The sequence below is a fragment of the Balaenoptera musculus genome, chromosome 11 (genome assembly GCF_009873245.2).
Source record: "Balaenoptera musculus isolate JJ_BM4_2016_0621 chromosome 11, mBalMus1.pri.v3, whole genome shotgun sequence".
NCBI lineage: Eukaryota > Metazoa > Chordata > Mammalia > Artiodactyla > Balaenopteridae > Balaenoptera > Balaenoptera musculus.
The window spans coordinates 13,269,633-13,557,990 of NC_045795.1; the positions used below are offsets into that span (position 1 = coordinate 13,269,633).

At 39.1% G+C, this 288,358-nt stretch overlaps 3 protein-coding genes and 2 pseudogenes across 7 annotated transcripts; 3 read left to right on the forward strand and 2 right to left on the reverse strand.

The window, feature by feature from the left end:
• The first annotated feature begins 7,611 nt into the window (after nt 1-7,611).
• LOC118903496 lies at nt 7,612-8,476 on the forward strand (annotated as a pseudogene).
• An 8,868-nt stretch (nt 8,477-17,344) lies between these two features.
• CAP2 (cyclase associated actin cytoskeleton regulatory protein 2) lies at nt 17,345-154,234 on the forward strand. 2 transcript variants are annotated; one of them, XM_036870271.1, is made up of 13 exons: nt 17,345-17,473; nt 39,020-39,152; nt 42,655-42,755; nt 65,548-65,625; nt 108,220-108,363; nt 108,696-108,781; nt 116,101-116,206; nt 135,044-135,233; nt 136,322-136,497; nt 137,559-137,682; nt 137,781-137,863; nt 142,255-142,395; nt 152,825-154,234. In XM_036870271.1, exons 2-13 carry the CDS (start codon nt 39,032-39,034, stop codon nt 152,933-152,935), a joined length of 1,461 nt encoding a protein of 486 aa, XP_036726166.1. In that variant the 5' UTR covers nt 17,345-17,473; nt 39,020-39,031; the 3' UTR covers nt 152,936-154,234. The 2 variants fall into 2 exon arrangements, with proteins under 2 accessions (XP_036726166.1, XP_036726165.1); XM_036870270.1 differs by having other exon boundaries at nt 17,359-17,473; nt 39,031-39,152.
• A 24,790-nt stretch (nt 154,235-179,024) lies between these two features.
• Nucleotides 179,025-180,424, reverse strand: LOC118903875 (annotated as a pseudogene).
• Nucleotides 180,425-189,396: 8,972 nt separating this feature from the next.
• On the forward strand, nt 189,397-198,836 carry FAM8A1 (family with sequence similarity 8 member A1). 3 transcript variants are annotated; one of them, XR_005021889.1, is made up of 6 exons: nt 189,397-190,242; nt 191,344-191,464; nt 193,091-193,214; nt 193,718-193,857; nt 195,379-195,811; nt 197,806-198,836. XR_005021889.1 is itself a non-coding variant. In XM_036869378.1 (5 exons), exons 1-5 carry the CDS (start codon nt 189,504-189,506, stop codon nt 195,521-195,523), a joined length of 1,269 nt encoding a protein of 422 aa, XP_036725273.1. In that variant the 5' UTR covers nt 189,397-189,503; the 3' UTR covers nt 195,524-198,836. The 3 variants fall into 3 exon arrangements, 1 of the variants encoding a protein (XP_036725273.1); XR_005021890.1 differs by lacking the exon at nt 197,806-198,836 and adding an exon at nt 194,251-194,390 and having other exon boundaries at nt 195,379-195,465; XM_036869378.1 differs by having other exon boundaries at nt 195,379-198,836.
• Nucleotides 198,837-201,330: 2,494 nt separating this feature from the next.
• On the reverse strand, nt 201,331-276,786 carry NUP153 (nucleoporin 153). 2 transcript variants are annotated; one of them, XM_036868307.1, is made up of 23 exons: nt 275,842-276,786; nt 255,854-256,079; nt 245,951-246,199; nt 245,656-245,795; nt 245,446-245,574; nt 239,715-239,831; nt 239,584-239,628; nt 239,419-239,475; nt 237,143-237,289; nt 234,230-234,282; nt 233,846-233,972; nt 230,431-230,568; nt 229,681-229,779; nt 228,554-228,641; nt 217,148-217,273; nt 214,708-215,325; nt 211,705-211,899; nt 208,837-209,721; nt 206,790-207,146; nt 205,827-206,099; nt 202,843-203,011; nt 202,364-202,447; nt 201,331-202,231 (listed from the first exon to the last, which is right to left on the reverse strand). In XM_036868307.1, exons 1-22 carry the CDS (start codon nt 275,950-275,952, stop codon nt 202,366-202,368), a joined length of 4,431 nt encoding a protein of 1,476 aa, XP_036724202.1. In that variant the 5' UTR covers nt 275,953-276,786; the 3' UTR covers nt 201,331-202,231; nt 202,364-202,365. The 2 variants fall into 2 exon arrangements, with proteins under 2 accessions (XP_036724202.1, XP_036724201.1); XM_036868306.1 differs by having other exon boundaries at nt 201,331-202,447; nt 275,842-276,785.
• Nucleotides 276,787-288,358: the final 11,572 nt, after the last annotated feature.

Below are 288,358 nucleotides of genomic sequence, written 5' to 3' on the forward strand. Positions count from 1 at the left end.
AAAGACATCCAAATTGAAAAGGAAGAAGTAAAATGATCTCTGTTCACAGATGACATGATCTCATATGTAGAAAACCCTAAAGATCACACACACACACACAACTGTTAGAATTAATAAATTCAGCAAAGTTGTAAGATACAAAATCAACACTCAAAAATCAGTTGCATTTCTATACACCAACAATGAACAATCTAAAAAGATAATTAAGAAAATAATTTCATTTGCTATAGCATCGATAATAATAAAATACTCAGTTATAAACTTAACCAAGGAGGTGAAAGACTTGTACACTAGAAACTACAAAATATTGCTGAAAGAAATTAGAGAAGACACGAGTAAATAGTAAGACATCCCACGTTCATGAATTGGAAAAATTAATATTGAGATGTCAATACTACCTGAATCGATCTACAGATTCAATGTAATCCCTATCAAATTCCCAATGATTTTTTTTCCAGGAATAGAAAAATTCATCCTAAGCTTCATCTGGAATCTCAAGAGACCTAGAACAGTTAAAAAAAAAAATCTTGAGAAACACAATGTTGGAAGTTTCACAATTCCTGATTTCAAAACTTACTACAGCAAAGATACAATAATTAAAACAATGTGGTACTGGCATAAAGACAGACATAGATACTAGTAGAATAGAGCTGAGAGCCCAGAAATAAACCCTCACACATATGGTCAAATGATTTTCAACAAGAGTACCAAGACCATTCAATGGAGAAAGGACAGTTTTTTTCAAAAATGGTTCTGGGAAACTGGATCGCCACATGAAAAAAAAATGGTGTTAAACTTTTGCATTACTCCATATACAAAGATTAACTCAAAGCTTGCTAATTCTAGAATATTTTCATCAACCCCCTAAACAAACCCCATACCCATTAACAATCATTCCCCATTTTGCTCTCCCCCTGGCAACCACCAATCAACTTTCTGCCTCTGTGGATTCCTATTCTGGACATTTCATATAAGTGAAATTATACAATATCTGGGCTTTTGTGTCTGGCTTCTTTCACTTAGCATAGTATTTTCACACTGTATTTTGTATCAGTACTTCATCTCTGAATAATATTATGTTGTATGGATATACCACATTTTGTTTATCCATTCATCCTTTGATAGATATTTAGGCTGTTTCCACCTTCTGGATATTATGAATAATGTTGCTAAGAAAATTAGCAAACAAGTTTTTATGAAACTATATGTTTTCATTTCTCTAGGAGTGGAGTGGTTGGATCATATGGAGAATCTATGTTTAGTATTCTATGGAACTACCAAACTGTTTTCCAAAGTGACTGTATCATTTTACAGTCCCCGTAGAAATGTATGAAAGTTCCAACTTCCACACATCTTTACCACCACTTGTTATTGTCTGTCTTTTTTATTTTAGCCATCCTTGTGAGTGTGAAGTGGTAATTTTTTGTGATTTAATTTGCATTTCCCTGTACAGTAGTGTCACTGAACATCTTTTCATATACTTATTGGCCATTTGTATATCTTATTTAGAGAAATGTCTACTCAGTTTGGTTATTTTATTTTGATTTGGGTTATTTGTCTTTTTATTGTTGAGTTGTCAGACTTATTTTTTTATTGAAGTATAGTTGATTTACAATGTTGTGTTAATTTCTGCTGCACAGCAAAGTGATTCATTTATACATATATGTACATTCTTTTTTATATTCTATTCCATTATGGTTTATTACAGGATATTGAATATAGTTCCCTGTGCTATACAGTAGGGCCTTGATGTTTATCCAGTCTGTATATACCAGTTAGCATCTGCTAACTCCCAGTCCATCCCTCCCCATCCCCCTCCCCCTGTGCAACCACATGTCTGTTCTCTATGTTTGTGAGTCTGTTTCTGTTTTGTAGACAGGTTCATTTGTGGCATATTTTAGATTCCACATGTAAGTGATATCATATGGTATTTGTCTTTCTCTTTGTGACTTCACTTAGCGTGATAATTTCTAGGCCCATCCATGTTGCTGCAAATGGCATTATTTCACTCTTTTTTTATGGCTGAGTAGTATTCCATTGTATATATGTACCACATCTTCTTTAACCATTCATCTGTCAGTGGACATTTAGGTTGTTTCCGTGTCTTGGCTATTATGAATAGTGCTGCTATGAACATAGGGGAGCATGTATCTTTTTGAATTAGAGTTTTGTCCGAATATATGCCCAGGAGTGGGATTGCTGGATCATATGGTAACTCTATTTTTAGTTTTTTGAGGAACCTCCATACTGTTTTCTATAGTGGCTACACTAATTTACATTCCCACCAACAGTGTAGGTGGGTTCCTGTTTCTCCACACCCTCTCCAGCATTTGTTATTTGTAGACTTCAGACGTCTTTATATATCTAGATACCAGACCTTTATCAGATATATGAGTTGCAAATATATTCTATTCTCTGAGTTGTCTTTTCATTTCTCAATAGCATTCTTTGAAGCACAAAACATTTGGATTTTGATGAAATTTAATTTTTTTTTTTTTGGTTGCTTGTGCTTTTGGTGTCATACCTAAGAAAACATTGCCTAATCTAAAGTCTTAAAGATTTATGCTTATGATTTCTTCTAATAGTTTTATAGCTTTATATCTTATATTTAGGTTTTTGATCTATTTTGAGTTGATTCTTGTATATTGTGTAAAGTGGAGGTCTAAATTCATTCTTTTGCATATGTTTATCCAGTTTCCTAGTAGTATACAGTTTCAAGTTTGTTGAAAAGACCGTTCTTTCTCTGTTGAATTGTGCTGTCACTCTTGTCACAAATCAATGAATCGTAAATGTAAAATTTTTTGTGGACTTTCTATTCTATCATTGGTCTATATATCTAGCCTTATGCCAGTACCATATTATCTTGATTTCTGCCACTTTTTAGTAGGTATTGAAATCAAGAAATGTGCAAACTCCAACTCTGTGGTTTATAAGATTGTTTTAGCTATTCTGAGTCCTTTGCAATTCCATAAGAATTTTAGTATCAGCTTTTCAATCTCTAAAAACTAGACAGTTGGGATTCTGATTGGGATTATGTTGAATCCATAGATTTAATTGGGGAAATTGCCATCTTAACATTATTAAGTTTTTTAATCCATGAATATGGAATATCTTTTCATTTACTTAGATACTCTGTAATTTCTTTCAATAATGTTTTATAGTTTTCAGTGTACAAATCTTATACTTCTTTTGCTAAATTTACTTCTAAATATTTTATTGTTTTTGATGCTATTATAAATAGAATTGTTTCCTTAATTTCATTTCCAGATTTTCCATTGCTAGAAATAAAATAGATATTTTTGTATATTAATACTGTATCCTTCAACCTTGATGAACTCATTTATTAGCTCTAATCATTTATGTGTGTGTATTTCTTAGGATGTTTTATATACATAATCATGTCATCTTCAAATGGAGAGAGTTTTACTACTTCCTTTTCAACCTAGGTTTTTAAAATTGCATTATTGCTCTGATTATAACTTTCACTATAATAATGTTGAACAGAAATGGTCGGAACAGACACCTTTGTCTCTTTCTGATCTTAGAGAGAAAGCTTTCAGTCTTTTCCCATTAAGTATAATGTGAGCTGTGGTTTCTTGTAGATGCCCTTTATCAAGTTGAGGAAGTTCCCTTCTATTCCTAGTTTGTTGTACTTTTTTATTACAAGGGGAGTTGGATTTAGTCTAATGCTTTTCCGGCATCTATGGAAAGGATCATGTGCTTTTTGTCCTTTGTTCTATTTATATGGTGTATTACATTGATTTTCTTATGTTGAACCAAGCTTGCATTCCTGGGATAAATCATCCAAGGTTATGTATGCTGTTAGATACAATTTACTATTTTTTTGTTGTTGTTGGGGATTTTTTAATCTATATTCACAAGGGATATTGTTCTGTAGATTTCTTGTTTGGGGGCTGTCTTTGTCTGCTGTTGGTGTCAGGTTAATACTGACTTCATAGAATGAGCTGAGAAATATTTTCTCCCCACCCTGTTTTCTAAAAGAGTTTGTGAAGAATTTGTGTTATTTGTATTTGTATTGATCTGTATTTAAGCTATTTGATAAAATTAATCATTGCAACCACCAGAAATTAAACTTAATTTTCAGAGTTCTGAAATATTTTATTCTGAAAAATTTTCAAGTGTTCACATTGCTTTTATGGAGGAAAGGAGTTTTGAAGGTCCTACTCTGCCATTGCCACTGACATGCATTTCATTTTTTATTATGCTACAGAATCAGTTAACCAATGTCAAGTGTTTCAATTAGAAACCCACATTTCATATATTTAGTTCTAGATTTACTCCTCAAGTTCCTAAAATATCATCCAAACCTCCTCAGTACTAAGATGACAAATGTACATTCCCTAGACATGGAGGTTTTCTCAAATGGAAATTTCTTTCTAGATTAAATTTCTTGAATCTTAAAGTGTGATTACTCTTTGCTAAAGGTGTTACTTTTGTTACTTTTCATTTGAAAGCAAATTTTAAAAAACTTTTAAAACTATAAAACACTATAATATATGAGATGATATTAACATCATCACCACTTACGTGATAGTCATTTCACTGCATCCTAGTTATATTGCTTTTATTTTTTTAAGAAAAATAGAACTTCACAATGGAGCTGAATTTAACAATCTGATTATCAATTTAGGGTCACCAATCAATGAGCCAATCCATGTTTATTGACAGTAAGATAAAGCGCAGATGGACATTAAAATTTAAATATTCCTGAGTGACAGCATCCATTCACTTGACATAGATACCTATCTTTCTGTTGACCTCAGCAGTCTGAGTTTTAGCCTTCATCTCTGTGGCTTCCGTTGCTGCAAAGTCTTCTCCCTGAATAAGACACGTATGAGCCAAATCTCTGCAATTACTCACAGTGGGAAAGGCATAGCTGTTCTGGAAAGGAGTTCTGATTCTGAGCTAAGATATTGCCATATTTAGCCTCTCAATTTACCATTCTATTTTTCTCTTTTCTGAGTTCTTTTTACCTACTGTCACCATTTTCTGACAATTCACTTTCCATGATTTTCTATAGGTTGAATTCTACCCCCTGTTCATCTTACCTTTGACAGTGCATAATTAAAAGTGACCTATTAATTAACAGATCACAGGACTTTTTTTCACTCAGCCCTCATCCTTCTGAAATACTCTCTTGTGAAGCAATGTGCTCTTTTATCCTTTATTGGGTTGGTTCAGTTGTAGGAATGCTTGTGTAATTTTCTCATTTTGAGAGTTGCTCTAAGATACTGTGGACCACTTCTTTATCCCTTGAAATTCTTTCTTTGGTTCCTATAATGCTGCTCTTTCCTGGTCCTTTTTTGTTTAACTTTGTGTTTCCTTTTCCTCTTTGATCTTCCAAACTTGACCTTTCAAGCTTCCTGGAGGTTCAGTCCTCAGTTATTTACCTTTCCTCCCTTTATGCTTGAAGAGATCATTGATCCTGGAAACCCAGACTTCAGAGATCTTAAATGGTGTTATGTTAATTATCATTTCTTCAGCAATAGCTAAGGGACCTCTATTTCTGTTCCAGAACCCTCTCCTGAGCTCAGATACACACAAACTGCCTATTAGACCTTGGCTATGCTTCACTCACCACAAATTGAACAGGTCTAAAAGTAAGCTCATCACCTTAACCTCTCCTCCACTAATCCCGCCTCACCCCAAAGAGTTCCCCTTTAACTTTTCTATTTCTGTAAATGGTGTCACAATTTTCCCAATTCTTCAGATTTCAGAACTGGAAAAAAAAAAACATGTGTTTTTTAATTTCTCTGGCCACTTGCCCTCTACACATAGTCATTTTAGTCATTTATTGATTTTTCTTTCAAAGTTTCCCTCTTTGTTCACATTTTTGGTGGATGATTGTAGGTAGCTATTAAAAATTTTGGTGTGCATATTCTTGGACTCAAGAATTATATTTAAAAGAATTCATCATACAGATTTACTTGAACAGTTGGGAAAAGACTTACACATACAGGTATGCTTATTTCAACATTGTTGAAATAGGAAAATTTGAAAACAAACTAAATGTCTGCCACTTGATGACTGGTATTATATGTACCAATATGATAAGATATCTATTCTGTTACATGAAAAAGCAAGTGGCAAGATTAAATTTATACTATTATTACATTTTGTAAAACAAAAAAAGGATGCACATACACACACCCATACTTGTATATGCATAAGCACTTTTTGTAACTTATTTTTCTCCATTTAAAAAATTAAAGTATAATTTACATACAGAAAAATTCACCCTTCTTAGTGTATAGTACTGAGTATTTTGACAAATGCATACAATTGTGTAGTCACCTGACAATCAAGATCTAGAACAGTTTCTGTCACTCCAAAACTCCCCTGTGCCACTTTGTAAGTCCCATCCCAGCCCTCACCCTCAATCCCTGACTTCTATTGATGTGGTTTTTGTCCCATATAGTTTTCCCTTTACCAGAATGTCATATAAATGGAATTATATAGTATACAGTCTCTTGAACCTGACTTCTTTAAGCAAGCATAGCATATTTAGATGTATCCCTCTTGTTAGGTGTATCAGTCATTTTTTCCTTTTATTGCTCAGTAATATTTCATTACATAGATAAAACACAGTTTGTTTATCCATTCTGCGGTTGAGGAACATTTGGGTTATTTCCAGATTTTGGCAATTAATGAGTAAAGCCAATATAAACATTCATACATAGGTGTTTGTGTAAACTTAAGTTTTTGTTTCACTTGGGTGAATCTCTAGGAGTAGGAATGATGGGTCACGTCGTAAGTATATGTTTAACTGTATAAGGTATCACATTTCTTTCTAAATGCCTGTGCCATTTTGCTTTCCCATGACCAATGTGTGGAAGTTCTAGTTGCTCCACCTCCTTGCGGGGACTTGGTATTGTAAGTTTTTTATTTTTATTATTTTAGCCCTTTAAACAAGAAGTGTTTCATTGTAATTTTAGTTCACATTTTCTTAATGGCTGATATTGAAAACCTTTACCTGTGTTTATTTACATAGGCATTTTTGAGAAATACACAAACACACACACGCACTCACACACTAAGTCATGATTATATTCAGTGCCACAGTGGGAAGGATTTGTAGTAGCTGGAGGTGAGAAAAGACTTTCACATTTTACATCCTACTCTTTATATACTAGTTAAATTTTGTCAAGAGCATGTTTATTTGAAATTTTTTTAAACAAGTTAATTTTTTAAAGTTTCTCTTCTTTATATAAAATCATCTTTGTGTCTTATGAATCCTTTAATGGGGCTTTACATGTAAAATATAAAGATATTTTTCTCCTATATCCTACTGGATAGCCAGATGCTATACTGTCCAAAACAGCAGCCACTAGCTCATGTGGCTATTGAGCCCTTTTAATGTGTCCAGTGAGGAGCTGAATTGTTCACTTTAATTAGTAAAAATTATAATAGCCACCTGTGTCTAGTGGCTACCATATTAGACAGGACAACTCTAGAACACTTGTTGCTAGAAATCTGTTTCATCTTCATTCTTTCCCTGTCTGATTGCTATTTTAGTTTTTCAGCCCTCACTGAAGGGTGACTGATAAAGATGATTCCTGGCAGTGGTAGTGGAGACTTCTGCTCTGGGAGATGAAGCGGGTGGGGAGGGGGGAGGGGAGCACACCTGAACTTTTAAAATCACACTTAGATGAGCACCTCCATCATCACAGGAAGTTCTTCTGGGCAGCACTGCTCTCTAGAGGGTTGCTGAAGTTGTTTGAACATGACAGGTCTGAACTAACGTGCAAAAGGAAATTTGCTGTCTGCTTACTTCCAAAGCCAGGAACTGGAAGAATTATTGAACTGTACTGGCTGCCTGTCTTAAAGTACACAGAGCAAATGCTACAGTGAATCAGCCGTCCTCAAGCAGGCTCAGGACACAGCCTGGTCATCATTGCTCCAGACACCAGGGAAAGATGAGATCTGGGACCTTGGCACTCGGGCTGGATTTTATGTGGATAGTTGAAAAACTATCTACAGAATGTACTCTTACATAATGAATATGCTTCCCTCACTGATAAATGCCAATTTTCCAGTGGACCATGGAAAATTGGCTATTTTTTGCCACTCAGTGGGAGGCTGTGGCGCTCTTACTTGTGCTTTGAAGAACCCTGGAAAATGCAAATCTGTGTCAGCATTTGCTCCAGTTTGCCACCAGCTCTCTGTCTTTGGGTGGGTGGGAGAGCAAAAATCTCTCAATGGATATTTGAAATCAGAGCGAAATGAATGAAAAGCTTATGACGCTGGTGTTCTTAGTAAGTTTTATTCAGGTTCTGGTTAGACATGATCAAGGAGATGTTGACTAAACATTTCAGCCGCACAGCTACTTCCTGACATCAGTTGTTTTTAGATTGCAAGAGGGTTATGATTATAGTTACTTTTCTTTGCAATCTTTTTTAATGACCACATCAGACTTCAAGAAGAATTCCCAAATACAGGAAAAATCAGGCACTAGAATCTTTTCTGAGTTATAGAAGTTAGACTAAAGAAAAATACAATTATTTGACTTTAAAATGAGTTTTCATGACACTAAAAGAGTTTGATCATGTAGTTGAAACATCTAAATACAAGAAAATACATAAAACAAGAAAAGTTCAAGTACATACTAATGATTGTAGAAGGCTTATCAAACATGTTTGAATGGCACCACACAATTATTCAGACTTTTCTGTAGTTACTTTTTAAAAAATGTGAGCAGATTGGTCTTATTTTACAGATCTCTTTGACACTTTTTATGAGGTTGTAGTAAATCATTTGAGACTTGTCTGAAGATCAAGTTTTGTTGAATGAAGAATGAATTTTCATTGCTACATCTGTGAGAAGTAAGAAATTAATCACCTTTTTTTCTGAAGTCAACTTATAGTTAAGCCTTGCATCTTCTCCTTCTTCCTCATCATGTCAGAAACTGGAACTATAGGGGCTTCCCTGGTGGTGCAGTGGTTGAGAGTCTGCCTGCCAATGCAGGGGACACGGGTTCGAGCCCTGGTCTGGGAAGATCCCACATGCCGCGGAGCAGCTGGGCCCATGAGCCACAACTACTGAGCCTGCGCGTCTGGAGCCTGTGCTCCGCAACAGGAGAGGCCACGATAGTGATAGGCCTGCGCACCGCGATGAAGAGTGGCCCCCGCTCGCCGCAACTAGAGAAAGCCCTCGCACAGAAACAAAGACCAACACAGCCTAAGTAAAATAAATAAAACAAACAAACAAACAAATAAAATTAAAAAAACAAAAGAAACTGGAACTATAAACTGTACTCCATTCTGTGCTGTAGAATCCTCCCCTTTCCTGTCTATCACCCTTTCCCCACAGGTATATGCAGAGGTTACATTGATTTTATTTCATCCACTATTATTTCATCACTACTGGGAGAAATTCACAAAATTGTAGATACTTAGTCAAAAATGCAGAATTTCACCCATTAATGCTTTTATTATCCTTAAAAAATCGAAAATACAGCCCTTCTAGACTCTTTCCATTTAAATTCAGGACTGCTTTCAGGGAGACCTGCCACATGGTCATGGGTGGTGGACTTGGAGGTTTTTATCCCAGGCCTTAGTTCCACGTCCCCAAGACACCCACAGCCCAGCCAGCCAACCCTGGCACCACGGGCTGGTTCTAGCTCTGGCTTTGTCTGTTCTCTCTGCCCTGTACAGAGCCCCATGAATTCCTGCTACCTCTTCCAGGCCTCCCTCCATGCATGCACTGCCAGATGGATCTACGAGTATCTTCGCCTTTCTCCTCTCCTTTCTCCTCTCTCCTCTCCTTTCTCACACACCTCCAGTGTCTCCGGCTTCCAACCCTATTGATTCTTGAAAAGTAGAAGCATGGACAAAGAGCCAACACTGAGCAAGGCTGCAGCTTCTCAGTCAGAGCCTCCTCCCTTCCTCCCACCACTGGTCCACTATTCACTATTAACAGGTTCAACAGGACCCAGAGAATTTCTAAAATGGCAGCAAGTGAACAAAGTTATATTCTCTCTATATCATATAAAACCTGGTGGCCAGTGGTCCATGTGAGATATTCAAAAGGCCAGTTATGCAAAAGCTAAAAGAATAATAACAACAACAAAAAGCTGAGTCTTTACTGTAGCTTCAGGGAGCACTGGTGGATGCAGGCAGAGGTGCACCCCGTGACCACCACCAGAAGCCCGGATGGTATAAGCAAAAGCGTGCGTGTTGACTCTCTTTCCTTAAATCAGGAGTTTCCCTCTGTATGATCAAGTTCTTGTGTTGGCAGCTGAGAAAGCCACTGACAGCTGGGGAGTTATTTTCTCCTTTGGTCACAAGATGATGGAGATAATCTAGGGTGGGAAGTGTGTGGGAGAGAAGGAGGAGACAAATGCTGGCTTCTCTGACCAGAATTGGTAAGAAGGCTCATAGATCTTCCTTTCATGTAGATCAGGCACCTAAATAACTCCTGAGTCTACCCCTTACATTTGCTGAGAAGCAGCTGGATCACATCAACAAAACTCTTGAGGTGTCATAAAGAAGGATCAAGGTTTTAAATCAGCCTCTTTTTCTTTTCTTTTCTTTTTTTGGATCAGTACAAAATACTTAATCTGGATTGTGTTGTTTCCAAAAAACGGAGGAATCCACAAAACTCAATAGAATACTATTTTCCAAGTGTGAGATCTAGCCAGGAAAATTATTTGAAGTTAATCCTTCCTGTTTTGTTGATGACTCTTGACCTAAAACAGGCAGAAACTTGGATAACTAGAGCTGTCCATTGTAAAATGTTTTTAGGTGCCCTGACTAGGAATATACCTGATTAGACGGAGTTATTGTTTTGGAATTTTCCACTTGCTGTCTTAGTGATTCCATGAAATTGCAGGTCACCCCACTTTTTATTTCATATGTATTAAACATACTCTGTATTTAATACATGCTAAGTATATAATACATATGTACAACATTAAATTCATAATAGACCACTGACTGTTATATTTACTGTTTAAAATTATTTTGAACAATGAAAGTTTCTTCTAGACAATGCATATTTTCTAGGTTGTTCTCTAACTGAACGTTATGTGTCACACATTCAATTCAACCAATGTCAGTTGAGAGCCTTCTGTGTGCCAGGTGGGTGGTGGATGGATATTGTGGCATTTCCATCACTTAAAAGAGGGTTGTTAATTCTGGCTAAGTTCTAGGTAGACTTCTCCACATCCTTCAGTCTTTCCTTCTTCCCCATCGTTAGCTGTTTCATCTTACAGCAATACTATATAAGCATTACTTTTGCCGTGATCAAATGAGAGAGGCAAATGTGTTCCCCTTAATAAACATAATCTTAGTTTTTAAACTGAAATCTAATTCTCTAGTTTAGCTATACATTTTGACTTCGCTTTTAACTTACAGTGACAAAGTATATCACATAGAAAACATGAAAAGAAATGAAAGAACATACAAATACTAGTGTGTCATGTTAGGATGATATGATTATTTTTGTTCTATATTTTCATTATTTTTTGTTTGTTTGTTTTGCCCGCACTGCACAGCTTGTGGGATCTTAGATCCCCGAGCAGGGATCAAGCCTGGGCCCACAGCAGTGAAAGCACCGAATTTTAACCACTGGACCGCCAGGGAATTCCCTATTTTCATTAGTTTTAAGATACTCCATTCAAATGAAAGATAAATAAGTTTGCCTTATTACTAATAAACCCTTGTCTAACCATTGGTCTCAGGCAACTCACCTTCTCAAGCCTTCTTTACACTCAGAAGAATTAAATACCGTGTTGGCCCCTTTCTCTATACTCTTTCTGGATTCATATTGATACCACTAGGTCTCTTAAATTCTCTTGGGTAATCCTTCTCCCTTAGACTGTCTCCAAACTTTGAATCTGGCTGTTATTAATTCTGTTTTTATTAATATGGCTAATTATTGCAATTATTGGTTAATTTTAACTAATTATATTAATCCCATTACTTCTCATATTAATTTTGTTTTCAAAGTCATCTTATTTCTTCCCAATAATTAGAATTTTAAAAGTATGTATTAAACACCATGGGCAATGGTTTTATTTTCTATACTATTTCAGACACACTTGTCTCTTTCTCTGAGCTCTGACTTTAAATCTGGATTTGTTTCAGTAAGCAAACCAATGGAAACTACTTACTGACCATTGATTGTATGTCATGTTCTCCTTGGTTAGAGCCACTGTGTACAGCTGGGCAGGTGTCCCCGGCACAAGGGCACCTGGCCAACAGGTGAATGGAGGCTCTTTGTCAACATATGCCAAGAGGAAGAGACTATGGAAACTGATGAATTCATAAAAGTGCTAACAAAAGATCAAGATGAAAAAAAAATTAATTACATGGGACTGAGTGAACTGATGAGGATGATAATAATTTTTGTGACTTGCTGTTTGAATTAAAAAAAAAAGACTATGGGCAGCACTTTCTTTAGCATTACATAATGATATAAAGTAAATTTGAACTATGTATGGTCCTGCCTTGAGGCATTTAAATATAGATAAGTGAGACTTGGAAAACAGAAAACGGGGGGAAAAATTTAAGAGAGTAATTTCTTTATATTGATATTTTAATGAATAAACAGTAAATTTATTCAAATTCTAAGGGATTCAATGACGGAAGAGATGAATGTGGACTGGAGTATTTAGGTATAGCTCAAACAAATCAGTGGAATATAAAAAGAATCCTTAGGTTTAAGACCAGCAGTCTTATCTGTTTCTAATGACATAAAATTTTCATGCAGGGACAGTCTTATCCACAAAGTGGATTATTAGAGACATGCCTGGTGGCCTGAGTGGTGTCCACTAGCTCGTCATCTTCTCAAATGCCTCTGAACCTTACCCCATCCCCCCCTCGGTGCCTGGGATTAGTGAATTATCCCTTTGAGCTAAAGTATGACCATCACAAGATGCCCTTTAAAAAGAGAAGACATTCCCAAAAGATTGAACATACCAAACATGATCTGCCTGGATAATTCTGTTCAGCAAGGCTGATCGCACCTCTGTTCTGAAGAACCAAAGCCTCTGTTCACCTGAGCCTGAGATTCTGTCTTTGCGGAGGGACTTGGAAAGAAAAAGGAAGGAACCAGTTCTCTGTTTTGCACTTCCATAAAATCATTGATATCTCGGTCAATATTTCAACATAGATGACTCTGAAAAAATATGATAAAAGCTGTGGATCATCTCCTCAGATAAATGCACAAAACCTAAAACATAACACACGATTCATGGAGCTCACAGACTCCTGAAGCCTGTCTAGGGATCTCAGGTTAAGAATTCACTGAACAAATAAAAAGTGTCATTTTTAGTGTCTGCAGTGCTAGGGAAACTGGCATTGCTCACCTTCGCTTTCTTCCCTTTACGGTTCATCCACTCACCTTCCGTGCTCATCTTTCCCACCCCCACCCCCATTTGTGGGTGGACAGAATTATCAAAATAATGACTGAGAATCCTCACCTTGGGAAAAAGAGGGCTGTGTGCTGCTACCTCCAATTTGTTTCCATGTGCCAGAACTATGTAACCAAGAACAAGGTGTAGCCAAAGGAGGCTGGGGCCATGTGTGGTGGTGGAGGAGAAGTGGGCAATGGAGGTGGTGTTGCAAAGGTTATATGATGTGGCCAGCTCTGCCATACTTTGTAGCTGTTCCATCCAGTGAAAGCTCAGTATAATTCCTCCATATCAGGGAAAATCAGACCACATAGTGTAGCCATCAAAGAATCCTCTCTCTTATAGATGCTGGGTCAGGACATATGAAAGTAAATCAGATGGAAATCTTTACTAAGGACCTTCACATGGCAAAAGTTTGGAATATTTTAAATTTGTTTTTAGAGTCTTTGACTTCTCGAGCACAAGCTTCCAATGAAGAGGAAGAGGGTCAGGATGCAAGAACTGAGCTACCCCGGTTCCCTCTTTAAGAAGAAAGAATATAAAGGACTCATTCACGTGGTAGGTGCTCAGTAAGTTTTATCTATGATTATTAGGCTCTGTTTGCTGAGAGTGTGGCATTCTCAGCACCCACAATGTGTGTATCAACTGCTGGTAAAATTACCATTGATAACTTTCCACTTGGGAGTTATTGAAATGATATGCCAACTCTCATGGGACATTGGTAACGTGTTCTTCAAAACTTTAACTCCTGAGAAGGCATGTTTGTGGAGGCATGTCATCATTCTCCTTTCCTCCTCATTGGCTGGGAAAGGCTCCCAAAAAAGGACACTGTGTTCATTGGCTGTTGCTGGTATGGTCTCTTACTGGAAAGGTGAAAGGGGATTCAGGTAAAATAGCAAGGGGACTATAATCTGGTCTCAGTATCTCAGCAGTCATGAGGGTGGAATAGGCTTCACAGAGACCTGGGGCCCTAGCATAACTTCATTTAGGGTACAACTTAGAATCCAGGGACCCATTCTCTCTCCTTGCACCTCTTTGAGAAGCATGAACACTGCTTAGGAAGAGGGTATATTTGGGTTCATTTGTTTCCATCCAATGCATCCCTTTGGGGGAGAATTCTTCACCAAGCCAGCTCAGAGATGGTTAGCCTCCTGCATGTCCGACTGCTCCACAGGTGTGCTTGAACCTCAGGAGCAGATTCTGGGAGAGGATCGTGGAAGTCTGGATTTCACTTGATTCTTGTAGAAGCTTTATAGACTGTGAATTTCAAGGTCCTGAGTCACCTACTCTGTGTTGAGATCCTAGCAAAGCCCCTTCATGTAAAATTGTCAATTTAAAAGTTTTACACTGTATAAAGAAAGGCAGAACAGCACAACCATTCCAAAGATGGACCCCCCTCTCCCCCATGTGTCTACTGTATTACCAGCTTTCTGGTACAGCCTGGCTGGTGGCAACTGGAATGTTATCCAGATGGACAAAATCAGTGGGGAGGAGGAGTCTCAGATGCAATGTAGAGGACCAAGGTGGAATAAGACAAGAATATTGTTAGCTTTGGCAACGAAGGGGACATTAGTTCAAATTAAGTGTAAGGAAGAGGTATAGAAGTTAACATGGCACCAGCCTCCTTGTACAGCAGATAATGAGATCGTCTGTTAAGGAGAAAGGCAAGGGTTTGGGTGGGAATCTCAAGGTCTGAAAAGATTGAGAAGAGCCCAGTGTCTGTCCTCTTCTTTCCAACTCCACCGCCTTCAGAACTAATCCTGTAAAAGAAAAATGTATCAATAAATGTGTACTCAATGACTTTTCTCTGTGTCAGCCTCCGGAAAATAGCCTTGAACCTTTAAACAGACATTATCTTTGCTTTCTTGGAACTTTCAGGTCTAGTTGGAAAATATGGACAATAGATGTTAGAGAGTTGTGAGAAAGAAGAGTTCACTGGGGGGTGGCCCCATTGGGCATCCGTCACATAGCAGATGGATGCTGTGTGAGATGGAATTAGTTAAGGGAAGAATTCAGGCACCGGCTTAAGACTCATTACTTTCCCCTCCAAACTAGTGAATTATTTCTTAGAGAATTTCCCTGTCTCCTATCTTTTTCCAATCCTAGACAACATCACGAAATTAACTGTTGTTATCATGATTCTGCTCCAAAACTGTCAACAGTCCCCCAGTGCCTGCCCCTTAGGGTTCAAACAACTTAGGCTAAGACTGAAGGCCTCCATCTGCTGAGACCTATCCTTTCTTCCCAGATCTGGGTCCCACAGCTCTCCCTTCCAGCGAAGCTCACCCACTGTCCTTCATGCATGTCCCATCCTTTATCACCTCTCCATCTTTATCCTGCTGTCCTTTCATCTTGAGTGCCCTTCCCCCACTGCCCATTCTTATTGTCATTTCTGCTTGAAGACTCAACTCTTACTTCCACCAGGATGCATTCTCTGGTCCCCAGCACTAGGAGCAACCTCCCTCTTCTGCACATCCACAAACTTTGTTCATATTTCTCTTAGGACATGTTTTATAGTCTTTCTTACACTGTAGTTATTTTTATACTCTCTTCATCTTCTTACTATCTTATAAACCTAAGGGGAGGCTTTGTGCCTCATTCACCTTTATACTCCATAATACTTTATACTCCAGTGCAAAATATACTTAGCTGAAAGAAATGCTCTATTAATGATTGCTGAAGTTAATGCTAGAGAAAAATAAGTCATGTTAGACTGGATGCTTGGAAGTTTCCTTTGAACCTGTAAAAATTGGTTCTTAAGGATATATTATTTTTTGCATCCCTGGAACATAAATGTATATATATAATTTCATTCATTCATTCTTCAGTATAAATGTATTAATTACCTACCAAATGCAAGGCATGTGCATGATAGGGACAGCACTGGCCCTGGATATTTGCAGTGTATGCATTCATTTAGCAATGTTATCAGTGACATAAGCAATGTCATTTTGTTTCCCCTTTTTCCAGACAAAGGGGTGCAGAGAGGCACTCCTCATCACCACTGTTGGACAAGAGCAATGTGTGATAGGAAAAACCTTCATTTAAATTGTGACCTATGGGGTCAGAATAAGCCTTGTAATGCACAGAACCAAATTACATGCAATTTAAACACTGACAGAGAATATTGGCTTTTTAGATACTCATCCTAGTGTTTGTTTGGAAATATTGCTTTAAGAAGTATCGATTACACCCCCCTTCTCTCTTCTCTGTAATTATTTTCCTAGCATTCATTCAATGAAGAGCTTCAAGTCTACTTTTTCAGATGGAAATAAACTAATGAAAATTGAAAATCAATGTTTTCCTTCTAACTGTTAACAAAAAAGTAAAAATCTCCAATTTTGTAATTACAATCAACATATAAATAGGAATGGCCACAAATACGCACAATACAAGTAAATTAATTGGTTTAGGGTACATTTATTTTTAAACAATCAGGCAATTTTTAAAAAAGATGTTGTATGTAAAATGCATTTAAAAATACATTTTAAAAATGTCGTTACAAAATATGAGTGCATCTCAACTTGATGTCTAGCTAAAGTGTCGCTTGCCCACCTCCCTCTCCAGCCGGGACCTTTATCCCTATGCGGGGGTTGGGGAACACACAGGCCCGGCTCTTGCTTCTCAAGGACCCATCATTTCTCTGCACAAGTGTTTGAAGATCCAGTCTTGTGGCTCCTTCAGCCAGGAGCCTCCCGGATCTTTCCAGACTTCTTTGCAATGCTGCCTGATGCAGCGAATTCATTTCTTTCAGAGCCTGCCGCCCTCTGCCTTCCTCATCTCCCTCTCTTTTCTCCCACGGCCCATCTGCCCCTCCTTTCCTCCATCCCCCTCTCCTCTCCGCTCCCCTTTATTTCCACTCCCCACCCGCGGAGCTTGGCTCTCCTCCCTTCCTCCCTCTCCCTCCCTCTCCCCCTCGTCTTGTCTGTATTTGGAGCTCCCGGAAGCCGCCGTCCACTCTCCCCAGGAGCGGCGTGACTGACACCGACTCCTACTCAGGGGGGAGGAGGAGGGGAGGAGGGCAGGCGGGAGGAGGGCGCGAGGGGCCGAGCAACGGATCGGCATCGCCCAGCACCAGACCGCAGGACCCCCAAGCAGGTAATCCGGAGCAGCCGGGCCGGGAGGGGCCGGCGGGCAGGTGCGGGGGGCGCTCCTCGGCCGCGCTCGGAAGTTGCGCTCAATGGGTGGGGTGCAGAGGGGCCGGGGCGGGCGGCGCGCGAGGAATAAAGACCGGGCTGGTGCCTGAGGGGCCAGGATGCCGGGGACGCGGGCGAACGCGGGGCCTGGGTGCCGGGGACCCGGGCGCGGGCGTGCGGGCGCCCCATCTGGGTCAGCGCAGCGGCGCTCCCTGCCCCCGCCGCCTGCCCCGGCGCTCGCTGGCCTGCCCGGAGGGCGGTGCGGGCGCGGAGCGGGCTTGGGGCTGGAAGGATGGCCAAGGCCTTGCGGCCACGCTCCAGGCTGGTCTAACTTTGGGGCTTCTCGCCAGTTTGGCTCTGAGCCTCAGATGGGTGCAGGGTCGTGGGGGGGAGGGCTGTCATTGGACTGAATTTGACCCTAGCCAGGAAGTGCTGGAAAGGAACGGACCTGGCTTCTCTGCAGAACCTGACTTGAGGCCATGAGTCACTTTAAAAAAATGCGAAGGCCACTGAGGCAATGAGGGACAGCTCCGAAGAGGTCACCTCGCAGCTGGGTCTCTGTCTCCTTTGGGTAGAGGGTTGTTTGTGGAAGTAGCCTCGTTGTCATCACTTTGGGGACTAATAATCACATATGCAAACGGCCTTGCCTTCATTGCCCTCAGAGTGGTATCCGGCATCACAGATAGGCTTGGAAGTTTCAGCGATATTTGAATTGTTGCGTTTTCTAAAATGAGTGAATATGGGTGACTACATTAAGTATATTGAACTAGGATTAGGTCCAAACAGCCAAAGCGGAGATGAACACAGCAAAAAAGATCAAGAAGCTTTGATTATATAGCCATGGGAATGCAGAAGTTATAGGACTTAAACAACCAAAGTTTACCAGAATTGTTTGCAGAGTACTATTTCTTTACTGCTTATATAAGACTTCTTTTTTATTTAAGGAACATAGCTTAGAATTCTTGGTAAAATATCTAAGACCACTTAATGTAAGATTCAACTGTGGAGTGATCTTTGGGGAAATTGTTCTTATAGTTACTAGAGTATAAGACTGTAAGCCTCTTGAGGGCAAGGATGGGGTTTTGGGTAGTTTTTACTGCACCAAGAAGTATTTGACTCACAGCATGTGATGAGCAGGCAATAAAAGTTTGTTAAAATGATTAACCCAATAGTTTGAGTGTGGCTGGATCATGACTTTTTGAAGATACCACATTATTTTACAAGGAAAGACTACTCTATGATCCCCAAATGTAAAAATCCTTAATAAAATTAGAATCGAAGTACTGTATAAATATTTATTAAAGAGAAAAAATTGACTGAGAAATCAAGAGGGTGACTGTCAAGGTGGTCTTGGCTAGTAGGAAATAGGTTTTTTGCTACTCATTGTAGAAGTGAGAAGTAATTTAACATGTTGATATAGTGTAAGGTTTGGCAAACTTTTTGAGTAAAAGGCTGGATAGTAGACTTGTAGGTTTTCTTGGCTATGTGGTCTCTTTAGTAACTTCTCATCTGTGCTGTTGTAGCTTAAAAGCAGCCATAGACAATACCTAAAGGAATGGTGTGGCTATATTTCACTTTATTCATGGACACTGAAATTTGAAGTTCGTATAATTTTCACCAGTAATGAAGTAGTCTTCTTTTTTTTCAGGCATTAAAAAATGTAAAATTCATTTTTAGCTTGGGAGAGGAGGGGGAGACACAAAAACAGGAGGGGAGAGGGGGCAGGTTTGTCCTGTTGTTAGTAGTTTGCTACACCCCCCCCCCCCACCATGTGGTAGAGTTTGGAGAGGAACCTTTTGAAAGGATTAATGGGCCAGATTCTCCAGGTGCCTAAGTCATACCCAGGCATTAAGTTAATGCCTTCAAGAGTAGCATTAACTTATTTTGGGCACTACAGCATTTTGTTTTGTGTTAAATATTTCCTAACAGACATCTTTATGCATGAGGTTTTATTTTTAATTCATTAATTATGTAATATACATAAGAATAATTTGCTAAGTTTATGTAAGCTATAAACATATTCAATGACCACCTGTAACCCTGTCACAGCTTTAAAAACTAGGGCGTAAGAACTAGATAATTGTGAAAAGGTAACCCACAGAATGGGAGAAAATATTTAAAAATCCTATATCTGGTAAGGAACTTGTATCCAAAATATATGAAGTGTTCTTACAACTCAACAATAAAAAGATAAATAACCCAATATAAAAATGGTCAAGATATCTGAATGGCCATTTCTCCCAAGAAGATATACAAATGGCCAAAAAGCATATGAAAAGACATTCAATATTCATCAGAGAAATGCATATCAAAACTACAGTGAGATACCACTTCACACCCACTAGGATGGCTAGAATCAAAAAGTCAGTTAATAAGTGTTGGCGACGATGTGAAGGAACTGGAACCCTTATACGTTGCTGGTGGGAATATCATCTGGTGCAGCTGCTTTGGAAAACAATTTGGCAGTTCCTCAAAAGTTAAACAGAGTTACCATATGATACAGCAGTTTCACTCTAAGTATATATATCCAAGAGAAATGAAAGCATATGTCCACACAAAAACTATACACATATGTTTATACCGACAACATTCATAACAACCAAAAGGTAGAAACAACCCAAGTGTCCATCAACTGATGAATGGATAAATATAATATGGTATATCCATACAATGGGATATTATTTGGCCATAAAAAGAATGAAATACTGATACATGCTACAACAAGTATGCACCTTGAAAACATTATTCTAAGTAAAAGAAGTCACGAAAGACCACACACTGTGTGATTTTCTGTTCATATGAAAATATTCAGACCAGGGCAATGAATAGAAACAAAGTAGATTAGTGGTTTCTTAGGGATGGGGGTTGATGTGAGGGGGGGATGAGAGTTAAAGGGTATAGGGTTTCTTTTTGAGCTGATAAAATGTACTAAAATTAACTGGTGATGGTTTTGAACATCATATTGTATACTTCAAGTGGGTGAATTGTATCATATGTGAGTTGTATCTCAATAAAGCTGCTTAAGAAAATAAACAGAAGGCTAGAAAAAAAGAACTAGATTGTTACCTATACTGTTGTATCTTTCTTTATGCCTTTCTCCTATGCCATTCCTTGTGCCCCTCTCAACCCTGGATTTTGTGTTAACCATTACCCGATTTTATTGTAAAATAGTTTTATGACATATGTAAGTATTCCTACATAATTTTGTTTACCTTTGCTTGTTTTTTTGATTTATAAAAAGGGTATATATAACCTCACTTTTAAAAAACTCAAAATTAAGTTTTAAAGAATTATCCATATTGTTGTATGTAACTATATATTATTTGTTGGCAAATATTCCACAATTTATTTATCCATTCTCTTACTGTTGAACATTAGGGTTGGTTCCCATGTTTTGCTGCTTTGGAGACTTTTTTTTCCATGTGTCTTGAAACATGTGCAAGTTCTTCTGTGTGAATGTGAATATGCCATGTATTTTAATGACCAAAAAAAAGTTGATTCTCCTTCTGACTTATACATTAATGGTATATCCCCAGCTTATTCATTCCCCCCAAACCACCAATTGATTAGAACTGATATCCTGACTTCTCATCCCATTTAAATTCTAGTTGTACTATCTATTTTCTCATGTCCTCAGAGGTGTGGAAAAATACCATTCTAAAATTTTACAACTGAATTTCACAGCAGGCTCACTTAACCCAGTCACTTACAGGCATCTTCATCCTCTTATGTCACCTGGATTTAGGATAGGACAGAGGACAACTTTATTAAATCCAAGGGATATTACCTTAAGCAAGGTACATAAGTGGTTACTAAATTTCACTAACATTTTTCTTTGTATGTGTATAGTACTGGGTGATCTAGTGTTTCTTTTCTTTTTTTAAAAAAAAAGATTTATTTATTATTTTATTTATTTTTGGCTGCTTTGGGTCTTAGTTGCAGGCACGCGGGATCTTCACTGAGGCATGCAGGATCTTTCGTTGCAGCATGTGGGCTTTTCTCTAGTTGTGGCATGCGGGTTTTCTCTTTTCTAGTTGTGGCGCGGGCTGCAGGGTGCCTGGGCTCTGTAGTTATGGCGTGCGGGTTCCAGAGCATGTGGGCTCTGTAGTTTGCGGCACACGGGCTCTCTAGGTGAGGCACACGAGCTCAGTCATTGTGGCACACAGGCTTAGTTGCCCCATGGCATGTGGGATCTTAGTTCCCTGACCAGGGATCAAACCCGTGTCCCCTGCATTGTAAGGTGGATTCTTTACCACTGGACCACCAGGGAAGGCCCTGGTCTAGTGTTTCTAACATGATTTAGTTTGGTTATCCTGGTAAAAATAAGCCAATTGGAAATGTGGTGTTTTAGTCTTGGGCTCTTTCTAGGTCTGCCGTGATTCAGGCTATGAGCTTTTGCTGTTCATTCAGGAGATTTCTACTTGTACCTGGAAGGGGGAAAGAGTTTTAAAGTTTTTTTTTTTACTGTGGTAAAATATACATAACATAAAAAGTTACCATTTTAACATATACAATTAATTCAGTGGTATTAGGTACATTCACAAAGTTGTACAACCATCAGCACCATTCATCTCCAGAACTTTTTCATCATCCCAAACTGAAACACTGTTCCCATTAACGATAACTCCCCACTCCCCCATTCCTCCAGCCCCTGGCAACCTCCATTCTACTATCTGTCTTTATGAATTTGCCTATTCTAGGTGCCTCATATAAGTGAAATCGTGCAGTATTTGTTCTTTTGCATGAGCTTTTATATCCAGGGGAATTCCATCTTGTTTTGTTTGTCTAAAGTACACCCTTTTCCCACTTATGGAAAACGTATTTTCTTTTACTGAGAAATTATGTAATAATTTATATTATTTCCCTTTCATTATACAGCCCTATATAGGAAGGGACATAGGAAGCTGTCTAAAACAAGAAGAAGAACTTTCGGTTATTACAGATGTGACCTTCATCTGCCCTGTCTACTTAATTAGACATCTAATAATCCTCGCTTCTCATTGACCACTTAGCCAAAAGGAGAAGGTGTAATAGTCCCTAATTTAAAAAATTTTACACCTATGTGATGAATGGATGAATTAGGTAACCTTTGCAGTTCCTGATGGCTCCCAGCTTCTCAAAATTGAAAGGCCATTCTGCAGTATAAAAGTCTAATCTGAAATGATTCTTGTTTTGTAAGAAGGGTATTAAAGAGCAGGAGAGTGGAAGACTGAGAACAGAGGTGTGGTAGTCTCGATGGGGGTACTGAAGCGGAGGACGGTCCCGGAGAGGCTGGATGCGTCTGCTCACCTCTCTCCAGGGCCAGAAAGCTCAGGTATCTGGCATAGTGGGTAGGTTGACGGAAATGTCCATTTAATTAGTTGCTTGGCATTAGGTAGACTCAGTGCAGAAGTCTTTCCCCTGGCATCATATTCTAGCATGAGAGAAGCAGTGGCGAGAGATTTTCGGGGGTACAGTGCAGGTTCACAAATATTTAGGCAAAATTTTTAAAGTTTGAGTATTGATCCCCCCTCTGTTTTCGTTTCTTATTTGTTTCTTAGTACTCTCATGGTGCCCTCTGACTGTTCAGAATTCCCGCTGACAACCCTCTGTTCCCTCTCCTTCCACCCTGCTTCCAATGGCCTCTCTCTTCATTAGGACTCCTCCTTCTCAGTGTCTCTTATGAATGGAAGGTGGATGATTATCTAAATAAAGTTCTTCAGTAACTGAAACTTTAAAAAAGAAGTTTGTTAATGCAAATGAGTCTCTACGTATACAGAATTAGGGGTGAGGCTCATTTTTATGCTTCTTACTTAAGGCTGAGAGCCGTCAAACTGGGTGCATTTACTATATGCAAAGACTTCCCTAAGGTCCATGCACATGAGTGTTTGAAGAAAATAAATTTACAAATCTTCATCTTTCATAAGTGCTTTTTACTTAAGACTGATCTTCTAGAGAGTGGGTTTGTAACGGAGACGCAGGTTCCCTTTCACGCCTCCTTTTCTTTTACAGATATTGTGTTTTCTAAATCTTCGTTAAAACAAAACAAAACAAACAAAAATAACCAACTGAAAGTTCAATCTAATCAAATTGTAAACTGATGTTAAAGGGTAAATTTTAAAAGACAATGAAATCATGATTCTCATACATATAAATAAATTAACATTTTAAAAAAATCTTAAAAAATGGGAGAGCCAGAAAGGTCTTACAATCAGTTGAAAGGAGACCATTGATGGGAATGCTAAAATAAATTTGCTTGATAGATGTAAACAAGCTTCTTCCACAGTGGGAGAGGGAAGTCCAGTGAAGTTCCACAGGATAAATTTTATTTGCATGCCTATAGACAGTTATTACTTGCTTTACTATCAGTTTTCTACAAGTTAACTTTTTAAAAATTAATTAATTTATTTTTGGCTGTGTCAGGTCTTAGTTGCGGCATGCAGGATCTTTCATTGTGGCATGCCGACTTCTCTCTAGCTGTGGCACACGGGCTCCAGAGCACATGGGCTCTGTAGTTGTGGCACATGGGCTCAGCAGTTGTGGCACGCAGGCTCAGTAGTTGTGGCATGCAGGCTTAGTTGCCCCACAGCATATGGGATCTTAGTTCCCTCACCAGGGATCGAGCCCACATCCCCTGCATTGGAAGGCAGATTCCCAACCACTGGACCACCAGGGAAGTCCCTACAAGTTAACTTTTATCTCTACAGAGTTGTAGAACAGCCTAGTCATGGACAACAAAAGGCTGAAATAACTCAGATGGATGCGTAGTTAGCATACTCACTAAATTTCAGTGTTCCCCAATTTTTTCTTACACTGATGATTTAAATGATTTTGATATTTCATCACCACGTGATGTTTAGAATATAACTCAAGGAGTTCAAAAAGTTGAATGACATTTCTATTACAAAATTTCATCCATTTGCATCTCATTATGTGAACAGTTCCAGCATTTACATTGATAAAAACAAAAATTGAGAATCGATGTTCAAGCTTGACTCATTCTAGCAATAAGTATACTCATCCACATATGCATGAGATAACTGAAAAATAAGAGAGCTCAAAAGAGAGAGGTTTCCAATAAAAAATGCTTTTTATCTACATTTACTAAGTATTTGTCAACATTTGTAATATTTGTGTTATTTTGATAAGTTCATTCTAATAAGAGTTACAGTGGTAACAATCAGAAGAGCACTCTTTTTACCATTGAATTTAAATAAATAAATATATATATGCTTTTGATGCAGAAAAGTATGATAGGGTAATGAATAAAAGACATTAAAGCATAAAATACATAAAACTAGGATAAACTCTTATAGGGCAAAAAGAATGGAAATGTAAATTAAAGGAGAAATATAATCATGCAAAAAATTTTGACTGTCAGAGAGCAGCCTGTTTATGCATTCTTTTAAAATGAATGATGATGAATTTCAATGGATGTATTTCAGCAAGTGATAAAATAGTTTTACTTATACATGTCAATATTTACAGAGTACTGGAAATTACATTCTTCACAATAATAAACATTTTGGTGAAAGCTTTTACATGTCAACCTAAAAATGTACAAGAGGAATTTACAAATTTCTTTTAGGTTATATACAAATAAGAATTTGAAAATCCCTTTGAGGCTCATCCTGCCTCTATTTTCTGACCAAAAATAAGAGTCTGATATGATAAACCATTTCTGCAAGTTTAGTGTTGATAAATGAACCAATTCATTGATTGATACAGTGACTCTTTGTTCTACTAGATTTAGAGAAGACATTTAAGAACTAAAATTCGGGGCTTCCCTAGTGGCAGAGTTGTTAAGAATCCGCCTGCCAATGCAGGGAACACGGGTTCGAGCCCTGGTCCAGGAAAATCCCACATGCTGCAGAGCAGTTAAGCCCGTGTACTACAACTACTGAGCCTATGCTCTAGAGCCCGCGAGCCACAACTACTGAGCCTGTGTGCCACAACTACTGAAGCCCACACACCTAGATCCCATGCTCCACAACAAGAGAAGTCACTGCAGTAAGCCCACACACTGCAAGGAAGAGTAGCCCCTGCTCACCACAACTAGAGAAAGCCCGCGTGCAGCAATGAAGACCCAATGCAGCCAAAAATAAATAAAGAAATAAATATATTAAAAAAAAAAAACTGAAGTTCTTAATACTTGTGACAGCTCTCCAAAGAGAATGATAACCCATCACATTTTATTTTTTTCTTTTTAGGCAGTTATATCTTTACTCATCTTTCTTGTTCTTCCCTTGGAGGCAACTCACTAATACATTACATGTTTATGTGTATAATAACCAGACAGATAGCACTCTTTGGATCTGTAAATGTATAGTTTTCACCAAGTTTGGGAAGTTTTGGCCATTTTTTCTTCGAGTATGTTTCCTACCTCAGTCTCTTTGTCCTCTCCTGGAATTCCAGTGACACTAATATTAAACCTTTTAATGTCCCACAGGCTTTTTAGGCTCTGTTCACTTTTTCGTTCACCCTTTTTTCTCTCTGTTCTTTAGACTGGATAATATCTACATCAACTTTATTGACATTTTCCTTTGTCATCTCTGTTCTGCTATTGAGCCCATCCCATGCATTTTTTACTGTTTATTGTATTTTTCAGTTCTAAAACGTTCACTTGTTTCTCTTTCATAGGTTCTGTGTCTCTGCTGAGAACTTCTATCTTTCCATTCATTTCAAGAGTGGTTACCATTATTTCCTGGAGCGTAGTTAAAACAGCTCCTATAAATCTATCGGATAATTCCAACACCTGTGTCATCTTGGGGTTGGCATGTGTTAATTGTCTTTTCCTTTGAGGAGTGATCACATTTCCCTGGTCTCTTGCATGTTAAATAATTTTTATTGAATTCTGGACATTTTGAGTATTATGCTGTGAGAATCAGGTCCTTTCGAAATGTGCAGTTTTTTGTTTTACCAGGCAATCAAACCAGTTCTGTTTTGCATTCTGTGGGCAGTGGTTCCAACAGCAGTTCATTTTTCAAAGCCTTTGCTCTGCTGCCTTGGGTCCCATGGAAGCACTATTTAGGGGTTAGTATGAGACTTGAGCAGTGGGGCTTGAGCAGAGCTTACGTTGTAGTTCAGTTCTCAAAGCCTTTGAATCTGTCCCACACATGCACAGCTCAGGGGCGAGACTGGGGGTTTGCACTGGTTCATGCACAGCATCAAGGGACCCCCTTCTTTAGCTCTCTCCTCTCTGGGATTCTTCCCACACTCTCCTGCCCCTGTGAGCCTTTTTTTCCCGGTCTTCTGGTCAGAAAGACTGGGTTTCTTTTGAGGTTTTAGCTGCTCACGCTGCTGCAGTATGGTTTCCCCAAGACGGGGGCCATTCTCAGAGCAAAGCACTGAGAGAAAAGTAAGAGGGAAAAATGACAGGGATTCTGCCAACACTCTTTGGATCACAAAGGTCCCTTTTCCCTGCTCCTCTGGCAATAAGACCAGGTTTTTCTTGGAGAAATTTTAGCTGTCTGTGCTGCTGCTTGCTCTTCTACCATGCAGTTCTGTGACTGCAGCCACTCTTGGAAAAGAAAAATGGAAAAAGACAAAAAACAAAAACAAGAAAACAAACAACCCAGACTTCCCTTCACATTCTTCCACTTATAGAGACCCCCTTTCCAGGTCTTCTGGCTGAAAAGAAGAGGGTTCTCTTGGAGTTTTGTTGCTTGCACCCCCTGTGCAGTTCCAACCTCAAGTCAACTCTGAAGAGAAAAGAGGAGAAAGCCCAGAAATGCACTCCCAAATGGGTTCCTTTTCAAGTTTTGATTGCCCTCCTCAATCCTCCTGCTGTTGTTTATTCTTCAGAGCCAGGAGTTTCTTCTTGCATTTTGCACACAGTTTAGAGATAGGTGATAGTGAGCTTACTCCTTCTGGACTGTCACCGGTAGCCCCTCCTCCTTCCTTATTCCCTTTCCCCTCTGTTTTCCCTACACCCCACAGTTTCCTTTCTTCTTTGCCCTTTTTCTCTCTTTCCTCTTTACTTTGGGCTCCCAGGTCCAAAGAGCAAAAAAGAACTTCTAGTCTTTTGGTGGTCCACAGCTCCACAGCTCTAGTTGAAAACTCTGATTTTGTCACAAGTAATAAATCAAAGTCAAGTATGGAAGTGACCCAGGAGGCTGGAGACACATGAAGTAGCAAAAAAAAAAAAAAAAAAAAAGGGCTTCCCTGGTGGCACAGTGGTTGACAATCTGCCTGCCAATGAGGGGGACGCAGGTTCAAGCCCTGGCCCAGGAAGATCCCACACGCCATGGAGCAACTAAGCCCGTGCGCCACAACTACTGAGCCTGCGCATCTGGAGCCTGTGCTCCGCAACAAGAGAGGCCCGCGCACGGCGATGAAGAGTGGCCCCCACTTGCTGCAACTAGAGAAAGCCCTCGCACAGAAACAAAGACCCAACACAGCCATAAATAAATAAATAATTTAAAAAAAAAAAAGTGTTGAAGGAGAGCTCTTGGGCCAAATTCATCACCTGGCTATTTGAAATCAAATGATCCCACTTGCATCTGTTGAAAATATCCAGGTATAAAATGGGCCCAGCACTTAAGAACTGATTCTCAGAGAGTAACTGGATCTGTTATTCAGTTGTATGTAAATCCTACAATGAATGCTAGAATTTTGAGATTAGAAGGAATTTCAGCAAACCTAGTACCTTCATTATTCCAGAGAGACATGGCATTCTTAATGCAGAAATGACAGTTTAAGAAAGTAAAACATTTCTAGTCATGTTATGAGAAACAACTGACTATATGAAATGATATCCCCTTTTATGCTTTCAGTCAATAGTGTTTCTGCAGTTTATTTGCTCTATGGCATGGTCTTAGAAGTATAATGTTTGAGATGTTACCATCATTGTGTCTGGGGGACAGGAGAGGTGGTAACACATGCAGTAACAGTTCACGAGTTGAGCACTCACTGGGTACAGATCACAGTGATAAATGCTGTGGAGCTTTCAGAGATAAATTATAAGAATGATACCTGGGCATCACTTTGTAATTCACAAAGTTCACTTCATCACCTCCTTTAATCTTCCCAAGCATCCTGAGGAAGGTATTATTATTAGGTAGAGCTTCAGGTCCCTACTTGCAGCTGCCAGCTATCGTCTCATATCACTGTCTGCATTTCAAACTCAGATGTCGAGAACTGAGCTCCCATCTTCATTAGCTGCCTTCACTCCCTATCTCCATTTTTATTGGTACCACCCTATCCCGAAGCAAGACATCTAAGACATCCTACCTTCTCCCTTTCCCTCTCAACCCCATTTAATCCATTTAATCCTTTCTCAGATCTTGCCTAGTCTATACCTCCGATCTTCTTCAATCCAGTGTCACGTTCACGGTGAATTCCCAAGTCTCTTCCCAGCTTTATCTACCACTCGTTCTAACTACTCATCAATCCCTTGTTCCTTGTGCTTTCTTAGGTAGCTCCTGGCACATAGTGAATGCTCAATAAGTACTTTCTGGCTGTAATGCCTCCATATCTTTGCACATGCTGGACGTGGGCTCAGAAATGCCTTCCTTACCTTTCTTCTGAACACCACCTCCTCATCCTTTGAGATTTCGTTTAGCCTCCCTACTTCCCAGGGCTCAGTGAGTACCCACCCTTCCTGACCCCCCGCACACATTCCCACGTGCACCTGTAACATTCCTGTACAACTCTATTGTACTGTTTCCCAAGGCATGGGTCCTTGTACTCTGAATTGTGCTTCTTAAAAATGTGTATTCCTGGGAATACCCAGAACCACTGAATTATTGCTGGGGGTGGAGTCCAGGAATCTGCATTTAGGAAGCTCCATTTCTCCCCAGTGATTCTGATGCACAGAAGAGAGAAGAGCAGTGAGAACTGTGCTCTATTCTGTCACCTGTCTGGGCCTGTACAGCTGGTTCCGGGAGCGAGGGGTGCGGCCATTCAGAGCAACCTGTGGTTGAGTTTAGTTACCACCTATGACTTTGTCGGGAGATAAGACTGGCAAAGTCCCTCAGACTTAACTGATTTTCAACCATATCTTTATAAAGAGGAACAGTACTTATTTTTGTTTGTTTTTCATAACTTATTAAGGTACAATTTTACATACCATAAAATTTGCCCATTTTAAGTGCACAATTCAATAATTATTAGTACATAATGCAACTGCCACCACAATCCTATTTTAGATCATTTCCATCTCTTCAAATAGAAATTTTGTGCCATTTGCAGTAACTCTCCATGCTTCTCCCCAGCCCTAGGCAACCACTAATCTACTTTCTGTCTCTATGCTTTTTCTAGATAGTCATATAAATGGAATCATATAATACATGGTCTTCTGGTCTGGTTCTTTCACTTAGCATAGTGTTCTTGTGGTTCGTCCATGTGGTAGCATGTGTCCGTGCTTCATTCCTTTTTATTGATGAAAAATATTCCACTGTATGGATAGACCACATTTTGTTTATTCATTCATCAGTTGATGGACATTTGGGTTGTTTCCATTGTGTGTGTGTGTGTGTGTGTGGCTACTGCGAACGATGCTGCCATGAACATTTGTGTACAGGTCTTTGTGTGTGTGGAAATATGCTTTCATTCCTCTTGAGTAGGTAACTACAAGTGGAATGGCTGGACAGCATGGTAAATATGTGGTTAACTTTTTAAGAAACTTCCAACCTTTTTCCACAGCAGTTGCACCATTTTACATTCCCACCAGCAATGTAGAAAGGTTCCAGTTTCTTTACATCCTTACCAGCACTTGTTATTATCTGTATTTTTGGTTGCAGCCATTCTAGTGGGTATCTTCACTTCACCTAGTGAATGTATAACCTGGTGGTTACAGATAGAACAGATAACGTAGTGGGCATCTCATCGTGGTTTTGATTTGCATTTCCCTGATGACTTGATGTTGAGCATCTTTACAGGCAGTGTTGGCTATTTGCATATGTTCTTTGGAAAAAATATCTATTCAAATATTTTACCCATTTTTAAATTGGAGTACTTTTCTTCTTATTGAGTTTTAAGTGTTCTTTATGTATTCTAGATACAAGGTGAGCAATACTTTTACTTTATGGAGGGACAAAAGGTCCATGGAAACCCTGCCCAGGCTTTGGTAGCCTGGCCAGCGGGGACTCCATGGTTCTTCTTTTTCCAGTGCCAGGATATGGCCCTTGAGGAACTCCTGGAAGCATCTCTTTGACCTCTACCTCCTCCACGGCCTAAGCAAGAGCAAAAGGGCAGTGTGTGGGCACAGGAATAGAAAGAGTCCCCAACAGCATAGGAGTGTAGAAAGGTGGTTGGAAGGGGGAAGGGATGGAGCTCCTTTTCAGTAAAGGGATCTTACCTCACATTTAGCTAAGAGAGCTCCCACTTCATGATGGAAATGTAACAGGGGTCTGTCCTGGTCCCAGTCAGCATTCAGAGTATGATTTTATGTCTTTGTCCTTACCCAGCCTCACCACCCCAAGTCAGGGCACAGCACCAGCCTTGAAGATATACTTAGATGTTCCCTGTGGTCTCAGATTCCACTGGACTCTCTTCTGCTGAAATAGCCCAGTTCCCTGTGTCCTGGTATCCTATAGGGCTGGCTGTCCCCAACAGCCAAACTGTCTGCTCCTCAAGGAAATCATGGTCCTTGAGAATAGAGTCTGTGTCTCATCCACGTGTGTAGCTCCAGCAGCCAGCACAGAACATGGCTCAAAACATATTTGCATACAATTGTCTTAAGTCAGTGAATGAAGAAGAAGGAATGAGTTCATGTATTGGAAGTGAGAAAACTGATACTCAGACAGGTTTAGTGATCTGCCCAGAGTCACACGGGTTGTCAGTTAAGTGATTGGGTCTCAAATTAAGATTCTCTGATGCCAAAAATGCTTTTTCCACCACATCAAGCTATGAGTCCCAGCCTCTTATCTTCAGAGATTCTAACTTAGAGGAGAAATATTTATACTACAAGACTGACCAGGGACGGTTCTGAGGAGTGATGCCACCAGCATGGAGAGGGCAGCTGGGATGAGGAGGTAATTTCTATATGTGGTTTGTTTATGTTACCCTTCTGTACTCTACTCTTGATTTGATGGACATGACAGGAAGCAAATACCTCAAGGGAGGTTATCTCTGATTTGTGGGACAAGGGATGACCTCTTGGAGGGTTGGGATTCGGAGAATGGGTGCAGCAGTGCCTAGAAGGGCCCTGGAAGAAGTGAAAAGGGCAGAACTGTGGCAGAGAAGAGAGATTGGGGGCCTTCCATTTGGGAAGGGGTGAGTTGTCTCTGTGACGGGCTCTTAGGAACCTGGTGAGGGGTGGAGCTGGGGTGAGGGCCTTTGAAAATCAAGATGAAGTGTGCTTTTTTCTCCACAGTGGAACATAGAGGCTTTATAGGAATCAACTGGCTAATCAGGATCTCATATATATTTTCTCCAGTTCTGTGAAAATTTGAAAGTGTTCTTTTACTTGTATGACTCTCTGCTCTCTCCTATTCTGATTACACTGTTTCAAAGCTCAGAGACTCTTGAAACTTCTTTGCAGTAAAAAGAAAATGGTGGCTTTTTTTGCTGTTTGTGAGAAGCGGGCACCAGAAATTCCTATAGGAAACTAAGGGAAAGATACGAAGGCGGGTACCTTGGCGATGTGAATGTGTCTCTTAGTGAAATAACTCCCTGGCTTGACTGAGCAGGACCTGCTTCCAGCCCCCTCCCACTACAGCTGGGCAGAATATGTATTTTAATCACTTCTGATTTTCTAGATTATGAGCATTTGCTTAGCAGTTAGTGAGGACTAACTTAATGAATAAAACAGGCATGTTCAATGAACCAGTCAGTGAACGAATGAATAAATACCATGGTTTGTTTCTTCTATACTGTATAATATTACCCTAATTAGTAATAGTGAATCACAGGATCACTCCCCCCAGTGACTGGTAGTTTCCAGAGAAAAGAAAGAAGGTAATTGATATAGTCTCAATAAAGACAAATAACAAACTAGGAAAGTCTGGTGTGATGATAGTTTAACAAATATTTTTGAATGTGGGTGGACTTATAGAGAAAGTGGTCCATTGTGATTATACTGTGCAGAGAGCTCACATATAAGCCAGCTGCCCCGCCTTACCATGAGACATTCTTCAATTTCCTGTCCTTCAGGTCTATTTTCTATTTAATCTTAGGCTTGTGATTTTTGGAATCCCTTGGATCTGTGTTTCCCTTACAGAACCAGGGGAGAAACTCACCACAATTATTTCTGCACCTTTGGCCTAGTGAGAACTTGAAACCAGCAACCTGGAAGACTTAGCTCTTTTATTAACCTGAAAATGTTACCAAAGGAGCATTTACTAGTTTTATGAATTTGCCATGGGAAGTTTACAAAACTCTTTGGACAATGTGGAGTTTTTAAGATTTTGAAATCCTAAAGCAAAAGGAGCTATGGAAAGCCCAAATGTTCACATTAGGGGGAGCAAGGGTGCTCTTTCAAATCACAGGAGGAAGCCACTGAGGGTTTCAGTGGGAAAAACTAATCTAGTATCTCCTTTTATTATTTTTTTAATTTTTAAATGTTTAAATAAACTTATTTATTTGTTTGTTTTTATTTTTGGCTGTGTTGGGTCTTCGTTGCTGCACATGGGCTTTCTCTAGTTGCGGCGAGCGGGGGCTACTCTTCGTTGCGGTGTGTGGGCTTCTCATTGTCCTGGCTTCTCTTGTTGCAGAGCACGGGCTCTAGAGCGCAGGCTCAGTAGTTGTGGCCCATGGGCTTAGTTGCTCCATGGCGTGTGGGATCTTCCTGGGCCAGGGCTTGAACCCACGTCCCCTGCATTGGCAGGCAGATTCTTAACCACTGCGCCATCACGGAAGCCCTAGTATCTCCTTTTAAATGGAAATTTCTCCTGTGAAAATCTGGCTTTCCGCCTGATCTAGGATTATGCCAGTGAGTGGGCAGGTGAGGGAAAGGCAGTGAGTGGTAGCCAATTAATTAGTCAATCAAAAAATATTTATAGAATTCTCCATGTGTGCGGCAGCATGCAGACTCAATGGGAGATACAAAGAAAGTAAGATACAGCCTCAGCCCATGAAAAGCTAGGACTGGTCTCCTTGGGAGGCAAGGTGTGCATGTGCTAGCAGAAAAGATGGCATGAGGCAGTATTTTAATTGGGCAGTCTGTCTTGTAGATACCAAGTGTGTAATACAAATTGGCTGTTATTCTGGGCTTATCACCATTTACTCTGTGCCATGGGGTGTCAACTATTCAAAAGCAGCTATGAAAGCTGCTTTTATAACTGGTTAGACTGAGGAGTTAGGGCCTTAGCAGACTCCTTGCCACTGAGCATAAGATGGTTTGGTTGAGAAAGTATGAAGGATGAAGGATTGTTTTTTTTCCAAAAATGGTTCCACAGAGATTATGCTTGTGTCCTTCTCAGAGGACTATTTAAAAGCAAAAGAGTCATTATAAAAATGTTCAGGGGGGAACTTTGTGGCTACAAAATTACTAATTACCTAGCAAAATTTTTATTTTATAGTAACCATTACACACATGGGCTTGAGAAAACTCTTTTAGAAATGTTGGAGGAATAAGTACTTGGAAGAGGAAAGTGAAATGTTGAAAAAAAAATAATAAGGGTGTACTGACCTGAAGTTTTCAGCTAGTCATTTCCATTAGCCAGATCTTCTAGATGATTGCTTAACGTTTCAAGTACACGAAAACTTGATGTAGTGGTATGTAGACCTAACTATTCTCATAAGAGCAGTGCAAGATGGGATATCTTCATGACAGTAGCTAACATGTTTGTCACTGACCACATGCCAGATTTTTTATGTTTTTACGTGCATATTTATAGCAATCCTATGTACAGGTAGTACAAAGCAAACCAAAATTAAGCTCTTTTCCCAAAGTCCCCTAGCTAGTAATTCCAAAGCCAGGGCCCCTCTATACTACCCCAGTTAAATATAAGCAAAACAATTGAGACCTTATAAAAAAGGTTTGAAAGTGTGGGGAACTCTCCCTTTCTGAAAACTGCTGTGAAAAAGGATAGAAATACTGTTTCTCTTCATGCTTTAAGTGTAGTCATTGGACTCTGGACATAAAATTGGACAATGTTAGGGACTAAATATCTGTACTTTAACAATGGGTTTTATAAGATGACCAGTGAAGCAAAAAAAAAAAAAAAATTTTTTTTAAACAATGACAGCTACCTTTTTTCCTAGGAAATTGTTTCTAGAACACCTTATTATTCCAAGACAGTATATGAGAAAATACTGATTGGCTATATTCTTATTGAAGTGTATGAAGTTTTTGTAAATGTATTCAGTTGATGTGAGAGAAGTTTGAATTTTAAATATTTAGAATGCTAACTTCTTTATTTGAAAAAAACAAACATGTTTTATAAACTCACCCACAGACAAACAATATGCAATTGCCCGTTCTCCAGTCTTTTCTACACTCTTGAAAATCACTTATAAGAAAATGTTTGATCAACAACAAAACATATTACCATGAAAGTTCAAAACACTGGGGATAAAGAGTAGATCCCCAAAACTGGGGATAAAGAGAAGATCCTCCAGAGAGGAGAACACAGTTTACGTCTAAAGGATGAAGAATCAGAATGGCTTTGAACTTCTCAACAGTTGCCTAGGAAGCTAGAAGAAAATGGAGTGAAGCCTTTTAAATTCTGAGGAAAATTTCCAGCCTAGAATTCTACACTCAGCCAAACCAGCAGTCAAAATATAGATATTTTCAGACTTGTAAGGTCTCAAAAAAAATTGACCTTTCATGTACCTTTTTTCAGAGGATAATACTCTTCCCGGTTAAAGTGCCCCAAGAAAGAGGATGATACAGAATCCAAGAAACAGGTGATCCCACACAGGAGGGAGGGCAGGTGGAGGCAGAGCCCAGGTGACAGATGTGCAGTAGGCCTGCAGAGCAGTCTTGCAGTTCGAGTGATTCTCCAGGAGAGATGCCTCTGAGAAGAAGAAGCTAAGAGAATTCCAAATGTGTTTGGCCCTTTGGAAAGGAGACTTACACAACTGGGGGAAGAACTTGGAGATGAGTAATTATTTAAGTACAAAGAAAACTGAGAAGCTGCAACGACACGGCTCTAGGAAAACAGGTTGTGCAAAACATGGAAGACAATCGTAGCCTACCTCATGACTCGGCTATGAATGATCGTAATTATGTTAACACTGATGATTGGTCACACAATAATTGTGATATAACGCTATTGGGAGGAGGGGACAAGAGGAAATATGCATTAATGTGCTGGTGGCGATTGGGCAATAGAAGAGTATAACCTCATGTTTTTGGTGGGAACTCAATGGATAATGCCTAAAACTGAAGAAAATAAACAAGACAGAGATAGAACCATGCTATTCAGAGATAAGGAGGTAATTACTAAAAGAAACAGCTAAAATAATTGAACATGGTTGACTCTCAAGACAAAGAATGAAAGGAGGCAGTCAGGGGACTGCTGTGTTTTTGTGATAAGCCTTGTAGAACTACTGACTCTGTAAATTCTGTGCGTTCTTTGATTAAAAAAAAAATACTTAAAAAAAGAAAGGGGGAAATTCAAATAAGAAAAAAATGACAAGGATGAGTTACACTTCCCATTATAAAGAAACTCAAAATACTCAAAAATTAATACAAAACAAGGAATTAAGATTAATCTCAAGTATAATTTCCTAAAACATTAAAAAGAGAAAGTCATGAAATTCTACGTTCCTCTCCCTTTTTCTTTCCACCCATCCTCACACTCTGGTCAAGTGTTTGTGTTTATTCTCGATTAGCTGTAGGTTATAGGGGAACTTCAGCTTGGGGTTGCCTTCTACTTGAATAGGACGACTAGGAAATCTGGAGGCCAAGTTTGAGCTGCATCATCTAACCCAGTCTCTTGATTCTCCAGCTGTGTATCTGGCTTCTCTTTGCTTCTCCTCAGATTCTTAGAACTTCTTACATCCAGCCATCCTGCCATATCCCCCTCCTCTGTTGGCTTCCTGATCCAAGCTCATCTGTCCACCTGGCCCTGACTCATTCCTTAGCCTGACCTTGCTGCCTACATTTGCTTTGACTGCCCTATCCATTTCCTCAGCCTAATTCTTAATTCCTGGCTCCCACCTCCTCATCCGAACTTGGCTAAATCCACTTTGGAAAACCAAGGCAAATGGAACTGCCTGGGAAGAATTTGGAGAATCCACAGCTCTGTCCTTTCTTCATTCTTGAGAGCCTGGCTGGCAGCTGAGGGCACATGTGGGGGGAAGTGTTTGTGTGTGTGTTTGTGTGTGTGTGTTGGGAGAAGAGGGCACAGCTGTCTTGGACTGTGTCATTTTCCCTGGGAATGCTAATGTGTATTTTTGATATCCTGGTATAGTCTTTCTTTTATTTGTTCTTCCGTGTCTCTTAGAAACTGTTCTAAAATTTTAAACCCAGAGGCATCTTTCCAACTTGCATGAGCTGTATTTTGACCTCTTACGAGGCTGTGGCCAGACTTCAGCTCCTGGTGATTTTACATGAAGTGACATCTGATTCGCTTTTAGACTGCATTCCACACCAATCTGCCCAGCCCTGCAGTTTATGGGCTCACTCCTGCTGTCTTTCAACATATGGAGCGCTACTAGATAGTGTGAGTTTGAGTCTTGTCAGGGAGGCTGATTAAGCCACAGGCAGGGACAGCAGTGCTGTGTGTGAAATGTACCAGGCCTTGCTGAACAGCTCTGGGAGTGGCTGGAGGTGGTCGGTGCTTCTCTGCTGGGGGACAGGGAGCTTGCTAACAAAGCAAACACATTTTTTTCTATCACGGGCTAGGTCTATGGTGGTAACATTTGGCACGTTGAGTAACAGGGAACATAGATAACTGTGAACAGATGGGCAACTATTAAAAGATTTGAGGGGCTTTTATCATTTCTCAATTGGCCTTCACCTACCTACAGGATACCCAGTTCCCTTGTAAGATTACGTAAAGAATTCAATTAAATTTCTTCTTCCGTTTTTTTTTTTTTTCTTCAATTGCAATGGAAGCAAAAGCTCTGACGTTAAGAGGAAAAGAATAGATGAGAAACTTCTAATTTTGAATCCCCTTGGGATTAGATGCTGATTTCAGCTGGGCAGAGAACACTGCCCCTATTTTGAAAGAATAGCTGCTGGCAGTTTCAGAGGAGATGACTTTCCAAAATAGACAGTGAACTCCCCCATCCGTATCTGGTGACCATCTGACATTTGGACACAGAATTACAGAGCCATCCACATGTTTTGATACGTATAACCTTGCTTTTAAAAATGTCAATGGCAAGTCATTATTATGCTTAAGCTCAAAACTAGCAGAATACAAAATACAAAAGAGAAATGCATTACCTCGTTCCCAGCAGCAATAGAAAATATTTACACATCTTAGAGCAATAAAATTTCTCCATACCCTGGGGCAGTGTTGTCTCTGGTGCAGGAACATGCTAGTCCTGTTTGGCTCAGAATGATACTAGGAAAGTTCATAAGAGTGAGAAGGACTCTGGACACTGATTAAGATGAGGCATGTTTCCCTCTCTCCGAGCAGCAGCCTGATTTTGCCCAAACCAGTCATAGGTTGGTATGGTCAGAGTTATGGTACCTGTACACTGGATCTTATGAACCTGGCCAAATTCGATTGGGTTCCATTCATCAGAGGTGGCCTTAATAACATTACAATCGAGGGCCAATAATTTTAAAGTACTTGTTCTCAAGCTACTCAGTGTAGCTATCTATAATAAAATATGTTTGGAAGCAGGAAGGATAGATAACCAGCCTCACTTTTATTCTCAGTCCCTTAGCTTCAAAACCCATTTATCCCAGCCAAGAGTGCTGGGTAAATGAAGATCCCTGTGTCCAAAAACAACCCCACCTAAGACTAAATTTTTTCTAGAAATAACTAGCAGCAAAGGGAAATAACCATTTTTATTATTTTATATTAAAACTTCCACCATTCAGAATAATTGTAATTTAAAATAATTCATCAACAAAAGTGCTGGAACAAATTATAAGTAGAAGCCAGCTCTTGGAGGGGATGGCCTTTGTTGCCTGCTAAGTGATGCAGTTTGATAAACTCATACTTCTGTGCCAGGCTCTTTGGTTTAAGGTAATTGTGTAAACAAGGATTATCAGTGGGTTTAGTGTCTCCTGGAGAATTATACTTTAACAGAAAGAATTGTTGGAAATAGTTAAAATATGCTGTCACCATTTAGCAGAAATGTTGGTAATATATGTTCAGAGGCTTTTAAGTAAATGCTATGTATAAATTGTATCATAGAACAAAGAAGCATGCAAGGAGACACTTGATCATGGTGTAGAGAGAATGAATATTTGTGTACTGCAGTATGAGGCTTGTAAACATCACTGAATTGAATAGAAAATAAGCTCAATATAATTTGGTTTTTTTTTCTGCCCCTAGTTTTATGGGTTTTTTTTTTTTGAATTTCACCTATTTTCCTGACATGTAGAAGTACTCTCTAGGTAATTAAAGCCATAGCCATTCCGAATAATTTCTGTTTTCCTTCTTGCTGATGTTAAGTTTAATGGTGTCAGCTTGCTAATCCTTCCTGATGCTCACATGGCCTCCATTTGTGCCGGTGTTTTCCTAGGATGGCAGAGATGCAGGGGCTCATGGAAAGACTGGAGCGGGCCGTTGGTCGACTGGAGTTGCTGTCTGCAGGGTTACACCGGCCTCCAGGGGACTGTGGGGAAATGAACGGTGTCAGCGGAGGTAGGGCCACAAACTGTTGTCATTACTGATCTCTATGTGGGTCACTTAATTTTGTCCCCATCATTTAGTTCTCATGAAATATTTCTATCAACTTTAACTCCCCTACTCCTTCCTTTATATGTGACCGTGACATTAACCAAATGCAAGCGATCCCTGAAAAAGAGAAAGAGAAAAAGAAAAAAGTCTCAACCCACAAGCCACAAAAATTTCCTGTATCTGCGCATGTTAAGAGCATAATCCATGAGCCAAATGTCATTATTCTTTCGTTTTAATGTTTATGCTGCTCTTCCACACTCAGTGACTAAATATATTATCTAAGTAATTATCAACAAGAAACTAATGTTCCTTATTAGAATGTAAATTGGAAGGAGTTATCATTCTGCACATTTTAATTTTAAAGAGAACAAGTCATTAAATTTAAGAACTGTAGTTTTAAAGGAAGAGAGTCTGATGTGAAGCCAAATATTACTTCGATGTAACATGACCACATCACATTGTTTTACTTTTGCCTATTCCTCACCAAACATGTTTTTTAAATTATATGCTAATACCACACTTTTTAAAAAAGATTTTATAAATTATGTGATCAAACATATAAAAAGTTAACTACTTCTTTAAAAAAAAATACCATGCACGACCAGCTCTCTAAGTTATCTACAGTAATTTTTCCAACTTCTTCTTCTCTAAGGTTGCAGAATTAGCAAATAAAAATACAGGGTATCCAGTTAAATTTGCATGTCAGATAAACTACATTCTTTTTTTTCTTTTTGGTTAGAAGTGTGTTCCGAATACTGCGTGGGATATACTGCATGATACACATTTATTCAAAAATTTATTCACTATTTATTTGAAATTTAAATTTAACTGGGCGATCTGTATTTAATTTGGCAACTCTATTCTTGTCTCACACACATTTCCTCCTTATCTGACCCATTTTGAATTTTGTCAGGCTTTTGGGGCTTGAGAAAAGCCTTGGGGAGGAGAGGGCTTCAAAAAAAGCTTTCACCAGGCAAGAGCCACATGGGTGCTTCTAGAATTTCAGGCGTATTTGGAGCTGTGCCTTGTATTACGTGCGCTGGGACAAAAATTACTGTGTGAGCACAAATGCACAGGCTGGTTTTTTTTCTCCCCCCGACTCCGAACGTAATGCTTTGAATGAATTGAAAGGGGGTGTTGTTTAAAGGAAAGCTGCCAGGGGCCTGTAAATTTTTTCCGCATCAAATGAGACATATCTATGATTTCATTTTAAGCCTCTTTTTGTTAACTATGGAGTTGGTATATGAGATTCAGTGGACTTTATTTGTAAGAAAATATTTTCATGTTCTCTTTAGTAACTTTGTTTCCTTATGCCTTTGGCATCAGGTGATCAAAAGACATTTCTCTGAGATTGCTGCCCACAAATATAAAGCCTGTGAATACATAAAGTTAAAATCCAACTCCCAGGAGACTGTGTAGTGTTGCTGAGTAAAGGGAAAAAAAAAAAACTCCAATAATTTGAACCTCACTTACACAAAGAGGTAAAGACACTTTGTACTTTCTTCAAAAAAAAAAAAAGAAAATGAATAAGCTAAGCAAAATTGGAAGGCATATAGTTAAATTACTTAAGTATTTAAACATATATTTTCTAATATAACAAATCATTCCAAACCAGTTCTTAAAGTAAGTTATCTTAAAACAACTTAGCCAGCAATTTATTATCCTATTGATAATATGAAATGAAGAAGGATCATTAGTAAAATGTCTGAATGATATTCATCCTTAAAACCTTTTACTTATCCTAAACAACATCACTTCCGTTTCTTCTTAATTAGTCAGTTTTGGTGATTTCCTAAATTCTATTTTTAACAATTCCTTAAGGACAACCTCTCACCTTAAATGTAAACATCACCATTACAATGATGTTGTAACTAAAGTTAATTTTTTTTTAATTTAAAAAGAAACTTTTAGAAGGAACCCAATCCAGTACAAATCCATAGTATGCACAGATCAAAGAACTGCCTTATGAGACTGTTGTTATGATGTGTTTTATAATGTGTTTTCCCCCCACCCTGACAATCAGGTGAGTTTGACTCAACAGTTGAAGAAATTTTTTCATGCCTGCCAATTGACAAGCACTATGACAGGTGCAGGGGAATCTAAGATGAATTATACACAGTCCTAATCCTCCAGAATCTTTGGTCTCAATGCATTACTATTCAGGGCCTCAAATGCTTTGACTAAGAGTTGCTCAAAGGCTGTAGGCTGGGGAGAAAGACAAGTCATTAGAGGCTGCCTGGAGGAGGTGTGAGCAGAGCTGACTGATGAAAGGAAATTGATACCCCCTTGCATCGTTGTCCATGCTGCTATGTAGAGGCCTCCATCACATTTGAAGAGCTTTCTCCCACTTTAAACACCCAGCAGAGACCTCTCAGACCTCTCCCATGGCAACAAGCAGGTTTATCTGTTTCCAGATGGATCCATAAGGAATCTTCGGGTTTACACCCCTTTTATGTTATAGGAGTTGGTACATACGGCATTTTGAACTTGAGGATAAGTCAGCTTCAATACCCTGCTTAGAAGTTAGACCGTAGGTGCAGAGAACTGTAAACAACTGTTTCTATCACTCTTTTGGCCTGTGGAAATGGGCAAGTGGGAACCAGGGAAAAAGAAGGAGGCTTTATCCTACGCATTTATGAGCATGGATATTCCTGTCCAGTATAAGAAAGGGACTCCTAAGTTTGGGTTTGGATTTTAATAGCCTGTACTGCTGAATTTCTCAATATTATCTTTCTCAATATTAGGGATATGCAATCAGGGACTTAGACTAAAATTTTTTTTTGTTAATAAAAAAGCAGGGAAAGAAATGCAGAGCACACCAGGTTGGGCCATTGTCACTTCAGCTTTTACAGTAATTTGGCAGATCAGCATTCACTATGAATTAGCTCACTAGGCATTTTTATGCCCACCTAGCTGTCTCTCCTCCCCTTGGGAAGTGAAGAAGGAACAAAATGCGTGAAATCAGCTTGCTTTTCCTACTTGCCCAGACTTCGTTATTACCTTTTAATTGTCCTGAGTAATCTTGGTAACTATTTGCAAGGTGGTTATAGCACCTGGACAGGTCTGTGTAGAAGAACGTACACTGGCTTTGGATTCATAAGGCGTGTTCAGTTTTTGGATCTGCCACTTATTTGGTATAGAGCTTTTAACAAGTCATGTGTTCTGTTTGCATCTTCATTTCCTCATCAGTCAAAGTGTGACAGTGCTACTTACCTCATGGGTTTGGGGGAGAATCAAATGAAATTATGTAGGTGAAAGTGCTTACTCTGAAGGATGAAAAATAGGAAAACACTGTTTTCTTGAGCCATTGAGAAGTGTTTAATAAGTACATATTGGGTGAATGAATGACTTAGTGAATAGGAAGAGAATGATATGAATGACATTAAACTTCCATACTACTTATGGCAAAGCAGTACCAGCTTTTCACTAAACTACCAGGGAATAACAGAATGTTCTTTTTCCAAAGGTGTGGCACCCTCAGTGGAGGCCTTTGATAAGCTGATGAACAGCATGGTGGCTGAGTTTTTAAAGAAGAGTAGGATCCTGGCTGGTGACGTTGAGACTCATGTGAGTACTTTCCTCCCCCGTTCTCTGTGGAAAAGATGACTGCTATTAAAATTTTTTTAAAACAATGATCATAACAAGGGTTGGTGAGGGAATGGAGAGATTGGGACTCTTGTGCACTGCTGGCGGCAATGTAAAAGGTGCAGCCAGCATGGAAAAGAACATGGAGATTCTGTAAAAAATTAAAAATGGAACTATCATATGGTCCATCAATTTTACTTCTGGATATATACCCAAAAGAATTGAAAGCAAGATCTCAAAGAGATATTTGTATATCCATGTTCTTAGTAGCATTATTCACAATAGCTGAAGGGTGGAAGCCACCCAAGTTTCTGTTGACAGATGAATGGATAAACAAAATGTGGTTTGTACATACAAAGGAATATTATTCAGCCATAAAAAAGGAAATTCTGACACATACGAAAACATGGATGAACCTTGAGGACATTATGCTAAGTAAAATAAGCCAGTCACAAAACGATGCTGTATGATTTCATTTATCTGAGGCATCTAGAGCAGTCAAACTCATAGAAACAGAAAGTAGAAGGGTGGTTGCCAGGGCCTAGGGAGAGGGAGAAAAATGGGAACTTGTTTAATAGGTTTAGAGTTTTAGTTTTTCGATGCAAACTAAACTCCAGAAAGAATTCTGGGGATCTGATGCACAACAGTGTGAATATACCTAACACCACTGAACTGTACACTTAAAAACGGTTAATATGGTACATTTTATGTTGTGTGTATTTTACCACAATTTTTTTAAAAAGTGCAGCCTGAGGAAAAGCAAAGTCATAGAATTCGATAATCTCTGGATTGGTAGAGACTTTTCATGATATCTAGGCCAGCCTCCCAGTTTTAGACACCTTTTATGCATTTTTAAATGTTTAGCATCCTCCCTGAGGCTAGTTGTTATTCGCATGCATTTTATGAAAATCTAAAGTAAAAGCCAAACCAATTAAAAACCTAAAAGAGATTTATCACCAGGTTCTTCTTATTTATTTACCTTTGTTTCTTGCAAAGGATTGAATTCCACATCCATCTGCTTGTAGATTTCTCGGCAATGAGAGAGTCCTGGCAAAATCACTTTTAGTATAGACTCACGGAAAATCTGATTCTTGAATAAAGTTGTGGTTTGTGGTTAAAAACAAACAGACAAACAACAACAACAACAACAAAAACGTATAAAGGGATTCTCCTTCCCCAATTAGACTTTATATGCAACACTCAACACCAGTCTTCCAGGGGATCTGGTGACTCAGGTTATACCATTGGTTCCAGATTTGTAATTAAATAGGTGCTTATCTCATCACATTTGCAATGTATTTGTTCACCACATCTAAGAAAAATGAAGATTCTTCTCATGGCCTCCATTTTTATTAAACATACCTGCTGAAATACTCATTGGCCAAAAGAGAGGAAGCGCTGATGTACAGGAGTTCTAGAAAAGTCTGTGTAGTAAGACATACTCACTTCTAATGTATCACAGAGCTCTAGAATTGCTCTGGTCTATTCTTGAGCTTGATGTTTTTGTTTACAGAAACCTGGTCTGTAGTAAGGTAGTGGCTGAGCTTCTTATACTGAGTCATGATAGTACCCGAAAGCTAACATATAAAATGGAGTATTACCCCCAATACACTTAATGAGATTCTTGAATGATTAAAGAACAGTTTACTCTCTTGAACACTATTACAATAATTATTATATCACTGTTGTTACCATTAATATTGACATTATGCTTCTGAGGTACACAGTACATTATAATTCTTATTAGTAGCTCACAAAATTCTATGTAATGTTTTTTTACTGGGGAATAATGAAGCCTGTAAATATGTATATTTAACTTGGCATTTAAGAAAATGTAGGGTTTGCATACTAAGTAAGTCTCTTCAAGTTACATAGTAAAACAGTTCCTTTAAATTCCTTTTAGAACAAAGTGAGTTATAAATAAAGTGTAGCTTGATTTATATTAAGTTTTTTCTTCTCTCCACTCATTAGCCTGAGAACAGTATGACTCAAAGGAAGGAATATTCTCAATAATAAATATGTAACGCTCAAAGAAATTTATGTTTTTCACTAATTAGTTTTTTAAAAAGGAAGGAAGGAAGGTGGGGAAAGAAAGAAGGAAGGAAGCAAAGAAAGAGAAGAGAAAGAGAAAAACACTTGTCATCCGAAAATGTAGACTCTGGTTCTACAACACAAAGAAAAGTACAGGCATCTATCGTCCATCTGCCCATTACTTTAATACGTTAAACAAGTTGTTTATTTTTTCTCTCTTATAGAACCATGTGTCACTGACATTAAGCTTGCAGCTGCTGCCTCTCACATAAGCCAGAAGTGAGGGTTGAACTTTGTTCCAAGAACACACCTGTTGCCTAGGAAAAAAAAACCCCACATACCTGATTGTACAGTATGGAAATTTGAGAACGACACAAATGTGCATCATGTTAAATCCTGTCCCTCTGCTTAAAAGCTATTTCACAGATACTAATAATGAATAAGGGCAGCCGAGCTATGATTTAACGTCTGTCTTGATGTGTTGGCTGCTGGTTGGGCTTAATTTACTGAACACTCAATAGTCTATTGACAGAACAGACCACAAAAAAGGGGAACTAATAGCTACAATTAGGAAGCTCTGCTGAACCGAAGAACATAACAGGTTTAGAAAAGATTAGATCTTGTAAAGCCTTCTTGTATGCAACGTAAACCGAAGGGCTTATATAAATTACCCTCCAACCCAGGAACACTGACACAGCTTGCGCCCTTTTTAAGAAATAATAAACAATGCATACTTTTATAATAGATGTTTAGGGTAAATATAGTCCTCAATGTCAAAGGAAAGGATCCCCTAGAAACTGGGCCTACAGAATTCTAAGCCCTTGGTCAGCTGTCATTTACCCTTAAATGGATGACTGTGATTTTTTTTTTTTTTTTTTACAAAGCTGTCCTGTTGCTATTCATGGTATATGGAACTAATCTTGGGTCTATTTCTAAATGATTTGACAATCATGAAACAACTGCAAATCATATAGCTCTTCCTAACTCAAGCCCTTTTTGGAGATTTATAGAATTTACATTTTAATGTTTGTAAATGTCTGGAACATTTATTTCTTATCACGATTAAAATGGATAAAAAAGAAATATTCTTTTATTAATTGTTCAGTAAAAATGGGAGAATCACATTTTTAACAAAAGGGCAATAAAATTCAACAAAAAAGTATAACGCTACACATGGTAGGGTTAAATCGCACTGCACAATATTATGTCCTTGAGTTCCTGGACTTTATAAAGGATGAACCTATTTAGACAATTATTATAGCCGTATTTTTGATGGGTCGTGATTACTCTTCTAAATGTTCCTAGGATTTGTTATATACTTAAATCATCTACAAAATATCTTGTTCATTTTATGCCCCGCTGGTTGGGTGACATGTCCAAAGGGTGGGAAAGTAAGAATGATCTCTTCTTGTTTGTATTTGGATTTTAGAGCTGGCTCTTACTTTTTATAGAGTGACCTTAAACTAGTCCCTTACCCTTCTCAGTAATGAGACTGGACGACATCATTTCCAAGGGCTGTCAGAGCCCCTTTGAGTGACTCACCCGTTGTCTCATGTGAAAAGCATGAGGGAGTTAGTTACTCAGTGCCAGATGAAGAGCTTGAGACAGAGCAGCAGCATCACCATTAAAAACAAACATCTTGCGCCGTGCCAGGGAAAGTACCTCAGTCATCTGAACCTGCAAAGCAGGCCGCAGGAAACATGTCAGAAAAAGCATACACAGAACACTAAGGACAGCATATCATCCTGCTTTATGATGATATAGAATAAATCAGACTCCTTCGTTTAAAAAGAGCTTGCGGCCTCCATGAGTCTGTCCTTCTTGGTCTTACAGGTTGTCACTCCTTCCTTTACATGGACCTATCTCTAGAATAAATAATGCAAAAGTGTCTACATATTTATTTTACTATTGTATCCATATTCTTCATATTGTATCCATATTCTTCCTTGATTTTAGAAAACTTTTATGGGTAATTTGTACTCACTTAAAAAAATGACCGTTTGCATTTTTGGTGCTTTATAATCTGGGTCTATATGGAAACCCTCCTGTCCCCACCAAAGAAACAAAAAAATGCTCAGAAGCACAAGTTCGGAGTTGACTCAGTGAAAGAGCCCATTCCATACAGATCCTCCTCACTGTCCTGCTTGCCTTTGGCCAAGTTGGTCCTCCCATTGACTAGTTTCTTGCTAATAGCTTGAATCTGAACATTTATTTTTATTATAATTAGACATGAATACTTTGGCAATCTCAAGCCCAAAGGATCTGTACATCTTTCACATTCTCCAAATGGCAGAGACAAAAAAAAATGACTTGTACAAAGAATTCTGCATCTAGATTTCATACAGGCTTTATATCAGGGATCTTCCGTCTTACAGTCTTGGCCAGTTATGATAGTCAGAATTATTAGAGAAGGAAATACCTTAGAAATCATCCATTCCAATATACATCCTCATTTTTTTCTTTTTTTAAAATTTATTATTCTTTTTGGCTGCATTGGGTCTTCGTTCCTGCGTGCGGGCTTTCTCTAGCTGTGGCGAGCAGGGGCTACTCTTCGTTGCGGTGCGTGGGCTTCTCATTGCGGTGGCTTCTCTGGTTGCGGAGCACGGGCTCTAGGCACGCGGGCTCAGTAGCACACGGGCTTAGTTGCTCCGCAGCATGTGGGATCTTCCTGGACCAGGGGTCGAACCCGTGTCCCCTGCATTGGCAGGCGGATTCTTAACCACTGCGCCACCAGGGAAGCCCCTCTTTTTCTTTCTTTGTCGTTCTGCCTTCCTTACTCTCTCCCTCCCTCTCTCTCATCCTCCTTCCTTCCTTCCCTACCTTCTTTTCTTCGTTTCTCTTTTTCTGTTTCTTCTTTTTCTCTTTCTTTCTTCAGAGAAGGAAACTACAACTTAGCGAGGTAGGAGATGTAGATGATGTGTCGAATGCAGCACCATGACCCTATGGCAGAGCCAGAAATCTGGTCTCCAAAGTCTCCATCCATGGTTTGGGAGATGCCCGGCTTAGACCCCCTGAGCTGCTGTCTTCCACTGCCTTTGTAGGCAACTGGATCGCTAGTGAGAAGCAGTGGCACTTATCTGCCACCTCTTCCTGCCCTCTGCACTCTACAGCTATTACAGTTTGCTCTACCAAATTTCCACGGTATATGGAAAGGTCATGACGAAGGTGGGCTCAGGCACAACGAGTGAGGAGAGGGTGGAACGTCAGTGTGACTCATGTCTTTCATGTGTCTCCTCAGAGTAGCACTGAGTGAGGTGACAGGGAGAACAGTGACCTCCAGGACAGATGAACTGTGTCCCTTGTGGGTCTTCGCTTCTCCCCCATCACACTAGCCTTGTCTCAGCCTGGTCCTCACTCACTGTGCTGTTGACATCAAATTTGCAGAATTCAGAAAGGTCACAGATAGATCCAGCTCTGTTATCATTTCTTCCCAAGAAGGTGGAGAATTTTTATTCTCAGCATTGAACACATATTTTGCTATCCTACATATGCGTTGACTCACAGCCTATTCCTGTTAAGTCACCAGCCTTAGTCGGACATCCCTGTGACTACTTTTTAACTTAAGGATTTTTGCTTTTAGAACATCTGATCCCTGTTTCTTTCCTTGAAAATTCTAGTTTCGTAGCACATTTAGAGCCTTGGAGAGGCTCTGAATAAGGAACTGGGCTTGGAATCTAAGCATCTCTTGAAGAGCCACAGGCATCACTAACCTCCAGGATCTCCCTGTTTACTCCACCAAAAATAAAATATGTTACCAGAGTATTTTGCTGAAACAATGAGGTAGGTTCCATGAATCTCTCAGGTTAAGATGAGATCTGTGCTTTTCCTTCTGCTTCTTAAAGGAAACCTTCTAAGAAAGCCTATGGAATGCCTGTCCTGATTATCCTCTTCTGTTCTATGTTCACTGGCATTAGCAAAACTTGGGAGGAGCCGAAATATGCAGGGATGTGTTCTGAGTGTGCTCAGGCTGCTGTGGTTGCGGGTGAGCTATGTCACCCACCAGCTGGCCCCTCTGGGCCTGCACCTGGGGAAAATTAGGTGATTGAGTCTCAAGAGAATGGTGTTGCTCTACGTAAAAGCATAGCAAGAATCTGCAACTTAGTCTGTGTCAGGAGTTCCTGAGGGTGATTAGCAACTGTTCTCCAAATATTTTTCCCCTCAGAAATACCCTTTCAGAAGATTGTTTCCCACATCAGAATTTAATCATCTTACCTAGTACTGCAAAATAGAGGCCCTTTTCCTTTTTTTTGCCTTTTTCTTTTTTTTCCCCTATATTTCCTTCTTTCTAAAACTATGCCAATAATGGGAACATTTGCTGTTGTTTTCTTTCTAGACTTCAGGATAATTGAATTGTTTGCCTGGAGGCTGCTTCAGCATCTAAAAATTAATACTTTGTCTAAAAGTAATGACCTGATTTCATTTAGATTATCTTGTTATTTCTATTCAAGCAACCATCCCCACAGAACACACCACACACACACACAGACATGCCCACGCACACATGTATATCCACTGTTCACCTAAGAATTCGTTATAATGCTGTATTAACTACACATAAGAAAAAACAGTCTTGGTCAAATATATGGGTGTTCTGACCCAAGAGTCACTCTAACTGTAGGATATGTGTTTTCAGATTTCTTAGTGTGCATGAGGCAAGTACAAAATATGCTTTTTTACCATTAGTATGTTTTTCCCTTTCCAGTTGTATTTAGATTATGGTTTAATATGGTAAGTTTTAAAATATAACAGTTTATACATTTTATAACTCATTACCAGCCAATTCTTTTTAATATATCAAGTATAAGATGTTTTGGTGATGTAAAAAAAAAAAAAACCAGGGTATTCAATGAATTAATAATTTATCACTTATATGTGTTTGCAATAGAAATCCTTTCCCTTTCAGAAAACGCTTTGCAAAATAAATATTTTAAATGGCAAGGTACTTGGAATGCTGATAGTTGACTTGCAATTGCTTTGGTTAAACAGCTTAATATACAGAATAGGTGGTCTGATTTATCCCTTTGGGCCCACCTGTTGAGTGTTGGGATCTATTTCAAGGTTCGAGAAATATGCTGTTTTCCTCTTGCCCTCTCAGTGTCTAGCATAGTAGGTGGTTAATAAATTTTTGCTAAATGAATGATTGAAAATGAATCAAATCCTTAACAAATTATTGAATCAATGAATAGATGAATGTACTGTGGCTGACAATTTGGATCAAGCAATATCCTAGATGAGGAGTTAAAAGAAAATCAAGGCCAGGTTTTATGTCCTGAATTAGCAAGTAAAATATTGGAGAAACATAGATTCTATAGATTTGTTCGTCATGTGTGCACACACACACACACGTCCCAGTTTTGTCGTAGCCCTGACAATGTATGTAGTACCCCCCTCATTCCCTTTATTCTCATTCCTCTTTTATAGTTGAGGAAAGTGAGCCATTGAAAGACTAGAGCTCTAAGGCACCTTAAGAAAGCTAGATGAGAATTCATAAGTAATAGGAAAATCCATCAGTATATTGACTTGTAGCCCAATAGAAATCTCATGCGTGCTATGTGTGACAGGATATTTTTGTGAACCTTACTGTAAGTGTTTTAAACTGCAGGTCAGATTTAGAAAAGAAATAGGATTTTGTTTGGTTTTTCTGTTTGCATTGGGTTTTGGCATGTTGCTTTCCCCTTCGATCATTAACATTAAAATGATAGCCATCAGGCAAGAAATAACTTTGGAGTCTAAAAGGACCTGTTGGGAAACTGAATTTTTGTCCAGGACTTCATGGCATATTTCCAATAACCAGCTCTCCCTGGTTTCAAGAGTCTTTAGTTTTATTTATGTAATTTTAAGTATCTGGGTGAAAAGTGAAAAATTCAGTAGATTGTCTCAATATGTCCAGTGCAGACAGTCCCAAATTTTAAATGCGGACTCCCACCCCAAAGTTCATCTGCAGGTTAGTTCTTAGAAACTTGGAAGACACTTGCCCACAGACCCAATGTAAAGGATGGGTGGTTCGTTTCCTATGCAAAGATGCAGAAGAGTATGACTCCATGTGTAGTACACAGACCACCACCATCCACAAACTCTGCTAATGGTCTGCTATGAGATGAGTACAAAAATTGTGAGTAAGACATTGAAAACTTTTATAACAATCCAACAGAGTAATTTTAAGGCTGCTAAGTCTGGTAATTTAAAAAACTTGGACTTGTGCTTTGTGTGTCTGGTTTTTATTCATTTTTCTGGTAAGGCTCTTTTATTTATTTTACAAAACAGTCTGTGATAGATGAGAAATTAAAAAGAAAATCTTCACCGAAGGTCTTTTGAGTAGCACTATGTAGTGCAAAATGTTAGGAAAAACTCTTCCACTATGCTTTTAGTTAAATGAAGCAGGAAAACAATAACATTAAATGAAAAACAGCCATTTAGTATGAATGCTGATACCTAGGCAAGTGTGAATTTAATTAGAGAAGGACTTAAGGACTAGATAGGGATTTCTATGCAGATTATGCATACTTTCAGCTGATGTTGGGCCTGATTCCTTTCTTCTTTCTCTACCAAGCACAGGATTTTTCTTTTTCTTTATATGAGTGTATAGTTACTCTCCTTTGATTATAAGAATGACTTTGGAATTGACAAATGGGACCCAAAAAAGGCAGGAAAAGAGATTTTCTAAGGATAATGGAGCAGGAATTGAAAGGAAAGGGTAAAGAGGTGATATATACACTTAAGAAAGATTTGCCTTATTGAAAATAAAGTCTGGAAGGATACTTATTGAATTTTTAGGGGGTAAACTTACCAAAAGCTTTTACTTCCTAAATATCCGTGTCTTTTGAACTTTTTATAACAAGCATGTATAAACTGTTATCATCAGAAGAAGGGGAAAGGAATATTTGGTATTTTAAGAAAAAATCTTGGAATCGAGGTATTGCCTGGAAGGGATTTCACTGAGCAGCAAAAGACGAGTGAGAAAATGTGGGCACCAAGTGGTGTTGATCTCACACAGCTTGGCTGCAGGGTGACCTCGTGGTCAGGAGTCCAAGATGCCTGGGAATCCATGGGGATTCTGGGAACCAGTGTTCAGCAAGGACTTTCCTAGGTTGAGTGTTCATAGTGAGATCTTAGTGTAGATGGATTGATGTCGGGTCTATATGGTTGACAAATGAACAAAATCTGGTTTGTAGCTAAATTTTATAGTCACTAGAGATCGACTTCATTTCCCTGCCTTATTTAAATTTTCTATATTAGTGACAGAGGCAATTGTAAAGAAAGGGAAAGAGAACTAGCATTTATTGAGGACCTGCTATGTTAGGCACTTCGTGCAGCTGCCAACAAACATTGCTTTACTTGATCACTAGGAGAACCTGTTAAGGTACGTAAATTCCAGACAAAGAAGCCCAATCTCAGTAAGGTTGGGTAACTTGCTTATAGCCATGCATTTAGAAATGAGCAGCATTGGATTCTGTCTCAGGCCTATCTGAAGATTTAAGCTCACAGTTTCTCTGCTATACCACACTGCTTTCCAATAATTTCAGTCATTCATTATTTAGCGGTAGTTACTGAGCTTCTGGTGTAATAAAGGCCCTTCTACATTGGCACCCAGTGGCCTAGTCTTCAAGAGCCTATTACCTACTTGGAGACCCAAGGCATATACGTATGCATGAAAGTTAAATAAGAGTATGGCTTAAATAATACAGAATGAAAGGACAATGCTTAGCATTACAGTGCATTCTAGAATAAGGAGTACTTGTTGCCTCTAATTTTTCTGATTCATTAGAACAGCCAAGTATCCTTTACTTGTATAGACCCAAAATTCATCAACCATGAAGCAGTTCTGGCTTCCTGAGTCAAAAGATTTAGTTTAAACATGTTGATAAAATGCTTTAGATTCCTTAAGTGTTAGAAAAGCAAGTTAGAGAATTAGAAGAAGGGCCAATCTGCCAAGTGTTTTGTAGCTACACAATGATTGAATTTGAAGATGAAGTTTATTTCAGAGAATAGTTTTGTTCAGATTACAAACTTGTAACAATATTCTACCTGTCAGAAAAGCAAACAGATTTAAATGTACAATAGTGTTTTCTTTTTTTTTTTTCCTAGTCCGATGCCTTAAGAAATACTCACTGTTTAATTAATTAATTTATTTATTTGGCCGCATCGGGTCTTCGTTGCGGCATGCGGGCTTCTCTCTAGTTATGGCATGTGCGTTTTCTCTCTCTAGGTGTGGCGTGTGGGCTCTGTAGTTTGCGGCACGCAGCTTCTCTAGTTGAGGCACCCAGGCTCAGTAGTTGTGGCGCCCGGGCTTAGTTGCCCCGCAGCAGGTGGGATCTTAGTTCCCCGACCAGGGATCGAACCTGCATCCCCTGCATTGGAAGGGGGATTCTTTACCACTGGACCACCAGGGAAGTCCCAAGAAATACTCACTGGTTTTAATTATTTCAAATATTTCATTTTTTAAAATATAATTTACAATTAATTATTTAGGAAAGTTCTATGTTGGGTTTTTTAAATTACAGTGATTGGTTTTATATTATAGATTTTGCAAACTTTCTACACATTCTATTTTTGTGGCCTGCTTGTTTAACTTAGACCGTGTGCTCTGGGCCTCTTTCCATGTCAGTAAGTTGAGGTCTATACTATCACTTTTTAATGACTACATAGTATTTCATTGTATGATTACACCATAATTGATGTAAACAATCAAAATTGTATGTAGGGGAAATAATACATACAAGAATGCAGAGCCCAAACGTGGATGAGATGAGTGAGGTCCTAGCGTGTGACTCTGAGAGGGCGCACACCTGGGCTCCCCACCAGCCTCACCTGGTCCCTTCCCTGCAAGGATGGTCATCTGGTGGTATTTATAATCATTTAAAAAATTAGTGATGTTTGACTTGTTTTCAGTTTTTCCCCTATTAGAAATGAAATTACAGTGCATGTCCTTGTACAAATACTATTTTATAATTGTACAATTACTTCTCAAGGAAAATTCCAAGCATTGGAAGTGATAGGTCAATGGTAAATGCTCCCTAATATTTATCGTCCCCCTTGCCCTTCCTCCCCACCACACACATTGTACTGATTCATACCCTCAGTGTCTAAAAGTGCTTTAGGCTGTTTGGTGATAATTACAAACTAGGAAAATAAGAATTTTAGGGACACAATGCATGATTTGAATGCACATTATTATTCATGGAATCAATGTTTTAAAAATACTTTGCCCTCCATTGCACAAACAAGAAGATAAAAACAAAACTATATGTCCTTCTATAAAACATTCTTTTTGCAAAAGAAGACCATTTATCAGTTGTACCTTTTATCTATTTGACATGCCAGGAAAATTGTTTAAATTGCTTCTTTGGGGCTGGATGTGACATGTTCTGGATGGGGTTGGTTGGGTGTTACTTTAATGGAAACCGATAATGCAGCTGAGCTGTATAATAGACGATTTCAGGCATGGATACAGAAAGGACATGTTGGAGCTGTTCCTTAGTGTCAGAACTGTGCACCATGGCTGATGTAAATACTTATGTGAGCTGGAAGTTGTCAAGGCAACAGTCCTATTAATGAAGAAAGAACCTCTTTTATTATCAGTGCCTGGATGATTTTTTTTTTTTTTACAAAATGTGCGTAGTAGTCTCACATTGACATTTTCAATCTACCTACTCATCTTTCCTTTCTAGGCTGCAAAACTATTTAGCTCTATTCAATAAGCATGCATCCTTTCTCTGCCAATGAAAGTGGAATCACTGAAAAAAAATAGTCAACTGTAAGGGCAGTAAAAATACTAATTTATAACAATTACCTAATATAAAATTATTGCCCTTTTGATATATGCTTTGGCTAAGGCAGAGCCTGAAATTGACAGGGACTTGGTCGATATCTGAGCAGGCCAGAGTCTTTAAATTAACATGTCTTTATGATTTAATGGAGTACTGCCAACGTATTTATAAGTAAGTGAGTGTGACATGACTGCTTCCTTCTCCTGGTCAGACTGTAAATTTAGACTCCATTTTATTGTGTGCACACTGGATACTTTAAAAAAAAAAAAGCTGTGGTTGAATTGTGGGCTTTAGGGAACGCTGTTGTCTTGAAGAGCCAGAGAGACATGTTAAGAGGAACGATGGTTAGAAATGTCTGGGTACCGAGCATTGTGCTTCCTGGGTTCTAGAGAGAAGGAAATCATTTCTTTAAAAAAAAAATACTTTCCCTTTTTTTATGAGAGTACTTCTTGTGTTTTGTCAAGCTAACTAAATGGGAAAACTTACCTTTTCAGTCATGGTTATCAGCAATCCATTCCTTTCAAAATCAGATGTTTGTTGTCTCTTCCACACACTGGTACCTTGTTGCTTGTTACTCACAGTCACTAGTCGTTCTCTGGGTTCATGACTTGTTTCCCCTGATTTATACCTCGTAGCACCTAGCAACATAGTAGGTACTCAGAAATTACTTTCCGTTTATGAAATTAAATAATAATCTTCTATTGTATTCAGTCATATCTTTTAAATAATTTTTTCTGATAATAAAATTTAAATGTTTGATGTAGAAAATTTGACAATAAATGTATGAAGAAGAAAATAGAAACCACTCATAATCCCACTACTCAGAGTTAACCACCATTGATATCATGGCATATTTATTTCATCAGGACATTGTTCAAAGTCCTGTTTCCTCCTTGATAAGACAGAATCAACACTGATCTGTGCAGGTCATATGTATAAGGACAAGTGACACATGCCCAGAAGGGTACAGGTAGTCCAGGGGAGATATTAAGATGCTAATTGAAATTAAGGGGACAGTTGTAGTCCAAGCAAAACTTGGCCCTTTTCCTGTGTCACTGTGGCAATTCCAGGGTCAACAACAAGTAGCAGTCAATCTGATTTCTCATTTCTTAACTTCTATCTTTAGACTACATTACTGACAAAACAGATTTTGCCCTCAGAACAAGTTTTAGCACAAGCAGATGTACAATTTTCTTTGTTGATGGTAATCCTGGCTTGCTTCTTTGTGCCTTTTCCTATTGGCACATAGGGAAGAGAGAGCCGTTTCCCAAACCTATGCAAAATAGGCAAAAGTCCATGGGAACTAAAGATGTCATAGTGAAGAGACATTGTGTACTTGTATGTTTTATTCTTGGCAGTGATGGGCCAGTTTGGGTGTTGCTTTAGTCCCCTCCAAGCATCTCCAGATAAATATGATAAAAGTAACAATAATAAGAACAGAGAATAAAGTCTCATGCACTGAGGATAAAAGCACCTTTAGAGAACTTTGCTATTTTTAACAAACAGAAACAATCCAAGTAAAAATAGAAGGTTTCTCATAGAGTCTCTTAGTGACCCCCTATCATCACAGTCCCAGCGCCCTTTCCACCAGATAAACCCTTAAGACCCTCTCACATAGGTGTTCATAACACCCCACCCCACCCCCGCCTTATCCACAATCCTACATACAATATATCAAAAGGCAGGTGATGGGGAAATGCTCTGTTACCAAAAGGATGAAGCTGGGATGGAAGTTCCAAAATGTCTGAAAATGGAAACAGAATAAGTTTTTTCTCATTTAAAAAAAAAAAATGGAGAAAGGACTGCCAGTTTCTGGTTCTGCATGTACGGAGCTTGGAAGTCACCGCTCCATCCTAACAACAAGGAAAAAGCTGAACTCTGAAAAAGCAACTGTTCTTGGGTCCATAAGGGAGGACACGGGGAAAACTGCTGTCCCCCAAGATCAGAGAAACAGGTGAATACAGGGAGTTTTGGCTTAACGGAGCAGACTCATGAGTGAAACTGTCAAGGGAACCAGTGCTGGGGTAGGGAAACCTGAACTGTAGTTGACAAATTATTGGAAGCTCAGTGCAGACAACTCTGAGAGTTAAGAACTCCAGGGGGACCCAGTCACAGGGCACCCCCCCCCGCCACAATACTGTGAGATTTACATCTAGAAACTCAACCAGGTTCCCACAGTAAATACTGGAGAAGAATCTCCTTGGGCTTCTGGCAGGGGGAAGGTGAAAGGAAGCATTTTGAAATAAGCCAGAGTACTGTGCTCTTAGTAAGGCCTGACCCGAGGGGAAACCTCGTAGGCTATCGTCAGGGCCTAACTGACCTGGAAAAGGGAAATGCTCAGTCCCACCTGGCTCTAGTCTTTCACATGGGGAAGGGAAATACCCAAGTCTGGCCCACTTTAGCCGTCCTGTCCCATAAAAGGGGGAAGAAAGAAAATGAGTAACACTTGTAAAGTTCACACTCCAGAGACATAGACTTACTGAAATACTGAGACCCAATCATAGGATTAAAGTATGCTTTCCCTCCCCTCATACCTCACCACCACATTACTAAAGTCCTATTTACAGCAGTTTCTTTTACCCAGTACATCATATCCAGCTATCAAGAAAGGTACCAAAAGGAAAAAGACACAATTTGGAGGCACAAAGCAAACATCAGAACCAGAACTGGCAGGGATGTTAGAATTATCAGACTGGACATTTAAAACAACTATGATTTATATTCTAAGGGCAATAATGGATAAAGTAAAAAGCATGCACGAACAGATGAACAATATAAGCAGAGAGATGCAAATTCTAAGAAAGAACTAGAGAAATGCTAGAGATAAAAAACACTGTAACAAGCTCTGATTGAAGGGATGGTAGAGAGAGGACTGGGGGCTGGGTGCAGACAGCAGGTGGCCTGTGCCCATCCTCCTTTTCTGTCCCCACTCAAGTCCCTGTGAGGGGACCTTCTCAGGGCACCATTTGAGTACCACTGTGGCAAAGGAAATCCATGTATTTTGAGTTGGACTGTGCAGTCAGGGACACCCATCCAGGATTGCATGTTTGACTGCATGATTACAAATGCCACACCACACATGGCAATCAGAGTTCTCTGACAAACAGAGATGGACTTCTCTAAAAGGTGACCCAGACAGAACAAGAGCTTTGGACAGTGTTTTTTATCGCTAGCATTTCTCTGGTACTTTCTTAGAATTTGTATCTCTCTGCTTATATTGCTCATCTGTTCATGCATGCTTTTTTACTGTATAGCTGATTCACTTTGTTATAAAGCAGAAACTAACACACCATTGTAAAGCAATTATACTCCAACGAAAATGTTAAAAATAAAAATAAAAATAAATAAATAAAATAAAATTACACTGGCCAAAATGAAAACAACAACAACAACACTGTAACAGAAATGAAGAATGGCTTTGATAGGCTTATTAGTAGACTGGACACAGCTGAGGAAAGAACCTCTGAATTAGAGGATATATTAATAGGATCTTCATAAACCAAAAAACAAAGAGAACAAAGACTGGAGAAGAAAACAGAACAGAATATCGAAGGACTGTGGGACAACTACAAAAGGTGTAACATCTGTATAATGGGAATACTAGAGGAAAAGAAAGAGAGAGAGGAACAGAAGATATTGAAACAATAATAACTGAGAATTTTCCCCAAATTACTGTCAGACACCAAACCACAGATCCAGGAAGCTTAGAGAACACCAAGCAGCATAAATGCCAAAAAAACTACACCTCAGCATATCATTTTCAAATTACAGTAAATCACATTTTTCTCAAGCTCACATGCAACATTCACCAAGATAAATCACATTCTGTGACATAAAACGCACCTTAACAAATTTAAAAGAATAGAAATCATATAATATCTGCCCTCAGACCACAGTGGAATTAAACTGAAAATCAGTAACAGAAAGGTAACTGGAAAATCCCCAAATATGTGGAGATTAAGCAACACACTTCTAAAGGACTCATAGGTCAAAGAAGAAATTTTAAAAATATTTTGAACTTAGGTATTAACTAGACTTATTGTGGTGATCATTTCACACTATATACAAATATTGAATTATTATGTCATACATCTGAAACTAATACAGTGTTACATGTCAGTTATACCTCAATTAAAAAATATATTTTGAACAAAATAAAAGGGAAAATTTAGGGGATGCAGTGAAAGTGGTGTTGAAAGGGAAATTTATAGTATTGAATGAATATATTAGAAACAAAGAAAGATCTAAAATCAATAATCTAAGTTCTCACCTTAGGAAACTAGAAAAAGAAGAAAAGAAGAAGAATTAGAGCAAAAATCAGTGAAATTGAAAACAGGAAATCAGTAGAGAAAAATCAACAAAATCAAAAGCTTGTTCTTTGAAAAGATCAATAAAATTGATAAGCCTCTAGCCAGGCTAATAACAAAAAAAGAGAGAGGGGACATCACTACAGATACCATGGAAACTAAAAGGGTAATAAAAGAATACTATGAACAATTCTATGCCCACAAATTTGATAATCTAGATGAAATAGACCGATTCCTTGAAAGGCGAATCTGCCAAAACTCACACAAGAAGAAACAAACAATCTGAATAAGCCTGTATCTATTAAAAAAATTGGATTAATAATGAATAACCTTCAAAAATAGAAAACACCAGGCCCAGATTTGTTCACTGGTGACTTTTATCAAACATTTAGGGAAGAAATTATACCAACTCTCTATAATCTCTTTCAGAGGATAGAAGCAGAGGGAATACTTTCTAAGTCATTCTGTGAGGCTAGCATTACCCTAATACCAAAATCAAACAAAGACATAAGAAAACTACAGACCTGGGACTTCCCTGATGGCGCAGTGGTTGAGAATCCGCCTGCCAATGCAGGGGACACGGGTTCGAGCCCTGGTCTGGGAAGATCCCACATGCTGGGGCGCAACTAAGCCTGTGTGCCACAACTACTGAGCCTGCACTGTAGAGCCCATGAGCCACAACTACTGAGCCTGCGTGCCACAACTACTGAAGCCCTCATGCCTAAAGCCCATGCTCCACAACAAGAGAAGCCACTGCAATGAGAAGCCCGTGCACTGCAATGAAGAGTAGCCCCCATTTGCTACAACTAGAGAAAGGCTGCGCACAGCAACGAAGACCAAATGCAGCCAAAAATAAATAATAAAATAAATACATTTAAAAAAAAAAAACTACAGACCTGTATCTCTCATGAACATAGATGCAAAAATCTTCAACAAAATATTAGTTAATTAAATCCAAAAAAGTATAAAAAGAATTATACACCATGATCAAATTGGGTTTATCCCAAGTATGCAAGATTAGTTCAGTATTCAAAAATCAATTAATGTAATCTATCACATCAGCAGACTAAAAAAGAAAAATCATGTGATCCTATCAATAGATGCAGAAAAAGTATTTGACAAAATCCAACACCCATTCATGATAAAAACTCAGTAAACTAGGACTAGAGAGGAACTTTCTCAACTTTTAAAGACTATCTGCAAGAAATCGACAGCTAATATCATACTTAATGGTGAGAAACTTGAAGCTTTCCCAGTAAGATCAGGTACAAGGCAAGGATGTCCCCTCTCACCAATCCTAGAAATCTTTGCTAATGCAGTTAGGCAAGAAAAGGAATTAAAATGCACACAGATAGGGAAGGAAGATATAAAACTGTCTTTTATCACAGATGACATGATCTTTGTCTATGTAGAAAATTCAAAAGAATTGAGAAGAAACTCCTGGAACTAATTAAGTGATTATAGCAAGCAGCATTTGTTAGGTAATTCGTTAGAAATGTAAATACTTGGGCCCACCCAAACCTGCCGAATTTGAAACCCTGCCGGTGAGACATGACAATCTGTTTTAACAAACCCTCCAGGTGACTATAATGAAAACTCAAGGTTGAGAATTGTTGGTGTAAGTCTTCTTCATGGTCCCTTAGATGTCAACACAGATGACTTCATAATCCAACTTTGTAGGGTCAGTGCTTATGTTTATGTCTACAAAATTAAGCATCTTCAATCTTGTTTTAAGCAAAATGGTGAAGTAGGTGAAACTTGTCTTTGGCATCCTATCACCTCTTTTTCTTAGCCCATTTTCCTGTCTTGCTTTCATCTATCAGGTCCCCTTTTACCTCTTCATTGGCTGAAACTCAAGGGACTTCTCCTTTAGGGTAGATTAGAGGGCCCTTAGGAATAAGATCTAAAAATACAATATCTCTAATTGTAAAATGTGGGACCTTGGCAGACTCATTGGGGAGGAATGTGAAGATGGCATTGACAGTGACCTTCCCAGGGCCCAAAAATTGCACCTGATGAGCAGATGCCCATTCCCCTGACCTTCAGTCAGAGGAAGAGGATCCCCTTCCCTTGGCCGTCTGGCTGTCAAGAAGAGGGCTGAAGCAGTTTCAGAAGATCTGGAAATGCCTTCAGCATAGGCGCCCTGGCTGGATGCTCTTTGCATTTCCTCTGAGTATTACCTGTACCCTTTCTCCCAGTTGTACCTGTTCATTTTGTCATCCACATGGTACTTTGTGGCCTGTAGCTTCCCAATGAAACAATGGAAAGCTTTGATGAATATTCAGAATCAATTGAGCTTCCCCAGTGAGTCAGCTCTCTCCCAAGGGGATTAGATGGAAATAAGTCATATTAACTGGTGTCTGCTTGTCCCGAGGCTTGCTTTAAACTGATTACTGAAATTCATTCTCCTACTGTCTAGGACCCCAGAACAAGGTGGTCCACCAACCTGTCTATCTAAGAACCCCAGTTGCCTAAGTGATAATTGCTAGAGTTCAAACAAAATGCACAGCCTTGCCTCTTACCCGAACTGTCCCTTTCCTCTCTGCACACACGTGCTCACAAGCAGATAGATGTGCATGTATACACACAAAGGTCACTGAGGCTCTCTGAGCCTGGCACATGTGTGATAAACAAACTCAGCAAAAACCCTCAATTATTTGTTGTTACTGAAAATCCCTACGTTTGGCTTTTTCTTTCACAATGTTTTGAACTGCCTGAGTGAGCCAAATTCTCCCTTTCAAGTTATCAGAACTCAGCAGGTTCAGTGAAATTGCTCCTAAATAGGATGCTGTCTGGTTGAGGGACTCATGGAACTTTCCAGAAGTAAGAAGCAGGTAGGTCAGAGTATGTCAAAGGTGGAATGAAAATCCTTTGAAACGTGGACTGATGAAGTTAAAAATGAAATGTGGTTTAGAGTCTGCTAATCGTGCCCAGAGTTCCAGGGAGCTGAAAGAGGTGCACAGCTGAATCCTCAGAAAGATTTGTCTACATAAGCAAAGCGGTAGGGAGAGTTGAAGCAGATAGGTAGATATTCAACCATTCTGTGCTCCAACCTCCACCCCTGTTGTTGAGTGAAAGGCCATGTTGGGGAAGAGACTAATTAATGAAATTGGCCATCTTGGCTAATCAGACCCGCTGGAAAATTGTTCTGTTAGCAACAGGCTAAATGTTGTTTCTAGGGAAAGTAAAAAAGGCCAATGATAGTGTTCATCTTGGGATAACTACAAAATTATTGTTAATGCCACCTCTGAGCTGCAGTTTTAACTGTAGAAGTCAGGCAATCCCAAATTACTGTTCCCGCAGCAACTATAATTCAGCTGACTCCACAAGGCTTGTTGTAGACGAGGACCATACTTCTATATTATCGTTGTTGGGAGAAGTGCAGTTCTTTTATTTATATCCAAGCAGTGGAGAGTTTTATTTCATAATCTTCTTTTGGAAATGTGGTCATTAGAGACTGACAAAAGTCCTTCTGATCCACTGAAAATACACATTTTGATGTATAGATAAACATTCATGTAGCTCAGAGCTTCACATTCATAAGGTCATTGTAGCCTCCAGGACAGTAAAATTTGAAAATCCACTATCTCCCTCAGGAATATTCAGAATTTGAGATTTTGAGCAATATAATCCCAGCAATCAGGCTACCCGGACAAAGAGGAGATGGTGTACTCCAAAATGGAAAATATACCCTCATTTAAATATTCATAAGACTTAATCTGTTATGTTGATGGTGATGAATTTGTGATTTTAAATGTAAATGATCTAGAAACCTTGGTTTGCTTTCAAGCATTTTCTTGTCAGTAGGAAAAAAACCCCTTGGATGAAAAGTAATCAGAAAAGTTGAGCACTCCATTTCCCTGTTCCCTGTTCCATCAGGCCCTAGAAGATTAGGTAGAACACTCTTGCTTGAAATGGAAAATAAACCAATCTCTCATATGGTGGCAAAAGACTCAAGGAATCGCCCACATGGTGGCTAGAAATAGTGTGTCAGAGAGGAACGGAGCATGCAAAGGAAAGACGCGGGCTTGCCCTCAAAGGAGAGAAAACACTGAACAGATTCGGATTCCTCGCCATGGCTTAATCTTATTAGACTCTTACACTAATAAGTAACTTAAAACTTAATAGGAGTAGAAACATTTTTTAAATAGCGTAAGGTGATAGAACAATAAGAATGAAATGCAAAGGTAAATTGAAGTCTAACAAATAAAAACCAAAAACAACATTAATACAGAAATGAAATATAAATTAGAAATGTTCATGTATATGAGACCCTATTGAAAATCTGTTTACCAACAATAGAGAAAACTATTGATATAATCATAGTAAATACAGATGACAGACAAGGAAATTAAAGGCAGAGAGAGGGAGAGAGAATCTAGATGATATGAAAACATTCAAATATTATACAATATGAGGATAATAATTGGAGTCCCTGAGTAGAGAATCTAACAAATGGAACAAAAGATATTTTGAAAGATGTAGTAATATAAGAAAATTTCCCATAAATGAAGAAAGGACCAAATCTATTCCAAGAAATATAACACAGAATGCTCAAAATGCAAACATAACTTAGTTAAGCCGTTAAAATCCAAGGATAAAGAAATAATTCTTCAGGTGTCAAAATAGAAAAGTCAATTTCCCACAAGGGAGAAACAAAATCAAGGTGGCTTAGATTTCTGCGTTGCCACCTTCACTGCTATGCTGTCTGCACATGGTAAGAGAGAGAGACCCAGGGATGTTATATCGAGCCAAGATATTGTTAAAATATATAGATGACAGGGAGACATGGTTGAGACTGAAGAACTTAAGTAACTTTGAGACCTTTTTGAAGAACATACTTGATAATGGGAGTCCAGCCAATTAAAAAAATCAAAATAACTCAGAAATGGAGAAGTCATGGTAAAACAACTGGTGAGAACCACTAGGTAGGTTTAAATGTAGAACTAATTCTCAATAGCTATGGGAATTAATGTTACAGTAAAAATAATAACTAAAAAATATGAAAAATGGGGACCAGAGATAGAAAGAAGTGGTAAAGTCTTTATGTTCTCTTCTCATCTTTCCCAATAAGGAGTCAATCAGTATTGTCTAAAATTATATCATGTATTAGTTTAAAGTATAAACACATAATTATTCCAATTTCTTAATATTTTATATTTTTTTACCTTAGAATCATCATTTAGGACATAATAATTATTACAGTGCAGAAACTTTTATTTGAAGCTTATCAATTCTTTCTTTCATTTTTAGTATTCAATTATAATTAAAATTTATACTTTTTATTTTAAAAAATGGCACCTAGGGTGTGGTCCCATTTTACCAAAGTCTCTCTGCACGTAGATCTTAAATGGTGGCTGCCATGATGTCATCTCACGTTAATAATGATTCTTTCTAGGTCGTGAGGCATTTTTTAAAAACTTTAATCTTTGTACCTTATGGCACTAAAAAATTATTCTCAATCATTATGCTTTGTCTTATGAGAACAACTGTGAATTTTCCTAAAAACCAGAAAAAAATGCCAAAAATGACTGATTGTATGATATGAATATTTGGAATTATTTTCTTCTTGGTACTCTTCTGTAACTTTTTAAATTTGAAAGATTAAAGAATTAATTAGTTAAGCATGGGTAGAAGGTAAGGATAAGGGAATATGGTACCATGTGTTTAAAGACATTCCCACCTGCTAAAGTCCTTTTTGGGGGGGGTTGAGTCCAGGTAGCACTGAAATCTCCTTCAGATCAGTCTTACTGAACAGTGGTAGAAATCACTAGCTCTCGGTGAGCATATCTTTTTTTTTTTCCTTCTTTTTAAAATTTTGTATTTTTTTAACTTTTATTGGAATCTATTTGATTTACAATGTTGTGTTAGTTTCAGGTGTACAGCAAAGTGAATCAGTTATACATATATCCTTGATGAGCATATCTTTATGGGGATGGCTTAAGGGACAATTTTCTTTCCACCAGAAGGTATGGAACAGATCGGGGCATGAAAGAGGACAGGAGAGACACCCTTTGGAAAACAGTTGCACTTTGGGGCTCAAACATTTTTTTAACAGTTTTGTTGAGAGATAATTCACATATCATAACATTCAGTCTTTTAAAGTATATGATTCAGAGATCTTTAGTATATTCACCAAGTTGTGAAACCATCACCACTGTCTAATTCTGGAACATTTTCATCACCCCCAAAAGAAGCTCCATACTCATTAGCAGTCACTGCCCATTCCTTCCTCCCACCAACCCCTGGCAGTCACTAATCTACTTTCTGTCTCTGTAGATTGGCTTATTCTGGACATTTCATGTAAACAGAATCATACAAATGTGGTCTTTTGTGACTGGCTTCATTCACTCAGCATAATGTTTTCAAAGTTCCCCATGTTGTAGCATGGATCAGCACTTCATTTCTTTTGAATGCAGAATAATATTCCATTGTATGGATAGACCACATGTTGTTTATCCATTCATCAGTTGATGGACGTTCTGGTTCTTTCTACTTCCTGGCTATTATGAATAATGCTGCTATGAGCACTTACTTACACGTTTTTGTGTGGACATGCGTTCTCATTTTTCTTGTGTATATACCTAGAGATGGAACTGCTGGATCATGTGGTAATGCTCCATTTAGGAGCTCAAACAATTAAACTTTCCTGTTCCTTTTTGTTCCCAGGCAGAAATGGTGCATAGTGCTTTCCAGGCCCAGCGAGCTTTCCTTCTGATGGCCTCTCATTACCAACAACCCCAAGAGGTAAGAGTGTATCCTGAGAGCCAGGGCTGCCTAGGGAATGGGCAGTGTAAGATAGAAAACAAGGAAGCAACAGAACCAGTTACTGTGAGAGATGTCCCAAAAATGAGATGTATAGCACTGCAAGTTCTGTCCCTAATCCAGATCATAGTATGAAACATTTCTTCTGTCTTTATAATCTTATTATGGCCAAATTCATACTGCAACAATCAACATCACCAGTTTAAAAGGTCAATGTATTTATGTCATCTGTATCCTACTCTTTTTACTAGTCTCACAACCATTTTATAATCAAGGAAGTATTTGCTACTAATTTTTAGTTCATACTTTGTGCTGCTTTGTTTTTAGAAACTGTTCACATCTATCCTCACCTGTAAATTCTATGTATGAATTTGATTAGTTCCTATTTAACAAATAGCATTGTTAGGCTCAGTGTGTAATGAATGAAATTATTCATTAAAAAGTAGATCTACTACTAGCATACCTTGTTAAATAAGAAAAAATAAGAATTGTTGTTTTGACTAAATGTTCTGCATCTGAAGTTTGGTAACAACCATATAAATATAAAAGATAATTGAAATATAACACAATAGCTTAAATTTAATAGCTCACTTTAAATTCTAAAACAAACTCCTAAAGTTGAAAAAGTTGGGCTGAGAATCCTAGGAAGCTAGGATTTGACTTTCAGAGGGTGAATCTCGGCTTCATAAAGAACCAAGACCTGGGACCTTACCCTCCCTGGAGCAGTAGTTCCCAGGCCCTCCTGTGCAATGGAATCACCTGGAAAAGTTTTTCTAAATACCAGCGCCTAGATCTCGCTCCAAGAGGTTCTGGTTTAATTGGTCTGAGGAGTGGTCTTGGCCTTAGGAGGTTTATGGATTCCACAGGTGATTCTAACTTGCAGCCAGGGACTTCCCTGGCGGTCCAATGGCTAAGACTCTGCACTTCCATTTCAGGGGGCGCGGGTTCCTCCCTGGTCAGAGAACTAAGATCCCACATGCCGTGCAGTGCGGCCAAAAAAAACAAAAAAACAAAAACCAGATAACTTGCAGCCAGAGCTGCCAACCCCCACCCTGGATGGATGTGTCATGTCCCTCGTGGGAAATGAGGAGTTATAGCACACAGTCGAGGCAGGCAGCTTTGTAGGGATGGAGATAGTCTGTGCTCCATCGTGGATGCAGTCTCCTCCTTGGCTTTCTCAATCCCTGACTTTTTTCTCTTTGCAAAAGAGGACAGTGAAACTAGGAAATCACAATGTGATACAGCCTTAGCCTACCTTTTCTGTGATTGAAGTGAGAGAAGAGGTGGCTTCGTTGCATCACTGAGTCTCAGATGGAGGAAAGAACCATCACTTTCCTGGCCGGTGCTCCACTCAATCCCTTTTCTAAGCACAGAACAAGAGGCCTCTCCATTGGCCGTGCACATAAAAGTCACTCATTAAATATTGGATGATAAAGTGAGCGACTGAACAAATGAATGAATATACTGGGACTGTGGCATCCCCAAATAAGCCGTAGTCAGGGATAATGTGTGACTTAGCATGTGGCTATGCAGATTCTTGGCTGTAATATCTGGAGTTGCCCCTTCTTACTCTACTGCATTCTTGATGAAAGGGAGAGGAATGGATGTTTCAGGGGACTCATTTCCAGGAAAGGCATTCGTTGGAAATGTTCCCTATAGCACTTATCACAGTACTCCAAGAGTAATAAGCCCCAGAAGATCAGTAGGCAAAATGGAAAGCAATTTGTTGATGCCCACCTCCCTTTCTGTGCCCTCCCTCTTTACCCAGAGCACTGTCCTAGTTGCTTCCACTCAACAGAAAAGCAGGTCTGAGAGGTCACCACTACAGTGGTGATGAAAATAGTCCACCAGGCCTAGACATTCCCAGTGTGCATTCTAGAAGATACATCATAAAGATTATCATAAAACAGATTGTATCTTCTCATAGGAACAATGTTATAATTGTCCATGCCTTCCTCTCTTCTTTCAGGAGAATACTAACTCCTGTAATTTCAACTCTCATTGATATACGATAGTGGTCCCCAAACTTTAGCATGTATGAGAGTCGCCTGCAGGGTTGTTAAGACACAGATTGCTGGGCCCCACTTACAGAGTCTCTGATTCAGTAGGTCCTGGTTGAGGCCCAAGAATCTACATTTCTGAAAAGTTCCCATGTGATGGTGATGCTTCTGGGCCAGGGACTACACCCTAAGAGCCTGTGGTGTGTGGATGGCTCTCAGAGTTACGCCTCTAGCTGCCTCTAGATGACTACTTCTCAAACTCTAATCTTCATCTGAATCACCTGGAGATCTTGTTAAAGTGCAGCGTCCGGGTCAGTACATCTAGGATGGGGCCCAAGAGTCTACAGCTTTAACACGCTCTGGGTGATGCTAATGCTACTGGTCTGTTGCTACATTTTGAGCAGCGAGACAGGCGTCCCCACCTGAAATCCCCACCAGCACAAAATCCCTTCATAGTCAGATAGCAAACTCATGTTCTTTTCTCCTAGCATGTCTATATCAAAGCAGACTGTGTTACGCTACGTTAACAAACATTTCCAAAATTTTAGTGACTTATAAGAGCACAGGTTTATCTCTTGCTCACCCTACATTCCTGTGTATGTATGAAAGTAAGGTGACTTACTTTCTAGAGGATGTTATTAAACAATTACTCATATAATTATTTACTTAGAGTTATAATAGGGCTCTGAGAGAAAATGGTAGAAAATGAATCTTTAAAAGGAATATCAGGCATTGGGAAGGGAAGGTATTTTAGGGTAGGAGGACTTCCCAAGGGGTACCTCCCATCATGCTAATGAAGGTGACCACTTATGCTGCGGAAGCATAAGGCAAGGCCAAACCAACATTAGTCACCTGTGGTCTGAGGGTTGTGTGTGTTAGATGCCCAGACTGGGGCTGAGCACCTGGCCAGCTGGAAGCTAGCAACCTCCTAGAACACCTTGGAATCCACAGTGATGCAAGCATGCAATTAATCAGTCAATAAATATTTATCAAGTGCTTATTATGGGCCAGGCCCCCTAGGAGATGGGGCAGGGCTTGGGAAAACACATAGAGAGTATTAGATGGGAAGAGACCTTAGAAAGCATCTCTTGCAGCAATCTCAATTTAAAGATGAATCAGAAGAGGTTCAGAGAGAGGGTAACTGGTTTGCTCACTAGTCCCAAAGCTGGTGAATTGCCCCCCAGAACTCTCGGCCAGCATGCTTCACCACTACACAGCTGTCTCCAGTGCTCTTCACTGTTGCTTTAAGCCAGAGTGTCAGCCTTCAAAGAGATTAAATTTTGTAGAGGGTCACCATCAAAATGTGAAAGTATTTTATATTTACCAATTATAAGCAAACAGCCAATCAAGCAAGGTAAGCCATTAGTACTACCGAAATTCGGGGAAGTAGGGATCTTGCAGACAAGGGTGATCAGGAAAGGCATCATGGAGGAGATAAAATGACAGTCCAAGAGCAGTAATACAAGTGCTTCTGATGTAATTACACTAATATTAATAAAGTGGTGAATTTACTTAGCACAAACTCAAAAAAATATTTTCCTGGATTAAATATGTTTGGGAAAATCCCATACTCTGTTCACTGAAGAAGCATGTAAAATATTATTTAAACCTACATTTTCCCAGACTTATTTGACCATGGAGGCTTTTTGTAGAGGGACATCTGTTCATGTCCTGTGGGAGGCTGGTGTACATTTCTTTTAAGTTGTTCTAAATGCTTGATGGTGATTGCTTTTGGTAAATTCTAACTATCAGCAGGGATTCTAAGACCAACTCCAAGAGTCCCACGGCCTAACGTACATGCCCAGTATAATCCTCTCCCCTTGAGTGTAGGAATGAGCTGTGAATTTGTGGGATATCAGTCCTTTGATTAGGTTTATGATCAGGGTGATGGGATAGTCACACCAGTGATTATGTAATGTCGCGTAAGACTGTCATTGTGGCTGTAGAGAGATTCTCCTGCTGGCCCTGAACACATGAGCTACCACATTGTAAGAGGGCAGCCTCTAGAAGCCGAGAGGGACCCTCTGCTGACAGCCAGCAGTAAAACAGAGACTTCAGTCCCACAAGTGTAAGAAATCAAATTCTGCCAATGACTGTGTGCACTTTGAAGGGGACCCAAAGCTCCAGATAGAAATGTAGCCTTGCCGACACCTTGATTTCAGCCCTGTGAGACCCTGAGCAGAGAATATAGCTTCACCTTGCCCAGAAGCTGTGAGATGCTAAATGTATATTGTTTTAAGCCACTAAGTTTGTGGTAATTCATTATGCACCAATAGAAAACTCATCCAGATTGCCTTGATTCCCTCCTTGCCAGACTCTAAAACAGTTAATTGGTTTTTTAAATAAGGCCGTGAGCCACGGACCAAAATGTGAAGCCGCCCTACCATTTGTTTCTTCTTCCCTGTCCCCCACCCCCATTCCTCCATCTTCACTCCTCCGTTTATCCTGGAAGAAGTAAGATAAAGAGATTCGCCTACAGCCCTGATTGACAGTGATGACAATCCAATTTTAAACTTCCTTTTTCTCATTTTGGACTAAGAAACACGCTTCTTATGTTCTCTATTGTGAAGGGTTTCAAAGTTTTCAACCTTGACCCATAGGAAAAAATGTATTTTATTTCATCACCCAGTTTCTCAAAACAACAGTTATCCTTATCATGTGCAGTTCATTATGATATATTTCATCTAGTCCATTCTATTGCTCTGTTCTTTTCTTCTTTTTTTAAAGACAGTTCATGACCCACTGAATCGATTTCATGATGTACTACTGGGTCATCACATCTTGCACTTTGAAAGCACCCCTCTCGTATTACAGACATATTACAACGCTCATGATATAGATCATCTTATAAAACATGTGCAGAACATGCTTTTCTTCTCTCCCCTTGTTGTAATTTATAAAAATGATCTTTGGGCAAAAGATTGTTCTAGTCCTTACAGTATCGTCGCTAAGAATTCTCGTGACAATTTAAAAAGCCTGTCTTTTCCCAGTTGATAGAAGGAGTCTCACATGGAAAATGGCCAAGAAATCCCTCTTCTATACGTGCAGAAGTTTTCAAGGGACCCGGGCGCACTTAACTCTCCATTTACTTTTATACCAGTTGGATCTAGGGAAAATAGGATATTTCTAATTCACAAGCATGAAAAGTGAAGTTCAGTGACACATTAATGACCTGGCCATGGGATCTAGACCTGGGCCCATTACTTTACTCGCCATCCAAAGTTCTTTTCACACTACACATAAAAAGAACTGCCCTGCACGGTCATTTATAGGAGTTACGTAGCCAAATAAAACTGTAGAAAGTGTTTAGTTAATTGGGAGAGGGGAAATGATTTCTCTTGGCACTGAGACATCTCATATCACCAGGGAGAGATGTGAAAGATAATCTTTAATCACCTCTACCATGAGTGGCCCCCAGATTTTAGCCTGAGCTGAAAATGTAACTTCTACTGGACCAGTGCTTCTGAAGCCCTGGGTGGGCACCACCCCCAAGGAAGGCTATCGCCAGGGGTTTTGGGAGGTCTTCCACCTGGGCCCCGCCACCTGTAGCCCTGGTTAATTTCGGACAGGTAGGAAGCACCGGTGTGGTGGAGAACCACGTCTGTTGTGCTGTAAGTCAGAAGGCATTGCCTTCCTTCCTACGCACACTTGCCATATTTTCTCCAACATGCCTTACGCTGCTAAGACCGGACAATGAAATTGTATGTGTGCATGTGTGTGTTTGCATGGAATTAGTGTGTACCGGTTTCTGACTAAAGGGAAGTTTAGTTTCCGACTAAAGGGAAGTTGGAAAGTTTCCAACTAAAGGGAAGATAATTTATGGTCATTGACTGGTCTGTGGATTTTACTCTATTAAAAAGACTGGAAGTCTGAGTTTTTTATTCCTCCAGAAGTGAGAGAAAGAGTTTCTACTACCCCTCCCACTCCTTTTCTGTCTTTATTTGGGCTTGCATTTTCAAAGGAAATAGTGCCTTCCTGTGCATGGAGCAAGAATCTAAAACACTTTTTGTCCTTTCATTGTTTAAACAGTCTGAGAAATTAGAAGGGAAAGGAAGATGAGAGACTCTTTCTGTCCATTCCTCCCTCTAGTGATATGCGTGCCCCAACACGGTGCACTGTTCAGAGCACTCAGTAAGGATTTTCTAAGGCATGGGGCAGTAATCCAATTTGTTGATAATTTATTAATCTTAAACTAAGCCAGAAAGCCTAGTAGCGTTAACCTTAGGACTTGAGCTAATTACGTAGGTACACTGGTAGATCCAGATTACTCATGGGTTTATGCCCATATGTTTGAGATTTTCATAAAACGTATTAATTTGTGGGGGTGGTTAAGAGGAGAGACTCTGGACTTGGGCCTACATGGATCTGAGTCCCAGATCTTCTGCTCATTAGCTCTGCTAATCCAAATGCAAGAAAAACAAATTCATCAGTGTCTCCTACATTTGGGAATCTTTTCTCTTTTTCTGGGTGACTACTGGCAAACTAATCTGGTAAAGTCCACAAGACATTCCCACTGAGCCACTCTAACCTAACCAACTTGTCAGGTTACTCACTTAGGAGAATGCAGTTGAACTCTCTTTGCCCATGTTTCCTTATTTTCTCCCTTCCTTCCTTCCTTCCTTCCTTCCTTCCTTCCTTCCTTCAGCATGCAGGACCTTAGTTCCCCAACCAGGGGTTGAACCCATACCCCCTGCAGTGGAAGCACGGAGCCTTAACCACTGGACTGCCAGGGAAGTCCCTCCTTATTTTTAAATAGGGATAATAGTTCCTATCTCACAGAGTTATTGTGAGGATTGAATGAGAAAAAGCATGCAAGAGTCAGGTGACTGAGTAGGAGAATTCAGTATTAGTCAGGGCAGTCCAACTGCTTTAGGAAAAAGTCCCTAATTCTCAATGACTGAACATCGTAGACATTTTTTTTCTTGCTCACCTGAGGTCTTCTCTGGTGTTTTTGGTTGACAGTCTTCCATATGGTCATTCAGGGAACCAGGCTTCTTCTGTCTTTCAGCCCCTACCTGGCCCTAAGTCCTTAGCCATTGAATTGGGAAAGAGAACACAGGATCATTCCTGGGAAGGTTTTGTGGGTCAGACCTGGAAGTGGCATGTGTCACGTCTACTTTCATTCAGTCTCTTGGACATTCCTCGCTGCAAGGGAGGTGGCAAATTTAATCAACCTGTATGCTGGGAAGGAGGAATTCACAGATTTGTTGAGCATGTCGCCAATCTGCCAGAGTGGGTAACTTGGCTTGACTAAAATGAAGTCTTTCTCAGTGGAAATACCTTTCTAAACACTCAAGTGGGTTTTCCAGGCTAATCCCCAAGTTCCCATCCAGAGAAAGACAAGAAAACTTTCAAATCTAGCTGTTGAATTTATTTTTATTGTTCTTGGGTATATATAGAGAGATAGAGATACAGATGCATGTATATAGATACCTCAAAGTTTCTTTTAATTAGAATGAGTTCATCCTTTTCTGCCTCTGTAATGTTTTACCGTAAGGTGTAAAATTATTGTCCCATATTTTAAAATGCCGAGCAAAGTAGTCATGTGACTTTGATCTCAGAGCATGCCTTGGGTAAATTAGGTTGTGCTAGTGGCAGGTCTGGAAATTGTAAAGGAAAAGCAAACAAATGAACAAAGCCAAACTCCTAAGTGTTCCTTAAGTCCGTGCCCAGAAAATGTCACAGCGTAGCTCAGTCAGGATTGCTGAATCTTCTTGAAAGATTTGGCCATGATTAGTGCTGCCAAGTTCTCTCGTTAGGGGACATATGACAGGTAACATAATGCAATAAAATAACTCTGGCCCTAATGTAAAATGAAACACCTACTTTAAAAGATTGCCTTAAAGCTTTTTGTCTTCATACAAAGGTATCAAGAAAATATTCTGTTGAGTAACTGCTATTAATTATATGTGCTGAGCAAGTATTTTTAATGGATTTTTAAATATGTAATTCTACATTTATCTGGAAAACAGGAAAATAAAACTGCAAGAAAAATAAAAATTAACAGGTTTTCATCTTTTGTGTCATGTTCAGTTATGTTTTCATTTAACAGTGGTATTTCCCAGTGGACAGAATTTCAAAAAGGAGTAGCACTTTAGAATCTAACCAGTGACTCACTTTATGGCCTTTTCCAAATTAACTCTATATTTTCACTTCATAAATATGCATAAGTTTTGACTCATTAATATTGCTAAATGGGTGGTTCTCTTCACTACCAACCCAAAAGCACTCAAAGGCAATATATGCTTTTAATTTCTAGAGAAGAGATAGGCTTAAACCCAACTGAAACATCTGCTCAAATACAGTCTATGAAGAGCAGGTAAAAACTGGTTACATACAGATACCTACAGGATTGAATTTTTTGTAACCAGCAGCTTCCTGAGTAGTATTTCATGTTATAGTTGGAGAAGTGAGGCAAAAAGAAGCCTTTTCTTTTCATATGGGCCTTTCCAGGGCCAGAACATTACCTTGGTAATTACACCCTGGCTCCTTGTGAAGGCTGGTGTAGATGCTGGTTAATGAAGAATAAAGCACCCGGGAAGGAAGGAGAGGAAGAGGTTTGTGTGATATCATCAGGGTCTGCTTGAGTTGACAGCCTGAAGCTACCCAGTCAGGGCTGAATCCCAACAGGAAAGCTAATCATTAGTTTATCAGAATGCAGAGAGGAGGATAATCAGAAAAGAGGGTAATTCTGTCATTCTTCTGCCAGACTGTTTGCTTTAGCAACATAAAGCTGTGAATGAGCCTGTGAGCTGTGACCATGGGTTAGTAGCTTTATAGGTATTTAGAAACCCAGGACTATGGAGGCAGAAGGGATTTGCTAAGATCCTGTCCTGTTGGACATCACTCATGGTGACTTTTTTTTTTTAATCTGATAAGGCACATTAGCTCATTTCTCTTTGTGTAAGACATGAATTAGATAATGAATGGCTTCCCAAAGGAAGCGAGGTGGTTATCACACACAAGGGATTTGGGGGATTATCTGAGGGGGTAAAGGTTAATAAAGAAGGATAATATCCTTTGTTTTATCAACTATTTCATACTAAGTTTGTTACAATTCCAGACTGCCTTGATGGCAAATTCTACAGAAAGGTTAGAACTACGTATATGTCTAGGGAATTTTTCATACTCCATTTAGTCAAGTGTTGGGATCACTTTGTATTTTTAATAAAATGATTTTCAACTATTTCTCATTCTCCACTGTGAAGCTTCATATTTGCTTGCTAGACACTATAAATCTGATATTTCAAAATTGGTAGGGCATGTTTTTCTCTTGCGGCCTGATTCAAAAATTAATTTTAAAAGTGGTCATTGATGTCGTTCAACAAATCTTTTTAAAAGCCATACATATTTTGGCCTTTGGCTTTGGTACTTGTTCATCATTTCAGTAGCCTTAATGTGAGTCCTCTTTGCAAGACATAGCTTCTATCATCTGTACAAAGCTGTATATGCGAAAATAGCAGACAGGGAGAAGGTAATTCCAGCTGACATTCCAGTCTGGATCCGCTGTCATAAATTACTTAGCAGAGGGCATGGTCCGTTACTTTTTATGGTCATGTTCTATATTTGTATGTGCTGTGGGTCGGATCTCATGACAAAAGCATCATTTGATATTAGTGTTTATGTGCACCAACTAGTGAGGGCTGGATTTAAGCTTCACTGTGCAGCACTTTTAATTTGTATACTTAGCTCTTAATTGAAAATGCAGACACTCCCCTGAGTACTAAAATTACAAATAATCCAGAATAAATTTTACATAATTGTTTTTAGGAAAAGACAAACTACTGCATATCCTAACTAATTGAAATGCACTATGCCTTCCAGAGATTTTTAAAACGTAAATTTTGAACATGAACAAGTCAACATCGCCAGAATAATAAAGACCCATACTCACCACTTTACATCATCCAGCCCCTCCCCTAAGTTGAACAAGAGAGTGTCTTACTACTGATGGCAATTTCTTTTAATGAAGATAAATTTCCCAAACTAATTGAGAGAAGAAAACACATACGTGCCATTTTCCCCCTCTGCCTTACACATTGCTTTTCCCAGTGCAGCTGAAAATTTAGGTTTCTAGCAGCAAACACCTAGAGAATGGACGATTACTTCTTTTCATAAACTAAACAGGAAAAAAGAATGTCAGGTTTTGGTGGATTAACTGCTGTGAGGATTAGTGTTTCTATATCTGGAATCGCTTATTAGATAAATTTGCCTGTTAAGTAGTGACTTCAGATCTTTGTTAAACCCTGTTCACCTTACATACTCCAGCCTTCTTTAATTTCCTCAACTCTATTAATTTATTTCTCAGAGCCTTTTTTTTTTTTAACCAAACATTTATTGGATCCCTCCTATATAGCAGTCACAGCATTTGGCATTTCTACATCTATCATTACCTCATTTGTATGAGAACATACTTTGGAAAAATAGGGTCTGGGTGATGTTATTTGTCATGATTCATATATTCCTGCACTTATCTTCGCTGTCACTGCCCTCACGCTACCACCACGACCACCATTCGAACTTTCCCACCCGCTCTCCTCTCTTAAGGAACATATTCAGTACGCCTTCTGACGGTCTCTTTAAAGCCTTGAACGTCCTCAGCACCTTTATGGTAGTTTCTGTCAAAACAGAAGTAACTTGTTTATGTGTTATTTTAGAAACATTCCACTGTTATTTTTTGTGCATGTTTTCCATCCCCTCAACAAGATTCTAAGAGCTTCAAGGAGCTTTATAGTTGATGTATCTTTGCTTTTCATTGTGGTCTTAGCTATATTTTATTTGATGTCAAGTTTGATAAAAAGACAAGCTCTGGCTCCTGACACTTTTGGTTGGTTTGAGGAATAAAAGCTGGGTTAATAGATTCCAGTGGCACAGGAAGGGAACAGAGGGACAGAGTGAAATGACATTTTTATTTAGTGATACTGTTATCTTTTACCAAAGGAAAAAAAAAGAACTTGATATTTGGAGGTATGTTTGGTACAGATTGAGATATCAATTGAGGTTATAACTGCTAAAATGTAAGTCACGGATCAGCCACATAGAATTAGCCTTGAAAATGTATTCCTTACGGGGGAATTTGGAAAAGGGAAGGTTAGAGGAAGCACAAGTGGTGTGGGGTTAGTGAGGCATTTCATTTCAAGGATGCCGTTTCTCTTATGCACACTTTCACAAAATGAGTGCCTCTGAGGTTACCACAGCATGTTTCATTTCTGATTGTGTGGAGCGAATGACAAGAAATTATCACAGCCAGATTTGGGTGACAGATGTAGCTCAAGCATTCAATGATGTTAAAATATAGGTTCTGGGAAGAGTGTGCTGACTAAATTCACATGGGCTGTGGAGATCCAGCTGGCCTGATATTTAAATGCTGTTGAAAAATGTTCCAGTTAGATGGTTTCTTCCCTATATGGAGTTTTCATGTAAATTGTGAAGAATGGTACTTTCTTGAGGTGGTGAAATTGTCGTGAGTGTCCAACATCAGCCCTCTGAAGCTGGTAATGTCACAGTTAGAACCACAGCGACTGCGGTGCAGAAGAACTTCAGGCTTTCTTCCGCCTTTGTCCACTTGGGTTCTCTATATAGGATAATGGGCAGCACATCACCCAAATCAGATTTCAATGATTCAAACAACAGGAGTACCATCATTTTCTTTGGCTGGATATCCTGTGGTTGAATGTGTTCAGGATTCCTCCTGGAAAGTCATAAATTGGATTCTGTCTTCCCACAGGAATAGGGATATAATTTGAAACTTCATGTTTTACCAACCCGACAGCAAATGAAGCACAGACAGGGCAAACTACACATCATAAAAACCAAGATACAACTAAAACATTATAATTATTTAAAACGGGGAAATGTGGCTCCAAGTCCTGTAAAGTGGTTATAAATATGCTGTTCAGTCTGTCTCTTGTAAAAAATAAAATACAGTGTGTGTGTGTGAAAAAAAAAAAAGAAAAAAAAAAGAATAAAGAAAAATAAATAAATAAATAAATAAATATGCTGTTCACTTTAATTATGAGTCCCTAATGAATTTTAACTGCATATGCCACACATAAAAAATCTATATTATAACTTACCAATCTGAAACTGATGATGGCTCTAGTAAATATTCATCAATAGTAATTTTACTTGACTTTTTTAGAATTTGAAGGATCTTTTTATAGAGATATACTGGATGATCCATTATCTTTGAAATATTTTTTGTGGGAAGATGAGAACACTTTCCTCTTTTCCTCTTTTGACAGGATTTCTCTGGTCTAGACAGAGACATTCAGAATCATTCTGTAATTCTCTAATACTGTACCTGAGATTGAATCATCCTTTTCAAAAATAGCAACCAAAGAATCACAGCATTCAGAGACCTGATCAAGGAGAGTGTGTTTGGGATGGGGCTTTTGGTTCTGATGGTCCCATCAACTTTTCTTTGTTGATATTTGAAGGTATATTTGGTACGGATTGAGGTATCCCTCTTTGCTGAGTCAGAGAAGAGCAATGGGAGGAAAGAGGGCAAAGAAGGATAATCATATCCCCTTTTTAATCAGTTAGAAGGGAGGGAGGAGGTTTGACGCCAGGCATGTGTCTGTGCACCTGGGAGCTTTCTAGCACATGACCTCTCTAAACCACTCTGCTCTTGTTTTCTTCTTCGAGTCTTTGTCCATCATTTGTAGCCCCCAAGGCCCGGAAAGTGTTAGAAAGTAGGTGTTAATTAGTAAGAAGGCAGCAATAAAGGAGTGAAGCTGTGAAATACAGGGCTGCCCGTGCTGTTACAACACGTCATCAAACCACTTTCATTTCCTTTGACTTGTTATTAATATCTTTATTTCGAGTCAGGTTACCCTAAACTTCGTTGTTTTCCCTGGATCGATTGACTCCTTAAGCTCTTTGGTTGTCCCTGGCACTGCATTAATTTGATTGTTGACTTAGGTTGTGAGTAATCCCTTCAATTACTGCCAGTCAGTACCAGGGAGGGATTAATATAATAGCATGTGATTGTTCAGTACTTCCGAACGATGAACACCCAGCCCTGTGTCCAGTGCCCATAGTAGGTGCTCAATAAGAGACTGAGTGAATTAACCATCTAAAACCGACAGAACCCCAGACATTCAGGATAGTTAAGCCCTTCTCCCTAGATCACTTATTAAATGAGTATCTGGGAACCTTCTCTTGCCTTTGTGTTTGTGGAAACAGACAGTACATGGAAAGTCAACCCCAATCACTTTTTACAGTGAGAATCTCAGGGAGTCTGGAAGAGCAGAGTCTTCTCTCCGTACTTACGGGATAAATGTTCTCTGGCAGAAAGGAGATTCATACTCAACAAGACCATAGGAAGACCTTAGCATAACTATCTCCTGGCCTATGGGTTGCTTATAAAAACATGTATTATTATTCCCACATAGATAAGGAATAAAGCACAGAAAGATTACTCATTTGGTATCCCTCAGTAAGAGCAAAAGAGATTGAAAGCCACGGTTTTCCAATCTGATTATGAATATATCACCTCAGTCTCTCTTTCATTTGGCTTTTTGGTTCCTTTTTATTTTCTTAAAATGCTAATTAAATTGTGTTTTTCCTACCTGAACATCAAGATAACTGGCTTATAAGATCTCCCAATTTGTGGGTGTCACCACAGATTTCACCACTGAGCTTTTTATTGCTCTGAAGTGTTTTGTGTGGTTTTAATCTTGTTTGGTTTTTTCTGTGTGGAACACTTATTTTACTACTGATGGGTCTTCAAGATGGATTTAGCTCATTTAAAAAGAGTACTTTTGCTGAAATTTCTATGACCTGCTCATTTTCTTGACTCTTCAAAGAGGATGAACATTGTTCCATTTTGTCCCTGGTTTTTTTTTTGTTTTGTTTTTAAAAAAATGAGTTTAAGAAATTCTAAAGGAAATAACATAAGGAACATTATGCTCAAATGACATATTATTTCACACCCTCCTCAGTTCTATGTCAAAGTATTTTTTCTGTTTTTTCACATAGAAAATAATTAAATATTCACATTTTTTCGTATCAACAAAATCCATATATTTGTAATTTTAATAGATGTACTGTATTCCATAATTATGTATGACATGATTTGATTGGGCATTCATCTATTTTTGAGTTACTTTTAGTTAATCATAAATTCTTATGATCCATATCTTAATTTTTTATTCTATTCTCCAAAAAATTTTAACCCATACATGTAAAACATTATTTGTCTTAGTAAAGCAGAATGAGTAGAGAATTGCATCAAACAATAATCAGTCTTTATAAAGAACAAACCACCCTCCAATGTCCTCTGCTAAGCTTAAGGAGAAATCCTGAAGAGCTGGGGTGGAAGGATAGTTTCAAGAGGTGAAATTCTAAAAGAAATTTAAGGTACAGGGGTTGGGCCATGGCTTGCCTCTTTTATTGATATTATTTATAAGAAAAAAAGTTTTCACCTGTATGATATTGCTTAAATAGAATTCAGTTGATACTGTTTTTCTAATATTTGTGAATATTGTATTATATGTGTATGTTTATTAAATGTGACTGTCTCCCTTATGTGATAGATTTATCACATAAGGTGCAAGACCTGTTTTTATTGAAAAGAAAATATTTTCAACTCTGCCATTTAGATTGTCTCATATACCTGTTAGTTTCTCCTTAGCTACTGCAATTTCCATTTTTGTCTCTATTCTTTGTTCAGCTTTATTTCTGTGCTTTGTTCAGGCATGTCTTGAACAGTGTTTGTTATGCAATTACTAGTTTTATTTCTTCTTGCAATTTCCTCACTTTTCTCATATGTATTTTTTTATGTTGCTTGGGACATAAACATTTACTATTTTAGATAGATTGTGTCTATTGCAATCCGATAGTGATCCCTCACTGCATTTTATTCAGGATCCTTTTTTTAATCTGATAGCATTGTAAGTATCCTTGTTTGTTTGACCTCCTTCTAATTTCTTTGGAGACTTATCTAATCAATCATTCCCTTCTTTCTCTCCCTACTGACTCCTGTTTAATCTGCAAACCAAATCAAGCTTCTCTCTCCTTTAAAAAAACAAACAAACAAGAATGGCTTCCTTGACCACCTACACCATCTCTTTCCTCCCCTTTACTGCCAAACATCTTAAGAAGACTCTGTCCTCTCTCTCTGTCACTTCCCTGTCACTGTTCAGTCTCCTGTCGTCTGTCTTCTCTCCTTATCATTTTACCAGAAAAGACTTTCCCATTGCCATGGTATCTTCCTAATTGTCCTCATGCCATTCAACCTCCTTGAAGAATTTTTATCAATGACCGTCACTCTCCTCAAAGTTTTTCCTTCCCTTGGGAATGAACTTTATTCTTTCTAAGTTCTCTGTTTCATTTAATTTCTTTCTCTGACTTCTCTTCCTTCCTCTACTGCTTAAATGTATATATTCCTTCAAGAGTTCACTCTTCATCCACCGAAGAGGACTTTCTCAAACATAGTCTCTCCCTGGTCCATTTCATCAATGTCCATGGTGGAATCAATCACCCCTATGCTAATGGCGCCAACTCTCCATCTCCAGACTCCAGGCCTTACTCCTTAGCCCTGGGTCTGGATTAACCCTGAGTGAGCCTCAAATGGACTTTATTTGGAGACACACAGACACCTCACCCAAACTCTGTTCTCCTTCCTGGTTCTTTCTCTCAATTGTTGGAACCCCAAACCACCCCGTCACCTGAGCTAGAAACTCTAAAGTCCTTCTGACTTCTCCTTGTCCTTCACCCCTCATGTCTAACCAATCTCTGAGTCCTGACAGCACCCTGACCACAAGAATCTATGGAATCTAAAACCTTTGCTCCATTCTCAGGGCCCTAATGCAGAAGAAAGGAAAGGGTGAGAGAGAAGAAAGGAAGAAGGAAGGAAGGAAGGAAAAAAGAAAGAAGGAAGAGGGAAGGAAGGAGGAGAGGAGAATGAAGGAAGGGATAAAAGAAGGTGGGAAAAAGAAGGAAGGAGAGAGACAGAAAGAAGAGAAGAGAGAAAGAAAGGGAGAAGGTAGACAAAGATCACCTACTTTTTAAATTTTTTAAGTAAAGGTATTACAAGCGTGCTTTTAAAAAAAAAACTGAAATAAAGAAAAGGCATAAGAAGAAGAAAAAATCCCACCACTCACTGACAAACACTATAGGTTTAGCCTCTTACAACTGGTCTCTCTGCCTCAAAGCTCTCTCTCCTCTGATCTGTTCCCCATTCCCTCATCATAGGTACTGTTACAAAACAAAATGAACGAACAGAAAACAAAATTAATCTGGAATCCTGCCACTGTTTCCCGTGGCCTGTGCAATCAATTCTATAGACTCCATAGGATGACACTCAAGGCCCTTGCAATGTATTGTTTCTGCATCTGAATCCTCTCCCCAGAACTCCTCCCTGACAACAAATCCAATATCCCCGTCACGCTGGAGGACCAAAGTTCTGGGAACATGTATGCTTTCATGCCTATGCCTGAGCAAAGGAATGATGGGCCTGAAATGTCCATCCTTCTCTTCCTACTCCATACTTTTGTCATTCTAATAGATATATCATATTCCATAATTTGATTAGCTATGCTTGGAAACACGAAGAGCTGCTTTCTTCAAGAGCTCAAGGTCTAATGAGGGCCAAAGATAAATCTAAATGGGGTACATTGTAATAAAATGCTGAGCTGATGGGGGCTCCTAGGTAGCAGTCTTGAACACTGCCTGCAGGTTGGGGAAGTTAGAGACAGAGTCACAGAGAAGGGACCCCTTGAACCAAGTCTTGCAAGATAAGTAGGATTCAAGTGTGTGAAATTTCATCTAACAAATGGAAAAGCTCAGGTATCTCTGCTCTTGTATGTAAGTGGGTTAAATCTTGGACAGTTCTCTCCCATCCTATCTATCAAAATGATGTGGTGCTAAATTTATTTTTTTTAAACAACAGATTATTGAATTTTATTTTTTAATTCAGTCAGTTACTTTTTTGTTTTAATAATAAGCAAGTTCAGGCTGTATACACTTACTCTTTGATTCATTATTCGTCCTTAAGCCCAAGTAAACTTATCTTTAGTGTAGTCATTTACTGATTTCTCTTTTCATTTCTGTGTTTTCTGTGGTGGATTTTACACTCTTTATTTCTTTTCAAGCTAGGCCAAAAGATAACCTTAAGTGTCCTATTTCTTAACATTTTAGCATTAATGTATTTCAGAAAAAAATTTACTTGCTTCTATTTATTTCTATTATTAACTAAATAAACTTTGATTCCCTTTCAGGAAACAAAAGCAGTCTTTTGTTCCCCTTCTACTATTCGTTCTGTGTAGTTATTATCTGAGATCCTTTTGAGGCTCTGTTAACACCCAATAGTTCTAAGAATTTATTTGCTAATTTACCAACTGTTTTCATTATTAATGAAAGGATTATTAATTAATCCTTGCATAATATTCTAATTCATTTGTTTCTCAAAGAGGTCTTTAAATCTCCTACAGTGACATGATGGGTGTGAGATTTTGTGACCCACTGTTTGTATTTTTTTTTTTTTTTAAAGAGTTGCACTCAGTGCTACAACTTCTTTTTTTTTTTTTTTTTAATTTATTTATTTTATTTATTTTTATTTTTGGCTGTGTTGGGTCTTTGTTTCTGTGCGAGGGCTTTCTCTAGTTGTGGCAAGCGGGGGCCACTCTTCATCGCAGTGCGCAGACCTCTCACTGTCGCGGCCTCTCCCGTTGCGGAGCACAGGCTCCAGACGCGCAGGCTCAGTAGTTGTGGCTCACAGGCCTAGCCGCTCCGCGGCATGTGGGATCTTCCCAGACCGGGGCACGAACCCGTGTCCCCTGCATTGGCAGGCGGATTCCCAACCACTGTGCCACCAGGGAAGCCCCACTGTTTGTATTTTTAATTGGCCAATTATTTTAAGTCCTCTAAGCCTTTTTAAAATTTTTAAAAATAAATTTATTTATTTATTTATTTATTTATTTATTTATTTATTGTTGGCTGCATTGGGTCTTTGGTGCTGTGCGCGGCCTTTCTCTAGCTGTGGTGAGCAGGGGCTAGTCTTCGTTGCGGTGCATGGGCTTCTCATTCCGGTGGCTTCTCTTGCTGCGGAGCACAGGCTCTAGGTGCATGGGCTTCAGTAGTTGTGACGCGGGCTCAGTAGTTGTGGCTCACGGGCTCTAGAGTGCAGGCTCAGTAGTTGTGGCACATGGGCTTAGTTGCTCCACCACACCTGGTTCCTGGACCAGGGCTCGAACCCATGTCCCCTGCATTGGCCGGCAGATTCTTAACCACTGCGCCACCAGGGAAGTTCCAAGTCTTCTAAGTCTTAAAACATTCTCCTCTGCCTTCAAAGAGTAAGGTGACCCTGGTCAAGTACTTTCTCTTGGCTTTGTCATAGTTTCTCCACCCAGCCCACTTCTCCTCCAAAGTCTGAGGAGGGAAATCTAATTGCATTATTATCCGTACATCATTAAATTCCAGCTTCCCTTATTTGTGATAGCTTTAAATCTTTGCCTTTGTCTTTTTTTTTTTTAATTAATTAATTATTTATTTATTTATTTATGGCTGTGTTGGGTCTTTGTTTCTGTGCGAGGGCTTTCTCTAGTTGCGGCAAGCGGAGGCCACTCTTCATCGCGGTGCGCGGGCCTCTCACTATCGCGGCCTCTCTTGTTGCGGAGCACAGGCTCCAGATGCGCAGGCTCAGTAATTGTGGCTCATGGGCCTAGTTGCTCCGCGGCATGTGGGATCTTCCCAGACCGGGGCTCGAACCCGTGTCCCCTGCATTGGCAGGCGGATTCTCCACCACTGCGCCACCAGGAAAGCCCTGTCTTTTTTTTTAAGTGGTAGAAAAGAATATGAAGGGAAATTCAGACATGGGAAATCATCCACCACTGAGTAGATTTATCTGGGTTCTCATGACGTCTGTGCCAAAGTTCTATTTCCATTCAGTAAATTTTCTGCTATCTCTGTTCCTAACTTTGTGCTCATCACAATCCTTTCCTGACTCCATTGGATTCCTACTCTTCAAAGCCTGAGATTCTTTATCCTGTTTCCTAGGTGTGTTCGTTTGCTAGGGCTGCCGTAACAAAATACCATAGACTGAGTGACTTAAATAACAGATATTTATTGTCTCACAGTCTTAAAGGCTAGGAATCCAAAATTGAAGTGTTGGCAGGTCCATGCTCCTTCTGAAGGCTCCATGGAAGGATCTTTTCCAGGCCTCTCTCCTAGCTTCTGGTGATTTGCTCGCAATCTCCTGTACCCTTGTCGACACATCACCCTGACTGCTGTCTTCGTGTTCACATGGCATTCTTCTGGTGTGTGTGTCTCTGAGTCCAGATGTCCCCTTTTCATAAGGAAACCAGTCATAATGGATTAGGGACCCACCCTACTCCAGTATGACCTCATCTTACCTAATTACATCTATAGCACCCCTCTTTCCATGTAAGGTTACATTCTGAGGTGCTTGGTCTTAGGACTTTCAACATACGGATTTGGGGGAGACATAACTCAGTGGTTAATACTAGGTGTGTCAAGTACTGTTCCAATATTATTATCTGTGTAATGCAGCCATAATTTGGGCCAGTTGTTTGAGCATATCATGGTAACACTAACCATCTGTGCTTCACCAAGTCTCCTCTTTGTGTTTTTATTCCTTTGTAATATTGGCAAGTTTTGCTCAGCTTCATATCACTCCATATTCCTCTGTAGCCATAACTATTTCTTCTGTCTCTCTTTGGAAGCTGTTGTTATTAGCTCATTCAGATGTGTTTGCGTGGATAGTCCCAGGTTCACAGGGCTTTGCTCATTCCCTTTTAAGTTGCAAAACTGTTACATAGGACTCATGCTGTTAACTGGGGATTTTATTTGTTTGACTTATTTATTGTTTATGGAGTTTATCATATGTGTTTGTTATATCTCGTTGTTTCTCTTTTTCAGGTCATTTTATTGGCAAGGGGGTTACCATCCCCCAAATTCCTTCTCAGGAGTCCAAGTTACATAACATACAGCTCTTTTCTTTAATTCTTTCTTTCCCTCCATTATTTCTTTTCTAATTCTTATAGACAGTTCTGTGAGAATCTTTGTGACTTCCTAAGATGTCATGTGTACACATGTCAATGTGAAGGACATTGTTGGTGTGCAGGTGGCCACACTCCAAGGAGACATAACCAGCAGTTGACTAGACCTACAGGGTGCTGAAAGGATAAGGTGCTGACAAAGGATCCAGTTTGACTGGGATTCATTATTACAATGGGATGGAGATAGGCTTAGGCACATGTGCCAGAGAACCAAATACTAGCCCATAAAGGGAAGGGGTGAAAGGATGGAAATTCAAACCTGCATGGAGCCCCAGGACCCCTCAAAATAGCATTCTCACATGTCCAGCTCCCACCACTGGACCACAGAGCCCTTAGGAAGGCTGGCCTTGAAGGCAGTTTAGAAATCTTTCCCTGGTATTGCCAGCAGTGTCATTTTCACATCAAGAACCACCAGCCCCTTGTTCAGTGATAAGAAAAGTAGACCATCCTCATAAACTAGGTACAAGAGGACCCTGAAACAAAAACAGAGGAGCGTGCCCTAGAAAATAGTACTATAGGTTCTCTGTTGTGTCTCTCCTGTATATCTTCTGGACACATGCAGGTCACTTCTATTTGGAGTTATGTAAGTCCAATGGGAAGAGGGGTCCCAGCAAGCATGGTGGGAAAAACAAATCCATTCCCATGCCTGTGTCCTTGGGAGTGTGTTGTCTACTAGTCTGAGATGAGAACCATTTTTGCAGACCAAAATCGAAGATGATTGATTCCATTCATTTTCTTTCCAGAACTCTTCCCTGACAGTGAGGATGTTTATGGGTAGGGAAGGTGGAAAAGAATCATTTCTATACCACTTTCATGAGTCTGCTTCTGTGTATTCAACAGCTGGATGCTCCTCCCCTCAGGCAAGCCCTTGGAATGAGCTCCCCTGTCGTGAATTGTTGGAACCCACAGCCTGGCTCAAATGACCAAGGGGCGCCTCTTTGTCAAATACACGCTGTGCATCTGGCGGCATCGCCAGGGGTAACCTGATAGGGCTCACAATTTTAATTTTAACCAAAAATACATCTGCCGGGTTCATTTCAGCTGACAGGATAAATATCGTATTTCTTCACCAGTCTGTAAACACCTTGCTTTTCGTCTCAAACATGTTTCCCTGGTGTTTTACAGATAGAAAAATCAAGTTGGAGCCATATGGGACTGAGCATGTGTGTTGTGTTTGTCAAGTGCGGGGGTGACTTTATATGGAACTGGGTCCAGCACAAGCAACACATATGCACCTGACCAGGAGGTGTGGGTGTGGCGGCACCATAGAATTGTCTAGAGGAAGAAAACCCCATAGGCAGTATGGTTTTGAGACCACTCAGCAGCTGCCTGTGGACAGCTGGAGTTGTCCCTGTTACAGATGAAGGATGGAGTATGTCATTGTCTTGGGATCCACATCCTGTTGCTTCTCTTGACCCAAACTATTCTTAACCAAAGGTGGTTTTCTTTCACTGCCTTTGAAAAATCATTCTTTATGATTTTCTACTGTGAAGATTCTTCTGAATGAATCCAAAATGCAAGGCACAAATGCTGGTTCCGATTTCTCTACTCATAATAGTAGTGCCAATAGAGAAGGGACAGTACTTGTTTTGTGAAGTTGGAGGAGTTCAACGGGGAAATCATTTGAGATAAGTAGACTGGCATATAGAAATAGTTAAATAGATTTCCCAGTTCTGGGTTTTTCCCCCCGATCCTAATATAAATGGCACAAGTACTGATGGCATTTTGTGTGAATATTTATGAGGGACCTTTTAATTTAAGGATCTCAAAATTCTTTTATCACCTATTAATTTTCACAGTGTCACACTAAACCGCACGGGTAATAATGTTATACTCCATCTACAGATGGAGAGATCAAAGCTCACAGATGTTCAATTACAGAACTTGCCAGAGACCTGCAGTGATCAGCTAGGCTCTTTCCAGCCCAGAGCACAAGCCTCTGGTTCCCAGTGCCACCCAGCTTTCCCCAGCCAGACTCAGTAACCAATGATACTCTGACCCAACAGAGCAAGTGTGCAGGTTCTAAGAATCAGGTCTAGGGCTAGCCCTGGGATACCATGGGAATGCTGGTTTTGGACCTCACCCTCTCGGCACCCTTTTCCTGCAGGACAAGTTCCTACCTCCCATCCACTCCTCCTTCTTTCTTGTTCAGTGCCTTATTGCTCTTGGTTGACTTCCACTGACTCTGGAAGAGGGTCAAATGATAACTAAAGGGGTTGTTAATTATTAATAAGGTCACAGTTTTCCAAAAAGTATATGCATTTTGAAAGGAAAATCTGAATGGCAGCCAGGTCTTCCCAGCCTTACCACCTTTCCCCTATTTCAAATGCTGTTTGAAGTCGCCTTGAAACTACACTTCCATGCAGGCTCTGCCAGGCCTCCACGTAGTGCAGGGGCTTCTGAGGATGAGGAGGGAGGACGTGCATGTTCCCACCATCCACAGAGCCAGCACGCTGTGAAAGCTTGAAAACCTGAACATCCCTTGTATCCGACAAACTCCTATGTTTGTGGCCAAATATGTTCTAAGAACCAATATAATAGAAAAATCCTACAAAATGATGGGAAGTTAAACTCCAAGAATTTGTGAGTGTTGATAATTTAAATTTTTTCAAGAGAAAAATACCGAGATAATTAACTTATAATATTTAAGCATGCCCAGGGTATCATAAAAAGACTATAGGATTGCTTCTTATAAAAGAGCCCCAAATACCATCACATGGGATCATTATAGCCTAGGGATTTAAAAACATTTGCTCTTACTGACCCTGTGACCATAGCCCAAAGGCCAGCTGAAGTCACTCTTCCCCTTAAGATTCAGGTAAGACGTGCGTGAATTCTCATTCTGCGTCCTGTGGAAATAAATCCCGGGACACCTGGAAGTCCTTGTGTAGCATGTTCTCGTGGTCGCCTCTGGCTTCCAGGATGAGCTGCTGTGGGTGGCATGGCCATCTCTGTTCTGCTTGTGGAATCCTGTGGTTTTCCTTGACTTCATTAGCGGAAGGCAGTTGCCATTTTAAATAGCATCCTCCAAACAAGGAGCCTTGGAATCATCCGCCGTGTGTCCCTCTGCCAGCACTTTTCGTACTCCCCTCCTTCATCAGCTCAGCACTTGGTTGATGGGTGCCTACTGAGTGTCAGGTGCTTGAGATACAGCAGAGAAGAAACAAGGTCCGTGCTCGTCCTGCGTTCCTCTAGATCCATCTCCATCTCCCGGTAGCCCTTGCCACTGCCCGCCTCAGCCCCTCGTCAAACCCTATCAACACCCCCTACCTAACTGGCCTTGCTGCCTCTGCTTGGTGCTTCCCTCTGTACCTCACTCGGACTCTCTCCTCCCTCCCAGACTAGTTAGTCTTACCTCCTCTGCTAACAGTACTGCCAGGGCTCTTTACGGAAATCCACATTCCTCAGCATTGCAGGTGGGGCCCCAAGAGCCCTTTCCTGTCTGTCTTGGCAGCCTCACCACCCAGAACACCAGCACAGGATTTGTATTCCACGGCACCCAAGAAAATTTGTTGTTTTCTGCACACCCTGACTTTTATGCTTCTGTGCTTTTTGGTGGAGGGGAGATATTTTTGTCTACTGTTTCTCAGCCTAGAATGCCCTTTCCCCTCACATTTCTTCTCATCCTTAAAGAAGAGCAAACATGACCCCTCTGGATTGTCCCACCTGATGCCCAGCCCCCTCAGAGCAGCCCCTCCCCAAACCCTCCCGAGACTCGGTCACACAGCACCCCTGGCCACTAACCGTGTGTTCACTTGCCTGTCTCCTACATCTTGAGCAGCACAGTGCCAGGAATGTGGTCACTGTGATAAGTAATAGTGATTGTTCAATGAATTTTACACCCTGTTATTTTAAAAAATTCATGTTACAAGCCAACATTTATTCCAGAGAGAAACTATTAAGCCTGTCTAAACCTCAGTTTCCTCTGCTGAAAAATGGAGACAATAATGCTTCATTTCAAAGTCATTGCAAGAATTAGCATCTATCATGGTAGAAACCGTAGTATTAGTCACATTGTGGCATCTCACTGAAGAGTAATTTGTTTGAGTCACTCAAGTGTGCACTTTGAGTTACCACAGTTGACCTCAAATTATACCCTCCAGAAGCGTAGGGAGGAAGGGGATTAGTGAATATGGAGCACCTGTTGCTTGACATCTATGAGGTGGATATTATTCCCTCGGTTAATAAGGGGCAGAATCAAGACTAGAACCCAGGAATGACCCTGTGCCCAGGTGTGCTGTGCTACCTCTTATGCCAGAGGGTGTGCCCCCACCATCAAGACATTCTGTTACTAGAGGGTGACACGTCTTTTGCTTGTGGCCCACTCATACAAACATAGAGAAAGTCTAGAAACTGATATTAATTCCAGAATTTATGAAACTGATGGCCGCTATGAGCCACAAGAGAAACTGCCTTTAAACAAATCAGCAACACAATATCTACTATTCAGTACCGGTGCCATCCGGCAACAGTGTGAAAGTTCTCAAGTCCAGCATGGTGTCCACACCTCAGAGGTGATGCGGATGTGCCTGACATTGATTTGGGGCAGCCTCTCCCAAGGACTGTCCCTTGGTGCCCCAGAGGTTGTCAGAGCTCCCCCTCTGTGCTCCAGCTAATCTAGTATATACCAGGAGCATGCGGGTAAATGGCCCGGGATTCTCAAGGAGAGGAGACCTAAGTTTCCATTATAGGCTCGCGCTTTTGACTGCGTATCATGGGCACTCTGCTCTCAGTTCTTTTATCCATTATGATGTTCGAGCAGTAATTCCATTTTGTTGGCTATCAACGGCATATCATTTCTTCAGTATCTGTGGTCAGTAAAATGTTCAAATAATTATGAAAATAATAGAAGCTCCCATTTCTAGGCTTCTGTTGTGTCAGATGTTATGCACATGTGATCTTATTTGGCCATCATCGTAACCTCACAGATGAGTATTACTCCTTTTTTCTCCAACCCTCCTCCAACCTTTTTTCTCCAACCCTCTCCAGTCCCCAGCAAGGGTCCTTCTGCCTGGTGTCACTCATGCCAATAGAATGAGGCCGAGTGTGGTTCACAAGCAAAGGAAAGCTTTACTCATTGATGAAAGAGTGGAGAGGTGCACACACATGTTAGGGTTCTCGGCGGGAAGGGGGCAGAGTTCACCCCGCTCGTGGCTCCAGATCCCAATGTGGACGCAGCATCTCAGCACGCGGCCCCGAGATGAGGTGTCGGCACAACCATCTCGCACGAAGAACCCGGGTCTGCACACAGCACCCTGTGAGCAAGTGAAGCTAGACTAAGCACAAAGGGGAAAAAAGAAGGTTAGACTTTATTTTATTACCCAGATTCTATTTTTATTACCCGGGAATTATTAATGGGCTTTGCCGGTGACACTTTCATAGGCATCCTCTCTGGGGCTCAGAGAGGGGCGTTAGCCCCAACTCACATGAAAGATGTGGTTTAAACCCAGGTGTGTCCTACTCCAAAGTCAATTATGCCTATTTTTTCATTATGCCTAAGAATATCAGCTTTGAGAGCCAGACATACCTAGGTGGAAATCCCAGTTCTGGCCAGATGATCTTAATCAAGTCACTAAGTATTTTTTGACGTTGTTCCTTCATTCATTAAAACAGGAATAATGATGCCAATCTTTCCAAGGTTTTGTGATGTTTAAATAACATATAGACTACAAAGTACAGTGTCTGATATATAGTAGCCAATCAGTAATTCATTTCCTCCCTCCCCTTGAAACTGATTCTCAGGTGATACTCACCCCAAAGTGCTCGTGCAGACTTTTGTGGGGTTCCTAACATGGCCTGCTGATGAGGACCAAATCCCATTGGCTTAACTCCAGCCTGTCTCTATGTTTCCTCTGGGAGGAACGTTCAGTGTACCAGGAGGAAGGAAAGAGTTTGACCTTTTGGCCTCTCCTTTGCGGAATTATATTTTGTACTTTGCAACGCTAATGTGTGATGCTTGAAAGGTACAGCTTAGATATTCAGAGAAATCTTCTAATACCAACTATGGAAAGTGTTTATATATTTTACCTCTCTGAAACTTACCAACTTCTCTTAGGATGTTGGCCAGTGTATTCATATTTTAATTTTTTGTTTTGGGGTCACCATAAAAAAACAAGGAACTGGTGATATTTCATAAAGTAACTCTATGGGTTGGATAACAGAAGGACCCAGAGCTGACAAAAGATGCCTAAAATAAAAAACTAAGATTGGTAAGACATCACGGTGATCAAATGGGGTCTTGAAACTGCAGCTGATGGCTTTTATTCTGTAATTCTAATCAGCAGCAAGCATATTTTCCTCTATCGTGTGCCAAGGTCAAGAGTATCTGGAATTGAAAGTGAACTATATAGCCTGTGAGTGGCTGAATTCAGGTGAGACAGCTTGGGGGAAAAGCAACGTTTATCCCCTTCTAGTTCCTGTTTTGCCCTCATGGATGCTCCGTATTCCGCTCTGATCAGCTGCTAGCATGTGACAGACGGGCTAGACAAGCAGAAGGAACCAAATAATCCGTCAAGTCTTTCAGCCAGCCAAAAAGTCTACTTCAGCCTTTTTACATTAAGTAAAAACTCCCCAGCACCCTGATCCCTTTTTCCTGTTCTGCTCCTTTTTTTCATAGTATGATGTATTTATTATGTGTGTTGTTTGCTCTCTGTTCCCTGCTTGTAAGCCCCACAGGAGAGGTCTTTCTTTTCTCACTGATGTGTTCCATATACCTAGGATTATACCTGGCATATAATAGGTGCTCAATAAACATTTTAACAGATTATAGGAACAAAAAAAAAAGCATGGTGAGGTCAGGGTAAGTGGACACCGAGCCAAAAAAAAAAAAATTTATGAAGGAAAACAGAAGAGGAGGATGTAAAAGAAAATGTCTGATAATTTTGTTCACTTATGAATAAAAAAATACACATCAAAACAGGATAAAATATTGCCATCTTAGGTAGATAAGTTTATTTCTGCTACCCAGATCACAGATCACATCTGATTTCTCAGAAGGTTCATTTTTATTTATCACCTCAACATTAATTTGTTTGTTCATTCACTCACCTGTTATGTGACAAGCGTTGTATTTGGCATCAAAATGCAAGCTAGGTCACCAACATACAGTCATATAACATGATTGGGTCTACCCCAAATCAACTGTCTTAAACAGTGTGTCTCCATCCATTACCTCAATTAGTTAAAATATGGTACAGATAAAGCCAGGTCCAAAGATTTGATATCTCCGTGGACCAGCTAGTTTCAGGATATAATGAGCAATCAGCCTGGCAAATTAACAAAAATAATTTTACCACCAACCACAGAGTAAACTCATAATCCATGATAGCTGTCTTCACAAATGTTTGCTGCTTGCCAGAGAGGATGACTCAGCACAAACCATCACCAGGAGAGAAACAGCACAGAGCTCACTCCTTGCTGACTGGGGGCCAAAAGCACCATCCTCGTATGTGAGAAACAGCACATTTATCCATTGTGTTGCACCGAATTGAGAATGTGAGAAGATGCTCCCAAGCAAAGGCAAACTGAAGAGTGGAAACCAGAAAAAGACTCAGCTGGGGGGAAAGACTTAGGACATCAACAGCCACGTTGCAGGCAATATAGTAGTGAATTGTGGCCCCTGGGAAAGGTTGGTTAAGGATAGATTAAACAGTGTGTCTGAATCTGAGCTCCTAGCCTTCCTGCTAAATCCTGTTCCTTCTGCAACGTCTCCTTCTCAAGTGATGGCAACTCCATCCTTCTATTCTCTCCGGTCAAAACCCAAAGAGTCATTCTGGACTCCTCTGCTCGGTAGTCCACCTCCAGTCCATGATCTACGTCTCACAGTCTCCACTGCAGTCACTCTGGTCGCAGCTACCTTCATCTCTCATCCAAATTATTGCGAAGTCTCAAATATGACCTCCCTGCTTCCACCTTACCCCTTGCCCCCCTGACAATCTAGTCTCAATACTACAGCCAGAGTGATTCTCATAGTGATTCTCATAAAAGAAAATCACATCGTGTCATTCTTCTGCTCAAAACTCTCTGGTGATTTCCATCTCATTCAGGACAAAAGCCAAAGTCCTCTCAACAGCCTTCATGATCTGTGCCCCTGCTCCCTGCTGCTTCCTCTCCCACCTCATGCCCCACCACTTTCCCCCTCCCTCATCCAGCTCCGCTGGTCTGCTTGCCAGTCCTTGAACACCGGAGACACATTCCAGCCGTAGGACCTTTGCAGCAGTTGCTTCCTCTTGCAGTGGTTGTATCTGCCTCCCCCAGATATCCACATGGCTAATGCCTCTTCCAGCTGTTTATTCACGTATCACCTTCTCAATGAGACTGACTCTGGCCCTATTTTATTTTATTTTATTTTTTTAAAAAACCTCTTTATTGGAGTATAATTGCTTTACAATGGTGTGTCAGTTTGTGCTGTATAACAAAGTGAATCAGCTATACGTATACATATATCCCCATATCCCCTCCCTCTTGCGTCTCCCTCCCACCCTCCCTATCCCACCCCTCTAGGTGGTCAGAAAGCATCAAGCTGATCTCTGTGTGCTATGCGGCTGCTTCCCACTAGCTATCTGTTTTACATTTGGTAGTGTATATATGTCCATGCCACTCTCTTACTTCGTCCCAGCTCACCCTTCCACCTCCCCGTGTCCTCAAGTCCATTCTCTGTGTCTGCGTCTTTATTCCTGTCCTGCCCCTAGGTTCTTCAGCCCCTTTTTTTTTTTTTTTTTAGATTCCATATGTATGTGTTAGCATATGGTATTTGTTTTTTTCTTTCTGACTTACTTTACTCTGTATGACAGACTCTGGGTCCATCCACCTCACTACAAATAACTCAATTTTGTTTCTTTTTATGGCTGAGTAATATTCCATTGTATATATGTGCCACATCTTCTTTATCCATTCATCTGTCGATGGACACTTAGGTTGCTTCCATGTCCTGGTTCTTGTAAATAGAGCTGCAATGAACATTGTGGTAACATGACTCTTTTTGAATTATGGTTTTCTCAAGGTATATGCCCAGTGGTGGGATTGCTGGGTCATACGGTAGTTCTATTTTTAGTTTTTTAAGGAACCTCCATACTGTTCTCCATAGTGGCTGTATCAGTTTACATTCCCACCAACAGTGCAAGAGGGTTCCCTTTTCTCCATACCCTCTCCAGCATTTATTGTTTGTAGATTTTTTGATGATGGACGTTCTGACTGGTGTGAGGTGATACCTCATTGTAGTTTTGATTTGCATTTCTCTAATGATTAGTGATGTTGAGCATCCTTTCATGTGTTTGTTGGCAATCTGTATATCTTCTTTGGAGAAATGCCTATTTAGGTCTTCTGCCCATTTTTGGATTGGGTTGTTTGTTTTTTTGATATTGAGCTGCATGAGCTGCTTGTAAATGTTGGAGATTAATCCTTTGTCAGTTGCTTCATTTGCAAATATTTTCTCCTATTCTGAGGGTTGTCTTTTCATCTTGTTTATGTTTTCCTTTGCTGTGCAAAAGCTTTTAAGTTTCGTTAGGTCCCATTTGTTGATTTTTGTTTTTATTTCCATTTCTCTAGGAGGTGGGTCAAAAAGGATCTTGCTGTGATTGATGTCATAGAGTGTTCTGCCTATGTTTTCCTCTAAGAGTTTTAGAGTGTCTGGTCTGGCCCTATTTTAAATTGAAACTCATCCCCCACATATATTTCTGATTCCCTTCACTTGACTTTATTTTTTTTTTCCCCTATGGCTTTTAACAGCTAACATACCATTTAATTTAGTTATTCATTATGTTTACTGTCTATCTCCTCCTGTGATGATTATATGTCAACTTGCCCGGGCCATGGGATGCCCAGATATTTGGTCAAACGTTATTCTGGGTGTTTCTGTGAGCATGTTTTTGGATGAGATTAACATTTAAATCAGTAGACTGGATAAAGCACCCTCCTGTGTGTGGGCCCCATCCGATGGGTTGAAGGCCTGAATAGAACAAAAAAGCTGACCCTCCTCTGAGTAAGGGAGAATTCCTCCTGCCTGACTGCCTTCAAACTGGGACATCAGCTTTTTCCTGCCTTTGGACTCACACTGAACATCAGTTTTCTGGGTCTCAAGCCTGCTGGCTTTCAGATGGGAAAACTTAAACTATCAGGTTTCCCGGGTCTCCAGCTTGCTGACTCACTCTGCAAATCTTGGGGACTTGTCAGCCCCCATAATCACATGAGCCAATGCCTTATAAAACTATATATGTAGTCACATCCTGTTGGTGCTGTTTCTATGGAAAACCCTGACTAATACACTCCCCATCTGACTTGGACAAAAGAGGGTGGGGACATATAGGAGTCCTTATGTTGTTTACTGCTGTGAATTGCCTATATTGTTTACTGCTCTACTCTGCCTCTTCTGACCAGCCCTGGCGCATAGATGGCACTCAGTATATATTTGTTGAATAAAGAAACAAGTGGACCAACAGGTAGCAATCTTTAGATATATCTTTAGAGATATGGTGACACAGTCATCTCCATTTTATTACATAGTCTAGAGCTATAGGCTTTATATCTAATAACTGAGCCAAAGATCAAAGAACGGTCTTCCTGCATGTGCCTCATAGAAAGGAATTCTGGATGTACGTCACGTTTTTTGCTAGCTTCACACATGCTGTTAGCCATGCTTTCCTTTTGGGGTCAATGTGAAAAACCAAGCACAGCAATGTACTGGCACTGATCAGACTTTGAGTGCATGTGATCTATGGCATAAGGGAGCCTTACATCAGGAAAAGCTGTGGGACTCTTCTGGACTTGGAAGTAGTCAAAAATCCCTCTTGGATAGTAAGGAAGCATCCCATGGCCATGGGGCAGCACAAAGAGAAAAGATAGCTCAAGACTTGAAGACTAAAGGCAAATAAATGTCATTAGCCATCAGTTTGCTCTGCAGAAGGAAAACTGTGATTGAGTGGCATTGTTTCTAAATGGTCTGCCTTTCCAAACACAAGGTTAGATGTGTGCAAGGAGAAAGAGAAAACAGAGAAGATAAGGACAAAGGAGAGGAAAGAGAGTCTACCTGCCAGTGGTGATTAGGAGTCGGGGCAGGGCTGGCCGTAAAAAGACTGACTGTGAGGCACCAACAGAAGATAGAACCTCAGTGCAGAGGGGGAGGGTTGTGCCAGCCATCCTCTCAGAGATGATTATAGCTCCTGAAAACAGCCGCTCTGCGTGTGTGTGTGTGTGTGTGTGTGGGAAATGAGAGAGAAGAGACTTCTTTGCCTCCATTAAATGCCCTTGAAAGTGTTTCCATGGTAATGAGCAAGGATAACTGGAGAGGAAGAGGACAAATGAACACACGGTACGCAGCCCAGCAGACCCCTGTGACTCCCTGAAGCCACTTCACAGGCTTCTGCTGGCAACCTTTCCCAGAGTCTGTTCCGCAGAAAACCAGTTCCCTGCAAAACTGGGGCAGTGGGGGGGCGGGAGGGGGGTGTGAATAAAAGGTTCTGTGGGCAAAAAAACTTGAGAGACTTCAGGGTAAACAAGGTAAATGGATTTCTTTAGTAACTCCTTTAGTGTTCTGAGGTGGATCATGACTCGCCAAAAGGGAGATGCCATATGCAGAATTCCTTCAAACCCCGTGGACCAGGAAGCACTGTTTGTGTGGAGCTGCTCACCAAGCCAGGGCGGGGCTCTGTTGGATGCACTGTGGGCGGTACGGCTCTTGAGAACAGCGAACAGCAGAATCTGAAAAAGGTTGTGCTGACCTTAAAAGAGAAAGCTCATTTCTGATTAAGGACGATTGGAGCTCTGTATCAGTAGCTTGGTACAATAATGGCAAATCCACCCTGTGGGATGTCTTAAGACTTACAGAGCGGTTGTTGAAATTTTTTGCACCTTCTGAGGTTGAACTGGAAACTGTAGATTTACGTCATCTCAGCAATATTCTGCATAAATGAATCTCGAAGAGAAGATCTGGCCATCCCTCTACCATGGGCCACTTATCTAGGGGAAAGACAATGACCCAGTAAATGCAGCTGACTGCACAGGGATCCTTCAAGTGATGACTTTGGTAGTTTAAACTGAGACTGATCATTACAAAGTGGACAGAACTGGGGAAAACCAATCAACATGGTGAATGGCATACAGTTAATACTCAAATGTTGGTAGACAAAAATTTATAGCACTTCGGGGAGGGGGAGAGATAAATTAGGAGTTTGGGATTAGCAGATATAAACTACTATATATAAAATAGGTAAACAACAAGTTCTTGCTCTATAGCACAGGGAACTATATTCAATATCTTGTAATAACGTATAATGGACGAGAATATGAAAAAATAATATATCAATATATGTATAACTGAATCACTGCTGTACACCAGGAACTAATACAACATTGTAAATCAACTGTACTTCAATTTTTAAAAACTTACAGCAGTTTAGATTTTTTTTCTATCTCAGAGAACTAATTTCTGATCACAGTATATTGTTTTAGATTTTATAAAGCTGGTAAATTTGAATGGTTTTGGCAATTCTCTCCAACTTTAGAAATTGTTAGTGAAGTCCCTGTGCGTTTAAGTAAAGCACAGTGAGATCTGCTGTTCAGCTTTAATGTTCAGAATCGCATAAAGTAAAATTATAGGTGATTATAAAATTTATCACTGTCAGAAGCCAGATAGTACTTACCCAGAGAGAGGGAAAGTTGATGTCTTTTCAGCTGGGTCCATAAAATAAGTTGAAACAATGACAAAGTACAAGGTGAGATTCTTCTCAACCGTCCAGTCTATTCTCTTATGCTTACTGCGGATAACCAGGTTAAGTTTTTGATTTTCAACTTAATTTTCCCTTCTGGTTTCTCTCTGCCATGATTTCATATGTCTTTATTTGTCATTGCCCATTATTGACCCACTGCTTCCTTCCCGGATCTCAAATAATCTAGCTAATCCCATGTCCCTGCTATGAACCCAGCATTTTCTAGGAACCCATTTTGTCAAGTCCAGTCATACAGGAGAGAGACACTAGAGCTTTGTATGTGTCCCACGTACGGTCGTTAGCCTACACGTGAATGAATGGAAAAGATGTATTTTCTCTGTTTGGACTATTATCTTCCTGTACTATCAATGAAAGACTCTTCCTATCAGAACAACTATAATGAAAACTATAACTCTCATTCTGAGGAGCAGTTAATGTTAAGTTTGTTCGTTTCTATCGTCTTCTGACCCCTGTGGCTGCAGTAAGATTCAGGAGATGAGATATTGTTAAGGATACAAACTATTTGGGTTACTGTGTAAACATTTAGATTTCCATTGAACTTGACTTTTTATATCACATATCTACCATTCTGAGACAAGTCAAACATTGAGAGCTTAGAGAAAATTGTGGCCCATGTATCACATCAGCAGAACTGTGTTCTTGTTCTGATGAATAAATTGTAGGTTTTAGAGTGAGGGTTTCCCCAGATACTGCGCACAAAAACTAAAACTGATGACAGGTGGGGCTCACACTTGTGAACAGTGGCAAAGACAAAAACAGGAAGTGGGAACTGACAAAGAAGTGTCCATTGTTCATTGGGTCAGTGGCCCCAAAATCCTAAATAAGGCTTTGCATGATTCTGAGAGGTTTAAATATATTGATAAGCAACAGTGTAAATTGTTATCTGAATAGTTTTTAAAAAAACGACTTTGGAGAAGGCTCTTTAGCCTGTGGTTTGATGAATCCTTTGGCAGAAAAGACTACACTAAAAATGCCCAATTTGCAACTGTTCTACCTTTATGAGAAAAATACAACAATTTGACATCAAGCTTCAGTGCTACCCCTGAGGTTCTATGTGAATAGTTCTGTGTCCCAGGCTCCAGACCTCTGCGTTTCCAGCTGTTTTTTTGGCAAATGTCAGTAAAGGGATATCATAGGGATGATCCTGGGCCCCAGTGCAATATTCAATTATGTTTCACGTATATGCGTGCTTGTCATTACTTTGTGTGCTTTTCTGTTATGTCTGAAATGGATTGTTTTTCAAATATTACTGGGAAGAAATGTGCTGATGAGTATAATGGGTTGTTGATAGATTTGTATTAAAAATTTAAGTAGGAGTTTATGCATGTTGCAAGCTTCTCTCATAAGTATCAGGACAATACAGTTCATTCTGGAAAGCAATTCATTCCTTTTACTCTTTAAGAATGATTTTTTTTTTAAGATTTTTTTAAAATTTATTTTTGGCTATGTTGGGTCTTTGTTGCTGAGCGTGGGCTTTCTCTAGCTGTGGTGAGCGGGGGCTACTCTTCATTGCGGTGTGCAGGCTTCTCATTGCGGTGGCTTCTCTTGTTGCAGAGCACGAGCTCTAGGCACGTGGGCTTCAGTAGTTGTTGCTCACGGGCTTAGTTGCTCCGCAGCATGTGGGATCCTCCCGGACCAGGGATCGAACCCGTGTCCCCTGCATTGGCAGGCGGATTCTTAACCACTGCGCCACCAGGGAAGTCCCAAGAATGATTTTTTTAAATTGAAGTTTAGTTGATTTACGTTATATTATTTTCAGTGTACAATACAGTGATTAGATATTTTTATAGATTATATTACATTTAGTTATTATAAAATACTGCGTATATTCCCTGCACTGTACATTACATGCTTGTATCTTATTTATTTTATACCTAATAGTTTCTACCTCTTAATTCCCTTCCCCATCTTGCTCCTCCTCCTACCTTTCTCCCCTCTGGTAACTAGTTTGTTCTCTGTATCTATGAGTCTGTTTCTGTTTTGTTATATTCATTCATTTTTAAATTTTTTAGATTCCATATATAAGTGAAAACATACAGTATTTGTCTTTCTCTGTCTGAGTTATTTCTTCAAGCATAATACCCTCCAGGTCCATCCATGTTGTTGCAAATGGCAGAATTTAATTCTTTAAGAATGATTTTTAAGGAATAAAAGCAAAAAAAGCCTTTGGGATTCTTGAGTGTATTTTTGTTTTGTTTGTTTGTTTGGCCGCACTGTGCCGCATGCGGGATGTTAGTGCCCTGACCAAGGATCAAACCTGTGACCCCTGCATTGGGAATGTGGGGTCTTAACCACTTGACTGCCCGGGAAGTCCCTTGAGTGTACTTTTAAGAGAGTTTAACAATCATAAAATAAGACATATATGCAGAATGTAAAGCCTTAAGAACATACAAAAATATTTTCCAAGGGATTTGTCATAATGCAATATAACGGCAGCTACCATAGCATCACATACATTCATGGAGCTCAGTTAGTTTTACTTATTTAGATTGATTTCTGTGACAGTTTTGCAAATGTTTTAAATTTTCAAGTTGTCTTAAATGTACAAATGTTTCTGAAAGTATTATCGTGAGGATATTCTGAAACCTCCAAAATGTTTCTGGGCAGTGGAAAATTTTTATATTAGAGGAACAATGAAGGGAAATTAGTCTAGAGAAATATCTACAATTGCACCGAAGCAAGTAAATGCAAATTAGCATTTCTGATAAAAAAATTTGCTTTTGACTTAAAATGATGAAAACAATTGCTTCATTTATTAGAATGTGCCCAAATGATATATTTATAGAAGCAAACACTGTTCCTGATTTGGATAACCTTTGCCTGAAAAAATGTTAACTGTTCTTCTTCATCTGAATAATTTATTCTGATAATTTCTGAACATGTTTTCCTGAAGCTACTTCCCTAATGCTGAGAGTCTTAATATTTTTTGATACCTATAAATTTAATAGCACCTATATGAAATTTTTTCTACCGTTGAAGGTACAAAACTGGTTAGTATGTTTTAAAACTTTTCCCTTCATTACAAAAGAAATGCATATACATATTAGAAAATTTAAAATATATGGATAAGGCAATACAATAAAAACTTTGATGAGTATCTTTCCATATGTTTTCTGTGCTATATACTCATATGCACTCACATGGAATCAACTGGTAAAACTTTATACAAAAACAACTAAGCCAAAGTAATAGTGGTTGATATTTGATAGTATGGTTGGCTAAGATGTACTGCTTGATATAAGCTTTCTTAGAATTTTTTAATGAAGGTGGGAGTCAAATATTAAAAAGTCCAATTTTTACTTTAATGCTGTTAAGTTTGCCTGAGTTGTAACAGTAATGTTTTTGTAGTATTTGTATTTAAAACATCCTTTCTAAAAATGATAGAGTTTCAGAGAACTTGCCAATATACTGATGTTTTTATTTGTTTTTGTGCTTGCTTGTTTTAACTGAACTGCTTAAATTCAACTCTTACGATTATTCCTTATGGTCTTAACAACCATTATTTTTAAAGTAATTATTATTTTTGAAGATATCTCTGATAATTACATCTACAAGAAAAAAAAATCACCATTTAGCAGTGTTTTTCTCCATGTGGTGGAATTAAGGACATTTATTGTTTACTTATGTTTTTCCATCTTTATTTTCCAATGTTTCACAAAGAGCATATAATCAGAAAAAGAAATTATTTTAAAAGAAATAATAGCAGATAGATCCATTTTCTACCTGATGTAGAAACTACACAAGAACCATGGATTTCAGAAATAACAAGCTTAATTCAGTTTACTCAATGACACATCTTTGAGGTCAGACTCCCAGAATTTGTTCCATCCCTTACAAAACAGCATGAGTGGGAATTTGGTTTTCCTTTTTGGGTAAAGTTTCTACAGAGCTTGCTGATAAACTGAGATGAAGCTGACAATGGGTCTCAACTCTTCAACTTTAAAGCAGAAACTAGGGTCATAAAGACATGGAGTCCTGAAATACTCTCCAAAGTACAGTCCCATCAAGCTAAGATAGTGCTTGGAAACACTTGCTGAAACTTGCAGTTTGCACATGCATCTTCTCCAGTTTGGCCATTTTGACCTTCTGTTAAAGCCACAGAAACCTGGGGAAGGGCAAGGGAGATTTTTCAGCTAACCTTCACATGAGTCTTGAAAAATGATTTTCTTTCAGGGAAAAGTCTCTCAGAATAAAAGAAACCTGAGTGATAAGTTAAAAAAAAAAATCTGGGTGAGACCTAAAATAGGCTGATTTAAAGTCATTCCAAAGCACACTAGCTTTTAGCTGTGTCTGAAAAGCCACCACCAATGCATACCATTGAAAAAAACCCAGGATGCCTCTGAAATTTATCTCCCATCAGTGGAAAGCCCTTTTGTAGTGTTAATTGACATCAGTGCAATTCAACCTGTATTTATTGAGTATGCTTAATACATACTTAATACTTAAACAGGTGGAAGTTCCTCTAACAGCCCCCCACCGCCCCGCAATTCGCTTTTCCTCTGATATCCCACACGGTCAGCCTTGATGGAAATCACACCATAACTCGAATGTTCTCTCTGTGTTTTTGATTGCAGCTGTGAAAGTTCAGGATGAGCTGGAGAATGTAAGTCTCCTTTAAAGTACACGAGAAATCTATTGGCACAGAATGAAAGCTGTACTGCTTATTAGAGTTGTGCACATAGCCGTTGTGCTTAGTCCTCTCAGCATTATTATTATTTTTTTTTTTAATGAGGACAATTCTTCACGCAATTGCCAAACTAAGGCAGAAGGAAACTTTCTCAATCTTTTTGGTGCTTTCATCAGATAACCAATATAAAATATCTTCCAGAATACTCTGTCTCCTCAGACTTCAGAGTTTGTTCTTGGGAAGTTAGAGATAAACAAAGATGGCCTTAATAAATCTATCTAACATGGTAAATATACAGTTTATGGTTCTTTTTCCCCTTGGGGCAATAGGCCAGATATCACTAACAATTCAGATATTCTGGCCTTTCTCAAAAATGTCATTACATCAAGAATATCATGGCTTAAAAAGAAATGAAATTGAGTTATTTGTAGTGAGGTGGATGGACCTAGAGTCTCTCATACAGAATGAAGTAAGTCAGAAAGAGAAGAACAAATACCATATGCTAACCATATATATGGAATCTAAAAAAAAATGGTTCTGATAAACCTAGGGGCAGGACAGGAATAAAGATGCAGATGTAGAGAATGGACTTGAAGACATGGAGAGGGGGGAAGGGGAAGCTGGGACGAAGTGAGAGAGTAGCACTGACATATATACACTACCAAACGTAAAATAGATAGCTAGTGGGAAGCAGCCACATAGCACAGGGAGATCAGCTCGGTGCTTTGTGACCACCTAGAGGGGTGGGATAGGGAGGGTGGGAAGGAGGTGCAAGAGGGAGGGGATATGGGGATACATGTGTACCTATAGCTGACTCTGTTATACAGCAGAAACTGACACACCACTGTAAAGCAATTATACTCCAATAAAGATGTAAAAAAAAAAAAGAATATCATGGCTGAGCAAATCACTGGAGAAAACTAGGATGCTCTTTACTAGTGTTGCCATAATTAAAAATCAGCTGCCTTCTGGGAAAACCTATATAACGCACCTTTGATTGGGTGTTGAATTTGGACTAAAAAGAATCCCTTGAAGAGGGAAATGTTTCCCTTCTAAAGAGTGAAATTCCAGGGAGGGCATTTAAACCTGACTTTAGCAGTCATTCACCAAGAAACATGGAAGAGCTGTGTTTGGGACAGGGACTGTTTAGAGGGGTTTTGTTTCTTTGTTGAGAGTTTGGGGGTGTTTGTTTGCTTTTCCTGTACTGTCATTACACCCTTATATTTGTTTGCTAATGTTGCCAGAACAAAGTACCACAGGCTGGGTGGCTTAAACAACAGAAATGTATATCCTCACAATTCTGGACATTGGTAGTCCGAGATCAAGGTGTCAGTAGGGTTGGTTGCTTCTGAAGCCTCTCTCCTTGACTTGTAGACGGCTGTCTTCACCCTGTGTCCTCACACGGTCTTCCCTTGTGAGTGTGTGCGTCCTCATCTCTTCTTATAAGGACACCTGTCATATTGGTTTAGGGTCCACCCTCATGACGTCATTTTAACTGAAGCACCTCTTTAAAGACCCTGCCTCCAAATACACTCACATTCTGAGGTCCTGGGGGTTAGGGCTTCAATATTTGAATTTGGGAAGGACACATTCAGCCTATAACAACCCTGATTCAGGGTCTTCCTGTCACACCTATGAGACCTTTCCTTTGTAATGGCCAGAAGGGAAAGTGAGAAGGTGGGAAGGTATTCATGAATTTTCCACAAGACCTGGCTAACTTCTGCAGCAACCTTTTTTTGTTTTTCACCGCCTTCAGTATGGAAGAATTTTAAAAGTCCACTAACTTTGAAGGCATTATGCTAAGTGAAATAAGTCAGAGAAAGACAAATACTGTATGATCTCACTTATATATGGAATCTAGACAAACAAACAAAAACCCACCAAACTCAGAAAAAGAGAGATTTGTGGTTACCAGAACTGGGGGCTGGGGGGAAGGGGGAGTCAGAGGAAGCTGGTCATAAGGTATAAACTTTCAGTTACAGATAAGTACTAGGGATGTACTGTACAGCGTAACGACTATAGCTAACACTGCTATATGATGCAGGAAGGTTGTTAAAAGAGTAGATCCTAAGAGTTCTCATCACAGGGGGAAACTCTTTTTCCTTTTCTTTTTATTGTATCTATATCAGATGATGGATATTAATTAACTAAACCTATTGTAGTAATCATTTCACAGTGTATGTAAATCAAACCATCATGCTGGTTTGATTTGCATATATTTACACCTTAAACTTATACAGTGATGTATGTCAATTATTTCTCAATAAAACAGGAAAAAAAAAGTCCACTGAGAACTTTAAGAACACTTTGCTTTCTTTCCCTGTATTTCTTTTTGTTTCTCCCAAACAAAAACATGCCTTCTCCATCTGCAGATCTCAATTAGAAAATGTTTTTCCTGATTTTGCATGTCAGTGATAGGAAAGAGCTGGTCAGTGAATCTCGTCAATCAGAGATTTTTAAACTGGCAGATATCTTTGAGATCTCCTACTATTTGTCGAGCACTCACAATGTACCTGACTCCTTACCAAGCACAGACATGTTCTCTCATTTACTCCTTCTAACAGCCATGTGAAGTGAGTGCCATTATCAACGGTATTTTGGAGATGTGATCATGGAATCATAGACAAGTTTGGCCATTTGTTTAAAGTTCTAGAGCTTAGTACACTGACTTGCAAGAACTTGAATCCAAGCAGTCTCATCCAGACCTGAGCCTTTACTCTCCCTTGCTGGGGAACTAAGATCCCACATGCCGCACAGTGTGGCCAAAAAAAAAAAAAAAAATACCCAACCTTATACATGTAAATGCCCTCCGATATTTTCTATTCTATTTCAGTTACTTTTTTAAAATACTGATTGTGACCCACTTAGCTGAGTCTGTCAAAAACCTGAACTAGATGACCTAATTTAGACTCCCGTAACCCTAAAATCCTGTTAGCCTGCGTGGATGTTTATTTGGAGCCTCTCTTATCTTAAATACACAGACTGTTTGTTTGAGGCAAATGAATATTATGGATTACAGAGAACATCTTTTTTACCCCCAGTCTGAGCTAACTGAATAATAGTCATAATAATAATCACTTCCGTTTATTGTGTCCATCCCATGTGCCAGAGATTTAAGACGTCACCTCTCCTGTAGCCTGTAAGCTTGTAGGTATTATTGTCTCTGATTTACAGATGAGGAGACCAAGGCTTTAGTTAAGTAGTTTGCTCAAGGCCTCATAAAGTGTCAGAGCAAAGATTTGAACCAAGGTCATTATAATTCCAAAGCCTTTATACATTTCTTTTAGGGGAGGGCATATACAGGGTCAAGAAGGAGAAGTGAGGGCTGGAAGCTACTGCAGCTGAACATTATTTCTTCCCTAATGGTTTGCTGTCCCTGGCAGAAACAACTGTCCTAAAGGATGATAAACTACCATTGTAGCAGTGATTAAAATCTGCACCTGGGAGCTTTTCCAGTTCCCCCCGAAACCCAGACCACCCCCAGACCAGTTAAATCAGAGTCTCTGGGGGTGGGGCCCAGGCCTGGTTTGTTTGTGTTTTTTGTGGGTTTTTTAAAAAATTTATTTATTGCTGCGTTGGGTCTTCGTTGCTGCACGCGGGCTTTCTTTAATTGCGTCGAGCGAGGGCTACTCTTTGTTGCGGTTTGTGGGCCTCTCATTGCGGTGGCTTCTCTTGTTGCAGAACATGGGCTCTAGGCACGCGGGCTTCAGTAGTTGTGGCACGCGGGCTCTAGAGCGCAGGCTCAGTAGTTGTGGCGCACAGGCTTAGCTGCTCTGCGGCATGTGGGATCTTCCCAGACCAGGGCTCGAGCCCGTGTCCCCTGCATTGGCAGGCGGATTCTTAACCACTGTACCACCAGGGAAGCCCCCCAGGCCTGTTTTTGAAAGCTCCCAGGTGATTTCAATGTGTAGCCCAAGTTGAGAACCTTGAAGTTCAGTTAAGAACCTCTGAAGTCTTGGTTAAAGAAATTAAGGAGCTTTAAGGGGCTTTTCTATTTTCAAAGACTATGTAAAATACTGCCAAAACCTCTTCAACTGCTTTTACAAAGCTGAAGTACAAACTGTTGCTATTTCTTTGGAGGAAAAATAAAAAATCAGATAACCTTTTATCTGCTCTTCCAAACCAAAGAAAGTCAAGAATGCTATGGGGAGATGCTATAAGCACCAATCTCTGTGGTACTTCATAACTCAGCTCACATAATTTTAGAAGTGTTTTTATGTGACTAGAAAAGTCAGTTGTTGAATCAATTAATCAGAAGTGAGAGGGGTGGGACTTCCCTGGTGGCACCGTGGTTAAGAATCTGCCTGCCAACGCAGGGGACATGGGTTCAAGCCCTGGTCCGGGAAGATCCCACATGCCACAGAGCAACTAAGACCGTGCTCCAGAACTACTGAGCCTGTGCTCCTGAGCCCGTGTGCCACAGCTACTGAAACCCATACACCTAGAGCCCGTGCTCTGCAACAAGAAAAGCCATCACAATGAGAAGCCCACGCACCGCAACAAAGAGTAGCCCCCGCTCGCCGCAACTAGAGAAAGCCCGCACACAGCAACTAGGACCCAACGCAGCCAAAAATAAATAAATACATAAATAAATAAATAAAAATTAAAAAAAAAAGAAGTGAGAGGGGTGAGTAGCCATCAGCCAAGCTGTCTGAGGACGATGCTGAAAACCAAACCAGACTAAGGTAACTATAAAGATTGTAAGCCATTGCACTTTCTTACAAAGAGCCTCAGTGAAAGATTTCCACTTTTTCACATGGATTAGTAATTAAGGTAAAAACCAAGGACCCTTCCTCACATCACTTTCCCACAGGAATAGGAAGATATCCTTTTACTAACTTCTACCTATCCCGATTTTAGACATGTGTTATTCTAGGCTGTGATCTATGCATTCCATTAGAAAATATAACTTGATCTACACTCAGTTTCAGTGTGTTCCATGCAGCGGTCTCCAAAACGGGGACTGTATCGTACTGCTGGATTTTTTCCGTGTCTCAGGAGACAGCATTAATAATGTAAGAAATCTGCGCAATTTTCACACTTCAGAAAATGAAAATACAGTATGACCATAAGAAAAATGTCTGCTGGATTCTGAAAGCCCCTGACAAATGACAAGTGCTGAGTAGTCCTGCTTAGGCCAGCCTGGGTGGAGGTGCTGTGCTTCCGTTCTGTCCTCAGTAACAGTGCTCAATGTTTGCTTCCAGAACGATGTGGCTGCACTTCTGAAACCAATATCGGAAAAGATTCAGGAGATCCAAACTTTCAGAGAGAGAAACCGGGGGAGTAAAATGTTTAACCATCTCTCGGCCGTCAGCGAAAGCATCCCTGCCCTTGGGTGGATAGCTGTGGTGAGTCTGGCTGGAATGGCGCCCCTGCACCTTGTCAGGTTTGTGGAGTGTTTGGGAGAACTCATGGCTGCCTTCAGGCTCCTTCATCCTCCGCCTGTTACACAAAAGGAAGATTCCTTTCAGGCTGAATACATCAGCTCTTTCTTACCCTTTTGAAGTTCAGGGCTTTGTGTTCTGAGATGTGGAAAGTGCTTCACTGATTTTACAGAGCAAGATTTGCCTCCAGCTTTCAAGTCAGCATCTGCATTGCTTCTCTTCTTCTTTAAGGCATTTTCTTTCTTATCCTATTTTTTTTTTCTTTCTATGCTTGGGTGATGGTCCTGTTCTCTCAGTCCCCCAAACCCGGTCCTTATGTCAAGGAGATGAATGATGCTGCCACCTTTTACACTAACAGGGTCTTAAAGGACTACAAACACAGGTACGTACCTTCTTTTATTGACCAAATTTTCAATTGATTGTTTGTTAGACATTTGTCCCCAAGCTTAATGTAGTTCATTACTGATTCCTTTCAAAGTCTAGTTTACTACAAACATTAAGGAAAAATCCCATCTTTGCAGGTAAAGCAAAGTGGAAAGTGAAATCAATGATCCAGATAATATGTGTGTTTTAGAAAGTCTGCCTCAGTTCTCTGGTAATGAATAAACTCTCCCCACGTGAATGCATGTCACTCTGTTATGTATCCCCACAATAATGAGAGAGATCTGTGATGGTTTGTGATGGACCAGCCCTAAATGGACAAACCTTTTACATTGATCAAAATAGAATTGGTGAGAGTTCCCTGGTGGCACAGTGGTTAGGAGTCCATCTGCCAGTACAGGGGATGTGGGTTCAATCCCTGGTCTGGGAAGATCCCACATGCCACGGAGCAACTAAGCCCGTGCATCACAACTACTGAAGCCTGTGTGCCCTAGAGCCCGTGCTCTGCAACAAGAGAAGCCACTGTAATGAGAAGCCCGTGCACAGCAAAGAAGAGTAGCCCCTGCTTGCCGCAACTAGAGAAAGCCCACGCGCGGCAATGAAGACCCAACGCAGCCAAAAATAAATAAAATTTTTAAAAAAATAGAATTGGTGGGTGAGGAGAGAGAATAAACAGGGCTTAGGAAATGAAGTATAAATGAGGAACAGAGATGAGATGAGACAATGAACCAGGCCAATGAGAGGGAAACCAGAGATTGCATTAAGATGAAATACAGTTGGGTGGACAGAGAGACATCTGTAAGAACAGCCGCCATTCAAAGTGCTGCTGAAAGTACAGATGAGACTGAACCAACGGGTTTTGCCTGGAGAGCCAGCTTAAAAGGACATTGCATTCTCCAGCACAAATAATAGATCCTAGAGAGCCGCAAACTGGGGCTAGAATTGGAAATGGGACTAAATGGGGAGAGGCCAGAGCTGAATAGACAGGAAGATATCTCTGAACTGCTGAAGGGGTGTCATGAGATCCCTCACCTCTGATGATGTCATGGCCTGCCTTGTCAACAGCTGGCAAGATGTGATGTGGCTGATGCTTCATCATGCAGGAAAGGAATGAGGTGAAAATAAGAGCAACAAAGTTCCACCCCCTGGGCACTGAGCTCAGAGTGAATCCCTCTCTGAGCCCTTAGGTGACGGGAGTAGAAATGATCATCAGTCAGCAAATGCAGGGGTTCCTGCATTTCACTCACAGACCCAGACTGTCCAGATGAAAGGGAACTTGAGGACCTGAATAGTCTGGATAATTGCTTCAATTCACTTCTTTATATTACTAACATAGATCTAAAAATATGAGCCAGAAGAGCAGGTTTTAAGTAGGAAAAGAAGAAAACAACGTTATAAGACAAATTTTGTATGGAATATAGAAAAATTGCACAGAATGTGTAAATAAATACCTCCTGTAGTTCCAGGTCATTGACCAATACGACATATTCAAAACTTGCATAACTATTTCTTTTTTAGGTTATTTTTGGTTTTAATAAACATTGAGTAGATACAGAAGAATATTTATAAATATATGTAAGATATAAAAATTACAATATAAAAAATACCCATACATCCACCAATCAGTTTAAGAAATATGTACCAATACTTTCTTTTTTTACTAAAAAATAGCAGTCACACTCAGCAATCCTACTGCTTGGTGTATTTCCAAAAGAAATGAAAACATGTCCACACAAAACTTGTACATGAATGTTCATAGCAGCATTATTTATAGTAGCCAAAATGTGCTACTGATGAATAGACAAATAAACTGTATATCCATACAATGGTATATTATTCAGCCATTTTTTTTAAAATGAAATATACAAGTAGCCGTATGGATGAGCCTTGAAAACATTATGCTGAGTGAAAGAAGTCAGACACAAAAAAACACATATTGTATGATTCCATTTATATGAAATTCCAGAATAGGCAAATCCATAGAGACAGAAAGTAGGTTAGCAGTTGTCTAGGGCTGGGGAAGTTGGGTGGAAATGTGGAGTAACTGCTAATGGGTGTAGGATTTCTTTTGGGGGTGATGAAAATGTTCTAAAACCACTGTGTTAATGACTGCACAATTTGAACTAAACTATTGAATTGTACACCTTAAATGGATGAATTGCCTGGGATGTGAATTATATCCCAATAGAGCAGTTATACTAAACAAAATAAGACAAAAACCAGCCTCAGTGTTCCCCTCCCCTCATAGAGTTTAGTCATTCTATGTTAGCAAAACAGGTCTTAGAGCTTTTAGGAAGTGCAGCTCTCGAGACAGACTTCTGCCCACCTCTTTTCCTCCTGAGGTCTCTCCCACCCTAAGGAAACTTTGGTTAAATTACTGATACTCAGTAACAGACTCCCTGCACCCAGAGAACTGTGTTTGAGGCAATTGTGCCCAATGATATAACTCCAAATGTTGCCACTTTGTGTTGGAGACTATAGAACTGTGCAGTATGAATGAGAAGAGGCAAAATGGGCATAGAGGGAACCTACCTCAACATAATAAAGGCCATATATGACAAACCCACAGCAAACATCATACTCAATGGTGAAAAACTGAAAGCATTTCCACTAAGATCAGGAACAAGACAAGGTTGTCCACTCTCACCACTATTATTCAACATAATTTTGGAAGCTTTAGGCACAGCAATCAGAGAAGAAAAAGAAATAAAAGAACACAAATCGGAAAAGAAGAAGTAAAGCTGTCACTGTTTGCAGATGACATGATACTATACATAGAGAATCCTAAAGATGCCACCAGAAAACTACTAGAGCTAATCAATGAATTTGGTAAGGTTGCAGGATACAAAATTAATGCACAGAAATCTCTGGCATTCCTATACACTAACAATGAAAAATCAGAAAGAGAAATTAAGGAAACAATCCCATTTACCGTTGCAACAAAAAGAATAAAATACCTAGGAATAAACCTACCTAAGGGGGCAAAAGACTTGTACTCAGAAAACTATAAACCACTGATGAAAGAAGTCAAAGATGACACAAACAGATGGAGAGATATACCATGTTCTTGGATTGGAAGAATCAACGTTGTGAAAATGACTATACTACCCAAAGCAATCTACAGACTCAGTGCAATCCCTATCAAACTACCAATGGCATTCTTCACAGAATTAGAACAAAAAATTTTACAATTTGTATGGAAACACAAAAGACCCCAAATAACCAAAGCAATCTTGAGAAAGAAAAATGGAGCTGGAGGAATCAGGCTCCCTGACTTCAAATTATACTGCAAAGCTACAGTAATCAAGACAGTATGGTACTGGCACAAAAACAGAAATGTAGATCAATGGTACAGGATAGAAAGCCCAGAGATAAACCCATGCACCTATGGTCACCTAATTTATGACAAAGGAGGCAAGGACATACAGTGGGGAAAAGACAGCCTCTTTAATAAGTGGTGCTGAGAAAACTGAACAGCTACATGTAAAAAGAATGAAATTAGAACACTCCCTAACACCATACACAAAAATAAACTCCAAATGGATTAAAGACCTAAATGTAAGATCAGACACTATAAAACTCTTAGGAGAAAACATAGGAAAAACGCTCTTTGACATAAACCACAGCAAGATCTTTTTGACCCACCTCCTAGAGAAATGAAAATAAAAACAAAAATAAACAAATGGGACCTAATGAAACTTCAAAGCTTTTGCACAGCAAAGGAAACCATAAAAAAGACGAAAAGACAGCCCTCAGAATGGGAGAAAATATTTGCAAATGAAACAACAGGCAAAGGATTAATCTCCAAAATATATAAAGAGCTCATGCAGCTCAATATTAAAGAAACAAACAACCCAATCCAAAAATGGGCAGAAGACCTAAATAGACATTTAACCAAAGAAGACATACAGATGGCCAAGAGGCACATGAAAAGATGCTCAACACCACTAATTATTAGAGAAATGCAAATCAAACCTACAGTGAGGTATCACTTCACACCAGTCAGAATGGCCATTATCAAAAAATCTAGAAGCAATAAATGCTGGAAAGGGTGTGGTGAAAAGAGAACCCTCCTGTACTGTTGGTGGGAATGTAAATTGATACAACCACTATGGAGAACAGTATGGAGGTTCCTTAAAACACTAAAACTAGAGCTACCATATGACCCAGGAATCCCACTACTGGGCATATACCCTGAGAAAACCATAATTCAAAAAGATACATGTACAACAGTGTTCATTGCAGCACTATTTACAATAGCCAGGACATGGAAGTAACCTAAATGTCCATGGACAGATGCATGGATAAAGAAGATGTGGCACATATATACAATGGAATATTACTCAGCCATAAAAAGAAATGAAATGGAGTTATCTGTAGTGAGGTGGATGGAGTTAGAGTCTGTCATACAGAGTGAAGTAAGTCAGAAAGAGAAAAACAAACACTGTATGCTGGCATGTATATATTGAATCAAAAAATAAAAAAAATAAAAAATAGTACTGATGAACCTAGTGGCAGGGCAGGAATAAAAACATAGTCAGAGAGAATGGACTTGAGGACACGGTGGGGGAGGGGGAAGCTGGGACGAAGTGAGAGAGTGGCATGGACATATATACACTACCAAATGTAAAATAGATAGCTAGTGGGAAGCAGAAGCATAGCACAGGGAGATCAGCTCGGTGCTTTGCGATGACCTAGAGAGTTGGGTTAGGGCAGGTGGGAGGGAGACGCAAGAGGGAGGGGATATGGGGATATATGTATGCATATGGCTGATTCAGTTTGTTGTACAACAGAAACTAACACAGTATTGTGAAGCAATTATACTCCAATAAAGATCTATTAAAAATTTTTTTAAAAAAAAGAAATGCAAGACAATCCGCCCTGCTCACATAAAAATAGCAGTTCAGGAAAGAACAAGCTTAAGTTGCAAAAATATGTCAGCATGAACAGCCCATGACGACTTCGACATCATAAAAGACCTCTTTACCTAGTCTTTTCTCAGAATATACAGAGGTGCCTATTCAAGACACCTAAGTCTCTACCTTTTTGCATATCACCCTTGGAGGCCATTTTTGTTTTTATCTCAGTTCATCAGCTCCTGTCCTCCTCCCAGTCCCTACTTGAGTGTATCTTGGGCCCATGGGTGTGAGTGATTCTCACCAGGTGGTAGTATAGCCAAGAGGGTTGGAGGTTTCCACTTTTTTGTACATATACAAAGAGAGTATAGTATTTGCTCCTCAATGTCAGCTATTAAGTAGAAAATGTACTTCTGACAGCATCAAGGACAGTTCATTTAAACTTAATGGACCACCTGAAGAGTACGTAATACGCTGGGGAAATGCAGCAACGGGTGTGGATTTATTCACCTCACTTCCACAAGTAGCCAGACCAGTCCCAAGTCACTGTTGAGCTTCCAGGATCGATAACCCAAACAAAGCACAATACTCCACAACCACTCACTCAACACCCATTTATGGGCGCACCCAAGCCGGCTGTGTCTTCCTTCTGTGTGAGCTCAGTGAGGGCTGTGGGGTGTTGCAGACTCATTGATGAGGCATCGCCAGTGAGGCAGGCTCATTGCTGCCTACCTGACAGACAGGCCCGTGGGTGGAGGAGGTGAAAGGCAGGCTTCCTTGTGGTTTTCACAGAAGGGCTGTGGCCAGTGGACTCTGCATCTGTGCAACCTTTTCGACTGGCTTGACTGGTTGCTTGGCTCTTTTTCAATAAATGAATAGAGCAGGTTAATTATTTTGACTTTCTAGAGGTAAGACCTCTCTGAGTCATAATCAGTCATAATCTGAGTCACATGTCCTTTCCATAGCTTCTTACAGGGGAAGTGGAACTGAGGCTGGGTTTGCAGCTCTGGAGGTATAGTTGAGTCCTTCTCCATTTGTTGTCTCTTAGAAACTGACTTCAGGTTAAAAGGCACCATACTGTTATGCCTTATTACAAGTTTTGCTAGAACTTTCTTCAAGTTAAAATCATACTGTAATAGTTAAAAGAAAAATGAATTTGCCTATGCAGGTTTGGATTTCATCCTTTGTTAAACTTTTTAATAGACGTGTACTGAACGTGCAGCCTGCTTTTTCTAGAATGCCTACAGACGTGTGTTGTAGGTACATACACCTGTACATATGCACATGTATGTATTAAATGACCATATATATAAACATATGGGTTTGGGTTTTGATTGTAAAAGTGAGAAAGTGACAATGAAATATTTCATAGATTTGATCATTATAGTCAGTAAATCTAAAGATGTAGAACAAAATCACACTCATGTTTTTCCTCTTTGAGGGGCAGATAATTATGACTTCAGTTCCCCATTTCCCTTTTCTTAAATGGCATGACTTAATACAGTAGGATTCTAAACATGCTCGTGGTACTTAGAGCTTTTCAAGGAAAACAGAATATGTCCAGAGACAAGTCATTACTGAGAAGAGCTTGAATAATAGAGATTTCCTTCCATGATTGTCTTCAGATTAATGGCCCAGGTTTGTGATTAAATTTTTGTTAACTGAGATTTCATCATTTTCTCATTTACCACTACTTTATTCAAAGTAGGAAAAAATGTGTGAGTGGAAATAATCCAAAGGAAATGCAACTATTTTTGCCTACCTATAAATTTAATATTTCTAACAGTTCTCCCAATCCTGTATATTAATCCAGCTTTAAAAGTTGGATTAACATTTTACCACTTCTTGGTTCAGTAAAATTGGAATAAAAATACCAGTCATGCCCTGCCTCGCTTGCATTTGTTATTATGAGTATCAAATTGAAGTAATTTAAGTGACTGTCCCTTTAGAAGTATTGAGTGTTACCCATTCGTAGGAAGTCATTTTTCTTACTATAGCAACTTTCCTTATCAGCCCAAAATTCTCCAATTTGATTACACTTTCAACTAAATAAGTCCACAAATTATTAGAAAACAAACCAAAGTACGTTTTTCCTTTTCTGTACCATTCTCCTGCTTGAAAGTGCATTGTTTTTCATTTTGCATCAGAAGCAGTACAGAGAGAAATGGTCTCCCCTCCATGTTCATCTCCCCGTGAGAGATGACACGAGGATGAACTAAGTTTGGTGGATGCTCTCTCTGTGGGCTTCTCTGCTCCGCACTGGAGCTCAGGGCACCCAGCTCCTCTCAGGGGAGACCAGGACCACCATCCTTTCAAGGTTCTTTTCGGAATCAGTCCACACTGACTGGTCTAGAAAGACAGTTGTTCCAGGGTCATCTGGAGCCTTAGTTACTGGATTGCCATGTGCTCAATGTCTTTAAATAGATCCTAAATCCACTCTCTTCCGCTCTCTTTTATGACAAAGTGATTTACGCCATGTGGATTGGGTAAAGTCGTATTTGAACATATGGAGTGAGCTTCAAGCATACATCAAAGAACACCACACTACAGGCCTTACTTGGAGCAAAACAGTAAGTACCCAGCCCTCTTCCACCTGAGTAACAAAAGGTCATAAAAATATTCATTCTTGGTAGCCTGGCAATTTTAGAATTTACCTCAAGGAAAGCATAAGATAAAATATACATGCAGAAGCTGCTTATGAAAATGCCATTGTCATAGGAAAGTCTGGAAACTGCCTATATGACACAGAAAAAGAAAATGGTTGAGTTGTCAGAAGAACCCAGTGAAATACTCTGGGGTCATTACAATACCACATATGGTGGTTACATGGGAAATGATTTACCAGTCAATGTTAAGTGATAAAGTAGAATGCAAAAGTTATGAGCACTAAGACGGCACGTGTATTAAGAAACTGTGTGAGTAAAATCGAGGGAAACAAGAAGATTTGAGAATAGCTATAATTTTAAGAAGATAGAATTATGAATAGAATGTTTTTTAAATGTTTTAAATTTCCCTTTTGGCATTTTAAAGTTTACTAAGTAATATTTTTCAATACTTCGGTAATCCTAGTGCTTTGAATGGTATCCTAGTCCTAGGATAAAATCCCACCTGTGTCTGTTCCGACTTGAATTCCCGCATGAGATTCTAATCTGACTTTTGCCCTCTTCTTCACCTTGTCTCTCCTGTCTTCCCCTGTCTCACTGGCCCAGCACTACCAAACTACTTGTGAAATTCTGAACACATGGCAGTGCTTAGACTGAACCAAATCAAAATGTCATTGTTTCAAAATTTGCAAGTCTCATATTGTTTAACCTTTATTGCGATGTCCTGAACATATATCATGCTGTATGACCTGAGTTCCCTGGGGAACCCTCTTCCCCAAGACTCAGTTCCAACATCATCTCTTTAAGAAACTTCCATTGAGGGGAGTTCCCTGATGGTCCCCTGGTTAGGACTTGGTGCTTTCACTGCCGTGGGCTTGGGTTCAATCCCTGGTCAGGGAACTAAGATCCTGTAAGCTACACAGCTTGGCCAGAAAAAAAAAGAAGCTTCCATTGAACTCCGTTGGTGCCCCGTCTGGTTTGATGGCTCTCCTCTATGCCTCCTTCATATCCTCAGTATACCTCAGTCATATCCCTTTACATATAGAATTGTAATTTTTTGTGTGTTTTTGGAGCTCTCCTACTGGATTGGAAACTCATCTCTGTCTCCAGCCCCTCGCATAGTGCCTGGCATGGAGGCACTATCTACTCAGTAAATAGTTTGAACTAAATTGTGAATTAGGGTACTCTTAGGATCATCCCTGCTCTTTAAAATCTCTGCACTTGCTATAAAAAGGCTTCCTGTGGAAACTTCAGTCCATTAGAAATGAATGTTACCTTTCGGTTGTCACCGTGGATGGTCTAACCAGAGTAAATGTTGAGAAGATGAAGTGGCATATTTGTGAACTCAGTTTAAAGGTAGAACCCTCACTCTCCCCACAGTCATAACCAGCAACTAACCTTCACACACAACGTTGCTTTCAGTAGCATAGGCTTAATACCAAGGCAGAGTTTGTGATTTTTCAAAGCAGTGTAGGACTTCTACACTTGTTCCCCAACACTTGTGGTACAAATGTTAACACTGACCTCTAAAGACTGATGCTTCTTTTTATTTTCTACTTTGCCTGTTTTCTCCATAAGAAATGCAAGATACAGTAAGTTGATTATTTTTCTTCTGCCCACAACATTATGATTCTGTAAAGAGAGTTCATAAACATTTGAAGGGTTTTAATATGGAAGGGTATGTGTGGAGGTAGGTGGGTCTTTGTGTAGACTAATTGGAATTATTTTTCATACATTTCAAATGAGATGCTGTTTTGTTATAGATCAATTTGTCATAAAGGGGAATTGTCACATGTTTACCATGGAGATAGGACATCATGAGAAAACAGAAAACTAAACATCAAGAGTCCTTGGATGTCTTATTATTTCACGGTAGATAAATGGAAAAGGAATGAGAATCCATTTGTGGAAAATAATCATGTCAACAGACACTGGCCTATTAATTCTCCAATAGTGCCCATGGAAAATGAATAGAAAATTACTTTTTAAATGGTTTGAATACCTTTAATGCAATGTACAAAGCTGGGTAATTATGTTTTGAATATAAGAAAGAAGGATCGGGGCTTCCCTGGTGGCGCAGTGGTTGAGAATCTGCCTGCCAGTGCAGGGGACACGGGTTCGAGCCCTGGTCTGGGAAGATCCCACACGCCGCGGAGCAACTAGGCACGTGAGCCACAATTACTGAGCCTGCGCGACTGGAGCCTGTGCCCCGCAACAAGAGAGGCCGCGATAATGAGAGGCCCGCGCACCGCGATGAAGAGTGGCCCCCACTTGCCGCAACTAGAGAAAGCCCTCGCACAGAAATGAAGACCCAACACAGCCATAAATAATTAAATAAATAAATAAATAAACCCAAAAGTTAAAAAAAAAAAAAAAAGAATTCAAAGTTCACGTGCAGATCAGGCCCAGAGATGACTTTAAAAAAAAAAAAAAAAAAAAGGTATCGATTATTACAGATAAATAAATGTAGTTGTTTTCCTTTGTTCTAGAGTGAACACTTATCTTTTCATCATGTTTGTTAGAAATATATGCTTTGTAACAATGAGTTTGAAACTTTTAAAGGCAACCCATAGTAAGAAATATATTTTACACACACACACACCCTTCTCACAATACTAAAACAAGTTTCACAAAACAATACTTTCTTTCACCACATGGAATGCATTCAGATATTTTCTTTTGTGTTTTACTTCATTTTTTTATAAAATCCTGGCTGAGACCCACTAAATTGATTCCATGATCCACTAATGGGTCACATCCCACATTTTGAAAAACATGTTATAAAACATAAATGTTATATAAATATAAATATTTATTTATCTACTTATATAAAATATAATCCTTATAGCATACATTAGGAGGTATGGATTGCCATGGTAATAATGACAGCTATTATTTATTGAGCACATGTTATGATATGGGCAAATTCTATTTAAAATGGTAATCGTTATAAAGCAGAGCATCTACTTCACTTCTTTCATGGAAAAGTAGTATGATAAAGTTTTGACCAGATACTAAAAGTGAGGAATGATTATGTAAGAAAATGTTGGTTCAGTGGTAACATCACATATACAAAATCTTTTGGCAAACTTTAAGATATATGCATAGAAATATATTTCCTAATATTTTTATCTTCTTCTAAAGTTTGGGGTTAAAATAAACTATTACAAAGTATATTATAAAAATTATAGTTTTTCATTTTAAATCTAAATTAGTAAAAACTATATAAAAGATTCCAAAACATAATCCTTAGAATAAATCAAACTGATTTCTTCTCATTTACTATGGCCTGTTGACATACCAGCAAAACAAATCATAAACAATTACAGCCAGTATCACAGCGTTATTGCAGAGAAGAGGGAAAAGGCTATTAGAATTATCTGATCAAATAGCCTTTGGGAGGAAAAAATAAATAAAAATCATTTCATTTATTTGCCCACTTATCACAAGTCTGCAAAAAGTATGCAGAAAGGTGGGGTGTTGGCATTCATTGTCACTGCAATATTCAGAAGTTTTAAGAAATGCATTCCATCTCAATGGACAAAGTCAAAAAGCTTATGGCGACTTAACATCTCAAGTATTTTGAGTAACCATTGTTTTCTTCTATTTTCAAATTGGATTTTGAGATTTGAGCTCTATGGGGTGTTAGTGACCAACAGCATGCTGCTCTAGACTGAGTTTCGAAGCTTGCATTGCTCTGAGAAATGCTCTTTCCCTTGAGTTAACAGTTGGAACTGAACTTGCTGTTCCCACCTCCTAGCCTTTGTGTTCAGACTGCAGCTGTGTCAGGCAACTGTTGTGCCCTTCAGTTGTTCCACAAAATGTAAATCTTTGAGGCCAGCAATTTTTCAGGACAGTGATTGGAGAGAGTGTCCGTGTGTGTGCACAAGTGTGCTGGCGTCGGGGTGGGTGCGTTTTGGGGGAGGAAGCAGCTGTGGAGTAATCTATCTGGATTTTCTTGTTACATTTACTGTGGTAAATGGAATCTTCTCATTCTGTCAGCTTTTTTTTCACATGACCATGGACTGGAAGGACCCTGCACCAGAAATGACTTGCAGTTTTCAGTTAGTTTAATTATTGGGAACCCTTTTCCATATTAATTTACATAGTTTCCTCAGCCCTGGGTTTCAAATGCACTTTGTTGAATAAATTGATCTCTTGGCAGGAACCCAATGGAGACACTATTATTTATCATCCCTTGCAGTTGGTCAGATTTGTAATATTCGTTGGCAGTTCCTGCAAATCAGATAACTTAAGCTGAAAGACAGAGGCCTGATCTATACGCTTATAATGACCGAAATAACTGATTCTTTTTATGAATTGTCCAGATCAGCAATCCAACTTTTATTCTGTTCTCTGTAGATCTGGCCAGGAAAAAAGGTCATGAAAATAATTCTATGAATAGGATACAGTGTGGTTGTTTTCTTAACTTTCTGGTGTGAAATTTGTTGACATATTTTTGTCCTTTTATGTGTCTTTCCAAATTAGTTTTGAGAACAGCCAGGGTATAATTATTTGTAGAATAGAATAAAACTACACATAGATGAATGTGTATAAAGTCTTATGTTGTGGTGATGTAATTCTTTCTACTGATAATGTGGATTTTTAAAATCTATACACCAGTTGTCATCCATCCTAATCTCCCCTGAGCCTCCAGTAAATGAAATCACTGGGAGTGGTCACAATTATAGACAAGGCGGGGTTTGATTTTTCTCAAAGCAGGACACTCTATGATCACTCCTTTTCCTCCAGGTAGATATTTCTTTTCAGCCTGTTTCTCAATGTAAAGGCCAAATGTCCATTAACAAAGCAGAAGTTTAACAGTTTGCTGGTAATCACATTAAAACACAGCCAGAGGGTGTCCTGACTCATAAATAATGTAGACTCTGTAGCACATGATTAAATATGTATGTCTCGTAAGTTTTCAAGTCTTCTGGCCTCTCTGGTTTCCTCTTGATTTTTACAAGCAAAAACTGTCCTCAATCTTTTACATCAAAATTTTCATTTAGAACTTGTACCAAACCTGTGCCTTAGGTTTATTAATCAAGGTGAATAGGTGAAACCTCAGCTGGTGTGTTGTTTGTCTAGACCACAAGCTCACAAGCTCACAAGAATACCTCTATGGGTCTACGGAGAGTGGGTCTCTTCAGTCTACCTGACCATCATCCTCCTGTCATCACTCCTGGGTTTTTAGCTCCCTTTTGGGGCTTTGGGTAGCCAGTTCCTTTTGTTCTCCTCTGGAAGAGATCCAGACTGCTCAGAGGGAGTTAGGGGTGTCATTGACTAACAAAGGAGCTCTAAACACACAGATAATGAAGTTAGGTTGGAAACAGCTCTGAGTTCAGCCTGAAAGAGACTACAGAAATGAAACAAACGTCGCTGAGGCACCCACCTTCTATGGACCAGCTTCTCAGCAAGGTGCTGAGAATACAAAGATGGGTACGTGACACAGCAGATGCAGTTCCTGTCCACAGAAACTTACATTCTAGCTGAAGAACATAAAAATGATACAACGTGATAGAATAGGGTGAATAGCATGCTAGAGGTAAGCAAAAGCAGGGTGCTTACATAGACCAGGAAGACATGGAAGGAATACCCAATCCTGTAGTACAGTGTGGTTCTTGGGCCAGCAGCGATAATGGAAACTTGTTAGAAATGCAGAATCTCAAACATCACCCCAGACCTCCTGAATCAGAACCTGCATTTTAACAAGATTTCCCCAGGTGATTTATATGCATATTAAAATTTGAAAAGCACTGCTCTAGTATAGTCATGCTGGACCAAAGGAATCCAATTTGTGGGAGACTCAAGGAAGGCCATTAGTTTTTACTCATTCATTTGTTTAGCAATTCATTTCCTTAATAACCATTTATTGGATACCCACCTCGTACAAAGCACACACCAGACATTGTATTAATGCTACAGTTTCTGCCATCAAGCAGCAGGTTTTAATTACAATGCAAAAAAATAAATAACAATACAAGGCCATGTTGGAAAATAAACCTTGCTAATTAGACTTCTGGGTGGGCAGGAAGGGCAACAAAGGGCTACATTTGATATGAGTCTTGTTTTGTTATGGTTTTTGGTTTTGTTTTGTTTTTATTGAAGTGTAGTTGATTTATAATATTATATTAGTTTCAGGTGTACTGATTTGGGTCTTGAAGGACAGTAGGAGTTTCCTAGGCAGACAGTAAAGGAAAGGGCAGTTCTTAGCAGAGAATTCAGCAGAGAATTGGGCACAAAGGACATGAACTAAGTACTCTGAGAGAAAAGCTGTTAGTTTTGCAGAGCTGAACATGGCAGGAGATGAGGCCAGAAAGGCAAATTGGGACCATGTGGTGGAATCCTTATGTGTTATCCTGAGAAGATGGGTCCATATGTGGTGTGCAGGGTTTTTTCCTTCCCCACAGGCTTTTTTTTTAATTGAAATAAAGTTGATGTACAATATTATGTTAGTGTCAGGTGTATTACATAGTGATTTGACCTTTGCACACATTATGAAATGTTCACCACAATAAGTCTAGTAACTATCATTTCCTAAAGTTATTACAATATTATTAACCATATTCCTTGTGCTGCATATTACATCCCTGTGGCTTATTTATTTTATAACTGTAAGTTTGTATCTCTTAACCCTCTTCACTTATTTTGCCTACCACTATCCCCCTCCCCTCTGGCAACTACCCGTTTTTTTCTCTGTATCTATAAGTCTGTTTCATTTTGTTTTGTATGTTTGTTTGGTTTTTTAGATTCCACATATAAGTGAGATCATATCATATTTTTCTTACTCTGACTTATTTCACTTAGCATAATACCCTCTAGATCCATCCATGTTGTCACAAATGGCAAGATTTCATTTTTTTAATATTTATTTATATATTATTTATTTTATTTATTTTGGCTGTGCCGGCTCTTAGTTGTGGCATGCATGTGGGATCTAGTTCCCTGACCAGGGATTGAACCTGGGCCCCTGCCTTGGGAGTGTGGAGTCTTACCCACTGGACCACCAGGGAAGTCCCAAGATTTCATTTTTTATGGCTGAGTAATACTCCATTGTATACACTTGATATCTTCTTCTTACCACATCTTCTTTACCCATTCACCTGTTGATGGACACTTAGGTTGCTTCCATATCTTGGCTATTGTAAATAATGGTGCATTGAACATAGGGTACACCATAGGTTTTTAAGCAGAAAGTTGCTCACTATAAATAATGATCTAGTAATTGTTCAGGATAAATGGAAAAGGGAAGAGACTAGAGGCCCTAATACATGCTAGGAGACTTCAGTGGATGCCAAGGATGGGATAATGAGTATGTGACCTTGAGTGTGACAATGACAATGGAATGCAAGAGATGAAATGGACACTGAGTTCGAGAACAAAAAGAGAGAGAGAAATCAAATCTAAACACAAAGTTTCCAATCTGGAAGTCTGGGAGAATAATAGTAACATCAATAAAAATAGGGATATCAACAGGAGGAGCTGGTAGAGAAGCAAGAAAAATATTCACCTGAGTTTTCACCATGTTGCTTTTGAGGCACAGGTGAGATGTCCATCTAGATGGGGAGGTGGAGCAGGCACGTGAAATGCAGGTCTGAAACTCACTGAAGGGGGAGACCTAGAGATGATAGTTAAACAGAAGAGAAGATAGAAAAAAGAGAATATGATGAAGGGTAAAACCTGGTGGGACACTGTTACTTAAGAATGGAATAAATCAATCAAAGAGACAAAGACAAGAAAAAGGAAGAGAACTAAGAGCCGAGGGTCTCAAAGCTCTAAGAACAGTGGGTTGGCTGATCAACTGTGACAATCTGGGGAGGGTAAGGTTAGAAAAAGGCTGCCAACATCTATCTTATTAGTGACCTTTAGAATGCAATTTCTGAAGGGCTGGAGGTAGATGCAGTTTTATAGAATCATGGAGCAAAAAGATTTTGTGTAATGATCTCTTCATTACTTACGGACCAGGTGTCTGACGTGATGGATTATTGCTTATAGCTTCAATTTCTGCCCTTTGAAGTTTGGGGATTATTTGTGGGTATTATTTTTACCTTTGCTATATCTTCAGTAGAGTAAGTGTAGGTCAGAAATAAATATCTACAATTTCATACACAGTAGTTTAGAGTTAGCTGTACTATGAAGCTGTAAGCAAGCTTTTTATATTTAGGACTATTTTTATTATCTCATAAATACCTTTGAGTTTTATTGCTAGTTGATATGAATGCATAAATGTTTTTAGCGTATTTATTCTCTCCCTAAATCACACAGTAGTGGCTTTTAAAACTGCCTAATTTAATGATGAAGATTATTTTATTTACTAGGACTTTTTTATAACCAAGAACTCAAACTCTGTAAACCTGGGGGCCAGCAAGTTAATAAACGTTCCTAATTTATTTAAACCATCACCTTGGGAATATTTTAATTAAGGTGTGTTCATTTAAAATTCTTTAAGGCATAGTGTTGAAGGCAGTGGTGTAATTGGGGGTGTCCTGTTGACTACTCTCTCCTCCAACCCCTCTTAGGAAAGTCAGGAGGCTGTGGTTTAAAGGTGCAGGCAGAGGTGCTCCCCAGAGCAGAGCTGGGGGTGCCTGGATAGGAGGAGACTTTGAACTTGGCGGTCAGTCCCAGCCCAGATCGAGCCACAATGCCCCACCGCCACCCCTCCACCCCGAGTTTTCATTCATCCCTGAGGTGCCACACCTCTGGGTCCAACCTCTTAACTCCCTGGGGAATGCCTCAAAGCCTCCACTGCCTGAGGCTGGGCCTCCCAGTAATTGCTGCCAGGGCTGTATGGCTTTATGTCCCTCCCCACCTCCAGTGAGCAAGGCAATGGCAGATGAAATTTTTGGCCCATCCTTTTTAGGATACTAAGTGATAGCAAGTCTTCCTTCTTTACAAGTGAATTTTATCTTTTCAAATGGCCAAAAGCCATTGAGACCCTCTTTGGAGAAGGATTAATTCAAGTAATACTCTTTTCAGTCAAAAAGAGCAGAATACAAAGGCATGAGTGATTATTTGGTATGTGTGTTTTTGTAAACAGGTCTGAAGGCAGTCCGAAAAGAAAGTTTTGAATACTGGTAGTTTTATTAAACAAGTGTGTTGCATCAGAAGCTAATGCTTTGAAAGACAGTACTTATGTGGATCTGTAAGTTCTTGTGTGATTGCTAACAATTCAGTTGCATTTATTTGTTTTAATGACAATGTTCATGTACCCTCCTCCTGGAATCCCCTTCCTCTTGCTTCTCTGTGTCAAATCTGACTCATCCATCCTTCAAGGTCTATTTCGAATGGTCTTCTCTCCCAGAAGCCTCTCTGACCTCCCTTGCTTACTACCATGCCCTTCCAAGCTGGAAGTTATCCTTTTCCTCCACAGAACCTCTAGTACTTCTTAAAATCTGTACTTTTATGATGCTTAGCACTTTCTACCTTATAAAGCAGTTACTTATTCATTTTCGTAAATATTTATGAAGCACCTACCACGTTTCAGGCACTAGGTGCATTACTGGTGACATTAAGATGAATAATGAGTGGCTTTTCAGAGCTCGGGCTCAAGACATGACCAAACCCAAATTCACAGACAAATAATTACGATATAATGTGAAGTAACATAATAAGGGTGTTCCTAATGAGCCCTTGCAATAGAGAAACAGAAAATTTCCTCTTAGGAGAGTTCCAGAAAACCTACAAAAAGAAGAGAACTTTGAGTTGAGCCTTGAAGGGTATGTAAGAGTTTTTCCAGATAGTAAATTGGGGAAGAGCCTTCCAAACAAAGGCACAACCTGAGCAGAAACATGAAGGCTAAGAGCCAGTTGCCTGCTGTCAGGGAGCATGGAAGTGTCTTTTCTCTCCTCTGAGGCTGTGAGCTCATTGAAAGCAGGGTTCTTTCTCATTCTGCATGGGATCTGCAGCAGTGACTGGTACAGGGTCTTAAATACAGACAATGTCCAAACACTTCTGCTAAATTGAACACAGTAATTGGTAATTGCATTTCTTCACAGTGAAATTTCCAGAGGCTTATTCCACTAACTACAGATGGTGCTCATTGTTTAAGAGCCACGTAAATACTGTTCCTTTATTTCTTTTTTTAAAATTTATTTATTTATTTATTTATTTATGGCTGTGTTGGGTCTTCGTTTCTGTGTGAGGGCTTTCTCTAGTTGCGGCAAGTGGGGGCCACTCTTCATCGCGGTGCGCGGGCCTCTCATTATCGCGGCCTCTCTTGTTGCGGAGCACAGGCTCCAGACGCGCAGGCTCAGTAGTTGTGGCTCACAGGCCTAGTTGCTCCGCGGCACGTGGCATCTTCCCAGACCAGGGCTCGAACCCGTGTCCCCTGCATTGGCAGGCAGATTCTCAACCACTGCGCCACCAGGGAAGCCCTCCTTTATTTCTTATATCAAATGATGGTAATGGAAATGTACAATGCATTTTCTTATAGGCAATGGCAAATGCCTTCCCTGCACTTGTCCCTTGCCATCTGCATGCCCCTAATTCCCAGTTGGTATAAACTCAGGAAATACAAGCTAATATTAGATTAAGTAAAAAGGTTTTCTTAAGAAGGGATGGAGGGAAGGTGCAGATTGTCTTCTAAAGGTAAAACAAACCCTTCATAGACTATAACATAGAGCTAAGTCCAGATTTATGGGTCCAGGTTGCACCCTTGATACAAGCTGAGCTAATCATAGACACTTTCCCAGACCTTTCCTGCAAACTTTGGAACTGGAATTGAGGCAAAAGTTACTTTGTCTTTAGTGCGGCTCAGCTATAAACCTCAGGAGATGCTGATGCTTCTATTTTTTTATTTTTTCCTAAGTAAATAATGTAAATAATACAGAGCCAAATGTAAATCATCTTTATAACAGCTATCATTTTGCCTCACTCCCCACCTCTGCCGTTTACCAAGTATGGATAATTTAAGAAATACAGTTATTTCTCTATGACCCTAAAATCCAAAAGCAAAGCAGAAACTTTAATTCAATGATAGTTCAGATCTAGGCTTTTCCGGCCAAATGAAGTCACAGTCCAGATAATTCAAGCCACACGTCACTCTCAGTCTTACAACTGTTGGCTATCTATAGTTTGTCTCTTTGATGGGTATATTCTGCTATCTTTAACTCTGGAAATTTTTCCCATGGAAAATTTAATTTTATCTTTCCTTTTTTTATGAGAAATTATATTTTGAAGCTGCCAGTGCTGGCAGACAAGAAGAAAAAACAATCTGGGAATCCCAGATTTGGTCCACAGAGCAGTAGCAAAAAAAGGCCAAACCAATCACTAAAGCTACTTATGAAGACAATTTATGCAAAATAGCTGGGTCACTTGAGCAAATTAGATTGTGTTCAACATATTCTCTGGAATCTGCTCTGAGGGCTTGGTCTACTTTTATCAAACATCTCTGCTTTGGGCATGTAAAACAGGAATCACCACCTATGTTTTTTGAAGGGCCACATCCAGATCTATAAATTAGGAAACAGTAAGCATAAAAACACTAAGTTACTGGTTTCCACAAACTGATATAGACTGTGTAAGGTATTCTCAGGCTGTTTTCCAATTTAAAGCTGTTTTTCCTTCTCTGAAGGGACTTTGTTTCTTGTTCTTTTTTCATCTACCGCCATATTTCACATCTCTCCAGATTATCAAAGGAATAACATACAGAGACCCCAGGAGGGTGGGGAGAAGGAGGATGAGGAAACCATCAGAAACCATTGGCGAAACCATGAGATTTGGGTTTTTCATTACCTTGCCTGTTGTACCTCTATCTTGGGCTAAGGGAGTTTGTCGTCTTGCCTCTGAAGAAAAGTGATCAAAATGGGCCTTACATTTCCTTCATAATTGTGGGACCATCTTTTTATTTTGACGGTATATAAGTACCCTTGGTATTTTTATGGAAACTTGAAATTCGAATAGTATTCTGTTACCATAGATGAAATAGGAAATATTCCCTAAATCGACTTTTTAAAAATTATTAATAAACATATGCTTAAAATATTATATACCTCTTCATTGTAATATTTTTTAACAACTCTGTTTTCTTGGAAAGGCCCCCAGAAACTTTGTTTTCATTGGCAGAAGTCTAAAAATTATAGGAAGTGATAAAAATAAGAGAACAGAGATTAAAGTCACAAATTCACTTTGGTTTATACTCATGTTGTACAGGATGATTATCTGTTCGTTTATGTGCAATCTTTTTTCTTGAAAATGGTTGTCTGCCAATAAAAGTGTGGTATAAATATAAATGTAAAATTTGTACGTACTTACAGAAATTGACAAATTTGGAAATGTATCAATTTCACCAAGTTCTTGATCTGAGTACAGCTTTCAGAAAATAGAAAGGAACTAGTTTTGAGGTCTAAAATATAAACAAACCCTAAACCATGAATTTGTGAAGTATTTTTACTGCTATGAAAACTAGTTTATGTATATAGAAAGTTAGTCTTTAGTTCTGAAACTGTAGTTCTTTCTTTTAATCCCTCCCTCCTTTTGTGGTATGTGAGAGGTTTATCATTATCCTATTTATATGCCATGTTACATTAAGATCATTTGAGATTCTCCATCTTTGGAAAAACTAATAAACAGCATTGGCCAAAAGGCTCAGTTGTAAAACACCGTGAAGTCCTATAGTTTTAGCAGGTTAAAATAATAAGTCTAAGTGTATTTGTGACTGAAATGGCTTTGTGATTTTTTAACGCTTTATTTATTTATTTATTTATCTTTGGCTGCGTTGGGTCTTTTTTGCTGCATGCAGGCTTTCCGTAGTTGTGGCGAGCAGAGACTACTCTTCGTTGCGGTGCAGTGGCTTCTCTTGTTGCGGAGCATGGACTCTAGGCGTGTGGGCTTCAGTAGTTGTGGCACGCAGGCTCAGTAGTTGTGACTCGCGGGCTCTAGAGCGCAGGCTCAGTAGTTGCGGTGCACAGGCTTAGTTGCTCCGCAGCATGTGGGATCTTCCTGGACCAGGGATCGAACCCGTGTCCCCTGCATTGGCAGGCGGATTCTTAACCACTTTCCCACCAGGGAAGTCCCTAAACACTTTTAAAGTATGTAATTGGGCACATGTAATGTACCTGGAAAGCATTAAGTGTAAGCCAGGTGATTAATGGACCAGGCTGTCTCTGAGATGGACAGCAAAAGAGAGAACCTGACCAAGAAACTGAAGACAGCCATCTGTGTGTGTGCGTGAAGGGGAATTGAGGTGGTGGCCATAAGGAAAGGATGGGGGGTGGGCAGGAAACCCATAAACAGTGCCACTGCATGTCAGCTGTTTCATTTTGTAGCTTTATCTATGATCTCCACAAATACTTAAAGACGGTGGCTCAAAATATTACTATCACTAAGCTAGTTTTATAGAAGAAACATCGTAACAAAAGCTCTGCTGTGAGGGACAGAATCCATCTGTTCCAAGAGACTGTCACAGGGTATTTTGATTTTCTTGGTCTCTGCCTTTTAAGAAATTGGGAAAAATACACACCAAGATGTAGGTTGCCAGGCCTGTTCTTAAAGTTGGAGATTAATGTTACGTGTATATACATTTCTCCCTCAGTCTCTCCTTATAAGACCTGTGTCCTCTACAGAGCATTCGATGGTGTGGCCCCGGCCTAAGCCATTCTCTGGCTCTCCTGACCCCACTGTCCTGAGGAGAGCTGGCCACACCCTCCTTTGTGCTCCCAGTGTTCCTGTTCATGTGACACACGACACATATCAAACTGCATCTGCAGCTACTATTTTGTGCACTCGACACTCCCACTAGATTATGAGTTTCTTAACAAACAAGATGTATGCCTACTTCATCATACACCCAGTTCCTTGCAAGGTAGCTCTAGGCAAATGTGGAATGGACAAACGAGCCTACTTATTCTAATTCACTTTCAATCTACTAAAGAGGTTCTATTTAGACCAAATCATCTGCTACCCCTATTGCTGAATTTGAAAAATCTTAGACTTTAAAAGGTGAAAGTTGAAAATTCCCCAAAAATGTAACTCTTAAACAGAAAATCTTAGATGGAAAACTTTTCTTTGTAGCTGATTTTTTTTTTTTTTTTTTTTGCCTAAAGAGCTATGTTTCACTTTTTTGCTTAATTTTGTCACAAAGACATAAAACCTCCATCTAAAAGTAGTCTATTAGTCCTACTTTCAACAGACCCAACAAAATGGAGAATTGGAGTCCCTTTTGCAGATTATTTAGATCCAAAGCTAGACTGTAGCTGAATTAACTGGATAACTAAGACAGTGGTATGGGCTGTGGGAGATAGAAGTGGTTGTTAATTACATGTGTCAAAACAATGTGGAGATTTCGTTTAAGAACTAGAAATAGTTTCCCTTTCAGAATAAAACCTAAATTCCAAAGTAATAAAGTGATAGGTAATTATTTCAAGTGACATTTAATGGAAAAAATTCTGATGCACATTAGTACATAAATATATTCCATGTAATACAGTTATAGAATTTTATATATATAGTATATATAACCAAAACATTACGAGCTTTCCACATGCTACATACAATGGTTTCATTATTTCGTAGTTATAGTTCATATATTTAAAGGCAGAGGAAGCGGCTGTTCCCAGGACAGCTGAAATTAATTTAGAGAAAGGGATTTGCAGACATTTTAAAAAGTCTTTGTGCCGCCTCTACCCCGACTCCAAAAGAAAAAAAGTAAATAATCAAACATCTGCTCTCAAAATTAATCTTAATAGAGCTTTCAAAAGCAGCATTTTTAGGTTTTGTGCTATGTTCTTACAACATAAGTGAACGCTTGCACCCTAAATATGGCCACTTAAAATCATAAATGGCCTGCTTTTTTTTTTTTTTAAGTTGGAAACTATTGTTACAATGGCTTTAATAAAATGTGTTTTTCAGTTGTTTCCAGTTTGGGGTCTAAGATACTTCAGACTCATTTCGTCAGGATAAGGTAGCGTCTTTAAAAAGTATCTGTGTGGGGATCGCTGCTCCTTCACTCAGGTTAAGCCTTTCCCCCTTCGACTTCCTTCATTTCGGCCCTCACCTCACCTTTACTCTCCAGTCTGTGTGACCTTGTGCAAGTCACAGGATATCATAATTCTGTAGGTCCTGAGTTTTTAGAAGTGTAATTCTACACTGTAGAAGTAAAATTGTTACGGTAAAACACAACATCAAAGATTGTTTTATTAAGGGTTCTTTTAGAAGGACCGGAAATACTCAGATAATTTGCAAGGGAACGGCATCTTTTATTAAATGTCTTTTATTCTGTATGTGTAGATCTGACCCCAGAGCCTCTATTCCAGGAAGTGAATGCAGTCTGCAACCTAATTAAAGGTTATCCCCTGTGACTCTCCCAGGACCCTCTCAGGTTCCTGGTGCAGGCTCAGAGATAAGGTTGCCCACTGGAAGTTTCCGTCTGTATCCCCACACGGCCTTAACTCACAGTGTGAGCTGGGCCAGATCTGCCCCCTTGCCAGTGCTCCTTTCCCCTCTTAGCTAGTCTTCCCACAGGGCCCATATCCCATTGAGAGTAAGAAGCAGCAGATCCCTCAACAGGCAACCGAGGTTGTAGGCTTGATCTGACCCACTACTTCTCATTCAGTCTAGACAACCTGGTGCATTACCTCTGCCATGAGATTTTATCTAAGAATAAATCACACCCAGGGGCAATGCCCTTAAATCTCCAGTCCCCCGGGCAGGGGGGCGGGGGGGCAGGTCCCCATCCCAGAACAACTTGGACACTAGGCAGGAAACTGAGATTTGGGCGCAAGTACCCCGTTACTGGCACCAGTGGGTACTCAGGAAAAGTGAATAAGGCAAGAGTCCAGTTGCTAGAACGCAGGCACAGAGTCAGAACAAACTAGCGTCCAGGGTGACTTGATGCTGAGATGCCAGTGTCAGTACTCAAGACATATCCCCATGGGATCAAGCCTGGCTCCAGAGTTGGCCATAGGAGCCCAGTCAGCTGCTAAGGCATTAGAGGGAGGGAGCAAGGAGTAGTGGAGATAAAAATTAAATTATTACACCGCCTCCCAACACTTCATGTATATTTAAGCCAGAGGCCCAGGAGCAGCACTACATATGTGTAGGGTCGCCCATCCCTCTGGTTAATTTGACTAGTGACTTTTTTTTTACGTCTGAATACAGCATAAAGGATTTCCCTGAAGAAGACTTTAGAATCAAGCAGATATGTGCTTGAATTATGTCCCTGCCATTTACTGGCCATTTAATATTGGGTCAGCCTTTCTGACTTCCTGCTTTATTTTCTGTGAGAGGGGGATTTCAATCCTAGTAATGTGGTTGTGATGACTCAGATGAATCTCAGCACAAAGCATGCAGTGGTTGTTCCCAAATTTGTGTGCACATTGGAATCACCTATAGGGAGCTTCAGAAAATGCCCATGTGCTGCCTGCCTCCCCAGAGTGTTCCTGCCATGTGGCCTAGGCTTGGGAACTTCTAACAGATCCCCAGATGATTCTGATGTTCGGACAACTTTGGGAACCCCTTGGCACAGAGCCTGTCCTACACTGAGCATTAAATATCTGTTAGATGAGTGGAAACAACCAGTGCCTGGCACGTATGAGCTTCTCCAGAATTCTTGGCTCCCTTCCCTTCCCTGCCCCTCTCGCCTCTGTTTCACCGGGATGCCTGAAGACAGTGTCGGGCTGTGATTCCAGTCCGTGCGGCTGCCGCTTATGCCGGGCACATGAGAACGCAGAAAGCTCTGGTCCCACATGCCTGCAGGAGGAGAAGAGGAGGCGAAGATAAGTTCATCACAAGGGGCAGCCCATGAGCGCCTGCTAAGGGACTTTCTGAGTTTGCTCTCGAGGACACTGTGTACGGTAAAGCCCCTCAGCACTGCTTGTCAAGTCACCCTGGAAACTAGAGCCCAGGCGTGTGCTCTCACTGGGGCCGATGCAGGAATGGGCCAGAACGCACAACGGATAAGCCAATGGCAGAGTTTCAGCTGGTCCTGAGTTCTCCTTTTTTTGGTGGGGGGTGTTTTAGAGTCAACACTTGTTGCAGTAAATCCTTTGTTTGGTGTTCCTGGGTCAGCCATCTGAATGTATCAGAGTTTCAAGAAGTTGAATATGTGGCTTATTGGTTTCAGTGTCCTTTAATGGCTCTTGGAGAGAGCCATTAAAGAACGAATGCTGAGAGCTAGGGAACCATCTAAGTCATTCTAAGATTTAGAAGCCGGTGTCGTCTCCCCTTTCCACAAAATAGGAGAACTTTAAAGCTGCAGTGTTTCAGATGTGGGAGAGGAGCCTGGCCCTTTGCTGACTATTTGAGTTATTATGTGCTTGTGAGTAAAAGTAATATGTCGTGGCTCTAAGTGTCTGGAACTGGAATATTGTTTGATGTGCAAAGCTTATATTTTACACTTTATGATTCAGAGCAAATGTTCAAATTTCACCCCAGTAACATACTAGGAAATATTTAAAATGCTAAAAAAAAAAAAAAAAATTGGTCAGTCTCAAGAACTGTGCAGTCAATTTCTACTTGGCCCAAGGATCCTGATGGAGTCAGTCTGTTTTTCCTTATAAACCAAAAAAAATATCACAAATTATCATTTCGGGAGACAAGACCTCCAGCCTACTCAGTTTTTAAGATGTGCATTCTCAGTAAGAGAAGAACCTTTTATTTTCAGGGTAATTCTACATTTAATAGGGATTGTATAAGTACTTTGAAAATAGTGTGGATTTTTTTTTTCAACTGAAAACTACCACAGATTAAAACTTCCTGATATTGACACTTTGTAATACTGCGTTGTTTATGAAAATAAGGATCTGCTGTCTTTGTTAATATTTAGCACTTATGTGATGTTTTACATATCGTATTTGGTATTGAAAATATATAAGCCTCAGGCACATTTTCATCACTCTCAATTTTTATAGTTTCCGTTTTTTTACTTGAATTAACTTCTCATTCTTTATCATAGTCATACAGTTCTACTTCAGGGTTTAAAAGTAAAATGGTACATAACACAAGGTTATTGTATATGTGTGTTTCTATCCTACTAGTTTTAAGCTCTGTGACAACGTCGTCTATGTGGTCCTCTCAAAACATTGAAACAAGTCCCTCTATTGTCTATCACCTTTTACTGACATTTGAATTTGTTAGAACTTCATATTGAAAACAAGGATTGCACTTCATATAGCAGAGAAAAGAATAAGCATAGGTCTTGCTCAGGCAAAATACAATTTTCTCTGGTTTACTAAAAGCCAGCATTAGATGAACCAAACCGTCAGAAGCATCCGGACCCTGATCACCTTCATGTTTGACAGGCATCCAGGCCACATGTGGTCCTCCCTTGGGGTTCGGTTTGAGGCATGCATACTTGAAAAATGAGTTCCAGAGAAAGAGTTTCAGTATCTCTTTCTTTAGCTGCTCAAAAAACTAACCACTGAATATTTTTCCTCTCTCTCTCTCTCTCTCATTGGTGGTTGTAATTCCCAGTGTCCCCGAAAGAATCCTCTTACTAGTTGGACCACTTCTTTCTTATGATTATCAATTGGCCAAAGTCCAGTTTCATTCATATCCTGAGCTTTGGACGTGAACCTGTGAATATGGCTTTGTTTGCCTCTGAGTTGGCAGTGTGAATCTGGCACATGCAGTTTCTACTGACAGGGCTATACAGCTACGTGATGCTCCGTGTTCCCAAGGCAAACCCCCACTTGGTCCCAGGTCTTCCCAAACAGACCCATGATGCACAGGTATACCCCTGGGTGCCCTTTGTGAATCTCAAACCCCACTCCCTCACTGACAACAGGTTCTAAGTGATGTTGGCAGAATCCCCGCTCTCAGCAAGGACATCATCTCAACAGAGAGCTTTCCGTCTTCTCTCTCCCACAGGGTCCAGTAGCATCAACTGCATCAGCGTTGTCTGTCCTCTCCCTTGGGCCTGGCCTTCCTCCACCTCCACCTCCTCCACCTCCTCCAGGGCCACCTCCACTTTTTGAGAGTGAGGGCAGAAGAGAAGAGTCCTCTCCTTCACGCTCAGCTTTATTTGCACAACTTAACCAAGGGGAAGCAGTTACAAAAGGTGAGAAAACCAGACCTTGAGGCTGTCTCCCTCTGGCTTCAGGCACACAGATCCCTCAGAGCCCACGGTGATGGATACATCATTCCATCCCAGTCCCTACTATGTGGAGAGCTGTGTGTTCTTCATCTCAAGGTAGATGGGCTCAGTGGGCTGCTGGGTGGGTCAGAAAGAAGAACTCAGAGATTCTAGGTTCTAAATGGACCACTGCACTGTATCACCACTTCAGCCCTTGATGCTTCAGCACCAGCTACAATCAAGGCATCAAGATCAAGTGAAATAAAAATGACAAATAATAGAACCTCTGTCCTCAGAGGTGTACGGGCTTGTCAAAGAATTAGATCATTGAACTACCATTGTGAATGGTTAATTTTTTTAATCATATACTTAATAAATTCATGTTGCCAGAAACTTTATGCAGATGTATTTTTGCTTTGCATGGGTGGTAGGAATTATGGTATAAGTGTTCTTGTGTGCTGTGCTGGGAGCTAAGAACCAAAACTTCTAACTATTTCTCTGGCTGCAGCTGGCTGCATTGTCCCCTCATCCGCAAAGGAAGGGGATGGACTCATAACCCTTAAGTCGATTCCATACTCTGACCTATGCTTACTGAAATGCCCTAACTTTTTAGACTGTATCTAGGAAATGATTTAGCTATGACAGAAGTAAATCATGGAATCCTTTCTGGCGAGGGGGTTTGCATTTCGCATAATTTTTATCTATTAGCTTATCTCCTTCAAGAAGAGGTTCCTCAAGGGGAATTTCCTGACAGTCCAGTGGTTAGGACTCCAAGCTCCCACTGCAGGGGGCAAGGGTTCAATCCCTGGTCAGGGAACTAAAGTCCCGCAGCCCGTGTGGTGGAGCAAAAAAAAAAAAAAAAAAAAGGTTCCTCAAATTAAAAAATACTTACAGGGCTTCTATTAACTCTGAGCTTATGTAGGTCTCAGCCTCTGCATACTAACCTTGAGAAAACACTCGACTGTTATGAAAATAGCATTACCTGCACTGTTTACATCATGTTGATACAAGAAGTTAGGGACATTTCCCTTTGCATAAAATGTAGGAAATGTGTCTATGTGTTACCTTCCCAGGGCTCCGGCATGTTACAGATGACCAGAAGACATACAAGAATCCCAGCCTCCGGGCTCACGGAGGACAAACTCCATCTCCTACCAAAAGCCACACTCCAGGCCCCAAGTCTCCCCAGTCTCATCCTCCTAGGAAACATGCTCCTGTGTTAGAGTTGGAAGGGAAGAAATGGAGAGTGGTGAGTGGAGCCCTTTAACTTTATTCCTGACATACTCCGATGAAAGGAACAATGGCTAAACTGTTTGCCAGTGTCTTAAGGATTTCCCAATGAAATGTCAGAGGCAAAAGTCACTAGCTAGACTAGAAACCAGGGCCTTTCTGAATGCTTCCATAAATGTTTTTTGGTCTTCATTATTCTCATGCATTTTTTCTTCAACTTTTTAAAAATTATTTTTTAATCTGTGGTAAAGTACGCATAACACAAAATTTACCATCTTAACATTTAAGTGCACAGTTCAGTGGCATTAAGTACATTCACACTGTCGTGCAACCATCCCCACCATCCATCCACAGAACTCTTTCCATCTGGTAAAACTGAAACTGTACCGCTTAAACCATAATTCCCCATTCCCCCTCACGTCACCCCCTGGCAACCACCTTTCTACTTTCTGTCTCTATGAATTTGACTCCTCTTTCTGGAAACTTTTAATCTGTGCCCCATTCTGATCTACTGTAGGATGTTTCATCCTATTCCACTGACCGAGGCGCTGATATAACCTACTGCGTCACCCGCCACTTTCACTGTTGTCTGAGCAGGACAAAGACACTTTGAACGTGGATGGAAGCTGGTGCCCCCTGCCAGTTCAGGGGCCTTCCCTAAAGATGGAGGAACAAAGTCCCCAGAAAGGTTGTCATGGTCTGAAAGTACACTGGGACTTAGACCACTGTTGTGACCCTTGCTAGTCTATTTGTCCAACTCCTACTTGCAGATAGTGCTGCAGCATCAAGTCCAGACTCAGCGGCCAGACTCAACCAAAAGCCCCCGCCCACTAGCCAGCGTGCCTGATGCCTGACTGTTCACAAATTGACACCGACCCCCCTTCCAAGCAGCCGTTCCTCTCATTCCCAGCATTACAGTGACAAAGTCAGACCTGCGGTTTGGTCTGTTAAGAAAATGGTTCCTAAAGGAAGAACATATTGAGAAGCTGTAACTGGTGAATGCTCCACAGTAATTTCAGCATGCAGTGGACTTAATTTATGCATCCTTATATTTAATATTTGCATATGTTTTAATTTTAGGAATACCAAGAGGACAGGAATGACCTTGTGATTTCAGAGACTGAACTGAGACAGGTGGCTTACATTTTCAAATGCAGCAAGTCTACTCTACAGATAAAAGGGAAAATAAATTCCATTACAATTGGTAGGGCAGAATTATGGGTCTGTACCTACTATGATAAGCTGCTTTGTATAAGTATGTTGTATGAATTTAGTAGATTGGTTTTTTTTTTTTTTCCCTAGACAGCTGTAAGAAGTTTGGCCTTGTGTTTGACAATGTGGTGGGCATTGTGGAAGTGATCAACTCCAAGGACATTCAGATGCAGGTAATTGACCCTTTCAGCCATTCCCGACCCCCACTACCTATGGCTTTGCCTAGACATCCCCTCTGTTTACAAGGGGCCCTCCATGTCCACCTGTAAAACTCTTATTCTCTTTCCTTCTAGACACAGCTCTGTCTTCACCTCCTCTCTGAAGCCCTCTCTTAACTTCTTGGACAGTGTTAATTCCCCCTTTTCAACCTCTTATAACACATCCTATCTTGCACAGCAATTACTAGTTTACCATTTCTATTTCAAGAACAGCCAATTAATCTTTACAGCTCCAGAAATTTGCACAGTACCTGAACATAGTAGGTGTCCAATAAATGTTTGATGAATGGGTGATTGGAATGAATCAACTAATGAGTGAACCAAAATATTAAGAGATTCTCCTAGCATAATAGTACCATGCCGAAGAGAATTTATTTCCCTCAGGAAAAATTGATTCTGGGTAAAGTTTTTCTGAAGAGTCAATGAGATTATCAGAAAAACAACTTGGAAAGCAGGATTGCAATTGAATCTGCAAAACAGAAGAAAATCTGCACTGTTTTAGCAATATTGATTTAGCCAAATGGGATTTTATAATATGCCAAAAGCTAAATGACTTCTTACTTTGGCCAGCTATAACTACTATCTTTGATTACACCGTTTTCATATTGTTAATCACCTCTTATTATCTGATGTTGCCTGATAATGTTTGTTAAAATTGGCTTCTAGTTTTATAGATTGTTCTCTTTGGTTTTACTAGGCTTTTCACCACTGCCCCTTTTAACTAGAGTAGTACATTCAATAGTTGGCACATACATGGAGATGTATTTTAGGACCCTCCATGTGGGAAAAAAATATCTAATCTCTTCCTCATACCATATTTAAAAGTAAAGTCCTAATTGTAAAAAGAAATACTTTTAAACTTTGAGAATAAAATACAAAAGAAAATCAACGTAGCAAAAAAGCAATTAGGGTCAAAAAGCACAAACTATAAAGAAAAGGACAGGTGAATCTAACCACATTAAAATTTATGTGTTCAACAGAAGACATCATATACAAAGCTGAAAGATGAGGCATGGATTGAAGAAAGATACTTGCAATGCAGATAATCAAAAAGGATTTATAACCAGAATTTATAAAGAACTGAACACAAATCAAGAAGACGACTAACAACTCAGTAGAAAAATGGGCAAAAAAAAAAAAAAAAAAAAAAAAATGGGCAAAGAATATCAGGGCAATTCAGAGAAGAAAAACTGAAGTATTTGATAAATATATGAACATATGCACAACCTGCCTAATAGAAGAAGAAATGAAGATTAATTAGCTATATCTTCTTACACTCATCAGTTTTGAATTCAGGCTGTCCTTACTTTGCAAGGGGCATGTTAGCTGAAACGCATGCGTATCAGAACTGTGCAACTTGAGAACTGCCTGTATATTAAAAAGTCTCATGGTACAAGAGTTGTTATGAGAACCCTGATAAATCAGTGTTGGGAGAGTAAACTATTACACCCACTGTGCAGAGCAAATTGGCACCGTCTAATAAAGTCAAAGGCAGTCATAGCCTGTAACCAAGCAATTTCACTCTTAGGTGTGTGCACTAAAGAAGCTCTAGTACAAATGTTGATGAGACATGGAAAAATGTTTATTGCAGTATTATCCATAATGGCAATAAAAACAAAAACAATTTAAATGTCCACCAGCTGGCAAATGAATAAATAAATCCACCTAATAGAATACTGTACAGAGGTTAAAGAAATGAATGAACTACACTTACATGTATAAAAATAGGGAAATCTCAAAAGCCGCCTTGAGTGACAAAGGCAGATTATAGAACAATAGGCACTGTATAATGTGTCCCTTTATATAAAGATCAAAAACATGCAAAACAGTACGCACATTTTAAATATACTTACGAGGGCTCAAGTTCACCTTACTCAAGAGACGACCCTGCTGTGAATTGTAAATACAAAATTCAGAAGAGTAGTTACATCTGTGGAGGGAAGGAAGGAGGACAGTGAGATGGTGGATGGTAGAGAGGGGGCTTCAACTATATTGTAAGATGATAGTCCTAAAAAAAGTCAAATGAGCCAAAATGTTAAACTCTGATAAAGCTCTTTTACAGACATATATATATTTACGTTTTTGTTATATTATTCTTTGTTATGTTATTCTTTGTTCTTTGTGCTTCTATGTTTGAAATATACATTTTTAAGGCTATGGGCCTTAAAATAATCTGGAAGGATAGATCATGGTTATCTGTCCAAGAGGGACAGAAACTTGGCAGCGTGGTTCAGAAACAAGGGAGAGACATTTTACTGAACACTTCAAACTTCTGGATGTTCAAACCAAGTGAATGTCATTACCTATTTAAAACATTTAATAAACTATTTTAAAAGGGCCTGGACACAATAAAGACAGAAAGCAGATTAGTGCAGGCTGCCTGGGGATGAGGACAGAGATTGACTGTAAATGGGCATGAGGGATATTTGGGGGATGATGGAAATATTCTAAAACTGAATTGAAGTGATGGTTGCACAAATTCACTAAATATCATTAAATTGTACACTTAAGGCAGGTGAATTTTATGTTTTCACATTTTACTTCAATAATGCTGTTAAAAAGATTGAAAGGAAGAAAAGGGTACGGAGAAAAGTTCATATGATTTAGTTCAGTAATTCTGTTTTTTGGCAAACTATCCTAGAAAAATAGTACAAATTATGGGAGAGAGGAGACTAAGATATTATGTGGAAATTTTTTTAAACGTATAGAGAAATAAATTTAAGAAAAACAAAGAATACAGGTACATGTATTAAATGCTAGAGCATTGGCCTGGGCAAGGTCACATATCACCTGTCACTCAACAGAGGAGATACTTTTTAGTCCAGTTCTCCTGATAAGAAACAATCTCTGTTCTCAAAATGTTTACAGACTACCAGGAAAAAAGGCATGTACTGTATATGATTTACTCTAAGGAAATATTGACTAAAAATGATGTGGAAATGACAATTCTTATCCTCTCAGGGCTACTTAAAAAGTCTGCTACTTTTCAGATTTTCAGATACATAGATATTTTAGCATTTTATGTGCTAAATGTGCTATCCTCATGTGACCCCACTCTGTCTCATAAATGAATCTCCTAAGACACACTGACAATTTACTTCTTTCCCTTTGGTTGCCTGGTATTCATACAGCTCTGGTCGCTATGGAAATGCTCTTCATCATTATAAAATAAACCTAGAAATTGCCAAGACATTACTGCTGACACATTCTTGATATATACATATAGGTTTTATTTTATTTTATTTATGGCAAAGCCCTGTGCTTACCTGACCTTAAACTACCTCTGCCTTTTTTTTTTTTTTCTTTTGGCACTGGGGCTCAATTCCAACTTGGTGTCCAGTTTCTGTGGGGAGAGGAGAAAACAGAGAAGTGTGGTGACCTGGCTAGATTCCCCTAAGGAATTCTTTACATCACCTTCACCATCACAGGAGTTGCTCCTTTAATTTGCAACCCAGCCTTTTCTTCAGGGTGAAAGAGGAGATGTCGTTATCGCTTCAATTACCATTACAAGAAGGAAAATTATGTAGTTGTAATATGGTCGTTGGGGGGAATAGCCTGTGCCTGTAGAGATTTGGGGGGGGGCGGGGAATGTCAGAAAACTGACTGTTAAAAAAGAAATTTAAAACTGATCAGAATTTTTATAGCACTTGATATTTGTAACAATACAAAGAACCACCTCCTCTTGTGTATGGTACTATTTACCTATACAGTGAGTAGCCTGAACCAAGTCTCCAGTTTTGGCTCCTGAAATGAATACATTTCAGAATACCTAGACACTCATTATCTCATTTAAGCTTCATATTCAGCCAGTGAGATTTTTATCTAGCAAAGGACTTATGTGAAAAGAATTGTAGTGTTTCTTATTTATTCTTATTTAGATTCAGGAAAAATCTTCTCAATTACAGAATAATTTATTTACTCTTAAATGACAGTATTAGTGTGTGTTTTAATCCAAGTTTCCTAGAGATTTGTCAAAACTAAAATTTTAAGCACATGAAAGCAAATGCATCTTGTTTCTTTTATCATGAAATCAAATATATGTTTCAAATCCACTAACGGGGTTGTGAAACTTTTTCTGAACATTTAGCTACTGTTTTCAAATTAGTCCCTTTATTTTGTGTCAGGAAAGAGACCCTGAGGTTTGAGAATCCCCTTGTGTGGTCCTTTCATTCTGTCCCCAAATGACACCTACTAATTCACCCTGGAGACTTTGTCATCAGCCAGCCTCTCCAGCCCTAACCCAGCTATTCCTAACGCTTGGTTAGGCCTGTGGACTGTACTTATTTGGGGACATTGGAATTTCTATTTATTTGCTTTGGCCCTAGACTTTTTTTCTTCTATTTCAGGTGATGGGGAAAGTGCCAACAATTTCCATTAATAAGACAGAAGGCTGCCACATATACCTCAGTGAAGATGCATTAGACTGTGAGATTGTGAGTGCCAAGTCATCTGAAATGAATATACTTATCCCTCGGGATGGTGATTATGTAAGTACCTTTTAAAAGACTGTAAAGAATTTTTCATTATTAACATTCTTAGAGACTGATTAATCACCTCCCACCCTTTGAGCTTCCTTTGTAGAATAATTCACAGGCAGGAGAGGAATTCAGAGAGTGGCCTTTCACCTACCTGCTCCCCTGTTAGTTTCTTGACTATGCCCTGTCCTGGATTTGTGATTCTCAAAGCATTTTCCTAATAATTACCTTAATGGGCTAGCTCTTATCAAATAGTACACCAGGCATCTGAGTTCATATTATTTAGGACTAAATATTTTCCTTTGCTATGGTGGAGGCAAACAGAAAAGAGGGAGAAATACTCTGGGGGAAAAAAAGGAGGGAAAGGAGGTAATAATAAGTGGACCTATTTGTATAGGTATTCTTATGTCAGTGCTTCTCAAACCCAGCGTAAGAATCAGCTGGGAAGTTTGATGAAAATACCAGTTCCCAAACTTCACACAGAGGTTAGATTCAGGAGGCTTGGAGTGGGCCCAGGAATCTGTAGTTTTAATATACCCAGGTGATTCTTATATTATCAGTCCATCCAGTGACCCTTCTGAGAAACGGTAGCCTAAGCCACCATGTATTTTCTTTGTCTCCTCTCCCCAACAAAGCAGTTTCTAAAAGGAGCAAGCAGATATTCTCACACATTGAAAAGGAAGTATAAATAAATACATTTTCTGCATCATGCAGTGTGATGGACTTGCTGATTGTTGCCATTTGAAAGCAAGTTATCTCTTCCTATTGTTGCTTTTTTTTTTTTTTTGTTGTGGACCATTTTTAAGGTCTTTATTGAATTTGTTACAATCGTGCTTCTGTTTTACCTTTTGGTTTTTTTTTTTTTTTTTTTACAATGGTGTGTTAGTTTCTGCTTTATAACAAAGTGAATCAGTTATACATATACATATGTTCCCATATCTCTTCCCTCTTGCATCTCCCTCCCTCTCACCCTCCCTATCCCACCCCTCTAGGTGGTCACAAAGCACCGAGCTGATCTCCCTGTGCTATGCAGCTGCTTCCCACTAGCTATCTATTTTACATTTGGTAGTATATATATGTCCATGCCACTCTCTCACCCTGTCACATCTTACCCCTCCCCCTCCCCATATGCTCAAGTCCATTCTCTAGTAGGTCTGTGTCCTTATTCCCGTCTTGCCACTAGGTTCTTCATGACCATTTTTTTTTCCCTTAGATTCCATATATATGTGTTAGCATACAGTGTTTGTTTTTCTCTTTCTGACTTACTTCTCTCTGTATGACAGACTCTAACTCCATCCACCTCACTACAAATACCTCCATTTAGTTTCTTTTTATGGCTGAGTAATATTCCATTGTATCTATGTGCCACATCTTCTTTATCCATTCATCCGACGATGGACACTTAGGTTGCTTCCATGTCCTGGCTATTGTAAATAGAGCTGCAATGAACATTGTGGTACATGACTCTTTTTGAACTATGGTTTTCTCAGGGTATATGCCCAGTAGTGGGATTGCTGGGTCGTATGGTAGTTCTAGTTTTAGTTTTTTAAGGAACCTCCATACTGTTCTCCATAGTGGCTGTATCAATTTACATTCCCACCAACAGTGCAAGAGTGTTCCCTTTTCTCCACACCCTCTCCAGCATTTATTGTTTGTAGATTTTTTGATGATGGCCCTTCTGACCGGTGTGAGGTGATATCTCATTGTAGTTTTGATTTGCATTTCTCTAATGATTAATGATGTTGAGCATTCTTTCATGTGTCTGTTGGCAATCTGTATATCTTCTTTGGAGAAATGTCTGTTTAGGTCTTCTGCCAATTTTTGGATTGGGTTGTTCGTTTTTTTGTTATTGAGCTGCATGAGCTGCTTATAAATCTTGGAGATTAATCCTTTGTCCATTGCTTCATTTGCAAATATTTTCTCCCATTCTGAGGGTTGTCTTTTGGTCCCGTTTATGGTTTCCTTTGCTGTGCAAAAGCTTTTAAGTTTCATTAGGTCCCGTTTGTTGATTTGTGTTTTTATTTCCATTTCTCTAGGAGTTGGGTCAAAAAGAATCTTGCTGTGATTTATGTCATAGAGTGTTCTGCCTATGTTTTCCTCTAAGAGTTTGATAGTGTCTGGCCTTACATTTAGGTCTTTAATCCATTTTGAGTTTATTTTTGTGTATGGTGTTAGGGAGTGTTCTAATTTAGTACTTTTACATGTACCTGTCCAGTTTTCCCAGCACCACTTATTGAAGAGGCTGTCTTTTCTCCACTGTATATGCTTGCCTCCTTTATCAAAGATAAGGTGACCATATGTGCGTGGGTTTATCTCTGGGCTTTCTATCCTGTTCCATTGATCTATGTTTCTGTTTTTGTGCCAGTACCAAACTGTCTTGATTACTGTAGCTTTGTAGTATAGTCTGAAGTCAGGGAGCCTGATTCCTCCAGCTCCATTTTTCGTTCTCAAGATTGCTTTGGCTATTCGGGGTCTTTCGTGTTTCCATACAAATTGTGAAATTTTTTGTTCTAGTTCTGTGAAAAATGCCAGTGGTAGTTTGATAGGGATTGCATTGAATCTGTAGATTGCTTTGGGTAATAGAGTCATTTTCACATTGTTGATTCTTCCAATCCAAGAACATGGTATATCTCTCATCTATTTGTATCATCTTTAATTTCTTTCATCAGTGTCTTATAATTTTCTGCATTCAGGTCTTTTGTCTCCTTAGGTAGGTTCATTCCTAGGTATTTTATTCTTTTTGTTGCAATGGTAAATGGGAGTGTTTCCTTAAAATCTCTTTCAGATTTTTCATCATTAGTGTATAGGAATGCAAGAGGTTTCTGTGCATTAATTTGGTATCCTACTACTTTACCAAATTAATTGATTAGTTCTAGTAGTTTTCTGGTAGCATCTTTAGGATTCTCTATGTATAGTATCATGTCATCTGCAAACAGTGACAGCTTTACTTCTTCTTTTCCGATTTGGATTCCTTTTATTTCTTTGTCTTCTCTGATTGCTGTGGCTAACACTTCCAAAACTGTGTTGAATAATAGTGGTGAGAGTGGGCAACCTTGTCTTGTTCCTGATCTTAGTGAAAATGGTTTCAGTTTTTCACCATTGAGGACAATGTTGGCTGTGGGTTTGTCATATATGGCCTTTATAATGTTGAGGAAAGTTCCCTCTATGCCTACTTTCTGCAGGGCTTTTATCATAAATGGGTGTTGAATTTTGTCGAAAGCTTTCTCTGCATCTATTGAGATGATCATATGGTTTTTCTCCTTCAGTTTGTTAATATGATGTATCACGTTGATTGATTTGTGTATATTGAAGAATCCTTGCATTCCTGGGATAAACCCCACTTGATCATGGTGTATGATCCTTTTAATGTGCTGTTGGATTCTGTTTGCTAGTATTTTGTTGATGATTTTTGCATCTATGTTCATCAGTGATATTGGCCTGTAGTTTTCTTTCTTTGTGACATCTTTGTCTGGTTTTGGTATCAGGGTGATGGTGGCCTGTAGAATGAGTTGGGAAGTGTTCCTCCCTCTGCAATATTTTGGAAGAGTTTGAGAAGGATAGGTGTTAGCTCTTCTCTAAATGTTTGATAGAATTCGCCTGTGAAGCCATCTGGTCCTGGGCTTTTGTTTGTTGGAAGATTTTTAATCACAGTTTCAATTTCAGTGCTTGTGATTGGTCTGTTCATATTTTCTGTTTCTTCCTGGTTCAGTCTCGGCAGGTTGTGCATTTCCAAGAATTTGTCCATTTCTTCCAGGTTGTCCATTTTATTGGCATAGAGTTGCTTGTAGTAATCTCTCATGATCCTTTGTATTTCTGCAGTGTCAGTTGTTACTTCTTCTTTTTCATTTCTAATTCTATTGATTTGAGTCTTCTCCCTTTTGCTCATGATGAGTCTGGCTAATGGTTTATCAATTTTGTTTATCTTCTCAAAGAACCAGCTTTTAGTTTTATTGATCTTTGCTATTGTCTCCTTCATTTCTTTTTCATTTATTTCTGATCTGATCTTTATGATTTCTTTCCTTCTGCTAGCTTTGGGGTTTTTTTGTTCTTCTTTCTCTGATTGCTTTAGGTGCAAGGTTAGGTTGTTTATTCAAGATGTTTCCTGTTTCTTGATGTAGGCTTGTATTGCTATAAACTTCCCTCCTAGAACTGCTTTTGCTGCATCCCATAGGTTTTGGGTCGTCGTGTCTCCATTGTCATTTGTTTCTAGGTATTTTTTGATTTCCCCTTTGATTTCTTCAGTGATCACTTCGTTATAAAGTAGTGTATTGGGTAGCCTCCATGTGTTTGTATTTTTTACAGATCTTTTCCTGTAATTGATATCTAGTCTCATAGCATTGTGGTCGGAAAAGATACTTGATACGATTTCAATTTTCTTAAATTTACCAAGGCTTGATTTGTGACCCAAGATATGATCTATCCTGGAGAATGTTCCATGAGCACTTGAGAAAAATGTGTATTCTGTTGTTTTTGGGGTGGAATGTCCTATAAATATCAATTAAGTCCATCTTGTTTAATGTATCATTTAAAGCTTGTGTTTCCTTATTTATTTTCATTTTGGATGATCTGTCCATTGGTGAAAGTGGGGTGTTAAAGTCCCCTACTATGATTGTGTTACTGTCGATGTCCCCTTTTATGGCTGTTAGTATTTGCCTTATGTATTGAGGTGCTCCTATGTTGGGTGCATAAATATTTACAATTGTTATACCTTCTTCTTGGATTGATCCCTTGATCATCATGTAGAGTCTTTCTTTGTCTCTTGTAATAGTCTTTATTTTAAAGTCTATTTTGTCTGATATGAGAGTTGCTACTCCAGCTTTCTTTTCATTTCCATTTGCATGGAATATCTTTTTCCATCCCCTCACTTTCAGTCTGTATGTGTCCCTAGGTCTGAAGTGGGTCTCTTGTAGACAGCATATATACGGGTCTTGTTTTTGTATCCATTCAGCCAGTCTGTGTCTTTTGGTGGGAGCATTTAATCCATTTACATTTAAGGTAATTATCGATATGTATGTTCCTATTCCCATTTTCTTAAATGTTTTGGGTTTGTTATTGTAGGTGTTTTCCTTCTCTTGTGTTTCTTGCCTAGAGAAGTTCCTTTAGCATTTGTTGTAAAGCTGGTTTGGTGATGCTGAATTCTCTTAGCTTTTGCTTGTCTGTAAAGGTTTTAATTTCTCCATCAAATCTGAATGAGATCCTTGCTGGGTAGAGTAATCTTGGTTGTAGGTTTTTCTCCTTCATCACTTTAAATATATCCTGCCACTCCCTTCTGGCTTGCAGAGTTTCTGCTGAAAGATCAGCTGTTAACCTTATGGGGATTCCCTTGTGTGTTATTTGTTGTTTTTCCCTTGCTGCTTTTAATATGTTTTCTTTATATTTAATTTTTGACAGTTTGATTAATATGTGTCTTGGCGTGTTTCTCCTTGGATTTATCCTGTATGGGACTCTCTGTGCTTCCAGGACTTGATTAACTATTTCCTTTCCCATATTAGGGAAGTTTTCAACTATAATCTCTTCAAATATTTTCTCAGTCCCTTTCTTTTTCTCTTCTTCTGGGACCCCTATAATTCGAATGTTGGTGCGTTTAATGTTGTCCCAGAGGTCTCTGAGACTGTCCTCAGTTCTTTTCATTCTTTTTTCTTTATTCTGCTCTGCAGTAGTTACTTCCACTATTTCATCTTCCAGGCCACTTACCCGTTCTTCTGCCTCAGTTATTCTGCTATTGATCCCTTCTAGAGTATTTTTAATTTCATTTATTGTGTTTTTCATCATTGCTTGGTTCCTCTTTAGTTCTTCTAGGTCCTTGTTAAATGTTTCTTGCATTTTGTCTTTTCTATTTCCAAGATTTTGGATCATCTTTACTATCATTATTCTGAATTCTTTTTCGGGTAGACTGCCTATTTCCTCTTCATTTGTTAGGTCTGGTGTGTTTTGACCCTGTTCCTTCATCTGCTGTGTGTTTCTCTGTCTGTCTTCTCATTTTGCTTATCTTACTGCGTTTGGGTTCTCCTTTTCACAGGCTGCAGGTTCGTAGTTCCCGTTGTTTTTGGTATCTGTCCCCAGTGGCTAAGGTTGGTTCAGTGGGTTGTGTAGGCTTCCTGGTGGAGGGGACTAGTGCCTGTGTTCTGGTGGATGAGGCTGGATCTTGTCTTTCTGGTGGGGAGGTCCACGTCTGGTGGTGTGTTTTGGGGTGTCTGTGGCCTTATTATGATTTTAGGCAGCCTCTCTGCTAATGGATGGGGCTGTGTTCCTGTCTTGCTAGTTGTTTGGCATAGGGTGTCCAGCATTGTAGCTTGCTGGTCGTTGAGTGAAGCTGGGTCTTGATGTTGAGATGGAGATCTCTGAGAGATTTTCGCCGTTTGGTATTACGTGGAGCTGGTAGGTCTCTTGTGGACCAGTGTCCTGAAGTTGACTCTCCCACCTCAGAGGCACAGCCCTGATGCCTGGCTGGAGCACCAAGAGCCTTTCATCCACACGGCTCAGAATAAAAGGGAGAAAAAATAGAAAGAGAGAAAGAAAGAGGATAAAATAAAATAAAATAAAGTTATTATAATAAAAAATATGAAAAAAAATTATTAAGAAAAAATTTATTAAGAAAATTTTTTTTAATTTTTTAAAATAAATTTATTAATTTTTTATAATAAAAAATAAGAAAAAATTATTAAGAAAAAATTTATTAAGAAAAAAATTTTTTTAAATAAAAATTAAGAAAAAAATTTTTAATTTTTTAAAATAAAAAATAAGGAAAAAAATTATTAAGAAAAAAAATTTTTTAAGTAAAAAAAAAAAAAACGGATGGACCGAACCCTAGGACAAATGGTGAAAGCAAAGCTGTACAGACAAAATCTCACCCAGAAGCATATGCATACACACTCACAAAAAAAGGAAAAGGGGAAAAATTAATATATCCTGCTCCCAAAGTCCACCTCCTGAATTTGGGATGATTCGTTGTCTATTCAGGTATTCAACAGATGCAGGCACATCAAGTTGTTTGTGGAGCTTTAATCCGCTGCTTCTGAGGCTGCTGGGAGAGATTTCCCTTTCTCTTCTTTGTTCTCACAGCTCCCGGGGTTCAGCTTTGGATTTGGCCCCGCCTCTGCGTGTAGGTTGCCTGAGGGTGTCTGTTCTTCGCTCAGACAGAACGGGGTTAAAGGAGCAGCTGCTTCGGGGGCTCTGGCTCACTGAGGCCGGGGGGAGGGAAGGGTACGGATGCGGGGCGAGCCTGCGGCGTCAGAGGCGTCGTGACGTTGCAGCAGCCCGAGGCGCACCGTGTGTTCTCCGCGGGAAGTTGTCCCCGGATCACGGGACCCTGGCAGTGGTGGGCTGCACCGGCTCCCGGGAGGGGAGGTGTGGAGAGTGACCTGTGCTCGCACACAGGCTTCTTGGTGGCGGCAGCAGCAGCCTTAGCGTCTCACGCCCGTCTCTGGGGTCCATGCTGATAGCCGCGGCTCGCGCCCGTCTCTGGAGCTCCTTTAAGCGGCGCTCTGAATCCCCTCTCCTCGTGCACCAGGAAACAAAGAGGCAAGAAAAAGTCTCTTGCCTGTTCGGCAGCTCCAGACCTTTTCCCGGACTCCCTCCCGGCTAGCTGTGGTGCGCTAACCCCCTTCAGGCTGTGTTCACGCCGCCAACCCCAGTCCTCTCCCTGCAATCCAACCGAAGCCCGAGCCTCAGCTCCCAGCCCCGCCCTCCCCGGCGGGTGAGCAGACAAGCCTCTCGGGCTGGTGAGTGCTGCTCGGCGCCGAGCCTCTGTGCGGGAATCTCTCCGCTTTGCCCTCCGCACCCCTGTGGCTGCGCTCTCCTCCATGGCTCCGAAGCTCCCCACCTCCACAACCCGCAGTTTCCGCCCGCGAAGGGGCTTCCTAGTGTGTGGAAACCTTTCCTCCTTCACAGCTCCCTCCCACTGGTGCAGGTCCCGTCCCTATTCTTTTGTCTCTGTTATTTCTTTTTTCTTTTGCCCTACCCAAGTACGGGGGGAGTTTCTTGCCTTTTGGGAGGTCTGACGTCTTCTGCCAGCGTTCAGTGGGTATTCTGTAGGAGCAGTTCCACGTGTAGATGTATTTCTAATGTATCTGTGGAAAGAAAGGTGATCTCCGTGTCTTACTCTTCCGCCATCTTGCCCAGACGCCCCTACCTTTTGGTTTTTTTGGCCAGGAGGCATGTGGGATCTTAGCTCCCCAACCAGGAATCAAACCCACACCCCTCTGCATTGGAAGGCGAAGTCTTAACGCCTGGACCTCCAGGGAAGTCCCTAGTTGTTGCTTCTTGAAAGTAGAGAAGTAAATCCAGGGATCATTCCCTCTGGTTCTAACTGTGCAAGGAAGCAGTGAACTGGGAAGGATGGGAGAAAACGTAACTTAGGCACACCTTTGAAAGAGGAGCCCTCCATTAGCCTATGGGTCAATCACCAGCCGTCTACACTGCATTCAGCACTCAGGTTAATCTCCTTAGGCACACAACTAGATTGCTGCCATGTTCTCCTTTCCCCACCTGCCAGTGAGCACTACCCAGGCACACACCACATATTGCAGTTCAGAATTCATTGTTTAAGTCTAAAAAACAAAACTCCACAAGCATTGGGCCATGCTTCACTAGGTATCTGGACAGCCTAACCCTGAGCTAGAGAAGTATCTCCTCTTGGGCTCTCCACCTAAAAAAAAAAAATACTGAAGAGCTAAAGCCAATACAGAACAGCTTCCGAAGAGGAAAGCTAAAAATTAGGATGATTCCTGGCCTTTGCAGCTGTTTAAGCAGAAGGCTCAGCTTCATGGAAACTGACTGGAACTGTTAAGAAAAGCAGTGGGGGTTTGGACGAGCACTCCAGACTAATTAAACTAGAATCCCTGGATGTGGTATCCAGACATCTGTATTGGTTAAAGTTTCCCAGGTGATTCCAGTGTGGAGCCAAGATTGGGATCCACTGACCTAAAGGATGAGTATAGCTCAGAACCTGAGCTTTTATGCTGAAAACGTAAAATCTCCCCTCTATAGGTAAATTATCTTGTGCCTTCAGTCCATGGCCCACTTCATGCATTTTCCAACTGGGGGTAGTAGGGAGCAATACAGAGGTCCTGCCGTGGACATTGTAATCTTGAAGTAGATGGTGGGAATGATTCATCCTGAAAGGAATCAGTCTCCCAGAGAAGGTCTGTCATCACATTACTATCATGTCACTCCCAAGAAAGACTGGGAACAGCTGTAGTGCAGTTACGATGAAAGAGGTGCCTCTTCTCTGGAGCATTCTCCACCTGGCTTGGTACTTAAGAGCAAACACCAAGCCTGGTTTATTCATCAAGAAGAGCCCCAGAAAGGATGTTAGACACACACACACACACACACACACACACACACACACACACACACACACACACACACACACACACGGTTACTCAGACTGTGGCTTCTTTGCTTTCTCTTAAGACTATCGCAGATTTCACTCAAGGATAATTCACCACTCATGATAGAAAGGGCCTTCCCTTTAAAGTAGTTAAATAAATAGCTTCTTCCAAAAAAAACAGCTGGACCCAACATCTAGGAAGATACGTGTTAGAGTGTGTATTCCACTAGATGTGAAACATCACATCTCACCGACAGATGAGCACAGGCACCAGCTTATCACACTGCGGTACAGGAAGTCCAGGGGTGGCACAAAGCCAGGGCTAAGGGGACTGCTCCTCAGCTTCCTTTCCTGCCCTCTTCCGCAATGCCTGGGGAATCACTCTCCGGGGAAAGGAGAGATCCCAAACTAATTTTATTTTGTCTCTTCTGCATTTTTCTTTGTGTGTGTGTGTGTGTGTGTGTGTGTGTGTGTAGGGGTGTGGGTGGAAGGGGGGCATGTATTCCCCAATGGGAAGAGTAAGAAAGCAGGATGAAGGGTAACAAGTTTATATGTAACTTGCAGCACATTTTTATATTTCATCAAAGGGTAGACGTAACGCCGGGATAAAGCCCTTATTCAGACTGGGGGCCAGCAGCCTTGGCATCCCCTTGGAACTTGTGGGAAATGCAGATTGTCATCCTCTTTCCCAGATCTACTGAATCAGAGTCTGCCTTTCCGCACGATCCCCAGTGCATGTTTGAGTTTGGTGCAGAGTCAAGGGTAAAAAGTCTATGGTTTGAACTTTGACTGCTCAGAGGCTTGACCTCTCAGGCCTCTGTTTCCTGTAGATGGCATCTCAATAATATCTAGCTCTTAAAGTTCTTGCAGAGATTAACTGAGTTCACATATATCTGGTGCCTAGCAGAATGCCTGGTTCTTAGTAAGTGCTAGCATCAATGAGGATGCCGGCAGGCGGTCACAGAGCTGACACATGACCATGCATCGCTCCCTGATGCAGGTTTGGGTTCCATAAAATGTCTTTGTCCATCATGTGACACTAATCAGCCTTCCATCTGTTTGCAAAGCCTTGGTTTAAATAACTTTGTTCTTCTGGCCTTTTTCCAGAGAGAATTTCCCGTTCCTGAACAGTTCAAGACAGCATGGGATGGATCCAAGTTGGTCACTGAACCAGCAGAAATTATGGTTTCTGAGAGACCACCGAACCCCCTGACCTGAATCCTCCCCATCAAAAAAACAAACAAATAAAAGCAGCATTAAAGACCTAGAAGTTGCAGTAGCACCTAGCTTTAGCTTTGGCCTCCAACAATTCTGTGCTATAGAAACAGCATAATTTCTGGCATGCCTTCGTGGGCATTTTGGAATATTTAACGTTTCTTCATGATTTGCCTTTGTGTGTGATTTGAGTTTCACATGATGACTTGTGAGAGTTATACATTTAAAGGGAAAAAAGAGAATTCTGTTCCCCTCATATCATTATCACAGTAGTTAAGAGGTAAAATTGCATGACTCACTTTTACACTTGTGTTTAATTGCTAGTTGAAAAATAAAACCTTTGAGAATCTAAGATGCACATTTTTATATTTTAGACAATTTCCATATATGTGGTAGTATGCTCTAAAAATGTACGATTTTTGTTTTCTTCTTTTTACCACCTGTATCAGCATGAATACACTGTCAGCCTGAATACATATTTCAACCCATGTTTTTAAAAAAACATAAGTTCCGTCCTAAGAACCATATCCAGTTTCTTGGTCCTTGGAAAGACCTTTATTCTTTGCAGTTACCAAAAGCCAAAAGTAAACTCTAATGATTTATCTTAAATATTTTTCTGCCATGTCGCTTGGAAAACTTTTACTTTTCTGAGATTTTTATGCCAAAAGATTGGTAGGAAAAAGCAGGGTGTTTTTTGCTCTATAATACCTCACAATTTTGCTCTAGGAACAAGCTCAGTTGTTATTTTCCAATTTTAAACCTATGAAATATCAGATGCCTTGTAAGTGATGTCTTTAATGTTTTATTATAGACTTTCTTCTTTTCCACTTGCCAGACTCGCTAACCAGTCTCAAAAATGAAAATGAAAAAGCCATAGTTGTATTACAACTTCTAAAACCTAAGGAATTGTTTGTTGGCTTGGCTTGCTGCTCCTGTTTTGCAGCATTGATAGTACATGCTTTTTCAACGGAAGAGTAACTCTGATATTCCTTTCTATCTTTTTAGTACATAGTGCTGAAAACCTGCAACTTCTTGGATTACATGTAATGAATTCTAGTATAATGCTTGCAGACCCAGTACAGGCATATATATTGTGCCTAGTACAGCCTTTGGAATACATCATTTCCGTTTTTTAAATATCTTCTATAACCGTATAGTATTCAAATTACTAATGCTTCTGTACCACAGTTTTGCTAGAAAAGTTTTTGTCCATATGAAGAATGTTGTGGCTTTAGTAAATACCTTTTTTTCAATTGTAAACTCATTCTGAAATAAAGTAAAATTCTAATTGTTTAAGTACTGTGATGAATTCAGGGTGTTAAAATTTTTTTCCTCTTTGATTTGCTCCTTGCTCATATGTCAGCTTTAGGAAATACAGCTGAGCTTTGCTAGTTGAATTAGAGAATTTATCCAGCATGCCATCAGCTTCCCTGAAGAATAGCTTCTTCTAGATAAATATCAGATAAAGCCATTTTCAGTTGGAAGAACTGTCAGAAAAGTCTAGAATCAAGTTTTTTTAATATTGCATTAATTTGAGGTGTACAGCATAGTGATTCAGTTATATTTTTTGCAGATTGCATTCCATTATAGGTTATTACAAGATATTGAATATAATTCCCTGTGCTATACAATAAATCCTTGTTGCTTATCTATTTTATGTATAGTAGTTTGTATCTGTTAATCCCATACTTCTAATTTATCCCTCCCCTGCACTCTCGCCTTTGGTAACCGTAAGTTTTCTATGTCTGTGAATCTGTTTGTGTTTTGCATATATCACTAGATTCATTTGTATTATTTTTTATTTTAAGTTTTATTCATTTTTGTTATTTGTATACATATAAGTGATATATAGTATTTGTCTTTCTCTGACGTATTTCACTAAGCATAATATTCTCTAGGTCTATCCATGTTGCTGCAAATGGCAATATTTCATTTCTTTATTGCTGAGTAGTGTACCATTGTATATATATACCACATCTTCTTAAGCCAGTCGTCTGTTGATGGGCACTTGGTTTGTTTCCATGTCTTGGCTATTGTAAATAGTGCTGCTATGAACATTGGGGTGCGTGTATCTTTACAAATTAGTTTTTGTTTTTTCTGGTTATATACTCAGGAGTGGGATTGCTGGATCATATGGTAGTTCTATTTTTAGTTTTTTAAGGAACCTCCATACAGTTCTCCATAGTGGCTGCACCGATTTACATTCCCACCAACAGTGTAGGAGGATTCCCTTTTCTCCACACCCTCTCCAGCATTTATTGTTTGTAGACTTTTTGATAATAGCCATTCTGACTGGTGTGAGGTGATACCACATTGTGGTTTTGATTTGCATTTCTGTAATAGTTAGCAATGTTGAGCATTTTTTCACATCTCTGTTGGCCATATGTATGTCTTCTTTGGAGAAATGTCTATTTAGGTCTTCTGCCCATTTTTTGATTGGGTTGTTTGGGGTTTTTTTGATATTGAGTTGTATGAGCTGTTTGTATATTTTGGATATTAACTCCTTGTAGGTTGCATCATTTGCAAATATTTTCTCCCATTGCATAGGTCTTTTTGTTTGTTGATGGTTTCTTTGCTGTGCAAAACCTTTTAAGTTTGATCAGGTTCCATTTGTTTATTTTTGCTTTTATTTCTTTTGCCTTGGGAGATTGATCTAAGAAAATATTGTTACAATTTATGTCAAAGAATGTTTTGCCTATGTTTTCTTCTAGGAGTTTAATGGTGTCATGTCTTATATTTAGGTCTTTAAACCATTTTGAGTTTATTTTTGTGTATGGTGTGAGGGAATGTTCTAATTTCATTGATTTACATGTAGCTGTCCAGCTTTCCCAACACCACTTGTTGTAGAGACTGTCTTTTTTCCATTGTGTATTCTTGTCTCCTTTGTCATAGATTAATTGACGGTAGGTGTATGGGTTTATTTCTGGGCTCTCTATTCTGTCCCATTGATCTATATGTCTGTTTTTATGCCAATACCATGCTGTTTTTTTATAAGATAAATTTATTATTTTTTTGACCAAAGTGCAATGATTTTTAAATCTTCTTAGACAGCTATGAAAAAAAAGTATTCAAGAAAATAAAATACAAATGGAAAATTTAACCATTAGATTTCTTCTACCATGCTGTTTTTATTACTGTAGCTTTGTAGTATAATCTGAAGTCTGGAAGGGTTATACCTCCAGCTCTGTTCTTTTTTACCAGGATTGCTTTGGCAATTCTGGGTCTTTTGGGCTTCCATATAAATTTTAAGATTATTTGTTCTAGTTTTGTGAAAAATGTTGTGGGTATTTTGATAGGGATTGCATTAAATCTGTAGATTGCTTTGCATAGTATTGTCATTTTAACAATATTCTTTTAATCCAGAAACACAAATTATCTTTCCATTTCTTTGAATCTTCTTCAGTTTCTTTTGTCAGTGTTTTATAGTTTTCAGCATATAGATCTTTCGCCTCCTTGGTTAAGTTTATTCCTAGGTACTTTTTTTTACATGATTTTAAACAGGATTTTTTTTTTTTACCTTCTCTTTCTGATATTTCATTATTAGTGTAAAGAAGTGCAACAGATTTCTTATTAATCTTCTATACTACTACCTTGCTGAATTCACTTATTAGTTCTAGCAGTCTTTGTGTGGAGGCTTTAGGGTTCTCTACATAGAATATCATGTCATCTGCAAACAGTGACAGTTAGAATCCAGTTTTATAATTCAAGGCCTCTTCACTGAGAAAATCCCCTTCATCGATCTTTGTTAATGTAAACATCCCAGAAAATAAATGTAGTTTATAAATGTAATATAGTATTATATGTACTATATAATTAAATATATAAATAACTTTTAGAATAAATTTATAAATTTCTAGAGGAAAAAACTTTAAGTGGCAAAAAAAGACTATTTTAAAAACTGCTATATACCTATTACATAGTAATAATTTTATAATGAGAAATAAGTTCACTGAAAATTCTTGGAATCTCTCAACCAGCTTTGGACTTGGCATCAGCCTTTCAAAATACTTCATTGAAGATATTGAAAATCTGCATTTGAGGTTCACAGAATTATTTTACCAGCCTTGATGCCTTAAATCACCTACTGGCTTTTTGAGTAGGTTGGATTTATTGAAAAAGAAAAAAACAAAACAAAAACAAAACCTTTGGCAATGTATAGGAAAACAATTACCAAAGACAACACTGCATTTCCGATATGTTTTTTTCTTGTACTTTGTTGAATTCCAGTGTTACCAATGCTATGACCTAATAAATGTTGTCAAAGGAGTAAGAAATCCATACTTTGCAGAATTGCATGTTGTACACATTCACAAAAAGTCAAAACAAAAATGTGTCAGAAAAATTAAATGCCAAGGGTCTCCTATCTCTCTTTACTTTGTAATAATACAAAGTATCATTTTATATGATCAAAATGATGAAATAATCCAAAAGAGTCCTCGTTGCCTTGAAAATCTTTTCCTTGATAATACTGTCTCCATTAGCTAATCTATTACTGATAGACTTGCTTTCACAGCAAGATGTCTTGAAGTGAGTAGTCAGTACTAACCACTTCTCCTTATCTATGAAAATTATTTCTAGAACTGGTAGGAAATACACTTAGTTTTATTTACTCTTTCATTCATTGAAAATATCTACCTCAGTATCTACCTCAACTTCCTAGAATCTAGACGTGTTTATCAAGGGAATCCCCTCGTTTTAAAGATAAAAAGCTGAGGTCCAGTGACATTAACTTGTGTAAAGACAAGCAGCCGGTTAGAGATAGAGCAAGGATAGAGTGCGTGAGCATTCACACACACACACACACACAGACACACACCTTTTTATCATTCTTGTAATGTGGCTTCTAGTCTCACCAAGTTTCAGAAACTCTCAGAGGTCATTAAATCCAGTGGCTTTATCTCATCCCTCATCCACTGAGATTCTTGATGCTTCTTGTTTCTCATTAAACTTCCTTTGATTTTGCGATACACAATAGACTTCTCTGACTCTTGTCCCTTCTACCTTCCCTCCTGTCTCAAATGCTCATTCCTCTCACTTAACTTCATCTATCACCTCTATGTAGATGACTCTCCAACTCAAATCCATCTCCCAAGAATCTTTTTTTTTTTTTTTTTAATTTATTTTGGGCTGCATTGGGTCTTCGTTGCTGTGCACGGGCTTTCTCTAGTTTCGGTGAGCAGGATCTACTCTTCGTTGCAGTGGCTTCTCTTCTTGCAGAGCATGGGCTGTAGGTGCGCGGTCTTCAGTAGTTGTGGCACACGGGCTCAGTAGTGGTGCATGGGCTTAAGTCGCTCCGCGGCATGTGGAATATTCCAGCACCAGGGCTCAAATCTGTGTCCCCTGCATTGGCAGGTGGATTCTTAACCACTGCGCCACCAGGGAAGTCCCTTCCCAGATTCTTAACTCCAAGTGTCCACAGAGTATTTCAACCTGCCTGTCCCAACTTCATTCAACATGGCTAAAATTAATGCACATTGCCCACACATACCATATTTTCCTCATCTGCATTTCTAGTTTCAGTCGTAGCCTCCTCATACCTTTCATCATAGATGTAAAATCAGCTCTTTCCTGTGATAGGAAACAGTGAAATAGAACCAGGATCTGGAGGGAACCATGGTTCAGTCTTGAACATGTTTAGCTCAGGGCATCTTTGTGACACTTAATTGGAAATGGAGAATAGGTGGTTGGATATGGGTCTAGAGTCTTTTCATTGTGTCTGATACCAAATCCTTAAGAATCATTTCATAAGTATAATATTTTTTAAAATGACTTTCATTAAACATGTTCATTTCAAAAGAATTATTTTAAACCATTGGCACTTTCTGCACCACTTGAGATACAGATATAATTTTAAAGACTTTAATTGCCTCAGCTGAGAAAAGCTGATTTTATAGTCTTTCACAGATTTCTTTTGCAAGTTTAACCATTTTAATGTTTTTGTGTATGATGAAGCTTATATCTGTGCTACAAGCGAAAAATAAACCAACTCAGATTAGCCCTTGATAATTCATCCATATTTCTCCAAATATTTTTTGTTCCTGTACTGTCTAGTAATGTGGCAAAGAATATGTAACTAATGAAGGATAATGTTTGCCTGTTGGTAGAGAATTTTTTTCAGGTTTCCCTCAGTGCAAGGTACTTATATTTAAAGATAATTTTTGCTTAAAACTACAACTTTGAATATTTGAGTTCTAAGTCAACTTTTATTTTAATATCTTCCTTTTTAGGATCATCATAGTTAAAAACTGATACTTCATGCTGAAATGAAGATCCAGATGAAAGAAATACATCATTGACCACACTTACTAAACCATGATACTATTTATTAAATTTCATTCACCAATATCACAAGAGTTTTTTCATTAAAATTCAATTAGTAATTTTCCATGGTGTCAGTAATTCATCTTAGAAACTAATCAGAAGGTACACGTTTAAAATTTTTTTGTTATTTTTAATAATAACTCTGTGGCCTCATTTCAACTCATAAGCCAAGAAACTTATAATAGGAAGTCTTCCCATGAACATAACAGTTCTGTAGATTTGTTTAGTAAGTTGAGATTTGTTTGGGAAGATTGTACTTTCCTGCTCATGGTCCCTATAGGGCATAATCATGCCCACATATAATGAATGGTACACATTCCTAGCAGGGATGAGCTAATGACACATGTTCCCCAGCAGCCTTCCCTGCGTACAGCTGATATTATGACACCCCGTGCTTCAGGTATTCCTCTTCAGCTTAAAAGCTATAGAGAAAATATCAGAGTTAGGCAGATGCAGACAGTCAGTTCCAGGGGGAGCAATTGCCTTCTGCAATCAAACATGATAAAATCTGTGATCCTTTATGGATATTTAAAGACATCATCCTGTAGCATTACTAAAAGATGTATAGAGGTCCAGAGAAATATTGTACAAGAACCATGTATCATATATGTCTTCAGGAAAATGATATAAGTTTATGGTAATAGGATATTTAAAGGATTTGTAAGTTGTATATATTCTCCATACCCTGGGATAGAGAAAAGTTGGATTTAAAAAAAAGGAGTTTCCTCCACCATTATGAATCTCACTTCTTTTGCTCTGACTTTAATGGCAAATCAAAACAGATTTTTATATTTATCTAACTAACTTAGGCAAAAAGAAATTAATTGTATATGCCTATTGAAAAAGAAATAATATTTGAAAATCTAAGGTATCCAAATTACCCATCCAAATTACCTGATTCAGTGGTCAATATTTTACTATATGCTCATTTACAGGTCATGTGTAATTGTCTGAATAAAAAGAATAAGTTAATATAAGCCCATTCAGTGGATGTGGAATTCAGGGAGTGATGTCCCATCATTAACAACTAAAATCTGGTTCTCTAGAGAGTTATAAAAATGTTCTCTTCTTTGTTAGCATCTAAAATAATTACACCAACAATATCGTCTACATTCTGCAGACTGTTTCTACCAACTGGCTAGACAACTATTTTCTCAAATTAAATTAATTCCGTACTCTTTAGTTTACAGAAATAAGTCTCTCTTCAACATCTACCAGACAGACATATTTCCAATAGAATTTATCTTAAGGGGAAAAAAGCTCACACTTCATTAACTCTTCAAAAAAGTAAAATAAGTCTTGCATTAATCAGAAAGAACTTTGGCGGGGAATCAGAAGATATGGTTTTCATTCTGGATCGGCCACAAGCCAGAGATGTGCTCATTTGACAAATGCCTGTGACACCTTTAAAGACATGTAATTCTTTTAAAATGAGATCAGTGTGTTAAAATGTTTTTCAAATATGATTAAACAAATATACAACAAAACTGCCTGTGGCAGAGTCACTAGTTGTGACACCAAGATCTATTCTTCTTTCCTTACTAGGCTGCATTTCCCAGTCTCCACTGCAGTCTGTTGGCCATGTGACTAGATGCTCCTTGAGAGAATGTAAGTATTAAGTAATGTAAATCCCACTTCAGGACTTAGTCTTTTAAGAGAGCATATTTTCTCATGTTCCCTTTCCCTTCCACCAGCCAGATCCTAAATGTGGCAACCAGCCTCAATCATGCAGATGACAATATGCCCTTGTTATGCAAGAATAACAAGTTAGAAGGAGCCTGGGTCCCTGAGTTACAATATGGAAGACAGCCACTCACTGACCTGACCTGCTTTAGGTAGTTACATGGGAAATAAAATTACCTTGTGATTAAACTGTTACATATTTGGATTTAGTTATCAGAGAAGGTTAGTCTACCAAAACTAATATGCTATCCAAGAAACCCCTGATTTACTGATTCAGTCATTAGAAATACCTTTAAAGAGTTTGAAAGATGTGCAGAGTACATTAAGTAAAATGAGCATGTATCAGAAAAACAGATTGTAAGAACATTTTTATTAAAGTGTATGTAATTAAAAGAACTATATTTATATATAAAGATGTAAATGTATATTTGATGAGAGACAGTTTAGTATAGTTTAGTGGTTGAGAGCATGGATCCTAGTTTTATCACTTACTGGCTGTATAATTTGGGAGGAAAAAATCACTTAACTTCTTTACACTTTGGTTTGTTCATCTTTAATATAGCTATGATAATAATAGTACTTAGCTGTTGGGTTGTTTTAGGGAGTAAATAAATATAGCACACAGTACAGGTCATAGAAGCTTTAGTTACTATTATAGAGAAAAATATAGAAAGATACACACTAAAATGGCAACAAAGGCTATATTCAGAGTATGGGGTTGGAGGAAAGAATCTTTCCACTTTCGATTCTTCTTATTGTTTGAATTTGTCAGAGTAAACATGAGCATTTGGTTATTAAATTTCTCATAATTCTTAGTGATTACTAAACATCCAATAATTTAAAAAATATATTCAAAAGAAGAGAATTACCTTTTCATCAATTTATTTTATCTGATTCAAATTATAGGTTTTTGTTTCAAAAGAGTATACATGAAGAAAATGTTTTATAATCAACTTGAAAAACATAGTCTGAATGGCAAAATCAAATGATATTTTTAAATGTTTATTTTACAGAAAGAGTGGTAAAATCTGTTTAACAGCACAAGTGTTTAGAACCTAGTGATTTCAATTCAGCAGATTAAACATTTTTAAAGTACTTCTGTGTAATTGGTACTAAGGATACAAGGGGCAAGAGGCATGGTCCCTGCTTTGAGCAAAATTATAGTTGGAAGAATTCTTTAGAGAAACTTGCGTTTTCTTTTCAATTTCTTAAAAATTATTTTAAAGATAAATGCATACTTTCTAAAATACTAGAAAAGAGAAAACACAAAAAATAATTATATACAAAGTACAGAAAATAAAAGGAAGAATGAAATAGTAAAAATAGAGCAAGAGAAAAAATAGACCAAAGATAGTATAAAAATAGGTATAAATGTAATAAATTATATCATGAGAATAGAAAAACTTGATTCAACAATTATATACACTGTTTTTAAAAGCCAGATCTAAAACAAAGCATCTCAAAATATTACAGCTAAAAGGATGGGCAAAGGGATATTAAATAAATGCAAACAATAAGAAAGCAGGAGTCACAATACTAATAATATATATAATACAATAAAATTCAAAGTAAATATATTAAACAGAACAATAAAGTTTATTTTATAATGATGAGGGATGTAATTCACACTGAAAATATAACTCTCAGAAAAACTGTGTATGTGATTTAAAAAAAAAAAAAAAATCCCACAAGGACTCAGAGGCAAAGAATATACAAATCAATTTTCACTGCAAAGTAAAGGAGCTGTTACAGTGGAGGATTACTGGACTGAATGTCAATATTATGACATAGTATGAGTGTGTTTCATGTTTGGTAATTGCAATCATTGTTGCTTTTGTTGTGGTCATCCATGTACAATGCTTGGTGTCAGTCTATTTATGTCTTGTAAAAATAAAATACAGTGTGTGTGTGTGTGAATAAAAAAAAAAAAAAAAAAGAAAAAAAAAAAAAAAAAAAAAAAAAAAAAAAAAAAAAAAAACTGTGTATGTGTTAGTTTTTATTGCTGCATAACACATTACTACAAACTTAATGGCCATTACTATCTCTAGTTTATGCAGTCTGAAGTCTGAGCATGATGTATTTGAGTGCTCTGGTCAGGGTCTCACAGACCGAAATCAGATCAAGATGCCAGTCAGTCTGTGTTCTCATCTAGTGTTCATCTAAGGCTTGGGGTCCTCTTCCAAGCTCATTCAGGTTATTAGTAGAATTCAATTCCTTGAGGTTGTAGGACTGAGGTTCTCTTACTGGATATTGTCTTCTTGAGTTAATTTTGGCAATCTGTCTTTTCTAGGAAATAATCCATTTCTTCTGGGTTTTCAAATTTGTTGGAATGAAATTGAACATCATATTCTGTTTTTTTTTAATTGTTTCAGTATTATAGATTATATGTTCTTTCCCATTCTTAATGTCCTATAGCTGGAATTTCTTCTTTTTTCTTAATTAACATTGCCAGAATTTTATGTATTGTTTTTTCTTCAAAGAACTAGTTATTGGATTTGTTTACAAGTTATACTATCATTCTACTTTCTAATCTTTTAATTTTTGATGACTAGCTCATTTCTTTTTATTGTTTTACTTTTATAAATAATCCTACAGGAAATATGCCTGACTTGCATCTTTTACCCTAGTGCTCATATGTCTATAAGGTAGATTCCTAAAAGGGGGATTAAAGAATCACAAGTCTGATATTTTTTAATGTTGATGGTTGCTGCCAAATTGTCCTTTTAAAAAGCTGTGCAAAATTACACTTCCACAAACTGTGAGTGAGCCTGTTTCTCCATACCTCATCAACACTGGTTACCATCAGTCTTATTAATGTTTCCAGTCCGATAGGCAAAAACATGATATGGCCTATTTATGCACGGAACTGATCGGGTGGGAGTGGGGCAGGCTAGTGTATAAAAAGCAGGTACGTTATCATGGCTAGCTAGTGAGAATAAATTGAGCCAGGGTATTAAATTTAGAAAAGAGTATACAGGTCAACAAAGCTCTATGATAAGAGAGAAAATGGAGAAGAAACCAGCAGAATTGTGGAATTTTTCATTCTTTTGACCGCAAGAGTGAGGGGGGCCAAGAATAGAGTGGGCACTGGATGAAGCTGATTTGAAGTTTCAGTTAATGTCCTACATGTTACAACTCCAGACTGGCCTGGCAGGGTACCCCGCTTTATCATAATGATAAGAATCTGAGTTAAGAAGATGAGGACTAAATTGACCTGGGTGCTCAAAAGCTTCCGTGGCTTTTCCCCCTGGATTGGTTGCTTCCGGTGTTGTTAAATAAAGGAGCAGCCGACAGAGGCAAATCAATTCTTTTCACGTTCATTATGATGTACCAACACTCGATAGCTTAAAATATTTGTTCTTTGTCTTTCTTAACAGTTTTCCATTGCTGACTGGACCAAAGCCAAACTCAGCCTCCTTCTGTGACCTTTCTGCAAATCCTAACACTTTCCAACATCTCACCAGGGCTCTCTCTTTCTGGCCTCTTTCCTCCCTTATGTCATAGTCATTTTCTTCATACACCCTACTTATTTTCAGCTTTTTATCTCATGCTATCCATACCTAAAAAGCTTTCACCTCACTCCCAATGCTCATATTTCTCAGGTAAAATCTAATCCTAACCTAAAATAGTCTTTCCTTTTACTGGAATTTCCTGGGCTCTATATATGTATGTAACTCAAAGCTAGTCAACATACATAACGTGAAGCTAGTCAACAGTCCTTGGTTTCTGTTAGGATAAAACGGAGAAGACTGGATGGATGACTTTTAAGATTCTCAGATTCTGAAGGCGGGTTTGGGGAGTGCGGTGGTTCTTAGCTTTGGAAATTCCTCCACCTACTGGTTGTCTGAAGTCAGTTTACGCTGAGATTGATGTTGCTTTATGAGTCCGCCCATTTTCAAGAATAGCATGTGCCTCTAGTGAATGCTGACACGTTTATAAATCACTTTGAATTCCTAAAATAAAAAAGTCTGTCTTGAAGAAAATATATTCTTATAATATACAATATTTTAAAACAGATGATAAATTTCTTAATGCTCTTTGACAACCACTGGAGGGCAGAAAAACATATAGCGACTCACTCCCAAGTTTGGCTAGAGAAGGAAAAGATGCCTTATTTTATGTGTATTTCTAAAAGTTAGAGATCAAATTATCTTAAAATTTAATCTTTTATTTGGTGCATTGGACATCTTTTCAGATGAAACCTATGGCAGTAGTTATACTTTTTTTTTTTCAAATTGTTTTCTATCAATGTATCAGATCAGACAAACCTTTATTCTAAAGTACACTTTAAAAAGCAATTTGCCATCAGGTGTGGGTTTGTCAATATTACTAATAAGAACAGTTGAAATATGTTGATAAGCTAAATATCACTAAAAATTAGAGAAATCAACACTAAAACCACAGATTCATAGCTGCCTGATTTTTAGGAACTCTCTTTTCAGTTATCTTAGCAAAACGCAGCTTCAAACATGGCTTAAAATTATTAGCTATTTCCCTAACACCTTCTCTTCCAAAATAAACTCCCGGAAGATTAGTATACAATTACTATGTCTACTTCCTCACCTTCCATTCCCTCTTCAACCAGCCTTTCACCCTTCACCTCAAGAAACTACTCAGGTAAAGCCATCAGTGACCTCTTAATGGCTGAATCCAATTAAGGTTCTTTAGTTAGAAGGATCATAAACCAGCACTTGCTAACTTACACGTCAGAGGAACTTACTGGAAGGATATCACAGTCTCTGAAATTAAAGAAAAATGTGTAGGTAGCAAGAGCTAATCAACCGTCTTATCAGGGATCTCTCCTGGATCACTTAGTTCAAGTTTCCAAGTCCCAGGTCAGCGCATCCAATTTGATGAGCCTGGGTCACACTCCCATCCCACGGCTTAGAATGACAGAGCAGAATGCCCTGAAAGTTCTACCACAGGTGCACATGTTGAGAGAAGTGTAATTCAGTAAGAGGAAATTGGGGTGCTCTTATCAAAAGAGGGAAAATGAGGTAGGATGGTCAAAAAAGAAAAATGCCGGGGCTTCCCTGGTGGCGCAGTGGTTAAGAATCTGCCTGCCAATGCAGGGGACACGGGTTCGAGCCCTGGTCTGGGAAGATCGCACATGCCGCGGAGCAACTAAGCCCGTGAGCCACAACTACTGAGCCTACGCATCTGGAGCCTGTGCTCCGCAACGGGAGAGGCCGTGACAGTGAGAGGCCCGCGCACCGCGATGAAGAGTGGCCCCCACTCGCCGCAACTGGAGAAAGCCCTCGCACAGAAACGAAGACCCAACACAGCCAAAAATAAATAAATGAAAAATTTAAAAAAAGAAAAGAAAAGAAAAGAAAAATGCCCACCACAGTTTTCACCCTCCTTAATTTATTTATGGTTTTGACACCAGGTAGAGTCCTTTATTATGGAAAATCTTTCCTGGCACTCAATCCTAGTTTCCTTTCCACCTCACTAGCTATTCTTCTCAGTCTTTTTGTCTTCTTCTTCAATATTTCCCTGGTCTTTGTCCTTGGTTTTCTTTTCATTTCATAGAGTTTTCCATCTAGTCGTCACTCCAAGGACCACCTGTAAATGGTTATGACTCCTCAATCTGTATCTTTACAGACACAATATATTCAACAGCCAGTACCCCTTGGCTATCTCACAGGCACCTTACTGCTCCTCCCTTCCGCCATCTTGCACTTCCTTCTGCCATCTCTCATTTCCATGAAGGGCATCGCAGTCCACTCACTCAGGCATCCAAGTCAGAAACTATGTGATGCTTCTCTCTCTCTCTCCCCCCAGATCCATTCAGTCACCAAATTTAGCAAATTGGGCTTCCTTAATTTCCCTCCATTGCCCCCCTTCCTTTACAGCCCCATCACTGGTGACTTGGTTCAAGGTTCTCTTCATCTTATCTAGACTATGGCCTCCCAACTGGAGTCCCAGTCTCCAATTTGACGCCTCTCCACCCCATCTTCCACACGACTACCAGAGAGATATTTCTAAAAGACAAATGTGACCAGGTTTATCTCCCTGATTAAAAGTCTTCAACAGCTGGCACAGAACCAAGATGGCGGAGTAGAAGGACGTGCTCTCACTCCCTTTTGTGAGAACACCAGAATCACAGCTAGCTGCAGGACAATCATCGACAGGAGGACACTGGAGCTCACCAGAAAGGGTACCCCACATCCAAAGACAAAGGAGAAGCCACAATGAGATGGTAGGAGGGGTGCAATCACAGTAAAATCAAATCCCATAACTGTTGGGTGGGTGACTCACAGACTGGAGAACACTTATACCACAGAAGTCCACACACTGGAGTGAAGGTTCTGAGCCCCACGTCAGGCTTCCCAACCTGGGGGTCCGGCAATGGGAGAAGGAATTCCTAGAGAATCAGACTTTGAAGCCTAGTGGGATTTGATTGTAGGACTTCGACAGGACTGGGGGAAACAGAGACTCCACTCTTGGAGGGCACACACAAAGTAGTGTGCGCATCGGGACCCAGGGGAAGGAGCAGTGACCCCAGGGGAGACTGAGCCAGACCTACCTGCTAGTGTTGGAGGGTCTCCTGCAGAGGTGGGGGGTGGCTTTGGCTCACCGTGGGGATGAGGACACTGGCGGCGGAGGTTCTGGGGGTGCTCCTTGGCTTGAGCCCTCCCAGAGTCTGCCATTAGCCCCACCAAAGAGCCCAGGTATGCTCCAGTGTTGGGTTGCCCCAGGCCAAACAACCAAAAGGGAGGAAACCCAGCCCCACCCGTCAGCAGTCAGGTGGATTAAAGTTTTACTGAGCTCTGCCCACCAGAGCAACAGTCAGCTCTACCCACCACCAGTCCCTCCCATCAGGAAAATTACACAAGCCTCTTAGATAGCCTCATCCACCAGAGGGCAGACAGCAGAAGCAAGAAGAACTACAATCCTGCAGCCTGTGGAAGAAAAACCACACTCACAGAAAGACAGACAAGATGAAAAGGCAGAGGGCTATGTACCAGATGAAGGAACAAGATAAAACCCCAGAAAAACAACTAAATGAAGTGGAGATAGGCAACCTTCCAGAAAAAGAATTCAGAATAATGATAGTGAAGATGATCCAGGACCTCGGAAAAAGAATGGAGGCAAAGATCGAGAAGATGCAAGAAATGTTTAACAAAGACCTAGAAGAATTAAAGAACAAACAAGCAGAGATGAACAATACAATAACTGAAATGAAAACTACACTAGAACGAATCAATAGCAGAATAAATGTAGCAGAATAACTGAGGCAGAAGAACGGATAAGTGACCTGGAAGACAGAATGGCAGAATTCACTGCTGTGGAACAGAATAAAGAAAAAAGAATGAAAAGAAATGAAGACAGCCTAAGAGACCTCTGGGACAACATTAAATGCAACAACATTCACATTATAGGGTCCCAGAAGGAGAAGAGAGAGAGAAAGGACCAGAGAAAGTATTTGAAGAGATTATAGTCGAAAAGTTCCCTAACATGGGAAAGGAAATAGCCACCCAAGTCCAGGAAGCACAGCAAGTCCCATAAAGGATAAACCCAAGGAGAAACACGCCGAGACACATAGTAATCAAATTGGCAAAAATTAAAGACACAGAAAAATTATTGAAAGCAGCAAGGGAAAAACGACAAATAACATACAAGGGAACTCTCATAAGGTTAACAGCTGATTTCTCAGCAGAAACTCTACAAGCCAGAAGGGAGTGACATGATATACTTAAAGTGATGAAAGGGAAGAACCTACAACCAAGATTACTCTACCTGGCAAGGATCTCATTCAGATTCGATGGAGAAGTCAAAAGCTTAACAGACAAGCAAAAGGTAAGAGAATTCAGCACCACCAAACCAGCTCTACAACAAATGCTAAAGGAACTTCTCTAAGTGGGAAACACAAGAGAAGAAAAGGACCTACAAAAACAAACCCAAAACAATTAAGAAAATTGTCATAGGAACAAACATATTGATAATTACCTTAAACGTGAATGGATTAAATGCTCCAACCAAAAGACACAGGCTTGCTGAACGGATACAAAAATAAGACCAATATATATGCTGTCTAAAAGAGACCCACTTCAGACGTAGGGACACATACAGACTGAAAGTGAGGGGATGGAAAAAGATATTCCATGCAAATGGAAATCAAAAGAAAGCTGGAGTAGCAATACTCATATCAGATAAAATAGACTTTAAAATAAAGAATGTTACAAGAGACAAAGAAGGACACTACATAATGATCAAGGGATCAATCCAAGAGGAAGAAATAACAATTATAAACATATATGCACCCAACATAGGAGCACCTCAATACATAAGGCAAAACTGCTAACAGCTATAAAAGAGGAAATCAACAGTAACACAATAATAGTGGGGGACTTTAACACCTCACTTACACCAATGGACAGATCATCCAAAATGAAAATAAATAAGGAAACAGAAGCTTTAAAGGACACAATAGACCAGATAGATTTAATTGATATTTATAAGACATTCCATCCAAAAACAGCAGATTACACTTTCTTCTCAAGTGTGCACGGAACATTCTCCAGGATAGATCACATCTTGGGTCACAAATCAAGCCTCAGTAAATTTAAGAAAATTGAAATCATATCAAACATCTTTTCTGACCACAACACTATGAGATTAGAAATGAATTACAGGGGGGCTTCCCTGGTGGTGCAGTGGTTGAGAATCTGCCTGCCAATGCAGGGGACACGGGTTCAAGCCCTGGTCTGGGAGGATCCCCCTTACCATGGAGCAACTAGTCCCGTGAGCCACAACTACTGAGCCTGCGCATCTGGAGCCTGTGCTCCGCAACAAGAGAGGCCGCAACAGTGAGAGGCCCACGCACCGCGAGGAAGAGTGGCCCCCACTCGCCACAGCTGGAGAAAGCCCTCGCACAGAAACGAAGACCCAACACAGCCAAAAATAAATAAATAAATAAATAAATTTAATTTTAAAAAAAGAAATGAATTACAGGGAAAAAAACGTAAAAACACAAACACATGGAGGTTAAACAATACGTTACTAAATAACCAAGAGATCACTGAAGAAATCAAAGAGGAAATCAAAAAATACCTAGAGACAAATGACAATGAAAACACGATGATCCAAAACCTATGGGATGCAACAAAAGCAGTTCTAAGAGGGAAGTTTATAGCTATACAAGCCTACTCAAGAAACAAGAAAAATCTCAAATAAACAATCTAACCTTACACCTAAAGGAACTAAGAAGAACAAACAAAACCCAAAGTTAGCAGAAGGAAAGAAATCATCAAGATCAGAGCAGAAATAAATGAAATAGAAACAAAGAAAACAATAGCAAAGATCAATAAAACTAAAAGGTAGTTCTTTGAGAAGATAAACAAAATTCGTAAACCATTAGCCAGACTTATCAAGAAAAAGAGGGAGAGGACTCAAATCAATAAAACTAGAAATGAAAAAGGAGAAATTACAACAGACACTGCAGAAATACAAAGCATCCTAAGAGACTACTACAACCAACTCTATGCCAATAAAATGGACAACCTGGAAGAAATGGACAAATTCTTAGAAAAGTATAACCTTCCAAGACTGAACCAGGAAGAAATAGAAAATATGAACAGACCAATCACAAGTAATGAAATTGAAATTGTGATTAAAAATCTTCCAACAGACAAAAGTCCAGGACCAGATGGCTTCACAGGTGAATTCTATCAAACATTCTGAGAAGAGCTAACACCCATCCTTCTCAAACTCTTCCAAAAAATTGCAGAGGAAGGAACACTCCCAAACTCATTCTATGAGGCCACCATCACCCTGATACCAAAACCAGACAAAGATACTACAAAAAAAGAAAATTACAGACCAATATCACTGATGAATATAGATGCAAAAATCCTCAACAAAATACTAGCAAACAGAATCCAACAACACATTAAAAGGTTTATACACCATGATCAAGTTGGATTTATCCCAGGGATGCAAGGATTCTTCAATATATGCAAATCAAGCAATGTGATACACCATATTAACAAACTGAAGAATAAAAACCATATGATCATCTCAATAGATGCAGAAAAATCTTCTGACAAAATTCAACACCGATTTATGATAAAAACTCTCCAGAAAGTGGGCATAGAGGGAACCTACCTCAACATAATAAAGGCCATATACGACAAACCCACAGCAAGCATCATTCTCAATGGTGAAAAACTGAAAGCATTTCCTCTAAGATCAGGAACAAGACAAGGATGTCCACTCTCACCACTATTATTCAACATAGTTTTGGAAGTCCTAGCCACAGCAATCAGAGAAGAAAAAGAAATAAAAGAATACAAATTGGAATAGAAGAAGTAAAACTGTCCCTGTTTGCAGATGACATGATACTATACATACAGAATCCTAAAAATGCCACCAAAACACTACTAGAGCTAATCAATGAATTTGGTAAAGTTGCAGGATACAAAATTAATGCACAGAAATCTCTTGCATTCCTATACACAAATGATGAAAAATCTGAAAGAGAAATTAAGGAAACACTCCCATTTACCATTGCAACAAAAAGAATAAAATACCTAGGAATAAACCTACCTAGGGAGACAAAAGACCTGTATGCAGAAAACTATAAGACACTGATGAAAGAAATTAAAGATGATACCAACAGATGGAGAGATATACCATGTTCTTGGATTGGAAGAATCAATATTGTGAAAATGACTATACTACCCAAAGCAATCTACAGATTCAATGCAATCCCTATCAAATTACCAATGGCAGTTTTTACGGAACTAGAACAAAAAATCTTAAAATTTGTATGGAGACACAAACGACCCCGAATAGCCAAAGCAGTCTTGAGGGAAAAAAACGGAGCTGGAGGAATCAGACTCCCTGACTTCAGACTATACTACAAAGCTACAGTAATCAAGACAATATGGTACTGGCACAAAAACAGAAACATAGATCAATGGAACAAGATTGAAAGCCCAGAGATAAACCCACACACCTATGGTCAACTAATCTATGACAAAGGAGGCAAGGATATAAAATGGAGAAAAGACAGTCTCTTCAATAAGTGGTGCTGGGAAAACTGGACAGCTACATGTAAAAGAATGAAATTAGAACACTACCTAACACCATACACAAAAATAACCTCAAAATGGATTCAAGACATAAATGTAAGACCAGGCACTATAAAACTCTTAGAGGAAAACATAGGAAGAACACTCTGACATAAATCACAGCAAGATCTTTTTTGATCCACCTCCTAGAGTAATGGAAATAAAAACAAAAATAAACAAATGGGACCTAATGAAACTTCAAAGCTTTTGCACAGCAAAGGAAACCATAAACAAGACGAAAAGACAACCCTCAGAATGGGAGAAAATATTTGCAAATGAATCAACGGACAAAGGATTAATCTCCAAAATATATAAAGAGCTCATGCAGCTCAATATTAAAGAAACAAACAACCCAATCCAAAAATGGGCAGAAGACCTAAGTAGACATTTCTCCAAAGAAGACATACAGATGGCCTAGAAGCACATGAAAAGCTGCTCAACATCACTAATTATTAGAGAAATGCAAATCAAAACTACAGTGAGGTATCACCTCACACCAGTTAGAATAGGCATCATCAGAAAATCTACAAACAACAAATGCTGGAGAGGGTGTGGAGAAAAGGGAACCCTCTTACACTGTTGGTGGGAATGTAAATTGATACTGCCACTATGGAGAACAGTATGGAGGTTCCTTAAAAAACTAAAACTAGAACTACCATACGACCCAGCAATCCCACTCCTGGGCATATACCCAGAGAAAACCATAATTCAAAAAGACACATGCACCCCAATGTTCATTGCAGCACTATCAATAGCCAGGTCATGGAAGCAACCGAAATGCCCATTGACAGATGAATGGATAAAGACGTTGTGGTACATATATACAATGGAATATTACTCAGCCATAAAAAGGAACGAAATTGGGTCATTTGTGGAGACGTGGATGGATCTAGAGACTGTCATACAGAGTGAAGTAAGTCAGAAAGAGAAAAACAAATATCGTATATTAATTCATGTATGTGGAACCTAGAAAAATGGTACAGATGAAACGGTTTGCAGGGCAGAAGTTTAGACACAGATGTAGAGAACAAACGTATGGACACCAAGGGGGGAAAGCCACGGTGGGGTGGGGATGGTGGTGTGATGAATTGGGCGATTGGGATTGACATGTATACACTGATGTGTATAAAATTGATGACTAATAAGAACCTACTGTATAAAAAAGTAAATAAAATAAAATTCAAAAATTAAAAAAAAAGGATAATAAGGGAATATTATGAAAAGTAAAGCATTAGGCTAATAAATTCAACAACTTAGAAAAAAATGGACAAATTCCTTGAAAAACACAACTTACCAAAACTAATAAAATGAGTTAGAAAACCTGAATATCTACTAAAGTTTTAATTCATTATCAAAAACCTTCCCCAAAGACAACTCCAAGCCCAGATCATTTTGCTGATGAATTCTATCAAATACTCTGCAAAATTCTATCAGACACAATACCAAAGAAGATAAAGGAATAGCTAACAAGCCCACAAAAAAATGTGTGATATAATTAGTCTTCAGGGAAATGCAGATCAAAATCCCATGAAGTGATAATTACTTCATACACACTGGAATGGTTAAATGTAAAAAGGCATTGTGACATCAAATGCTGGCAAGTATCTGGAGCCACCAGAACTTTCATACATTGCTTGTGCACTACTAGCGCTTTGGAAAACTCTCTGGCACTTTCTTACAAAGTTAAAAATAAACCTATTCTATGACCCATAAATTCCACTTCTGGGTATTTGCCCAAGATAAATGAAAACATATGATCATGAAAATACTTGCACAAGAATGTCTACAGGAGCTTTTTAAAAATTGGGTACAAACTTTCAGCTATAAATACATTCTGAGGGTCTAATGTACAGCATGGTAACTATAGTTAATAATATGGAATTGTACACTTGAAATTTGCAGAGAGTAGACTGTATGTGTTCTCAACACACACACAAAAAAGAGTTAACTATGTGAGGTGATGGCTGTTAATTGACTTGAATTTGGTAATCATTTCACAACGCATATGTACATCAAATCATCCAGTTATACACTTTAAGTATAAACATTTTATTTGTCAATTACTCCTCCATAAAGGTGGAAAAAATAAATAAAAATTAATAGTTCCAAATTGGAAACAAATGAATGTCCTTCAACAAGAAATTTGAAAAAATACAGTTTATTTGTACACTGGAATGGTGCTTAGCAACAGAAAGGGAACAAATTACTAATAAATCACAGCACTGATGAATCTCACAGACATCATGTTGATGGAAGAAAACAAGATACAAAATGTAATTCCATTTGCGTGAAGTTCAAGAGCAAGCAAAAGTAAACCTATGTTGATTTGCCTCTCTGGGCTTGGAGGATTGACTGAGAAGCGGCATGAACAGCAGTTTACTGGAAAACTGGCTCTCGGGGGCAGCGGGGCATGGGGGAATCTCTGGTTTGTAGTATTTGCTGATTTCCCACCATGGCCCTCTTTAAGGTAACAACAGGATATGGGGATGAGATGTCTGGAATTGCCTGTGTGGGAGCTATCTCCTGCACACCACTGGCCCCAGGAGACTTTTCTGGGTTGATGGAAATGCTTTGTACTTTGACTGGGATGGTAGTTACTTTGGTGTACACAGTTGCCCAAACTCACTGCACTGTATAATAAAGATCTGCATATTTCACTGTAAAAAAAAAAAAAAAAAACTCTTCAACAGCTTCTGTTGTCTACAGGATAAAGTCCAAACTCCCTCCTAAGGGATAAAAGCCCTTCATAATCCAGCCCGTCCCTACTTTTCCAGATTTACCTTTACTCCAGACCATAGTATCAGCTTAGCTCTCTGCATGAGTTTACTCTTGTTCCTCCCTCTCCCTGGAGTAACCTTCCCTACTATGTCCTTATAATAAATAACTTTATGACTCAACTCAGCTCAAAATCACCTCCTATATAAAGCCCTTCTGGATCCACATTTATTGCAGGTAGAACAGACAGTTGTGCAAGACTAGAGTTCTAGAGATTTGCTGTACAACATCGTGCTTATAGTTAACAATATCGCATCATACAATGTTCAGAGGGTAGATCTCACGTTAAGTGTTCTTAACACACACACACACACACACACAGAAGCTGTCACTACACAACCAAACACTAGCTGTTCTCCTCTCCCTCTGCTCCCAAACCTCAGATGCCAGAGTAAGAAGGGTTAGGTAAAGATATAAAGCCTACTTTCTGTGATCTTGTTACGTATCAACTAAAAATATCAAATGTGTTTAAAGTAAAATTTTCTAGTTTGGATCTGAAATTCAAAATATTTAATAACAATTACAGAAGAAGAAATAAAATGGCCCCTTGATACTTTATGTGTATAACTCTGTGCTGAATTCTAATGCAGTTATCTTGTTGAGGTTTCCACATGCGTGATCTGTACAGAGACCTGGTCACCTTGGATGGGGATTCATCTTTTCCAGCATTGATCACCTGGGGAAGAGAATTTGCTGGACTCGGATAAGGTATCAAAGACTCTGTCTTTCTCTTGATTGATTATCTGGATTTAGAGGCAGATATAACATTTCCTATAACTGTGTAGGAAATGAATCGGAGCAGGTCAAGACTAGAGAACCCTGGAGGCCGGGAGGCCATTGTAGGCAGTGTTGTAGCGTCTACACTAAAATTGATGATGGGAATTCCCTGGCGGTCCAGCGGTTAGGACTTGGCGCTTTCACTGCCTGGGCCAGGTTCGATCCCTGGTGGGGGGACTAAGATCCCCACACTCTATGAGGCTCGGCCAAAAAAATAAAATTGATGATAACCTGCTTTAGAGTAATACAGAGATGAATTCATTGGAGAATTTCAAAATAAATGTTTTTTGATTAAGTGATAAAGTCCCACAGTTCAAGCACCCTCTCACCCTTTTCCTTATAACCTAGTTTCCATCCCCCTCAATAGATAACCATATTATTTCCTATTTGCCCTTCCAGAGGTTTTGTCAACATACATAAAGTCATTGCATTGTATATACATATAATTTTGTTCCTTTCCTATTTTACACAAATGACAGCACACCACACATGCTATTTTGCACCTTGTTTTTGCAACTTAATCTGGAGATATGGGTATAATTTATCTGGGGGACATCAGTGCATGAAGAGTTTCCTCATTTTTATTATAGCTACATAGCATTGTATAGAATAGCTGCATCACTGTAGATTTTACCAGTCCCCATTGATGGACATTCAGTTTCCAATCAATAATGCTACAACCTTGTATATAAGTCATTTTGTCTGCATGCAAATAACTGTAGGGTACATTGCTATAAGTGAAAATCCTGAGTTAGAGGGTATATGCATTTCTAATTATGACCAATACTGTTAAATTGTCCTACATCGAGATTTTACCAATTCACACCGCCAACAAACTTTAGCATGCAACTGGAGGTCTTATTAAAACACAGCTTGGTGGGGCCCGGGTCCAGAGTCTCTGATTCAGAAGGTCTGATGTGGGACCCAAGAATCTGCAGTTCTAACAAGTTCCCAGGTGGTGTTGCTATTGTTTGCTGGTCCAGGAACCAGACTTTGAAAACCACTGTAACAAAATGACTGGACTGCCACTGCACCGTGGAACTATCCTCTCGAAGTCAGCAGTGTCCTCGTCAATGTCGTGGTCTTTTCTCCATCTTCCTTTTCCTCGACTTTTCTGCTATATTTTAAACGTTTTCCTTTTTTTGAATCTTCTCTTCCTATTTGACTCTGTTAATGTTCTTTCCTGCTGTTGTTGTCTTGTTCTTTCAGTGACTTCCCTGCCACTCAACTGGTCCAGGCTCCATTTATTGACCCACAACTTTTCACCCCTAGAAAGCTCACTCCTTCTCAAGACTAGGAACACAGAGAGAAAGTAAAGGCTGAAGCAATCTTTTGATCCTAACAGGAGTGCTTGCGTTGCTGAGACAGAATCCAGATCCTGATGACATTACTTGAATCTTCTCTACTTAGCCATACCTGAAGCCAGCCCCTCCCTTCACTTTTTCTTTCTTTGCCATCAGAGTAATAGATATACAGAGTTTAAAAAACTCAAACAGTAGAAGAAAACTGGAAATACTCTGCCCCACCTTTCCCCACTGCAGACCCCATTCTGCTCCCTGGAAGCAGGCTTGTTGCTGTGGAGAGAGTGCACTGCGTAACCCTTGCAGGTGTATTCACAGCACAGACATTATTTTCTTGCAAATGGCAGTGATTTTTTGTCTGTTTGTTTGTTTTGTTTGTTTTTCCTTTTTGGCCGCACTGCGTGGCAGGCAGAACTTCCCCAACCAGGGATCGAACCCCCAGCCCCTGTGGAGTCTTAACCACTGGACCACAAGGGAAGTCCGATAGTGTTTTTGGTTTTGCTTTTACAAAATCAAGATATTAAAATAACTTTCTTACAGGTTTATGTGTCTTGGAGAAGCGGAGCCTTCATTTAGTTTCCACGAAGGTGACCCTATGTACCTTCCATTCTTTTAGCTATTTCATCTGACGTTTGCTTCTGTATTTCTGTTTTTGAAAATTTTTTATTGCAGTATAGTTGATTTACAGTGTAGTGTTAATTACTACTGTACAGCAAAGTGATTCAGTTATACATACATATACATTCTTTTTTAATATTCTTTTCCATTATGGTTTATCATAAGATATTGAATATAGTTCTCTGTGCTATACAGTTGGACCTTGTCATTTATCCATTCTACATATAAAAGCTTACATCTGCTCACCCCAACCTCCCACTCCATCCCTCCTCCAATCCCCTCCCACTTGGCAACCACCAGTCTGTTCTCTATGTCCATGATTCTGTTTCTGTTTTGTAGACAGGTTCATTTGTGGCATATTTTAGATTCCACCTATAAGTGTTAACATATGGTATTTGTCTTCTTTCTGACTTACTTCATTTAGTATGACAATCTCTAGGTCCAACCATGTTGCTGCAAATGGCGTTATTTTGTTCTTTTTTATGGCTGAGTAATATTCCATTGTATATATATACCACATCTTCTTTATCCATTCATCTGTTGATGGACGTTTAGGTTGTTTCCATGTCTTGGCTATTGTGAGTAGTGCTGCCATGAACATAAGGGTGCATGTATCTTTTTGAATTATAGTTTTGTCTGGGTATATGCCCAGGAGTGGGATTGCTGGATCATATGGTAATTCTATTTTTAGTTTTCTGAGGAACCTCCATACTGTTTTCCATAGTGGCTGTACAAACTTACATTCCCATCAACAATGTAGGAGGGTCCCCTTTTCTACAGCCTCTACAGCATTTGTTGTTTATAGATTTTTAATGATGGCCATTCTGAGTGGTGTGATGTGGTACCTCATTGCTTCCGTATTTCTAAAGAATATGTTTACTTTGTTTTTTTATATATCAGTTTTAGATGTCAACTATTGACTTCTATTAATAAGGAGATCAGCATTTAGCTGACTTATCTCTTCCCCCACTTCCTCTATTCTCTCTCTTCCTCTGTTCTCTCATAGTAAATACATCACAAATTTTGGTTAAAACAATAGTATTGATATTATTATGACTCTGTAAATATTATTCAATGATAAGCCAAGTAGTAATTACGATTAATGTGTCCTTTCGTGGGCCTTTCTTTTTTTTTTTTTTTTTGCTTTTCTGTTATTTAACTGTTTATTTTCCATCACCCTTATTTCCATTCTCTATTTAAGAAAGTCTTTTTTTTTTTTAATTTATTTTTATTTATTTATTTTTGGCTGTGTTGGGTCTTCGTTTCTGTGCGAGGGCTTTCTCTAGTTGCAGCGAGCGGGGGCCACTCCTCATCGTGGTGCGCGGGCCTCTCACTGTCGTGGCCTCTCTTGTTGCGGAGCACAGGCTCCAGACGCGCAGGCTCAGTAGCTGTGGCTCATGGACCTAGTTGCTCCGCGGCATGTGGGATCTTCCCAGACCAGCGCTTGAACCCGTGTCCCCTGCATCGGCAGGCAGATTCTCAACCACTGCGCCACCAGGGAAGCCCAATAAATAGTCTTAAGCTGGTCTGTAGAACAGCTTAAGACCCCTCAGTGGTTGCTCCTTGCCATTCAGTGGTCTGAGTGGTGGGAGCTGCAGACCAGTCTTTGGTGGCCAGCTGAGCGCTCCAGTCCTCAGCAGGGAACTGCTGGACAGACACAGGGGGCACCTGTGCTCCTTCAGACCAGTCTGTGACCTCAGGTTGAGTAGCAGTCCACTCAGGAGCTGGAGCAGTCCACTCACCCTGGAATTCTCCCTGGGTCCCGGCCTTTTCAGCAGCAGCCTGCTCTTCCTTTTCGCTCTCCTCAGGATCTCTGTAGAAGCAGTGATCAGGCCTGACCTCCCAGGGGTGGTCACCGGAGATGGTGCCGTACGTGTGCAGAACTTCCTGAAGCAGCATCCACTACATCAGACCAGCTGAGTGAGTTCTCCTGCTGGTGCGTGGTGCGGCCGTGTCCACACAGCACGGAGGAGTGTCTGTTACACAGAGCAGCGGTAGGCAGGTTAACGTAAGACGCCTCTGTGAGAGGCTGGTGGTCAACCCTGGGATCAGTAGCCACTAGAAGTCAGAGAGCCACTCGCATCCGGCCAGTGAAGGTCCCAGGAGTGAAGCAGCCAGGAAGAGGAGTGGCTCCAGCGGCAGCAGCAAACTTCAGCACAGCTCACTGGCCGGTATTCCTGGAGTATTTCACGTGACACTGACATCAGCCAGGTTTTCAGTGGCAACAACAGCAAAAGCTGCCAGGAGAAGCTTCTCCCAGGTTCTCTTCAGATTTATGATGTAGATGCCATCACTTTTTGCAGATATGAAACCATAGGTAATCATGAGTTAAATACATTTCATCTGCCTTCACTAATCAAGGTTATTTTAATTGCATGTCCTCCAAGCAGCACGTAGCCTAACTTGGAACTTGGAGTCAGCTGTGTCTAGTTCCATCTGAGCTGATTAAAACTGGTTAGGACCACCCACCCTCCAACAGGGCACGCACGCGTGCCCACTCGGTGACCTTTGACATCAGAGGGCTGAAGACTCCACCCTCAGATTGTGCTGAGCGCCTCCTCATTGGAACGTGGGGAGGCCTGTAGCTTATTACGCCTGCGCAGAACGACGATTACCGCACCTTTTTCCAATCACCTTTCCCCACTCTCCCCACACCTCGGACCGCCCTGCTCCCCTTCAGGGAGGCGGATTTGAGATTTGTTCTCCCATATCCTCGTATCCTTACTTGGTTGCCCTGTGAATAAACCCTGTCCTGGCTGCAAACTGCAGTGTCTCAGCATTTCGGCTTGCTGCACATCCCGCAAAATGAACCCGATTCGGCAACAGATGCTGTATTCCATTTGGAAGTCAAGGTTGATGCCGCCAAGGTAGGTTCCTGCTGCAAGGAAGTTGAGGACACCCTCCTCCTTCATTTTCAGGCTATCAGAGGCTCTGGACATTGTGATAGTTTCCTTTTGAGTTAAGATGGGAACTCAGAACAATGCCATATGGACCCCTTTTTGGGTAACACAGAAAGGCTTGCTTTTCCCGATATTAATGATTGCCTTTCTTTTAAAAATTTGTTTGGTTTTCTGTATACCTATCCAACTATTTTTTTAATTGTCAAATACTCATCAATATTATTCTCTGCAATTCGTATTTATAGATTTCACTTTTGTTTGGGGGCTTCTTTCTACACTTATTTTTATATACTAATAGGTTTCAGGTGAGAGTGATAAGCTGGTAAACCAAACTTTTTGCTCTTGCGCCTCCAAATGGCAACATATAGAAGGCTTTCTCTGGGACCATTCAGTTTCTCAAAAGAATAATACTCCAATATCTAGTTTAGGAGGCATGGGTTTGGGTGATGGAATTTCAAAAAGAGGAATGGGAAAAAAATGGGGGATAAGGAGTCACTATTCAGCATACAGATTTTTACTCATCAGCTTCCTGTAAGCACTTTCCACTTCCCAAAGTACCTTATACCTCCAAGTTCTGAGCCTCTCCTCAAATCAATGACCTACTGTCTTGCAAAACTGCAGCCACCTTGTCGGTTTATAACTTTATTCCTTTGTTTCACTTTAGTGGGTGTTTTGGAAAGAAAATGAGTGAATGTGGTCAATTCACTATGCTTTTCCAGACTCTCTTTCTCAAATTCATTTAACTCAGGTATTATATTCTTTCAGGATCTAATTTACTCAAAGTCATTTCTTTTTGCATCTCATTCCTTGCTTTTGAGTTCCATTTCCTCTTGCTAAAGTATACCCTTTAGAGTTTAGGTGTTTGAGTGAAAAATTCTCCATTTTTGTCACTTCCATTAACAGCTTGGTTAAAATATTTCATTAACATCTTGGTTAATAAACAGATGGTTTATTACAAGGTGAACATACTTGTATTCGCTTCCCAAATCAAGAGTTTTGTCAGCCACACCAGAAGCCTGTGTTCTCCATTCCAATCACAAACCCCTCCCTCCCCCAAAAGTAATCACTATCTTGACTTTGATAGTCACCACTTTTAAAAATGTCTTTAAGTGTACCTCTAGACACTGTAATTTAGTCTTACTCTTTAATTCGATGTCTTTTAAAAAATACTTTATTGAAGTATAGTTGATTTATAATGTGTTAATTTCTACTGTACAGCAAAATGATTCAGTTAGACATATATATATTCTTTTTCGTATTATTTTCCATTATGGTTTATCACAGGATATTGAATATAGTTCCCTGTGCTATACAGTCAGACACTGTTGTTTATCCATCCTACATACATCATAGTTTGCATCTGCTCGTCCCAAACGCCCGGTCCTTCCCTCCCCTACACACCCTTCCCCTTGGCAACCACAAGGGGAAGTAGTATTCCATTGTGTATATGTACCACATCTTCGTCCACTCATCTGTCAATGGACATTTAGGTTGTTTCCATGTCTTGGCTATTGTGAACAGTGCTGCTATGAACATTGGGGTGCATGTTTCTTTTTGAAGTATAGCTTTGTCCAGATATATGCCCAGGAGTGGAATTGCTGGATCATATGGTAACTCTATTTTTAGCCTTTTGAGGAACCGCCATACTGTTTTCCATAGTGGCTGTACCCATTTACATTCCCCCCAACGGTATAGGAGGGTTTCCTTTTCTCTGCACCCTGTCCAGAATTTCACATATGTAGACTTTTTTTTTTAATATAAATTTATTTATTTATTTTTGGCTGTGTTGGGTCTTCATTTCTGTGTGAGGGCTTTCTCCAGTTGCAGCGAGCGGGGGCCACTCATCATCGCGGTGCGCGGGCCTCTCACTGTCGCGGCCTCTCGTTGCGGAGCACAGGCTCCAGACGCTCAGGCTCAGTAGTTGTGGCTCACGGGCCCAGTTGCTCCGCGGCATGTGGGATCCTCCCAGACCAGGGCTCGAACCCGTGTCCCCTGCATCGGCAGGCAGACTCTCAACCACTGCGCCACCAGGGAAGCCCTTTGTAGACCCGTGTGAGATGGTACCTCCTTGTAGTTTTGATTTGCATTTCTCTAATAATTAGTGACTGTTAAGCATCTTTTCATGTGCCTGTTGGCCATCTGTATGTCTTCTTTGGAAAATGTCTATTTAGGTCTTCTGCCCATTTTTTTTTTTTTTAATTTTTATTTATTTATTTATGGCTGTATTGGGTCTTCGTTTCTGTGCGAGGGCTTTCTCTAGTTGTGGCAAGCGGGGGCCACTCTTCATCGCGGTGCGCGGGCCTCTCGCTATCGCGGCCTCTCTTGCTGCGGAGCACAGGCTCCAGACGCGCAGGCTCAGTAATTGTGGCTCACGGGCCCAGTTGCTCCGCGGCATGTGGGATCTTCCCAGACCAGGGCTCGAACCCGTGTCGCCTGCATTGGCAGGCAGATTCTCAACCACTGCGCCACCAGGGAAGCCCTTCTGCCCATTTTTTGATTGGGTTGTTTGTTTTTTGATAGTGAGTTATATGAGCTCTTTTAATATTTTGAAAATTAAGCCCTTGTCGGTCGCATCATTTGCAAATATTTTCTCCCAGCCTGTAGGTTGCCTTTTCATTTTCTTTACGGTTTCCTTTGTTGTGCAAAAGCTTGTAAGTTTGATTAGGTCCCATTTTTAAATTTTTGTTTCTATTTCTATTGCCTTGGGAGACTAACCTAAGAAAACATTGGTACGATCTATGTCAGAGAATGTTTTGCCTATGTTCTCTTCTAGGAGTTTTATGGTGTTGTGTCTTACATTTAAGTCTTTAAGCCATTTCGAGTTTATTTTTGTGTATGGTGGGAGGAGGGTGTGTTCTAATTTCATTGATTTACATGTGGCTGTCCAACTTTTCCAACACCACTTGCTGAAGAGACTATCTTTTCTCCTTTGTGTATTCTTGCCTCCTTTGTCAGAGTAATTGACTATAGGAGTGTGTGTGTGTTTGTTTTGGGGCTCTCTATTCTGTTCCATTTATCCATGTGTCTGTTTTTGTGCCAATACCATGCTGTTTTGGTTACTGTTAGCTTTGTAATATTGTCTGAAGTCTGGGAGGGTTATGCCTCCTGCTTTTTTCTTTTTCCTCAGGATTGCTTTGGCGAATCTGGGTCTTTTATGGTTCCATATAAGTTTTAGGATCATTTTTTCTAGATCTGTGAAAAATGTCATGGGTAATTTGATAAGAATCACATTAAATATGTAGATTGCTTTGGGTAGTATGGCCATTTCAACAATATTAATTCTTCCAATACAAGAGCATAGGATATCTTCCCATTTCTTTGAGTCATCTTCAATTTCCTTTATTAATATTTTATAGTTCTCAGCATATAAGTCTTTCACCTCCTTGGTCAGGTTTACTCCTAAGTATTTTATTTTTTGACGCGATTTTAAAAGGGATTGGTTTTTTACATTCCCTTTCTGATATTTCACTGTTAATGTAAAGAAATGCAACCGATTTCTGTATGTTAACCTTGTTATCCTCCTACCTTGCTGAATTCGTTTAACAGTTCTAGTAGTTTTTGTGTGGCGTCTTAGGGTTTTCTATATATCGTATCCTGTCATCTGCATATAATGACAAATTTACCTCTTCCCTTCCAATGTGGATGCCTTTTATTTCTTTTCCTGATTGCTGTGGCTAGGACTTCCAATACTATGTTGAATAGAAGTGGTGAGAGTGGGCATCCTTGTCTTGTTCCAGATTTTAGTGTCCTGAAAATATCAATTAGTCTAACTGTTCTAATGTATCATTTAGGATAATTTGATGTCTTTTAAGTCTCCTTTAATCTAATGGTTCTCCCCCTTCTTTTTCTTACAATTTATCTGTTGAACTCAGCTGTCTGATTGCCGGGTTCCCCACAGTCTGGATTTTGCAGATTGCACACTCATGGTGTATTTCAATGTGTCTTTGTCCTCTATTTCCTGTAAATTGGCAGTTGATCAGATTCAACTTGATTAGATTCAGGTTTAATCCCTTTGGTAAGACTACATTATTATTATGAGTTTATGTATTTTAACTTATTTAATGGGTTTCAGTCCATTCTAATTATTACCCTTATTGAAACTCAAATTGTCCCATCTTTGGCCAATGGGGAGCCTCTTCAAGTTGGCTCCTGGGTCCTTTGGACATGACCCTAGAAGTCTTTAATAGTTCCTCTGCTCTTCAGTATGTCAAGATATTTTATGCTCATTCATACATTTCCTGCCCCAGATCTAGAATCACCCATTTCTCCAAGTAGCCTTTGTTTCTTTAAGTGGGACTTGGTATTTCAAAACTGCGCTCCAGATGATAAGAATGAGCACTGCTACTGAAAAGACGCAGGAAACTAGATAGATAGTTCATACTAATGATAATTACTCATTTTACCCCATATTACACATACATTCTCAAAATACTAATATTGCCACCATCAATATACTGAAAAGTTAAATTTTTGCCAATGCTCCTCCCAAACTCCTTTCCAGTTTTACAGTAATTTTGTACCAATATTTCAGAATACAAATCCATCTCAGATTATACTTTTTGTGGCTCTCAGCTCCAAATCTTTGCTTGCTGTGCAATAATGGAGCTGAACTCTGTAAATACTTCTCCCCTATCAGCTGATTTAATGTTAGGCTTCGTTAGCAGAGGGTACTGTTGCAAGGAGGGGGGCGGGGCCGGAGTAGGGGCGGGGAGGCACTGGAGGAGAAAGAGGCTTCTCTTTCTGATTCTCCTGTACTTATCTCCTTGGGCCCCTGCAGAGTGTGTGGTTCCTTTCAGCAGTGCCCAGTAGCCAACAACAAGCGGCAGCTTCCCCCAGTACACCTTTTTTTAGATGGCTTCATGGAGCGGTGTGCTGCTGGTATAGCACCTTCCCGTAAGTGGCTTCTCTGGGTACGCTGCGGTGAATTCTGATAAAGGCACCTTGCTGTGGCTAGTTCTCCAAGAACTCCAGAGAGGATTTCTAACGGGGCGCACCGAGGCCACAGCAGGGAGCCACAGTCATGCCCTCTCCAGCAAGGAGGTGGATGGGGCATGGGGGCAAAGGTGCTTCTTGGCCATTCTAAGGGTGCTTCTTGGTCACTCTATTTCAGTTCAGGAGCGGTGGCTGTTCCCTGTATCTACTGTTCCTATACGGTAAGAATTCTCTTTGCCTTTTGCTAGTCAGCCTCCCTTTATTCCAATTCCATTAACATTCTTCATAGTAAATGTCCTCTGTTCAAATTATTGTGTAGTTTCTATCTCTTGACTGGACCCTGACTGAAACAAAGCCTCATTTAGTCTTGGTTCTACAAGTAATATTGAAAGTTTTACTAACTGTCTTTCTGTCACTGTCAGTAATTTTGGTTGCCGAGCTTCACCCCTCAGGAAGAACTCAAGTAACATTCTGAGTTCTTTCATTTTGATAACCAATAGGCTTTTATAAAGTCAGTTTTGCTGGATACAGAGTACTTGGTTCTCATTTTCTTTCCTTGAATATTTTAAATGTTTCACCATTTTCTCCTCACATGAAGTGTTAATGTTGAAGTCTTATGGTAATCCAATTTTCTCTCATAAATTTTTTTTGGCCTAAATGACCATTTTTCAAAATGTAAAGTCTAGTAATTTTACTGACTAGAATACATCTTGTTCATGCTCAGTGTTTTCAGGTGCACAGTATACTCTTTCAGTGTGAGGTTTCGAATATATATATAAATATATATATGAATATATATGTGAATATATAAATATATATATGAATATATATGTGAATATATATAAATAGAATATATGTATTTTACTTCAGGAAAAGTTCTCTTGAATTATGTGTTGTATTCTGGTAGCTAGCTTTGGTTTTCTTTATCAAGAACTCTTAATCCATACACTGGATCTTCTTTACCTATCTTCAATATTTATCTTTACTCTAAAATCATTTCTATTTCTATATTTATTTAAAATCTCATTTTCAAATTCTAGTTCTCTTGGGCACCATCTGTGTTTACCCGTGTTCCTTCTAGTTCAGTATTTTCTGAAACCACTTTTTCTCTTACTTTAATTCTTTCCCAAGTTGTTACTTTATTTCTGAGGTTTTTTAAATTCTGAATTTTCTTTTTTCTTTTTCTTTTTTTTTTTTTGGCCACATCATGCGGGACCTTAGTTCCCCGACCAGGGATTGAACCCATGCACCTTGCATTGGGAGCATGGAGTCTTAACCACTGGACCACCAGGGAAGTCCCTATTCTGATTTTTCTTTCATGTCTTATATAGTTTTCTTAATATCTTCACAGTTTTTATCTGATTTTTTTTCCGCATTAACACTACGCAATTTTGCATTCGTGGTTTGATCCCACACTTGTATTTTGGGGTTTGTGGAGTTATCTGTTACCTAGTTTAGTTGTAAATGTTGCCCCATGCATTTTTGGTTTCACTATACAGTCTGTTTTGATGTGGTGATTCATGGAGATTCAAGATTCATGTACTGCCCTCTTTCCAGAATCCATTTATATTTTTGACTCATGAATACTTCCCTTTTTATATCCTTGAGACTTCAGTCCTTGGCTGAGTATGATGGGAAGGGACTAGGGTTGATCAGGGTGTTGTTTGGATTAGCAGTGGTGCATTACATCACATCCTCATTCTTGAGTGATGATTTACTTGGTTGTAACATACTAGGTTGTCCAGGTTACATATATATGTAACTATGTATATATAGTTATATACTCTGTACTATATATGGTCCACTATCTTTGGCATATTTTTACTTTTGACAATATGGCTTCCAGTCTAAATGTCATTTCTTTCTAGTTAGGTTACGTTTTAACTGCTGCTATTTAAGATCATTATTTTTCTCTTTGCTTATATTCATCATATATGTGTTATATGTATATGTTATTTTCCTAAGACTTGATGTGCTTCTTCAATGTAAAGAGTCATCTTCCTTCAATTCTAGAAAATTATTGGCCATTATTTCTTTTTCTCTCTTTTGGAATGCCTATTAGATGTACTGTTGAACCTTCTTATATTATGTAGAACCTCTGAATTTGTTGATTACAAAAGGCAATAATTTTATTTTTGCTTAAGCCAGTTAGAATTAGGTTTATCACCGAAACAGAAACACTCTTACTTTCTCAAAAGCGGAGTCAAAGAAAGAGAAAAACAGGTGATTCCTGAAGCTGTTATGATTATCTTATCTGTAACTAGATATCCTTGAAACCTAAACTACTCCTGAACTTTCTATGCAAGTCAATAAATTCATTTACTTTTTCTCTCTTAAGTCAGTTACAATTGGATTTCTGACAACTGCAGCAAAGAATACTGATTAATATAAATGTCTACTATGTGAGTGGCACTATGCCAGGTGCTACCTAATCAGTGGTATGCAAAACAAAGACCAGTGTCTCCAATAACCACAATATTTTACACTCATTCCATGCCGTCTTCATTTATTTGTTCCTGCTTCTCCTTCCTCCCCTACCCAGACTTGGAATGCATGTTTAAATGTTACAACTTTTTCACAGTTGATTTTTTTTTTTTTTTTAATTTTTTGTCTGCGTTGGGTCTTTGTTGCTGCGTGCAGGCTTTCTCTAGTTGCAGTGAGCAGGGGCTACTCTTCATTGCGGTGCGCGGGCTTCTCATTGCGGTGGCTTCTCTTGCTGTGGAGCACTGCCTCTAGAAGTGCCGGCTTCAGTAGTTGCAGCGCGTGGGCTCAGTAGTTGCGGCTCGCGGGCTTCATTGCTCCGCGGCATATGGGATCTTCCCGGACCAGGGATCGAACCCATGTCCCCTGCATTGACAAGCAAATTCTTAACCGCTGCGCCACCAGGGAAGTCCCAGAGTTGATTTTTAAAATCACATTTGTAAGGGTAACCTTTCTAGCAATAGGCCACCATGATCTTTCCCTTATTTTGGACTCGTATTATATTGGTATTGTCTTAAATAGGTCTTCAAGTGTTTCATGAAAGTCTTTCCCTTTAACCAGATCATTAGCTTCTTCAGGGCAAAAGTTAAGCCTTTTACTTTCATCTCCCAGAGCAAAGTCAAGAGTGATTATGGGAATCGTTGTTAACAAGTATAACCCACAATACCTGGCCCCTGTAGATCTCCTGTATGGGACTGGGGATACAAAGATATATTCCTATCACTTAACCAACTTAAGGACATAGGAAGGTGTATTAAACTATACATATGTAAGGTGCCATATATAGTTCAGAGGAAGGGGAAATCGTGCCTGGGCTTCGGTACTCAGAGGAGGCTCCAAAGCCCTGGGATATGAACGGGGTCTTGCCTTAACAGAAAATGAAAGGCAGGCACCAAAGGTTGAGACAACGGGTCTGAGGAAAGGCACAGTTTTGCTGAAGTAGGCTTGTGTCTGCATCAGTGCAGAGTAAGATATTATGGACACAGGTCAGCTCCAGGATAAGGACAGAGTCTACCTCTTAAATCAACATAACTCCTCTTTTCTCTTACAATCAAGATCTCTGCCGCTGAGCCAGACTATCTTGATAGATCCCAATATGGTTTGGTTATTAATTTCTTATCCTCTAAGGGGATATGCCTCATATCACCTTGAGTACAAATGGGAGACGACCAGTTAACTGGAATGAACGCAGGCGGAACAAGTAACAAGCCCTGTGCCTAGAGACCAAAACTGTCGCGGCCCCAAATAGAAAAGGCGGCGCCGAGCCCTGGGACCTCTCTCTGAAATCCTCTTCCTCCATCAGCTATTTCTCCCGGAGCAGCCTGAGTCCACATCCCGTGAGATTATCTGGAGAAGCCTCGGGCCTCCAACTTCATTAAAACCACAAGAGATGCGCGTCTGGGGGACGGGTGATAGTCTGGGCCCCTCAAGCGATAAGCCCACGACGCCCAGCCGAGGAGGAGGACTCCTGCCTCCCAAGTCTCTGAGCACCAAGGCCCACTCTCAGGCCCCGCCTCCTTGCTCCGCCCCGCCTCCTTGCTCCGCCCCGCGCCGGCGACGCCGACCAGGGGGTGGGTTTCCGTTTCCGGTGGCGGATTGTTGACGCCTGCGGCTGCGGCGGTGGCTACCGGGCCGTTGGGGAGGGGCCAGTGGGGGAGTGAGACGGCGCAGTGACAGGACCGCCGAGCGTGCTGCTGAGGCGACGATGGCGGAGGGGCCGGAGAAAGTCCGAGGCCGCCCTCCCGGGCAGGACGACGGCGGAGGGGACCACGAGCCCGTTCCTTCGCGAAGAGGCCTTCCCGCCGCCGCCCCACGGCCCCGGGACGGGCCGCAGGCCGAACCCCAGGCTCCGGGCCGGCCCCCAGCCCCGGGCCTCGCTCCCCCCGCGGCCGCCGCCGAGGAGTCGGAGCCGCCGCGCGAGCCCGAGAATGGCAGGGAGGCGGGCTCCGGCTCTGGCTCCGGCCCCGGCCCCGGCGCGGGCCTGCAGGCGCCGGTAGGCTGCGAGGCGCCCGAGGCGGCGGCGCCGCGGGAGAAGCCGGCGCGGCTGAGCGCCCGCGAGTACTCCCGGCAGGTGCACGAGTGGCTGTGGCAGTCCTACTGCGGCTACCTCACCTGGCACAGCGGCCTGGCCGCCTTCCCCGCCTACTGCAGCCCCCAGCCGCCCGCGCCCAGCTACCTCGCGGGCGCCGGCGCCGGCGCCGCCGCTGCCCCGGCCGCCGGGCCGCCGCCCCTGCAGCTGGGCTATTACAACCCCTTCTACTTCCTGAGCGCCGCGGCCGCCGGGCCCGAGCCGCCGGCCTCCGCCGGCCTCACCGCCTCGGCTCCGGTCGCCAGCCCGGGAGCCCGCGCGCCTCACGTGCAGCCGCCAGCCCGGGCAGCCCCAGCGACGAGGGTAGGACCCGCCGCCGCCTCGCGAGCCCCGAGCGAGACCGGGCGGCAGGCAGGTGAGAGGCTCTTCGGGGAGCGACCTGGGGGCGGGGCCGGCGGGCCCCTCTCCGCTGTCAGCGCTGCCGCGCTCGCCGTGGCTTCTGCGCGTCTGTCAGCTCGCAGGGTGTGCAGCGCGGCCGAGCGTGCGCCTTCCCTTAGACCTAGCGCTCCGAATCGGTTCCCTGGCTCCCCGGACTGGTGGTTTCCACGTGTAAAGAAGCCTTTGCTCCTCAAAGCGTCCTCTTAGCCTTCGTCTCCCGGTGTGGAGTGAGATCCGAAGCTTAATTCACTCAGACGGCAGACCCGGCTGGGGGGAGGGGAAGTTTTGAGTGGTGATGCTGGAAAGAATCCAGACATGGATGTATTAACTATATTATATATAGTTAATATGATAACTGTTTTATGAATTAGGGACAGTGGAACTGACGGATATTAAAGGAGATTTTCATGAATGCAAATGGAATTAGGAACCTTTGGGCCTTGGCTTCATCTTGTGTATCGTCTGTTTACTTCTGTATGGGAATTAGAATATTCTGAATCACGTACAATCTTTAGTGTATTATTGAGACTTTTTGTTTACTTTATCCAGCCACAGATAATATGGGACAAGACCTAGTTGCCTGAATTTGATTCAGAATTTAGGATGGCAGCTTGATAATCCCTGGATTTGTTACATAGAAAGCAAGACAAACTAAATGAATAAGGGGTAAGATGAGGGGCACAGGGATTTACTTCGTACCGTCTACACTTAACCTTGATATTTTGCTTAAAAAAAAAGTTTAATTTTGTGTCATAGGCTTGTAATCACCTGGAGTCTCCTCATTTGACTCCCTAGTGAAATGTATTGAGTACTTGAAATAATGAAATTTATCTCTGAAATCATTTCTAAACATTAAGGGGGTGAAAACAAGCTTTAAACTGCTCAGTAAATAGTGAAGTAGCGTTGCTGTTTTAATAACATGCCCTGTTGAAGTCAATACCAATAATTGTTGCAGTTATAAAATTTTTTTTATCAGCAAGTTGTACCTTGACTTTACATTCATTACCTAGCTTGGGTTCCAAGGCCTATGTGCAACGATTAGTTTTCCTAACTTTTTTCTTTTTTTTTTAATTTACAGGTAGAGAGTATGTTATTCCATCCTTGGCCCACAGATTCATGGCAGAGATGGTGGATTTCTTTATTCTCTTCTTTATAAAAGCAACCATTGTCTTAAGCATTATGCACCTCAGTGGAATAAAGTAAGTTAAGGCCATTTGCAGAAGGGTTTTAATGTCCACTGTCTAGAGATCTTGCTTTAATTTGTTTTCATGCTTGCAAGTGACTACATGGATAATCTGTGTGCCAGTGCCAGTGATTTCTTTATAGGAGCTTTGTCAGATTTGCTTTCTTGTTGGTTTTAAGAAATAACTACAAAAGAGAGAAAAACACTTAATAAATTCTGCAAGATGTGGGGAGTTTCACCTATCAAAAGTAGGTGAAAGGAACCTCCAACCCTGGTTTGATTTTATTCACTATTAGGCCAGTTGCAAATTTTTCTCTTACAATCGTTTTCAGAGTGGAATATCTAAAGACAAAGGCATAAAGAGGTTTTGGTAGATGAACTATTAATAATCAGCTAGATGGCATTTCCAAATGGGGTTGCGTATACTGTCAGGCAAGTTCCAAGTGAACTGCAAAGTGAGCTATTTATTTGAATAATCTTCCTTTCAGATTAACAATCATAATAGCAGTTATCACTTGCTAAGCACTTTCTGTGTGCTAGGCTTTGTATGGACTCTTAATCTTGCCACCACTATAAAGTAGAGGTTAATCTCTCCATTTTATAGAGATTGAAATTTGGGCTTACAAAAAGTTAAGCCCAGAATTTACAAAGGCAGTAAGTGACCGTCAAGTTCAGACCCTGGTAATTAAATTTCAGGGCCCCTGCCAGGAGCCTGAATGTTACTATGATTCTTCCCTGTCTCTCCCTCCCTTACGCCCTACACATCCAATCAAGTACCAACCAACTCCTTTCTGTTCAATCTCTTGAATAACCTTCAACCCATACCATTTCCTTTTCACTGTCAGAATTTCATTTTTCATCATTGCTTCTCCCTAGTCCAGTCACTGCCATCACTTGCTTGGATTATAACACAAGTCTTCTAACTGGTATCTCAGTTTACTGTCTCCTGTTTTATCTCAATTCAGTCTCTGATAGAAAACCAAAGAGATCATAAATTCTGATTCTGCCACTCTCCTGCCTTAAAATCCTTCAATAGTTTCTCATTGCCATCAGGGTAAGTCTTATTAATGTCCTCATATATTTTAACAGATACCCTTATTTCTTAATCACTCACCTCTCACACTTAGTTATTTGAGCCACACTGAACTGCCTACAGCTTCCATCATACTCTTGCTTAAAGGCTTTCTCTCTGGTTAGTCCCTCTCTCTGAAATTTCTCCCTTCTTAGTCTGGCCAACTTCTCTTCATCCTTCAGATCTCACCTTAAATGCCATTTTTGGGAAGCCTCCACTAAGTTAAGTGTGCCTGGTACGTGTCTCCAAGTACCCAATGGTTCTCTATTATAGCCCTTTCCCCACTTCATTATTATTTATTCTGCTTCACCTGCTGGGTTAGAAACTCTGTGAAAGCAGAGACCATGTTGAATTCACTTGGCATTTTATCCCCAGGGCTAGTACAGCGTCTGCTCATGGTACTGCTTATTTGTTGAAGAAGCTAATGAATGTTTTGTGAAACTAGACAGTTGGAAGCCTGAAGATTAGTTTATAATTTCAATTAAAGTTTTTGATTTACACTAATGAAAAAGAAATCAATGCAACTGCTCTGGTAACTGATCCTTTGTAACCGAAAACTATTTTTTGTAGGGATATCTCTAAGTTTGCTATGCATTATATAATAGAAGAAATAGATGAAGACACATCCATGGAAGACTTGCAGAAAATGATGGTTGTGGCGCTTATATACAGATTATTAGTTTGTTTCTATGAGGTAAGCTGCTGACTTCAGCAAATATTAATATTTAACAATCTAATTTTAGATTATCAGCCCAAGACAAAAACGTAGTGGAGATTTTTATTTTTAATCATGTATTTGTCAAATGTCTTTATTTTTTTTCTAAATTTCCTTTAACATAATACTTTCCAAGTTAAAACTTTCGGAATGGAGACATTTTTCAGTTTCTTTGTAATACATTTCAGTCTTGTTGTCCGAAAATATATTTTAAGTTGGTTGTGGAACTTGAAATGTGTCTTTCCATAGAAGCAACTTGCTAAAAAATATAATGGGTCATAGAGAAATATTACAGTAGATATCTTGTGGTATTGAAGATGTTAGAGACCTGCAGAAATGCATTAAAAGGTTAACTCAAGTATTCTATGAAATTCTTCCAACTTGAAAAATTTAAAACATGAATCATATGGCAGGAAAATTTACCTTTAAAATTGGTATAGTTGAGCCAGTAAATTATTTTAAAATTATCCTTCTTTCCTTAGATAATTTGCATTTGGGGAGCAGGTGGAGCAACCCCAGGGAAGTTCCTGCTAGGGCTTCGAGTTGTGACATGTGATACATCAGTGCTTATTGCACCAAGTCGGGTTTTAGTGATTCCTTCCTCAAATGTTAGCATTACAACGTAAGTTCTTTTTTTTAGCTTAATGTATTGTGTACTTATGAATTGTATTGATTACTGTACTTAAAAATTATTTTCATAAGTTATACCATTTGATAAAAGTATTTTTAGGATGTTGGTTCTTCATGGCATATAATAGGCTTACATTTATTAAGTTTAAGACAAAGTTTGAATGTTTTCAATGATTATAGACGCCTCTTCAGTATACAGCTTCAGAGGTAAGCACTTTATGAACGGTAGGTCACAGTAATGAGAGGAGGATCTGGGCGTGGCTGCTCTATCAGTGCTCCAGGCCTAGCTTTAGTATTCTCTACATCTGTGGATATTGGAGTTTAGTTACTGCTCTGCCTTGAAGCTTCCATTTGGTAATACCTGTCATTATCCCATCTTGAATAGGCAATAAGAATTTTGACAGCTATACATGCGTGCATCCTGCTCCTAAGTGATAGAGCTTGTAATACTTCCAGTACTCATGGCTAGCTGTTGGCATCTGGCTCTGGGGGAAGGTACAGATAGTGATAATGGAAGTTGTGGAGGTGAGTAGGTGGTAATCAGTTGAGCAAAACAGGATACTGGCTGGAATTGCTGCCAGAATGATTCAGAGTTGGGTTGTTTAAACAAGAGACTCTAGAAAAAGCCTTGAATTTGCTCACATCTTCAAAATTTCCTTACATTTTTGTGATTCCAATAATCCTGGCTATTACTTTTAATGAGTCAATAATGGCTAATATTTATTGAGCACCTCATAAACCAGGCACTGTTTTAAAAACATTGCATATGTATTAACTAATCTAAGATAGGTACTATAGGTACTATCACCCTCTTATTACAGATGTGTAACACAACTAGTAGTTGGTAGAAAATGAATCTGAAACCAAGCAGTCTGGATTCAGAGCCCACACTCAGCTGCTGTGTTATCCTGTAACGGTTCAGTGCACTGAAAGGCAGAAATCTAATGTTAGTATGACAATTCTCCATTCTGAGCTACTGTTGAAAGCTTTTTAAAGCTTTCCTTAATCACAGAAGCCCACAAAGAAAGAAGAGATATGATAAACAAATACAGTAATTTGAAATGCTGGTGCTCTTCATAGAAGGTAGAAAATGGGACTGTGTAAGTGTATTCAGTTTAGAAGATAGTGAAAACACAGTAAAAGTATAGAGGTACTAAAAGTAATGAGTGACTATAGAAAGGGTAAGTAAAGGCAGTTATTCTAGTCTTCTGTCAAAATACTAGAAAATACTGTAAACTTTTAGTTCACATTCTAAGACATATTATTGCTTTTCATGTGCAAGTTCTAAAGTCTAACTTTTATGTTACGAAGTCTTTAGAACTAGCCCAGGTGGTTTGATCATACTTTGCTACTTGAAAGTAATTCAGTTATCAAAGGTTAAAACTCTGTTAATTATACTTTGAATATGTTTTAAATACATCTTGAACTTGATAGAATACTATTAATCTATATTTAGTTGGTATACGACTTATCTGTTTTTTGTGTTTTTTTTTTTTTTGCTTCAATTTTTTAGGTCCACTATACGAGCTTTGATCAAGAATTTTTCTATTGCTTCTTTTTTCCCTGCTTTCATCACACTGCTGTTTTTTCAGCATAATCGAACAGCCTATGACATTGTAGCAGGGACCATTGTGGTAAAAAGAAATGGGGTCAGATGATGCCCCAAAAAGCCCTGAATTCCATACTCTCTGGAATAATGACAAGACTAAATTATATATCAAGGCCATCAGTATCCCTGGGTTACATTAACTGATGATTTAGAAATTAAAGCAGTTGCTCCACCAGTGTGATGCAGGTGACTATGCTGAAAGTATTGATTTTACTTGAATGTCAAAGAACTTCTCCAGAAGAAAAACCTGTTAAGTTCAAGTGTTAAAATTTTTAGATTGAACCGAAGGCAAGTGGTGTCATAATCAACAACGGACAGTATATACATAAGATCTAAGGTATTTATTAGAACTTGCTGAGAGCATTTTCAGCTTTGAAATCTCCAAACGAAACTTTAACAACTTATTCTGGTTTATCCCAAATGATGGAAAACGTCCAGCTGTGTTTAGTGTACACACTCACCCTTTAGTAACACTTCCTGAGGCAGTTTTTGTCTTTGCTTTTTGGGGGGAGGGAGTGGGGACACACATTTGATAAGCCACTTAGCGCCCATCCCAGGAGCGGGTGAGTGAGTTAGCTGCAAGAGAGAGGGGAAAGTGAGGCCGGCGAGCAGTTCCCTGACTTGAAATTTTAAAATCTGTACTGCAGTTTACTGCAGGAATGATGTAACTTTATAACTATTCTTAATGCCTAAACATGTATTTGGGGGCAGATTTTGCATGATGATGAAAAAGTATTAAGTCATACTGCTATCTTATCCTTGATTTTTTTTTTTTTTAAAGAAAAAGGTAAGTTAGTGATTGCTTTTAATGGGGTTGGGGGGAGGGGTAAGTTTTCACTGTAAATTTAAATTGAAACTCATGTGCAAGTGTTTTCAGTGCCCTAAATCAAACCATAAATATGTGGGGAAAAGCAGTCCTATCAAACTGTTGCATATTTACTGTAATTACACAATATTCCCAGTACGTGCGCAGCATGAAAGTGTTAGTGCTTTTCAGTGTTCTGAATATAACTTCTCTTTATATACAGGATATTCACATACCAGTTTCCTTTTATCATATTATATTGTTCCCTAACTTTTGAAGCATCAAGGAATTAAATAATCTTAGCATTTCATGATTAAATACTAGTAGCCTGTGAAATACTTACCAATTTTCCCGTTAGGGACTGTTCTCTGTGACAAGAGTAGCATTTCCAGACCTTATTCCGAGTTCTTTGGTTCTGTGGGCCAGAAGCTCATCTGGGGCCTGCCCGGGATGACATTTTTGAGGGAAATGAGAAGGAACACTTCATGTTTTGCCATTTTAATTTAGTGCGCGTGTGTGCTTTTGTTAGATGGCCCAGTTAGCTGTGCTGAGGTGTATCTGAACTAAAGGTTTTGTTTCTTAGGCATTTTCTGCATCTGTTATTTTCCCCCAAAACACTAAACTGTGTTGAACAGTTCATAACTAGGGTGCTTACAGGATCAATCTAGGCTTTATTTTGGTCTTAACAGCAAACACATTTGCTATTACTATATCAGTTTTTAAAGTGGTTTTTTTTTTTGACATTTAAAACGTGAATATTTTCAATTTGTTTATAGAAACCTTAACAGTGTCCTTAATGCCTTTTTTTATTGTAAAATTTCATAAACCATGAGCCATGGTTTATAGTTTCATGAAAACTATGAGCCATGGTTTATGATTTTCATAAACAATGTTTTTCAAAATAATTTTATAGTAAATCTATCACAGAAAGCCTATTAGTTAAATGTGTCAAAATACTAAACAGATCATTCACCTGTTTCTGGGAAGATAGATAAAGTGTTATGGCCCTTCACAGTAAACAAAGCCAAACCATCCACTAACTTCTTAAATTAGAGGAGAAATTAGGAAATGTTACATAAACTTACTAATTAGTAGTGTATACATTAGCATCAGTGTATACACCGCCTTTGCCCCTGATTGGGAATTGGAGTTGAAATGTACCCTTCCGACAAGTAGCTCTGGAATACACCTTTAATGTATAATTTCCTCGATGGTTCACCACTTAGGCTATTTTTATACAGTAAAACAAGAAATACGTAGTCCAGTTTGTTTTATACTTTAATTATCTATGTAGATGCATTTCTCAGGATTCAAGTTACACTATGTAGCCCTATCAAGTAAAAAGTGTTACTTTGTCTGCCTTTACAACAAAATCCAAGTCTGTTTATGAATTCAGCACTTACTTAGGGAGATTTTTGATTCCCAAGTTGGGGGGGAAAATGACAAAATGGGGAAGGGGGAGCCACATGTTTTTCTCTTGGGGCTGCGGCTTATTTTCACTATACTTTATTATATTTCATTTATAGAAATGCTGAATTTTCTGTGTCAAGACAGAATTCTCATACTGAAGCTCTACAGCCTAAAAAGGCAAAAAGAAAGTTGTCTTCATAGTATTAATATCATTCATCACTTTTACAAGATAATAAAGGAACAAAAATTAGGAGTCATGCTGAGAATACTATTTCAGTGAAAATACCGTATGTAAAACCACAGGTCATGCGGTTAATTTAGGCATCTAGAAACTCTACCTGTTACAAAATATGCAGCCTGAGTGGCTCCTGCACCGTGAGAAAAGTCTGACATACTAAATGCACGCTGGGCTGAGCTAGGTGAGTGGGAGCGGCGGCAAGCAAACTGTGCTTTTAGGGCGTCTGTGACCAGAGAGAGAGCCAGCACCTGTGTGGTACTCGTGTGGCACTGCTTCAGAAGTTACTTCTTTCTCCCTAAACAGTCACCTAGTTTCTCCCAAATATTCAGGATTGAAAAAACTGCATTATATTTGAGGGCTTTGTCTAAATTTATAAAAGTCTATAATGTTTGTTTCAAATGACAGTAAAAATTGTTCTAACTAACTCTAAAAGAAGGATTTTTTTTCCCTTAAGTGACTTGTTTGGGTGTTTCACCTAGGCATAAGTATTTCCAGCAAAAGGAAGACAGGAGTTGAAAATTAAACTACTTGGGAATAAAGGGCTTTTTGATGGGAATGTGTTAAATTTTTTTATTCTACACTTATCCCTATGAAAACAGGCTGTTGTTCCTTTTAAAGAATATTCCTAAATAATAGCAGTATTCCTAAAATCTGGAAAATACTTCAGTTACTTGCCATTTCCCACCCCCCCACCCCATACCAAAGGCCAAAATCTTTGCAATACGTGCTTGCCTGGGTAAAGTTCCTCCTCTCAAGCTGTGGGCGTATTTCTTTGCAGTTCATTATAGTATGGCTTGATCCACAAACAGTTTCTGATGGCCTGCCTATAAATGAAAATTCAACATTCTATTTTTAATAATTTGCCACCAATTTGTATTCTTTGTCTCAATAAATACCTGGTCGCCAATGCTTTTGTGTTTTGCCTGTTTCTTTCTTTGAGGTTTGCTCCAGAATCCCTTGCTGCTCTAGCATTCTCTGCCTTCAGGAGATGAATGCTTTCAGAAATAGAGGTCTATCAAAAAAAAAATCATCCACTTTGAGATATATTCTTTCAGCAAGTCACTCAGAAGTTAGCTGTAGATGACTAAGCTTTTAATGTTAAACTAATCCTGTCCGTTCCTTAAAGTTGTTAGCCATTCCAACCGCAGTGCAAGATACTAAGGACCTACATTACACGTGAGGAACCAGAAGTCAGAGTCTCGTAGCTAGTAGAAGACTGAGCTGGGCAATTTAATCCTAGTCTGGTCTTGTAAGCATTCCCTATTCAGACCTTTACAAACAAAACTAGGACAGGACACACAACAGGTTCCTCGAGAAACACAAAGATAATAAAGGATAAACTTAAATGTAGTTAAACTGTGGCGTGGTCTGAATCCTGTACACAATGTGCTGTTAGGACCTCGGCCATGAACTACTACACATTCTGGAAACCACAGTGGATGTCTGAGGTAAGCTTATAAAAGTTGCCCCATATTACAAGGAAACGAAAGCTCTGACATGGTGTATATATAGGTGGTGTGTGTAGCTAGCTAGACCCAACACACCCATTTTTCTCAATTTTACTGTACCAAATTCATCAGTTTCCATTAAACAGGCCCAGCACTTGACATACTGATACAATTAAAGAAAACATAAGTTCTTCCCCAGGCTAAACCAGGAAGTTTATGGCCTGGTTACAAATTGCTAAAATTAGTCCAACACTTATTTCAAGTAATAAAATCCTGATTCCATGAATAATTCCAAGAGAAATTTGTAACAAATAGCTAAAGACTTATTTCAGTTGTCTGAATTGTACTTCTTTTTCTTAATGCCCCAAACTGTAAATTACTAAAAAACAACCTACCACTTGAGAGTGTCATGCCTGGACCTCATGCATCAGAAGTCTTCCAGGTGCTCATGTAAAGATCTTGGGCCCTACCTGGACCCGGTGATGCATCAACCTGTGGTGAGCAGGTCCCAGGATATACATTTGGCCCACCTCACCAAGCACACTGATGATGTACATTCAGTGAGAACAACGGACCCTCTTGTAAATCAACCAAATTATATAAACGTACCTGATTATTCCATCTTTCTGCATATGCCTTTCTTACCTTCCGAGATTTTCAGTTAAAAACAATTCCTCACTGATCCAGCATGAGAAGTGGGCTTTTATTGTTTTCTTTCCATAACGTTTGCCCTTCTTCCACGAACAGCGCTCGACTTTCACCTGGGCACGGAGCGTGGAACCACGGGTGCGATTACGGCCGCAGGGCGTGGGTCTGCAGCCCGCACCGCTCCGACGAAGAGGTACCTCTGCTGGGCTTAAGCAGGGACTGATGTGAGGCTGGAGCTGCTACCACGAGTGTTTTCTATAGCTGCCGTGTGCAGCCTGAGAGTTAAAGCAGTTGAGATGAAAAGCCAAGTCCTACCCAAGCCCCAAACGCTCTAGCCCTAGAGATCTCCGTTCTGGGGGCCAGGAGATTTCATTTATGAGATAAGCCACCCTAAGTTTGGTTTTCAGTTACTTGCTTTAAAAAAAAAATTACTAAATAAAATGAAATATTTCCAGCACATTTTTAATGAAAAATCTTTCCCAGAAGAGAAAGCCTAATATTCCCATCCATATCGACCTAAAGAATGGCTAAGAATGAACGAACATGCAGTTTAGTTAGGCATTAACTTCTCCGCATCAACACCCCACAGGTTTCCAGTTTACTTCTTTTAGCATTCACCATCATCTTCTGCCCCAAAGAGGTTCATGTCAAATGTGTATTATTTAATAAGGTGAGAATTATAAATACAAAATTCCTGCTCCAAAACCAGCATTGGATGATGGCCTAAGACATTTTCAGTAAGAGAAACCATGTCACTGGAAACAAAAAAAGCTCTTAAACATTTTAAAGTACTGAATTTAACCTCAAGTTCAGCAAAATAAAAGTCGCCACAGAATAATTATATGTACAAACTGAAGAATACAATTATCAAACGCTATCCCAAGAGCACTTTTATGGACCACAGGAAAGACATCTAGTTACAAAAAAATCGATAAAATAATCCAAAAGAAATTCCACAAAATGACCACTGAAGTTTTTGTGGGCTATTTTGGGCACGTATCTCCAAGAACTCTATCAATAAAACATTGTCTAGTCACCTATCAAGGAAGATACAAGTACAAACAGAAATGGCTGCGTGTGTTTATTTTCAACTTTTAAAAAGGTATGTCAATTTATATGCAGAGTAGGTGTGATTCCTAGCACCAGACGTAAAGCAGGGTTACACTTCCCCCTCACTTAGGAGTTGTCCAAATCACTTCAATGTATCCTTCAGAATTTTTCTTCTACCTGACCATTGTTAACCTTTATAAAAAGGTTCCCTTCCACTAACACTCATACCTTCACTAGGATTTAACACTAGAACAAAACATATTTCATAATTTTTTATTGATGGCATTTATCCCATGGTTTAACATGTTAATTATACTGTAATAAACATGGCTTTAATATTAAACTTTTCCTTATTATCCAAAGTCACCACAGTCCATTTCAGTAAATATAAAAATATATGCTTAATACTTTGTACAATACTGGTTTTTGGTCCAAACAAAAACTGGATCAGAAAAGCCAATAAACTCACTTTAAGAATCCCCAATTTTTTTTTTTAAAGATTTCCAAATGGATTTAGGCAACTTTGAATAATGGGATTTACATAATAAAATCTGAGACAAGACTAAACAACAAAAAAAATTTTCTAACACAAAATTAAAATTTCAAGTTCACAGATTTATGTTATGCCAAAAAAGTACAGAAACAAAACTGTATTTACACAAGTTTCATAATAAAATAATGAAAAAGGCAAGACAGGTGATAGTCAGAAGAATGCCAATATAGAAATAGCATATAATTATTAAATGGAGAACGAACTAGATCTAACAAGTCCTTAGTATGGACCATTCTTTAATCAGGCTTCCTCTATCAGAAAATTTTAGTGCACAATACACCCAACTCACTCACTTCACACATACACCAGCACAAACTCAGCATAGAAATCATTCATTTCAGCATCCTCTAATCTATACAGAATTCCTCAGATATAATTACAATTTCAATGCGTTCCATAAAACGCATATCAACGCACATGGTGGTGCAGACAAAGAGGTTGTATACAAAGCCATTCTCTTGAGCGGGTTTGATTCCTGGGTTCAGCCAGCCTATGCCAAACCAGTGAATAATTTGCTGGATCATAAAACATTTTTGCTGAAGAAGTAGTCACCGGTCTAGCTATTATTTTTTTAAAAGGGGGTGAGAGAGGTGAAGTTGGGGTTTCTGAAAAGAAAAAAGGAGGAAAATTCCAAAATTAAAGATCTGACTTCAGATAACCCAGCACATAGTACAATCCAGAATCTGAAAGTAGGGCACCAGCTGTTGTTAAAACAGTGTGTATAACACCATCAAGACCTTTATTTCCTGCGTCTAACAGCAGTCTTTATCTTGCGACCAGAAACTGAAGTTCCAGAAGAGAATGAGTTTTTCCCATTTGACCTGTGAAAAACAAAAACTCTGTAATGTGACATGATGCTCAGATGAAAGTTCACAATCATAACACTAAATGTGGCTGGTGATGGGGTGGGGGACACTACTTTCTGCTACACCTCATACCCTCAGAGAGAGATGCACACACACACACACACACACACACCCTGCTTTCTGCTACACCTCATACCTGAGACACACACACACACACACACACTCTCTCTCTCTCTCCTGCTAGTTTTCTTAGGCTATGATCCTCCAAAATTGTAATATGGTAAATTGATGGAGAACATAGATTTTACCTCAACTATACTGCACCTTGGTGATTCTAAACACACACACACACACACAAACACACACCCTCATTATGTTAAATTCTCCATTTCAACAAAAAGCTCTCTTACCCCAGAGTAAACGCCGCTGGAGGCTGGCTAAATTGAAAGCCCCCTGAGCCAGAGGGCTGGGCTGAGGCTGCAGGTGTGCTGGCATTTGCACCGAACGTGAACACTCCTGATGGATTATTGTTTGTGAAGTTGAAATTTGTAGCACTGCTGCCAAACTGGAAAACAGAACCTGCAATAGATGAAGCAGAAAAACTTCATTAAGGTAAAAATGATGGTTCTTCTAGTAATGACTCTGACTTTTACATACAAAAACCTGTAAAGGGTTAAAGCTCTTATGGTCACTTAAAGAAAATTAAGTATTTTCTCCACTCACACAATATGTACCTGACACCCTCAAACAAGTGACCTAACTCACCCATGACCAAGGAAAAAAGGGCAAAGTGGACTTTTCGCTAAGACCGTGGAATCAACAAACATACTTACCTCTATCTTCTTCAAACATTATGTTAAAATAACAGAAAAGGGAATTTTACAATAAATGGAAAGGAGACAACACAACAAAATTTTGAAGTTGGAAGGCTAACTGGAGTCAAGTACTAAACTAGCAGCAAGGGAAAGCACAGAAGTCTTTCCATTTACACTAAACATACCCAAAAGGTTTAGGTTCCAGGTACTTCTGGAAGTGAGAATGAAGGTGTGACTGAAAAAAAAAAACAGCAGAATGGTAGAGTATCTGTTTAAGAAGCAGATACCTAGATCAATCCCTCCCCAGCACCAAACAGGATAATAAATCTCCTCTACCCAGCGGAAGAATAGAACTTTAGTCTCTGGAGAGGCCTCTGGACCAGGAGACACCACACATAAAGGCAAGGATACCATATTGAAAACAGAAGGATTCAGAGTAGGTTGATACAATGAATATTGAGAGCTGCAGCCTTCCGCCACGACTCAGCTCCCGTAACACTGGCAATCAGGAGCATATATACCCTTCAGGAAGGAGACTGGAAGAATCTTCTCTGGGGAATCTGGCAGTCTGAAAGGAAAGGCCTAAAGATATTGTACTAGCATCCAGTTCCTCCCAAGAGGACAAGCCAGTTAGATAAACCTACAATGATATTCAAGATCTGTAAGCCCTAACCACATACAATGAATTATCGAGTGGTATTTAGGTGTCCTGCACTCATAAAGTTATAAGTAGAATGGAAGAAAATATTTGCAAACCATATATTTGATAAAGGGCTGATATCCAAAATACATACAGAACTCCTACAACTCAAGAGCAAACCTTCCCCCTGCAACAAACAAAAACCAAAACCAAACCAAAAAACCCCTCAAATAACCCAACTAAAAAACGGGCAAAAAAAAAAAAAAAAACGGGCAAAGAACCTGAATAGACATTTCTCCGGAGACAACACACGGGTAAATATAAAAAGATGCTCAACCTCACTAATCATCGGGGGGAATGCAAATCAAAACCACTAGGAGATATCAGCTCACACCTCTTAGAATGGCTATTATCAAAAAGATAAGAAATAACAAGTGTTGGCAAGGACGTGGAGAAAAGGGAGCCCTTGTGAACTGCTGGTAGAAATGTAAACCGCTGCAGCCACTATGGAAAGCAGTATGGAAGTTCCTCAAAAAGTTAAAGATAGAACCACCATATGATCTAGCAATCCCATTCTAGGTATTTACCCAAAAGACTTTAAACTAGGCTCTCAAAAAGATAGCTGGACTCTCTCATTCATTGCAACATTATTCGCAATGACCAAGATGTAGAAACAACCTAAATATCCATAGATAGATGCACAGATAAAGGAAATGACATATATACATAAAATGGAATATTAATCTTGCAATATGGGAAAACATGCACCTGGAGGACATAAGTGAAATAAGCCAATCACAGAAGAACAAGTACTGCATGACTTCAGTTCTATGAGGAATCTAAAATAACCAAATTCACAGAAGCTAAAAAAATCGTGGCTGCAGAGGAGGGCTTGGGAGTGGGAAGAAATGAGGGACTGCTATTCAAAAGGTATGAAGTGTCAGTCATGCAAGACGCGTACATTCTAGAACTCTGCTGCACAATACCGTGCCCAGAGTTAACAACACTGCATTGCACACTTAATCTGTTGAAAGAGTACATAGATCTCACGTTAAACATTCTTACTACAATTTAAAAAAAAAAACCCAAACACTACAAGTAGAGAGGCAAGAAGCACCAAACACGTGAGGAAAGTATTTCATAAGAAACACTAAGACCAAAACAATAATAAAGAAAAGCAATTTGGAGAAAACTAAGCAAAAGCTTTAAGAAGGGGAAAAAAAACCCCTGCATCATTAATATCTTCAAGAGATCAATAGATAACACTTCTAAAACAAAAGCAAAAGGATATAAAAAGGAAACATCCACAGAACAAAGAGGACCACTTGGAAATTAAAAAGTAATACAAGTGGAGGTAAAATCTCAACAGGTGTGTTTAAAAGTAAATTGAGGGGGACTTCCCTGGTGGTGCAATGGTCAAGAATCCGTCTGCCAATGCAGGGGACACGGGTTCGAGCCCTGGTCCGGGAAGATCCCACATGCCGCGGAGCAGCTAAGCCCGTGTGCCACAACCACTGAAGCCCACGCGCTGCAACTACTGAGACCCATGCGCTCTAGGGTCCACGTCCCGCAACTACTGAGCTCACGTGCTGCAACTACTGAAGCCCGCGCACCTAGAGCCCGTGCTCCGCAACAAAAGAAGCCACCACAATGAGAAGCCTGTGCACCACAACGAACAGTGGCCCTCGCTCACCGCAACTAGAGAAAGCCCGCGCACGGCAACGAAAACCCAATGCAGCCAAAAAGAAGTGCTTAACTGTGTGAAAGTTGGGAATGCTGTTTATAGGTAAATCTAAACATACACATCTCTGTTTTGCCAAGTACAAGAGACAAAAAAAGAAAAAGACATGCATGGTTTCAAAGTTCAAAGAAAAAAATTATATTTAAGACATACAGAACCCAAGTACGGAAACAAAGGACATGACTACCACATACTTACTGGAATTAGGAGCTGTCCCAGAGCCGAATGCAGACTGACTAGGCGGCTGTCCGAACACGGGAGGCTGACTACTGCTTGACACTGTCCCAAAAGTAGGCGGCGCAGGCTGAGACCCAGCAGAAAACAGTGCTGCTGAAGATGATATCGATCCAAAGCCTGGGGGGTTAGGCTGGCTGGCACCTTGGCTTTGCCCAAACGTTGGGGTCTGGCTAGCACCGAACGCTGGACTGGCAGATGGTGCTGAAGGTCCAGTGCCGAATACGAAGGAGGATCCTAGAGGCCCAGAGAGACACTGAAATCACCATGATGGTCAGAACGAGATAAGCCTCAAGGAATCTCTATCAACGGAGAGGCAAAGTTCAAGCTTCTTTCCAGACTCTTACCTTGCTGAACAGATCTTAGCAAGACAAGTTTTGAATACTGATTAAGAAAGAATACAATTCTCTCTACCATTATTTAGTAAAACCACATGAAATCCAAATAAACAAAAACTTCTATTAACAAGCCTCCTATCTGAACAGCCAAAAATTTTTAGGTCTTTAAAGAGATAAATCTAAGAAGACAACTGATCTGCCATCAGAAGTGTGACACACTGCAGAATCAGCTAATGTTGTGATTATGTATCCGTTGCATAATGAGGACTAATGTCTTATTAAAATAACCTTCAGTGTCTGGCTATTTACAAATTAACATTGCAAAGAAAACAAACAAACAAACAAAATGACAAAAAAACGCTTGAAAAAACTAAAGATTATACTCCTAATGAGATTAGAAATATTGCTTCCAAGAGTTACTTACACTATACACAAAATGCACATCATTCCACATAGTGAATAACTACAACACCCTGGGTAGAGATGACCTAAAAGCGGCCATGCTCTTTTGTGGCATTATTTGCCAAGAGTTCATCTGCTTACAATGAAAGCCATTCAAACTAACATGTCTCTTCTTTTTTAAATGTACCTGCAGAGCTCGATGTGGTGGGAGCTCCAAAGCTGAAACCAGAGGCGGCAGTGTCACTGCTGCTGGCACCCGGACCAAAGACAAATGGGGCGACAGCTGTGCCCGCGCTCGACGTGGTTGCTGGTTTGCTCTCTCGAGAAAACAGCAAAGACTGAGATGTACTGGATTCGGCAGAGTTCCCAAAGGCAGAGCTGCTCACAGGACTGCTGGCCTGTCCAAACACAAAGGCAGCCGCAGGCACACTGGAGGACGCGGTGGAACTACCAAACATGCCGCCAGCAGCTGAAGTGGCCGGTGTACTTGAACTAGAGGAACTGCTGTTCAGGAAACTAAACACTGGCTTTGCTGTACCTTGATCTGTAAGACAGAAATTAAGAAATAAACAAAAACCTTTAAGAACAGGTAATACCAGAAAGCATTTTTTCCTAGCCTAAAGTCTAAGAGTCCATTAGAAAACAGAATCATTAAGTTTTTAATATAGATTCATTCATCGAATGGACATCTGTTACGTTAAATTTTGATGCAGTCAAATATATCCATCTTTTCTTTTATGGCTTATGAATTTTGTCTAACATAGCAAAACCTTTGGCATTCAGGTTAATAAAAAATATTCCTTAAATCCAAATCTAACTGGATACTCTGGATAACAAATTCAGACAATGGGAGACAGCTACACTTTTATAAATTTGATTTCGCAATTTATGTTAGCAGGATTGTAACTTCAATTTATCTGAACAATGGCCAATTTTCTCTGCCGCCTTTATTGACCGGTGTACCCTTTGCTCACTAATTTGTAACTCTACCTTTACAACGTACTAAACTTCCAAACCTCTACAGTTACTGTTACTAGGCTATTTTAGCATGTTGCAGGTTCTGCTGATACTATAAAATACAAATTGGAAATGTTAGTAAATACAAATGGGAAATGCTGTCCAACTATTTATTCTTGATTTGGAGAAAAGAGAATGATTTTTTATATGGTGACCCTGAATCCAGTTACCTTCAGTAGAAGACTTTTTTTTTTTTAAACTTGTTCCAATAATATCTCAGTTCCAACACTATTTACTAGACAGGGCTGGTCACATTGTGGTATGGGCACTGGTATAATTTACAGAAAATGGAGCATGTTAGCTCACTTTCAGGTGGTTTAATAGGATGTTAAAAATGTCTATTTCAATGGAAACAGTATAGCGATACCAGGATTAAATTCGATTAGACCCTATCTCATTTTTATTCCTTTCTAAATAATAATGTATAATTTAGTTTTTGTTTCCTTTGAAGGGTGTTTTAAAATTTAAGTAGAATTTTATAGGCAAAAACTGCTCACACCTATGTGTTGAATTCCATACAGTTTTTTTTTAGGTTAATTTTTCATTTTCTCGTGTTTCTAATTTATTATTCAAAAGTTTTCATGTTCTTTTGCATTGTGTTCTGGGAAATTCCAGTTCACTAATCCAATTTATCAGCTGTTTTTTTTTTCCCCCTGCTCCTCAGTCCACACAATGATTTTATTTCACAAACTATGTTTCTTTAACTTTTAAAAATGCTATTTCATTTTTTTCTTCCAGATCTTAGTTTTTATAATCACCTCTATTTCTCAGGGATTTATCGTATTTGTTGTCTATGTTCCTTAAATGCCAGATGAAGGCTGGTTATCTCTATTTGTAAATGAAGGCCTGTACATAAAGATTTTATTAGTTAAAAAATATTTCATGAGCTTAAGAAAAAAATGCTTATTTTCCTGAACAGTATATGTCAATTCTGATTATAAAAGCCCAAACAGAAGGGAGAAAGTCACGGACAAATGTGCAAATATTGTGGGCTTTCCATTAGAGCTGTATTTCTCAAAATTGGATATGTAAATAACTTCATCAGAATCACGGGGGGGATTCTGAAGGAGCTGAATCCTCAGCTCCTTCCCAGAGAGTTCTATTACTGGTACTCTCTCAACTATTTCCAGTATAAACCACTCCTTGCCTTGCTACATTTGTTGACATCTTGTAAAAAAACAAAAAACAAAAAACAAAAAACAATGTTTAATACTTACCAGCTGTAGTACTGGTTTGAGCTCCAAAAGCAAAAGTGGCCTTCGTTGGCTGTTCAGATTCCTTCTCAGATGGTTTTGCCATACTGAAACTAAAGGTCGACTTGGAAGAACCCTCGTCTTTGGTTTGCTCTGAGTTCCCAAAGGAAAACACTGGTGGACACTTTGGCTCTTCACTGTCAGCTTTTTTCCCAAACACTAGAGATGTAGACGTGACAGGCTCTTGCTGTTTCTCTTCTGTCCTTCCCAAAACAAACAACGAGGCAGATGGCAGGGGGGCAGGGTCCACGCTGCCAAAAGTGAACCCTCCTTTGGAGGCAGGGGTTTCTTCTTTTTTTGCTTCTGACGTCTGACATGTGAAAGGAGCCGCTGAGACACTCTTGGTGTCTATGGTTCCAAAACTGAAGCTGCTCTTGCTCTCAGAGGTCACTGTGGTGTCAGTAGCAGCAGGGGGAGGGTCAACGGCACCTGAACCAAAGCTAAAGCCTGCAGATGAAGATTTAGGCGGTTCTTCTTTCTTTTCTTGCTGCCCAAGACTAGACACCCCAAACTGAAATGGAGCTAAAGAAGGCGGATTGCTTAAACCAGAAGCAAGTCCAAACTTAAAATTACTACCATTTTTACTATCTTTTTTAACTTCTTCAGGTTTAGAATCAGATGAAACTCCAAATTTAAAATCTCCTATTGGTTTAGAAAATTTAAAGCCTTCACTCAAAGGGGTTACAGACCCAGAATCTAATGACACACCTATTTTGAAACCTCCTTGATCTCCAAATTTAAAATCTCCAGTGTTTGTTAAAGTCTGAGAGGGCCCAGAAGAGGATGACGGGATACCAAATTTGAAGGATGAGGTTGCTGTGCTCGAAGATGAGGAAGACGGGCTGAAGCCTTCAAAAATACAAGAAACACCACAAAGACAATGAATTAGTACTGCTCTCTCAAACAGAATGCCAACCTTGAAAAGTAAAGGGACATGGGACAACTCTGAAAAGGCCTACTTCGAAGAGTATTAGTTTAACAATGGCAGTAAACATGAACCAAGTTGCCCATATTCAGCATCTCGATCCTCACAACTACACTGATGTGCCACATTTCATCTACCAGACTGACAGAGATCAAACAAGTTTGATAAAACAGTGCTGGTGATGAGACCAGGAGTAACAGACACTCTAGACATGGCAGGTGGATGTGTAAATCAGCACAAAATTTGTGGAAGGCAACTTGCCAATATTTACCCCAAATTACAGACACATGTACCCTTTGACCCAGCAAGTCTACAGCCGAGTCTTTATTTGAATGATAAACTCAAAGATATGCAGAATGCCATATGCAATCCAGGCAGCTGTAAATGAAGAACAAAGTCCAAGCTAATCTGTGGTAATGTCAAGGGTGCAGAAAGGCGGTGTGGTATACAACCTTTTCTAACAAGGTAGAGAGAAGTAAGAATATAGAGAATAGAAGTATATTTGCTTGTGATGTGCATAAAGAAACATTGAAAGAGTTACAAGAAACTAACCACAGAGAGCTATTACCATTGGTGGAGCAGGAAGGATGGAAAATGAGCCAATGGGGACAAGAAAGAGACTTTTCGCTGTGAATCCTGTCATAATTTGCTTTTTAAATCTTGTGAGGACATCATGTGTTATTTACTTAAGAATTAAAATTTTTAGCACCAAAGAACTAGAATTGTATGAGTGGAAGCAATATTTTAAAAAATAAAAATACTATACTGACAAGATCAAAGTCTTGGTTTCAGAATTCTTCTCTGTAGTGGAATAAACTAGAAATGAAGCACTTGAATGACTGGCTCAACACAAAAATCATTAAACGGTGCCAAGGTATTCATCCATTACTCTGTTTACCCACATGTAAATAAAGACAAGTGACAGCCAAGGGCTTGTAAAAAGCGCTTGTCTTCAGATTTCCCCCTTTAATGATTACCCACCCCACTTTCTTTCCATAAGAAACTTATTTGAAAAATTATATCAGAATCTCAAAAGCAGGACTTCCCCTGGTGGCACAGTGGTTAAGAATCCGCCTGCCAATGAAGGGGACATGGGTTTGTTACCTGGTCCGGGAAGATCCCACGTGCTGAGGAGCCACTAAGCCCGTGCGCCACAACTACTGAGCCTGCGCTCTAGGGCCCGCGAGCCACAACCACTGAAGCCCGTGCGCCTAGAGCCCGTGCTCCGCAACAAGAGAAGCCACTGCAGTGAGAAGCCTGTGCACCGCAACGAAGAGTAGCCCCCGCTCGCCGCAACTAGGGAAAGCCCGCGTGCAGCAACGAAGACCCAACGCATCCAAAAAACAAAAAAATCTCAAAAGCAAATGGCTATCCACACGGTCTCTGAAATACCTTAAGTGATATTAGACAGAAAACTAAAAATAAAGGTGCCAAAGACAATAATTAACTAGTTATCACCTCTGACTCAAAGGATCTCAAAGGCACTTCTGCCTCAAAAGGAAGGTTTAAAGGTATGGTGATTACTGTACTACGGGTGGGGAAAATGGGAAAGGGACCATAAGGTAGCAGCCACAGCAGGAGCTTTAGTGATCTTCTAAAACCCAAATGCAGTGTTTTTCAAACCAGTTGTATCCCCCTTAGCCATGTTAATTAATTCAGTGGGCGGCAACCAGCATTTTCCTTCTCAAAGGAAAACAAATAAAATAGAAAATGTACTTATCTTCACTGCAGACTAGCAAACAATTCAACTGCATAGTAATTCAGAGACAGATATGAGCTAAAAGTCCAGGACAACAGCTCATTTTACATGAATTTTCAACAGAGAATGAATAGTTTCAAAACCAAAGCTGTTTGTAAATATTTCACTTTAAAGTGGTATTCTAAGGAGGCACTTTACCACACCTTACCTGTAAACTCAGACTTTGTGCCTGGCTTTGCACTGTCACATGCTACGCATTTGGTAGAATCTGCTTTATTCTCCACTAGGCACACTTCACAGTCCCAGCTTCCCTCAGGTTTCTTGAACTTGTCCAATCCTAGGCAGCCTCCAGACAACAGAGAGACAGAGACAGTGCTGCTACTTGAAGCGGGTACTGAACTTCCTAAAAAATGATGGGGAAATACAGGAAAATTCTGATTTACATTATGTCAAGATCTCAATGACACCACTAAGTCTAAATGTACAATTTTTACCGGTGTTTCCTATTAAGAGAAAATGCCAGAAATCTAAACATCACATTGTTAAAAACAGTACAGACATCTCAGATTTCTTTTAATCTTACAAAAGAGCAACTCACACACCTTGCTCAGTGATGAGCCCCCTTTTAATGCCCAGTTTGAACAGCCATGGTTTTTAAGAATCATACTCACAAATCAGAGCCTAAAAGACTAAATTTTCCTTAATAATCTGTCAAATTTTGTTAAACATCACAGATTATAAAACATAAGTTCTAAATTGCAGGCAACAGCCTGACTCATAAAACACACAGCCCAGGCAACATTAATTTCAAGATTTCAAAGCACAGATCTCTGACTTTGAAATGACTATTTTTGCATAGAAGTGTTCTTTTATCCACTTTGCAATTCAACTCAACACCACCTACTATGTTCATGGCATTTCTGTTATAAGGTAGCCATTTAATAGACATTTATTAAGCACCATAACGTTCTTAGGTTCTCGGGATATCAAGATGGATAAAATGTTGCCTAACTTCTAAAGGTGTTTCTGGTCTAAAAGGGGGGAAAGCAAAACAAACATAAATGCGTAGCAGCACCATCACTAAGACGGAGAGTGACAAATGATCTAAACAAGAGTACAGAGCAGAAATTACTATGGGATAGGAGAAGGATTCACAGGGGTGGTATTTACATTTTTAAGCAGAACTAGCAATTTTGTGGGCAGATGCGGCGGCACAGGAAGGATGGCTCAGCAAGGCACAGCTGCATGAAGAAATACAGTGTTGAGAGTGGAGCCATTCATTCTGGTAACCCCACTTCTCTAAATGTCCTCCAGCTGTTGTCACTTTTCCCAGTTACCTGATCTGTGTTTTACTGGTATGTTCTCTTCCATCTTGCCAATAAAATTGTGCCATCTTTGGTCCACTGCCCTTCTCATGAGCTCTCATCTACTCTGATGATTTTAATCACCAACAAAATCTTTCCCATCCATACCTGAGACCCACACTTCTGGCTTTCATCCCTGTGGTATCTCTTTGTTGGTAGTTCCACTATCCACCTGGTTACCTCGGCTAGATGACAACTCTTCCCTTATATATCTCTCCAATCTTTTTCATTCTCCTTCTCTGACCCTTCTACTGCTCTTCTGGTTCAAGCCCCCTCATCTCTTGCTTGCTTAATAGCCTTGTTATTGAGACCTCTGGTTTCGTTCCCTTGAAATCCATCCTCCTAAAAAGCAACTAGTACCACGTGGTTTTTGTTTTTCCTCTCTGGTTATTCATTTAAAAGATTAACTGCTCCAAAGTTCTATTCCTGCTACTCTCTTAAGTTGGCAGAGTTCAGTTTTACGCTGTCTTCTCTGTTTGCTCTGCTCACTCACCTTATATCACCTCTACTCCCATGACTTACTTGAAAACTATGGGCTAATGACTCCCAAATCTGTATCTCCAGTCCAGAGGGTCCATTATCAGTATATCCAAAGGCCTCACACATATCTGTCAACTTCAGCAGCTTGAAATCAACGTATCTTTCACCGTACATTATTCTATACCCCATTTGATTTTATTAGTACATGTCACTACTATCTCTACCTATATTATTGATCAACTTCCTAACTTGTCCTCTGGTTTCCAAATTTTGTTGCCTTCAAATCTATCCTCCAAAAAGCCACCAGGTGATTTATCAAAAATATAAGTTTGACCCATCAACTCAGAATAAATTTTGGTTTCCTACACGTTTCAAGAGCTTTCTTTCTTTTTTTTGTTAAGGGGAAGAGGAAGAATGCCAGACGGAAAGAGAAAAATATTTCAGAATAAAGATTCTGAAACCTTATTCTTGTAGAGACGTCTAGCAGGAATCAGAAATATGGCTCACCCCTGGTGTTAAGAGAGGGATGTGGGCTATTAACTCAAGAGCTTTCCACTGCAGACACAAAATCACACATCCATGATAATGCAATAAAAATAGGAAGTATAATTCCCAGGATACTCATAACATGTTTTATTTAGTATCCATGTTACCATATATCTGTACCAAATAATTATATAGTAGCATTACAGACACAGCAGAGTCAAATGAATTAATTCCAAATGAATTAAAGATCAATGTAAATCTTCAGTAACTCTTTCAAAACTGAACAGAAACAGGAAAAACTCAACTCTAACTTCATTTTTCTGGTTACCTAATAGAACTTTTCATTAATGAGTCAGTAATTCACGATCATTGCAGTATCTCTGGCAGATAGCACATACAGGTACAGGTATCACCATTAACATCCAGCCACAGCCTTCTCATAATGCAATGAAACCAGCTGTGTAATGACCACTAGCCATGCTCACTTCTCCTTAGAGGAAAAGAGACAAAGGAATATTTTATTCTGCGTAAAGGTTTGAGAAAGATCGCCCCGTTCTAAGACCTTTGCATCTATATTAGCCAACTTCGAAAATGATCACGAAGAGCCAGAAGCTTCTGATAAAATTACATACAAAAAAAAGAGGTCAAAGCAAATGCTGGACTGATTTCAACACACAGCCTCTCCTAAGAGAACATGCAGTTCCAGTCCCAAGCAAGTCATTTTAATTTCAAGACAGTTCAGAAAAATTAAGACGTATGAGGAAATGCTCATCTTGAAACATCTAAAATATTGAGGTTATTCTTAGCTGTTTTACAGAGAATAAATTAAAACGTTCTATTAAAGAAATGAACAAAATTATTCCAAACAGCCATAAACGTACCTGGTTTCTGAGACATACAGGACACACATTTATTGTCTTCTGCATTATTAGAAACACAGCACACTGGACACTCCCAAGATCCCACGGGCCTTTTGAATTTATCTGTAAATCCTAAGGCACCAGTGGTCACAGTGCAGCTGGAGGAGGAAGCAGCCACAGTAACAGCGCTTTCTGAAGCCACTGGCAACGTAAGGACTCGCTTAACACCAGTTCCCGGTTTCGGTGTTTCACAAGCTACACATTTTATCGCTTCAGGTTTATTTTGCACTAAACAGGTATCGCAATCCCAAGTTCCTACTGCTGGTTTAAATTTGTCTCCAAAGCCTGTCTCTGGTGCAGAAACAGTTGGTTTGCCACTTTTACTTGGTGTCCCAGTTCCAGTCTGTTTAGCAGTATCTTTTGGTGGCAATTTTGCTGCTTGACAGGCTACACATTTGTTGTCTGTAACTTTGTTCTGGAGTAGACAGGTATCACACTGCCAAGATGACCCAGCTTTTAAACTTTCCCCAAACCCAATTCCACTAGAAGAAAAGCTACTTATTGCTGGTCTTGAATAAACTACCAGGCTTGTGGTGGCAGGTTGAGCAGCAAGAGAATCTGCCTTTGGTGATGTGAAACCTACAACGCGGGGGAAGAGGGGAACAGGAAGGAAAAGATTAGTCAATGTTTTGATTAGAAAGCCTCTCTATTATTTAGTAATCATTAATAAATAATAATATTAATATAGACAATAATAATTATAGAGTAATAGCTGTTAATAATAAAAATATTCCTGGGAGAAAACATTTTTACCTTAATTACAGAGTTATTACAATCCAAGATGGACTACTTAAGAGTAGTTTTTCACCTAAGCTGTATTTCTAGTACTAATCACATAATTAATAAGCGACAGACCTAGTTAAAAGGCTACAAAAGATGTTTGGTTTATAGTATATCATCTTCCTCTAGGAATCTGTTTACTGCAGTTCAACCAATACCTAATTTGAGACTTAATTAAGGTATGCACATAGAACCATGAAATAATGAGGAAAAGTCTTTGTGCTACCAAAACTGATAACATTGAGTTGATTCACTCAAACTACACTTCATTTGTAGAAATGACCTTTCAATCCTTTACTTTGGACCAATTAACTTTTATTTTACATACACCAAAAAAACACCCGTTTCTCTAGCCTTTAGCATCAAGGGAAAAGAAAATCAGAGGGAAAGATGATACAGGAGGTTGTTAAAGAGGTTTTCTAGTGGTACCAAGAAATAATCCGGCCTAGAGCTATTTTTTGCCTAAAGATAAAACTATCCCACATACTTCAGTTACTCCCAAAGGAGGACAATGTACTATTTTGTTAATTATTAACCTGAGTCACTAAGGCTGGCAAAATTTTAACAGTAACCACTTCAAGGTGTTACAAGTTTTCTTTTCCTCCCACTTTTTTGGATTTTCCTGATTTCCCTCAAGAGAACATGTAACTTCTCCAAATTTTTGCTATTTAAAAAAAGTTTAAAAGAGGGGAGGAGTGGGCATTATGAATGCAAAGTGTAACTTCTATGAAGAAAACCTATATGCGTTTGATGCTGAGTGATTACCACTCGGTTCACCCTAACACAGGCATTCTGGAGTCCTGCCCATAACTGCATAAAACCGTCTATATTGAGACTCCAGTAGGCAGTATACTCATCTATAAAATGGGAGCTACACCAAAAAATCCTAATCCCTCTAAATCTTGCTGTAGCATCCAACCTTATTATTGAAACTCATATTCAGTTATACATGAACACATGTGCTGGATAAATCTAAATTCTTTCTGAGCTACTAGATTATCTTATAAACACTTTTATATTCTTATAGTATACATCCCAGTTGGAATTATACTATCCTCTTTGATTTTCAAACTGAAAACCTATTCCTATTTGAGGACTTCTATTCATTATCTTCAAATTCTTACCCACTAACATTCATATCTTATTTTATTTGAAGTGAGTACTATCCTGTGTGTGTGTGTTACAGTCAGCATATGTTTCCTTTCCACTTGGCTTTGTTATATATATATCCCACAACTGGGGAATAATCTGAGGAGAACAAGGCAGTTCAGCGCTCTCAGAGAGAGACATGTCCAGGTATATCATCAGGTTTATTTACTTTTTTCCAATTATTGGCCCATCTCTAATTAACAGGCAATTCACATTTTCTCCTTCTATCATTGCCCCTTAGAGATTCCATTTTAGTGCAGAGTCCTTAAATTCTAAAGAAATAGTTTCTAAGGTCTTGCACCTAAAAAGTTACATCTGACTACATCTACATTCAAAAGCCAATCTCCTATCAAACTAGACATCGTTTTTTAAAAGCCTGAAGTACAACAAAGTAATAACAAATGATATTAAGATGAGATCATGATTTTGCAATTAAGATTTTAGATTATCTCAAGGGCAGCCATTATCTTACCAGGGCTCTTCAGAACATCTAGGACACTTCCTTCTTTCAGGGTTTTTGCAGGTTTGAAAGGGTCCTTGCAATCTTCATCTGGTTTCTTCTTACAGCTTGGACTGTTCACTGCAGTGATATCTTGAGCTGTAATTTTTTTTAATTGTAAGAGATATTATGCTAAGAAAAAGCAAGTTACATGTATTAAAAATCTCTCAAAGTCCATTTGAATCAACATCTTAAAAAACAAGAACAAAAACCACCAAAAAAGTCACTGTAATTCAAAGATAATGAACAAATGACTTAAAGTACAGGGTTAACTTGCCATTACAAGGAAGCAAAAAATACTGTTTCCTATACTGTACATCTCTCTCCTCCAGAAGGACAAAAAATTATATAAACTATATATAATCTATAATTGTTATCCAATAAGTTCACCAGTTTCATCAAACTGAAACCCTGAAGAGGATATGGCAACAGGGGCGAGTTCAAACACTGTATGAAATATGTATTTGATTACACAGCAATTTACAACACTGATTTTAAAAAAAACTTTAAAAATTAATGTTTATGGAAGCAACCTAAGTGTCCATAGACAGATGAATGGATAAAGAAGATGTGGCACATATATACAATGGAATATTACTCAGCCATAAGAAACGAAATTGAGTTATTTGTAGTGAGGTGGATGGACCTAGAGTCTGTCATACAGAGTGAAGTAAGTCAGAAAGAGAAAAACAAATACCATAAGCTAACACATATATATGGAATCTAAAAAAAAAAATGGTTCTGAAGAACCTAGGGGCAGGACAGGAATAAAGACGCAGACATAGAGAATGGACTTGAGGACACGGGGAGGGGGAAGGGTAAGCTGGGATGAAGTGAGAGAGTGGCATGGACATATATACACTACCAAATGTAAAACAGATAGCTAGTGGGAAGCAGACGCATAGCACAGGGAGATCAGGTCAGTGTTTTGTGACCACCTAGAGGGGTGGGATAGGGAGGGTGGGAGGGAGATGCAAGAGGGAGTGGATATGGGGATATATGTATACGTATAGCTGATTCACTTTGTTATACAGCAGAAAGTAACACAACATTGTAAAGCAATTATACTCCAATAAAGATTTTTTTAAAAATTAATGTTTAATTAAGCCAGATATTTCATTTCTAGAAATTCATCCTATGATTGAAAATATCTTTCAGTTATTATATTGAAAACCTGGATGATACTTAATAAAAGGAGCTAGCTACATAAATGACAGAACATTGACATGATGGAATGCTATGCAGCCCCAAAAAATTATTCTTAGAAGCATAGTTATGGGAAAGAGTAGGTTAGAAAGTCCAGAAGATTTTGACTGTTTACATCTAAAGAGTGATGTTTTTACTTTTCATAGTTCCCAAACTTGCTAAAACGAACATACCCTTATACTTAAAATAAGAGATCTATATTGTGAGTACAATAATCATTTTGTCATTATATTTCTGTATACAGATGAAATATGTTTGGGATTGTTTCAAAATTACCTGATAGGTGTGTTTGTGTGTGTGAGGGGAGAAGGAAGGAAGGAGGGAGAGAGAAACAAGATTGGTCACAAAATGGCAAATGCTGAAGCTCAGTAAAGTGTGTATGGGGACTCAGTCTACTCTTCCACTTCTGAGAATGTTTGAAATTTTCCATAATAATATATAAATAATCAGGTTTTTCTTCTAAAGTGCTTGCCAATTTAAAAGCAGTGGGTAAAGTAGTTCAAAAACCCTACCTACCCTTACCTCACACCATAAACAAAAATTAATTCAAAATGGATCAATGGGGACTTCTCCGGTGGCGCAGTGGTTAAGAATCCATCTGCCAATGCAGGGGACACGGGTTCGAGCCCTCGTCTGGGAAGATCCCACATGCCGCGGAGCAACTAAGCCTGTGCGCCACTACTACTGAGCCTGCACTCTACAGCCCACGAGCCACAACTACTGAAGCCTGTGCACCTAGAGCCCGTGCTCTGCAACAAGAGAAGCCACCGCAATGAGAAGCCCGCGCACCGCAACGAAGAGTAGTCCCCACTTGCCGCGACTAGAGAAAGCCTGTGCGCAACGAAGACCCAACGCAGACAAAAATAAATAAATTAATTAATTTAACAAAAAAAATGGATCAATGACCTAAACATAAGAACTGAAACCATAAAACTCTTAAAAGAAAACCTAGGAGGTGTATCTTCATGACCATGGATTTGACAATGAATTCTTAGATATGACACCAAAAGCACAAGTAAAGAAAAAACTGAACTTCACCAAAATTAGAAATCTTTGTGCATCTAAGGACATTATCAAGAAAGTGACAACTGACTGAATGGGAAAAAATATTTGCAAATCACACATCTGATAAAGATCTAGTATCCAGACTATATAAAAACGCTACAACTCAGCAACAAGAAGACAAACCTATTTAAAACTGGGCAAAGGACCTGACCAGACATTTCTCCCAAGAAGATATGTAGAGGTGAGAAGATGCTAAACAGGAGTTCAGGTTTTTTAAGCATAAGCCACCTGTTCTCCTTGCTTGGCCCTGCAATAAACTTTCCTCTGTTCCAAAAAAAAAAAAAAAAAAAAAAGATACTAAACACCATTAGTCTTCAGGGAAATAAATGCAAATCAAAACCACAATGAAGCATCACTTCATACCCACTACAACGGCCATCATCAAAAAATGGAAAATAATAAACATGGTGAGAACATGGAGAAACTTGAATCCTGCTGGTGGGAATGTAAAATGGGCCGGCTGCTGAGAAAAAGTTTTGTAGTTCCATTCCCAGGTATACACTCCAAAGCACTGAAACCAGTATTCAAACAAATACAAGTACATGCATATTCATAGCAACACTATTCACAATAGCCAAAAAGTGGAAACAACTCAATGTCTATCAACAAATAAACAGATAAATTATGGTATATCCATATGGTGGAATATCATTCAGCCATAAAAGGAATGAAGTAATGATACATACTACAAGACAGATGAACCTTGAAAACAGTACGTGAAAGAAGCCAGATACAAAAAGTCACACTGTATGGTTCCAGGATAGGTAAATACATAGAAACAGAACACAGATTAGTAGCTGTCAGCAGTTGCGGGGGAGGGGAAATGGTGAAAAACTGGTTAACGGGTACAGGTTTCCTTTTGGAAGTGATAAAAATGTTTGGTACTAGTTAGAGGTGGTGACTGTACTAAACACAATCAACATTGTGATTGTACTAAACACCAATGAATTGTTCCCTGTAAATGATTAACTTTATCTTATGTCAATTTCACCTGAATAATAAAAATGTGCAAAAAACAAAACACCATACCTATCTCTTACAACTGTGTCAAAACAAAGAAAAATGCTTTCATTACTTTATCACATTCTATCTTCCTTTATAATCAAAACTGAATTGCTTTTAGTAACTTAAGGTAAACTTTAAGGATTTCCTAAAGTGTACTCAAAGAGATGGAAAATGAAGATAATGGGAAAATTAGCTCCTATCACAGCATAATCATGACTTCCACATTTTCATCAGCTTTTTAATGACAGAAGTGGTGAGAAACAGAGGTCTCAATGTAAGAACAATTCTATATATGCCACTCATAATAAACTCCTGAAAAATCTGGATAATTTCCCCAGATATAATGAAACACAAAAGTTGTTTCAACAAACTATTACTCATTCAGTTACCATTAGTAAAGCATTAATAAAAACTGGAGGACTGGGCTTCCCTGGTGGCGCAGTGGTTGGGAGTCCGCCTGCCAATGCAGGGGACGCGGGTTCGGGCCCTGGTCTGGGAGGATCCCACATGCCGCAGAGCGGCTGGGCCCGTGAGCCACAACTACTGAGCCTGCGTGTCTGGAGGCTGTGCTCCGCAACAAGAGAGGCCGTGATGGTGAGAGGCCCACGCGCGGCGATGAGGAGTGGCCCCCGCTTGCCACAACTGGGGAGGGCCCTCGCACAGAAACGAAGACCCAACACAGCCATAAATAAATAAACAAATAAATTTATAAAAAACAAAAACAAAAAAAAAAACCCTGGAGGACTTTAATGCCTTTCCCTCATAACCAGGCATGAAAATGAAATTTGAATCGGTTTATTCTTCTTGAATTCACAGTAACATTAAAGAAAAACAAAATCATGTGTTAAGTACACCTGAAATATGCTTATTACTTTCTCTTACACAGGGCTGTTTTATTCAACAAAAATTAGGATTGAAAACATACCAGTCAAATTCTTATTTTGTGCCACTCCCATAACCTACGCTCTTTTCTTCCGGATCATCCAAAGACAAAGACTTTCTTAGCTTATAGGTCCTGGCTCTTTGATAGTTTTTTAAATCTATCTTTTGAGGGAGGATCTAGTTTTTAAAAATTCCCAAACTCAGCAGATAGTCAACGAAACACTTCTGAATAAGGCAACAGCCCCTTAACTGGTGTCTCAGCATATGACACCCCACTCCCACCCACACGCCCACTCAACACACTGCTGTTACTCCAAGGCACCATCTCACCCCCTATAAAAACCACCCAATGTTTTCCTACCACATTCAGATTAAAATCCAATTATTGAGCATAGCATTCGGAGAATTTTTACAATTTAAAGCTACCTCTCAATCTCATGACAAATTATTTGCGATTTTCAAAGTATGCCATGCTTTTCCTCTTGTTCTCTTGCATTTGGCTGTTTGTTGGGTGAGAAATGCCCTTACTCAGAATTCTTGACCTGAGTAACTCAGCCCAGATGATTCTTCATTTCCCCAACACCCAACACTTGAAACAAAACCACCACCACCACAGCAAAAGCCTATGGTTTAATTATCTGGATATTCATTTCTTTCCCTCAATTATGCCCATTTTTTTGAGTTTAGAAATTATATATCACTATCTGCAGAGGCCGGCATAACCCTTACACATAAAAATGCTTGTGAACTCAAGAGTAAACCTACCGATGGAATCCACTGTAATTACAATGTAGACTACCCCTGAACTTCTTATAACATTTCATTTATAGAGCATCCACAGCGAGAGACCCGCTGAGGGAGCTCTCCTGTTGCTCAGATGACGATGTCTGCTTAGCACAGAGGAGAGTCTGGTACCGAGAGCACTGGCAGACAGGTTAATACCAGACACCTCTGTGAGACCTGGTGGGCAGCCCTGGGATCAGTAACCAGCAGTCATGGCTCCTGGAAGGCTGCCTGGATCTGGTGAGCGGAGGCCTGGGAGCAAAGCTGCAGCAATAGCAGTAGTTCCAGTGACAGGAGCAAACGTCAGCACAGCTCCCTGTTGCTTGGTTCCCCCAATTGAGGACAAGTTTATAACCATCAGGATATTCCAGAAATAATACATCAAATATGATACCAAGATAAGAATAACAATAACTGTTGTAATCAAAAGTAAACACAGTGGGCGACCTTCAAGACGGCGAAGGAGTAAGACGTGACGATCACCATCTTCCCCACAAATATATCAAAAATACATCTACGTATGGAACAACTCCTACAGAACGTCTACTGAACGCTGGCAGAAGACCTCAGACCTCCCAAAAGGCAAGAAACGCCCCACATACCTGGCCATGTGGCCGACAGGGTCTTGGTGCTCCAGCCGGGTGTCAGGCCTGAGCCTCTGAAGTGGGAGAGCTGAGTTCAGGACATTGGACAACCAGAGACCTCCCAGCCCCATGTAATATCAACTGGCAACAGCTCTCCCAGAGATCTCCGTCTCAACGCTAAGGCCCAGCTCCACTCAACGACCAGCAAGCTCCAGTGCTAGACACCCCATGCCAAACATCTATCAATACAGGAACACAACCCCACCCATGAGCAGCAGAGAGGCTGCCTAAAATCATACTAAGTTCACAGACACCCCAAAACACACCACCGGCCACAGTCCTGCCCACCAGAAAGACAAGATCCAGCCTCATCCACCAGAACACAGGCACCAGTCCCCTCCACCAGGATGCCTAAACAACCCACTGAAACAACCTTACCCGCTGGGGACAGACACCAAAAACAACAGGAACTACGAACCTGCAGTCTGCGAAACGAAGACCCCAAACGCAGTAAGTTAAGTAAAATGAGAAAACAGAAGAATATGCAGCAGATGAAGGAGCAAGGTAAAAACACAGCAGACCAAACAAATGAAGAGGAAATGGGCAGTCTACTTGAAAAACAATTCAGAGTAAGTATAGTAAAGATGATCCAAAATCTTGGAAACAGAATGGAGAAAATACAAAAGACGTTTAACAAGGACCTAGAAGAACTAAAGAGCAAAAAACAATGATGAACAACACAATAAATGAAACGAAAAGCTCTCTAGAAGGAATCAACAGCAGAATAACTGAGGCAGAAGAATGGATAAGTGACCTGGAAGATAAAATAGTGGAAATAACTACCACAGAACAGAATAAAGAAAAAAGAATGAAAAGAATTGAGGAGAGTCTCAGAGATCTCTGGGACAACATTAAACACACCAACATTCGAATTATAGGGGTCCCAGAAGAAGAAGAGAAAAAGAAAGGGACTGAGAAAATATTTGAAGAGATTATAGTTGACTATATCCCTTCCCATGTTAGGGAGGCTTTCAATCAAGTCCAGGAAGCACAGAGTCCCATACAGGATAAATCCAAGGAGAAACAAGCCAAGACACATATTAATCAAACTATCAAAAATTAAATACAAAGAAAAAATATTAACAGCAGCAAGGGAAAAGCAACAAATAACATACAAGGGAATCCCCATAAGGTTAACAGCTGACCTTTCATCAGAAACTCCGTAAGCCAGAAGGGAGTGGCAGGACATATTTAAAGTGATGAAAGGGAAAAACCTACAACCAAGATTACTCTACCCAGCAAGGATCTCATTCAGATTCGACAGAGAAATTAAAACCTTTACAGACAAGCGAAAGCTAAGAGAATTCAGCACCACCAAACCAGCTTTACAACAAATGCTAAAGGAACTTCTCTAGGCAGGAAATACAAGAGAAGGAAAAGACCTACTATAACAAACCCAAAACAATTAAGAAAATGGTAACAGGAACATACATATCGATAACTACCTTAAATGTAAATGGATTAAATGCTCCAACCAAAAGAGAGAGTGGCTGAATGGATACAAAAACAAAACCTGTATATATGCTGTCTACAAGAGACCCACTTCAGACCTAGGGACACATAGAGACTGAAAGTGAGGGGACGGAAAAAGATATTCCATGCAAATGGAAATCAAAAGAAACCTGGAGTAGCAATTCTCATATCAGACAAAATAGACTTTAAAATAAAGACTATTACAAGACACAAAGAAGGATACTATAGAATGATCAAGGGATCAATCCAAGAAGATACAACAATTGTAAATATTTATGCACCCAACATAGGAGCACCTCAACACATAAGGCAAATGCTAACAGCCATAAAAGGGGAAATCGACAGTAACACAATAACAGTAGGGGACTTTAACACCCCACTTTCACCAATGGATAGATCAACCAAAATGAAAATAAATAAGGAAACACAAGCTTTAAAAGATACATTAACCAAGATGGACTTAATTGGTATTTATAGGACATTCCATCCAAAAACAACAGAATACACTTTCTTTTCAAGTGCTCATGGAACATTCTTCAGGATAGATCATATCTTGGGTCACAAATCAAGCCTTGGTAAAGAAAATTGAAATTATATCGAGTAGCTTTTCCAACAACAATGCTATGAGACTAGATATCAATTACAGGAAAATAATTGTAAAAAATACAAACACATGGAGGCTAAACAATATGCTACTAAATAACCAAGAGATCACTGAAGAAATCAAAGAGGAAATCAAAAAATACCTAGAAGCAAATGACAATGAAAACATGACAGCCCAAAACCTATGGGATGCAGCAAAAGCAGTTCTAAGAGAGAAGTTTATAGCAATACAACCCTACCTCAAGAAACAAGAAAAATCTCCAACAACCTAAACTTACACCTAAAGCAATTAGAGAAAGAACAAAAAAACCCCCTAAAGTTAACAGAAGGAAAGAAATCATAAAGATCAGATCAGAAGTAAATGAAAAAGAAATGAAGGAAACGATAGCAAAGATCAATAAAACTAAAAGCTGGTTCTTTGAGAAGATAAACAAAACTGATAAACCATTAGCCAGGCTCATGAAGGAAAAAAGGGAGAAGACTCAGATCAACAGAATTAGAAATGAAAAAGGAGAAGTAACAACTGACACTGCAGAAATAGAAAGGATCAAGAGAGATTACTACAAGCAACTATATGCCAATAAAATGGACAACCTGGAATTCTTAGAAAAGCACAACCTTCCGAAACTGAACCAGGAAGAAATAGAAAATATAAACAGACCAGTCACAAGGCCTGAAATTGGAACTGTGATTAAAAGTCTTCCAACAAACAACAGCCCAGGACCAGATGGATTCACAGGCAAATTCTATCACACATTTAGAGAAGAGCTAACACCTATCCTTCTCAAACTCTTCCAAAATATAGCAGGGGAGGAACACTCCCAAACTCATTCTACGAGGCCACCATCACCCTGATACCAAAACCAGACAAAGATGTTACAAAACAAGAAAACTACAGGCCAATATCACTGATGAACATAGATGCAAAAATCCTCAACAAAATACTAGCAAACAGAATCCAACAGTACACTAAAAAGATCATACACCATGACAAAGTGGGGTTTATCCCAGGAATGCAAGGATTCTTCAATATATGCAAATCAATCAATGTGTTACATATTAACAGATTGAAGGATAAAAACCATATGATCATCTCAATAGATGCAGAAAAAGCTTTTGACAAAATTCAACACCCATTTATGATAAAAGCTCTCCAGAAAGTGGGCATAGAGGGAACCTACGTCAACATAATAAAGGCCACATATGACAAACCCACAGCCAACATCGTTCTCAATGGTGAGAAACTGAAACCATTTCCACTAAGATCAGGAACAAGAAAAGGTTGCCCACTCTCACCACTATTATTCAACATAGTTTTGGAAGTTTTAGCCACAGCAATCAGAGAAGGAAAAGAAATAAAAGGAATCCAAATCAGAAAAGAAGAAGTAAAACTGTCACTGTTTGCAGATGACATGATACTATACATAAAGAGTCCTAAAAATGCTACCAGAAAACTACTAGAGCTAATCAACGAATCTGGTAAAGTAGCAGGATACAAAATTAATGCACAGAAATCTCTTGCATTCCTCTACACTAATGATGAAAAATCTGAAAGAGAAATTAAGGAAACACTCCCATTTACCACTGCAACAAAAAGAATAAAATACCTAGGAATAAACCTACCTAAGGAGACAAAAGACCTGTATGCAGAAAATTATAAGACACTGATGAAAGAAATTAAACATGATACAAATAGATGGAGAGATATACCATATTCTTGGATTGGAAGAATCAACATTGTGAAAATGACTACACTACCCAAAGCAATCTACAGATTCAATGCAATCCCTATCAAACTACCAATGGCATTTTCCACAGAACTAGAACAAAAAAATTTCACAATTTGTATGGAAACACAAAAGACCCCGAATAGCCAAAGCAATCTTGAGAAAGAAAAACAGAACTGGAGGAATCAGGCTCCCAGACTTCAGACTATTACTACAAAGCTACAGTAATCAAGACAGTCTGGTACTGGCACAAAAACAGAAATATAGATCAATGGAACAGGATAGAAAGCCCAGAGATAAACCTACGCACATACGGTCGCCTTATCTTTGATAAAGGAGGCAAGAATATACAGTGGAGAAAAGACAGCCTCTTCAGTAAGTGGTGCTGGGAAAACTGGACAGCTACATGTAAAAGAATGAAATTAGAACACTCCCTAACACCATACACAAAAATAAACTCAAAATGGATTAAAGACCTAAATGTAAGGGCAGACACTATCAAACTTTCAGAGGAAAACATAGGCAGAACATTCTATGACATAAATCACAGCAAGATACTTTTTGACCCACCTCCTAGAGAAATGAAATAAAAACAAAAATAAACAAATGGGATCTAATGAAACTTAAAAGCTTTTGCACAGCAAAGGCAACCATAAAAAAAGACGAAAAGACAACCCTCAGAATGGGAGAAAATATTTGCAAACGAAGCAACTGACAAAGGACTCATCTCCAAAATATACAAGCAGCTCATGCAGCTCAATATCAAAAAAAAAATAACCCAATCCAAAAATGGGCGGAAGACCTAAATAGACATTTCTCCAAAGATATACAGATTGTCAACAAACACATGAAAGGATGCTCAACATTACTAATCATTAGAGAAATGCAAATCAAAACTACAATGAGGTATCACCTCACACCAGTCAGAATGGCCATCATCAAAAAAACCTACAAACAATAAATGTTGGAGAGGGTGTGGAGAAAAGAGAACCCTCTTGCACTGTTGGTGGGAATGTAAATCTCCAGCCACTATGGAGAACAGTATGGAGGTTCCTTAAAAAACTAAAAATAGAACTACCATATGACCCCGTAATCCCACTACTGGGCATATACCCTGGGAAAACCATAATTCAAAAAGAGTCATATACCACAATGTTCATTGCAGCACTATTTACAATAGCCAGGACATGGAAGCAACCTAAGTGTCCATCAACAGATGAATGGATAAAGAAGAAGTGGCACATATATACAATGGAATATTACTCAGCCATAAAAATAAACGAAATTGAGTTATTTGTAGTCAGGTGGATGGACCTAGAGTCTGTCATACAGAGTGAAGTAAGTCAGAAAGAGAAAAACAAATATCATATGCTAACACATATATATGGAATCTAAAAAAAAAAAAGGTTCTGAAGAACCTAGGGGCAGGACTGGAATAAAGAAAAAAGACGCAGACGAGAGAATGGACTTGAGGACACAGGGAAGGGGAAGCTGGGACAAACTGAGAGAGTGGCATGGACATATATACACTACCAAATGTAAAATAGACAGCTAGTGGGAAGCAGCCGCATAGCACAGAGAGATCAGCTTGGTGCCTTGTGACCACCTAGAGGGGTTGGGTAGGGAAGGTGGGAGGGAGACGCAAGAGGGAGTGGATATGGGGATATATATATATACGTATAGCTGATTCACTTTGTTATACAGCAGTAACTAACACACCATTGTAAAGCAATTAGACTCCAATAAAGATGTTAAAAAAAAAGGGAAGATTTCATTTATAATAAACTATCACTTTATTTTGACTAAACAAAGACAGTGGATAAATTTGTTATTGTGACCATCCCTTTCACATCCAAACTGTAACCATTCACATTTAGAGAGCTAATTGTATTCAAACGAAACCATTTACAAGAACTGCCAAAGGTAAAAGATAATTTAAAATATCAATCTAATGTATTTTTATGTGAAATATTATGGAAATGGTTCCTTACCTGAACTCCTTGTAAGTGGCTCTGAGGCACTACTAGGGCCACAACGTTCTGCTGTCTTTGCCATGGGCACACTAAATGTAAATCCAATCTGTAGAGAGAGAAGGTGTCTTTTCAGTGTCCATTTAGCTTCAAATGATTATCAAATATAAAGCTCTATTTTATGCCAAGTCAAAAAAATATACTGAATTTCACATATTCTAAGATTCACAGTTTCTCCTATTTTAAATCTCTAAAACTGGTGTGCTTCTTATAATGAATGGTGTGTCACAGTTTAACAACAGCATTTAAAATTTCTGAAGCATTTTTTCATTCAAAGCAATATGTAAAATAATGTGTTCCTAATGCCCAGTTCTGGATTTCTAAATGCCATTTCCTAATAAAAAGTATGAGACTTTATGGCCAACAAGTGCATTTCAGGCATGTGGCAGGGAAGTTACAAAATGATCTGGAACATCTAGTTGTGACAGAAAACAAGGACACAGTGAAAAACAGAAGGTAACATGTTAAAATGATACACATGCCAAATACAGGTAGGGCAATTCGAACATTAAACTTATGTATTATTCATACTCAAAATATTTATTCTTAATTATGAAGAAACAAATACATACTGTGGGACATAAAAACTTCCAACTTTTCTAGATTAAAGTCAATTCAAGAGACATGTTAACTAAATTCAATATGACTTAGATTAGTCCTAATCGTAACTGGATCTAGGACCAAGAGAAACAAACAGCAATTAAAGGACAGTCTGGGGCTGATGGGTAGATCTGAACATGAACACTATTACTATTATATCATGTTACATTCTTGGATAGGATAACTGTATTGTGGGTATACAAAGGAATATCCTTTTTCTTAGGGGATACACGGAAAGGTATTAAGGGTACCAAGATGTCTGCATCCTAACTTTCAAATGGTACATAAGAATATGCATATGCATATATATATATATGTATATATAGTGAAAAATATATAGATGTTCATTCAAAGTTTTCTGTACATTGGAATTTTTTTGGTAAGAAAAGTGGTATTTCTTACTACCAATGGCATCTTAGATTTGATTTTAAAAATACAGTATGCCTTTGAAATCAATAAATATGAAATAGTCCTTGCTTGCTACTTACAGATGACGGAGGTAGTACATCTGCCTCAGTAGATTTTACAATTGGAGATGAAAATCTAAACAAGGGGCTGCCAGTGCTGTTTGGAGAGGTCATTTGTACCTAGTTTTCCAAATTATTAAAGAAACGATACAAAAAGAGTTTTTTAGAAAAGAAATTGACAATAAAATAGACCTTAAGCAAAATTAATTATTACAAAGAAGCCAAAAGCAATTTTTTCCCCTTTTGAATTTAAAAATCACTTTTTAACTTCTGAAAACTACTTAACAGTTAACTGCTATAAGATCTTGCTTCCCCTTGGAAGAGGAATATACATTACCTTAGAGGGAGATATTTATCTAAAGGGGAAAAATAACATCTACAAGAATATGTTCAGAAGATGTAAAAGTCAGGAAAAAAAGCATAAAAATTTCAGGAGCAGATTAAAAATGTTAATACTACTTGAGAAACAAAAACATAAATCCACTCTCACTGAAAACAAAAAAAAAAAAAGTATTTTAACTGGAAAGATTGTTTGGAAGCAAACTTATAATCAACTCTTCCTCTAATGCATTCATAAGAATTGAAGAATGCTCCCATCATGATGTACATTAAAAAAAAAAAAAAGCAAAACACTATTTCCATTTTTCTCATCTTACTGAGTTGTTAATTTCCATAGTGAAAATTAATCATTGCTTTAAACAGCTTAGCTTTTTGAAAATTAAAGAATGAGAAAAAACAAAAACCACCTCTATTGGTGCAATGGTTTTTTACCTGGTTGGTTAATGACTGTGAAGGACCACTGGGCGATGGAGAGGAAGCTGTGATCACAGCGGAACTGAAACTGAAGGTAGGCAAGGAAGAACTGGCGATGGGTAGAGAGATTTTCGGTAATACTGGGACTTCCATTTCCTAAAACACAACATGTTTTACAATGGTATATTTCATCTTTCGTGTCATACTTTTGTCTCTACTTATTTTCAGGTAGAACTGATATATCAATAGTTACAGGTAAGTCTAGAATAAACAGGGATACGGTAGCACTATGCAGGCAATGTTAACGATGTGAGCTCTTGAATAAAAAATAAATAAATAAACAAGATATGAATCCCAGCTGTGCCACCAGTCAGCCATGAGACTTCGTGAACCTAACTGACCTCAGTACCAATTTCCTAACTGGTGAAAATGAGAAAAAAAATTAACATACCATAGTTGTGGTATTAATACGAAAGAAAGTCACTTTTGGTCTTGGCATGTAAAACAAGCATTTAATAAACGTCAGCACTGGTAAGTCTGGTGAACTGCCTTGGTTTTTAACTCAATATAGCAAAGACCACCACTAGTCTCAAATGACCCAGATTAGAACAGACAAAAAGAGTTCCACTTCTGCTAATGGTGGAGGAGCTTGTGCCTGACCAATGCTCTGACAGATAGGAATTATAGACTCTGGACAATATATTAAAAACATCCATCTGAAAACACTACAAAGCAACCAAAAGCAAGCAGATACTGAAGGGAAGAAGATACTTAGAAGAAGGGCTTCTTCTGAGTGAGCTTCCTGCTCTCTTTGAGTTGATGCCAGATGGATAGTTGAAATTCAGAAAGAAAACTGCAAATCTGTTGGTTGAGGCATTCAAAGGACACAAAAGGGTGATCACAGTAGGTAGAAAATAAGGGGAGATGCAGGAATGAAGAGCCACAGAAGGGAATCCCAAGTCTGCATATAAACTGTCTAAATCTCTGGCAAACCAAATCTCTGTAAACTACAGGTGTGTAATAAAGGCACTTGGAGAAAACAAGACTAAGAATCTGTCATCATAAAACCTGCTCTATAGGTTCTTCAGGGTGAAGGGAAATGATACCAGATGGAAATTCAGATTTCTGGAAGAACTGGAGAATATGTGAGGCTAACATCCTTTTTTCCTCTTAATTTTTCCAATTAACCTAAAAGAAGACAGCTTTCAAAAGGAACAAGAGAGAAACAAAAAACAAGTGGGAAAAATAGAAAATTAAAAAAAAGGTAGACCTTAATCCAACCATACCAATAATATAAGTAAACATTCCAATTAAAAGGCAGAAAATAGATAAAAGGACAAGACTCAATTATATGCTGTCTATAAGAGGCTTAACATTAAACGAAAAGGCACAGATTGAAAGTAAATGGATGGAAAAAGATATAACTTGCAGTTAGTAAGCATAAGAAGGCTAATTCCAGTAATAAAGTGTCTGGCTATATTAAACACTGGCTAAAGCAGGTTTCAAGACAAAGAATATTTCCAAAGATTTTTTTAAAGGACATTTAGTAATATTAAAAGGGGCAAATCACTGAGAAGCCACAATAGATATAAGGTGTATGCACCAATGAGGGCCTCAAAATAAGTAAGCAAAAATTGACATTATAAATGGGAAAAAGACAAATTCACCAAATAAAAGTTGACAATTTTAACTCATATCTCAACAATACAGTAAACAGACATCTCCCCACCCCGTTCCCTCCAAAATTCAGCAAGAACAAAGATCTTAGAAATACTATCAGTCATCTTATCTAACTGATATCTGGAGAATACTATACCCAACAACCGCAGAATATACATTCGTCAAGACTCATCAAGCAGACCATGTGCTGGGCTACAAAACAAGTCTCAATACATTTCAAAACATTAAAATCATGACTAAATCCACTTCTTAATAATCCATGGATCATATAAGGAATCAAAAAGGAAACTAGGAAAAACATAAAAGCAGTACTATACATCTCCTAGAAGAAAACATAGGAGACTTTTTTGGCAGCCTGGGGATAGGTTTCTTAGGACACAAAGAACAGTAAAAATAATGGGAAAAAATGGGTAAGTTCAGACTTCATAAAGTTAGAACATCTGCTTATTAAAGGATACTGTTAAGAAAAGGATTAGGCAAGTCAAACTGGGAGAAAATATTTGTAAGACACGTATCTGACAAAGTACTTGGGTCTAGAATTTATAGAGTTGCTACAACTCGATGATAGTAAGACAATCCAATTTTTAAAAGAGCAAAAGATCTAACTGACACCTCACAAAGGAAGATATTATGGCCAATAAACACATAAAGAAGAACACATTATTAAGCAAGAGGGAAAGGCAAATTAAAATTACAATGAGACACCATCATACACAAAGCAGAAGCGCTAAAATTTAAAGGATGACAGTCAACTACTGATAAAGAGTAGTTGATTAAGAAAAGCCCCACACTGCTGGTGGGAGTGTAAAATGTTACAATCACTTTGGGGAAAACAGTTTGTCAGTTACTTAAAAAATTAAACACATTATCATATAACCTCATAACTTCACTTCTAAGTATTTATCTTAAGAGAAATAACTTATGTCTACAAAAAGGTTCAAGAATGTTCACAGAAGCTTTATTCACAATAGTCAGAAACAAAAGAATACATACTGACTAACTGTATCAATATGAAGTTCTAGAACCAGCAAAACCATATATATATATATTATGGAACAAATGAGAATAGTGACTGTCCCTGGGGCAGGAGGCAATGGGCATTGACAGGGAAGGTGCATGAGTGAACTTTCTGGAGTGATGGAAATGTTCGACAGCTTGATAGGGGTTTGGGTTACACAGGTGGAAACATTTCTCCGGACTTCCCTGGTGGTCCAGTGGTTAAGAAACCATCTTGCAATGCAGGGGATGCCAGTTCGATCCCTGGTCAGGGAAACCAAGATCCCACATGCCATGGAGCAACTAAGCCCGTGCGCCACAACTACTGAGCCTGCACTTTAGAGCCCGCGAGCCACAACTACTGAGCCCGTGTGCCACAACTACTGAAGCCCACACGCCTAGAGTCCATGCTCCGCAACAAGAGAAGCCACCACCATGAGAAGTCACCACAATGAGAAGCCAGCGCACTGCAATGAAGAGCAGCCCTTGCTCACCGCAACTAGAGAAAGCCCACGCAGCAACGAAGACCCAACGCAGCCAAAAATTATAAAAAAAAAAAAAAAGCCTGACAGCTTAACACACACACACACTTTTAAGGAACTGTTTCAATGGCAGATTATTCTTGTGCTGGGTCTCCCCAAATCCCACCCCTCCAGGGGACCTCCAGGTCTCCCCCTCACCACCACACCAAAGCTTTTAATAATAAACTTCAAGGTATTACAATGCTTCAGAACACATGTTAAGAGTACAACCCTACCTCCTCCTCTTGAGGTTCAGATGCCACAAAGCGCGTCCTCTCTCGCCTCATCTTCCCACCTCCACCACCTACTCCAGAAGACAAACCATTGGCTGCAGACACACTGAAATCTGGGTAAGAAAAGCCGCTAGGCAAAGAAAAAGAAAATTAAAACCAATGATGTATTACTCTGGTCCATAACTTGTTAACTAATTTAACACCGAAAAATTAGAACGGGTAACAACTGAGAAAATAAATGTTCAGCTGAATGTGATTTTAAAAGCTGACAGATGTGTGTGTGGTTTCTATTTTTTTAACCTTCTTAATCTTCAAAAAGGCAGATACAAATCAAATACAGACCTTACAAATGAGTATAAAGAAGCTTCACTATAAAGATGACATTACCTTTCTCGTTGTTCTCTATTTTGTCCTGGTGTCATATTTTTTTCATATCCAGTCTAGAAAAGAATAAACACAATGTATTTACAAGCTTGCTTATTTAATTTTCTTAACACCACCCTTCTATCTGTGAATTTTAATATTTGGAATCAGGAATTTGATGATTTTTTAGTTAATGAATCCTAAAATCTGCAACCTATACCCTGTCTCCTGAATGATGACCAAGAGCTACAGTGTGATTAGACACATAAACTGTCACTAAGCACAACTGTCCTTTCAACAAAACAGCAGTGTACAAATTTAATACACTTACCAACCACAAAAATACTTTTACTTATCTCTCATTAAGGCCTATTAAATGTGCAATCAAATTTACAAGGATATTCCTTTTGAAGTGATTCTCTGCAACTTAAGAGTTCCTCCATCTAAAGGAATCAGGGTTCCTTGGAGAAATGGCTGATTACAGGGCTGGGGCTGAAAACTCACAAGATGAGCCTGGGTTGTTTTACAGTATCAAAAAGAAACTAAGGGCTTGAAAAATGATGGGGAAATATTAAAAGGACACACAGGAGCCAGTTCAAAGGCCAAATATGGGACAATATGAGCATCAAGATAAATAATGCTAATAAAAGATTATAATCTTATGAAATATAAGAATTCACGCTGACTTAAATAGGGAAATACACACAAAAAAAGAGAAAAGAAAACTTCCTACAGTAGAAAGCCAACTTCATAAAGGTAGAAGAAATAGTGTAATTAGAAAACCACCATTTGGCATCTACAAATAATAGATTCAGGCAAATATCATCAATAATGCTAACACTGGTGGGTGAAAAAGATATTTATCCTCTCAAAGATATCTTATTAATTACGAAAGGTAAAACAGTAACTTCACAGTGAAGAAATCCCACTGACGCCACCTTAACTAGTTATCACAGTGTCAGGAGTGGGACCAGCTGGTAGAGCGTGCCTCCTAATACGACACAGTGAGAAGAGTTCAGACTCTATTCTGTGGTATTACTACCAAAAGTACCACACCGGAGTCTAATCATGAGGAGACGTCGAACACGCAGCTTACTTTACTCTTCAGAACTATCAATGTTATGAAATACCAAAAAACAAACAAATAAAAAAACCCTAAAAACCTGTTCTAGACTAAAGGAGATAAAGAGATATGACAACTAAGTGCAAGACATGATCTTGCATTTTCTTTCTTTCGGGACAACTGGCATCTAAATAAAATCTGTAAATAATAGTACTGTACCGATATCAAGTTTCTTTCTGGTTTGGGTAATTGTTCTGCAGTTATGTGAGGGAACTCCTTGTTTGTAGAAAACACAGAAAAACATGAAGGAAATGTAGTAAAATGTGGAGTTCTTAAGATTTTTCTTGCAAGTCCAAAATTATGTTCAAATCATTTTTTTAAAGTTTGATAAAGCAAATATGAAAAAATGTTAAAGATTGGTGAGTCAAGTTAAAGGAAATGGGTAAATATTGTACTATTCTTTCAACTTCAGTTTGAATATTTTCAAGAAATTGAGTTGTTACAAAGATTGAATGAAATTAAACATAAACAAAGGCACAAATAGGAAGATGTTATGTAAATACCAAAAAATGCACTTTAGTTAAATGACACAGGAAAACAGACAAACCCAGGATATGAGACACATCATATAAGACAACTGACCTGGCCTTTTCAAATACCAATGTGCCTAACAATTCTACTCCAAGCTATAAGACCTAAGAGAAATGAATACCTATGTCCACAAAAAAACTTGCACACAAAAGTTCACAGCAGTATTTATTCATTACAGTTAAAAAGTGAAAACAACCTAAATGTCCCTCAACTGATGAATGGATAAATGTGGTATATCCAAACAATGAAATATTATTCAGCCATAAAAAAGGACTGAAGTTCTAATATATGATGTGAACCTCAAAAACATAAGTGAAATAAGCCAAACACCAAGGACCACTTATTTTAAGATTTCATTTATATGACATGTCCAGACAAGCAAGCCTATAGAGAGTGGTTGCCTAGGGCTTGAGGGGTTAGAGGTGGAGAGTGACCACTAATGGATGTGAGATTTGGGGGAGGGGGAGGGGATGGTGATGAAAATGTTCTAAAGTTGACTGTACTGATAGATGAACAACTGTGAATATACTAAAACCACTGAACTGTAAACTTTAAATAAATAGGTGAATGGCAAGGTATATGAATTATATCTCAATAAGGAAGTTATTTAAAAACAAAAACAATGTGGTGAGCATGAAGATTTGAGGTCTAGAAAGACAAAACCAAAAGTAATATGTGAAACCTGTTTGGATTCTGGCTCAAAAAAGTAGCCATAGGGAATTAATTCCCTTGCAGTCCAGTGGTTAGGACTCTGTGCTTTCACTGCCTGGGCCCTGGGTTCAATCTCTGGTTGGGGAACTAAGATTCCACAAGATGCACGGCATGGCAAACAAAAACAAAAACAAAAAAACCCAAACAGCTATAAATAACATATGAATATTAACTAGATATTAGATAATATTAGGAAGGAACTGACAGTAATTTGCTTAGACATGACAACATAGGAGATCTATACCAAAGCAGTTTGGGGTGAACAGTCATGGTGTCTAAAATTTATTTTCAAATAGTTCAACAACATAAACAAAACACACAAATAAAGCTAGTTTGGCAAAATTATTTAATCTAAACAATGAATATATACTAGTGTTTACTAGTAAACACTAATTTAGGATTTGACCAAGGTGCCAACTATTTAAAGCCATACCAATTCGTAATCATCACTAATTCACAAACTTTACGCATTATCTAGTTGCTAGACTGCAACAGTAGGTTACTGGTACTTTATTTATTCTTACTCATTTTAATCGATATTCAAAGACCAGTGAAAATAAACACATACTCACACTGTGCTTTTTATCTATTCTTTGATTAGTCTTCCTTAATTCACCAGAAGGGGTCAGAGATGGTTTAAAATAAACAGTTCGATTTGCTGCTACGGAAACTGGCTTTGGGGTCATGAGTCTCTGAACAGGGGGGTGTTGAGAGTCCACCTTCCACACAGGCAGAAATCAAAAGACAAACTTTTATTTTCATTTATCAGCGATGCATATCTAAAAATTATTTGACAATAGCTAATGTAACCCAGAAATTATGAGTACTTCCTAGAGAAATACCCAGTGGGTGCAAACAAATACTCGGAGGAAAAACTGAAAGTAAAGAACCAAGGGTGTGTGTGTGTATTTATATTATTAATTTATGTATGTACTTATTTATTTAGACATATACCTACATATACACATATAATTTCAAAACAGTTTCACAGACTATTTTATTCTAGACTTAATGACTTTTCACACACGTGACACACACAAAATGGAAACGATTGCAGAGTATTTTGAATAATCTAAGCTTTTACAGGATGAATTTCAAACATATGAACCAAAACAGATTCTGCCACATTTTACCCAAATTACTATCTACATTCTCTTTTTTTTTAACTAGCTATGAAAATATTTTAATTGCTAAAAAATGAGCAAATCTCTCTCCAAGTAAATTTTCTTCCATTGTTATTTAAAAACCAAATCAAAAGTCGTACAATTTAAGTCCAATTAGTAAAGCACTGTGAAGAATTCCAAATCTTAAGATGAACTGGCTTCATTATCTAAGTACACAAGTGTTTTGTCAACATTCTTTTGGTACACTGAAAACACAGTAAAAATCCTGTTGGTGCAAGACGACTATAAAGCCAACAAGAGCTTCTACTCTGTCCAAAGACTGTAATACTATGAATAGAGTCCTTTCACCCAGCAGCAGCTGTGAACAGCATTGGTTTCCAGGGCAAAGCCTCTGTATAGTTACTAGCTCTTCCCTAAATCCTCATCACAAATGTAATCCTATAATTCAATGAGCAAGTCTATTTTGTAGACTGTTCTGATTACAACCGTAAAACCTTAACTACAATACTGTATTCTGGTCTTCATACTTCCTAGCACCCATTACCAAAATTTTATTGATACTATACTCAACCATTAATAAAATTTTTATTGATGAGAACTTCTCTTATGGCACAATTTTTAAATTTTACTTCTTTTTAAGCAATCTGATATAAGTGAGTCTGAGAAAAGCAGCTAATGGCTTAAATTAATCCCATCACAGCAGCCAATAATGAATTCTCTCTTGCCTTATTACAAATGTCTGGGTACTACGGAAAATTGAGACGCAATGCTATCCCAAGAAAAAACTCAATTAAGCTTTCAGAATTTCAGTAACAATAATTATAATTTACCAATATCTTGAATATAGTTCCCACAATTAATTCAGAGATTTATGATAATTTTAGTCAACTACTGCTGGGGGAACTTGGTATCATAATAAATGCTTTCACAAGTAATGATCTGGGAATCTGCTTCCCCTGAAGGATATTTAACTAGCCACAAATATAACTGACAAAAAATATACCTCTTTAACTCTAACTATTAAGCATTTTTTTTCCCCCACAGTAACCTCCAAAGCTAATTTTAACCAAATAGAATACACTAAAAAAGGTTATCAATGTATAATCTATATTATATTTTTTATTAGCTCTGCTATCTTGGAACAGTACATTGGCTGACTGATGGAAGATATGCCAACTAGAAATCCCATCACACATAACAAATTTGACATAATGTTTGTTTATGAGGAAACAAACATAATGTTTGTAAGAGTCACTCATAAAGACTGACAGGAATATATAAAATAGATAACTAATAAGAACCTACTGTATAGCACAGGGAACTCTATACTCTGTAATGGCCTATATGGGAAAAGAATCTAAAAAATGAGTGGACATATGTATAACTGATTCACTTTGCTATACACCTGAAACTAACAAAACATTGTAAATCACCTATACCCCCCAAAAAATTTTTTAAAATAATAAAGTTAAAAAAAAAAAAAGACTGCCAGGATACTGAAGATGGAAATGCCAAATAACCAAGAAATATTCACAGAGCATCTACTACATATACAGCATGTGGTAAGGCCCTCACAAGAGGCTACAATGTCCAAGTAAAAAAATCTATTTTTTCAAACATGTTCCCTAATGACCATCAACTAAAGTCAATTTGTATATTTGCCAACTTAAAAATAAATACAACAAAACTGCCAATACCTTAAATAAATGCTAAAGAAGTCTTACCTTTTCCCTTCTGGCCTGAAAATCTGTGGTGGTATCTATCCCACTCCTATCAAGAGGCTGAAAAAATAAAACACTATTAGAATAGATGAGAAACTTTGAAAAAATATGACTCTCATACCAATATATAAAAATATATCTCCTAAAAAGATTTAAAAGTCAACTTACGGAATTCAGAGGAGAAGAAAAAACAGATGGAATTCTTTTTGCATCCTGTTAATGTTGAAATAACAAAATTAAGATTTTTCACTAAACTCAAATTCTGTTACACTCCTGAATTTGTGATTTAAAAAATTTACCACTAGAGGGCTTGACATCTTCTCTAAAGACTGCAATATCCTCCGAGCTGTTGAACTAGTCACACCATAGGATTGTGCGTTGAGTTGCTTAGCTTTCATCTGTCTTCTGACTGGTACCTATAATGTAAACCTTGAGTTATTTGTTGGAACTGTAAACTCTAAAGCACATATTTCAGGCAATGAAAATATTTACAAAATAGAATGAATGTGAGAAGTGAAATAGGATTAACTGTTAACAGCAACTTATCCCTGGGTGGTATCATTAAGCTCATGTTCAACGTTTTTTCTTTATGCCTTTCTTGAAAATTCAATTCTCTGAGAAATTACTTTTACAATCAGATAAAAATGATAAGATAGCACACGCTACTCTAAAGACCTGTCAGCTATGTTAAATGTGAAAAATGAGACAACTGGTAAAAAGTTATAGTATCACCTGGATCAATTTATCCCTGATATTTAAATCAAAGAACACTAATGAGAACTGCATTAGTATTAATTATTTTTGGTATTAAATAACTTCTAACTATAGTAACATCCAAGATAGCTAAACAAGACTGTAAACTTTTATTGAAATGGAAATTAAAATTTTTAAACTGACTTGTTTCTCAAATTTTAAGGAAAATTTTAAATACTCAGGCTATTTCTTAATAAATGACTTTTAAACGTTAAAATTGGAGTTAAGGAAAAATCCTTATAAAGAATAGACATGTACCCTTTAACACACAAGCAATGTTTACAAATTCTAATAGAAACACTTCCTTTTGTCATGAACGCATTATAACATTCCAATAGCCAAGTGACTACCACAAAACATCCAAGTGACTACCACAAATGTAGTCTGGAAATGCTTAATATAAAAAAAGATATATGCTCACAATCAAAATATAACTCAGTTTCTGTAAATAGCTCATAATATCTGAAAAATTGAATCATAATAACTACTTTAAATAAGTTTCTCTATCTGATACCAATATTCATTTTATTTTCAGAGTAGCTGCAATATTCTATGTTAGTTTTATTAAGAACTTGGTGCACTGTTTAGGATTGCTGTTCAGGCCAGAGGCTTTGGCAAACATGAGGCAACATTAAAATCCTTGGGGAAAACATGACAGTCTGTCATTGGATTCTGCTGGTCACTGGCCTCTCAGGGCCTCAACTCACAAATCAATAAAATGGAACTGAATTAGAGAATCTTTAATATACCTCCCAGCTCTAACACCCTAGGAAAGGAACAGGAAATAGATTTAACCCCAAATATCAATGATGAACAGTTGGAAGCTCATGCTGACAAGGATTCTAAGGGTATGTCAGGACTCAGCATTAAAAAGTACAGGATTTGATACAAGAAACAGAGGAGGAAGTAGCAGAAATATGCTCTGACTTGGGCTATGCCATCAATCACAGGCATGCTTAATCTTATCTTCTAATACACGCTGAACTATTTTAACTGTAAAAATTTTGTGAAAAAGAGTAATATGATCCAGTTTAAGCTCTAGAAAAAACTCCCTGTGTAACTCCAACATCCAGTTAACACTTTAAGTAACAAAATATTGCCCTTCATGAAGAACACACTCAGAAATAAGACTCATAATTACTGTTAATTACATATAGAAGTATCCTCTACTTAGGAAAGAAACTACTCCTAAGGACAAGACACAATCTTCATATATACTTGCTTCTGTGTCACTTCCATATCATGGATTGTCATCTTCAAATGGATCTCCCTCTCCAAAAGCCTACCAAAAGCCTACAGGCTTAAAGTATTATTACACCTCCATCTTTAAAAGGTCAAAACCTGTAATGTAAGCACCATAACAACATACACATGAAACCGGATTTTTATGATCAAGTAACTCTTGGGACAAAGCACAGAATGATGCAATTTACCTTAAATTGATGTTTTTAAAAAGTTTATCTATTTCCAATTGTTCTGTTAATATATGTATGTAAATACAGCTGATTTTGTATGTTGACCTTTATTCTGTGACCTTGCTAAACTCATTTGTAAGTTCTGACAACTTTTTTTTGGCGTTTCTTAAGGTTTTCTATGTAGATAAGCACGTTGTCTACGAATAGGAGTCATTTTTACTTCTTCCTTTCTAATCAGGGTGCCTTGTATTTCTGTATTCTTGCTTTGGCTAGGACTTGCAGCACAACACTGATCAGTAGCGGTGATAGCAGACATCCTTGTTCTCTTCCTGATCTTAGGAAGAAAATACTAAGCTTTCACGATGAGTATGATGCTAGCCGAAGATTTTCCGTAGATAAAATTTATCAGGTTGAGTAGCTTCCCGTCTATTCCTAGGTCACTGAAAATTTTTATCATGAATGGATGTTCGATTTTGTCAAACGTGTTTTATGTATCTGTGGAGATGTTCATTTTTTATTCTTTAGCTTGTTTCCATGGTAGATCACATTAATTTTCAAATGTTGAGCAAACCTTGCATTCCCAGGATAAACCCCACTTGATCATAATGTAGTATCCTTTTTATATATACTGGGTGCAATTTGCAAATATCTGTTGAAAAGGCTTGTGTAGGTAATTCATGAGAAATACTGGTTTGTAGAGTTCTTGTAATGTCTTTGTCCAGTTTAATATCAGGGTAATGTTGGCCTCATAAATGTGTTGGGAAGTATGCCTTCCTATTGTATGGAAAAGGTTGTATAAAATTGGTATTATTTTTTTCTTAAATGTTTGGTAGAATTTGCCACGGAAGCTATCGGGCTTGAAGTTCTCTTTGGTGGAAAGTACTCTTAACTATGAATTCAATTTACTGAATAGACTATTCGGGCTATTTATTGTTGACTAATACCAAATAACATAAAATACTTAGGTATTCATCCAACAAAATATGTGCAAGGTCTGTGTGATGAATACTACAAAACACTGATGAAAGAAATAAAAAGACCTATATAATGGAGACATACTCTGTTCACTGATTGGAAGACTCAATTTTGTTAAGATGTATATTCTCCTCCAATTGATCTTTAGATTCAATGCAATCACAATCAGAATCCCAGCAGATTTGTGGAAACTGATAAGGTAATTCTAAAATTATGAAAAAGTAAAGGAACTAGGAAAGCCAAAACAATCTTGGGCGGGGGCAGGGGGGTTTGGAAGACTCAGATTACTTGATTTCAAGACTTAATATAAAGATATAGTAATCAAGACAAAAGGATAGTGTTGACAAAAGATAGATATATATATACAGAGACATGCATATATATATATATATATATATATGTGCACGCGCACACACACACACACACACACACACACACACATCAATGGAAAAGAACAGAAAGTCCAGAAAGAGCCACATATATGGTCAACTGATTTTCATAAAAGGTGCAAAGGCAATTCAATGGAGAAAGTACAGTCTTATCAACAAATAGGACTAGAAAAAATGAAAATCCATATGTTAAAAAAATGAATCTTGATCCACATCTCATACCACACACAAAAATTTTACCTCAAAATGAATCACAGATCTAAATTAAAACCTAAAACTATAAAGCTTCTAAAAGAAAACAGAAGAAAGTCTCTGTGACCTTGGGTTAGGCAAAAATTTCTTAGATATGACACCAAAAGCACGAACCATAAAAGGAAGAAAAAACAATACGCTGAATGTCATCAAAAGTAAAAACTTCTCTTGACAAGATATTGTTAAGCCAAGCCAGAGAATGGGAGAAAATATTTGCAAAACATATATCTAATAAAGGACTTACAGCTTGAATAATGAACTCTCAAAACTCACTAATAAGAAAAAAAATTTTTTTTAAATGGGCAAAAGGGACAGACAAAATAGGTGAAGGGGGTTAATAGGTGTACACGTCAGCTATAAAATAAATAAGTCACAGGGATGTAATGTACACACAGGGAATATAGTCAGTAATAATTTAACAACTTTGTATGGTGATGGATGGTAACTGGTCTTAATACAGTTGTTTCAAAATGTATAAAAATATCAAATCACTATGTTGCACATCTAAAACTAATATTCTATATTAATTATAACTCAGTGAAAAATGTTTTTAGATTTTTTTTTAATGAGCAGTAAGATTTGAACAGGTACTTCACCTAAGATATACTGATGGTAAATAAGCACATGAAAAGATGCCCAACATCATTAGTCATTAGGGAAATGCAAAACCACAGTGAGTTGGAGTTATCACTACATGCCTATTAGAATGCCTGAAATAAACAAAACACTGATGATAACAAGTGCTGACCAGAACACACTTATAATACTGGTGAGAATGCAAAGTGGTAGCAGCCACTTTAGAAAACACCTTCGTGGTTTATTATAAAATTAATGTATATTTACCATGTGACTCAGCAGTCCAACTTCTAGGTATTTACCCAAGAGAAATGAAAATTAATGTTTATATAGCAGCTTTATTCACAATGGACAAAAATTAGAAACAACCCAAGCATCCTTTCACTGGTGAGCAGATAAACAATAACTCAGCAATAAAAAGGAACTATTGATATATGCAAATACAGAGACTGATCTTAAATACATTATGCTAAGCAGAATAAGCCACATTCAGAAAACTACATAGTATGTGATTAAATTTATGACATCCTGGGAAAAAACAAAACTACAGGGAAAGAAAACAGATAAGTGGTTGCCAAGAGGTAGAAGTAGGAAGAAGGGCTGACTACAGAGATGCACAAGGTAATATTCTGGGGTGATGGAAATGTTTATTCAGTATTTTGATTGCAGAAGTGGTTACTCAACTGTATGTGTTCAGTTAAAATTCAAATACTGTGGAAAGGGCAAATTTTACTACATGTAAATTATACCTCAATTTTTTAAAAAAGGAATTAATCATCCTACTTCCTAAAACACACACACAGGGACTTCCCTGGTGGTGCAGTGGTTAACGATCTGCCTGCTAACGCAGGCGACACAGGTTTGAGCCCTGGTCTGGGAAGATCCCACATGCCACGGAGCAACTAAGCCTGTGCGCCACAACTACAGAGCCTGCACTCTAGAGCCTGCAAGTCACAACTACTGAAGCCCACACGCCTGAGCCCGTGCTCCGCAACAAGAGAAGCCACCACAATGGGAAGCCCGCGCACCGCAACGAAGAGCAGCCCCCGCTCGCCGCAACTCGAGAAAGCCTGCGCTCAGCAACAAAGACCGAACGCAGCCAAAAAATACATAAATTAAAAAAAAAGAATCCACCTGCCAATGCAGCAGACACAGGTTTGATCCCTGGCTAGGGAAGATTCCACATGCCACAGAGCACCTAAGCCCGTGCACCACAACTACTGAGCCTGCGCTCCAGAGCCCGCAAGCCACAACTACTGAAACCTGCGCACTCTAGGGCCCACATGCCACAACTATTGAGCCTGCGTGCTGCAACTACTGAAGCCCACACCTAGAACCCGTGTTCCGCAACAAGAGAAGCCACCGTAATGAGAAGCCCACACACCGCAACTAGAGAAAGCCCACGCGCAGCAACAAAAACCCAACACAGCCATAAATAAATGAATGAATGAATGAGTGAATGAATGAATAAATAAATCACAAATAATGTATAAAATGTTCCCTTAGGTCTCAAATAATATTAATATAGCCCCTAAATGAAAAGAATGTAATCCAGAGTTCTATCATTTCACCAAAGAATAACTAAACCAAAACTCTATTTGAGTACCAATAGTTACTTATTGATTATAAAAAAAAAAATGGTTACAAATCCTCCTCCTATTCAAACCAACCTGATAGGGTGTGTTTTGTAGTTTAGGCTGTCTTACAGCAGCTGCTGCCCCACCATATGTCGTTTTTCCAGGGTAAAAAGGAGAATCTCCAAGCTGACTTGTTTTAAGAACTGAAGAATTCCCAAGTGACTGCACAAAAACATAATGATAAATTATAAGCAATAAACACTCAAAACTAATGTGGTTAAATCAAATCAAATGAGTACTCACAGGAGAAAGTGTTCCAAAGGCAGACAAATTGAATGCTGGTTTTTTTGAGCTGGTGGCAGTGTGCTGTGAGAGTGAATGAGAACGTTCAGCCTCTGGGGACCACAGAGGTGGCACTGAAGTGTTCTTTGAAACAGCTATATCTGAAACAAAAATATGCAATGCATAGTAATGCCACTAATTACAAGGCCTATATTTTTATAAATAGAAAATGAAAATGACAACCAAGTTAGAAAAAATTATCCCGTGAAATTTATTTTTACTACCAAAATTATATACTACCAAATGCCAAGAATACCTTTATCAGAAGCTCTTGAAGAAAAACCACTGGTGGTTGAGATGTTATCATCATCATGCTGAGAGGTAGAATCTTTAATTTCCTTTACGAGGGAAAATCCAGAACTGCCAATTGGGAATGCCGAAGATGTGGAGGGCTGACAGTGTAACGCAGGAGATTCCAACATGGAGAAATTCAGATGGCTCCGATGAAGAGAAGGCCTTGTTAATACATCCGGATAATTTGAAGCAGTACTAGTTGTTGAGGGTTCTTAAAAGAAAAGCATTAATATTATGAATACTCAACTTAGAAAAAGCAATACACTGTCAAAACAAAACAGTGTTTGTTTCAAGAAAATATACTGTATAATAAATATAGCTTCAATTCAAAACACTGAAGCCTCCCAAAAGCCCAATTTAAGATATTCTTTAGCCAAACAAAGTTTCAACTAACTGAAATTTACCTAACCTAGTGTCAAAATATACTTCATTATCAAATACACTTCTAAAAGTACAAGGTTCTTGATTTCCCTTGAATTGGTATTATAAAACATGCTCAATAAGAAAGAAAAAAACAATAAAATCTGCTCATGGAAAAATAAAAGCAAAGAAGCTATATAAGAAAGTCATAAAACAAAAAGGTAAGTCCATCCCTCCAGAAACAACACCTATTAAATTTGTATATCCTCTAATGGAATACTATTCAGTCAATAAAAAAAGAATGAAATTTTGCCATTTTGCATCAACATGGATGGACGTGGAGAGTATTAGAGAGTATTCTGCTTAGTGAAATAAGTCAGCGAATGACAAACAGTGTATGATATCACTTACATGAGGAATCTAAAAAAATAGAACTAATGAATATTATAAAAAAGAAACAGACTCACAGAGAACAAACTAGTAGTTACCAGTGGAGAGAGAGAGAGAAGTGGGTGGGCACAAGACAGGGGTAGGGATAGTAAGAGATACAAACTACTACATATAAAATGTATAACCTACAAGGACGTATTTATTGTACAGCACAGGGAATACAAGCAATATTTTACAATAATGATAAAGGGAGAATAACCTTTAAAAATTGTGAATCACTATGTTGTACATCTGAAACATATAATACTGTAAATCAATTATATCTCAAAAAAATTTGTATATCCTCTCATTCCATATGCATACACATTTTCCCTAATCACATAATCATGCTTATGCATTATGTTCTGTGACTTGTTTTTTTTCATTTATCATATAATTTTGTCTCCACATACAGAGCACATTCCATGTGAAGACCACATTCTATTTTATCAGACTGATTTAGCATAATTATTTATGTAATTGTTTTCTCAATATTCTATCAAACATACAAGCACTTATATTTGCAGACTTTGTATTCTTTTTGGATAAATCCATGGTTCTTTAAATATGTAAAAGAAACATGAGGAGAAATTATTTAAGAAATATGCCTAAGTGACCCACAAAAAATCTGACTCTGTAAGTCTGAAATTGGGCTCATAAAGCAGCCTAAGTAGTGCAAGGTATCCTGAGAATCAATGGATAAACAATAATTTGTGGAATTGCCCTGTCATACTGGATCAGAGTGCATACTCACTTTTGCTTATGAGAGATACTGTGGATCCAAAGGTTTTCTGTTAAGCTATACTGCATAAATAGTAAATGACAATGTATATTTCCCCCATGCTCTCCAATACTGGATAATAATAACCTTTTCTGATTTCTGTCAATCTACTGTGTCCAGTGGCATCATTACTATCTGAATTTATTTAAATGACATATTGAGCACCCTTCCCTATTCATTGGTCACTTATATTTCTTCTGTTAAGTGCTCATTGATATAGTTTATCTTGCTAATAAAATTAGTCCAATCTAGTTTCTTTTTGATCAGTAATATTAGTGTGACATGATCTGAAATATCACAACTAATTTTTTTCACTGTTGGTTGAAACCATTATTTTTTTGATGGTGTCCTTTGTAATACAGAAAATAACATGTATTTTAACAGAGACTTCTACCGTTCCAAGACTAAGAAATAAAAAATTTTACTCTCTTCTTTTTGGTAGTATTGCTTTTATTTCAATATAATGTTTAATCTCGACTCCATATGGAATCAGTTATGATGCAGTAGTGAGGGAATGATTTAGCTTCACTGTTTTCCAAATGGTTAGTCTGTTTATATTCTAAAACAATCTTCTTAAGTAAGCCATCTTTTCCTCACTGATCGAGAAGCCACCACTACCACATAGTAAATTCTAAGAGGCCTTCCCCAATGATATATATCTATACCAGTACCATAATGTTTTAAATCCTATAGCTTTGTAACACATTTAATGCCTGTAAAAGTTACTCTGACTTACATCACATTTCCCTTACTCTTTTTCAGGATTTCTCTATTCATTTTCAGGTGTATTTTTAAGAACTTTAGAATCATTTGTCAAGTTTCCAAAAGACTCTCTTCCAGTTAGGCTGGAATAAGTGGGGCCCTAGACTAGCCCTTCTTACTGTAAATAACTATAAAAATGGACAATATATATGTGATAATAACTTTCAGACAACAGAAAACGGACAAGAAGAGCTCACAGTGAGCCCTATCACTACCCAGCTGTCTAGGAACATTTCCAGACCTGGCAAAGAGAGTTGGAGTCAAAGCAAAATACAGTAGGCAGAAATCAGAACTAAGGGCATTGGACAGTAGAAAACTACACAGGAAGGGGCCTCCAGAAGTCTACACAGGAGTGTCCAGAGCGTGGACGGGCTATACATACACAGAGCAAGACCACCTAAGGTTTACCAAATAGCAGCTGCTATGAAATTGAGAAAACAGCTACTAGAAGGTTGATCAGTGCTAGGGAAAAAAAGCAGTGCTGAGGACAGTGAAGTTCCAAGACTGCCAGAATTTAAAGGTCCCATAAACACCTCCTTAAATCCCTGGCATTCAGCTGAGATACCAGAAGAGCTTTCCCTTGAGACTAAGGGCCACGTCCTAGAACAAGACCTGCTGTAAACCCACCTAAAAAGCCACAGAGGAGACAGAGTTTGGAGGCTAAATTCTGCCACTTTAGGGGACTTAACACACACCTTGGATTTTCCACAGATGGACATTAATAAAACATAAAACTATGTAAGAGTTCAAAACGATCATTCAGTAACAACTGCTTTCTGAAACAAGAATCAATACTTCTCAGAGGAAGACAACAGTACCCAGAATCTCCACCCATATTCTACAAAATGATAATTTAGTAAAATATCACTTGAAAAATCACATTTAAAAAAAATGTTTCTATTGTTTCACCATGACACATGATTTCTGGCCTGTGGATGACTGACATATTAAGCAGTGGTTTCCATATTCCAAGTAGAAATAAAGAACAATATATTTTTAAGTTTCAGCAAATGCCTATTTAGTATCTACTTGAAAGAAACAATTTACAACCTCATTTCACCTATTAACATGCTGAATTATATTAACAATTCCCTAATGATTGATTCCTTGCATCCCTACATTAACTGTCCCCAATGAGTAAGAAGAGTCTGCTATTCTTTACTGTGTTGCTTGACTGTATTTGCTACTTGAAATTACTCTGTAATCTTCTTCTATGTATCAATACTATCTTTCTAAAAGTTTGTCTTCAAAAATATTTACCAGCTTAAGCAATGCAAAACAATTCTGGATTATTTAGTTTCAAAGTGCTATTATATATAAAAAAAAAAGTACAGATAGAAACACTCAAATAAGACTAGAAGGAAACATCAACATAACAAAAGCCATATATGTGAAAAACTAACAGCTAACATCATACCTAATGGTAAAAGACTGATTTTCCTCCAAGATCAGGAATAAGATAAGAATGCCTGCTTTCCCCACTTCTATTTAACACAGGATTGGAAACTCTAGCTAGAGTAATAAGGCAAGAAAAAGAAACTAAATTCATCCAAATTGGAAGGGAAGAAGTAAAATCATGTTTTCAAATGGTATATCTTATACGCAGAAATCCCTAAATATTCCACCAAAAAGAAGTGTTAGAATAAACAAATTCGGCAAAGTAGAATACAAAATCAACATACAAAAATCAGTTTTGTTTCCATACACTAACAATGAACAATCTAAAAAGTAAAGAAAATGATTCCATTATTAATAGCTTCAAAAAGAATAAAACACTTAGGAATTAACTAAGGAAGGAAGTGAAAGACTTGCATGATGAAAACTACAAAACATTGCTGAAAGAAATTTAAGAAGATGTAAATAAATGGAAAGACATCCCATGTTCTTAGGTTGGAAGACCTAATGTTGTTAAAATGTCAATACTACCCAAAGTGATCTGCAGATTCAATGCAATTCCTTTAAAAAAAACCAATGACTTTTTTTTGACAAAATAGAAAAATCCATCCTAAAATTCCTATGGAATCTCAAGGGATCACTTGTAACCAAGAAAATCTTGAAAAAGAACAACACTGGAGATCTCACACTTCCTGATTTCAAAAACTTATTACAAAACAGTAATCAAAAGTATGCTGCTGCTGGGGCTTCCCTGGTGGCGCAGTGGTTGGGAGTCTGCCTGCCGATGCAGGGGACGCGGGTTCGAGCCCTGGTCTGGGAAGATCCCACGTGCCACGGAGCAACTGGGCCCGTGAGCCACAATTGCTGAGCCTGCGCGTCTGGAGCCTGTGCTCCGCAACAAGAGAGGCCGCGATGGTGAGGCCCGCGCACCGCGATGAAGAGTGGTCCCCACTTGCCACAACTAGAGAAAGCCCTCGCACAGAAACGAAGACCCAACACAGTCATAAATAAATAAATAAATAAATAAAAGAACGTGAATTTCTTTAAAAAAAAAAAAAAAAAGTATGCTGCTGGCATAAAGACAGACAGGTAGACCAATGGAAAAGAATAGAGAACCCAGAAATAAACCCTTGCATACGTGGTCAAATGATCCTTGACACAGTGCCAAGACCAGTCAATGAATCGGGAAAGGACAGTCTCTTCAACAAATAATTTTGGGAAAACTGGATACCCACAGGCAAAAGAAGGAAACTGGACCCTTATCTTACACTCTATACAAAAATAAACACAAACTGTTTTAAAGACCTAACGTAAGACCCCAAACTATAAAACTTATAGGAAAAAAAACAGAGAAAAGCTTCAAGACATTAGTCTTGGCAGTGATTTCTTAGATATGACAGGCAACAAAAGAAAAAAGACATGTGGGACTATATAAAACTTAAAAACTTTTGTGCACTAAGACACAAGAGTAAAAAGGCAACTTACAGAATGGTAGAAAATGTTTGAAAATCATATATATGATAAGGGGTTAATATCTAGGACATATAAAGGACTCCTACAACTCAACAACAATAACAACAAATCAAATAACCTGATTAAAAACTGGGCAAAGGACTTGAAGAGACATTTCTCCAAAGATGATATACAAACAGCCAACAAGCATATGAAAAGATGTTCAGCATCACTAATCATCAGAAAAAGGCAAATCAAAACCACAATGAGATACTTCACACTCAATAGGACAGCTACTATCAGAAACAAAAGAAAGTAATGTTGGCATGGATGTGGAGAAGCTAGAAACCTTGCGCACTGTGGATAGGAAACGTACAACGGGTGCAGCCGTTGTGGAAAACAGTATGGTGGTTCCTCAAAAAATTAAAAATAGAATTACCATGTGACCCAGCAATTCCACTTCTGGGTATATATCCAAAAGAACTGAAAGGAGAGTCTCAAAGAGATGTGTACAACCGTGTTCCTAACAGCATTATTCACAAAAGCCAAAGGTGGAAGTAAGGTTAAGTGTCCATCAACAGATAAATAAATAAATGTGGTAAATACATACAGTGAATATTCTTCAGCCTTAAAAAGGAAATAAATTCTGATATATGCTACAATAATGTGAATGAACTTTGAAGACATTCTGCTAAGTGAAATAAGTCAGTCACAAAAGATTAATTACTGTATGATTCTACTCATATGAGGTACGTAGTCAAAGTCATAGGGAAACTACAATGGTGTTTGCCAGGGGCTGGCGGGGGAGGGGGAATGGGGAATTAGAATTTAATGTATATGTAATAATTTCTTATCAAGCTTGCTCAAGTTAAGACAGAAACTGGCTGGAGCTTCGAAATCTACTGGTATTGGCATTTAAACCTATTGGCATCTAAAGATTATCATATTTCAATTTCTCTGCAGTCAGGATTCATACACATATAGGCTGAAATGTTTCTTAGAGTATTAAGTATTCTAATTTTGTAGAATGTTATATCCTAAAAGTGCTTTTTACTTACCATTCTCTCATCCCTACAGCAGTTTATCCTATAGGATAAAAGTGATAGGACAACTTTCTAGATATTGGCAGACATTTACTAAATCTAGTATATACAGAAGTTATAGAGAAAAAAGAAATCTAGTATGATATACTTCTACTGGAAGGTATGCTGCTAATAGCAATGCCAGTTTTTTATATTTACAGAGCTTCCTTAACCTCCAAATCAGGCCCAATAAAGGATGCATTTTGGGATAATAAGACTAAATAAGGCCACATCATCTACGGAGTCACATCAGCCATAAATGCCCAGTTTCTAAGAGTACACCTATGATCACATAGTATCAATCAGCCAATGTAGTCTACAACTTCAATCTACTGCTGACTAGCATATTAGATATGCCATTGTGGGGCTCTCAGAGGCCTGAACTCTTACTGAATCAATAAAAATCTAACATGTACATTATTTGAGGTTCTCCTCATTGATCCATTCCATTAACCTAGCAGAAGAAATCTAGACACCTAATGGCTCACCATCATTAAGACAGTCAGTACAAGGAGGTACATATAAGCAGACAGCTGCAGACAACAGATCTGAAACGGGCCACAGAGTCTATAATTGTCGTACTGCACTGTGCTATTTGAAGAATGTCCTATACTCTCCAGCTCCAGTTACTATTAATACAAAAGTTACAGTGGTAAAATTACTATTTAGTAAACAACACTCAGGACGGTTATAACTAAATTATTTTAAGCTTTTGATAATTTTACACTACTTTAAGAGCAAGTATATCTAAGTTGTTTTGAGAATGCATTGTCAAATTTAAGAGTAATGTTTCACAGAGTAAACATAAACGGATTTGCTACATCTAGTAAGATCTATATTCATCATACTGGGGAGTTATCAACAGTACTGTAGTCACACATTATGTGACTGCAACTATTGAGTAAATACTTTGAGGAGGTGGAGGCAGATTGTGAGAAGGGAACTGCCTGGAACGCACAGAGTTTAAGACAGGAGCAGAGGTCAGCTCTTAGACAAGACAGAGGGAAAGTGCCATCAAGTGTTTGAAGTTAGTATCAGAAAGCTGTTCATAATTTGCTTCTAAATAATCAAGGGAGTTAGACTGAGAAGGTAGGTGAATAGACGTGGGAATAAAGAAAACAAAGTCAGCCATAAGCTGGTTGTCTTTGAAGCTGGGTAACAGGTACATGGAGGTTCATTGTACTACCCTCCTTACTTTTGTAGTTTGAAAATTTCCACAATAATTTAAATTTAGAAGTTATTCACAAAGGTGTGTGTAATATACACATAACAGAAAAGCTACCTTACAAACCTAATAATATAATGAATAAAATCCAAGTTGGAATTAACCTTGGCAGACCACTGAATTAATTCCATAGTTTCAATGAAAATACAAACAAAAAAGAACTTCACAGATGTAAAATGAGAAACGCCATTAACCTCACACCTGAATTAAATTCTTCAAGTTAGTTAATCCCCACAAGCATACTCACTAGGATGCAAAAGAAGGTTTCAGTCACTGTAGATATATGCTGCTGCACACTAAAAGTCTCCAGTCAAAAGAAAGAGAGAAGCTGTGGTCCCATTTGATGTCCAGAAAAGAGAGCAATATAGAAGCAGTCACCTTAGAGATCTACCAAATAAAATCTCAAGATGGTTGCTGGTAATATATTAGAAAGAAATCTTGAACAATACAGATATTAAAACTCCCTAAGTTACTCTAATAAAAATAAGCAAGGATTTGAAGACTAAGCCAAACTGAATATCACTAAGAAAACTTAGATTTGCCATTTCTCCCAAATAAGAATCACTCTTTCAGCCCATTTCACCCTCACTAGTTTTCCCTATAAGCAAACCAGGCAGGAAAATAAGTTACTAAGTGTACCAAAATTAATAGGCACATATCCACATCAATTATTTAGGCAAGACAAGATTTCACAGAGCTCGAAAAAATTTTTATAAGTAAGTCAAAACATGTAGTGAAAGAAAAAATATATAGACTGAAAGAAACATATACTTGAGGGATAAAGTGGACTTCATCAAAATTTAAAATTTTGTGCTTCAAAGGACACCATCAAGAAGCCAGAATAGGAGAAAATACTTGCAAATCATATACAGGTAAGGGCTTATATCCAGAATACGTAAAGACCTCTTTCAATTCAACTATAAAAAGACAAATAACTCAATTAAAAATGGAAAAGGGGGATCTGCATAGCCATTTCTCCAAAGATGTATAAATGGCCAATAACATGAAAAGATGCTCATTATTAGTCATCAGGGAGATGCAAATCAACACAATGAGATACCACTTCACGTCTACCAAAATAGGTATAATTTATGTTTTTTAAAAAAAGGAAAATTAGTATTTGTGAGGTTGTAAAGAAATTGCATTCTTCATACAGCGCTGGTGGGAAGGTAAGATGGTGTAGCCACTTTAGAAAAACAGTTTTTCCTCAAAATGTAAAATTACCCGATGACCCAGCAATTCTCCTCCTAGGTATATACCCAAGAGAAAACATAGCCACACAAAAACGTGCATAGGAATACTCAAAGTGGCACTGTTCATAATACCCAAAAAGTAGAAACAACACAAATGTCCATCAACGGATGAATGGATAAATAAAATGTAGTTTCTCCATTCCATGAGCTATTACCTGGCAATAAAAAGGAAGTTCTGATACACGCTATGACATGGATGAACCTTGAAGACATTATGCTAAGTGAAAGAAGCCAGTTACAAAAGACCACACATTTTATGATTCCATTTATATGAAATGTCCAGTATACAGATTGGTGGTTGCCTAGGGCTGGAGGGGTAGGGATGGGGAGTGACCACTAATGGGTATAGGATTTTGCGGTGATGGGGAGGAAAGGATGGTGATTAAAGTGTTCTAAAATTGACTGTGGTGACTGAACAACTCTGTATATACCAAAACCCACTGAACTATACAATTTAAATGGGTGAGTCCTATTGTTATGCGAAGTACATCTCACTAAAGCTGTAAAACATATATAAAGTGAAATGACAGAGTAATATTCCCAAATATGTCACATTCATGGGTTACACTGAAGCTATTTAATATTTGTCACCCCACAAAAACGCCATAAATGGATCCAAAAAAGCATTTAAAATGCAGGGTCACTCAGTGGTAAGATTAATGAAGTGGCCCAGCTGCGCTAGCTGCAGAGGACGGGAGACAACTGCAGTGACACCGTACCCAAGTCCGTGTGCTGTGGGAAGCACTGCCACGCTGCTCCTTTAGTGCCACGACCTACTCTTAGGGCTTCACCTTTACTTTTTTCAAAACCATTTCTGAGGGTACAGAGGAGAACAAAGATTACCTTGACCAAAGCCACATGACTAACAATTGGTGGTATGAAAATTCAAACCCAAAGTCTAACAGCAGAGCTTGCACTCTCAACTGATACAGTATTTCAGCCTCCCTTAATAAACAAAAAAGCTGATAAATAAAAAAGATCTCTAATTTGAAGGTGATCATCACCCTCCTCCAACATCATTTCTGTACTACACAATTAGATTTACCATAGCCAGGTAACATAAACATATTTTAAATTAAGGCATGAAAACCTATCATTCACAACAAAATATCCACATTCTATTTACCTTCTGTATTACTGACTGTTGGCTCAGGAGTGATTCTCCCATCATGAATGCTAGGGCTTTCCTCATCAGCGTATATTATACGGTCATCTTCCCTATTTTCCGGCCACTGTGCCACCTCTCTTGTGTCTGCTGAGCAGCTACATACATCTTCATTCTTGTGGAAGTATCTTTGTAGCCATCCTGGCACAATATTCTTAACAGATTCTGTAACCCTGCTGAGAATGCCCTGTTGGGGGGAAAACATGTAAGGCAGTTTTAGAAATTTATCTTTTAAATAAGTACCTATTTAAAGAAAGCCATGCCAAGCAAAACACAACTGTTTCCAACAGAGTTTCCTAAAAATCAGTTACGTGAGTTAATGTTGACGTAATGTATTTTACAAATTCTATACTTTATGAAATTCCTACTTTTTTCTTTCTTTCATATGCATATGTCCATGAGCCAATAGTTGTCCCGAATGGCCATATTATTCTAATCTTTAAAAAACTCCCACAGGTCTTCAACTAAGCAATATAAATTTTAGATTTAGTAATAAGATATGCACTAAAATGTTATAATCCCAGACAAAAGGCATCCATCTTGATCCCAGCATATTAAAAGAAGCAATAAATACCTTCAATAGCTTCCTCAAATATTTTATTGCACATTCTTTAAGAACAAAAATTTAGACAAATAAAAATGAGAATTTTTTTAAAAGGCAATAAGACAACTAATCCAACATAATAAACTCAAGAAATAATCTCAGATTTTTTTTTTGACGGTAAAATTTTGTTATATCAAATGTTGCCTGAAAACCAAGAATTTTATTACAGTAACTTTTAAAGGGAGAAAAAGATGTGGTATAACAACTACCAGCATTATTAACATTCATCAGAACAGACAGTGTTCTCAGCAGTTTCAACATATTATTCAATTTAATCCTCACAATAATCTTATGAAATTGGTTTTAACCGTGCCACTTTACAGATGAAGAGAAACAATGAAGTTAAGTAACTTGCCCAAGTACAAACACAACTGCTATGGTATATCTAGGATAGAGTAAAAGCATCGACTTAGAGGTTGGTAGGCTGTACTATGATTTACTCTAGGTAAAATAAGAATAACACTCTCTCCTACTATTACCTGATAGGGATTATAATGAAGATCAAATGAAGTAATGTGAAAGCACTTCACAACTTACTAAATATTAACAGAAACATACACTGATAATTTTATTACTAATGAGAAAAATAAAAAGTTAGCAGAAACAAGCTCGGGTGAGGTAATCAGTTTTAGGCAACAATTCCCTTCACAGAATAGGATTTCAGAGAGAAAGCCATGGAAGGGAAAGAATGAATCAGCAGGTACAAAAAAAACAGTAAAGTTAATAAGGCAGAGCACATAAACCTTGAAAGCAAACCCAAGACAAAGAGGCCTTGAAAAATTCTGTCAATAGTAAAGATGGAAGACACCTCTGATATAAGCACTTGAGTAGTATTCTCCTGATTATCTGAAAAGCTGTAGGTAACAACTGGGAAAAAAGTAATTACTTTTCCTCCCATCAGAAACTCTGAACAGATCTACATTGTGTAAGATCTCTAACAACACATGAAGCCAGCAGCCCTAGAATACTCACTACTGAAAAACACAAATTCACTGTTCCCCTTTTCTATGCCAATGTTACACAGTATTAGTTTCTTTGGAAAGAAAGATTCTATACCTACTCCAAGATTTAATATTTATAAAAACATTCATGTTTATTATTTTGCTAATTATTTATATTTAAATATTTATTTACCCCCTCCCCATATTCCAAAAGACTTGAAAGTGCTTTCAATATATAACACAGTTTAAAAAAAAAAAAAAAAAAAAAAGACACACTTGATACAAAGCGATGTTAAGGCACTATAGCAAGAATTTAGAGTAAAATAAATCTTTCGTAGACTTCCTCTAAGGTGTTTAGCTACTAAAAGTATCAGAGATTCCTGTGATCTCTACTCACTGAAGGAGGCAAGTACAGAACAACTTAAAATTAGCACCGTACTTAACCAAAGGTCACTTATGTGGCAGCATTAGGTATTGTGGAGAATAATCAGTAAAAATTGAACAGTCAAAATGGAAAAAAAAAAAAAAAAAGCTCCTTCGTTGAAACTCATGAATTTTGCTTGGAGACCTTCTCTTTTCTAACCTGAAATGTAACCAATTTATTTAGTCTCAGACCAGAGCAGCTTAGTACAAAATTACAGTGAGAGGGCTTCCCTGGTGGTGCAGTGGTTAAGAATTCACCTGCCAATGCAGGGGACACAGGTTCAAGCCCTGGTCCGGGAAGATCCCACATGCCGCGGGAGCAACTAAGCCCGTGCGCCACAACTACTGAAGCCCGTGCACCTGGAGCCTGTGCTCCGCAACAAGAGAAGCCACCACAATGAGAAGTCCCCACACCACAGCAAAGGGTAGCCCCTGCTCGCCAGAACTAGAGAAAGCCCGCACGCAGCAACGAAGACCCAATGCAGCCAAAAATAAATAAATAACTATATTAAAAAAAAAAATTACAGTGAGAGAGAGGAATTACTAGTGGCACAATGAATGACAGCATGATGCACGTGACAACAAAATTAAATACAGATGCTAAAATTGACCTGGAACTGTTATTAAAAAGAAATATCCCCTCACTTCAATATGCCTCTATAGGGTAAATGACCCTAAGTCATCAAGAAAAGTTAAATTAAGCTCAGTATACCCTAGTTACTAGTGGTTCCCAAGATGTGGTCCCTTCACCATTTATATCTGCATTACCTAAGGCCCAATCCCAGCCCTACTAAATTCAGGAGATAGGGCTCACCTGTTTTCACAAACCTTTCCAAGTGAATCTGATGTATGCTATAGTTTGAGAACCACCAATCTAATTAAAGAGATTAGGGGGCTTCCCTGGTGGCGCAGTGGTTGGGAGTCTGCCTGCCAGTGCAGGGGACGCGGGTTCGAGCCCTGGTCTGGGAGGATCCCACATGCCGCGGAGCAACTGGGCCCGTGAGCCACAACTACTGCGCCTGCGCATCTGGAGCCTGTGCTCCGCAACAAGAGAGGCCGTGATAGTGAGAGGCCCGCGCACCGCGATTTAGAGTGGCTCCCGCTCGCCGCACTAGAGAAAGCCCTCGCACAAAAACGAAGACCCAACACAGCCAAAAATAAAAAATTAAAATAAAAAAAAAAGAGATTAGGAAATTAGATACATTTCAGGAAATCACAATACATTTCAGGGAAAAAATCTCTCTACAAGAGGTGAATAAAATTATGTATACTTAAATCTTAATATTCAGTTATCTGGAAAACATACATGTGGAGTACTAGTCAGACAATAATTAAAATATATCATAATATTAAAATACTATTTAATGAATCAGAATAACAAACCTTACAGTGGACTGTGCTGAATACAATGTGGATTAATAACTATTTCCCCAGTGTTTCCCAAACTTTAGCCATGATTTTTACCTGTACTGTTATTTAATGGTTTTCTATCTATTTGTTTTATTTCTCTTAATAAACAGTTTTTCCTACACAATAAAATCTACCAAATCACAAATTTGATGCTGTACTGGTCTTCACTTGCGCTGCCCTGACACCATTCCTGACTGGCTGTCTCAACAAACTGGCTTCTGGACTGGCTCATGAGAGATTCTGGAGGATATCAGATATTAGAGGATGGGAGGAAAGAGAAGTCTTTCTTCCTGTGCTCCCTCTGCTCAAGCGCCCCTTCTCTAGAACTACAGCTCCAGCCAGGTAGCCCTTCCTCCACTCCAGTTACACAGTTTCTTCCCTTTTCCATCCAGCCCTAGGGATGGCAGCAGCTTCCCACTGTTGCTAGTCTCTGGGTATCCTGCTATCCCGCAGGTATTCCTTTAATCACCACCATATCTTTGAGTAGACTCTTTCTTAAAGATATTTCAGCTGAACCATCTGGAGAACTGTTTCCTGTTGGGTCCTTAGCGTACTTGTTAAATTTGTTTTCTAATTAACATGAAAAATAAAAAGTCAGTCCACGTATCAGTTAGATTCATCTGCTTTAGCAACAACGGAACACATATACCACACCTGGGGAAGCACTTACTATCCAGAAGTTACATCCAACTGTTATCTCTGTAAAACAGTACATAAACGGACCAGGAAAGAGGCTTACCCTGAAGAAAATTTTAAAATCTTACCTAGCTCACAGAGGTAAAAGGCAAACATTGCTTTTCTTCATTTAATTTATACTTATTGATCACATATTACATGTCAGGCAAGAACACTAGGGATAATAAACAGGGAACAGGTTCCTGCCCTCTTGGAGCTTAGATTCTAAGTTAGGGAGACAAATAAGTATAACATGTAACACATGATATGGTGATTCAGTGCTATGGGCAACAATAAAGCAGGGAAGCAAAATGGGGACAGTCGTTTTATATATGCAAAGACCTGAAAAAAGTGAGAAATGAGCCATGTATATTTCTAGCAGAGAAGTATTATAGGCTGAGGAAGCAAAAGGTGCAAAGACTCAAATGTAGGAATGTCCTTGGCACATGCCATCCAAGCTTCTCGTAACGTTGTTAATAAATGCACTATCTGATAGACCTGAAATAACTATTTCGATCCTTCAAAATTCCCCTTTAATCATGTGTGTGCACATACGTGTATGTGTGAGAATGTACGTGTAACCTTTTGTTCTGTGGCTCATCTAGTGACTATAAAAAAGCCTAAAAATGTGGTTCTCAAATTGGAGTCTTCAGACCAGCAGCCTTGGTGTCACCTAAGAGCATGTCAGAAATGCAAATTTGTTTTAACAAGCTCTTGAGGTGATTCTTACGCAAATTAAAGTTTGAGAACCACTGTACTAAAATCATCTAAAAACTCTGACAGGTTTCCCAATTAAGGCCATGATAAACATAACCCTGAGTATAAACTTAACTACAAAATAAACTGTTTCCAAGATTATCTCATCAAAGATGTCATACCATTATACCAACTTTCATAAGTACCTACTTTATAATATGAATTCTGAATACCAAATATAGAAAGAAGTAAACAGAAGTAAAACATAAAAGGCTACCTTTGAATCTCTTTTATTTCCAGTTAAAGACTTAACATGCTTATTTATAGTAAATAACCAACTACCAGATATTAGAAGTTAAAAAACTGTTAGGGAAAAGAAATCTCCTGATTATGCACAGAATGGGGTAGACTGAAGACGTAAGGGACCCTGTCTATCGTATAGATTTGGAGAAGTACTTCCCTGGCGGGCAATTTTTATGAGTTTTGAAGTACTTCAGCCACTAATGGAAAACTGAGAAAAAGTGAAGGAAGCTAGAAAAGGGGAAAAATAGTTTTCTTGTGGAAGAAAAGGTTCCTTTTACAATCACCAAAGAAGGTCTACCTTTTCAAGAGTTATTGAGATAATATGCTTCAGGTCTTTACAGGAATGGGGCAAATCAGCTTCCTATATGGACTTGAAGAAAGAATGTTTTGTGATATTAAAAATAAGCAAGCAAACAAACAAACCAACCTTGAGGGGGAAAGAGGTACACTGAGTAAAGGTCTACTAAGGAGTGAATACTCAAGTCCTACTTTACCAGAATAGCTTTCTCTCCACTTCCACAGGCTTCAGTGGTAAGCATAACTGCCATCATTATAACTTGATGTTTAAGTTTTCCTACAGAAAATCTTCTCTGATCCTCCAAGTCTAGGCAGTCACTCACGTACATGCACCCACAGCACCCTGTACTTCCTACAGGCAATCTGTCATATGGGATGGTAATCACAGTCTATCACCTCCCCTGGAGGATCAGCTCTGTGAAGGCAGGCAACAGGTCTGTACAGGGCACAGATTAGCTGGTGCATGATTTTAATTTTCTACAGCTGCACTAGTCAACCAGCTTTTTATTCCCACATACGAATATGCTGTGGCAAGTTTCAAAAAAGGACATCAGTAATCCTAGAATTCAAAAAAATAAATAATACATTTGCTTGGTATAATAGCTTCAGCTTAAACAAATATTATTTTTGTTGCCACACTAATAGTCCTTCCTCCAAAAAACAACTTGTGAAGTTAGCCAAGAGCATGGGAAAATTGAACCATCCTCTGGAATGATAAATAACACAAAGCCAACTAAATGAAGAGAAGCAGAAAAGTAGTCAAAGGAAGAAAAATTAATGAAGGGCTTATTAGAAAAAGCAACAAAACAAATGGGGCATTAAAACCTTTAAAATACTCCTCGTAGCCAAAGCAAAGTCTACACCAGATGATCCTAAGTAATGAAATTAAATTCAAGGATTACAGGGGTGAATCTTTAAACCTGGACTGGTTAAAATGATTGGATTTTTTTTCTCCTCAAGAACTAAGGGTTCTTCATTTGGCAAACATGGCAAAAACAAAACAAAAACAAAACAAAAAAACCCCACAACAAAAACGCTATCAAAATGTCACTGAGATCTAGTATAAATACTCAATTTGGGGGCCAAAAGTAAATTCAATTCAATACTATACACATATCAAGCACATCCAATTTGTAAGCTACTGTGAATGTATTAGCTTTTCAAATTACATTTAACCTGAGTTCAAGGGTTAATCAAAGAAGCTGAGGTGGGGCAAGGCTCTTCTACAATCCTAACTCAGAACTCATTTGTAATGGAAAAAAAATTCTTTTCCTATATATCTTCTCACCAATTTGTAATATCATAATAACCAGAGACACCTCTCCTTATAAGTACTATACAGCCTTCCTTCTTCTTATATAATGCCCTCTATTCCTATTAGTTTACTTGACTTTTTTTTTTTTTTTTTTAATTTTTATTTACTTATTTATGGCTGTGTTGGGTCTTCGTTCCTGTGCGAGGGCTTTCTCTAGTTGTGGCAAGTGGGGGCCACTCTTCATCGCGGTGCGCGGGCCTCTCACTATCGCGGCCTCTCTTGTTGCGGAGCACAAGCTCCAGACGCGCAGGCTCAGTAGTTGTGGCTCACGGGCCTAGTTGCTCCGCGGCATGTGGGATCTTCCCAGACCAGGGCTCGAACCCGTGTCCCCTGCATTGGCAGGCAGATTCTCAACCACCGCGCCACCAAGGAAGCCCAGTTTACTTGACTTTTGACCTCAGTTCTATTCAACTGTTTTTTTGTTTGTTTTTTTGCTGCACCGCGCTGTGTTGCTTGCAGGATCTTAGTTCCCTGACCAGGGACTGAACCCAGGCCCTCAGCTGTGAAAGCACAGTCCTAACCACTAGACCACCAGGGAATTCCCTCAACTCTCCTTTCTTCACATTACCCTCTACTAAATAGTAGTATTCAGATTATAAAATCTCCTTTCTCATGTAAACTTCACGGGATTGCTAACTATAAATATCAAACATAACCCATCTTCAGTTTTAAGGTTCTGAAGCCCTATTCTCCCAGAATACACTGCTGTTTTGATTTCTGTCTGTTCTTTCGGCTGCCTTTATTTTGTTGAAGCTTGTCACTGACCCTTAGTTTTCTTCCAAGGGTCTGTGAACTCTCTCCTTACCCACTCAACTCCCGTGTCACTAGTCTCTCCACACTTTCTGGAAGTCTCATTTCATACAGATTCCCTAATCAGTTTTCCCCCTGCTCCATCCAAGCCCAAGTGAAGAACAAGGGCTAAGAACCCAAGACTTCACATGAGACTTAAAGAATATCTAATTATAAATACAAAAAATCTGAAACACTAAATAGTAAAAACCTAGATGCTATTCTAATCTTTCAGTTAGTTCCAGCTTTTTAATATATCCATTCTAACATTACTTATTTTAACAATGCATCTCTATTATAAAGTATTCAAATTCTAATGCAGTTATACTGAATCTAGTTTCAGTAACCTGAATTTAACCTAAGCTATTACTTGTCACGTTTTACAACCTACAGACAGTCATTTAGCAGCCAAGTTTCTCCTGACCACCCAGTCCAAACCTTTCCAGCCACGTAAAATCCATTCCTTATACTTTTCATTTCTCTTCTCAACATCAAGAGATTAACTCAAAAAAACATGAGCACAGGGACTTGCCTGGTGGCACAGTGGTTAAGAATCCGCCTGCTGATGCAGGGGACATGGGTTTGAGTCCTAGTCTGGGAAGATCCCACATGCTGTGGAACAACTAAGCCCATGTGCCACAACTACTGAGCCTGTGCTCTAGAGCCCGCAAGGCACAACTACTGAGCCCGCACTCCGCAACAAAGAGAAGCCACCGCAATGAAGAGTAGCCCCTGCTCGCTGCAACGAAGACCCATAATTAATTAATTAATTAATTAATTTAAAAAAAAAAAAGAGCATAAAAGTTATTGTAGCTAAGAAAATTTTAAATTACAACTGGCCACAATTTTCAACGTCCTTTAAGACTCTAACACTAATTCAGGAAGGAGAAACATGACCTGGCTTAGTCTCTTAATTGAAATCTACATTATAGAGGTGGTATTAATAGATAATTAACAGTAATCAAACAACAAGGACAAGAAAAGGAGTCCCTAAGAGACCTCTCCAACTAGACACAATAAAAGCCTAAAGCAATTTAATCCACTAAAAGTTATCTACAAGATATTGTCACTTGTCTTTCACAATCTGTTTGAAAACTGGGTGTAAAAGTTTATTCTTTAAGTCACAAGCAAACGGGCAGGGAAAGTAAAATATCTTTAGACAGAAGAGGCGTTCTACCATCCTTTTTCCAATAGTAAACATAGTAAATTGTATCTGGTGGCAAGACTTTCACCTGGGCTTAGCAACACAGAAGAACCCTTTATAAATATATTACAGAGAGGGCGGAGTTAAGATGGCATACTAGGAGGACGCGGAATTCGCGTCTCCTCACCACTAGGGCACCTACTAGGCACTAGTGGGGGACCACGGACACGGGAGGAACCCCCAGCGACCAGGTAGGACGGGGGGCATGGGGGGAGTGAAGGGTGAGGAGAAGTGGAGGTGGGACGGGACTGGCGCCCCTGAGGGGTGGCTGGGGGAGGGGAAGGGATCCCACGCCCGAAGGGGGAAATTGGGGAACCACTAGGAGGGCAGAGGATCAAAAGGGAGCGTGGCCAGGTTTCCCCTGCCCACTTGGGCCCCCGGGAGCCTGCTGAGATCCCGGGCCTGATCCTCTGCCCACCGAGGGCCCCTCGGCACGGGTCCTGAGGGAGTGGGAGGGAGGGAAGGGGGAGCAAAAGTAAAGGCCGGAACTCCGGGACTGGCACCCCTGAGGTGTGGCTAGGGGAAGGGAGGAGTTCCTACAGCAGCAGGACCCACCCCGGTTACAGGTCCAGTGGCTACAGGGGAGACGGTGGGGGAGGGGCACAAAGGAACGGAAGGGAACCAGGCCAGGGCCTTCCCTGTCCACTTGGGCACCAGGACGCCTGCTGGGCTCCCGGGCCTCATCCTCTGCCCTCGGAGCCTCCCTCCTGCCGTGCAGAGCCCGAGCCCCGCCCCTGCCCCCCACCCAGGGCCCCACCTCTACACTCGGAGACTCCCTCTGAGACCCCCTCCAACGCACTGGGCCTAAACCCCTCCCACACACCCTCACCCAGGGCCCTAGGAACTCCACATTCTGGAGGCTCTCCTTTGGAGGTGCTGCCTCACCCCTTCCGAGCAGGTCCTAAGCAGAAGCCCCACCCCACGCTTGAACAGTCACCCCGCCTAGGCCCCGCCCAACGCTAAACCACGCTCCTGACTCAGTTCCACCCCCGCCTAAACTCCACCAAGCTTTTTTTGACTCCCATAGCCAAGGCGTTTTTATTTTCTTTTTTCCTCTTTTAGATTGGGGTTGTGTTTTACCTTGTTGATTCACTGTTCTGATTCTTTTATATTTTTATTTTCCCAAATAAATCTTTTACTTTTCTAATTTTATTTTATTCTTTATACTTTGTTATTGTTCTCTCCTTTTGGCTTGTTTCCGCCCCCCCCCTTTTTTTTCTTTTTTCTGTTGTGGTTTTCTTTTACCTTGTTGCAGATGTTTCAACTACAGTTTTATTTTTCCTAATATATTTTTTAATCTTTCTAATTTTATTTTCTTTTTTATTCTTTGATACTGTACTGCTCCTTTTTTTCTTTTTTTTTTTAACGTGCTACAAAGCTTGCAGGATCTTGGTTCCCAGGCCAGAGGTTAGGGCCGAGCTCCTGTGGTGGGAGCTCTGAGTCCAAACCACTGGACTAACAGAGAACCTCAGACACCAGGGAATATCAATCGGACTGAGGCCTCCCAGAAGTCCTCATCTCAGCACCAAGAACTGGTTCTATCCAACTGCCTGCAAACTCAAGCGCTAGATGTCTCAGGCCAAACAACCAGTAGGACAGGAATACAGCACCACCCAAAAAAAAAAAAGAAACGACTAAAAAATATATTACAGACTAAGGAGCAAGGTAAAAACCTACAAGACCAAATAAATGAACACAAAATAGGCAACCAACCCAAAAAAAAATTCAGAGTAACGACAGTAAAGATGATCCAAAATCTTGGAAACAGAATGGAAAAAATACAAGACACACTTAACAAGGGTCTAGAAGAACTAAAGAGCAAACAAACAGTGATGAACAACACAATAAATGAAATTAAAAATTCTCTAGAAGGAACCAATAGCAGAATAACTAAGGCAGAAGAACGGATAAGTGACCCGGAAGATAAAAGAGCGGAAATAACTACCGCAGTGCAGAATTAAAAAAAAAGAATGAAAAGAATTGAGGACAGTCTCAGAGACCTCTGGGACAACACTAAACGAACCAACATTCAAACTATAGGGGTCCCAGAAGAAGAAAATAAAGGGTCTGAGAAAATATTTGAAGAGATTATAGTTGAAAATTTCCCTAACATGGGAAAGGAAATAGTCAATCAAGTCCAGGAAGCGCAGAGAGTCCCATACAGGATAAATCCAAGAAGAAGCACGCCAAGACACATATTAATCAAACTATCAAAAATTAAATACAAAGAAAAAATATTAACAGCAGCAAGGGAAAAGCAACAAATAACATACAAGGGAATCCCCATAAGGTTAACAGCTGATCTTTCAGCAGAAACTCTGCAAGCCACAAGGGAGTGGCAGGACATATTTAAAGTGATGAAAGGGAAGAACCTACAACCAAGATTACTCTACCCAGCAAGGATCTCATTCAGATTCGACAGAGAAATTAAAACCTTTACAGATAAGCAAGTTAAGAGAATTCACCACCACCAAACCAGCTCTACAACAAATGCTAAAGGAACTTCTCTATGCAGGAATCACGAGAGAAGGAAAAGACCTACAAAAACAAACCCAAAACATTAAGAAAATGGTAATAGGAACATACATATCGATAATCTCCTTAAATGTAAATGGATTAAATGCTCCAACCAAAAGACATAGACTGGCTGAAAGGATACAAAAACAAGACCCATACATATGCTGTCTACAAAAGACCCACTTCAGACCTAGGGACACATACAGACTGAAAGTGAGGGGATGGAAAAAGATATTCCATGCAAATGGAAATCAAAAGAAACCTGGAGTAGCAATTCTCATATCAGACAAAATAGACTTTAAAATAAAGACCATTACAAGACACAAAGAAGGATACAACATAATGATCAAGGGATCAATCCAAGAAGAAGATAAACAACTGTAAACATTTATGCACCCAACATAGGAGCACCTCAATACATAAGGCAAATGCTAACAGCCATAAAAGGGGAAATCGACAGTAACACAATAACAGTAGGGGACTTTAACACCCCACTTTCACCAATGGATAGATCAACCAAAATGAAAATAAGTAAGGAAACACAGGCTTTAAATGATACATTAACCAAGATGGACTTAATTGATATTTATAGGACATTCCATCCAAAAACAACAGAATACACTTTCCTCTCAAGTGCTCATGGAACATTCTCCAGGATAGATCATATCTTGGGTCACAAAGCAAGCCTTGGTAAATTTAAGAAAACTGAAATCATATCAAATTTCTCTTCTGACCACAATGCTAATGAGACTAGTTATCAATAAAAGGAAAAAAACTGTAAAAAACACAAACACATGGAGGCTAAACAACAAACTACTAAATAACCAAGAGATCACTGAAGAAATCACAGGAAATCAAAAATACCTAGAAACAAATGACAAGGAAAACACGACAACCCAAAACCTATGGGATGCAGCAAAAGCAGTTCTAAGAGGGAAGTTTATAGCAATACAATCCTACCTCAAGAAACAAGAAAAATCTCAAATAAACAACCTAACCTTACACCTAAAGCAATTAAAGAAAGAAGAACAAAAACACCCCAAAGTTAGCAGAAGGAAAGAAATCATAGAGATCAGATGAGAAATAAATGAAAAAGAAATGAAGGAAACAATAGCAAAGATGAACAAAACTAAAAGCTGGTTCTTTGAGAAGATAAACAAAATTGATAAACCATTAGCCAGACTCATCAAGAAGAAAAAGGGAGAAGACTCAAATCAATAGAATTAGAAATGAAAAAGGAGAAGTAACCACTGACACTGCAGAAATACAAAACATCATGAGAGATTACTACAAGCAACTCTATGCCAATAAAATGGACAACCTGGAATTCTTAGAAAAGCACAACCTTCCGAAACTGAACCAGGAAGAAATAGAAAATATAAACAAAGCAATCACAAGCACTGAAATTGGAACTGTGATTAAAAATCTTCCAACAAACAACAGCCCAGGACTAGATGGCTTCACAGGCAAATTCTATCAAACATTTAGAGAAGAGCTAACACCTATCCTTCTCAAACTCTTCCAAAATATAGCAGAGGGAGGAACACTCCCAAACTCATTCTATGAGTCCACCATCACCCTGATACCAAAACCAGACAAAGATGTCACAAAGAAAGAAAACTACAGGCCAGTATCTCTGATGAACACAGATGCAAAAATCATCAACAAAATACTAGCAAACAGGACCCAGCAGCACATTAAAGGATCATACACCATGATCAAGTGGAGTTTATCCCAGGAATGCAAGGATTCTTCAGTATACGAAAATCAATCAATGTGATACAGCATATTAACACACTGAAGGATAAAAACCATACGATCATCTCAATAGATGCAGAAAAAGCTTTTGACAAAATTCAAAACCCATTATGATAAAAACTCTCCAGAAAGTAGGCATAGAGAGAACCTACGTCAACATAATAAAGGCAATATATGACAAACCCACAGCCAACATTGTTCTCAAGGATGAAACACTGAAACCATTTCCTCTAAGATCAAGAGCAAGACAAGGTTGCCCACTCTCACCACTATTATTCAACATAGTTTTGGAAGTTTTAGCCACAGCAATCAGAGACAAAAAAGAAATAAAAGAAATCCAAATTGGAAAAGAAGAAGTAAAACTGTCACTGTTTGCAGATGACATGACACTATACATAGAGAATCCTGAAGATGCTACCAGAAAACTACTAGAGCTAATCAATGAATATGGTAGAGTAGCAGGATACAAAATTAAAGCACAGGGGCTTCCCTGGTGGCACAGTGGTTAAGAACCTGCCTGCCAATGTAGGGGACACGGGTTCGAGCCCTGGTCTGGGAAGATCCCACATGCTGCGGACCAACTAAGCCTCTGCATCACAACTACTGAGCCTGTGCTCTAGAGCCCGTGCTCTGCAACAAGAGGAGCCACCGCAATGAGAAGCCCGTGCACCACAATGAAGAATAGCCTCCACTCGCCCCAACTAGAGAAAGCCCGCGTGCAGCAATGAAGACCTAACACAGCCAAAAATATAAATAAATTAATTAATTTTAAAAAATTAATGCACAGAATCTCTTGCGTTCCTATACAGTAATGCTGAAAAATCTGAAAGAGAAATTAAGGAAACACTCCCATTTACCACTGCAACAAAAAGAATAAAATACCTACGAATAAACCTACCTAAGGAGATAAGAGACCTGTATGCAGAAAACTATAAGAACTGATGAAAAAAATTAAAGATGATACAAACAGATGGAGAGATATACCATGTTCTTGGATTGGAAGAATCAACATTGTGAAAATGACTATACTACCCAAAGCAATCTACAGATTCAATGCAATCCCTATCAAACTACCACTAGCATTTTTCACAGAACTAGAACAAAAAATTTCACAATTTGTATGGAAACACAAAAGACCCCGAATAGCCAAAACAATCTTGAGAAAGAAAAACGGAGCTGGAGGAATCAGGCTCCCTGACTTCAGACTATACTACAAAGCTACAGTAATCAAGACAGTCTGGTACTGGCACAAAAACAGAAATATAGATCGAAGGAACAGGATAGAAAGCCCAGAGATAAACCCACGCACATATGGTCACCTTATCTTTGATAAAGGAGACAAGAGTATACAATGGAGAAAAGACAGCCTCTTCAATAAGTGGTGCTGGGAAAACTGGACAGCTACACGTAAAAGAAGGAAATTAGAACATTTCCTAACACCATACACAAAAATAAACTGAAAATGGATTAAAGACCTAAATATAAGGCCAGACACTATAAAACCGTTAAAGGCAAACAAAGGCAGAACATTCTATGATATAAATCACAGCAAGATCCTTTTTGACCCACCTCCTAGAGAAACGGAAATAAAACCAAAAATCAACAAATGGGACCTAATGAAACTTAAAAGCTTTTGCACAGCAAAGGAGACCATAAACAAGATGAAGACAGACCTCAGAATGGGAGAAAATATTTGCAAGTGAAGCAACTGACAAAGGACTAATCTCCAAAATATACAAGCAGCTCATGCAGCTCAATATCAAAAAAACAACAACCCAATCCAAAAATGGGCAGAAGACCTAAATAGACATTTCTCCAAAGAAGATATAGATTGTCAACAAACACATGAAAAGATGCTCAACATCACTGATCATTAGAGAAATGCAAATCAAAACTACAATGAGGTAGCACCTCACACCAGTCAGAATGGCCATCATCAAAAAATCTACAAACAATAAATGCTAGAGAGGGTGTGGAGAAAAAGGAACCCTCTTGCACTGTTGGTGGGAATGTAAATTGATACAGCCACTATGGAGAACAGTATGGAGGTTCCTTAAAAAACTAAAAGTAGAGCTACCATATGACCCCGCAATCCCACTACTGGGCATATACCCTGAGAAAACCATAATTCAAAAAGAGTTATGTACCACAGTGTTCATTGCAGCACTATTTACAATAGCCAGGACATGGAAGCAACCTAATTGTCCACTGACAGATGAATGGATAAAGAAGATGTGGCACATATATAGAATGGAATATTACTCAGCCATAAAAAGAAATGAAATTGAGTTATCTGTAGTCAGGTGGATGGACCTAGAGTCTGTCTTACAGAGTGAAGTAAGTCAGAAAGAGAAAAACAAATACCGTATGCTAACATATATACATGGAATCTAAAAAAAAAAAAAGGCTCTGATGAACCTAGGGGCAGGACAGGAATAAAGACGCAGATGTAGAGAATGGACTTGAGGACATGTGGAGGGGGAAGGGGAAGCTGGGACGAAGTGAGAGAGTGGCATGGACATATATACACTACCAAATGTAAAACAGATAGCTAGTGGGAAGCAGCCACATAGCACAGGGAAATCAGTTTGGTGCTTTGTGACCACCTAGAGGGGTGGGATAGGGAGGGTGGGAGGGAGGCACAAGAGGGAGGGGATATGGGGATATATGTATACATATAGATGATTCACCTTGTTATACAGCAGAAACTAACACAACATTATAAAGCAATTATAGTCCAGTAAAGATCTTAAAAAAAACCAAAAACAGATATCTAAAAGAGAAATATATATATATAAATAAAACAACCATGACCATTAGCCAAGTAGCTACAAATAAAACATTTTTGAAAATACAAGGTCATCACAACTTTCCAATAATATTCTGTGCCTAATGAAATGGTTTTAATTAGTGACATCAGACCATTTTACTTCAAGTAATAGGTAATTGCCTCATCAAAGGACTTTCCAGGAAATGGAGACACCTGGGCTTTTTTGTCATTATCTGAAAAACTGGTGAGTAAATTGATAAACTATCACACACAAGGGCCTCTCATCACAAACAAAAAAACCTACTATGCATTAAATAATTTAACACTTGGATTTATTTTCCTATACACTTAAATGACTGGCATTTCTATGAGGAACATGTTAAAAATAATGTACTTTTATGTAGTTTAAGGTAGTTTAAAGGTTTGGCCTCATCACTCAGAAAACAAGTTTTTAAATCTAGTACAAACCTATAAAAGACTGAACTTTGGTAAAGAAAAATACCTCTACTAAGAGGCAGCAAAATTCAGATACAATAAAACATTTAAATCAAAAGGTTCTACCTAATCACAACAATTTCAAATGAGTCGTCCTTACTCTATATGCCAGGCTCTGTTCTAAGAGCTTTCCTTATATTATCTCATTTAACCCCTCCCAACAATTTTCACTTTACAGATGAGTAAATTAAGCAGAGAGAACTTGTCCAAGTTCTGGCAGAATAGGGATTCAAACCCAGAGGCTCTGACTGTATTACAGCACATTTTTTTCCTATCAACTATTTCCATTTCTATTTTCACTAACCGTATTAATTAAACATCTAGGATAAAGCAAAGATAAAAGTCCAAACTACTCAGCGACTTCTGGAATGAGTTAAGTATTCAGCCATTAAATATCCCTCCTTTTCAAAACTGAGAACACTCTTCTGCCATCAGAATCCAAGCAGGACATAGTTATTTGGGACAAAGTATCACATAGAAGCTACCAAAACAACAAAAAAACTACACTATCACATAAACCAAGATTAGGCAAACCATGGTCTGTGGGCCAAATTCAGCCCTCAGCCTGTTTTCATACAGGCGGCAAGCTAAGAATGATTTTTACATTTTTTTAAGGGTTATAAAAACAAAACAAAGAACCTGCAGCAACAAAACCTAAAATATTTACTATATGGTCCTTTACAGAAAACGTTTGCAGACTCCTGATTCAAGCTACTGAATAGATAAAGGGGTTTCCTCCCCCCCTTTTTTGAAAATAGCTGAATGCAGAAACTGACTTGTAAGACAAACTGCATCTAGGAAGATAAAATGAGTGGATTCCCTTAGCTCCAAACCAGAAGACAAAACCTCTGAAGCACACCCCCCAAAAAAGGGCAAAAATAAGTAGTTCCCTTCTCACCAGGAGGTGGCAGTAGATTCTTCCAGAGGCAAGGTTCTGGTTTGCCCATGGGCTCAAGTTTTTTGTGGTGGCTATTAAGAAAAGCAGCTTGACCTCTCCAGAGCTGACTTTCTGGGCCTGACAATCTGCACAAAAAGGAAAGGGGAAAGGAGACTGAACAGGTGACAAGAACTAAGCACATTCTCTTTACTGACCTGTTCACTCCCACTAGAAAAATGATACCATTTCCTAAATGCATCTGGGCTAAGAGTTAGGGGGTAGGAAAGAAGGCAAGTGAAAATGATCAACTTAATCATTTGGTGCTGTTCTTCATTTTTGCTTCTACAATTCTTAAGTTACTACCCTTCAGTTAGTTGAATAAGACAATGGATTTTTGTCTCCACAACTTGAAGCAAGATGCCATTTTAAAGATCAGAAGTTAATAGGAAAAAAATGTGAACTTTAGGTATACCTCAGCAGAGCTAAACCAGAATAAGTCAAAACAGGAAATGACAAGTCAGTTGAACACATGCGAAAGTCGCAGGTACTGCGTGACTGCACAAGCCAGTTGGCCTGACAAGCAATGGCAAACATCCATTAACTAACAGTGCCAGATCGCTCATTCTTCTTTCAAGCCTCTACTACACAACCCAAAAGCTTCATTTTTGCCCAGAAACCACTGGACATTTAATCAAAATACATGAGTACAAAACATGCCATGTCATGAAGCTCCTTGCTATTCATGATGACTCAGCAGTTGCTGCAAAACAGAGGGGTGACAGCCTAGGATAGCTGACAGCAACCAGGGAGTCTACAAGTTCACAAAAGTTCCAGTAAGGATTAAAGAAAGTCCTTATTTTAAGATTTTTTTTTTTTAATCCTTAAAGTATTCTTTTGTATATTCCTGGATACTTTTCTTTGGTAGTATCTGCCAATATTAATACCTGCAGTGTTGATTAAGAAACCCCCAAACTCCTTTGATCCAATTCAAAAGCTAAAAATGTACTTTCTTTTTCATTTAAATGGGTGGGGCAAAAAGCTGAAAGTACTTTAGCTAGGGGAAAATGATAAACTATCAGGCTTTAAAACAAAACCACACAGTCTGAAATCATACCAGCTCTAAGACAATTTGGATCATAGGTGTTACGTTGTTAAGGCATCATCTCCCCCAAATTAGATTTTTATCTAAGTACATTTAAAAATAAGGTGTGATTTTTGGCTTTTGCCACTCAGAATATATGAGCTCCTTTCCAGACCATCCAATATTCTGTATTTACAAATTTCTTTTTTTATGTAGTAACTTTCTTTTGAGGAGATCTAGGAAAGCACTCAAAGACATTTATTCTTCAGGAAAAACAGACAGCATGTGTGTTTAACTTCCACTCAACCAAAGGATTAGGTTAAATGGCCAGGCTTGTGACCTGAATTCTAATCTTAAATCTGCCTGCAAGTACCCCTGCTCCTCACAAAGGAATCTGAAAACCAAGCTCTTTTGGTATATATCCGGGGGAAAACCGGTGGGAGGTAAAAGTAAGGCCAAGACCTGTAACCGTAAGTAGAGAGCTACCTAATATTACAGACCACAATTTTTACTATTAAGAAATTTCTCTGAAATCTTTTAAAATTCTGTTTTTAATGATACAATTTAACACCAGCACCAAACATGTTAAAGTGTTCAATATTCATCATCATCCAGAATAAGGCAATCTAGGAAGTCTACCCTTAACAGTAAGCGACAAGTTATCAGACCCTTTTGCTATACCTTTGTGTTTTTTATAGGTTTAAGACCCACACTTGCTTCTACCTTAGTATCCCTGAAAAGTGTTATAAGTGACTTTTATTAGAATATTCTTAACATATTCCTACTCAATCCCCATAACAAGTAAAATTTTTAAAACGGAGTTGTCTCAGAATCAAATGTCTCAGTTACAATTAGGATAAACTCCTTTTCATAATTTCAAACACCCACGAGCGCACAGGGTGCTTAGATTATAAGACCACCAACATTCCTGGAGTGTCAAAAGTACCTAAACTTCTAGAATACGCCCCGTAACATTAAAATAGTTTGTGCGTGAGATCAGAACTGGAGCCCCGGTCAGCTGTGCAGAATGGCCAATTCCAGCTTCCAAAATAAAAGGCGTGGGGGGGGGGGGGGGGGGGGGGGGGGGGGATTGGACAAAAGTGGGGAGGAAAGAGTCTCGCGACGGAAAAGAGACGTAAGTGTGGAGAGGGACTTTCAAAATGCCCCAGTGCCACTAACTATAAGCCGGTTAAGAAACAAACAAACAAACAAACAAAACAAAATCGAAGCCAGTGCTCTCAGGTCGGGGAGGGTCACCGGGAGATGGAGAATTAATTAATCGCGTTGTAAGTTATTCCACTTTCCGCGCTAACAGCGCCCCCGACAACCCCCGGGTGCCCCGGAGGCAGATTCCTCCCAGCCCCCTCCCCACACACGCTGAGACGCGGGAGACTAGCAAACAGCAGACGTAGGGGCCTCCAGCCACATCTTTTTCCTTCTCCCTCGAGAGGACGTGAGTAATACCCCCAAACCCCCAATCCCCGCCAAAAAACGGAAGAATTCTAGGCCCAGCGTGGCCTAGGATTTCTGTTCCCGCCCTGCGCCGGTCGGGGGAAAGCCCCAGGCGGAGCGGGCTGGGGAGAGGCGGCCGAACCACACGTGTGCGCCGCAGGATTGGCCCGTCTCAGCCCACTTCCCGTCGCCGCCCCAGCGGCCAGAGCTCCCGCCGCCTCGCTCGGGCCTCCGCTCAGGCCCTCCCGTCCGCTCCACGTGGGGCGCCGGGGCCCCTCGCCGCCCGTCCACTCCCGCCCAGTTCCCGACCCGCTAGGCCCCCACGGCGCCGGGGTCCCGTACCTGGTGCTGTTGTCGCCCCTGCTGGTAAGGTTTAATTGGCCCCTGGTGGCAACGCCGAGTCCGGATCTTGCCGCCACCGCCCCCTCCTATGCCTCCAGCTCCCGAGGCCATGGCGTGAGCCTCCGCGGCTTCCCCCTCCGGGGCGGGAGAGGCAGAGACGGCCTTAGAGCCCCCCCCGCCCGGCCCCAGCCCAAAAGTACGCACGCGCTGCCCACACAGCGGGGCACAGGCACACCGGGAATCGCGGGGCTGCGAGCAGGAGCGGAGAGAGAACGCGCGCTGGCGGCAGGGAAGGGGGTGGCGGCGACAGAGGCCGAGAAGCTGGCTCCGGTCCGGCAGCCTCCCGCGGACCCCCGCCTCTGTGTATGTCACCGTCTCTATGGAGATTGCCCCGCAGAGGACACTGCGAGCGGCTCCAGGCGCTGCTTAGGCCTAACTCGACCGCCGGCTGATGGGGATTCTTCTTCCGTCGCCCTAGCCGTAGCTGCCGCAGTTGAAGCCGCCGGCGCCGCCCGCCTACCCCTCCCCTTTGCGCACAGCGCCCGCCCAGCCGTCGTCGTCGTCCCTGCAGTCGCCGCTGTTGCGTCTATTGCCGCTGCTAAAGCCGCCGCTGCTAAAGCCGCCGCTGCAGTTGTGAGCCAGAAGGTCGTCACTCGTCAGCGCCCGACGAGTTTGCATCATCACGCTGCGACCGGGTGATAGGCAAGGAGGAAGGAAGGGCGGGTCGAGCCCGCTCTCTCGGCTGCGCAGGCCGCTGGGAAACGTAGTTCAGCGGAAGAAGGCGAATTCCCAGGACGCGGAAGGAGATGGGCGGTTCGCCGAAGAGGCACAAAGCCAGGGGTTCCGTTCGACTTATTGCTCTGCGCTGCAAACGTAGACTTCGGAAGAGGCATTTAGCACAAAAAGAGTAACCTCCTTCCCGGTCTCCTTCTCCCCGTGGTTGGTAAAGCGGGCAGAAAGTGAGCAGATCGTAAAATCACAGACATAAGCTAACAATACCTTATAAAAAGAAAAAAACTGGTTGAAAAGACAATGTCCATGATCTTTAAGCCTAAAGCAGAATTAGAAAATACATACAGTTTCGTTAATGTTCCATTAACATATAAGGGCTTTGTTGTCAAAACACACAAGTGCTGGAATTCTCACTCCACCACTCTCTAGTTTGACCTTGGATAAGTCAAAACCTTCCTCCCCCCTATAAAACGGGAACTTTAAAATCCACCTTATAGAGCTGTTGTGATCATCCAAATGGAGCACTTAGTATATTTCCTGGTATACAGGAAATGCAATAAATGATTACCTACAGCAGTCAGCTCACATTAGAGGTGAGTGGTATATTACCAGTAATAAAAATATACATATATTTGCCCCAAATAGAAGGCATTATATTTAGGAAAGTGAGTAAGCGAGCTAGGCTCAGAGACTGAATCCACAAAGTAGAGAGATTGTAAGAGCTGACTGTTAGAAAGATCTTGGTGATCACGTGATCCAGCCCTCATTCAACGGACAAGACAGGGGTCCAGAGAATTCAGGTGGCATACTGGAGGATACTGAGCTGCGCCAGAACTATAACCCAGCTTTTCTATAAGAGTCCAAACAAGTAACCAAATGATTAGGGAGAAAATCTACTGTGAAGAAACATAGGCTTAATGTTCCATTTGAGACAATTGGTTTTAAAGCTTATAAATAACTTCGGAGTCAAATACACTTAATTTAAAATCTATCACTTACTAGCTGTGTAGCCTTGGGGAAGTTACTGATCCTCTTTCTAAGCTTCAGTTTCCTCATCTGCAAATAGAATGAATATTAACCTCAACAGGTTGGTGGTTCTGATGAAAGGATTTATGTGTCTCTGTATAGTTCATAATAACTGCTTAGATACAAAGCATCTAATATCATCCAGTTATCAGATACAAATAACTAACTTCAAGACTTTTATACCATCTCTACCACCAAACTTCACTCCAATATTCCAATCACTATATAAATCATGTAAGTCAAAAGGTGAAGCCAAACTTACAGTACCTTGGAATTTGTAGTACCTTCCAGCACCTAAGGAACCATGACGTATAAGGCATAGGTTTACAGAACAAATGGCACCTCTGATTATAACCACCAAGACTATAAAAAGTTCCCAAATAGGATAGACAAAATTAATTACCTCCTTTTGTGCTTCAGTGTCCTAGCTTCATGCCCCCTTCCACCACTAACTCCCCACTAGACTCTCCAGGTATACAAGCTCTTCCCCCTGAAGCACTTCATCCTTCTTCAATACAGTTGTCTTTCATGATTCTTAGCTAGATATGTGACAAGCAGAGTAAAGTAATTCCTAATAAGCCAACTCCCAGAAAAGATCTGTACCTTAATCTCTAATTGCACTTCATATATAGGAGACTGAACTGTAGCCACATACCATTTGCCCTTTTCACCCTACCAAACTCAAAATTTCCAGCACAGGTGAATAAACTGGCTGGGACTCAAAAATCATTCCTGTCTTGGGGGCTGTTATTTGGTGTATGAGACAGCATTCATATCCGAGCTCTGAAAGGAAAGGACATGCGAAAGAGTTGGGCCACACTCAGATAAAACTTCAGAATAGAAGATTAGTAGGATTCAGGGAGATAAGGAAAAATCCACATCCTCCTTTAGCCTTGATCTCAGTTGTTTAACTCATTTTATGATTATTTCTTTGAAGTAAAATAAATGTGAGGGAACAATAATACTTTAGTCCCACATTCAGGTAACTGAGTTATTGGAAACTTTACCAATCTTGACAGCAGAGAAGGAATAAGAAGCAAGAAGAAATCTGCATCCTAAACTTTCCACTGCCTAATTTTACCCTGAAATAGTATCAGCCTCGCTAGGGGATGAAATAACTTCTCGTACATAGTTTGAGATTCCAAAATAATATGGTGTCTGTGCTGAAATTCAGTTTGGAGTTACAAATCACCAAATCTAGAATTCTTCACACACTTTTGGTACAGAACTCATTGTTCAGTTAGGAATTACTAGTAGTTGAATGGGTTATAATAAGTTATTCTGATTATAAAACTTAATCTGCCCACCTTCAAACATACAAATAATTACTGAATATTTCTCTAAGAGATACTATATATAAGTTGGGAAAAATATCAAATGGCATGGAATAATAATAGGTATTCTTGAAATCCTTCCAGCCATATTAGGAGTTAAGTTTTGGGGGAAGGGAATAATATGTATTATTTAGTATGTGTAAGTAAGCAATTTCTATAAATGATAAAATTTAATCCCAACAAAACCTATGATATTCTGTAGTTCACAGAATTGGAAGCTAGCACTTGCAGATTTTCTATTATAAAGTGGTTATCTTCTTTATTCATCCTTTATTCATTACTTCTATTCCCATCAGTCTTTAGGTCTAGACAAAATTGAAATAACTCTGAGAAGTGATCTTGTGTTTTAGGTTGTTTCACTGGGAGTATTTTAATAGAAACTAATTTCTCCCCTAATAGGTTTTAAACGCCAAGATTTTTTTCCTCACTGCTATAATCTGAACACATAGAACAGTGTTGACATATACCAGTAGCTCTACATATACTTTAGCTCATTTGCCCAACATCCAATTACTACCAATGCCAACTGTTTCCATTTTATTGTAATAAATACAATGATGAATACAGCTGAACTACTTTATATAACCTTTCCTAGCTTGCATACATTTTCTATACTGCATAACAAATTAATATTTCTCAAATTCATTTATTTATTCATGATAAAGCATTCATGAGCACTGTAAACAGATCCCTATGAAAATATTATGCAGGAATTATTATCCTCTTACCTTTGCCATCACTCTGCCATTTTTGTAGCCAATTTAGGAACCTAACTACCACTTAAACATTTTTTTAAAAAAGATTGTTTTTCCAGTTCAGTGGAGAACTCCACACTTTAGAAATCTCTCTCTGTGATGGCCTTCATGTTGACTAAAATGTTGAGATCCTAGTACTGTCTTACTGCATAGTGAGCATAGACATTTGCCAACTGTATCATATGATAGCCATTGGAAAGACTAGACTCAAATATCTGGCTTAGGATCACCTGGGAATTCCAGGACTCCCATCATGGCATGGGGATATGAGGATATGTTGAAGGATGGGAGTGAAGTGTACATCAACAGGTGCATTTGGGTGGAAAGGATATTGTACATCAGACCTCCAAATCACAGAGAGAAGAAGCCATGTTAGCAAAATCAATAGAATTCAATGTATTTGTCTCTATGAAAGATAATGAAAAAAAAGACAGCTATTCATATTCAGATCAAGTGGCAGAAATGGACACAAAACACAGAAGGACAGAAATTCTGTCTCAATAAGTTGAAAACAAAAATTAGACCAACTTCGCTTAAATGTGGATCCAGTTTTTTTCAGCCAAAACAGATGGTGTATTGGAAGAGATCTTAATTTATGAAAAGACTGTTACTACTAAAGTCCCTCCCCACAAAGAAACATCTTTATTTTTCCCCATATAATATGGTATCCATCTGACAATTATAAATTAGCAAATAGAGAGGCTTCTGACCTTTCTTTAGAGATAAGGAATATCCACCAATTACAAGTGAGATACAATTTGGTCTACACCCAACCTGGATTGAAAAACAGCCTTTATATCTTCTTCAAAAGGTAAGACAATTCTGGCCAAAGGAGTATTTAAAGATGACAATTACAAGAAGTTAGAAAGCTATGTATTTACCCTAGCTACACAAAATGAGGTATCTGCTATGATGTGTATTGAAGCAAATTATTTTATTGAGAGTAGTTTTAGACAGATCTCCTTGATCTTTCAACAGACATTTCTACGTGATAATTATTACCAAGCATTTCATTAGATAGAAAAATAAGGTTAAACTAGTGGTTTTTTTAAAAAAATGTATTATAATGATATAATGAACTTCAATCTCAGCTGGAGAAACTCAAAGTGGGGTTGGGATTCTAGAAAAGTATTGGGGTTTTTGTCTGTATTTTAGGGACAGAGAGGCCACAGCATTGGGAAGATATTTAAAGATGTACATCATTATACTCTCATTAACTTACTGTGTTCTCTGTCTTTTGGGAATAAAGTAATACTTAAGACTAAATGAATTAACTAATATAATCAAATTTTGATTAACTATATAGATCACTTAATTCCAACATGCCATATAACATTTTTCTTCTTCCTGACTGCGTATGTCAATATATAGTAGCTTTTGGCATATATGTGTTTATGTACCTTCCATTATAGTTGAAGGCACATTTTAAATTCATCAATCCTAAATGGAAATTCAGTTTTACTGAATGAAATAATAACCAAATTCAGGAAGACCAGTCCCATCCTAATATTTAAGACAGTTAATGAATCAACAAAGATTAAACATATATTAGCCTATAGGCAAAATGTAAACTAGGATAAACATAAACAATTGAGATCAAGGCTAAAGCAGGATATAGGTATTTATAAACAATTTACAAACATAATCTAAACATTAACACCTACTATGTGTTGAACCTACCCTGTGTTGATGTCTAATCTCAGCATTTAGTATATATGTCAGTGTAGAAAACATTAAAACAAGCTCTGTCCACATAGTGCATTATACTTTATCATTTTACTGACTCCTCTTAAAGTTTACTGTATTATGCTCTTATTAACCCCTAGCACGTAACACTAATAATTACTCCCAAATTCTACTTTCTAAATTCTAAACACCTGCTATTGAATTCATCCCATACAATAAATCTAATGGCTTAGTTTATTTTTTTAAATATAATTCCTCAGTTTCATTAGAAAACTGGACTCATCATTAAGGTTGCAATCTATGTAAAACTATAACGTTTGCAAAATTCAATTTGCTCACAGTGAGACCAAGCATTTTCATTTTTTAAAAGCACTTGTAGAGAATGCTGGAATTTATTAGACCCTAACTTATTAAGACTTCTTTTCAAGAGCATTCTACTAATTAACATGTTAACAACCCTACTGTACACGTCACCCCACCACCACCAGAAAGGTACAACCTACCTAGCTTAAAGGGTGTCTTTTGGCCCCTCGCTACTCGGGCTAGCAGCACCAGTCCTTGGGAGCTTGTTAGAATAAAGATCATCCCAGGCCAACTTAATCAGAATCTGCATTTCAACAAGATCGCCAGGTGATTCCTATGCACAGGACATCTGAGAAGCCCTGTTTTAAGAATTAACCGTGCTGTAGAATTCATAAAGCACATCTGAAATGTTAACAGTCTGAAACTAAACATCAGTTATGACATATACTTGAGCACTTTAAAGAGCACTTTGCTAATTCCCAACTATCCTTCTTTATTTGTACAAATTTTCTTTTAGAATTAATTCACAAGAAACAAAAGACATGGATGGAGAGTAAACCATCTCACAATCCAAGAAGCTGTGAGCAGAGAGAAATTCTGAAAAGAAATATCAGACTACTTCCTTAGAATTGCTGTGGCTTTTCTCTTTTCCAAACACTCACAAAACCAATGTTAAGGTAGGAACTCCTAAGGGGGAATATTCTTGGTACTGGGTTAGCAACTAATATCTAAAATGTTGGATAAGAAGTCAGGCAACTTGGAGTAAAATCTATAGATTTTTTCACTTTCCTAAACTGTCAGGACACGAATGATGGCAGCTTTCTACTTAACAAATTTATAAAACCAATTAAATAGATTACCTACTAATAGCCTGACCTCCTACGTAGGTGCTATGAAGTCAAGACAAAATTCAGATACAGTATTTTCTCCAAAAATTACTTCTGGAAAAAAATTAAATAGTAATGGATCTTTAGAGTAAAAATTCCTTCCCTGACATTGGTCATCAAAAGTATTCTTTCCACAACACACCTATAGCTCTTCTTAACTCTTACAACAGGGAAGGCCTAAAAAGTTGTGAAACACAAGAAATGAAAAATCGTTTTTAAAAGGCTCACACATACCTCCCCTCCTATAGGCCAAATATAAACACATTTGTTCATATGAACACTTACACATTGAGACATCAAGGTATTGAAGTTAACCAAAGTTTCTATAAAGAACAGGCTTAGGAATCCCTGTTCTTCATTAGTCTCCAATCAACAATTTAAGTAAGAGTTGATGAACCAGCAGCTTATAGTGCGTGTAGATTTTTTTTCCCTCTTATTTAACATTTGGTACATTTCACCTTTACCACAATGTGAGCAGAAATGCAATTAAACATTTTTAATTTTCATTAGCTTCTTCTTCCAAAGGAAGCTAGACTATTACCTGAAATGAAATTCTGGATTTAGTACTTTTTTAGTGTCTATTATCGCAGGTAGCAGAGCTGATTTAACAGAGCAACTAACCAAACATAATGGTTAACAAGATGATTTTAAACCCAGTACCTATAACCCACGGCCTGTCTTCAAACTATCTCACCTTGTTTGGGTCCATTATAAGGACAACAGCATATCATGAGTCACCACTAACATGGTTCTTCAAAACCAAAAAACAAAAAGAACTCTACAAATATTCTCCAAAGCAAATATGAGTGAAGTTATACTATTCTACATGTAATATTAAATAGGCAGTGTTGCCAAACAAAGGCAACTCTGCAGACATGGAGCAAAGCCTGTTAAACAGACCACCTCCGGTTAGAGAAAGCTACCTCTGCCCACAAAGGTTTAGATTCAGAGTTAAAACATCAAAGCACGCGAAAAGTCTCCGCAGAGGCCCTAACCAAGCAACGCACAGCTTCTACCAGCCACTATTAAATCCAAGCCACAACTTAGATGCTTTAAATTAGTAATAGTTAAACCAGCTCTTTTTCACTTATGTGGTCATAAAATCTTGCCCCTTCTGTGAGGCAGCAGTAACTCCTAAGCACTTACTATAAGAAGCACCTGCTTTTAGGCCCATGTCTTTCAGCTGAGGTGCAGAGATCAATGAATGATCTTAGCTTCGTGCCTGCTCACACTGGAGTATATAATCCCTTGTCTCTCCCAGATTAGATGGTGCCATGCAGAACGGTAGTTACTCTGCAAACAGGTGGTTGAGGACACAGACCTGCAAAAGGCCACTAGGAGTAGACAGTTAAGAAGGAAAAGCCATTTTTCTCTTTTCACTGCTGGCCCTTGTGACTATGCCTCTCCCTAACTCGTCATCTGGGCCTACGCTTTGCAGCTACGCTTCCTCAGATAACAGCCTCTTCCTTCTCTCAAGGTTTGCTTTGAGTTTACAAACAAAAAGGAGCTGACTTTTCCCCTTCATTTGCTCCATCGTTAACTTTAGAACGGGATTTTTTGAAAAGTCTTAAAGACTGAGATGGAGAAAAAAAAAAATGCAATAGTTCTTAGAAGCTTTCTGTCCTAAGGTCAAACTAAGGAAAATGAAAGTACAGCGGCCAGTTCTACATCAAGTCGAAACAAGACAAGATCATTTGTTTAGATTTTTTTCAGCAACTTTCACTGACAACTTCCTACCCATGCCAGCAATATGGAAAAAGAAAGGGGAAATGTTTAAGGGGTGACATAAGAGAGAAGAAGGGAGGGCTGAGGAGAGAAAGGGAAGAGCAAATTTTAAATTCTGAAAAATAGTCACGATGAGCAATTCCTGAAAACTCAGTCAAAAATTCTGCCAGGTCCGCAGCCGACCTGAACTCACCTTTGGTGGATTGACCCTTCGTAAGTCAGTCTTCTGAGTCTAGACTGGCTCCTTGTTGATCCAAATTCACATGCTGTAAAATAAACAAAGGAGGTATGAGGGGTACCTTGCAGGAATGGTGCTACAGACGTGCAGAGTATCACTTACTAACGTCGTAAATAATGAAGGACTGATAAATAATACATTAGAAAGGAAAGACCCTCGTTATTGCCACATCATGGTTTCCTAACATTTTATATCCAGAGTACCAGGTGCAAACTGGATAAATGTTTACTAGATGGCTGAATGCATATTCACAGAGTTTCGTTATTTCCATTTGTTATTTCCCTCAACCACTTTTATGGGATGGAATTATTTTTCTGTGTATTTCAAAAATACTTTAGTTTGGGGCTTCCCTGGTGGCGCAGTGGTTAAGAATCTGCCTGCCAATGCAGGGGACACGGGTTCGAGCCCTGGTCTGGGAGGATCCCACATGCCGCGGAGCCACTGGGCCCGTGAGCCACAACTACTGAGCCTGCGCGTCTGGAGCCTGTGCTCCGCAACATGAGAGGCCACGGTGGTGAGAGGCCCGCGCACCGCGATGAAGAGTGGCCCCCGCTTGCCACAACTGGAGAAAGCCCTCGCACAGAAACGAAGACCCAACACAGCCATAAATAAATAAATAATTAAAAAAAAAAAAAATACTTTAGTTTGTTAAAATAATCTTTTATTATTAAAACACCTTTAATCCCCCCTTCCTTTTTAAACACAGTTTACCTTAGACCATGTACTACTTGCTGTGTCAGAAGTAAACAGAAAACAATCACTTTTATGTAATCGGATGAAGATAGTGCTTTCCCTCAGGGATCATACCAAAATAGGAACTACAGGAGGAGGATATATCCTTTAAAACCAGACCTTTGGAATACTATGCAACAAATATTTACTATATTCTGAGCCATATGTTCTGCAGATAGAAACATGATGACGACATAGGGCCTGCCGTTTAGGGACAAGTAGAAATGGTTATACTTTTACTTTAAGTGTTTTGAATAAATACTTAATGCAGATACATTTCCTTTTGGAAATATGTATTGCATAAATGGCTGTAAGTTTACATTCTTTATTTTAAACAATTTTCGGTCAGAAAAAAGCTTCACCTAAACCAGCACTGTCCCCATACCCTGGGCTCAGTGGAATTGTGATGAGGATGCTGAACTAAGGAATGAGTTGAGTACGCTATTCCTTTATTTATTTATTTTTAAAAATTAACCATTTTATTTATTTATTTATTTATTTATTTATTTATTTTTGGCCACACGGCTTGTGGGATCCCAGTTCCCCGACCAGGGATCGAACCTGGACCCCCTGCAGTGGAAGCACAGAGTCCTAACCGCTGGACTGCCAAGGAGTTCCCTAACCCTTTGTTTAGATGTAAATAAATTCTTTAGTATAAAAGAACAGGGTAAAAGAAAATACTGTAAAATGTAAACTCTAGACAGAGATACATAGCCCTGAGTTTGCAACGGGACAAACTGTGTCCCCAAATAACTGCAGTATCCGAGTAGGATCTTCCAGAGGAGAGGAAGAGACCAAGGAATATGATTTAAAGTTTCCCACGCTCTTATTTAGTAATTAATTGCATGAAATAATAGCACTAAGGGGGGACTTCCCTGGTGGCGCAGTGGTTAAGAATCCGCCTGCCAAGGCAGGGAACACGGGTTCAAGCCCTGGTCCGGAAAGATCCCTCATGCCGCAAAGCAACTAAGCCCGTGAGCCACAACTACTGAGCCTGTGCTCTAGCGCCCGCGAGCCACAACTACTGAAGCCTGCGAGCCCAGAGCCCGTGCTCCGCAACGAGAAGCCACTGCAATGAGAAGCCCACACACCACAACAAGAAGTAGCCCCGCTCGCTGCAACTAGAGAAAGCCCGCACGCAGCAGTGAAGACCCAATGCAGCCAGAAATAAATTTGTAAAAAAAAAATAGCACTAAGAGGTATCCACTGTGAGCCACGCACCTCGCTGTGTGATTTACGTGCATTCTTTCTCGTTCTTTTTCATCCTTACAATGTCTTTTAGGGAGTTGTCTAAAAGAGAAGGGTTAAGGAGTTCACTCAAGGTCATACACTCGGTAGTTGACATGATGGGCTCTGAACTCACATCTGACTAATTTCAAAACCTGTGTTCCTTTCTTTAAGCCAGGCAGCATTCTAGAACTTCCCACAGCCAATGGGCGGCTGCAGGGAGTGGAGTCTGAGATGTTTACGGAAGCTGCTCAGCCCACTGACATTCCGGCCTCTTCTCACCAAGGTTTGTCCAGCTGCTTCTCAGCCAGGGCCTTGGCAGGGTTTCTGGAGTGGAGTAAGGGCTCTGTTAAACAGGTCGGGGACAGTAGGAGATGTCTTATTGGGCCCCCTCACCTGTGAGTTCCCCTCTTTGTAGGGTTGCCAGACAACCTAGAAGACACCCAGCTAAATTTGCATTTCAGAAAAGGAACGAATAATTTTTTGGTATAAGAATGTCCCCAGTTGTGCAAATAATGCATGGGACAACTTCTTTGCTAAATCTGGCCACCCTGCTTCTTGGCACTATTTCAAAATGTCTTGGATTAGAATTAGAGACAGTTGCATGCATGCTGGAGTAACTTACAACTCTACACGTGATCTTTAGCTTAGAATGAAGATATCCTGGCTACCGACCGGAACTGTAGGAAACTCAACTGCAAGCACAGCATCCCTAACCCGTACCTACCCAGGCTGTTCCGTGGTTTATCATGGGATGCTGCCGTTAGTCATTTGATTAGCTTCTAGTGCAGCAGACATGTCGAGAGTGTCCATGACTCAGGTATTCAAGAAATGTAAATTCCTGTTTCTTTAACTCAACAGAATTTCTGTTCCAAAACCCCATTTTTTAGAGGTAGCAGAAACATAAACTAAGCCAAGTCAGGTCTCAGCACCCCGCCTCTTCCTAGAGTCGTTCCTAGGGTGCACGTCATGCTGTGGGGAGGGATGTGTTTCTTGATGTCCTCTGTCCCTGCAAATTGTTGCCAAGGCACCTCGCCTTCCTGGCCTTCTGCCCCCTTCAATCCAGGCCTTTGCATTCCTCCCGGTCCTCCTGGGCTGAGATGCACGGTGTAGCCCTTCCCTCTCCAGGGTCTCCTTGCACTCCAGGCCTCTGCTTTGGGGAGTGAAGCCTGAGGCTTTTCGCCATTGAATCCTACTGTCTCAGGTGGGAAGGGAATGTAGTTCCTCTGGAGGACTCCAGGCACCTGTGTCCTCTCTGTTCCCCTCCCCTCTCTAAATACTCTCTGCCTAGACAATCTTTCTCAATCTTTTTTTTTTTTTTTTTTTTTCCAGTCTTTTTCTGGGCATGGCCTCACCTTCCAGCTCTCAAATATTTTTCGTGTGTATCTAATTCCCCTGAGGATCTTAGGTTTTTGGAAGGTTATTGCTTTTCACCCTGGCTTATTCTCCCCACCCTCACACCCTGCCAGGCAATGAATACGAAACAGTTTTCTTGAAAGGGGGAGAGAGAATAAGTCGAGAATAAAGGAAAGTATCCTAACCAACTGACTTTAAACATCCTCAGGCCCCATCCCTCCCTTTTTTTTTTCCCCCAACGTCAAAGCTAAAGCATTAGATCCTGGTTTGTTTTAGGCATAAACTTTGCTTTTCCGCAGTAGTCCCCGAATCTGGCATCAGCAGCAGATGGGAAGCATTTAAAACATGGATTGTCAGGGCCCCAACCAGATCTATAGAATCTCTAGGGTTGAATCTAGGAATGCATATTTTTTAAAACTCCCACCATTTTTCTTACATGCTCAGTTGCACTCATCCTCTGGCCTGCTTCTGAGAATGACTCCCCTTTTCTTTCCCACATCTTCTGCCTTCTTTCCC

What these genes read in the sequence shown, in the direction of transcription:
- CAP2 (XM_036870271.1), top strand. Translation starts at nt 39,032, where the DNA reads ATGGCAGAGATGCAGGGGCTCATGGAAAGACTGGAGCGGGCCGTTGGT. An exon ending in ATTACCAACAACCCCAAGAG is followed by an intron (nt 65,626 to 108,219) that starts GTAAGAGTGTAT and finishes GTTTGCTTCCAG; the next exon opens with AACGATGTGGCTGCACTTCT. An exon ending in GCCTTACTTGGAGCAAAACA is followed by an intron (nt 116,207 to 135,043) that starts GTAAGTACCCAG and finishes TCTCTCCCACAG; the next exon opens with GGTCCAGTAGCATCAACTGC.
- FAM8A1 (XM_036869378.1), top strand. Translation starts at nt 189,504, where the DNA reads ATGGCGGAGGGGCCGGAGAAAGTCCGAGGCCGCCCTCCCGGGCAGGAC. An exon ending in ATGCACCTCAGTGGAATAAA is followed by an intron (nt 191,465 to 193,090) that starts GTAAGTTAAGGC and finishes TATTTTTTGTAG; the next exon opens with GGATATCTCTAAGTTTGCTA. An exon ending in TCAAATGTTAGCATTACAAC is followed by an intron (nt 193,858 to 195,378) that starts GTAAGTTCTTTT and finishes TCAATTTTTTAG; the next exon opens with GTCCACTATACGAGCTTTGA.
- NUP153 (XM_036868307.1), bottom strand. Translation starts at nt 275,952, where the DNA reads ATGGCCTCGGGAGCTGGAGGCATAGGAGGGGGCGGTGGCGGCAAGATC. An exon ending in TTTCTTCTCCTCTGAATTCC is followed by an intron (nt 239,476 to 239,583) that starts GTAAGTTGACTT and finishes TTATTTTTTCAG; the next exon opens with CCTCTTGATAGGAGTGGGAT. An exon ending in CACCACATCGAGCTCTGCAG is followed by an intron (nt 206,100 to 206,789) that starts GTACATTTAAAA and finishes CTGGGCCTCTAG; the next exon opens with GATCCTCCTTCGTATTCGGC.